The following is a 250690-nucleotide window of genomic DNA, read 5'->3' as shown; positions in this document are numbered from 1 at the left end:
ATACAGTATTTTTTATACTGTTGTTTGTTTATTTGAATACAATCTAAGTTAGGCTAATGAATAAAACACACTAATATCAATAATAATAATAATAATACTGGCTATTGAAAAAAATAAAAAATAAATATAAAACATAAAATTAAAATAGACTATATTTAAATATTCAGTAATTAGATTATATTTTTAGACTATCTTTTAAGGCCTTATTTTAAAGAACATGATCCCTGAAGGTTACTAAGTTTTACTAAATATATGCAGATGTATTCAAATCAATACATTATAAACTAACACTTTATGTTTGAGCAACTGCAAATAAAAAAAAATGTAATCATTATTCTAATTAATAATGCTGAAAAAATCCACAATTTAGCATTTATGATTTAAATGTTTCCTCTGTCTCTGTCTTAGGGCTAGCCTTGAACATACTTTAAAATGTTCCACAAAACCATCTTTTTGCATATTGAAGACAGGTGTCTTTTTTTTATTTTTTTTCTCACTTTCTGGCAAACTAGAGTGGTTCCACACATATGGTTTGGATTCTGACTAAGAGCAAGGCCAGAAAAAAATTATAAAAAATAAATAACAAAATAAAGAAGGGAAGTGAAAATGTAATGTTGAGAACAGAAGTTTGAAAATTGAAGATTAATTTTATGTGATATTGAACTTCAATATGCAGCAAAGCTTAAACTTAATAATACAATATTCAGGGGTGTAGATTCCGGGGAATGGAGAGGAGGTAACCCCCAAATAATCAAAACAAGCAAGTTCGTTCCTCAGATAAAAAGTTAATAGTACAAAGTACAAAAATAAAATAAAATAATTAAAATTGAAAAAGAAATTGAAAAATGTGAAAAGTAAAATGAGAAAAGAATTAGAACTAGAATAGAATTAGAATTCATTTAAAATTGGAAATCGTATTTGTTTGTGCAGTCAAGACTATTCAATGCATCATATAATAGAATACTAGAGGATCATTGTTGCACAGAAGAGTTGCAATATCAGCAGATTTATTGCAGAGAAAAACGTCTCGGTTACTGTCGTAACCTCCGTTCCCTGATGGAGGGAACAAGATGTTGAGTCAATGTAGTGACACTAGGGGTCGATCTTGAGAGCCACAGACACCTTCAGATCTTTGAGTAAAGGCCAATTAGAATTGGCGAGTAGAATTTGCATGCCACTCCCCCCAACATACGGGTATAAAAGGGAGCTGGAATGCGGATTCATTCAGGTTTTGCACTGACGAGCCGAGACAATGTCCCGGCCGCTAGAGTGGTACAGTACAACCTGTGGCAAGAGGGACAGAACATCTCGTTCCCTCCATCAGGGAACGGAGTGTACAACCAAGATTTTAGTAACCGAGACGTTCCCCTTCTTTCACTCACTCGACATTGTGTCGACACTTACTGTGTCCAGTTGCCACAGGCGGCGACCGTGGGCACCGGCGGTATGACCTGAGGAGAGAGGAAACTGCTCTTTTTTTGACAATGTGGGTACCGTAGCCCATACAGGGTGTGGCGAACAGAAAAGGAAAATGGAACAAAAGATTTTCCTCCTGGCCCTCCACCGGGGGATGGAGTGGTCTGACTTCCAGCTCCGGAGTTCCTGCAGACGTCTCGATCCTCGGGTCTACCATCTCAGGGGTGCTTTGGAGCCCTCCTATGGGTCTTTTTGGCCAGCCGAGAGGAGGGGGGCGTCTTTCTCCTGCGAGGAGAAAAGCCAGGGTCGAGGGCTGGGCTCGGGCTGGTGCGGAGCCGCTTGGGTTTGTATCGCCGCAGGGGGACGCCCTTGGCGAACAGATGGGGTGCGCACTCTTGAGCCATGCCTGGGCAAGATGTGCTGGATGCCCTAAGTCTGTTGCTTCACTGCCAAGAACTGCTGGGCGAAGTCCTCGATGGTGTCGCCGAAGAGTCCGACCTGGGAGATGGGCGCGTTGAGGAACCATGCCTTATCTGCATCCCTCATCTCGACCAGGTTCAGCTACAGGTGGCGCTCCTGGACCACAAGCACGGACATCGTCTGCCCGAGTGCGCACGCTGTGACATTAGTAGTATGGAGGGTGAGGTCGTTCGACAAGTGCAGCTCTTGAAGCACACTGGGATCAGAACTACCCTCATGCAGCTCTTTCAAAGCCTTGGCCTGATGGACCTGTAAGAGGGCAACATGATGCTGCCACCCCCATGCTTCACAGTTGGGATGGTGTTCTTCGGCTTGCAAGCCTCACCCTTTTTCCACCAAACATAACGATGATCATTATGGTCAAACAGTTACATTTTTTACATTTCTCCAAAAGTAAGATCTTTGTCCCCATGTGCACTTGCAAACTGTAGTCTGGATTTTCTTGTGGCAGTTTTGGAGCTGTGGCTTCTTCCTTGCTGAGTAGCCTTTCAGGTTATATCGATATAGGACTCATTTTACTGTGGATGTAACAGGTACATAAAGTGTACTGTTAAATGTATGTATAGTTTATTAGAATTCTCACAAAATTGTTCGTTTACGTGTACCTGATATGACTGCCTAAGTGAAGTGATTACCTTTCTCTTTAAGTGATGTGATGTCATGAGTCAATATAATTTCCTGTTCTGTCCCCTCCTCTTCCTCTTTGCATTGAAAGGTGAGGTTATTTTGGGCTCCCGATAATCATCTTTAATCCTAATTTTAATTGTTGCTTTTATGTCTATATGTTCACTCTAATTCATGTGTATAATATTAGTTTACCTATTTGTGTGTTTATTTTTGTCATTTCATCCCGATTAAGTGATATTTTTGCATCTGGGCCTAAATGTGAAATGAGAGCACATGTGACAAGTGTACATCACATTTGTTTTATAGCATTAATGAGGGTGACTTCCACTAAGAGGCTGATTTACATTTGTTTGTATATCAGGTATGTTCTCTGTTATATGCATTTTATTGATTTATTGCTCTTTGCATTGGTGATGCAGTGAGAGCATTAATGAGGGTGACTTCCACTAAGAGGCTGATTTACATTTGTTTGTATATCAGGAATTAAAGATTTGTGAGCTGCCGAATGCTGTCCTGTTCTTCTCATACGCACACACGCACGCGCACGCACGCACGCACACACACACGCACAGGCGGAAAGTTTGGAATAATGTACAGTTTTTGCTGTTTCGGAAGGAAATTGGTACTTTAATTCACCAAAGTGGCATTCAACTGATCAAAAAGTATAGTCAGGACATTACTGATGTAAAAAAAAATCTAATCTAGACAGGCCCCATTTCCAGCAGCCATCACTTCAACATCTTATCCTTGAAAAATCATGCTAAATTGCTAATTTGGTACTAGAAAATCACTTGCCATTATATCAAACACAGCTTCAAGCAATTTGGTTTGTTAAATGAAGCTAACATTTTTTTCGAGTTGCCACAGTATGCAGTAGACTGACATGTCGTAAGGTCAATATTAGGTCAAAAGTGGAAAAAAGAAACAGCTTTCTCTAGAAACTCGTCAGTCAATCATTGTTTTGTGGACTGAAGGTTATACAATGCTTGAAATTTCCAAATAACTGAAGATTTCATACAAAGGTGTACACTACAGTCTTCAAAGACAAAGGACAACTGGCTCTAACAAGGACAGAAAGAGATGTGGAAGGCCAGATGTACAACTAAACAAGAGAAGTACATCAGAGTCTCTAGTTTGAGAAATAGACACCTCACATGTCCTCAGCTGACAGCTTCATTGAATTCTACCCGCTCAACACGTTTCTTGTACAACAGTAAAGAGAAGACTCAGGGGTGCAGGCCTTATTGGAAGAATTGCAAAGAAAAGCCACTTTTGAAACAGAAAAACAAAAGAAAAGGTTAGAGTTGGCAAAGAAACACAGACATTGGACAACAGATAATTAGAAAACATTTTCGTTAGGATCCAAACATTTTCTCTAATTACTAAATCAACGTTTTAACTTAATACCTGCACTAATACGCTACATGCATCAACATAAAGTGCACTTAAAATTAATCTAAACATATAGTCAATATTCGAAAGCTGTACATCACTATAAAAGGAATAACCTTGCTCTTAAAATGCATGCGAGAAGGAATGTTGTGATAATGCTGCTGGAGTATTTTAATCATACATGATTTTCATGTATGTGCACCCACATGAACACCCCAAATGCTTTAATTATTTTAACTTGTCTCTCCAAATTTGCACTGGAAAGGAGTGCCGTTTCGGCTCACTTTCCCTGGGTGCTGTCGGCGTAAACGATTTATCATGTATCAATGTATCATTATAATGGCATCTTAATAGCATCATCAAAGAGCATAAACCCTTAAGCGCGTGCGTTATTGACATATATTACCAGTACACACAGCACTTGGGTCGAGCAATGTCTGTTTTTTGTAAGTGTCTTTTGACCATCGCTGTTGTAATTGACTGCAAAAAGAAAATGTTCCCAGAAAAGAGAAATGCAAGGAGCTTCCCTATCAGTGGCTCGTTTTCTCCATTTACCAATTTCAACACGCTTGCAGAACAGTGATATCATCAAGTTGACCCACATGAAACACAGGCAGAGCATCCATCTACAGATCCATTTAGGTCCATTAGCAGAGGTTGTTACTGTGCCTGTCTGTGTGATGTTTTGTTTCCTTGTCAAAAACTTGTGCTCTAGATACATCATTAAACTTGAGGTGAACTGACCGCGGTGCCAGTGCTTCCCGAACTGTTTTTTTTTGTGTGTGTGTGTCTGTGAACTGTCAATGTATGGAAATGAACAGCATGACAGTTCTTCAAAAATTATCCAGTTGTCGTCCACATAAAAGCAAACAGCATTTGGAACAACATAGGTGAGAACATTATGGGTGAACTATTCCTTTATTAATTATTTTTCTCAAGTTAGAATAATGCATATTATTTTTAACATGGTCAGCTTGTTCAGAATAACCTTAAATAAAGTTTGACCTTGGAATGAGGATGTAGGTCAATCTGTAAGATAATGTATTTCATAAAAATAACAAAATTGCAGCCTGAAATGAAAATGTGGTGCAAAAATTAGAGACTGAAACCTGGTTTGAGTTACATCCCCAGGGCACTCAGAACCAGTCATTAACCTGGGCACAAGTCAGGAAAAAACATTGGCTCTCCATTTTCCACAGAGGTGGAACATTGTTCACTACTTGCCAGACATTACAAATCAACCCAGATGCATATTTTTTTCTCCCTCTGGCAAAAGAAATGAAAACAGGTATTTATATTGGCATGTCCCTGGACATTCTGGTCCAGAAATAGATCTCTGTGGATTGGAATGCTGTCTGTGTGGATAAGCGGGCAGTTTTACTTAACGATTCTTAAGCGGACATTAAGCTACATGTAGTCTGCATTGTATTAGGCTCATTTCATGGACATTTTGTAATATTCTGCTATACATGTTCACTGATAGGTTCTTGGTCTGCACTGAATCGAGGAATTTTGGATGAGATGTTTAACAATAAAAGAGTTAAGTCACGCTGTGCAATTGTTTTGCATCTCATTGGAATTAACTGTGTGAAGAACCATTGAAGACACAGGCTGCAATGGTTCTACACACATTTGTACATCTGTTTTTGTTCCCTGTCGGAAATGCCAGAGACATTATTAGGAGCTGAGACAACCCACTCATATCCATATGAATGGGGGAAATTGCAATGCTAAATATGGCGGTTCTCCACCGTTATTGAATTAACTGCATTTTTATAAACACTTTCTTGATCAAAAAAACCCTAATACGATTGGTTTAACACAACTTCCAAGATAACTATTTTTTTTTCTTAGTTTTGACTTAGGCTTTGTATTTGTATTTTTTTTTTACTTACTGTACAAGCATTTTGCACTATTTTTCTGTATGTTTTCTGAGAAATTAGAATCAGAACAAGAATTAGAATCGGCAAAAAATAAAAGAAGAATGTGAAAGTGGAGATTGAAAAGAAATAGATAGTAATAAAAGGACTTAAATACTGATCTGTTTCTCACCCACACTTCGCTTCTGAAGATATGTAAAACCACTGGAGTCATATAGATTACGTTTATGCTGTCTTTATGTGTCACTTGCATTGTAAGGACCTACAGAGCTAAAATGTTCTTCTAAAAACCTTCAGCAGAAGAAAAAAAGTCATAGGCTACACACCTACTCATGGCATGAGTATATGATGAGACAATTTTCATATTTAGGTGAACTATTCCTTTAATATGGCAGTTTAAGTCCCACCTTACAGTTAAAAGAGCCAGTCAACTTTTTAAATTGCATGTTTGCTTGTTTTACCTGAGAATGCACAATGACATTTATTAGACTATGAATGAAGGTTGCAGGTAAGAGCTGTACTTATATGATAAAAAAATAGCTGCACAGAGATGTTATGAATATGGCTGCTGACTTACCTGACTTGCCTTAAATGCAGGGGCATAGCAGTCATAAAACAGCAGTCAGTAGGTGGCTTGCACAGACCCAACATTTACCATGTTTTGTATTTAATATATACAGTTGAAGTAAGAAATTAACATACACCACAGATTTCATATTAGCAAACTATAGTTTTGGCAAGTCGTTTAGGACATCTAATTTGTGCATGACACAAGTATTTTTTCCAACAATTGCTTACAGACAGATTGTTTCACGTTTAAAAAAAGTGCAAATCAATTCCCGAACAACAGCAAAGGACCTTGTAAAGATGCTGGAGGAAACCGGTAGACAAGTATCTATATCCACAGTAATACGAGTCCTATATCGTGTATATATATATATACACTCACCTAAAGGATTATTAGGAACACCATACTAATACTGTGTTTGACCCCCTTTCGCCTTCAGAACTGCCTTAATTCTACGTGGCATTGATTCAACAAGGTGCTGAAAGAATTCTTTAGAAATGTTGGCCCATATTGATAGGATAGCATCTTGCAGTTGATGGAGATTTGTGGGATGCACATCCAGGGCATGAAGCTCCCATTCCACCACATCCCAAAGATGCTCTATTGGGTTGAGATCTGGTGACTGTGGGGGCCATTTTAGTACAGTGAACTCATTGTCATGTTCAAGAAACCAATTTGAAATGATTCGAGCTTTGTGACATGGTGCATTATCCTGCTGGAAGTAGCCATCAGAGGATGGGTACATGGTGGCCATAAAGGGATGGACATGGTCAGAAACAATGCTCAGGTAGGCCGTGGCATTTAAACAATGCTCAATTGGCACTAAGGGGCCTAAAGTGTGCCAAGAAAACATCCCCCACACCATGATACCACCACCACCAGCCTGCACAGTGGTAACAAGGCATGATGGATCCATGTTCTCATTCTGTTTACCCCAAATTCTGACTGTACCATCTGAATGTCTCAACAGAAATCGAGACTCATCAGACCAGGCAACATTTTTCCAGTCTTCAACTGTCCAATTTTGGTGAGCTCTTGCAAATTGTAGCCTCTTTTTCCTATTTGTAGTGGAGATGAGTGGTACCCGGTGGGGTCTTCTGCTGTTGTAGCCCATCCGCCTCAAGGTTGTGCGTGTTGTGGCTTCACAAATGCTTTGCTGCATACCTCGGTTGTAACGAGTGGTTATTTCAGGCAAAGTTGCTCTTCTATCAGCTTGAATCAGTCGGCCCATTCTCCTCTGACCTCTAGCATCAACAAGGCATTTTCAGCCCACAGGACTGCCGCGATACTGGATGTTTTTCCCTTTTCACACCATTCTTTGTAAACCCTAGAAATGGTTGTGCGTGAAAATCCCAGTAACTGAGCAGATTGTGAAATACTCAGACCGGCCCGTCTGGCACCAACAACCATGCCACGCTCAAAATTGCTTAAATCACCTTTCTTTCCCATTCTGACATTCAGTTTGGAGTTCAGGAGATTGTCTTGACCAGGACCACACCCCTAAATGCATTGAAGCAACTGCCATATGATTGGTTGATTAGATAATTGCATTAATGAGAAATTGAACAGGTGTTCCTCATAATCCTTTAGGTGAGTGTATATATATATATATATATAAATATATATATAAATCCAAACTACAGTTTGCAAGGGCACATAGGGACAAAGATCTTACTTTTGGAGAAATATCCTCTGGTCTAATGAAACAAAAATGTAACTGTTCGACCATAATGACCATCATTATGTTTGGAGGAAAAAGGGTGAGGCTTGCAAGCCAAAGAACATCATCCCAACTGTGAAGCATGAGGGTGACAGCATCATGTTGTGGGGGTGTGTTGCTGCAGCAGGGACTGGTGCACTTCACAAAATAGATGGCATCATGAGCAAGCAAAATTATGTGGATATTTTGAAGCAACATTTCAAGACATCAGCAAGGAAGTTAAAACTTGGTTGCAAATGTGTCTTCCAAAGTGGACAATAACCCCAAGCATACCTCCAAAGTTGTGGCAAAATGGCTTAAGGACAACAAAGTCAAGGTATTGGAGTGACCATCACAAAGCCCTGACCCAGACATTTTTTTGGCAGAACTGAAAGATCATGTATGAGCAATGAGACCTACAAACCTGACTAAATTACACTAGTTCTGTCTGGAGGAATGGGAAAGAATTCCAGAAACTTATGGTGAGAAGCTTGTGGAAATCTACCCAAAAGGTTTAAAGTTAAACAATTTAAAGGCACTGCAACCAAATACTTACAAAGTTTATGTAAACTTCTGACCCACTGGGAATGTGATGAAAGAAATAAAAGCTAAAATAAATAATTCTCTCTTCTATTATTCTGACATTTCACATTCTTAAAATAAAGTAGTGATCCTTACTGACCTAAGACAGGGAATATTTTCTATGATTAAATGTCAGGAATTGTGAAAAAATTAGATTAAATGTATTTAGCTAAGGTGTATGTAAACGTCTGACATAAGTATGATATAAGTATAATATTAATATATACATATTATTTACTTTTAATATTTGTAGTATTGTAAGATTCAATTATTGCCAAATAATTCAAAATTTCGCAAAATTACCTGCAAAAATAAAAGGCATCTTGTGGAGCACTTGCTTCTGTTTCACACACGACAATAAAAGACTGAACTCAAGCTTGTCCTGACTAAATTATTCAATCAATTACAATTATAACAATTGTGCATGTGCACAATTAAATTTTTTACTTTGTGCTTGGTCTTTGTGAGATTTAAATGTATCCAAGTGCCTCGAATGTTTTGATAACGTTCACCAAAATTTGTTCAGATCCATTTAATGATTGGTGATGCCAGAAGGTGGTGACATATGGGTGTCTTGTGTGAAATGAGTTAGTCACTGAATCAACTATCAAAAGGAAATTTTAATCCTTTAAAATTTGTATGTCTACAGACCTACAAAGAGACTTTAGTAGAGGTTTTAAGCATTATATGAACAAAGCAAATATATAATTTCCTACAGTTTGTGAGCTGATGAGCATTACTTGTATCAAAAGATAACAATAATAGTCTTATATTAATTATGAGTTTCAATAGCGTCTGTACTTTTTCATGTATAAAAAAGCATGTCTGCATGTCTATTGACTTCAGTAAAATGTGTTCTAAGAACACAGCAGATGTATCTTTTTTCCTATAGTTTGTTGACTGCACACCAACATAGAGATAAAAAACTGGAGCTGACATTAAAAATAGCTTTACATATTTAACACAGATCTAGTAATCTGCTTAAATTGGCAAAAACAACCAATCAAACTATTACCTCACAAAAATAATGTAAAAAGCATAACTTAATGAAGACAAAGGCACTGATATAAATTACTGATTCACGTAATGCCGCCAATCAAGAATGATTTGCCTATAAATAACTCTCATTTGTGTGTTCCTCATCTCTAGATTATTCATTTAGATCAACATCAATGCTGATAAAGAACATGGATAAATGAGCATTGTTGAAAGCAACTTTGTAGAAATGAACGGAGCCGCATTGATTAGACTGCCTGACTGACGGCCTATTACGTAAGGGTTGTTTCGGCTCATGAAACTCACCTGTGATTGGCTGGAAGGTTGCTCAATCAGCCCAAAGTAACAAAATGCAAAGAATACTGTATATAAATCCATCATTTGGACTTGGTATGGGTTTAGCTTGGAAAAGTGCGGGGGACAAAAATCACCTTTTTAAAGAGTGTCCCACCTCTGCTACGCCCTTGCTTAAAGGACTTTTGAAAGCTCTTGTATGAATGAAACCATCAAGCGTCTCAGTAAGATGATTTCTGAAAGGGCAGATTCTTCCACCGATTTGTCATTCACACTAGGGAAAACAAATAAAGCTATTTCCATAACCAATCAGCAAACCGTATGCAGACGAGGGCAGATTGTAAAGTGTTAAGATTCTTGGAATCTTGCAATCATTTTATGATTGACGTATCCAGATGTTCAAAGATGGCATACGACGTAGATGTATGAATTCTTATTTTTATTCTGTATTTAAAATGGCAAAGTTACATGGTTGGATGCAGTTCTTAGGATAGAAAAATAGATAGGCTTATCAACTTTTACAAGAGAGGAGAAAATGTTTATGTGCATCCAATCAAACTCATGGTAACAGCATTTTGGCACAAATGTAACCAGACTTATACTAAGACAGTATTTGGCACAGTGTTTGTACTTTGCAGGATGATTCACTCTTCTGCTTTTGTTTATGCAGTTACAAAACTGTCAGTTTTCCTAATCATCCTTTTATGTTCATCATTTTGCAGTTCATGATCATTTAAAAAATGATTTTAATGATAAATGATTGATTAATTTTGCATGATAAACAACATTGGTACTGTGTTGGGTTGACCTTTGATGTCTAATATGAAATCTAGGTCCTAAAACAAAACCAGCAGAGAACTGATTTAGAAAACGACAAGCTAACAAAAAGAATGTACAATTGCTCTAAATCTATTTATTCCTGGAAATAAATGTGTATTTCTGTCATGTTAATCTTTAAAAGATACTTTAGTGCAGTCTGAATCACATAAGATATTATTAATATTGTGTAAATAGGTCAGGAAGTTTTCCAGGAACAATTTCTGCTGTTAACCTTTATCCTGTTCATTGCCACAGGCTAAATCTTTGGTTCGAAGGCAAGAGACATGCAAAATAATTCATTTTGTGGTCCCAAATTCCACCCAGCCATGAATCTTTTACAAATCAAGTGCGGTTCACCACATTCACATAAAAATGTCAGGGCTTTGGAAACGTTCCCTTCTTCCAATGCCTGACCCACCGAACAGAACGCCAATGTGGTGTGGTGCAGAAGTATGGAGAGAAACCACATATCCCCCTGGGATATGACAGGGGTGATCTTGGTCACCTAATCTCAAAACTAAAACAATGTGGGGATTCTTTTTTATTAGTCATTTTGAGTGAATATATGTAAGTATTTGTATACATGGAAGTCAATTAAGAGGAATTTATTAAAAGAGCTAAAATATATAAAAACTACTTTAAACTTCCGCAAAGAGGAAATCTTGATTCTGTCAACTCAATTGCACCACTAGTGTCACAAAACAGAATTGCAATACTAATTCTCAAACAGGTTACCTGCACACTCACCACATCTTCCATTTGTCCAACAGGTGATTTTTCCTGGCCTCCAAACTAATGCCAGTGGTTGAGCCAATGTTTCTGTATCGGGCTGGTCTGGATGCTCAAACAAACAGAACAATTTTTTAACATTTTGAATGGCTTACTTATCTCTGCACATTAAGCTGGGATCTGAATATATATATTAACTTTAAACAATTACAATCTTCACAAAAAAGTTAAATCAGTGTTCAAATGTTTGCATTAGGATCAGAATGAGAGTATTGCTTTTGAGCTAGCATTACATTTATGGATTTGGCAGACACTTTTTCCAAAGTGGTTTAAACTGCATTCAAGCTAAACATTGTATATGTATATGTATAACTTGAGATTCAAACACATGACCATGTTACTACTAGGCCAATACTACAGGAACAGTTGCTTGTGTTGGTGGTCTTGAAATATGCATTCCATCCATATACGCATGATAAGAACAGTAATTTAGAGTTTGAAGTAGGTGACGGAAAGGCAGAAGATTTTTAGTTTTGATGTCCTATTAAGATCTAAAAAGGCCTCTACGTAATATCCTCATGTAATTAAACACAAGATACGCAGAGAAAATACTTTCTTCAGTTGACAGGAACCCACAAGAAGTACACAATGTTCAGAACAAAACAGAGCGTTTTCTTCCAATATCTACTGGAGCTGTCAGGATGAATTGTTGGTTAGTGTTGGTTCTGCTGCAAACAGACAGAAAGAAAAAGATTCATATTAAGGCTTATTGAGATTCCACTTTGTGAAATGGGACAAAATAACATTGTGAACACACTCAGTGTTTGTGCGAATGCCTATTTGAATTAAAAGTAGTGTACAATATTAAGTGATTTCATTTGTGCCCCACTATATATATATTCTCTCTCTCTCTCTCTCTCTCTCTCTCTCTCTCTCTCTCTCTAATATATATACATATATATTAGTTTACAAAGTACTATTAAAAAGATTTGATGTTGTTGTCTGGGTACGAGTCAACTCTGTTATGATAATATTTTCCGTTTAAAAAGGGATGAATATTCTATAAATTAATTAAAATCCTTGCTATAATAACATCATCTTTTCAAGAAGTGAGCACTTCAAGGAAAAGAGATATCCTTGAACCGAGAACTGTGTTACAGTCAACCCTGTTACCTTTCTAATAAATGTTTCCCTATTATATATATAACATTTTAACACAAACATATTTATCTATCATTTAGCATTATTCATAAAAATGGAAAAAGCACTCGACTCATAGAATGAGTGGATACTTTGCTCATACTGTTTCATCCTGCTTTGCTATCACCTGAACATGAGCCTCTGGAAATGAATGGCACATATTATTCAGAAGAAAAAAAAATTCCAACTCCTTAGGGTTTTCTGGTCTGTATCATGCTCTTGGTATCTTACATATCTGTCAGCCTCAGGGCTCTGCCTAACATGGCAAAAGGCTTTTTAAACCAACACGAGAACACCGAAACGCTTTATCTTTTCAATGGTAACCATTGCAATTCAAGTAATTCAAGTTCAATCTACACAGAGAATGGCTTTTCTTGTTCAATAAGTGTTCCAGTGAATCTTTAAGTATCAGGCTTATTCCAAGACAAAACAGTTTCCACTCAGGTTTTACTGAGTGTGCACACTGTATTGATTCACTATTGGAATGGTCTGCTGCCAAATAGTCCTATGTGCTGGACCTAGATCAATAAATGGACTTACAACATTTTCTGTCACTTTAGCTGATTTTATGTTTGTTGCTCTTTTAGAATCGCTCATTTAGCAATACAGAAGCTGTTATTTTTCACTCCATTTGCGCACTTGTTTTCACTGCTTCTATATTCTTCAAAATAGCTCATGTTGCCTGAGACAGCCTAGGATTGTGGAAACATTGTTGTACTGCTGTCTTCTCTATAGCTGGCTTGTTTCTTCAAAATTAGAGAAATTTGAGATTGACTGCATTAATAAAATGCTAGCTGAGCAACAGCAAGTCAGAGGGTAACATTTAGCAGCAGTATGTGATAAATAACTGGCAATAACAACTTTGGGTCCATTACACACCAGCTTTTGTGTAATTTGTATGACTGTCACAGAGCCTGAAAATTGAAGGTTGGTGGGTGGTGAGCAGGGGTAAAGGGAACATTAATTACATTACATGTGTAAGAAAATGCATATAGGCCTACTGGTGAACGGCCAAGAAGTCCAGCAGGTACAATGTATACTGACCAGGTTCACTATAATGTTTCTTGTTAAATGATATAGAAAAACCTTATAATTGGTTGACTGTAAGTTAACTTATTATATAATGTGAAATTTTGCCTATATTATTTTACCTTTCTGGAAGGCTCTCAGTGAGGACCACGTGGAGAGAAAATGTATTTTTTTGTGTATTGACTCTGACTACCACCGCAAATTCGAATCCAGGGCGTGCTGAGTTACTCCAGCCAGGTCTCCTAAGCAACCAAATTGGCCCGGTTGCTTGGGAGGGTAGAGTCACATAGGTAAACTCCTCGTAGTCACAATTAGTGGTTCTCACTCTCAATGGGGCATGTGGTAAGTTGTGCATGGATCGCAGAGGTAGCATGAGCCATGTGCTCCTTTGTCCTCCGCCATTCGAAATGAGGCGAGTAACCGTGCCACCATGAGGACCTACTAAATAGTGGGAATTGGGCATTCTAAATTGGGAGAAAAAAATTACAAAAGAATTAACATTTTTACTGTTTGAAGGTCCCTCCTCCTAAGCTTTAAGTATGACATTGAGCACGCCGCGCGGCCAACGCCCATACAGCAGCTCGAATGGGCAAAACCCTGTGGAGGCTTGCAAATAACAGGTGTTTAAACCACTCACTCAATTCTTATGAATCTTAATTTTTTGGGGGGTTTTATTAAATCATTCCACCAACCCATCAGTTTGTGGGTGATAAACACTGTTGTGAATCAATTTAATACCTAACAATTTGTATAGTTCGCATAGTGTTTGTGACATAAAGGTGTAGTGCCTTTATCAATGAGGATTTCTTTTGGAATCCCCACTTGGGAGATTATTCTAAAGAGTGCCTCCGCAACACTATGTGCCGAGATGTTGCGTAGAGTGCTGGGGAAGCTACTTTGAAACTGAAGTTTGACAAGCTACTAGCTACTTATAACTTTAAGTAGTTAAGCTACAATCAAGCTACTGTTTTGAAAAAAGTAGTTAGCTACACTACAAGTTACTATCAAGTATTAAGTAGTTAGCTACATTGAAGCTACTTAATGAGGATTTTAAAAAAAGTAAACTAATGACATTTATTAATTATTGTACTATTTAAATACAATTACACAACCGGGCTACATGCCCAAGGTTCCTATGGCCCCTTCAGGGTCCAGGTCGTGAACCTGCAAGCAAGCTACCCTGGTAGCTTCGGCAGACGGCGGAAAGGGAATGCCGTCTCCAAACTGAGGCTGTCCGCTGGGTCGTCGACGCCCTTGCCTCCGCCTCCTTGCGGGTTCGAGCACATTCAACGAGAAGTGTGGCATCCTTGTGGGCACTGGCCAAGGTACATCCCTAGCAGACATCTGTAGTGAGATTTTAAAATTTCAGGGTTGAGTCGGTCTTGTCCCTTGTTTTGTCAGGTCCAAGCCGGTAGAACTCGGTTATGCGGAACAACCAACCGGGTGTTCCGATTGCACCCAGCGCCCTTCACCAAGTTGATCCAGTGGGTTTTCTCTCCCAGGTTAGCCACTAAGCGTCGCTTCCTGGATGTTTTCCTCCCTAGCCTTTTGGCCCGTGAATTCAGAGGAGCAATTCGCGTCCAGACCAACTACGAGCCACAGGTGCTCTGTTCTGGGGTAGGGCTGCACAGGCTTAATTCCCTCTTCAGGCAACTCCCTGTGATGTATTTTCCGTGGTACGGTCCCCCTGTCGGTGGACCCGTGTCTCCCTTGGGCAGTCCCACTGCCCCCGTTCGCCATGCTTGTGGAGCTCCTCCCTCATCAGGCAGGACCTACCACCGCGCTGCTCCCACGTATGGCTTCACAACAATCATGGTGTATTTGCCACATGTTACCTCCCCCTAGTCTGGGCAGGATGTGGCCTCCGCCGGGTCTTTTCCACCTGAAAGAATAGGACCGCATTTCATAGAGCTAATACAGCCCCAACTCTGTGTGAGAGACCGGGCTTACTCCCATGCTAGTCATGTAGCACCTGTTCCACCCTCAGGGGTGCTGGGAACCTAAGGTCTGTATATGAAATCTCTTTTGGGGGCGTTGGGGAGGGTTACGTGCAGCCAATACAGTTGCCTCTAGCATGCAGCAGCCTGCTTGCACCTGTCTCAGCAGTTCACGTAACACAGACTAGTGCTTGGCATTTTTGAATGGGACCCCTTGTGTCACTTCATCTGACACTATGTCAAGTGAGTGACAGAAGGAGAACGTCATGGTTACTGTTGTAACCTCCATTCCCTGAGGGAGGGAACGAGACGTTGTGTCCCTCCTCCAGGTGCCCCTCGAAGGTCTCACATAACACCAGTCTTAATGGATCTCCATTGGCTCCCTGTAAAATTCAGGATTGATTTTAAGATTTTAGTGCTGACTTTCAGAGCCTTAAATGGTCAGGCTCCACATTACATCCTGGACCTTTTGAAGTTGTATTCCTCTGACCGCACTCTCCGGTCCTCTGGCCAGAACTTGCTTGCAGTCCCTAAGACTCGTTATAAGACCCGAGGGGACATGTCATTTCAGTCTGTAGCTCCCAGACTGTGGAACGCCCTGCCCCTGTCCATGCGTCTGGCAGACACTGTTGCCTCTTTTAAAAAGGCGCTGAAAACATGTTTATTTAATAAGGCTTTTGGTTGATGGGTTTTTACTAGTGTCACTTTAATCTTACATATGTATATACATTTTATACTGTTTGTTTTTACTTATCCTCCTGTACAGCACTTTGTGATTTTATCTGTGAAAAGCGCTTTATAAATAAACTTTACTTACTTACTTACTTACTTACTCCTGCCACGGCACTAGACCTAACACTGTAAATGGCCGTTTACATTCTGGGATGGCATGATGTAAATGATGAGAGAATTTAAATTTTGTGAACAAATCCTTTAATGAAACATACAGTTATGTACTGTAAAATATACGAATTCCAAATACCAAAATGCCATTTAGTAAAAGGCTGATACATTGTTTCCTTATTTTGTACAGTTTTTTTTACATTGTACAAACACTAATGCACTTAATAATGTGGATTGATGAACACACACACACACACACACACACACAAACACTGTAAAGCTTTCTTATGAATTAATGATGGTTTATAAATGCCCATATATGTGATGTTAAGCAGATATACTGTTTCAAATAACAGCATCAGCATCTACTAATGCTACTTAAGACAATCACTTTGCAAGGTTTCATATCCACAGAACTATACATTTTTTGTTTTGCTTTTATAGGCAAATGTGGACAAGCATGTGATGTCTGATCTCAGAGAGTTATTCAAAGCCTCTTCCTGTCATCTGAAGGTTTTGATCACGTAACAAATATTGAATTTCCCTATAGTTAAAAAAAGCCACTGATATTGAATGCAAGTAAAGTCAAAGAGTGCTTGGCTTTCAGCAATGGATTATTCCTTAATCATTGATTTTAAGGCAAAATAGCGTGAAGCCAACAGGATTTGTACAGGTGAATAAGTGTATAGCATGTTTATCAAGATTGAGTAAAAAAAAAACAAAAGAACCTTTGAACCTTATAATCTTCTTTGAACCACTTTACTAATAGTCCTCTCAAGGCTGTGTGTTACATTGATTCCACTTATTGGACACTTATTAAAAACTTCTGATTTATTTACCTTGAACAAAACTGAAAATTATAAATAAGATTTTGATGATTTCAGGGATTTTTATTAGCTACATAAATTTGTAAAATTAAAAAAAATATATATTACAATTTGATTTGCCATATTGCCTCAAAATCAGCCTTTAAACACCACATGCAAAGATCTCATGGATCAGGAATGTTTTGCAGTGCATAGTGACAAACAGGTGATTTGGAAAGTGCTGTGGTATTTTTATTGCTATTTAGTGTTTTGGGAGATAATAAAATCAAAGGAGCCTTTTATCCCATGGGCCTTTAGCACCGTTGTACCCTACCCTTTTAACAAAATCATTGTAACACTGCCTCAAGAGGCTTATTGCTTTCATTTATTTTATTTGTATTTTTTCAATAAATAGTTAGATTTGTATTCCAAATGATTCTAGATGTAGTATGCTAGTACACACACACACACACACGCGCGCGCACGCCCGCGCGCAGAGAAAGATAGAGAGAGAGAGAGAGAGAGATACTTGGAGACCTTTTTAATAAGAGATGGAGCAGGAGAGCATTCAATGTCCAAACACAAAACAAATATTGTGCTAGAGTCCACACTGGAATGGTCAAGACCTTTCCAGCTGCATTGAACATCTTCCCTGTGTGAGAGCAGAAATTATCTGTAGAGTTGTGTGTGCAAGTGTGTTTACCATAGTCATATTTCTGAAAGTCTGTTGACAGAGTTTCAGCCCCCTGTGGTATTACATAATAAACCAAAAGATAACAGGCCTGTGCTCTGTTTAGCAAAACATGAATGAAAATGAATGGTTATGTATGATATAAGACTATTTTAAACCAATGCACAAGAAATAATAAATCTAGACATAAAGTTCCCCAATGTTTACATTTACAGTATATTTAATCATTTAGCACAGTTTTTACAACCTTATTTGTCTTATGTACCCATACATACCTTTCAATAAGACTCAACTTATGTTACTTTAAATATCAAAATAAGGCCTTGATTTCTGTAAGTCATCAAATACAAAAGTCTCACTTATGCTCCGATATCTGTTGATGTAATCTTAAAAATGTATATCTGCTTTTACCTTAGGAGTTCTCTAAATAATTTGCCACTGTTTACTTGTCTGTGAGCTTTCTTGGCTGAATAATCCAATGTTATATCTTAGATGTCCAGAACAAAATATGCCATCCAGAAGGAAAAGCATGCAAAACAAATCATCAGAAAATATGTTTTCGACGAAATGTTTTATATCATTTCATCATGAAGGGGAGGATCTCAGCTTTCTAATGGCATCTAGATTGAGCTTCTAGTTTACTTAGAGGCTGAGATATTCAATGAAACAACAAGAGTATAGTGCTTGAACTTAAAATTAGATTGAATGTCTAAGGACCAGCACATCTGTGAGGGCTAAAATGCGTTAGAGTGCCACCTACATTTCAGATATGTTTGTTGTGATGGAGAGAAAAAAATAATTTCTTGTGCTTTCTGCCACCTAGTGGAATAAATTGAGACTCTTCAGGGCAGGGCTGGACTTGGACGTGGTGTTGGTTGGGGGTGGTGGTGGTGGGGGGTGGGGGGGGGGTGGTGTCGCTGTCCTTTTCTGCACATTGCACCACCGTTTTGTGGTCCATTCTGCATAATGCAGCGACTCATTTGAGCTTATCGCGGCCCATTCGTCCCGTTTTGCAGCCGACCCCCCAGGCCACTCGGATTTCCCGAAGGCCAGTCCCTGATCAGCCCCAAAGTGCGCCGGCCCACAAGGAAAATGCCGGTATGCCAGATTACCAGTCCAGCCCTGCTTGGAGGTAAAGTGAACAGAACCAAAATTACAAAGTTAGGACAACAATACAAATAATTTGGTTTATCATAAGATTATAAACATATACAATAAGTGTTTATGAAAATTTTAGTATTTTTATTATTATTTGGGTGGTTCTCTGAAAAATGTGACCAATTTTTTTGCACTTAGACCACAGTATGTTTGAATGGTGAGCTTTTAAATTTGAGTGTGAAACCTTGAGGGCGGCAGACCAAAAATGCTCCAGAGTTTAAGGGTTTTGAAAGCTACAAAGTGGATTTTTCAGAACACTGGATCCTCCAAGCAGAAATCTTTCATACTGTATTTTGGTACTTTCTTTTCACCATTTAATGATCCTCCTCTGATGTTTCTTGATGTCCTTGTGAGCTGTATTTATTCAATCTTTCATTACTCACCTCTCATTGCTCTCTTTAATTGAAGTGATATGTGAGAATTCAAGATATTAGGTATAGTGGTCCAAGGCTGCCATGACCAAGATTGTTTTTCTTCCTTTTTTTTGTCGACATTCACATGGATTACATATCCATATGGGCAGCTGCCTCTTAATTCCCCTCCTTTATATTCTGCCAAGTTTAACACACACTTTCTCTTTTGAACGGCTCTCCCAACTGTCTGGATCTGAAAAAGACAAGAAGTTTCAATGCAGAAGATTGAAATATTTTGTGTGAACTGCACATAGACGTTTGCTCTCTGACTGAAGAATCAATAGTTTAATACATTGTACATCTAACACAACATCATATCTACATACGCAACAGACATTTTCAATCTTATGGCAAGATTAGTAGGCTAGAAGTACTCATACAGTTACATGATCCTCTCCTTACAATGATTTTAATTATTCATGTGTGAATGATATCAATTGGTCTAAAGGATTAAACTAGCATGCATCTGGAAAATGTCATGTTGTACATCCCACTGTGACCAAAACCATACTAGATCACGTCTCTGGCACACACAATGTGTTTCTCAACAGGCTATGTGCTCTTTGAAGACTCCCGAGAAATGAAAAGCATGTCCAAAGCGATTCATCATGACTGGACATACATCTCCAGATGGCTTGTGGACTTTGAATAAATGTAAGAAGAAGAGAAATTGTCTCATAACTCAACAGAGATTGCGAGTTCATCATAGAATAGTCACAGCCAAGCTGTGCTCCTTAAATAAAACAAAAAAAATGTTTGTGTCCTCTGAGATTGAGGCTTATTGGAATTATACATCATGCAGATGGTTGATTGATTAACGGAGGACGGCAGTAATTGTCTGGCAGTGGTGCGAAGAATAGCTAATTCAACATGCCGTGCAGAGTGAAAGAAGAAATAAGAGGAAAAAAAAGAACTTGTGAAAAAGGATTCGGAAAATGGAGAGTAACATTAAACAAGCCATCAGACCCTGTTGTCTCACCTAGGGCTGCTATATTTGGAACTATATTTTTGAGGGGTAACAGTGGTAGTCTGGCTCATTCTCATCTAGAGCGCTAGGTGAGATTTAACCAAAGGAAAAAACAATGTGTTTTAAAGGTGCACTCGTAATTTTTTCCTCATAATTTTTTTTTTTACTCTTAAACAAATGAATTGTAATTTTTTAACCTAAGTATATAATCATGAGCACTGACATGAGATGAAGACTCCAGTCATATCAGTAACCTTATAAAAGCTGTTTTATTCTACATGGAAAGGGTCCTCTCATGGGGGCTGCCATGTAAAGATCAGATGTTTTGAGCGACACGCTTATAGAGGCCTGCCCCAACAATGTACTGAACTAGTGGCAGAGTTGGGTGTGGACTATCTCTTTGTTTGGCCAACAGCATATGGTGGCATCGCTGCAGGCCGGAGATCTCCAAATGGGGGCAAAACCTCCAAAAGTGGGAGGCGTTACTTCAGAAGGAGGCTGGGCTACGCCAAAAGGGGGTTGCACCAACTCCAAAAGGGGGTGTCACTTCCACACACGTTTAGAGTTAGGGAAAGGGTCTTTGGGGGAGGGAGAAGCTATATCCTTCTCATTTTGAAAACAAAGTTTATTTTTGCAATTCCGTTTGGTGGCACTAGTGGCACAGAATTTACACACTTCAGCTTTAATAATTGATTATTTGTTATTACATTTTAATACTGCAAAACACAGAAGACTCCAAAGGGTTGGTGGTTCGATTCCCGGCCCACAGGACTCCACATGCCGAAGAGTCCTTGGACAAGACACTGAACGCCAAGTTGCTCCAAATGGCAAGCTAGTGACTTGCATGGCAGCTCTGCCGTCATTGCTGTGTGAGTGTGTGTGAATGGGCGAATGAGACGCAGTGTAAAGCGCTTTGAATACCGCTATGGTTAAAAAGGCGCTATATAAGTGCAGACCATTTTTACATTTGGCAGTTTTTCAGTATAATTTAGTGTCTCTTGAAACTGCATAAATGTTATGGTTACTGCTAATATGATTACTGTTTCTTAAGAACAATGCAGCGTGTAACATTGAACACATGGCAGTTCAGTGCAGTTTTGGAGAGATCAAGCTACCATGGCGTGACGTAACACTATCAAGCAGGTTATTGATTTATTTTGAGACAATAAAGGAGATATTGAAGATATTTCTTATAGGCCTACACAAAAAGAATATGCATAGTTTTCAGTTTTGAATACACTATAGCCATAGGTAATTTGATTATTCAATTTCAACTTTGCTTCAATGTTGCTTAGAACGAAACTAAAAACTTTTTTATTTTATTTAGCTTTTCTTAATGGACTATGAATTAAGTTAACACAGTAAAATAAATAAATGCTATATGAAGAAGCAAATTTATGCAAATGTTTTTTTTTTGGCCTACTTATTTTGTTAACTCCAAAACATGATTATGATAAAGAACCTGCCAAAAATGTACAAGTTTCATGGCAATTTATCTTTAACATTTACATTTACTTTTACAATTATTCATTTGGCAGACACTTTTATCCAAAGTGACTTACAAAAGAGGAATATCAAAATATAAGCGGTTAATCTGCTGCATTACAAAAAGTATTTTAGACAAACCCTTTTAAACCAACAATTTTAACATCAAAGAAACAAATACTTTTTTAAAGATGCATTTAGAATCTACTTGGCTCACAAATCTAAGGGATCACACATGAATTTAAATTGGCATGATGCGTCTGCACAGAAACATAACAAAAAAAAGCCTCCTGGCCCTCATGCAATCACACAGTATGATTAAATGTCTTTCTTGGGCATCCTTAGATTAATTATTGAGAACAAACAAGTGCTCACAGGATTCAATTCTTTCATCTACAATTTATTTTCAGAGGGCAAACTTTGTTGTTGAGCTTCTTCTGAGTCATAATTTTATACCCAATAAAAAAGTATCACATTAACAATGTTTGTATCGTTGATAATCTGAACTCAAAAGGTGTGTAGTAAATCAACCGAGATGCACTTACATTTTTACAAATAACACAGATTGTTTTCTTTTCAAATGAACTGCCATGACATGCACTAATACTTAACGCTATGAATGTTTTTATTTCCTTTTTGTATTGGAACAGACTTTACGACATTGTCAAAAACATCTAAACAAATGCAACAAAATCATTACATCTTTGAGTGAACCTATTTTTGATAAACCAATTATAACCATTTTCCTTGATCTTCCAAGATGTTAAGCAGCTTTAAATAGTTTTTTGTAAGTCTTTTAACCAAATTTGTATAAATATTAAATAGTTTTGAAGATATAACATCCTTTGGATACTATCTTATCCTAAAACACTACACAACAACATAAACACTACAGCCCTTTCCTAAACAACTAGGAAGAGCAAGAAATTATTTTGCATAAGTGGAGAAGAATGGATTTGCTGCAATCCATGAGCCAATTGTGTTACTATATATACAGTATATATATATATAAGTAATGAAATACATGTAATGGAATTACGTATTTAAAATACAAAATATTAGTGATTGTATTCCACTACAGTTACAATTTAAATCACTGGTAATCAGAATACAGTTACATTCAAAAAGTATTTTGATTACTGATGTGATTACTTTGCATTTTATTGTCATTTGTTTCATTTAATGTTTAGACTATTTAGTTGGACAATATGTATCCATATAAATGATGCAATCTGCTTTGAACAGCAGTCAAACGCTTTCTTATGATTTGTTTCATTCATACGAGCGCTTTCATACTGTTGTGAGTAAAAGGCGGATGTGACGTCATTGAGGAACTTTCCCTTGAGAACTGAATAGTGGAGCTACATCGTGGTTCTACAGCTTAACAAAAACAGTTAGAAACCCTTTAACAGATGAAACATAATTCCAATAAATACACAATTACATCACGATTACATGCCTTGTCAATATTTTGATGTGGTTAGGGTATTTTTACAAGAAACGATAACCAATGTAGCCTTTAACATCATATTCTATGAACAGAATCCAAATACAATCAAAAAAGGATGTTGTTGTTTTCACTCTGTGGCAGGCCAATCTCTGGGGGGCAGTATATGATGCGAGCGTGGGTGTTGGCGTGATGCGAGCACGAAATATGTTACTGTTCAGTGGGGTTTTGAAGTTTGGAGCAGCAAAAATAGTTAACCTTGTTTAAATTATCATGTGAACGTTTAGCTTTATGCTAAGCTGAAATGCTATTTTTTACTTTACATGTATCTGTCACAAGGTGCGATTTTATTTTATAATGAATTCTATGATGAAAATTCATAGTCTACGGTAACTCAGATAACCACTCGGTACAATTGTGGTGAGAAGAATAGCATCTCAGAATACTATTCTGAGATGCAGATTGTCATTGTTTTGGTGGCACGAGGGGGATCTACTAAATATTGGGCAGGTGGTTTTGATGTTGTGGCTGATCGGTGTGTGTATATATATATTTCGTACTACACACTCATTTTGGGACTAATCTTTAACCCTGCTGTAACCTAATCATGAATGTGATCACAGATGGGTGCACTTTCTTAGGTCAATATTAAGGTTAAAAAGACCCTTTATTAGTCAGTCTAAATATAAATGCAAGGGAAATGAATGAATCTGGATCCTTAAGAATTAAAAACTGTAGCTTTTGTCAGGGGTTATATCATATACAAAATTTTACTTTTAAGATTAACATTGAGATTTTTCATACCATAAATTACTTTTTTATGATCATCTTGACTGGAGCTACTACTGTCTAGTAAACGGAGTAGTTTTCTCACATGCTCATTCTTTAAAAAATGAGATAATTTGCCTTGATTTGTCATTGAACCGCTCTGCTTCAAAAACAGTCCATCTGTAAGTCAATGAGGTGGCTGGACCTTTCAAAATATCAAATATCAAATAAAGAATCATCTGGAAATGTATTCAGACAGAGCACTTGCTGTCCAAGATGTTATTATTAATATTCAAACATGCACATTGTTGCGTGCACTCACATTAATTGTGTGCTGAGAACATTCCTTTTTTTCAAACAATATGACAGAATGTTTTGACATTTTTGTCTTTTAAGTACACTAGAACCACTTGGATCGTCTTTCATGAAAGTGTGGCGGTAGAACACGCCTCAGGACAGATTCAAAACTGCTACATTTTTAGATTAGCTTTCATCACATTTTTCCAAATGACTTATTGATAAGAAATTAGGATTTTGATAAGAACACAAAAAGGGTTGTGTGGAAGTTTTAGAACATTAGGCTTATGGAGATCTGTTAAATGATTGTATTGTTGAGTGCACCTTTATCATTCAGTAGCCAGTTGCAACAAACCATTTGCAGTAAATTAAACCCTTACAATAGGGTAAACATACCCTTCCAAATGGTAATATTTTAATCTGAGCAAATGGTTGTATTTTTTTTTCAATAAACATTCATAGTAAATCAATGTGTGTAATGGTTCTGCAATGCAGTTTCTCCTAAGCTCTGTAGTTTTAATCACTGAATTTCAAACAGTTAGTGTGTTTCATTGGTTAAACATTATTTACTTGATGTTTAGGTCTAGCCTTTGCTATGAGTTTTTCCTGCATCAATGTTTATTACTAGTCAATCTGAATGTTTTGGCTCCTGTTGCTTATCATCTCACATGATATAATAAAAACTCTTTTGTGCAGTCTTGTCTCAATAAATTACCTTTAATAAATCACATGTCACAACAACAATAATAATAATAATAATAATAATAATAATAATAAAATAATGAAAACAGTTTATGCATTTTTGTGGATTGTCAGTCCCCCACATCTGGTGGAGACACTGAGGATGAATTTAATTTTACTGGAACTGCAGACTGCAACTTTTGCCTTTTTATAGATTCATTATTTTAAACTTTGGCCTTTCACCAAAGTAAAGATTATTTTAAATTAGTCTAATAATAGGTTTTAAATATAGTTTAGTTTAAGCTTAACCTAAGACTGTATTTTTCCAGACTGTTATTTCCTAATGTGACAAAAAAATACATCGTTTTTAAAGTGTAAATATTTGCCTGGTTACTATACCTTATGCAGTTCTATTTGATAGTACCAAAACCAGAATCCTAAAGTTGATGTCCATTGATTCTTTGCAGACAGCACTTGACATTTACAGTGTTTCCTTCATTAAACCGGTCAAACAACACTACAAACAACTAATAAAAAATTTATAAAAAAAGTCAACATGCTATGACTATATAAAAAAATACCACTTGCTATGACAATGATAAAAAAATTCCATATCCTATGACAATATTTCATGGCATATCTAATAGGATAATGAAAGGAGAACAACTGAATATGTTCACGACATTGTTCACAAACCATGCGACAAAAATAAATGATATATACATGATTTTTGGCCATAAGAAACAAGAAACAAGGAGTCATGCCTCCTTGAGCAGAGCAACAGTATGTGATTAATTAAAAGGTTGAAACATCCTTTAGAAGTATGAGATCATCTTACCTGTTTTTGGCAGTGCTGCATTGCTCTGGTAAATGCCCAAGATAGATCCGGTCTAGTTAGCTGTATCATGTGACATTGCACTCCAAATGCAAAATAACTATGTCATCAGTAGTAGAAACCAGAGATGCAGACAAGCAAAAACATTTTGTCCCAAACAACTTGACTAGCAAGTGTAACGGGAGCCAGCTGGTAGATAGCTGTGCAGTTTGTAAACCTCAAGCTAGAGGCTGTAGCCTTTAGCCTCCTTGTTAGTGCACTTGCCTCCCATGCTGGAGATGCTGGTTTGAGTCCCATACGGAGCAGGTAGAACAGAAGCATCACAATGGTGCTGTGACCCGGATAGGAGTGAGGTTTAGGGGAGTGAGTGTAACGGGAGCCAGCTGGTAGATAGCTCTGCAGTGTGTAAACCTCACTCTCCTGACCTCAAGAGGTGCACTAGTGACTGACGCAAGCGGCTGTAGCCTTTAGCCTCCTTGTTAGCGCACTTGCCTCCCATGCTGGAGATGCTGGTTTGAGTCCCATACGGAGCGGGTAGAACAGGAGCATCACAATGGTGCCGTGACCCAGATGGGAGTGAGGTTTAGGAGGGTCAGTGTAACGGGAGCCAGCTGGTAGATAGCTGTGCAGTGTGCAAACCTCACTAGCAACTGACGCTAGAGGCTGTAGCCTCCTTGTTAGAGCACCCATCTCCCACGCCGAAGACCTAGGTTTGAGTCCCGTATGGAGCGGGTAGAACAAGAGTGTCACATTGGTGCCGTGACCCGGATGGGAGTGAGGTTTAGGGGGGTGAGTGTAATGGGAGCCAGCTGGTAGATAGCTCTGCAGTGTGTAAACATCACTCTCCTGACCTCAAGAGGCGCACTAGAGGCTGTAGCCTTAAGCTTCCTTGTTAGCGCACCTAGCTCCTACGCCTCCCTCAGGGCTAGTTACACATGCGTTAAAATACCTCTGTCTATTATTATGAATGTTTTTCTCTTGTGAAGGTAAAGAAATACCTTGTTTCATAAAATAATTATCACATATAGAATCTGTATTTGAATTTCTAAAGAAGATAATGTAATATTATAATTTGACTAACAGTGCATGCATAATTTTTTCTGAACTAACTAATGTAATTTCCCAACATCTCAAATGATGTAGTCTGTTTGATAACATTCTGTGGTGGAAACAGCATTTTGGAATAAAATGTGAGTCTCCTTAGTCTTGCTGAGGCTAATTTCATTGCTAGCATCTTATTTGAGTGGTGGTGGCGTAGTGGGCTAAAGCACACAACTGTTAATCAGAAGGTTGCTGGTTTGATCCCCACGGCCACCACCATTGTGTCCTTGAGCAAGGCACTTAACTCTAGGTTGCTCCGGGGGGATTGTCCCTGTAATAAGTGCACTATACGTTGCTTTGGATAAAAGCGTCTGCCAAATGCATAAATGTAAATTTTCACTCCTATTTCATCTCAAGCTTGATGACTGAACTTTTGAATACATTTATTTGGGGGCAAAATATTTGGCGGTGGAAATTATGTCACATTTTCATATTTTACGATTGAATGTCTGGGCCCAGACCCAAGTATAAAACAATAAAATCTCAAAAGTAAAAGGCATTTGATAAACAATGAAGGCATTTAAGAGATTCCAAGGCAGCTTTAATGTAACCTTCACATAAAACAAGATTTTTTTTTAACTCTGTTTTACAAGAAATCAACCCGCTAGGACATAAGTGCCCATAGTTGAAGAAACACCCAAATCCAGAAAAAAAAAAAATCTATATTTTCCCTTTTTAATTCTCTAACAAATGAAATTTCTTCATTTTGGGTTTTGTGTTGCCAGCCAAAGCTGATTTAAGTAATTTTTATTGTATATGTTTAATCTTTTATTATTACACAAAAAAGCAGAATTAAAAACAGGACTAATCCTTTAAGCACTTAGAAATAAATACATTGAGGAAATAAATTGAATAAATAATTTACACACAAAGAAAAAATTAAGTTCGTCCTACGATAAGTAAGTTTAAGCGTAAACTTGAAACTATTAAGTAAATACTACATTTGTTTTCATTCAAACATGTACAAATTAATGCTTTAGCTTATAAGTAAATATTATTTATTATTATTTGTTATTTTTACAATGCGTAATCATGTATCAAACCTAAAGTAGAAAATCTTGTAAATGTATTAGATAATTTAAGTACATTTCAATGGTACATAAAATAAGTACATTTTACTTAACTTTTCGAAGCTTTGTTGTCTATAACATAACGCTATATGTCTATAACACCTGTTCTGATTGCAGTGAGCAATGAGGAAAGCGATAGAATAGAAGCCTTTATTATGGTCACACATTATACATACAAATGTGTGGGTTTTTTTTTTGCATATATACAGTGAAATCCTTTTTTCACATATTTTTCACTCTGGGGTTAGAGTGCAGGGTCAGCCATGATACCCTATGGAGTTATTTCCCTGTCAAATGTCGAGAGCGCATTATTGTAGCGCGAAAGTACATTAATGTTATGCGCGAGCGCGAATCCCTCTGCTCGCGCGCGGAATATAATGCGCCGAGCGCGAATCCCTCTGCTCGCGCGCGGGAACTGGGCGCGCGCTCTCAGATACACGCTGCTCTTGAAAGAATTTTCTCTGCGCTCGCTCAGAGAATATGCCTGCACTTAAAACGTGTTCATTGCAATCGCGAATCTCTCCTCTTCGCTTTGCTAGTCCTATATCTATTATGGTTGTCACGAATGAAGTGATGTGAAATGAAAAGTGTCATCTGCAATAGATTTTCTTTATCGCGGATTGCAGCGTTGAGTGTTATAACGTTAATCAATCACCCACTTTCTGTTGAGCTTAATTAATGCAGTTTGGCCAATCAGAGGCATTTTGATTAAAGGACAAGTTCGGTATTTTACACTTAAAGCCCTGTTTTAAGATCGTTTCTGATGAAATAGAACGGTTAAGATTAAAATTTGGACCAAGGCGTCATAAAACCAACGCACATGGCACCCTTTAGCGTCAATATGAGACACAGATATATATGGGCCAGAAGGCGCCTCCTAGTGGTCTAACCCTAACCAATCTTTCAATCTTAACCGTTCTATTTCATCAGAAACGATCTTAAAACAGGGCTTTAAATGTTAATTATCAGACGTAAAATATTATTTTTGCCTTTTGGAATCGGCTTTCAAATCTATTTGGCTCAAAAATATCACTACAATGAGCATAGCGCCTGTAGTATGAATGTGGTTGACAGTCTAGGTCATTTATATGTAAAATAATCCAATCGCCCTCTTCCCAGACATTTCTAAGATACATTTGACATATTTAACATCAAAACAAATAAAACTGTTTACCTGAGATCGTCGATTCTGCGGATCCATCTCGGCTCGTCTTGATTGAATTGAATCGTCTTGATTGAACACATGAACATGTGCGGTTCAATATCAACCAATAAGATTCCATGTACGATGTCGCGTTTTCATTGGTCAGTCGTTGAAGCCTTTTCTGATTGGTTGTTGCCGTTTTGACAGCGTTTATGCCAAGAGCAAAGAGAAAGAAATCGAAGAGAAGAGTACTTGGGCATGCGCGAACGCACGGGACACAGTCTAAGCACAAACACGCTTACTTTAAGCGAAGAGGAGAGATTCGCGATTGCAATGAACACGTTTTAAGTGCAGGCATATTCTCTGAGCGAGCGCAGAGAAAATTCTTTCAAGAGCAGCGTGTATCTGAGAGCGCGCGCCCAGTTCCCGCGCGCGAGCAGAGGGATTCGCGCTCGACGCATTATATTCCGCGCGCGAGCAGAGGGATTCGCGCTCGCGCATAACATTAATGTACTTTCGCGCTACAATAATGCGCTCTCGACATTTGACAGGGAAATAACGCCATACCGATACAGCACCCCTGGAGCAGATAGGGTCAAGGGCCTTGCTCAAGGGCCCAACAGTGGCATCTTGGCAGTGCTGGGGCTTGAACCCCGGACTTTTTGGTCAGTAACCAAAAGCCTTATCCACTGAGCTACCACTGCCCCTACATATATGTGTTGTTGTGAGGCACCTGTGTTAGCAAAGCTCAGAGAAATACACACTAAAACCCAAAGTATCCTCTGTCATGAGTTCATCAGCCAACCAAAAACTGCTCTTCTGCAGTTCTGATTGCAAAACCACAATTCGTGTGAGAAACTGCTCTCAGCTGCCAAGCCTTGAAGCATATAAATCATCTATCAACGATTAAAGGCCTTGTTGTAAATTGAGAATCTTTGGAATCTTTACTGTAACTCGATATTGTCATCTCCTAGTTTTAACCAGGGGTTTTTTTTAGGCCTCGTGGGCTTTGCATAAATCTCTGGTCTGATGTACGATGCAAGGAAAATGTTTGCAGAGAACAACTGACCAAGATAGTCAGTCCAAGGAGGTCTAAAATGCTAGGAGAGAGCTATCTGTTCAGCATCTGCTGTTGTTTAGGCTAGTAATCTCTCTACATTATGGGCTTTTGTTGTGCTTGAAATAACCATTATTATTTATTTTTTTGGTAATGAAAGCAGCGAATGAAAAATGTAATTGGAATGGAAGATTAAGCCAAGACGACTCAATGTAAACAGTCATATTGAAAACACATTCAATTTAGCAATTCGAAAAATGTGCGCTGTACTTCAAAGTGACCATAAATTGTAGTTTGTGATAAAATGCATTTTTATTTTTAATCTTGTAAACTTCTGAACCAAACTTTATTTTCTTTATTTTTTAATTAAAGTGTATATCTTAGATCCTGTAACCTTTCTATATTTAGATTTTCACCATTTTAATCAAATATTTAATATCAAACGGTCCTGCTGTGACAAATTTTGTGCTTATATTTCATGCACAAGAAAAAGTATGTGAACCCTTTGGAATTAGTTGGTTTTCTTCATTAATTGTTTATAAAATGTGATCTCATCTTCATCAAAGTGACAAGTATAGACAAACACAATGTGCTTAAACTAACAACACAAACAATTATAATCTTTCATGTCTTTACTGAAAACATCCAATTAAATATTCACAATGCTGTGAAAAAGTAAGTGAACCCTTGAATTTAATAACTGGTCAATCCTCCTTTGGCAGTAATAACCTCAACCAAGCATTTCCATTAGCTGCAGATTAGACCTGCATAACAGGAGGGAATTTTGGACCATTCTTTCATACAGAACTGCTTCAGCTCAGCCATTTCTTAGGATGTCTGGTATGAACAGCTCTCTTGAGGTCATTCCACAGCATCACTATGGAATTAATTATGTGCCATTGGGATTTAAATAAAAATTTTAGGACTTGAATTTGAACATGTTTACTTGAACTTGAATTAAATTAAATCTGAAATTAAAATGTACGTGGCACAAATTCAGTTTCTTAAATTCAGAATATTTTTTTTAATACACTGATTCAGGTTTTATATTCAGATTCAAGTAAATTTGATGAAGACATCCAGGGTACTCAGAAAGAGCATTTGAGCATTTATGTAATCAAACTCCTTCTTGACCAATCACAGGTTCACAATTAGAAAAGAAAAGGTCCACTGTGAAATAGTACCAATGTGGGATCATGGCTGAAAGAGTGCCACCTCTTCTTTGTAGCATAAATGAGTTGTTTTGCCCTGATGCAAACTCCAGAATTAATTCATATGATTGTTTAACAGGCTGTTTGATGCATGAAACAACTGTTTATGAGATAAATGTTTGCCACAGTTTCCAAAGGGCAGTTAGTTAATATTTGCTGTGTTTCTGTTATTTCATTTTTCAAGTTTAGATGGTAAGTTGGAAGTTCCTCAAGTAGCTGTCCAAATCATTGCAACTACAAAACTAATGTTAACTTAGCATTATGTGACACTCTTGTTCTACCTGTTCCATACAGGATTTGAACCTGGGTCTCCCGTGTGGGAGGCAGGTGCTCTAACAAGGAGGCTGAAGGCTACAGCCTCTAGTGTCAGTCGCTAGAGGTCAGTAGAGGTTTACACACTGCACAGCAATCTACCAGTTGGCTCCCATTACACTCACCCCCCCAAACCTCACTCCCATCCGGGTCACGGCACCAATGTGACACTCTTGTTCTAACCGCTCCATATGGGACTCGAACCTAGGTCTCCGGCGTGGGAGGCAGGTTCTCTAACAAGAAGGCTAAAGGTAGTGAGGTTTACACACTGCACAGCTATCTACCAGCTGGCTCCCGTTACAATTAGTCAGGTCTGGATTGGTAGGTTGGTCAGCATAAACACAGAAAATGTGTTCCCCGTCTGTCGCTCACTCGACGTTGTGTCGAATGAATCGACACTAGGGGTCTTTCTTGAAGGCCTCGGTTACCTCTGAAATTGAGAAAAGGTCAATGAGAAATTGGCAGACAGAATTTGCATGGCCCTCCCCAGACATACGGGTATAAAAGGAGGGAATCGTGCATCTGTCCATTCAGATTTTTCTTCGGAGCCAAGCGGTTGTGCGATCAGCGAGCTGAGATCACTTCTGTTCCACTCACCTCTGCAGAGCATTTGCTGTTGGAACTATGGTGGATATAAGCAGCTTTCTCCTTCTCTGGAAGCTTTGCCCTTGGGCGCTTCAACAGCGCCTCTGAAAAGAGTTATTTTCCTAAAAGAGTTTAATTTCTCTAAAAGAGCACACACAGCAGACGTTGAACGTACTTTTCAGAACGCGTCTTTTTAAAGATGCCCTTCTGCCTTTGTGTAGTTTATGGATGCAGTTGATATCTCTCCACTCCTGATGGTCATAGACGCTGCCTCGTGTGTCTGGGCCGCGATCACACGTTTGGGGATGGTTCTCACTACGAGAACTTAACCATGGCAAAGTTGTGGTCACGGCTTTCCTTCCTAAAAAGGAACGCCACTCCAGCCAAATTTGATATGTGTACTATACTAGTAAAAGTGAGTTAGGTAGCTATAATGTTTGTTGGCACATATCTACTATTTCCTTATATCTAGACCTCACTACTTGGCAATCTAGTGTTAACTTAAACAGTAGCTGGTTGGTTTGTGAAAACAGCAGCAAAGATTAATTGGGTGTTATGAAGAGCATTAATAAAAAAAATAAAAAAAATTTAAATCACACACACAGCAGTAGTTACAACATAGGTGGAAAATGTTGATCTGATAAAAAAGTATTTCATGCATCAATCAGCCTGTTAACCAATCACACAAATTATCTAGATCCAGGGCAGAACAAGTAATTTACGCTAGAGAAGTGCTGGCTCTCATTCAGCTATAATCCCACGTTGGCACTATTTCACAACGGACCCTACCTTTTCTAAATGTGAACTGTGAGCAAAGTTTGTAATTGGTAAAGGAGATTGATTACATAAAGGCTTGATTGCTCTTCCTGGGTAACCCTGATGTCTTTGTCAAATTTACCCGAATCTGAATACAAAACCTGAATCAGTGTATTATAAAATGTACAATTTAAAAATTAAGGATCTGAATTCGCACATTTGGATTTCAGGTTTGATATAATTAAACTTCAAGTAAACATGTTCAATTTCAAATTCCAAAGGTACATAATTAATTCCACAGCACCTATATTGGGTATATAAGATCTGGGCTCTGACTGGGCCACTCCAAAAGGTGGATTTTCATTTTCTGAAGCCAGTAGTGGATTTACTTTGATGTTTAGGGTACTGAGCTTCAGCCGGTGCACAGTCACCCTGACATTATTCTGTAATATATCTTGATAAACTCGGAAATTAATTTTTCCCTAAAATATGGCAAGTGGTTCAATCCACAAATCAGCCCCAAATCATGATGCTTCCTCCACCACTTCATCGTTGCCATGATGTTTTCATGTGGTGCCCTTTTAACGCCATATGTAGTGCTGTGTGTTCGTCCCAAATTCAACCTTAGTTTCATCAGTCCACAAAACATTTTCCCAGTAGCGCTGTGGAGTGTCATGGTGATCTTTGCCAAACTTCAGGCATGCAGCAATGTTTTTGTTGGAAAGCAGCAACTTTTTCATTGTTAATCAAACATGCCTGTATAATATTTTCCATATTGTAGACTCATGAACAGAGATACTAACCAGTTCCAAATTGTTCAGTCATGTCTTTAGCTGTCACTCTAGGGTTCTTTATTTTTTTTACCTCATTGAGCATTCTGCGGTGTTCATTTTGAGTCATCTTTGCTGGATGGCCACTTCTAGGGAGAGTAGCCACAGTACTAAATCATCTCCATTTTTAGATACTTTGTCTTATTGTAGACAAATGAATATCTAAGCTCTCTGAAATAACTATTTGCAAAGCAACAATTCTTGATCCTATGTCTTCTGAGATCTCTTTTTCACAAGGCACGGTCCACATCAGCAGATGTTTTGCAAACTCAAAATGTTTTAATGTTTTTTTTTATAAGTCAAAGCTCTAAACCACACCTCCAATCTGGTTTCATTTATTGGATGCCAGGTTTGCCAATGCCTGTCTTTAATTAGCTTTTGTTGACATTATTGGCCTAGGGGTTCACATACTTTTTCCAACCTACACTGTGAATGTTTGAATGATGTATTCAATATGTAAAAGAACAATACAATAATCAGTGTTATTAGTTAAAACAGAGTTTGTTTGTTCATTATTGTAATTTAGATTAAGAACAAACCAGATTTTAAGACAAATTTATACATATAGGTAATTACAAAGGAATCACATACTTTTTCAATATACAAAATCTGTTATTACAGCCTGATAGAACACCATTCTACAAGTTCTTAATTTCACCTTGCTTCAACAATAGAGTACATAGAGTCATTGGTCCACTCAATATCCACTATAATTACCATCTCTCAGCACAACTGGTGTACACAGCCTCTTCACTGCTGGAAGCAGATGATATGCTTGAAACAGGAGGGCTTCATTAACCGAGGAATATGGCTTAGCAGACATCAAGTATTAAAAAGCTGCTTCAAGACTTCAAGGTCGACTGTGTGGATTTTGCAGAAACCATAAACTAAGCTGGTGGAAAAGGCCAATAACTGATAAATTGGCCGATAGTTTTGAAATTCTATTTATTGAATGTTGCATTTTTTTGTCTTACTACGAGCACAGACATAGAGGCTACAAAACTCATATTTTAAAATGTCTGTATTTCCAGCTCACACGATCACACAAGGGAAACAAAATATGCACTCTTACAATCAACTACAATGTATAACAATAAAAACACTATAAAAATGTACATTATCATATGGGCTAATAAACAATGTTTGAGCAGTAATTCATCAACAATAGATCCTCAATGATCTTCAACTGCCCTTTATTCCGGTATTATAAAAAACAGACTTTCAAAATCAACATGAACTCAACAATTATAAAAAGGTCACATAAATAAATCTTCAGTAATTTCTATGCTTCATAAGCCTTTCTTTTATTTATAACATTTCATATTAATAACCATGAATAAGTCCACAAAGTGTGACGGTGACAGAGACTTGGCTCAGTTACAATAACCTATCATTTAAAATTCACCAATTAGGCTTATTATAGCCTATCTATTCATCAGATGAAAGGTATTTGGCCACAGAGGAACACAAAGGGTAATAATATTATCAGCATTAATTTTTGCCGATAACCGATAGTTGCAAAAAGCAACTGAATTAATCGGTAAAATTGATATATCAGTCGGCCTCTCTTTAAAATCTCGGCAAAGCCTGAGACAAAGGAGTTGGTGAAAAGATAAGTCTCAAACATACAATTTCCACATTTTGAAAAGTTGAAGTGTGTCATTTTTGCACCACTCGCAGCACCAAAAGAAATTGCAACAATGACTGTTTTCATACAGGTTTCCCAAAAACTCCATCTGTCATCAGTCAAAAAACAGGAAGCCCGCTGTCTACTAATTAAACTAGTATTGTTAGGAAAAACACCCCCAAAATTCATTAGTCAAGACAAGAAATTTAATGTTGAGATCACACGACATGGCTTGACTTCTCTGTAGTGCTGGTTTCTTAAAGACAGCCTGATTTATATAAAGCCTGAAACAATTTTCATTAATACATACATAAATCTGATGTAATCCATTTGATTGGACTTGTCGGCACTGAAGAATCTGAAATCATTTTTCACTTATGTGAAGAGCAATGTTATTCCAAATTCTACTATTTTAAAATCAAAAACCAAATCCTGGTCAACATGTATTCATTTGTTCATAAAACAATAAAACCTTCTTAAAAACTCAACTTGAGCACCAATGCAAACGTTCCTTACATACAGTACAAAACAACAGGTTTGAAATCTTTTTAACCAAGAAAATACCAGCTAAAATGTGATAACATTATAAACATTCAAATACATTCAGATAAATCACTGGAAAACACTTGACAGATAGGAAAGGCTGTGGTCATAATCGCTTTCAGTAGTGCTGTACAAACATTTTCATCTAAAAGTAAAAACAAAATAGCTAAAAGTTTAAAACAAAACAGTATTACAATTGACAGTTATGGTCTAGGAAATAAAGGCATATCTGCAGGAAAGAGTCAGTGTAGTGTAGCTGCATAATTTCAAACTTATGAAAAGAAAGACCACAGCAGAGAGAGCATCTACATAGCCTGTGGGCCGATAAGAAGTGGTGCTTCTGTGTGGGTGAGAGGAGACTGTACGGGACCCCTGCTTTCACTCGACTGGGGTGATGAGGTTGAATTCTTTTTGAGCTTGAGGATGTGTTGCTGTAAGTGCATGACCCAGTCCTCCTGTATGGAGAGTGGTCCTTCGAAAACCTCCTCACAGAACCTAAGAAATAAAACATTTTATTATTATATTTAAAATTTCAAACACAAAAAAACTATACACAAACATGAGTTAAAAGGGCAGCAATGGCTTGAGCTCACCTGCACTTGAGAGAGTACACCTTCCCTACCAGCTTTACCAGGCTGGTCTCTGGTGGTCTAGGCACCAAGGATGGAATGTTTCCTACCCGAGAAGGCTTTGAAGGTTCGGTCTCCCCTGATATGCCCTCACGGTGGGATGAATGCTTAGTAGAACGCCGTTCAGAGCCTAAGACATAGAGAAAGAGATTTGATTCAGGCTGTAAACTGGTTGTTACTTCATGCTTATAAGGTCCTTTATTAACCGTTTTATATCAGTTAAAATTTGTTGGGGTCACAGAGAGAGACCCTCACTATGCATATTCATTTTCATTATTGGCTAAAACAAAAACAATTTTTGGATTTGGGGTTGGCGGTATGAGCAAAATCTAATATCACAGTAAGAAAAATTCTATATCACAGCGGTATACTTTATATCTTAAAGTTATTTTTGCTGGAAATTCAATAGAATATAGTTCATAAATTCAGATTTTTGATTGGATATACCACATTTTAAGCTGTTGTAAATTGGCTGAAAAATACTTGCCTATGATTGAAGGTCATTTGAATTCTATATTAATGCTGCAAGTTGTAACATTGCTCAGGAACTGAAAACAAATATTTTGTGCCTAATAACTCTACTTAAAAAATGTTTCAGGTTCAATACATATGAAGCTCAATCAACAGTATTTTTGGCAAAATGTCAATTACCACAAAAAATAATGTAGATTTCCCTTGTTTATAAAAAAAAAAAAAAACACGGTTACATTAAGTTACAATGGTAGTGAATGTTTATGGATTGGCCCCATTCACTTAGTCTAACCGCAACTTAGTCTAACCTTTTTAATGTTACCTAACTGTTTTTTATTTTAAATAAACAATGGAAACGTTTAAATTATTTTTGTGCTTATCAACATGCTACAAGTGGTGTTGAATGAGCTTAAGGCTATGTCCACACCAATACGTTTTCATTTGAAAATGCATCTTTTTCTCTACGTTTTGGCCTTCTGTACACACTGAGATGGCATTTTTGTCATGGTTTTTTGAAAACGCTGTCTTTGCGTTTGAGTCGACAGGGAAAATGGAGATATCTGAAAATAATGACGTATTTGTTGTCATGTGATCCATTCAACCCAAATCAGTATGTCTGATATCCACTTTGATAGCATTGTTGAGGATTAATGTCACTTTGTACAACCTTTACATTGCATTCCTTCAAAGGCGATGGGAAGTTTTACTTGGAATTGCGTTTTAGACTGTACATGGAACAGCAATTTTTTTTGGCATGCGTAGTAAGGGGATTAAAGAGTTTTCATGGTGAGGACCAGAACATTTTGGAAAACTTTTGAAAACGGCAGTGTGGACATTGGAAAACGAAAACTTATTTTTAAATATATCCAGATTAATGTAGACATACCCCAACTCATATTGAACATTCCTTAATTACTTCTTGTTCACCTGTTTGGGATGTTTATTTATCTTCTGTTTATTTTTGCATTTTTCCATGTTTCTTTATTGCTCTCACATGTAATATCAAAGTTGTCCTGTCCACTAATAGCTTAAGCAAATATATCTGCCACAGTATAACCGGTTAACACATTTCGCATTTCTTCACTCTCTGCATATTACACACAGTCATACCACTCAGCCCTCTCTTGGAGCCCTTCACCTTAAAGGAATATTCTGGGTTCAATACAAGTTAAGCTATTTGTGGCATAATAATGATTACCACACACATGTATTTTTACTTACCCCTCCCTTTTCTACAAAAAAAAACAAAAAAGCTAAATTCTGGGTTACAGTGAGGCACTTACAATGGAAGTGATTTGGGCCAATCCGTAAACGTTAAAATACTTCAAAGGTATAACCACAAGACATGAACAGTATACGCATGAACATGGTTTTAGTGTGATAAAATAGCTTACTAAACTTTTCTGTTAAGTTATGGCCAATTTTACAACTTCGTTGCCATGATGATGTAATGACAACAAACCATAAAACCCACAAATGACTGAAAAATTATGATAAACAACTTTTCAGTTTTAACAGAAGAATTCAAGTAAGTGCTTTTATAAAATTATAAGCTTCACATCTGCCTTTTAAACCCTCATAAAATTGGCCCCATTCACTTCCATTTTGAGTATCTCACTATAACCTAAATTTTTGCTTTTATAAAGAAAAGGAGCGATGAGTTGAAATAATTTTTTGTAGTGATCAAGATTATACCACAAATGCTTTCGATTGAGGTCAACTTGTGTTGACCCCAGAATATTCCTTCAAGCAAGAAATACATATTGGTGTCCAAAGGTTAGAGACCATGCTTTTATTTTGCATTATTTTCTAATTAATAAAAGAAATGGCATTACAAATCCTATTTTCAGCATAACAATAAAGGTGAAAAAAAGTAGGGCTGCACGATTTGGGGAAAATGTCATATTGCGATTATTGAGGCTAATATTGCGATATGCGATTGCAATATAATAAACAAATAGTATCAAGAGTCAACTTGCTTGGTTATCAAGGAAAATGCACAAATAGATTACTGATAATGCTGAAATGTGTATTTCTCAACTCAAACATACAAACTAGCAACAAAAATAGCTTTAAATGAACTGTTTTCAAATTAATAATCTATTTTTAATCAATTAAATAATATCTTTACATTACTGCAAACTTGTTATTTTCTCAATATTACACCTAAATAAAATGGAACAATAAATAAGAACATACAAATATTCATGAAATTAAGATTGTCCAAACAAACAGGGACATTTAAGCAGGATGTAACATGTACTTTCTATAAACTCTTTTGAAAAGGAAACTGGATAGAAAATCAATAATATAATATAAATATAATATCAAACCACTTTTTTAAATGACCAACTCATATTTTCAAATCCTCTTTCTAAAAAGCTCTACTTATCGCTGGTATCTCTTGTCCAGTGTGTGGATCATTTTCTGAAACCTCACTTTTCTCTGTGCTGTTTCAGGTGCTGATATAAATTTGTCGTGTTGCCACATGATGTAGCAATTAAAATTTTGCACAGTACCTCTCTCTGCTCAGCGTCAGTTATCTTAAAGCCAAAATATCGCCATATCACCAGGGTTTTTCCTGGTTTTAAATGAGGCGGAGGTGGTACCATACTGATCAAAAAAGTGATGTTAAAAACACGTAAACATTGGCTTTGCATTAATACACTACTAATGACCTGGCAACAGAATACTAGTGTTAATTTGGTCAGCTGTTTTTTTTATTATTTAATCTTAATCCTGTCAAATGTCCATTTTAGTGTTGATCATATTTAGTCGAAGTTTAGACATTTAGACGTTGCGAGCTGCAGACAGCGGGGGTGAGAGACTAGCGTCTCCGTGTTAGATTTTGCATCAGCCGGCGGAACTTTAAATCTCTCCCGCTCAGATTGGGTCTCTTCCGCGACTGGTTGAAGCAGATCTGACCACACAGAGAGACAGTTTTGGAGTTTGTGTTTATTTAGATAAATATCTGAAGCTTAATTAAGGATGAAATAAAGATATATCGCCATGCTGTGATAAGTGTTTCTATCAGACACTCGAGCTGCAGTGCTCCTCTCATCTCACATGTCATCATTATAGACTGGTCATCTTTTTATTAGCTGTGTACAAAATGGGCTGTCACGTCCACACATGCACTTATTTATTTAATAAATTCACAGCATTTTGCCGTCATATAATCGCACAGGCTGACATTGCGATTGCGATATCATTAATCATGCAGCACTAGTGAAAATTTAATCAAAAATATTCTACTTAATTTCAGAAATTCGTAGTATTTCGCTTAAAATGGCCACGTGCACTCGAGCTGGCATTGACTCCAAGAGGGATCCATATTATACAGTATGATTTAAGAATGTTCAAAACAGCATCTTGTATATTCAGACATGTTGTGCAAAAATATTAACAATATCAGTCACAAATTTGATTAGTGGCCAAAATAATTGTGAATAATTGTGGTTTCAAAGACAGACCCCACTGTATAAACACAGATTAAATATATTTGTATATAACCTACCTCTAGGTGAACGAACGGCAAATTCACTGCGGGCCGTGGTGGTCTGAATCAGGCTGTCTGAAGACAGTGGAGCTTCACCCTGTGAGGGGCGTTTCCTGTGCTGTGGTGAGGAGGAGTGGCTCAGCCCTGCTTTGCCCTCTCTAGCAGGTGCCACTCCCATAGGTCCTTTGGAGAGCTGGGATACCTGGGGCTGAACTGCAGAGACTCGAGCTGCTGATGAAGCTTTCTGAGAACCAAGACGGACATCCTCAGAGTCTGAGGAAGGGTATGGAGAAGAGGAGCTTCTTCTAGAGCCCTTAAACAGAGGGAAGCAAAAATACTTTCTTGTGAATATCAACGATACACTGAATTGTAAAAATGTTTTAACCCTACTATTCTATTAAAGAAGGGCCGCTCACTGTTTGCGGTCAAAATTATATATATTTTAAGAAATTGTAAAATTTCTTCTTCCCTGAAGTAAAAATAATAAAATGATCCACTTCTTTTGGGATTTATTTTTTTTAGATCTTATTTTCATATACATTTCACCATTCATTTGCATATGCAAATAAGCAAATTTCTGAAACTTCACTACATTAAAAACCAACACTTTCATTTCAAATGAAGAAAACATGAGAATGTGTCATGTATTGGGGGCAGACTGCAGCCATCTGAAGAAAAAAAATAAAAATAACATGACTTGAAAATCATAAAATTATGCATGTTTTATAGTCTCACCCCTTCTTTCCATGTGTGTTTGTTCTACATTGTGGCTTGTATTACTCAAAGACAAATGTGGTTTAGTTGGAATAAAAAAAAAATAAATAAATAAATAAATAAATAAATAAATTATTGTTGTCTTTCTAAACAAGGCTGTTGATGTAGACTCACCTTCTTGACAAAAGGCAGGTGCCCCTGCATGTAGCGTTTGTGGAGCTCTGCTACTTTCTCCGGTTCACTCTGCATCCAGGCAGTCAGGGTTTCAATAGGTGAGCCAATGATTTTCCAATCCACTCCCTGCTGCCTAAGATGGGCCCTTGCATGGCTGGCCAGTGCCTTTCGATTTTCAAAATCAAAACCACATAGTTCACAGGTGGCATCACAGCCTGTAGCACAGAGGTAAAAGAGTGGAGAACAAAACAAGATATGACACAGAGTTGACAAAAAAACATCTTGGCATCAACAATAATCTCTGGATGCACTCTAGTTACACTGTGGCACAGAATGGATTTCAGGGAATATGGTTCATTCAGTTCCATGGTCATTTGGGCCTGAATACAGTTGCAGTCATAAGCTTATATGCACTTAGGTTGAAGTAAAACTAATTTTTTAACCACTCCACAGATTTTATAGTAACAAACTATAGTTTTGGCAAGTTGTTTAGGACATCTACTCTGTGCATGACATAAGTAATTGTTCCAAAAATTGTTAACAGACAGATTGTTTCACTTTTAATTGACTATATCACAATTCCAGTGGGTAAAAAGTTAACTGTGCCTTTAGGCAGCTTGGAAAATTCTTGTGGATATATTTGAAGGTCTACCTTCAAACTCAGTGCCTCTCTGCTTGACATCATGGGAAAATCAATAGAAATCAGCCAAGACCTCAGAAAAATAACTGCAGACCTCCAGCAATTTCCAAACGACTGAAGGTACCACGTTCATCTATACAAACAATAGTACGCAAGTATTAACACACTAAGGAAGGAGACGCATTCTGTCACCTAGAGATGAACGTAGTTTGGTGCGAAAAGTGTAAATCAAATCGCAGAAAAACAGCAAATTACCTTTTGAAGGTGCTGGAGAAGACAGGTAGACAAGTATCTATATCCACAGTAAACGAGTCCTATATTGACATGACCTGAAAGGCTCACAGCCACAGCTTCAAAACCACCATAAACAAGCCAGACCAAGTGCAGATTGGGACTAAGGTCTTAATTTTTGGAGAAATGTCCTCTGGTCTGATAAAACAAAAATGTTTAGCCATAATTGTCATCGTTATGTTTGAAGGAAAAAGGGTGAAGCTTGCAAGCCAAAGAACACCATCCCAACCGTGAAGCATGGGGTTGGATGCATGTTGTGGGGGTGCTTTGCTGCAGGAGGGACTGGTGCACTTCACAAAATAGATGGCATTATGAGGAAGAAAAAATTCGCAAATGGACTTCAAAATGGACAATTACCCCCAAGCATACCTCCAAAGTTGTGTTAAAATGGCTTAAGGAAAACAAAGTCAAGGTATTGGAGCGGCCATCACAAAGCCCTGACCTCAATCCAATTTGTGGGCAGAACTACAAAAGTGTTTGCAAACAAGGAGGCCTACAAACCTGACTCAGTAACACCAGTTCTGTCTGGAGGAATGGGCCAAAATTCCAGCAACTTATTGTGAGAAGCTTGTGGAAGGCAACCTAAAACATTTGATCCAAGTTAAACAATGCTATGGCAATGCTACCAAATACTAACAAAGTGTATGGAAACTTCTGACCCATTGGGAATGTGATGAAAGAAATAAAAGCTAAAATAAATAATTCTCTCTAATATTATTCTGACATTTCACATTCTTAAAATAGTGATCCTAACTGACCAAAGACAGAGAATGTTTTCTATGACTAAATGTCAGGAATTGTGAGTCAATGTAAAAAACTGAGTTTAAATGTATTTGGCTAAGGTGCATGTAAACTTCTGACTTCAACTGTATATAAAAAAATATAAACATATTTGTAATGTAATAATAGCATACTGCACAGAACATATACTGCCTAGTATTTATTAAAAATGGTATGTAAAACACTTTACAGCATCTAATGATATCGGTTTCAAAACAGTAGTATGCTACATATGTCACATGATCTCACGACATTGCAGAATTAATTCAGCGAGTGGTGTCCAGCCATTTAATTAATGTTATTTTTAAACTTTAGTACAAGTTTTGTTTAAATATTTCTTTATACATTTTGGCCCCCCAGTTAAATAATAAGTCAGGAATGAAATGTTAAACGTTGCAGTTGATCCTGCTTAGAGTTCATTCTGGAAATGGAAAATCAAGTTGATTGCACTACATTACAGTACCCACCGCAGTGTGCTCTGGTTCTAAACTTAACATTTTGGCAAATATAGAATGTAATTTGGGTATTCGTTTACTTTCATAAATATTATATAGTAAGCAAATTGTCTTGTGTGCATTTTTAGTTAGTTGCTATGAAACAAACAAGTGACATGTAACATGCTCTGCATACTTGTAGTCGTGTTGTCTGAGGCAGTTTTCTCAGGTGATGGAGTAACCGCGCAGGGTGAGGATGCTGGCCTTTTCCACTGTACTGCTGCCCCAACGCCATGTTCCGGTTTGACCGCTGATGCCTTTTCAGTGCCCTCCCTCTTCATGAGCTCATATAGGGCTTTTATTGGCGGCACCTTCAAGGACCACTTTACACCAAGCTGTCGTAAGTGACCCCGTGCATGACAGGAGAAGGCTTTACGAGTATCAAACATCTCGCCACAGTAGTCACAGCACACAAACTGAGTGGAGTCTTGCTGCTCGGGCTTAGGGGCTGTGGAAGGTGATAAACTTCAGTTATGAACAGAAAAAATTTAAACTAAGAGATTCATATTACAACATAAGAAAACTAGTAATTGGATTGAAGATTTTTAACTGTCATTTAAAGTTTGACAAACAATGGACATTATTTGAAGGTAGATTAGCATTTCCCAAAAGAAATACCACTGCTTTTAAGGCACCATAGTGGCTTAAATGTATGTTTAAATTGTAGATCTAAATGAAATGCAGCGCTTTTGACGCTGTGATGACACTCAGCACTCATCTTGCTTTCGGTTGACTGTGCAAGGGAATCAGCACCTAGTGCCATTCAATTTCAATTGTATGTAGACTTGCATCAAATGGATATCTTTCACGGTTTCATCACAACTGGCTGTTTACTCTCCATTTTGTGACATATTACATTACATATTAGACAGTTTATGTTTTCTGAGCTGCCTTTGCAGTGGCTATAAAGAGTTAAATAGATGTAAAAAAGGAAAACCAAAAATTGGATTTAAGAAATAAGACCAATTGGAATTACAATGCAAATATTACAATGAGGCCATCATTGTCTGCAGTCTGATTACAAAGCATTCCTTAGATTACATAAATTAAATTAATGTACTCTAATTACTTTTACATCAAAAAGTAGTGTAACACAAAAATTCCAGTTACTTTAAATTATTTTTAAACAAATTATATTCAGATACACTGCCTTGCCAAAAAAAAAGTTGCATACACTAATAGTGATCCTATCATTTTTTTTGGACCATCTTTAGCTTTGATTACGGCGTGCATTCTTCATGGCATTGTTTCGACAACCTTATGCAACGTCACAACATTTATTTCCATATAGAGTTGCATTAATAAACAAGTGGCTTTCTTGTGGCTTCACAGCTGTTTAGTCCCAATCCTTTAAGCTCTTGTTGCATTGTGCTTGTGGAAATCCTCTTACTTTCACCATTAAACAGCCGTGAGTTTTACTGTTGATTTTTTACGATGTGACTAAGCGTTTTAGTGATCTCCGATCATGATCATTCAAGACTTTTTCTGACCACATTTGTTCTGTGAAGCTGATGGTTCACCACTATCCTTCCAGGTTTTAATAATGCATTGGACAGTAGGGGCCTGGGTAGCTTAGCGAATAAAGATGCTGCCTACCACCCCTGGAGTCGCAAGTTCGAATCCAGGGCGTGCGGAGTGACTCCAGACAACTCCAGTGACAACCAAATTGGCCCGGTTGCTAGGGACAGTCACATGGGGTAACCTCCTCATGTTTGCTATAATGTGGTCTGCTCTCGGTGGGGCATGTGGCGAGTTGTGCGTGGATGCCGCGGAGAATAGCGTGATGCCTCCACACACGCAATGTCTCTGCGGTAACGCACTCAACAAGCCATGTGATAAGATGCGTGGATTGACGGTCTCAGACACGGAGGCAACTGAGATTCGTCCTCCGCCACCCAGATTGAGGCGAGTCACTACGCCACCACGAGGACATTGGGGGAAAACAAATGTATGTATTGGACAGTTCTTAACCCAATTCCAATGATTTCAGCAAACTCCTTCGTTGTTTTCTTTGCTTGATGCAGGCCAATTATTTGCCCCTTTTGAAACAGAGTAACATATTTTCCACGACCATGGGATTCGTCCTCCGACATGGTTGTTTAAGAAATGAGAAGCTACATACTGCATCAGATATGGTTAAAAGAATTGTTGCCAGCTGAAACATATTAATCACTGCAATAATGATCCAATGACAGGCTCTTAAAAATCTACTTATTTAAATCCAAATGGCGACTTTTTCTTTTGGCCAGGCAGTGTATTTCAAGTCATGCGTCTCTGCATGTTTTCTGACAGCTGAAGGGCATACACCTCCTAAAATGTATTGTAAGGGAGAAACATTGACTTGCAACAATGAACAAGGAGAAAATATAGAATATATTTTACATTTGTTTAAAAAATATATAGCACACCTAAAGCTGAACTGATCTACAAAAAGTTTGAATTGAGTCTGCGGTCAATGGGTTTGAACTAATTAAATTAAATGCCAGAGATTTTGAGCAGTATGGTGTGGGAACACATTTGTGAGATTTAGCCTGGAGTGGGAAACTTTTTTGAAAGCAAGAGTGGTTGCGTTCACTCCAGTGCCAAGACTGCTTCGATATCGCTCCATCACAAGCATAACATGTTAACAGCCCATAATGCAATTTCATGCAAGTAAGAATTCACCAATTGTAAAAGGAATTGTATAAAGGAATAGCACAGTAATTATGTTACGCACCAGTCACTAGTGGTTTAACTGTGGTGGGACTAGACACATTCTGGGATGGTAAAGGGATGGTTGGTGTGCTTTGTGGCTTGTGAGACTCTAAGATAGAGATATCAACTTCCATAGGCTCATCCTTTGGTGTTGGGACCACAGTCCTATTGCCTTTCCTGGCCTTCGGGACTTTGTGAGGAACAGGAGGAGAAGAGGACGTCTGGGTAAGGGGTTTAGGAGATGAGGGAAGATATGGTACAGTGGACGGTACAGAGGTGGATGCAGGTGGGGGCAGTGAAGGTGATCCCAGGGGTTTGAGAGAACCAGCAGGAGCATCACGGCGGGTCATCACTTCTCGCAGAGTGGCCATTGGAGACCCACGGACAGTCCACTCAGTGATGCCCAGCTGTCGCAGGTGGTAGCGGGCATGACTGGCCAAGCTCTGACTCTTCTTAAACTTCTCGTGACAGAACTCACATTTGACACCTTTCGATGATTCACCTTGGATGTAAGAAAGAATAATAGTATCATGGGTAGACAATGATAGAGGTCACAACCTTAGAAATTAAGAATATAGATTTTTTTTATTATTGGATGCAGATTTATGTCATAGGACATCTTTCTTAAAACACATTTCTTAAATCTTGCAGTTTTAAGGTCTATTCACATTGAGTCCATAAAAAGATGAAACTAAAACCGATTTCACTCCTGTACAGTAGATGGCACTGTTGTTATACCAGTCTCCTTTCTGAACCCTTCAGCTGTTAGAGATTAATATAATAAATGCAGTTAAAGCATTTATTTTCCTAATTTAGCATAAATACATTATGTTCTTTCCATGATGTTGATGCATTTTGAGGAGTATATAATGTGTTTATTATGCAAGTGAGATGAGTAAAAAGCGCTTTCATATTTATTTGCAAATTTATTTTACTACATGCAAGTCTATATTCCAGACTCCCAAGCTCAATTTCTCTTTTATAATGCCTGGATAATATAACACAAGGTACAGTGATATAAATATATGTGGAATAATGTACACTGAGAATAACATTATAGTATAAAATATGATGTATACATAAAAATTTATATAAAAAGAAAACACTGCTCATGGTCTTTTCTTTATTGAAATTATTGCAATAATTTGTTATATTGTCCTTGCAATAAAAAAAGCAGTGTGGGTCTGCAATTTGTTTGTTGAAAACATTGCATGTAACAAATCTTTTTATGGGATATTTTACTACGATCTTAGAGCAAACGAATTGCCAAACCTTGCTGCTATTTTTGAGGCCATGAGAATATGCAGTGACATTGATATACATATTAAATAATGTACATTAAGACAAAAAAACCATGAGCAAATTTTCAAAAACAGACCTGGTTTATGTTTGCAGTACAAAGGGTTCATGAACTGGAACTATTTATTTTTAAGTATAGAATTTTCTCAGTGTATATCAGCTGCACATCCAATGCCGGTGTTTACCAGTTGATTAGCGCCACCAACACTCTGGATTGAGCAGCTGCAGCGACTCTGGAAAATGACAAAAAGCTATTTTCTCATTGGTCAGTGAATTTTCATCGGAGTCCGAAGAAAATAAAAAAATTAATCGGACAACTCTCTGTAAAAAAAAAAACTTTTAATTGTCGGCAGACGATTTGTCGGACCTGCTGTGAATAGCACCATCGGAATACAATGTTACATTCAAAATGAACAATCGCACCGATAAAACGGTGTTGGTGTGAACAGGCCTTTAAATCTGCTTTAAACAAGACCAGTATAGGGGTGAATCCAGTAGAAACTGTAAACTGGTAGAACCTTGTCAATTGGAATAAATGTTTGGATGTGGAAAACTCTACCGTATTGTAAGGAGTGTTATTACATCTTACTGTCAATGATCATGTTAACATGCATGATCTTACCCCGATTGCTGTATTTTCTGCAAGTAAAGTCACACCTGAATATAAGTTGCACCTGGTTAAAATCGCATTGTTGAGATGGAAAAACACAAATAAGTTGCATTTGTGTATAAGTTGCACTGACAAAGGTTACATTAGGACCTGGGATTAGCACCCAATTTCCCTTCGGCCACTCAACATGTCAAAGCGCGCTCCGTGAAGGTTACCTCAGAGAGATTACTGGGAGGTTTGCTTCAAAATCAAAGTAAACACTTATGTTCAACTAAAAAGAGTGAAGCATAATTTTATTGGACTAAAATCAGAATTATTTCTTTTTGAGCCATTATTTTTTTTATTGCAATTTGAAAGGCTGTTCAAATAAATTCAAACAAATCTTAAAATTTGTGCTTATGTTATTTTGGACATTGTTTCAAGTCAAATGGACTTATCATAATTTTTTCTGTTGCTTTTGAATCACTTTCTGTAAAAATGTGTACAATGCAATCTATGCCATTATTTAACAAAATGTCAAGAAAAAAAAAAATCATTTCTTTGTTTAATTAATAAATTCTTTTAATTCGTACATTAAAAGGTGCACCAAGTAATGTTTTCCTCATTAAAAAAGCTGTACTACTTAAGAAATGAACTGTAATTTTGAAACGCATGTAGGAAATCATGACCACTCACATTAAAATGAAGACTTCAGTCATATCAGTAACATTATAAAAGCTGTTATTCTACATGGAGAGGGTCCGCACATGGGGGCTGCCATGTTAGAATCACATGACCAGCCAATATTACTCGCTTGATCTGAGTAACCATTCTACACTTTCACTCATTGATTAAAGTAATCATGGCTGATTGTGAATTTTTACATTGTCATCAGTAAAAAACTATTGCGTTTGAATGTTGCTGCATCCAGGCCACTAGGTGTCAGTGTAAGTCTAAGGGGCTAGATGAACAAGAACTTACTTAATGCACCTTTAATTGTAATAAACATTTAATTGTAAAATTTTGCTTATAATCGCCCAACAACAAATCACTCAAAAATAATAATTAAAATAATTGCAAAATACAATCTCACCTTGAGAGGGTGATTTAATTTCTTCATTTCCACTAAGGGTCATGCTCCCTGAATCATCTGGTGAACTTTTCTGCTTTTTGGTTGTGGTAGATGATTTCAATTCTGTTTTTCCACCAAGGCTCATGCACTCGGAATCATCTGGGGTAGTGTTCTGCTTTTTGGTTGAAGATGGTAATTTTGATGCAGCTTTCACGCTGAGGGTCATGCTCCCTGAAACATCTGGTGAACTTTTCTTCTTCTTGGTTGGAGTAGGCGATTTTGGTTCTGCTTTTGCACTAAGGGTCATGCACCCGGAGACATCCGGTGAACTTTTTTGCTTTTTGGTTGGGGTAGGTGATTTCAATTCTGCTTTTCCACCAAGGGTCATGCTCCCTAAAACATCTGGGGTAGTTTTCTGCTTTTTGGTTGAAGATGGTAATTTCAATGCAGCTTTTCCGCTGAGGGTCATGCTCCCTGAAACATCTGGTGAACTTTTCTTCTTCTTGGTTGGAGTAGGCAATTTCAGTTCCGTTTTTCTACCAAGTGACAGTTCCGAGACATCTGGAGAAAGTTTCTGCTTTTTCTTTGGGGGTGGTGTTGGATTCATGGAAATCAGTTCTTTAGATGAGACAGGGAAAAGAGAGGGATGTTTGCTGATGGCAGAAGAGGTGGAAGGAGTAGAGGAGAGTGAAGTATAATCCTCAAAAACGGATAACCCCTCCAGTTGCCCGGCAGTGGCCTTTTCCTGGAACTCCTCACTCTGAATGATTTTATGGAGGACCTCTATGGGAGCACCTTTTGAGTCCAAATTCACCCCAAACTGGCGCAGATGGGCCCGGGCATGACTGGAGAGACCTTTACGTGTCTCGTACCATGCTCCACACAATTCACACACATGGACATCATCCCTCGCTATGGAATTCATCATAGTTGCTGGTGAAAAAGCAGAACAACATTGCAAAATGGGTTAAAATGTTACAAACAGGTTTAGCTTTACTTAGCAGTTTAACTAGATTGCTTTATATAGCCCAGGAATTCTTTTCTTATAACATCTCCAACTTCCAAACACATACCAAAACACTCAAGAATTTTAAAAGGGTCAATAGCCAATTTTTTGCCCCCAAAACAATCATAATTTACTTTTTTTAAAAAGAAATGTTTTACACAAAACATTCTGTTCTGAAATGTGTCACACAAACCATTCAGGAACCTTGTTAAAAATAACTTCCAGTATGTTTACAGTATTTCCAGTAATTACAGTGTGTTCTCATTAGGGTTGGGAATTGATACAAATTTCCCAATTAAATAATGATTCACAAGCTCTAAATTCGATTTGATTAATTTTGGTTTGTTTCAGCTCTAATGTCCCTTTTGCTTACATATTAAAGAAATTCTCTCCCAGCTAATGCTGTTAATTATACAGTGGACCTTCTAACTATTATATTACACAAATATTAATTTGACTAATTATATCTGATTCGTTTTTCTTCATTTTGGTCACATTTGGACTTTTTTGACTGAACAAATCCATGTATTCAATCAATATTTTTTTTGTTAGACGTTTATTTGCATCATTTGTACCATTTACAAGTATATACATTGATTTCTTGAACAAGTGCTAAAAACCGGTATTGTCTCTTGGTCTTCAAGACACGCCCACCTGCTGGTGATGCCAATCAGAAGATGGGGACACAATCCATGTTTTTTGGTTGTGTGTGATCCAAGAATTTTGGTTGAGGGTTCAGAGTTTTATGTGTGACGTATTGGGCACGCAAATTTCTTTTTGCCTCAAGACTCTGAATTTTAGGCGATGTGGCGGTCATTAATATACAGGTAATTCTAAGAGGATTTAAGTTGGCTGGAGCGCCCTCGTTTCATGAGTGGCACACGGAGATGGGCAGGGTAGCAGCATTGTAAGAAATGTAATATAGAGTGCGAAGTAACAGAGTTATTTAATAAAAAATGGGGCAACAATTTAGTCTTTTTAGAAAGTTCTCAGGGAGGGGCAGTGGTTTTCTCTTGTCAGTTTTTAAAATTTGTTTGTATTTCTGGTCGTGTATACTTTCATTTTGTGTTGGACCACTCCATATTTGTATTGGGGGGTGGGGGTTGGTACGGACATATAATTTGATTTAATTCCATTCTGTTCATTTACCAGTCAGTTGCCAAATACACACATTTTAATCGCTTGGCTTGAAATTTGGTTGCAAATGCGAGTAATTTCCTGTATTGTGCATAGAGTAATAGATCGATTTTGGGATTTAAGAATCTATATATCGAGATAGTTGAAATGAAGATTGTGATGCATCAGAAATCTCTATATATATTTTTTACAATATATAGATATGTACAATCAAATCTTTTCTCACAAAAGATCATGGAAAATTTGATTCCTCATGATATGACCCTCTTAAATGCTTTACTATTACTTACTTAAATTGAGTGGAGCGTCTGTTTCCTGAGGGGCCCAGAGGGGCTTGGCAATGGCCAGTGAGGAGGTAGTAGATGGACTGGCATCACTGAGACTGGACTCAACAGCCTTGGAGGGAGACGAGAATGAAGATGGTGTGGACACTGCAGTCAACTTTGACGAGGCTTTACGAGGTTTCACTACAGCCATAGGCGAAGAACGTGGACCAGACTTGACTGATCCTTTCACAGCAGTTGAGGAAGAGGAGGATATGGCATATTTTTTCTTAACAAGGTTGGATATTTTAATCTTTAGTTTTGGCCCAGTGTTCTTTTTGTTGCTGGGGGATTTGTGTTTGGACTTTTTAACAGTGCTGGGCTGAGTTTTGAGTTTGGGTAGAGTTCCACCTCGTTCTTTAATTAGCTGGCACAAGAGGTCTATTGGAGCTCCACTGCTGTCAGACACAGCCACGCCCAGCTGCCGGAGATGAGATCGGGCGTGACTGGAGAGACCTCGCCTTGTCTCAAAGTTGGTCCCACACCCCTCACAAACATGAATGCCTACTGTAAGAATGTGAAAGAGAATGCACAATGTGAAGAAACTTGTTTTGAGCTAACATTTGTTATCAAATAAAGCAGTTATAATTCTCGAGAATCTATAGTTTCCTTACCACAATATCAACATCATCCTATTCAACTTAAACAGGCAACCAAGTGTCAGTGATCTTTAAACGGCAAACAAATGTTTAATAAAATTAAAATGTACCCTATTTACTTTCTTACTCTATTTCTCTGCCCAGTGTTGTTTAAAACACATCAGTGCTTGTAATCCCAAATTAAGAATGTTTGACATTTCTTGTCTAATCTTTTATCAACATGTAATAACTTGCACTTGTATCTGAAATGTCCTTGCTTCTCGGCTGAAGTCACAAATCCCTAATACATTTTAAACTCCATCCCTCCAAAAACCTGGCTTCATTCTGGGGACAACGTTTATATTTTTTATATAAACGTTATACAACGTTATATTTTTGCTTGTTCAATATCCTGGTATCACTTGGAAATATTACAGATTATATGAGTAAAATGGGTTGCATTTCACATTGACTCAAATTAAGAAATGTACAGTCCTTAATATAAACTGAGCCTGTTTGTCAGAGTTGAGTTAATAGTCTAAATTCTGATCTTAAATTCAGTCTTTCATGTCCTTACAATCAGGGTTATCCATATCTTTATTTAAGTCTGACTGCAGAACCTCTATGGAAAAGGTAGCAGAGCTTTTCCTAGCGGTGTCTGGTGCTGTAATATCCATGGCTGGGACTTCCTCCTGGCACAAGGAGAGAAAAACAGATACGTTTAGACCATGCTGTTCTAAAAATTCTATTTATTTATTCATAGACAAGAAAAAAATAACACACAAAGATATTAATAATTCCGAACTTAAAAGATTAAAATTGTTTTATATTAGTAGGCCCAATATTACTACAGCCTAATAATAATTTTGAATTAGCTAACACTTTCATAAGAAGAAATTAAGAAAAATAAATTAATCAAAATGACATAAATTCTGTATCTATGTACTAACTCTGCAGTTGTGGCGGGAGTTATTGTTACCATGGTGAATTTATGCAAGGGAAATGTTTGTATACATCGTGTTACAATTGTGCAAAATTATTCCTTTACTTTTCTCGCTGAACATTTCTGCCTCTGTTTAAGAATAACGGCCAAACCTTAGGGGGAAAAATCGTTTATTTAAACCAAAACTGGGGTCGCTGGAGTTTGCTGGTAATGATACATTTCTCTGATAGTTTCATGTGTCAATTTTATGCACAACACAATGGACGCGCACATGCAGCTAGCACGAGCTAATTATTTATCACACACTGCGAATAAAATAAACACATTTGCTGGTGTGTAAATCCACAGAACATCTTATCCGGTGTGCCACATGTTGTATATCATATATATTTATATAAAAAAGTGAGAAGCAGTTAATGTTAAAATTACCTTAATGTGGCGAAATTTTGTTGTCACCAGGGTTTACAAGAGGGAAGGCAGGCACTTTAATCAAAAGAGCACAGTCGAACTGCTGTACTAGGCAGCATTAATCGATCCTACTGCTGCAACACGAAGCAGAGTATCCCATTAGATTATGTTGAATGCATTCCGTTTAACTTAAAACAGTAGTTCTCAATTGCTTTTGTGTGTGGACACACACACACGTATGTAGTATATGAGCATATTAATTATTATCCACTTTATTTCCTAATATCGAACATCTTTCAAACGGTACATATTTTACACAGGTTATCCACTTTCACTGAGTTTTTAACTACATTTTTAAACAACATCAGTCCTGATCATAACTACCAAATATTATTTAATTTTCACGGTTTAACCCTTTAAATGCCAGTTTGCTCCATAGGCTAAACTTGAGATAAATGGCGCCATCTGGTGGAAAATATAAAAACTTAAAATTTTGAAGACGGCTCCGGAAAGAAAGCATAATATCATAGAATTCATGATTTTATGCTTTAATGGCACTGGGATCAAATATTGCAGGTTCAATGGGTGTCAATGTGGACATTTTTGTCCTTAAGTTCGTGAGTGTATCTATTTTGTGTACACAGTGTATTATAGATATATTACAGAAACTGAGGTTAAAATATCAAAATTCCCCCCAAAATACACACCTCTGCCAAAATGATAAAAAAAAGAACACAAGGTCGCACAAGTGTTAAGACAATGGATGGCTCATCATTATTGTGGTTAGGTTAATGTAGCTAGTCTTTCAAAAAAATTAATAAATCACTGATTCTTTTGATAAGGGACAAAACATGTCATACACACTAAAGTCCTCTTTATGTTAAAATTATCATAATAACAAAAATACTGAAAAAGTTAAAACTAAAGGAAATGTGTATCCTCGAGGCATTAATTCTTTATATTTTTAAATAAATTAATGAGAATGTTATAAAATGCATGCTCTATTGGAAGCACATGTAACTTTACATTTTCTCAAATATCCACAATGTTAAACTGCTAAATAAAGTCTTTAAATAAAGACTTTATTTAAATGCAACAAATTAATAAATATAAATATCAAATGAAAGCTAGGGATATGTTAGATATCAAACAATACATAAAGTAAATAAAAATAATATTTTACATAAAAAAACTGTATATCAAAGTTGTGTCCCCACTTTGCATCAAGATTATTTTAATAATGTTGAATAAATCAAGACAACACAGTCAGGTGTAAATCTGAGAACCCCTTTCCCACTTCCTGCTCATGGTGGATGCAAAAGTAGGACACATGGTCTGGTAATTTTAATATGTTTATATATTTTGAACAAACAATGTTTAAGTCTCTGTGGTCACAGCTGCAACATGTCAATGCCATCATCCCATTGTGATAATTTCTGTTATGGAACTATTTTGCCATTTTAGTTTAGGTTTTAGAGGCAGCTTCAACTGAGGAGAAAAACAAAATGGCTTCAGTATACAACACATGGTTAAGATGGAAAAATATAATATTTTGTTAAATGATGGGTCAAATTTACTTAGCAAGCTTTTAGTGTGTCTGACGGTGTTGATAAATAAATCTCAATTTTCAGAAAAAAATGTTTGCTTACGTGGTTCATTAGCTGAGACCTTTGTCAAATATCCATTTCAAATAAATTGTGTATAAAAAAAGATTGTTTTTTTCCCTTAGCTATAGAATCAGTGTAATTATAATTAAAATATTTTTTAATGAAAAGCAAATAAAAGCCTTAACTTATTTAGAAACTTTAACTACAACTGCCAAATTTGTAATAAAAACAAAGTCCTATAATTTGACTTCTTCCATAGAGCTAAATCCTTGAAAATATTTACAAATATTCAAATGGCGTAGCCTAGTTGACGTGCATGCAATCTAGAAATACAGTAGGTTAGAGCAGAGCAGATTGGCTTTATTCTGTGATAGAGGTCTGGACAGGTCTTAAAATGAAACCAAACCCAAGCTGTATGTAAGAATGTGTAGTCTGACCCTATCTGGCTCGAATGGTACCATCAGATTTTAAGCCCGAACCTTTCCTGAACCTGAAATTGCTCACTTTCTTTTTAATTTCTTCTCCAAGCAAGTATTGTTGCAATAGGATGTATTTTTATGTAAACATCGTAGGCAACATTTGTAGCAGTTTTTAACAGTAAACTTACAGTTAACCCTGACATTGTTCTTCCTGCTGTCCTGTAAGCCTCCCTATTTTCCAGTGAGATAAAACTGCCTAGTTCCCTCTCATGTTGGTCACTTCGACGCTGCATCAGTAGCAGGCACTATGGGAGCTCCTCGCCAGAGTGTGGATCTCTGAAACCCTTTTCAAAAATGGTAATCTCATTGGCAGATGGCATTGATGGATCACCCCTGATGTGCATGTCATCGTGGACATATAAACCGAAGCACTGCGCCATTTTATCAGACACTTCTGTGTTTTGAATTGATCGCATTGTGTGTATTAAGTTTTTGTTTCATTAAAAATAAACTAAAAAGAGGCTTTTGTCTAACAATGTCTTTATAAATATGGAGTTTTGCAAATGTTTCCACAAGCACATGAATTCAAGCTTTTTGTCCCTCTGTCTGATGGGCACAAGCACTGTTTTATGAACTGTGCTCATTGAGACTGATTGTGTTCACTGCGAGCACATGAAACTCACTACGATTTGCCCTCGGCTCACTTTCATTCTAAAAGCCAAAGCCGCTCTCCTCACGCTATACTCATTCTGTGGCTCCCAAGGGACCGCACGAGGGTGACGCGTGAGGATGTGATATAGAGGGCTGAGGTTTATGAGGATTTGTTGCCAGAGCAAGCCTTGCATGTCTTCTATTCTCTGTATCAAGCAGCTTCACCTGTTCAGTACAAGCACTGTTTATTGCCTGGGCTGTGCCCTTGCTGACACAGTGCTCACTGAGATTGATTGTTGATATTGTGAGTGCATGAAATTGAAAACGCTTCACTCTCTGCTCTCAGCTCAGGAAGCTGATGCCGGTCCTCTCTCTCCCCTCTATTTGCATCTCTCCTTTCAAGCTTTATTAAAAAATTATGAAGAATGGTGTTCTGCGAATTTGCGTGCCTCCGAGTTTCGATGTTATTTCCAGAGCTGCACGAGCAGCTTCTTATAACTTGACAACATCACATTTCAGCAAAGGTTCAGGTCTCTGGCCACACCACAAATTGGCCCTCTGGCCACCATGATCTTTGCCCAGGATATTGTCAGGTCTATGGCTGGCACAGTGTCTGAGGAATTTGCTTCTCACGGACAATGTCATAGTATAAGTAGTATAAGGGTTAAGGAAGACTGACTTAATTGCATCATTCAATGGCTGTGGTTCTCTGATTGTTGGATCTTTCTATGCTGGACCATTGTTGTTGTAGTTGCTCGCCATGAATTCTGCCATTAAATATAGATTTTAAGATGGTTTCAACAGAAGCATGTACCACGACCAACAACCGAAGACTTTGCGGTATGTCTGTCTTTTAAGGTTTAGAAGTTATCATTAAAAATCAATTAATTTATGGAAAAATATATGGGTTTTTCACTCCCGACTGTTGTGCTCTATTAAAAATGGATTTTGTCACTCCACAGAACCTAAAAGTAATTGGTGGCAACGGTGTCTAGATGTATCATTATTATATACATTATTTGGCCCATATGTAAATTCACTCACAAATGTAGAGTTTTTAAAGGGATAGTACAAGCAAAAATGGAAATTTACTCAATTTTGTATTCACAATTATGTTGTTCCAAACCAGTATTCTAACCCATATATCCAACAAACATGTATTCTAACATTCTTTCTAATATCTCCTTTTGTGGTCCACAGAGGAAATAAAGCCATGAAGGTTTAGAACAAATTTAGGATAAATAAATTATGACAGAATTTTTGTTTTTGGGTGAACTAGAAGTGGTGGTGGCATAGTGGGCTAAAGTACATAACTGTTAATCAGAAGGTCACTGATTCGATCCCCACAGCCACCAGCATTGTGTCCTTGAGCAAGGCACTTAACTCCAGGTTGCTCTGGCGGGATTGTCCCTGTATTAAGTGCACTGTAAGTCGCTTTGGATAAATGCATCTGCCAAATGCGTAAATGTAACTATTCCTTTAACTTTTAATGGACCTGGAACATTCCATATCCCATATACATATTTAACAGATAAATTGCAAATTATAGGTCTGTATGCTATAATGACTGGTGGAACACTTATTGAGGATAAAATAAATAAGAGCAATGAATCAACTTGAGTTGTGTAAACAACACATTTTAATTGAGAAAATACAAAAAAAGTACAAAACACAGTTACAAAAATTCTTATGCATGTCTATAAAAGAACAACTAAATCTTATGCAGATTTGTATTTAATGTTAAACTTGAGGCTTAGATCAAATTAATTACTCAAACAATTGTAGTCCTATGTTTTTTGTTGATAGCTAGGTACAGTGTTACCAATGATCGAAAAGCTGAAAGCAATGAATATGGCAGCAATTAGCACCACCCTCAGTATACTTTGTCTTGCATCAGGTGTTAATGTAAGCCTTTCTTATGCCATCTGCACTAACTGCATTGAATTGGTGCATGTCTTTCAGCAATCCAGCAAACTGCTCCTCCTGTTAACATATGCACAAATGCGAGTATTAACTTATACACAAGCCTGATGGAATCATGTGCATTTGTAAAACTGGACCATGGAGAAAACCACATCACTTACCAAAACATTCATACGTTCTACTGCAGCCACAGCGACATTCAACTTTCTTTCATCTTCCTCCCTCTCCTCTTCAATGACGCCCAGTCTACACAAACAAGTAGGAGTAAAATACAAATGTACACATTGCTAAATTATTCTTCATTTAAAATCAAATAAAAATGTCTGTTTTCTTTACCTGAAAGTTGCACTTGCCAGCTGTTCCTCTCGAATGACTAACAGATTACGGAGTTCCTGGACCTCTGCTTGTAGCTGTGCATTCTGATCCTGACTCTGAACTATAAAATCTTCTAACCGCTTGGCCATCTCCAATTCGCGCTCAGTAACCTGCTCCACACCTAAACGCAACTCAGCCAACTCTTGTGCATGCTGTGGGACACCAAATCTTTGTCAACATACAGTACAGTGGTATTTCATTACACCATTTCCTCTACATACTTTATGACCAAACCACAAAGTAGAGGAAGAAGATGTACGTAAACCAGTCTGGTTACTCTTACAGGAGACAGTATATTACCATGTTTAATTATACACATTACATTTTCAAATAAACTTGATGGTAATGAAACCAGTTGCTTCTAGATTATACAGAGTAGAACTCACCCTGTCAAATAAGTTTGTCTGCTCTTGTTCTTTTCCTGTCATTTGATATGGCTCCTTGTTGTTGTTTACAATCCAGGGTACTGGTGCTGGCGGAGTTTTGTGTTTTATGCTCTGTACACCAAGTAGAGAAAATGTGAATTAAATCAAATATTTATATCTCTGGAACTGACACATTGGCCAAAATGTCTGGGATAATCTAGTTTACTCACATTCCAAGGTAATGAAATTGACAATTGCTGATCAGTTCCTTGATCCTGGTTGTAGTCCTGGGACTGTGTAGGGAGCTCTTCATTGCTTGCCTGCCTCTTTACTAGTTGACGCTGATGCCGTGCTGGTCTGTTGGGGACACTGAAAGCACGCTGCACCTGCTTCCGCTGACGCTCTTTGACGCCAAGGCCTGGCTTTGAGTCTATCGGAAGCTGCTGCATAGAGTTATGTAAGGGACTGTACTTGGGCAGGTCTCTTGGTGGGATATACATTGGCTTTGATGTTCCATGAATGCTGTTTAAGCAAGAACAAAGACACAGGTGAGAGGTGTGTTCGTAATTGAAAATCTTGTTGCAGTCAAGCAAAAAGACTTTGAACAAACAGGCAATAGTTGTCAAGCTAGTTGCTTGATACAGCTTCTCTTGGGATAACCTCACCTGCTAACTGGGATCCGTTGAGCATCTGGGCCCAGGAATTCTGTGATCTGGTTCAGGATTGAAGGCAATGGATGCAAGTTGTCTATTGTGTCCTACAGACAATATATTTTTTGTCCATGAATATGTTGTTTAATGTGAAATTTTGGAAGAAAAACATCAGTCATTGCAAGCTGTTCTAATCGTAGTCATTTTGAGGGTATGAAGATTTTGTTACCTGTTTCATTGCAGAGATAATATCAACCAGTAGATTTTGAAGGACTGCTAGACGAAGGGGCAGGTCTACATAGCCATCAAATCGAGCCATGACCATTTCACTCTCTGGATCAGATACCCTCTGTAAGTATTCTCGCATTGTGTCCCAGTGTTGTTCTAGAAACTCATTCATAAAGAGCATGTACTCTTCCTTTTCGCCAAACCTATGAGGTGGAACATAAGATGAAGACAAAAATGGTTCTTATCACATGAGAACAAGCCGTACAAAAACTTAATTCCTTATGGACATGTTATCAATGAACAAACTTTTCATTATTAAGTCTTGGTGCAAGTTAACAAGTAAAGATGTATGGTATGTGTGGTACTTTGCATGGAAATCAGAAAACAAAGGACTAAACCATATCCATAAATTTTACTTTATGCACAGACTTACAAGGTGAAGTTTGCAAGGTTCTGAATGACCTTGGCTGTCAAAGTGAGTGTGCGAAGGGTGTTTGGCTCTGGATAGGGTTGGGTGAGGCCGAAGAGTGATGGACTGAGAATGGCTGGGCATAGGAATCGAAGAAACAGTGATGCTGATATGAGACGGTGTCCGATATCTGTCTGACCTCGTTCTTCACAATTTGTTACCCAACTGGAAAAAATCTCATTCAGCTCAGCAGGGAATGAACTGTTCATAGAGGGGAAAGATTTATAGTATTACATTACCATTCTAATAACAAATGACACTCAATTTGGTTGCTAAGTAGATAGTGTCAATCTATTTACACATTTTACATTACAGCAATCTTAGATGTGTATTTTTTTTTTGTGATGAAAATGTTTTGCTGCAGTTCACTTGGATCTCTTCATGTGAAAATACAATCCAATGGCACAAATTTCCAAAAAGTCTATGGGACATATATATTTTGTGGTGTGTTAGATCAGGATTATCTTACTCTTGCATATCAGTGATTCTCTTTACAACCTCCCCACATGTCTCTTTTAGATGCCTCTGGTTGATTGGTAGATCAGAGGCAGAACATTTCAGTGGGTCTACCTCACAGCTCTCTGTTCCACTGTACAGTCTGGCTATAAAGTCCCCTGTAAGTGAATGTGATGAAACAGAATATTACAGGTAAAAAGATTACACATGCAGTTTTATAACAGCTGAGATACAGTACAATGTTCCTTACCAAGTGTGTCAATGAGATACTTCTGGCCCACTAATTTCATGTATTCATCAATAGCCTTTGTGGCCAATGTATTCGCTCTGAAAATCAAAGCCTCATTTTCTCCCAAGCGCTGAACTTCTGCACTGCCGAGATCAATTAAGAACTCCTGTACATACAAGATACATTTAGAAATCTAAAGATTTCTATTTGTGTTTTCTACAATGACTGGCATTGTCACTCACCTTGGCTTTCCCAATGCTCTGAAGCACATGAACAAGTGCCCCTGCTAGTTCTTCTTTCTCACGTACATTAAGGAGTGGTTCCAGGCTGCTGCACATACCCACATAGTCCACTGTGACATACTCTGCAAATTCCTTGTACCTCTCGATAGGCAGAACTTTTAAGTTCTGGAATCTGGCCTTGACACGAAGTAAAGCCTGTGAACCAACTTGGTCCTTCACTGTACTTGCTCCTGGGGACTTATAGGGAATGATGGGATACCACTTCTCCTGATAGGCCCGTCCTTTTATGTCTGCCAGAGTAAGAGCAACACTTCCCAAAGGATGTGTTATGGTGTCATCCCTGGAATGGCGCTTCTTCTTGGAGTCCTCATCTCTAAAGAGGTGCAGGGTGATCTGGGTGACAGGGGGCAAGTTGTCAAGCTCAAAAAACTCACCCCAGAATAGCTGGCAACCACCCCCAGCACCACCACCATGGCCTGCACCAGTTGCTGCAGATCCTCCATCACCTGCTTGGCTGGAGCGTTGGGTGGACTTCTCCACAGCCCGGCTACTGGTGCGAGCAAACAGTGTCCTATCCAGATGGAGCTCACAGTAATACCGCTTCTTCGGCAGAAGGTCTTTTGCTTCATTAACCCAAAGGCTCAGTGAATTCTCTGTGCGCTCACAGTTGTCCTAAATAGGACACAAAAGCAAGACAATATAAAACCAAATTAGAGATTTGTTTCTAACTAGCACACAAAGAATGACATGTTTTGATGGACTTTTCAGTTGAATAATCTTTGTACCTTGTTTGGATGAGCAGTACGACGCAAGTCTTCAATCCAGCGGTCTCTTTCTGCAGCTGAACTGCACCCAAAACAGTGGTTATTCTCTGAGTTTATGACCTTTCAATTGGACAAAGGGATACCCAGAAAAGAGGTTTGTTTAAGATTAGGGATTCAGATAAGGATCTGAAAATTGACATGGTTTACACTTAAAAGCTAAAATGTGTAACTTTTTCTGTGTTAAAATCCTTTCTCCGATACCAGCTTAAATATGCAGAGACAACTGTAAGCCAATTTTAGGTAAATGTTTTCAAAAACCGTAAACACTATGTCTCTGTGGCGCCACAAAATTCCTCTGTTTTGAGCGAACCGTCCATACCTACACAATAATATTAACTCAATCAATGGCACGATTTGGGGGTGGGACTATCTGTTTGTACAATAAATCGAAGATGGGGGCATATTTAGAAAAGTTGTTTGAAAATAAATGTTTATTTTGGCAATTCAGTTCAGTGGTGCTAGCGGTGCAGAAATTACACACTTTAGCTTTAATATGGAGGCAACAGAAAAATCTACCTGAAAACAGTACTTCTCGCCTAGAATAGAGCTATGGACTGGCCTGATGACAGTGGTCTGGTCTGCACTAAGATCCAGGCTTTTTGCAGCACTGACAGGAATGGATAAAGATTCCTTGGAACCATACCTTGGTAGAGATTGAGAAAGATTGGGAATGTCACCGAGTAGCATATCAATCCAACAGATAATAAGCTTGTCCAAAGAGAGATTAGAAAGCGATACTGATTGAATTTTGGTCAACGTATTATGAAAATGTTGTCCCACCTTCCAGCATTACTTAGTCCTGCAGTATTAAGCTGTGTGTTGCTTTTTCGTCTATCCTCACCCTGTAAGCGGCGCTTGATTAAGTTCTGGCAGCACAAAAGAGAAAATGAGAGAAAAGGAGTCGCAAGGAAAGAATGGGATTAAAGAGATAAACTGATTATTATTAAATATTTAAATAGGTACAGTATATTTATACATGCATTTAATTGATACAAAAAGAGTTTCAGATTTGTTCTTATGCTTTAGGCCCACTAATGTATACTCACTTTGACACCGCCATCTTGCCCTTTTATTTTGCTACCACTTGACGTGACAACAGGATCTGGGTTTAACTCTAAAGAGAAAAAGGGAACACTTTCTGTATTAAATGCTTACTTTTTGATACCCAGGTATTCCTTTTTTGTGTCTCTACATTTTAATAATTAAAGCTGCTTCCCAAATTGCATACTTGTACACTACACCATTTTGTAGTGTATGTAGTGTGTTCACTGAAAAATGCAACAAGATGAAGAGTACTACAAGTACCCAGATAATGTAATATGTAGTGTGGAATGTTGAACACTCAGTGGTCGTGATTTGCCCTATGTAGTGGAAGGATGGGGGTTATTGTTGTGGAGAAGATTCTTTCCCTCTTTGCAAGAAATCTCTCAGAGCCAGGGGTTCCAGATGTCAAAGGTAAAGGTTTATTGAGCAACCAATAAACCTGAGAAGGCCAGCTGTCTGTTCTGGCTTCACTGTTTCACACTTTCAGCTTTATACACTTCTGTTATCTCTTCTGAGTCCATAAATAGCTCAACCTGATTATCTCCAACCAATGGACTTGTATCTTACATAATTTCAGCTTGCCACCATTATTTTCTAGACCATCTGACTTCTTTATAATGGTGGAAACCTAGCAACTTATAACATTTTTTAAAAATAACTTTTATTTTTAGAAAGTGTACATTTCCAACAAACAAAATAATGTAATAATAGCACACTTAGCCTTCTTGTTATGAGCTTCTTGCTTAAGTACCCTACTGCACATCATGAGTGCCTGTTTTTGCTCTGTATGTTGACTGAGCATGTTCCATACATGTGCTTTTCTCATTACAATTGGCTATATCACATGTACATATCTTCTAGTTTATATAATGCTTGTTGTACTTTTATTTATATAATTAATATTGAAAATATACCATATATTCTGGCCATGAAATTGTCCTGACAAAACAATTGTAATTAGTGATGAATGTGGCAACTACCAAAACTTACAGTATGTGATGACAGCACCTTGCAAATGTGAGTGAATTATTTATTTGAGATACAAGCATTGGCAGGGCTTAATTTGAGGGGGGATACAAGGGGATGCCACCCCCCCTTTTGCAAGAAATACCAAAAACCATCCCACTTGAGAACCACCATACCCCCGTACCATCCCCTTAAGATCAATTTTGTCATGTTTTACTTAGAATTAATCATGCAAGTAAAATATTTAATTCTCTACGTTTGATAAATAAGAGAAAATGGGGATTAGCCAATCAGAATTAGATTTCAACACTTTTGAAGTTGATGCACAGTTTGGAAATATTCTACCCATGTGATGCTTTATTTGCACAATCTGTCAACCAAGAGCGCGGAACCTCTCACTCCACTGTGGAAAGGTGCCGGTTTTCTGAAAACACCGGCAAACAGGTATGCCGGAGTTTAACGACGATAAGTTGACTTGTCCTATCAAGTGTTCACATGAAACTTACGCCAGTGAAGAAGTTGCAAGTTTTCAAAAGTTTCACAGACTTTCAAAAATGGCCAAGAGAACAGGTAGAGAGTTTATTTAGTCTTTCTTTAAAAAGAAGAGAACAGAAGGTAAGATATTGCTGTGCCAAATATACATTACAGCAGGTTTAATACTAAAACGCCTTTGTGTGTAGCACAACTTTTTGCACCTCTGTTTAAGTATCCTTCCTAGAAACTGCCCACATTCTGTTATTAGTTCGGTTACAGGAAGTACGAAAAAAATGCATGTGTGTGACAGTGAGTAAACACTGTAAAAAAAATCCTGTTAAATTTAAATGGCAGCTTTGGTTGCCAGAAATTCACTGTAAAAAATACGGTAACCATGTTTCAGGCTTTACGGGAAGTAATTTTGATGCCTGTATATTTTACGGTGCATTATCATTGTTTATATTATTAAATGATAAACTTGATAGTAACCTTCTGAAACTGTAAAAATCAGCTTTTTACTTTATAATATATTGTTAATCACTGTAGTAATTACAGAAGGGCATGATGACATGAAGTTAATTATTAATGGCCCTTCTAGGAGCAATGACCAATAAACTGTAGAGACAGCACTCAGTGTCACTCACACATACACTAAACACCATCAGTATAACACATGTGAAATTGAAATTCTACAATAAACATGAACTAAACTACATCAAATATAACGCAGAACACCCCAATGTACATAACTGATATTAAAAATAAGAAGAAACATATCATTAGGTTAAGCAGGGAATTCTGGGAACGCCCGATCATTGTTTTTTACTGTAATTTTAACAATAATTTACTGCAAAAAAACTTAGTCTCTTCTTAAACATGTTATATATTTTTATCGTTAATTGTACGGGAAAATCTGATTTTTTTTTCCTCTAAACATTTTTTTTTTTTACAATTATTTCCATAAAACTACATGTATTGTCTTTTTAAATATATAAAAATGTTGTACCATTTATTTTAAGGAAACTACACGTTTACAATTAAGGTTTTTTACTGTAGCATGTTTACAGTCTTTTACCGACATTTTTTACATTGAACGATCGAGAGAGAAAACCTTTTTCATGACCAAAATAACAAAATTCATCATAAATTACAAACACAAAGGGTAACAGGTGCATATTCATGTGTAATGGTAAGTGAGGTGAGGTGTCCAGATCTATTAAATCAAAACTACATAAAAAAATGCAATTCAAACAAAACTTTTAATTAAATAGCCTACACCTCTTCTATAATGGTCATATATCCAATTTCTGAGTTTGAAGTCATATTGATGAAAACATTTATAAAAGTGGTTTCCAGAAACAGTAAAAAAAGAAAAAAAAAAGAAATCAAAGTCTCATTAAAATCTGCAATTCCTGAAAAAAAAAAAAAAATGTTGGCATGACTACTGCAGAATAATATTTTATTGTCATTTCATAAAAATAAATAAATAAAAATTGTTTTAAAATATGATAAATAAATCAGATATTTATTTAGATTTTTTTTTATCATTTTGTTCATGTCATGTGGTGTAACCGTGAGAAAACCATTTATTTTAAAAATAGGTTTTTTTTTCTAGAAAAATGTGTTTGATATTTTTTTTAATTTATTATTAACGATTAAGCTGTTCATACTTTCATGTATCCAAGGTGCAAAGAAAGTTTTATAATACTTTTTACTTTGTGGTTACACCACATGCCATTTTTTAAATAAATTCTAGAAAATACTAGGATTTTAAACATTTATGAAATCAGATTGGACACAAAGATTACATTTCAAAGAACTTGACAAATCTTTTAAACTAGATTTTAAAAGATTTCTTATTTTCAACACTTTGGACAATCTTATTTGTCAACGACCCATAAGCATAAGCACAGCGCCCCTTCCTTCACCTGAAAAATGTCAAATGCTTCTGTTTGGTTAGCTTCTGTTAATGTTTCATTGATACTACCTGTTGAAAATAGTGCATAGTGTAAGTGCCCAGTGTACAGTGCGTCATTTGAGAACTTAAAATCTACTTAAGACAGTATTTGATTGCCATGCAGTTTGCTGAGGACCGTTCGCTGACATTCCTGCAAGACTGTTCCTGGAGTACACAATAGGATGCTTGGGGCACATTAAAAAAGGTGTTGTTTGTTCCTTTCTTTAAACAGATATCCATAATACTGTTGTTGACCATTTATGCATATGATGACAGTTTAAGCTCAACGCAATCGCAGATTCTGTGGACCATGACAGGAAGCATAGTCATTTCCTTCCACCATTTGCGCATCAGATCAATATTGTAATTTAACGGAAAATATAACTGTGAAGTTATGTCGTTGAGTTGCATTTATACAGCACAGAAAGGAAATATCTTCTAGTGGTGTACTTGGTTTTGTTTTCACTCATCTGAGTACCTTTATGAAAGTTGGAAGACCAATAAAGACAAGCTGCATCATGCAGAGGATGTGGTCCCGATTTCTGGACCAAATCTGGTGAAAGCCATCTACTTGATTATAAAGGTTGGCCATATAGATGCTAGCATTTTCAGTAAATAAATGAAATAAAAAATAGCTGGAATAGTGTGTCTCACAGTTGTATTGGTAAAAAAAAAAACTGTATAAGGTAATAGTTTCAATAATAAATACAACCTCTGACAAACATGGACAAACCACATTTGCAAAGAGTACCATTGCTTGAAACTTTCTGATATGATATGTATAGACAGACACATCACATTCTTTCAAAGAGTCTTTCAACTTTTTCCCACATCCAGTCTGAGTTAAGTTTTATCCATAATGGTATGGTCAGTCCTTGTTTTTATGAGAATTTAAATCGTTTGATGTTGTTTCGGCAGCCAAGGAATATACAGCTTTTACAGGACCAGGTAAAGTATATCATGCGCAGCTAACTCTATTCCATACCAATATTCTCATATACCAAGATGATTATACCTTCATATGTACTGCTTAAAGGGATAGTTCACCCCAAAATGTACAGTCTGTTATCGTTTACAGCACTTATTCTCATTTTAGGTGAACTATCTCTTTAACAAAATGAAGAGTGGTTCCATGAACACCAAACGTTAAATGTCTATTCCATGGTCTTCCCAACTATTACCAGATCTACATTTCTACCCACCACGTATAACGGTATTCCTAGAAGGCTTGAAGGCAAATGATGGCCCTGCATTATTCGAATTGTATTTTACAAGCATTATACTATCTAACAAAATCAACTGATTCAATCATTTAAGAAATTAATATTTATGAAAGAGATAATTTCTCTTACCTAATGCACCTCCACACATAATCCATCGCCTGAAACCCATACTTTGAAGTAACTTAGAATAAGGTAATTTTCCTTTCAGAAGATTAGATTCCTAAATGCCCTTTCATGGCCTTTTTCTTTTAACTTGAGCATGCTTATGTTGAGCAAACTAGACAGCACACCCCATCAGCTTTAGTCATTCTCTGCTATGGAACACCCAGTTGTGATGCTATCTTCCAAAATTCAAAGGAAGCAATTTTACAAGCTCTCGCACAAATAACCACGTCAGCCATTTCCTCTGTAAATATGGTATTGAGTACTGTATCTAATCACTGGCAGTCAGCCATCGGCTAGATAGAGGAAGAGGATGCCTCACATCTCTCAATGCCATCTCCAACTTGTAAATTGTTAGAATACAGAGGGCCATATCTTCAATGCCATGTACTGCAATCCCCCAATGATCTTCAAACTTTGTGCTTGTTTGTATTTAGTGTGCTTTAATATATCTGAATTTGTATTATTCTAAAACCATGCTTTAAAACACATCTTGTTAAATGTCAAGACCCCAACTCTTTATTCAGTAAAGATCAATGTAAGAAAGCAGACAGATAGTAATACTGACCAGGGTGACTTCCACTGATGTTCTGAAGACTAAGGCTCGAGATACAACTGCTGGCCCGGTTCTGTACCCGCATCATAGGCTGAGATAAAGTCAAAGATTTATCAATTGTGTTTTAATTGGCAAATGTTGACCTAAATTAAGTACACATAAGAATAAGAATAATGGTGTCATCAGTTAGCATTGTTAAAAAGTGTCCATTACCTCTTCCTCACGTGGAATAAGGATCTGTCCATCTTGTAGAAAACAGTTGCTAATATCCCAAACGGGAACGTCTTGTTGGGGGGCCCAGGGGAGCCGAACAGGCTCTTGGACCTCAGACTCGCACTTGTCTTTGTCTCCTCATGAAATAAAAACGTTAAAAAATTACATTTCAGTTGAAATGACCTATTACATATAAAAATATGCTACATATCATGTCCGAACATTTTAAATAAACAAAACAAGGCCTACATTTAGGACCATTAAGAAGATTACATTGTGATATTATTTTAGTACACTTTACCCCCAATTCTCAGTACCATAATGCATCCTAACATTTAACTTTTATTATTCCCATTGTTTTCTGATGATTCTCTTTACTGTAACACTTTATTACATTAAAAAAGATGCTGTTGTACAATGATACTTTAAATTAAGATAAGAGAAAATAATAAGCATTACAAAGGGTGTTCCAATATGACGAATAAATACTTTACAATTTAAATATTATATAAATTTTCGCATTGGGGTAATGATAATTTCAACTAACTAACCATTTTTAGTTCCCAGAATGCACTAAAAAATAGCTCTTTGGCTGAACTTGATTCAATTGTGGACAGTGGTTCTTCATGTTTTAAATGAGATTTCTTAACTTAAAATTACTATGTAATCTCAACACAATACTTTGTGTAGAAAGAACCTAGTTGAATTGGGTAAACCCAACAAAATAAGACATGTTAACGTAACTCAAATACATATCATTGATTTCTCTACATATGAGCTAGTGAAAATGAATGTTAGCATGCTAAATGCATGCTAGTTTGTAGTAGCACTACAAAGTGTAATTTAGTAGCTATATTATGTTGAGCAGAGCGATTGTTTGATGAATCAAGTAAACAAATTTGTGTGAAGCATTTACCTGTCCTCATTATTAGCTCAAGCTCCACTCTTCACCATAATGGTAACCCCCCAAAACTCCAACATAACAGAAACTCTTCTAAATCTCAACATACAAAACGTTAAACACTAACAAGTTTTATATTCATCTGGCACAAAAAAAAATAAAATAGCATTTAATTTTAACATTTACTCTATTCATGTCCCATGCAAAGCATGCTGTAAAATGGAAATCACAGTTTCATCAAAACTACATTAACTCCACAAAAAGGGGGTCTAAAATATTTTGTAATTGGATCACAGAAACCACATACGAATGTGGTCAAAAACACATTCATCACATTTGAGGTGTAAAAGGAGTAATCCGTCCTAAATGTGTCACGGCAGCAGTGAGGCGTCACCCCTCACCAGTCAATCAACTGCTGCACTAAAATAAGAGCTTAAACTTTGCCGTTAACAAGCTGCTTTAAAAGGAAATAATTGTCTGATTGTAAAATAAAAAATAGCAGATATATACACAGTTACGAGAGCTCCACAGATCTTCTTTATTAGTGTCTGATATCAACTCAGATGAGAAGCACGAACACCTGAAGCTCCTTTTATACAGTTAATCCACAAATTAAAAGATAATTCTGCTTGACATGTTGCGTTTGTGCTTACATACATTTTCAACTGCATCTGTAGAAACAGCACGCTGTTTGTTGTGCTTTATTATCATGCAGTGGCCGGGCCGTAATGATGGATGGCCGGCGCTGAATCAGCACAATCAGCCGGGAGAGGGATAAAGAGGAGCCGGGGATGCCAGTTCGAGAAAGAGGAAGAGATGCACGTAGCCACTGTGTGTGTACGCACGTCAGTGTTTATGAGTGTGCTTTTGGTATGCTGGAAAGCAGTTTTATGTTGTGTTTTGTTTAATTCAAATTATTTACACGCTTCCTGCTTCCTCCTTTCCCGATAAACAAGAGGCTTGTCAGCCCCAATCAGTTAAAATAAATATAGCAATGACAGAGCCTCCAAAATGATGAAAAATATCTCTATAAGACATTATCAACCTGGCGCAGAGGTATTAAATAATTGGGGAAAAAAGTAGATTACCCTTTGCTCTAGAATTGCAACCATTTTTTTGTTGTACCGTTATTTTGTTGTTTACTATTCCATCTCGCACATCCTGTTGTGGGTCTCTTAATTTAAGCGGCAGTTACTGACAATTGATCTGCTTGATTCTAATCTCTTGGAAAGTTGTTTAAACTGTCCCACAGTAGAGGTAATTTTAATGGTTTCAACTTGATTTTTTTACACCGTAGAAGCTTGTTTTTTTGTGTTTAATAGTTAATATAAAGCTTTTACCTTGCTCTACAATGGGGGTACTCTGCAGACGAGGCCTCTTGAACTTCTGTGAAACTGTTTGTAGATACTTTCTTATTTTACCCTTCTGTGTCGTGTCCTGGACAGTGGACCCTGATGCTGAAGGAGAGGGCAAGACCGAAGACAGGAGGGACCCTGGTGGCTCAGAAAGAGCTCTGCGGAAAGGATTTTTCCTTGAAGTTGTAGGCTTGTCTGGTTTTGAGGGGCTTTCGGCCCCTCGATGTGCAGTCGAGCTCTTTTCCCCAGCTTCTTCACTCAGAGCTTTGCGCCAACTCTGCATTTTACTCCATTTGTTGGAAGCTCCCTTCTCTAGTCTCTCAATAGTCCCCTGTGCAACTGTCTCAGTCTTGGCCCCGGTGTGCCACTTGTAAGTGTTGAGTAGCTTACCATCCTCTGGTTGCTGTGGTTCATTCTCAACTGGACCGTTCTGCTCAGGGGACTGTTCCATCTCCTCTTCAATCTGTGGAGTTGACTGCTCAGCACTTGGCTCCTTGTTTGTACCCATCTTGATTTAATGGTTGTCTCTTGTGTGAACTCTCAGCAAGTTTTCAGGGCTCTGGATGCTTTTTGTGGAATGTGAAGTATGCCCCCTCAGCACTTACAGGTTTTAGAGGCTTTCAAAGATATTTTTGGATCTCTCTTTTTCTCTTCCACGACTTCAAGTATCGGTTTTCCCCAAAGCTCCAGATCTCATCCTCCACTCACGCTGCTTTTTGGCTACTTCCTCATATAGTTTTGCAAATCATCAATTTCAAAACATTGTCTGTTCACTTAGGACTTGTTTATTGAAAGTAGTGCATTTCTTGTCCTAAATCTCCCACTGGTCTACTGTTGACAAATCTATGGTCCAAATATTCCTTTTTTATTTTGGCTTAGCTAAATTGGTACTCCTTGTTCAAAAGCATGCAAGATGCAGTGCTTTGTGGTCCTCTGCTCTCGTAGTTGTGAGTTTCAGCGTATTTCTTGTCCAACATTCAGGAAATCAGACAATTTGTGGGTGGGGAAATCAGGTTGAAATACACAGGTTGAATGAAGGCATGAGATTTGTGAATATTTCCCAGGCAGACGCAACAAAATCTATACAATTATACAATGTTTTAGTTGTCTTTTTTTATTCTTGAGCAATTTGAGGGCATTCGTAGCAAAGCTTTGAAATCTTTAATTTGAATTTTTGTTAATCTGATTTGATATATTATTTAATCCATATACACTATATTTAAGTTTGACTAAACTGGTATGGTTGTGTTTCGTAAACATGCCTATGATTATCATGACAATATCACATTGTCAAAACTAGATTTTGCCAATAAAATGGACAAGGTAGTCAGTTGAACCTATATACCTGCCTGTTGTGTTCAGTGACAGTTACATTTCCTGTCACACTAGCAACACTTCCTGTCTCACTCTTAGGCCTGCTAAGAAAACCACTTCCTGTCGTGGTGAAGACTAAAAGTAAACTTTTCAATCTTTGTTTCAAACTAAACAGACACATGTGAAATCTAACATGCAAGATATGAGATGTCCCACTTTTAATTTTGTACATCTCATTCTCATTCACACAGAGTAGCATTTTAATGGTTTCATAACATACTCCTGTTTATTTAACCAAAATATGAATCTGTTTCACACATATTCATGTTGAATATGCTGATAACGTTACATTTCAATGCAATCCTTGGCACTTTTAAATTCTATGAATATTTTTATATTGATTAAAGGGTGGTATAATTATAGCCTGTGAAAAGAAAAAGTAATGCACTGTAAGTCTTGTCATATCATGTCAGTGACAGCAGATGTCCTCATTGTTACTTTAAAGGATCTACATCCTGTGGAAAATATGGAAGAGACACAAAACAATATGTTAGTTCAGAAGGCTTAAGTATCTCTAACATTAAAGTATATGCAATAAATAAATAGGTATATTTACACTGTAGTGTTTCCAGGTTTAAACTCAGCATACAGGCATCCGCTGGGCATCCTGTGTCTATGACCTAGCATGGTGAAATTCTCATTCAGAAATCCATTACACACTCCACATTTGATCAGATGATGGCGCACCAGGTCCATGGTGTAATGGGAGGGTAAATGGGCAGAGTAGTTCCTGATAAAAGCAACACCATACCCAATGGTATTTTGTCCTTTAGAATGAGAACCTTGTGACATCCAGCCTCTGTCTTCGTAGATGTAGCCATCAGACCCAACCATAAAGCTTAAGAAGACATATAGATACACATAAAACTTGCAAAATAAGACTACTGCATTGACAATAAAATCTTTTGCATTGTAATAATAATAATAAAAAAGGTTGTATATGCTCTTGTGAGATTGTACAATAACACAAAGTTGGTCAGAGCCAAGTTACATGTATGCAATACACAACAGACTTTTAATGTATATACTGTACATCAATCAGTTACATTCTGTTATCGTAACCCTCTCAGGCCACGTTTACACTAATCTGTATTCTTTGAAAACTCTGTTTTCAGTTTTCCAAAATATGAGGTTATGGAGAGCGGTTTCGAAAGTGTCCATTTTCGGTGGAGGAAAACCTTCATTCCAGTGTTGGTGAAAGACGTAACAGTGGCAAAATCAGAGATTTTTCAAATTAAATTGTATAGTGTGGACATGCCCACATGAAATTGAATGCAAATTTGAAATAATTCAATAATAAACAACATTCACTTCATGTTTGTTGTGGGGAATTTACGTTGCTGTGGAGAAAGCTGCTTACAGAAAGAGCCGCATGTACAGGGTTGGGAGGATTACTTTTGAAATGTAGTTGACTACAGATTACATAATACATGCTGTAAAATGTAATTTGTAACGTATTCTGTTAGATCACTCAAGGTCAGTAACGTATTTCAAATATTTTGATTACTTCTTCAGCACTGGCAGATTTTTCTTTCACTTGTTTTGACTATAAAAACTCTGCCAGTACAGTAAGACATAATACACATTTTAAAAATACATTCTCTGAAAAACCTAAATATCTTGTGCAGCATTGTTTCTAAAACAAGATAAATCAAACCGATCTTGTTTGAAGGATTTTTTGATATTTTTACAGGAAAACAATACAAAAATTATTATCAAGAATACAATTTTTGTAAGGAGCTGCTATTCTCCTCCAGACCAGCAGAGGGCGCTCGTCCTGTACCTTCCATGCCATGTACCTCTCCCCTCCTGCAGATGGCACTAACACCCCTAACCCAGTTCAACCATCCACTCATTAACCCTCATTCCCTTCACCTGTGCTTAGCCCTATATAAGCCTGTTTGTTTTTCACCTAGATGTTCAGTCTTGAGTCTTTGTACCCTGTTCCTCCTGTGACCAGCCCTCAGCTAAGGTTGTCTCTAGTTGCTTTATTGATCCAAGTTTCTCAGTTTTGTGGAAGCTCGGCTTACCCAGCTTATCTGTACCTTTTTGACCCTTGTGTCTCTTTTGTTTATCAGTTTTGTGGAAGCTTGGCTTTCCCAGTTTATTTGTACTTTGCAATTCTCTACAAGTAAAAGATTATATATTTTTTGGAAGAAACACAAGTATCCTGACTCTTTGCTTTTCTGCTCTTGGGTTCAACTATTGGGGAATTAGCTCAGTGGCAGAACACCATACACTCTGAGCGCTACAATCCCTGGTTGCAGCCCTGCCACAATTTTTGCCCTAATATGAAAGGTCTTATTAGAAAAAAGAAATTATGATCTAACGTGAATTTTCTTGATAAAAGAATATGATCCTGCCTGGTAACTTGTGCATGTAAAATGGCTAGAAATAGAATTTTACTTCAGCATAAAGCTGACAATTTACTCAAGGTTTATTCTTCTGCTCCAAACTTCAAACTTATTTCTCTGTCCGCTCGTCTGAATGTAACGCATAAGAAAGTGTTTCACCTCTGTTAAAAAGCACTTTGGATGTTTTACATCTGAAAGGACTAAATATTAAATTAAACAAATGACAATAAAATGCAAGTAATCTCTTCAGTAATCAAAATACATTTTGAATGTAACTGTATTCTAATTACCAATTATTTAAATTGTAACTGTAGTGGAATAAAGTTACTTATATTTTGTATTTTAAATGCTTAAGCCCGTTACATGTATTCCATTACTCCCCAACCCTTATGTAACCCCATAGCGCATATATACAGAAGTAAAGAGTACACCGATTATACAGTGCATGTAAACGAGAATGCTGCTTTCTCCCAATAACCCGCTTTCTCACAATAAGCAGCTTACGCAACAAGTGTAATTTACATACACATCAATATGCTGAGTACTCCCAAAAATCTGCTTATTTAAAAAATCTGACAAAGCAAGAAAACCGTGTTTACATGAGATTTGAAGTACTTATGTTATTCTCTGCTTTTGATGTCAAACCATGAAGAGACATGCTCTCAACACATGCGCACACTGGATAAGCTGATGAGAACCCCAGTAAAGGTTATTACATGCCATTTGAAATCGCCGTAATTGGCAAAAATCTAGCGGTGTCGACCGTTTTTTCTTTTACGCTGTTTATTGCATTTAGATGACCACATTCATTGTTGGCTTGTTGAGCATAATTGGTGTAAGAACGTGCATGTAAACGTATATTGAGACACGTACAGTGGAAATTAATGGTGCCAATATGTAAACGTTAAAATATTCACTGGTTCAAAAAATTAGCAACAAGATGTAAACAATAATCACATTAACACGATTAAGCCACGTTCTTGACAAGAAACCTAGTTGTGTTAAACCACTTAAAACCCTTAAATAGTGTAAGGAAATCAGCGTTCTCGTATACATGACGTTTCAGAATGTCAATTTCTGCAAACACCTAAGGAATAAATAGTTTTATTATGTGCATGTAAACCACTGTGTCCAAGATTTTTGCTTTTTTTATAAAGAAAACAAACGATGGGAGGCGGCTTGGGTAGCTCAGCGTATTGACGCTGACTACCACACCTGGAGTCGGGAGTTCGAATCCCAGGGCGTGCTGAGTGATTACAGCCAGGTCTCTTAAGCAACCAAATTGGCGCGGTTGCTAGGGAGGGTAGAGTCACATGGGGTAACCTCCTCTAGGTCACCACAATGTGTGGTTCTTGCTCTTGGTGGGGCACATGGTGAGTTGTGCGTGGATGCCGCGAAGAATAGCGTGGGCCTCCACATGTGTCGCGTCTCCGCGGTAATGCACTAAACAAGCCACGATTGACAGCCTCAGACGCGGAGGCAACTGAAATTCGTCCTCCACCACCAGGATTGAGGCGAGTCACTACGCCACCACGAGGACTTGGAGCACATTGGGAACTGGGCATTCCAAATTGAGGAGAAAAATCAAACAAACAAACAAAAAAACAAACAAACGATGAGTTAAAATTGAGGCCGTGGGAACGAGGCCACAGGCAGAGTGCCGTATGCAATCACAGCAGTGCTGATTTAGGGCCATATAGCACAATTGCAAGTGTGATATTGCTTATATACAACAGTTCAATGAACAAGTAAATGCAAATAAATGAAGAAAAACTGAGTACGGTTATAAAAACCCATTTGTGCATGGAACTACTTTATTACACGACTGATCAGAATCTGCCATTGCTGGTTCAAACCAAATGATGCATCCAAGCATTCCTTAGAAATTCAAAAATGTCACTTCAAAAATAGTATCATGGCTTGTGCTGTTTCTAACAAGTTATTGGATAAACAAGGATGGATGTGTGATGAAGGTGTGTGTGTGTGTGTGTGTGTGTGAGCAGTTTTTTTTTTTTAAAGTTACAAACTGGTAATTACAAGGATATTATGCTATAAATGTGGGTTATGAGGACATTTCTAGTGTTCCCATAATTCAAATCGCTTTAAAAAACATACCAAACAATGTTTTATTGAAAATGTACAAATGCAGAAAGTTTTTGTGAGAGTTAGATTTAGGGGTTGGGTTAGGGTTAGGGGTAGAATCTATAGTTTGTACAGTATAAAAGTAATTATGTCTATGGAGAGTCCTCATAATGATAGCTGAACCAATATGTGTGTGTGTGTGTGAGAGAGAGAGAGAGGTGGAGCATGTGTGATCACCTGTTGCCACTCCCAAGCAGAGATGCTGTCAGCTTTCTGAAGATCAGCATTCTCAGTGGAAAAATAGCCGTCCAAGTCGGGGTATTTCTCCCTTTTTTGCAGTAGCTGTTGCTCAAAAGTCTTTCACTAGAAACCGCAAACTTCTCCGCCATTTTAAACAGTATGTCCTCTCCAATGTGGAAAGTCCGGTAAGAGGTAAGTGCCTTGAGTTGTGTAATTAATCAGTCTGTTGCGTCTCTCAGCTGTGATGAGCCATAATGGTTAAGTTGTTAGTTTAAAGCCGTTTAAAGCTATTTCCTAGCTTTAGTAGTGTAGAAGTAAAACAAGCGATCACTAGTGCTGTTGTATGTCAACACTGGCTGACGCAGATTCACTTCACATCACCTAACTGGCTCATATTACACACAAAAATTATCTTTTGGCACCACCTGCTGGCTAACATATGCAATGTAAAAACAGATATGTAAAGAGACACACAGTAGCTCTTAACACATATGCACTGCTCTTACACTTTAGAACCTCACAAACACAAGCGGAGTGATACACACAGTGAAGCCTCCGAGTGCTGATGGTGTCAGACCATCATGGAACATCTGTTGTCCAATCAGATTTGAGGACCGGAACTAACTGTTGTGTATTTTATTTTAACAAGGCACTAAAATGCTGTTGTACTTACCCATATATCGTAGAACAAATTCTTTAATTCCGTCTTCTATAAGACTCTCCACCACAGTGCCCCCCTGTTGTCGATGAGTTTGAAGTGCTTCTGCTACCTTCTCTTGAAGCAATGATGGATTCGTAATCTATTGAAAATCCTCTCAGAGGAGTCTCAGAGTGACCCTCCTCCATGCTGCCTGAGTAGCAGCTCCTCAGCAGTTCACTTAATATTATTTCAGAGCCATTACCAACAGAAAGGTGCTTCCCTAGTATGACTCCATCTATTCTTCCATGGACCAGAGCATCCGTGGTGAAAGATGGCACCCCTGTAAGAGTAAAAACCATGGGAGCAGATACATAGTCCCAACAACCAAGTCGTTCGGGTGGTGTTGAATTCCAAAACTGTAGAAATGACAGACTTAGGCTCTTGGCCAATGGGAGTAATCGATGGGAGATCAGACTGGTTATTGTCCTCTTTAGCTTGTAGGACAAGCTCAATACCTAGAAGGATGAGAGCAAGGGCAACAGTCGTACAACCAGGAGTCAGGACAACTCCCCTCTTCACGACCATTTGTTATAAAATGGTGAGTTGTTTGGTTAAAGAAATTGAAGAGCTTTCTGTTTATATTTAGCTGCTGTGTGATAAAACTGTTGTTGGAGTTTATATAGTGAATACCAGTGCCATTGTCAGATGATTCCCAAGTGTGGGTGAACTTGTCACTTTCACCAGCAGTCTTGGGTAGACTTTTCACTAAAGCCAGTGGACTCATTCTTGGGTTTAAATCTTCTAAGTGCTGAAAAGCAGATATAAAGTGCTCCATAGTCCTCAAATAAATGGCTGTAACTGAAATATACAACTAGGGCTAGTAATTGTCATGGGATAGTTGTCTTCCAAAAATGTCAACCATCATCTTGTTCAAAACTTTTGACTTTTTCTTCTTCAGTGGAGCACAAATGCATACTTTGCATACTATGACAGTGAATGTTCAAAATATTAGAAACAGACTGAAATTTAAGCCATTATTCCATGAAAGTCTTGTTTGTGTCCTCGCGTATTCAAAATCAGTTGGATGGAATATGTTTATGCCGTTTTTGGAGCTTGACAGTTATGGTCACTATGCATTTTGGTTGTATGGAAAAGAGCATGAAAACATTTTTCAATTTTTTTTATTTTGTCTTTCACAGAACGACATGAGGGTGACTAAATAATTACGTTTAATTTTGGCATTACCATTTCTTTGACACACTCCAAAAAATATTTTTGCTTATTTTTTAAGGTTTGCACATTTTAATTTCATTATAAATTGTGGCAGCGGGGGCGTGGTCAAGCGCCTGTCCGGGAGAGAAAAGCGGTAAGGGCGCTTACACCTGAGCTAAATTATACCTAACAAATGTGTCTAATTTCAGTGAGCACGGGGAGAGCGGGATAAAAGTGGCAGCCACAGAACCTTTAGGAGGAGTCCTAAAGTCTGACACAAGGAAGCCTACTGTGTTCCTTAATATGTTTAACGGAGTGTGTGTAAAGTACTGTGTATGTGGGAAGTGTGTACATTAAAGTTGCACCTTGAGTTTGAAGAACTGTCTTCTCCTGTCATCCTTGCTGGAAGGTTTTACACTGGTGCCGAAACCCGGGAAAGGAAAATTGGAAAAGTTTATTCCAAGCAATGGAAAAGAATCGCCCCGTAGAGTCCTCCCAGCTGGCGGAGGTCCTCCAATCCCTCGCTGCATTACATTAGGGCCACCAACAATCCCTGCTTGAGCTCCGGCAGGACCAGGATCGTCGTTTTTTTTAGATTATGCGGGCTCAAGCAGAGGACCAGCATGCTATCCGGAGTCTCCTCAGCCAGGAGTCCGCTTCAGCCACAACAGCGACCCCGGACACTCGCGCCACACTGCCCCCGCCCACGTTACAGAAGATGGGGGCGGCAGACGATCCAGAAGCATTCCTCGTCCTTTTCGAGCGCACCGCTGGAATTTGGGGATGGCCGCACAGCCAGTGGGCGGCTCGTCTCGTGCCACTCTTGTCCGGGGAAGCTCAGCTCGCTGCACAGCAGCTACCGGCAACAAGTCTCCTGGCCTACGCTGACCTCAAGAAGGCCATTTTGCAGCGGGTTGGTCGGAGCCCGGAAGAAAGTCTGGTCGACCAGGTGGTGCTGGAGCAGTTCATCCAACGCTTGCCCAAGAGAATGGCAGAGTGGGTCCAGTGCCACCGCCCGGCGTCGCTGGAGGCAGCCATCCGTCTTGCGGAGGACCACATGGCGGCGATTCCGAGGGCGGATGAGCCCTCTCTCTCTCTCTCCCCTTCCCCTGTGTCATTCCCTGTTCCCTACCCCTCCCCTTTGACCTCTCCTTCTGCTCTCTCCCCAGGGCCCATTCCTGCCCCGCGCAGGCGTGGAGTGAACCAGAGCCCAGCTTCCCGGCCTTGGGGGAATGTACCTGCCCCTTCCCCGTCCTTCAGCCGCTCTCCTCCTCAGGTGGGGGCGCCCGCCAGCACAAGTGCGGGCGTGACGCCTGGGCCGGCCTGTGGAAGTGCGGAGACCCGGACCACTTCCGGGATCAGTGTCCGCTGATGGAGGTGGGGACGGTGGTGCGGGTCTCCGACGTCCCGCAGGCTGCCCCCGATCGGGCTGGAGCAATACCGGGTTCCGGTAAGGATCAGGGGAGGTATTTACCAAGCTTTGCTGGATACCGGCTGTAATCAGACCACCATCCACCAACGCTTGGTTCAACCCGGGGCTTTGGATTTAGGTAAATTGGTGAGGGTGAGGTGTGTGCATGGGAATGTTCACAAGTATCCCATGATGACTTTGGCGATTAAATTCAGGGGAAGCTCTCCTTGAGGGAAACCAAGTACAGCACCGTAGAGAAGGAGTGTCTGGCCATCAAGTGGGCGGTCCTCACACTCCGATACTACCCGCTGGGGCGGGCCTTCACCCTCTGCTCGGATCACGCCCCACTCCAATGGCTTCACCGCATGAAGGATACTAACGCCCGGATCACCCGTTGGTATCTAGCCCTCCAGCCTTTTAAATTCAAGGTGGTCCACAGACCGGGGGTGCAGATGGCTGTTGCGGACTTCCTGTCCAGAAATGGGGGGGGAGTAGTGGACAAGCCAGATGGCGCCCCGGACTGAGTCGGGCGGTGGGGGTATGTGGCAGCGGGGGCGTGGTCAAGTGCCCGTCCGGGAGAGAAAAGAGGTAAGGGCGCTTACACCTGAGCTAAATTATACCTAACACCAGGCCCGGATTACCCAATGGGCATTATGGGCACGGGCCCAGGGGCCCATGCGCACTTGGGGCCCAAGCGAGGGGAAGATTTATTTTTTTTAATTTTTTTCATTTCCGAAAACGGAGCGTATATTTGCACTACGTGCCGGCCCGGTGCCTGTCTTTTTAGCAAAAAGACGCTCGACACAAAATAACTACTGTAGCGTAAGGCGTGAGGTGCATGATGGTAGCTTTTGACGCGTTCGGCCAGAGTTCGAATCCGCCTTTTGCCGAACTCGCTCTTCTCCCTTTTCCCAACACATGCAGGTACTTACTGCTGGTGGTGACACGTACGCGTGCATTTGAGCAACACTGGCAACAAAACTAGCACTAGTGTAATTGCTAAATAAGTTAATTGCCATTATGCAACGTTTTAGAAAAGTATGAATTAGCAGAATATCCAGTGTTATGAAAACAGAAGGTCAACATAACTACAATGCATTCTTTAATTCCCTGTCTTATTCTGCCATCTGGCATATCGAAATTAATACAAACCTTAACATAAAGAGACGGACAGTGTTAGCTATTAACAGACAGTAAAAATCCTACTAATAATACTATGTAAAAAAAATCTGATGAGCCCAGAATATAAACTCAACGTGTTTAATTACACGTTATAAGCATTGCCGAATACACTCAAATGAGATCGACTCAGAAAAGACGTCAATAAATGCACGCGTCACCTGCTACATCCTCTTTGTTGCATGCGCAAATTATGATCACTAATACAAAATACAACATTTTATTCACAAAAATGTCTCTATTTGTAGAAATTGCTGCACATTCGTTGAATTCTGAATTTTGCACACATAAGTTGAAAGCAATTTGTTTGTGGATAGTAGGCACAGGCTATCCTAGAAGAACATATCTGCAACATTTATCAAGTTCACGGATAATTGTGCGTGCATCTGATCTATTAAATTAGTATTATTAAGATAGACAGACAGATAGACAGACAGCCCCTGAGGAGAGGAGGAGAGCATGAGACATACAGACAGATCCTGAGGAGAGGAGGAGGTATTGTGTGTGTGTGTGTGTGTGTGTGTGTGAGAGAGAGAGAGAGAGAGAGAGAGTAGAACAACTTACATGAAATATAGTATTATCAAAAAAACAAACAAACAAAAAAAAAACAAGCTGCTTTATTTTACATTTGATTTACATTTACATTTAGGGCATTTGGCAGATGCTTTTATCCAAAGCGACTTACATGTAGTACATTTGTCAATAGTTGGACAGGTCATACACCAGCAATTGTAATTTGTATTGTAAGCAACCAATATTATACCATAATACTTACAGCATCTTGTAATGTGTCTACTACCATTTCACTATCATTCAATCATCAAACAAAGTGCCATTAGGGGCCATGAATAATAAAGTGCTAAATAAGTGCAGAATTTTTTAGTATAAAGAAGAGAGAGTATAAAGAAGAGTAAAAAAGTTGAGTTAAGATGACCTATACTGTTTGCATCCTTTTCATCACAGGAAGAGGAGAGGGGGAGAGAGACAAAGAGCGGCAGCCCCTGTAGAGCCGAGGAGTAGAGGACAGGAGAGGAAGAGAGAGACAGACAGGAAAGCTACATTAATGGGTGTGTGTATGTGTTTGTGTGTTAATTATGGAAGAATTTGATTCATATAACTGGATTGGTAAAGGTGAGGCACTATGTGTTTGCATATGCCAGCTAGTTGCTCGCTATAGGTGTTACCAGCAAATAGTATCCAAAAATTCCAAAAAAGCTTGATTGTGTGGGTGGGGTGGGGGGCCCTACAAGACATTGTGCCCAGGGGCCTCTGAATTCTTAATCCGGGCCTGCCTAACACCTGTGTCTAATTTCAGTGAGCACGGGGAGAGCGGAATAAAAGTGGCAGCCACAGAACCTTTAGGAGGAAGAGTCTGACACAAGGAAGCCTACTGTGTTCCTTAATATGTTTAACGGAGTGTGTGTAAAGTACTGTGTATGTGGGAAGTGTGTACATTAAAGTTGCACCTTGAGTTTGAAGAACTGTCTTCTCCTGTCATCCTTGATGGAAGGTTTTACATAAATATTTTGTTATATTCCATTGTGTAATGTTTAATAAAATTAAGTTAATAAAACTCGAAATATTTAAAGTAATAATTATTAAAGATTACTCAAAATGTATAACTTGCTTACCTGTACTTTGAATACCTAAGAATATCCCAGCCATTGTAATAATCCACAGTGTTCCTGGTATCATTTTCAGTACTAAGTGTCACTGCTCATTACTAAACACTGAAGGCTGGACAGTCTAAATTATGCAATGTAGTCTTGACTTACTTACAAACTGACCAGGCAGTGTATTCTGTGCTTTTGACACAGTGTCTATGGTGTGTCAGTGGTATTGCGTGTGTTGGGAGAGTGAGTATGTGCATGTGTCTGTACCCTGATGTAAAAGTGAGTAAAGGTCTGTACCATAAATTAATTCACCTAAAAATGTTGATCTTTGGATGGCAGTGAATTACTGACAGATCTGCTGCTCTGTTTGTTGTGTGAGGAGTAGTTACTGGAAAGAGTGAGGTAAAGGTCATACACTGGATGATGCCTACTATATTTGCAATATAAGTGAAACAGTAGGCATTTTGTGCATTCTAATGTTTGAAATGTTTACTGTGGAAATATTTCAAACTTTAGAATGCAACATTGTTGTCACATTGTTGACCTCATCAAATTGCATTTGAATGACGCCCAGTAATAATCTTGGAGGGAAATAATTTTTTTCAGAAATTATATAATTTTGCAGTTGTTTTGAGTAAAAACATCTTTAATTTTTGCAGTTCATTCAAATAATGAGTCAACAAAGTGAGAAAAACCTTGGCTGTTTGAACCAGTCTGGCCATTCTCTGTTGACCTCTCTCATCAACAAGGCTTTTCTGTCCGCAGAACTGCCACTCAATTAATTGTTTCTGTTTTTGGCACTATTCTGAGTAAATTCTAGAGACTTTAGTGTGTGAAAATACTAGGAGATCAGCAGTTACAGAAATACTCAAACCAGCCCATCTGGCACCAACAAGCAAACCACGATCAAAGTTTTTCCCCATTCTGATGGTTGATGTGAACGTTAACTGATGGTCGTAACATGTATCTGCATGATTTTATGCATTGCACTGCTGCCACATGATTGGCTGATTAGAAAATCACATGAATAAGTAGGTGTATAGGTTTTCCTAATAAAGTGCTCAGTGAGTCCATCCATCCATCCATCCATCCATCTTCAACCGCTTATCCGAAGTCGGGTCGCGGCGGCAGCAGCTCCAGCAGGGGGCCCCAAACTTCCCTATCCCGAGCCACATTAACCAGCTCTGACTGGGTGACCCCGAGGCGTTCCCAGGCCAGTGTGGAGATGTAATCTCTCCACCTAGTTCTGGGTCTTCCCCGAGGCCTCCTCCCAGCTGGACGTGCCTGAAACACCTCCCTACGGAGGCGCCCAGGGGGCATCCTTGCCAGATGCCCAAACCACCTCAACTGACTCCTTTCGACGCATAGGAGCAGCGGCTCTACCCAGAGCTCCTCACGGATGACTGAGCTCCTCACCCTATCTCTAAGGGAGAAGCCCGCAACCCTTCTGAGGAAGCCCATTTCGGACGCTTGTACTCGCGACCTAGTTCTTCAGGTCATGGCCCAGCCTTCATGACCATAGGTGAGGGTAGGAACGAAAATGCTCACTGAGTGTATATTCACTTCAACTCCAGTTCCGAAAAATGTCATAGTATTTATATAGTAGTTTTTATTTAAAGGCTGGTGTGCTTTAAGATACAAAAATATTCGGTATGTCTTATTTTATTAAACAAATAGTATTGATTTGCGTTTTTGGCATGTAAAACAAATGATGAATGAAAACAACAGAAGTTTGTCAGATTTTATTTCATGTGCATGTGGTTTCACAAGTTAATAGATAAAAGTAAATATAAGTGATACATCATAGCAAATGTAAATTACCTGTGACAAGTGAAATTGTTGAAAAAATAAAGCTTTACATATATATGTATATATTTCAAAGGTCCTTTACAGGCAATGTCTGTCAATAGACATCTGTTTGACAGGATGGATTTGAATTGCTTTCACTGTGAGTGTCTATTTTAACTACTGAAATATTTGTTGGAGAATCAAAACTATTATATCTGTCTGTAAAAAAAATATATATATATATATATATATATATATATATATATATATTTTTTTTTTAATATAATATCTATAGCAAACATTCAGAGAGAACATGAAATGTTATAGAACATTGGTTAGTTTTCTAAGGTACCTGACTGTTTCATTATCCAAAGTCCAAACTATAGCTAACTCTGTATAGAGGTAAAGATGAATAAAACTTTAAGTTTCAGAATTAAGTTTCTGGCACAAAATCAAACCTCCATTCGAATAGTTAAAATCTAGGCTCTTCTCTTTTCTTGAGCCTGAAATAGTGCAAACTACTACAGCCAAACACCCAGATAAAGTATTTTATGTCAACAATAAAAACAGTGATAACATGGTAAACGTATTGGGCTGTGTAAAAGTGGTTCAAAACTTCACATGTCACACTTGTTTCAGTTATCACTCAACCACTTGATTAACAACGGAAACAGGTGGATTAGTTCAATATTGGAAAAATAAATCTGTCAAAGTGTCCTCCAGATCTACTGCTCTGCATCAGAAAATCCTGTTTTAGTGCTAACTTGTCCAATCCGTATATATAGCAGGAATACAATACTGAATAAACGAGACAGTGCCGTATACTTCAAGGACAACTACGCAGTACAAAACAGTGACCGAACATTTACCCGCAGTTGAGAAATTGTACAATTACAAAACAGATGGTCTTGGGACCACCAGGTTTCATTCAGACAAACACTTGAAAAGTGAATAATGTTTCGGTTGTTGCTATTTGACGAATATGTCAATGTAAAACGTATTGGGCTTATTAAAGGGTTGTGTATCATAAAACAACTATAAAATTATGACCAGTCAAACTTCTGGTCAAACAGCAGTGGTTGGTTGTAGGCAATTAACAAAGCATAATTAGAATCTAAATAATGACCTAAAACTGCTTAAAATGTATTATTCTATAATAAGAAGGTATTTTTAAGATAAGATTAAGATTTTTGCACAGCGTGGTGAGAGGTGTCTATTCACTAGCTTTGGTTCCATTGTAGTCAATCTGCATGTCTATGTCATCATCTCCAGTGTCAGAGTTGTCAATCATTCCCCGTCGGCCACCAACTCCAGTGCGCCTGGGTGTGCTGCTGAAGGATGATGGTTCATTGCCTCTCCTGAAATGTTACATAAAAACAGTAAGGACACATTGACTCTCATTTTAGGCAGCTTGGTACCTGGTTTATTTGTGTTAGACCTTAATTAGCATCTTAGATAAAGCATAAAAAAAAAAACTGTAGCAATTACAGAGGCCTTGTTTTGAAAGATTTTGAAAGATTAACTAACAGATCATAAGGGCTAAAATTAGAGCCACATAACTGTCTCGTTTTGTTTCAACGAAACTGACAACGACTCTACTACTAATTGTCTTATATTACTTGCAGCTATACAGTATGTGCGTCTGTAATATGCAAAATACTTAATTTTATAAACATCTTTGAGCATTTTAATGTTTAGGCATGCCACCAGAGTTCAGCCGCAAGTGCTTCCTTTACAGTGGAATAATATAGTAGAAATCAGGGAAGATTTAAGAGGCTGAAGGCAGCGCTATCACCTCATTTGAAACCTGTAAATGGTCTAAAAATGAGGTTGGTTCAAAAAACTGAACCATGCTGTGAGACAGAGGGAAATATGGTCCAAGGTAATCTACTGTAGTCCTTAAAAAATTATGATCAGTAAGTAATAAGTAAGTAATAACATTTTAAACATAAAACACATAGCTCTGGTCGTAGTTCTTGATCATTACAGCAATACAGCATTACAGCTATGTGAAAGTACACAAAATACAAACAGCTACGACGCAAAACACATATTTGTCTGGTTACTGTACAGTATATCATTGTGCAGTACCCATAGAGGTCAACTAATAACCTTAATTTACATGGCAGGAACTATATCTTCTAGCGGGAGCATGACAATTAACGTTTACCCAGAAAATTCTCTCATCATTTACTCATATAACTTTCTTTCTTCTGTGGAACACAAACAATTCATTTTCAAGGATATATGATGTGTTTGTGTTAATGGGATCCAAAACTTTCAAGCTACAGCATGGCAGCATAAAGGTAATCCATCCGGCTTGAGTGGTTTAATTCACGTGTTTCCTGAAGTGCTCTTTTTACTTGTGTACAAGTGCAAGAAAGTGTGAACAAGCTTCTCTCATGAATGCACCAAGGAGACTGCAGATGTCAAGATTTAGAGTGAAAAAGGAGTTACATTTTGGTCTGTTTCTCACCCATAATCCAATTGTATCACTACAGAAGACATGGATTAAACCACTCGAGTATGGATTACCTTTATTCTGCTTTTATGTCCTTTTTAGAGATTGAACGTTTTGGACCCCTCAAAAAATCTTTGTATTCCACAGAAGAAAGACAGCCATAAGAGTTTGAGACAGCATAAGTGTGAGCAAATAATGAGAGAAATATAATTTATGGGTAACCAATTCCTTCATCAGTTTGCCTAATAATACAAATACACATAGTGCCTAGCAATGCCCTTGCATTTAATGTTGTGACTGTCTTCACAATACGGCACAAGCGCTCTTACCATACTACTTATAAGCCAGTGTTTCTCAAAAAGGGGTCACACCCCTTTAAAAAAAAGAGCCAGCAGGTCTATACAATGTTAGTGAATGGTGGCCAGAATTTTTAAGGTTTAAAAAAGGACAGAAAGGTAGCATAAAAGTAATCCAAACAACTGTAGTGGTTAAATCCATCTGTTCAGAAGCAATATGATAAGTGTGGGTGAGAAACAGATCAATCAAGTTTCAAATTCTCCTCCCTGCCCAGTAGGTGGCTATATGCGCAAATTGCCAAAATCCAAAGAAGAAGAATGTGAAAGTGGAGAAAAAGGACTTAAATATTGATCTGTTTCTCACCCACACCTATCATATCACTTCAGAAGGCATGGATTTAACCACCATATTGATTGAGTCATATTGATTACTTTTATCCTGCTCATATATGCTATTTAGACCTTCAAATTTCTAGCCACCATTCACTTGCATTGTATGGACCTACAGAGCTGAGATATCCTTCTTAAAATCTTTAAAAGAAAGTCATACATGGGCCTCGGTAGCTCAGCAAGTAAATACGCTGACAAAGACGACTGGAGTCGCAAGTTCAAATCCAGGGCGTGCTTAGTGATTCCAGCCAAGTCTCCTAAGCAACCAAATTGGCCCGGTTGCTAGGGAGGGTAGAGTCACACGGGCTAACCTCATCGTGGTCGCTATAATGTGTGGTTCTCGCTCTCGATGGGACGTGTGGTGAGTTGTGCTTGGATGCCGCAGAGAATAGCATGGGCCTACACATGCATTACGCCTCCGCTGTAACGCGCACAACAAGCCACATGATAAGATGCGTGGATTGGCGGTCTCAAACGCGGAGGCAACTGAGAACTGCTCGTGCAGGACGTACTGCGGTGCCAGGCAAAAGTATAAACAAGGCTTGAGAAGAAAAGCAGAGGTAAAGAAACTGAACATTGGTTCCTCCGTGTATTGTCACAGTTGTTTTGGAATGTGTGAAAGTGAATGAGATTTGAGAACGGGTCTTTTTCAGGGGGAGCGCCTCACACTTTGAGAACCACTGGCTTAGGAAATCTTCCTTTATTTTCCTTCCAGTCTTCCCTTTGATAGCCTTTAACTATGTTTGCGCCACTCATTATGAAGTTCCTTAATGTATGTGATGAACCATATTTCACTCATATTTCAGGCAAGAAATATATTTGTGACAAGTAAAAGGAAAGATTTGTGAAGAGTACAACTTCTGTGTCAACTTTTGAGCACAGAGGTACCTGCAGAGTCACTGTGTGGGTTCAGGATTGCCTCTGTAACAGAGATAGACAATCTATGGTTTGCAGTTTATAAAAGGAAGGAATTTGGGCTGCACGAACAAGTTTAGAATTTGTTCAAAGCTACTACAAGCCACTTGAAAGTGTCAGAGTAGTTACTTTCCAAATATTTCAGTACGTTCTGTGGCATTGAGCCACTTTGTAATTAAACTGCACATCTTTGGAGCATAATATGCGTACCTGAGTTTGTTCTTGAGGGATGCGACCTCACGGCTCAAGGCCTCATTGGCCTCATTGGCCTCATCCAGCTCTCTCTGAAGCTTCCTACGGGCCGCAGTGACTCGCTGGGACTCTTCCTCGCTCTCTTCCAACTGCCTCTTCAGCTGCTTCACGCGAACATTCACCTTATCCGCCTGAGATGAAGGAAAAATACTCAGTTACAATGCTGTCATGTTGCCAGAACCCCATGGTTACAAATCTGAAAAATTAAACATGAAAAGTTGCTTGTAGTTAAAAAATGGATCCTGAATTTAATAGCTTACAGGTGTGCTGAAATCAGTGGGAGAGTGATGCTGTGTAGTCCCAGAAAAATATGCCAGATAGCGGTAGTCTGCTGTATCCTCTACAACCTAGCACTCAGAACTGACCCACAAGATTGGAAACTGTGCCAAAGTAATTGTGTTCAGCACAAAAGTTTTGTGTGTGTTTGCACTGAATGCAATTTGCTTGTGGCAATTCTCAATCTTGTGGGTCAGTTCTGAGTGCTAGGTTGTAGAGGATACAGCAGACTACCACAATCTGACATACTAAACAGCAACACTCCACCACTGTGATAAAGCCACCTTAATTGACTCTTTAAAATGGTACACCGCACATTTGGATTTATGCCTTAAAGGAATAGTTCACCCAAAAATGAAAATTCTTTCATCATTTACTCACCCTTATGTCATCCCAGATGTGTATGACTTCCTTTCTTCTGCTGAACACAAATGAAGATTTTTAGAAGTAAATCTATGCTGTGTAGGTCCTCTCAATTCAAGTGAATGGATACCAATAATGTAAGCTACAAAAGGACATAAATGCAGCATAAAAGTAATCCATAGGACTCCAGTGGTTAAATCCATATCTTCAGATGCGATATGATAGGTGTGGCTGAGAAACAGATCAATATTTAAGTAACTTTTGACTTTTAATTGCCGATTCGCATTCTTTCTACATATCGCCATGTACTTAGCAGGGAGGAGAATTTTAGATTAAAAAAGGACTTAAATATTGATCTGTTTCTCACCCACACCTATCATATCACTTCTAAAGATATAGATTTCACCACTTAAGTCTTATGGATTACTTTTATGCTGCCTTCATATGCATTTTGGAACTTCAAAAAGTTGGTACCATTCACTTGCATTGTATGGACCAACAGAGCTGAAATATTCTTCTAAAATTCTTCATTTGTGTTCAGCAGAAGAAAGAAATTCATACACATCTGGGATGACATAAGGGTGAGTAAAAGATGAAAGAATTTTTATTTTTGGATGAACTTCCTCTTTAATGCATCATTATTGTATCTATGATCAATAGAACATTTTCACAAACATACATTTTTAAAAACAGTGCCATAACTGTATAGTTAATTTGCCCCTCAGAGACTTCAGGATGAACAGGCAGTATTAAAATCCTGCAATAGACTACATGAAAACTATGGGAAAAGAGGACAGAGAGAGCAGTATGGCCAACCTGGTCTTTGTGTTGCTCTGCTTGTTTTCGTTCATCATCCACTTGGGTCATCAAATCTTTCAGCTTCTTATCCTTTTGGCGCACTGCCTTTGCTGTGTTCTGCTTGTCTCTGCATTAGAGAAAAAAATTATTAGTAACAATTAGTAAAAATCATTATATTCATTTACAACCGTAACAAACTAAATGGAATGACTATATAACTGGTATTTGTTTATGTGTTAAAAAAAAGATGATGATTTTTCATTAGGTCGTTTTGTTATATTTAAATATGATTTAGTGGTTTATGTATGTTTGAATTTATTATGTAGTTTTAAGCGCATAATTGTTTTTTGATGTTATAATACTTTTTCCTATCCCAGCTTAAAATGACTGATTTGATTTGATTAATCGGTTTGATTCCCTCAGGAAAATTTAAACACTGTGGCTCTTGTGGCATTGCTCATTGCAATGCTATGTTTGCTAAGCATCTCGTGAGATTAGGGCTGAACGATCTGTTTGATTGACCAATGGACTTCAGAGGTTGTGAAACATGTTCGTAAACAGTAATTATTGTTGCAATTCTGTGAGGTACCACAAGTTTCACAGAAATTACACACTTGAGCTTTAAAGGCATATACGTTATCCTTTCCATTAACTCAATTGCATTACATATGTTATCCATCCCATTAACCAAAATTCTCTTTTTCTCATTTACTCATCCTCATGCTATCCCAGATGTGTATGACTTTCTTAATTTTGCTGAACACGTACAAAGGTTTTTAGAAGAATATCTCTGATATTTTGGTCCATTAAATGCAAGTGAATGGGGGCCAGAAATTTGAAGATACCAAAAGGACATCAAGGCAGTAGAAAAGTAATCCATATGACTCCAGTGGTTTAATTCATGACTTCTGAAGTGATATGATTGAGTATGTGAGAAATAAATAAATACATTTTTAACATAAATTCAACTAACTGCCCAGTAGGTGGCGTTATGCAAAAAGAATGTGACTTGCCAAAAACAAAAGAAGAAGAATGTGAAAGTGAAGTTTTCTACTTCTCACCCACAACTATCATATCTGAAGACATGGATTAAACCACTGGAGTCATGTGAATTACTTTTATACTGCCTTAGTGCTTTTTGGACTTTCAAAGTTCTGACCACCATTTACTTACATTGTATGGACCTACAGATCTGAAATATTCTTCTAAGAATATTAGTTTGTGTTCTGCAGAAGAAGGAAAGTCTTTCACATCTGGGATGACATGAGGGCGAGTAAATAATGAGAATTATCATTTTTGGGTGAACTGTCCCTTTAAGTTAATGGGATGGATTACATATGTAATGCAATTGAGTTAATGGAAATGATAACGTATAAAAATTAGAAGTAATAAATTAGATTTGGTTTAGGCTCACATTATGAAAAATATCAAGTCTCGGATTCCAAATCAAGTCATATTTTTAAAACTTAGTTATAAAAATACTACTTGCCTGCTCTCCTGCTCAAGTTGTTCCTCCAATTGGGCAACTTTGGCCTCAAGAGCAGTAATGGAGGACTTAAACTTGGATTTGACTTGGTTCTCCATCTCCTGTAGTTTAGCCTTTAGCTCCTTATTCTGTCGCTCCATCAACTGTCTAGCACTCTCATTCTTTTGGGATGTGGTGCGTTCGGTCTGGAGCTCGTTGGTAAGCTGGTCCACCTGGAAGATGTGGAAAACACAGTTGAGGAAATTACTTTACTGTATAATAATCTCTGTAATTGCATTTCCATTACTAATGTTGACTGCTTTTATGTTTCTCAAAGTATTTCATACAATATCAAAACTACCATACATTTTCATGACATTTGCCAATGATGGTCTTTGATTTGTCAAAGTATATTAACCCTATCTAATAATATGTACCTGCTGTACACTCTTCCTCAGTCTATCATTCAGCATCTCCATATTGCCTTGCTCCTCCTCCAGCTCTTCCTCAAGCTGTTGGATCTTGGCTTCTAGACGTCTCTTCTCATCAGCCAGCACAGATCTTTAAGGTTCAGTCAAGCCATATATCATTGTTTGAAGCTAACAATCATTTACCATAAAAATGCTTAGAGAACATTTTTGCAATAATGTTTTGGTATTGTGACACAAACTATGCTAGTATAACTAAAAAGTGAGCTTTTTCACATTACACTATTTTCTTGATGTCTACCATATCAATTGTAACAGTAAACCACATATTCCAACAGAAGTCAATATATTACAGGATAACCATGAATTCCACAGGATTATAACATTTCTGGGAGGTTTTATGTGGGAATAATTTAGCCGTACTCACTTTCCAGATGTGTTGCTGGCCAGCTCATCAGCCAGCTCATCTCTCTCAACTTCAGCTTGCTTTTTAGCCCTCTCAGCTGCAGCCAAGTCCTACATTTAAAGAATGTAATTTAGTTCTTTAATAGCCAAGTAAATATCCTCATGCAAATCAGTAGGCCTAAGAGTTCCCAAACTTTTTTGTCTGCTTAAACCCTGTGACTTAAGTTATTTAATTAAAGTGCCATCTAAGATTTTGTGTAATGCAAACCTTTCAATACATGTTGTGACATTTACAAACTTTTCCCATGTTCACTGTTATTATGTTTTTATTATATGGTTTTAATGTTAAAATTTCAACTGCAATGTCAATAATAAATATATATTTCATTGTAATTTATTTGTAAAATATTTGTATTTAACCCTTTATGCTCTGAGTGTTTTTAATGATGTATCTTGGCAAAAAAGGGTCAAGAGTTTAGTATCATTTTAGAGAAATAAAAAACATTTTATGATATAGATTATAAGTTATAAGCTCTCAGCCTAAGAAACTGCTGAAAAAAAAAAAAAAAAACTTGAGCCAACTTTTTTCTTATTTTTCTAATTTGACGTTATACACTCACCTAAAGGATTATTAGGAACACCATACTAATACTGTGTTTGACCCCCTTTCGCCTTCAGAACTGCCTTAATTCTACGTGGCATTGATTCAACAAGGTGCTGAAAGCATTCTTTAGAAATGTTGGCCCATATTGATAGGATAGCATCTTGCAGTTGATGGAGATTTGTGGGATGCACATCCAGGGCATGAAGCTCCCGTTCCACCACATCCCAAAGATGCTCTATTGGGTTGAGATCTGGTGACTGTGGGGGCCATTTTAGTACAGTGAACTCATTGTCATGTTCAAGAAACCAATTTGAAATGATTCGAGCTTTGTGACATGGTGCATTATCCTGCTGGAAGTAGCCATCAGAGGATGGGTACATGGTGGCCATAAAGGGATGGACATGGTCAGAAACAATGCTCAGGTAGGCCGTGGCATTTAAACGATGCCCAATTGGCACTAAGGGGCCTAAAGTGTGCCAAGAAAACATCCCCCACACCATTACACCACCACCACCAGCCTGCACAGTGGTAACAAGGCATGATGGATCCATGTTCTCATTCTGTTTACGCCAAATTCTGACTCTACCATCTGAATGTCTCAACAGAAATCGAGACTCATCAGACCAGGCAACATTTTTCCAGTCTTCAACTGTCCAATTTGGGTGAGCTCTTGCAAATTGTAGCCTCTTTTTCCTATTTGTAGTGGAGATGAGTGGTACCCGGTGGGGTCTTCTGCTGTTGTAGCCCATCCGCCTCAAGGTTATGCGTGTTGTGGCTTCACAAATGCTTTGCTGCATACCTCGGTTGTAGCAGTGGTTATTTCAGGCAAAGTTGCTCTTCTATCAGCTTGAATCAGTCGGCCCATTCTCCTCTGACCTCTAGCATCAACAAGGCATTTTCAGCCCACAGGACTGCTGCATACTGGATGTTTTTCCCTTTTCACACCATTCTTTGTAAACCCTAGAAATGGTTGTGCGTGAAAATCCCAGTAACTAAGCAGATTGTGAAATACTCAGACCGGCCCGTCTGGCACCAACAACCATGCCACGCTCAAAATTGCTTAAATCACCTTTCTTTCCCATTCTGACATTCAGTTTGGAGTTCAGGAGATTGTCTTGACCAGGACCACACCCCTAAATGCATTGAAGCAACTGCCCTGTGATTGGTTGATTAGATAATTGCATTAATGAGAAATTGAACAGGTGTTCCTAATAATCCTTTAGGTGAGTGTATATCTCAGGGTGTAAATAAGGTAGCTCAGAAAAACTGCTTTTGTTTTGTTCCCAATCATGTCACCTGTAACAATGGTGTGTTGATACAACAAAGCAATCAAAAGTTATAGCATTACAAATATAATTTCTCCAACTGTCCAAATGCCTCTACAAAAAAATGAAACATAAGAATTAATTACACATGCAAATACAACAATGACTAATGGTATGCTCTCTCTCCAAAACATGCAGGCATGCCTAACAAGATAGCGTTCTACTCCATTCTGTGTCATTTGAGCCATCATTGAGTCAGTGTCATGTGCTTAGCGCCATCTCATGGTGGCCACATGTAATCAGAGTGAACGATCCTATCTACCCATATTTGGATGACTGCCACCTCTGTTTGCAGCGATCTGAATCATAATACGATTGGTTTCGCATTCAACGACACTGGACAACATACTATAGAATTTCCGATTAAGTCATCTGATCCAGGAAAGCTAACGTTTTTTAAGCCAGATAGCACATTATGTGATTTGTGCACATTGTGCTTCGTGTGGATTAACTAATGATCTATGCATCTGATTACATTGTGTGTGGGCTCATTTTAAAGATAATCACCTCCTCTAAGTAATGTTATGTGATATTGTATGTTCTGTTTATTTTTCGTTTGTATTGTATACACCTGTTTACATGTAACAATTATGTCAAAGACATTTACTTAGCTTTTACTTGCTATATTGTTGTCTCTGAGTAAAATATATGGGGGGTTGTATTTTACTCTTTGGGAGCTTTCCAACGACATATGACACATGGCTATTTGATTAGTTTGATGTGTTTTCCGATTACAATAAATTGTACAGTGCAATATCAAGGTCAAGACTGTAGTTATTTTTATTTTTTAAATATCTATATATATTTTCTCTGTGTGCCCCTAAAGAGTTAATTAATTAATTTTATTTATTTTTTATATAAATATATATATTTTTCATTTGGCATTTTTATCACAATTTCAGCCATTGCACTCGCTTCATTTGTCACTGGTTGGAAAACCCTAAGTTAGTCAATGCAAATAAAGCCCAACATCATATTGGTTTGGAAATAACAACATTGTTTTAATGGATAGCTCCTTACATATCTCCTTTCTGACAAATTAATTCAGCATGTTATGCCTCACCTCTTGCATCTGTAAAAGTTCAGCCTCCAGAGTCTTGGACTTCCTCTCGGTCTCCTTAGCACTGGATAGAACGTCCTCCCTGGCAGCTCGAGCATCATCAAGCTCTCTTTGGAAGTCTTTCATTTGAGCCTAAGTGAACAAGACACTAAAATAATTACTAAAAATGATTCCATTTATACTTTGAGAACAATATGGCATCAATTCATTCATTCATCCATCAATCCATAATACATCGTTTTTACCTGGAGTTTGCGGAGCTGCTTGATCGCCTCGTCTCGTCCCTTGTTGGATGTCTCAATCTGGCCCTCAAGGTCCTTCATGTCTCCCTCCAGTTTCTTCTTGGCAGCAGCTATTGCAGTCCTTTGCTTGCGCTCATCCTCAAGTTCAGTTTCCAGCTCACGGACCTGTTGGTAAACATATCCATTTAATCCTTATACACACTGTATGTGTGTTTTGTAATTTAATGAGCGAAGAAGACATATTCTACCTGTTTGACTAACTGCCTCTTCTTCTCCTCGCCTTGTTCATCTCGGCCTTGGAGGTCTCTCTCAAACTGGGCCTTTAGAGCCTGCATGTTGACTTCCAGACGCAACTTGGCATCCTCTGCAGCCTGTAATTCATCCTCCAGCTCTTCCAATTGAGTCTTCATCTCTTCTACCTGAGCCTCCAGGCCACGCTTTGACTTCTCAAGCTCATGAACCTAAAAACAAAAAATAAGCGATTGAGAGGTAAAAAGTATGTTCCTAATTTCTCCGAGCTTCACGACCTGGGTGCGTTGACTCAAAAATGCAATTTTTCTGCATTACCTGGCAAAATATTTGAATGTGCATTTTGAACTTACACTCTTGCCCACATCATCTTTGGAGCTGACCAGGTCCTCCATTTCAGCACGAAGGGTTTTATTGGCTCTCTCAAACTCATCACGGGCTTCTTGTGCTTCTTCTAGTGCTCTGGCTAAAGAAAGAGCCTTGGTCTCCTTCTCTCTGGCCTCAGCTTCTGCGCGATCTCGTTCATCCGCATACTTACTGGAGATGCTCTTCTCTTCAGCAAGCATCTGAAAGGAAAAAAAGCACCTAAAGTTAAGAACATGCCTACATGTAAGTGTGTGTAGCTGGACTTAAGGATTCAGTATATTTCGAGTAATAATAAAAAACCTGATCAAACTTCTTCTGCTTCTTCTCAAGGTTGGACACCAGCTGTCTCTGGCTGTCCAAATCCATCAGTGTGTCCTCAAGCTCCTGTTGCAGTCTGTTCTTGGTCTTCTCAAGCTTGTCGTAGGCTGCTGCCTTCTCCTCAAACTGAGTATTGGCTGCCTCCAGGTCTCTCTGCAGCCGCTTCTTACCCTCCTCTAAAAATTCTACGTTACCTGACATCTCCTCCAGCTTCTTCTTAAAGTCAGAAATCTGTCAATGGAAAGGACATTCAGGACTCAAATACTCAACCTATTTGAACACCATTTCAACTTATACAGCAAAATGAGCAAGGTCTATTAATCTAGTTATTATGTTTTACCTGTATGTTCAATGTTGAGACATGTCTCTCCACGTTCCTCTTTGCCTCTGTTTCCTCCTCTAGCTGCTCCTGTAGAGCATTACGGTCGTCTTCCATTTGTCGTAGTTTGGTAGAGAACTGGAGTTTTTGTCTTGTCTCTTCAGCCAGCAACTCCTAAAACCGACACAAGGTGTCAAGAGTCAAAATACAAACTAAACTGTGACTGAAGATCTCAATCCATGTAATAAAAATATAAATGATAATAAAAAACAATGACAATTATTATATAATAAAGAAACTACAGAAACATGTCACATTGAGAGGAGCATTGAATGTGTGTTCTCCTGCAGAAAATTCTGCCTCTTACCAGTTAAAGGACTAGTTCACCCAAAAATGATCATTTACTCACCCTCATGCCATACCAGACGTGTATGACTTTCTATCTTCTGTAGAACACAAACAAAGATTTTTGGAAGAATATTTCAGCTCTGTAGTTCCATACAATGCAAGTGAACGTTGACCAAATGTTTAAGCTAAAAAAAAAAGCACATAAAGTTAACATAAAATGAATCCATTAATTCAGTGGTTTTATCCATGTCCTCTGAAGTGATCTCAGTGATTTTGGGTGAGAACAGAGCAAAATCACTGTACATATTGCCATTGCAGTCTCTTGGTACGATCAATGATTTCGAGCTCGTTTACACTCCCAAGTGCTTGACGCAGAGCACTAGATGGCGCTAGGAAGTGTAATAAAGTTTGAAATCATCTGCACCAAGGAGACTGCAGATGTCAAGGTTTATAGTGAAAAAGGAGTTATATTTTGGTCCATTGTCACCCAAAACCGATTGGATCACTTCAGAAGACATGGATTAGACCATTTGAGTCTATTGGATTACCTTTATGTGGCCTTTATGTGCTTTTTTTGAGCTTGAAAAGTTTGGTCATCATTCACTTGCACTGTATGGACCTAGAGAGCTGAGATATTCTTCTAAATATTTAAAGTTTATGTTCTGCAGAAGAAAGTCATACAAATCTGGGATGGAATGAGGGTGACTAAATTATAAGAGAATTTCAATTCCTTTTAAACTTAGATTATTTAAATTGTAAATTAAATGTAATATTAATGTAAACTGTCATTAAAAAATGCCACTTTGCCAGTACCTGTGTATCCTGGACTTGAGAACTCAGGGTAGCCACATCCTTGCTAAGCTTTATGTTCTTCCCCTCAGCTTCATTGAGAAAGTTGGTAACACTCTCCAGTTCCACCTGCCAAGGACAAGGCGAGAACATTCTGTTAAATAATAACTAACATATTGAATATTCGTCCATCAACATATTACAAATATTGAATAGTGTGTCATCCTCATTCACTTACAGTGATTTTAGAGACCCTATCTCCAAGCTCTGCCTTCTGCTTCTCGCTGTCATTAAAACGGGTCTGCAGGTCAGCAAGCTGTCCCTCCACCTTCTTCCTCTTGTGTTCCACATCCTGTTTGGCCTGAGCTGTAGTGCGGATCTCCACATGGAGTTCTGATGTCTCCTTCTCCAAAGCTTGCTTGGCTTTCTCCAGGTTTGACCTTACCTAAAAAGCATAAAGCACATCATTTAGCCCTTGGCGTTCTTTAGAAGGTTAAACATGTCAACAAAAATAAAGTTGATCGTTGGGTATGGGTGCTTACCCTCTTGGACTGCTCCAGCTGTTCTGTAAGTTCCTCAAAAGCTTGAGTATGTTTCTGTCTCATCTCTTGCACCTGAGCCTCATGGACGCGGCTCTCTTCCTCCATGGCTCTCTTGAGGAGTGTCACCTCCTGCTCACGCTTGGCCCTGAAAAAACATATATCCTGATTATTTGCTTCACAGTGTTTTTTTGTTAACTAACCCTAATCAAGTTTAATAATTGCTGTAATATATTGTTCAATTGTTAGTTCATGACACCTAAAGCTTTAACTAATGTTAACAAATGGAACCTAATTGTAACCTGTTACCAATTAAAATACAATTCTTTGTATACATACACTCACAAACACACACCTGAGCTCCTGCTGAGTGGCTGTGGTGTCTAACGTGTCCTCCAGCTCTGACTTGAGAGCTTCAAGCTCTTCTCCCAAGTCTCTCTTGGTCTTTTCAGCCTTGTTACGGGCAACACGCTCTGATTCCAGGTCCTCCTGTAAGTCTGAGATGTGTCCCTCCAGCTCCCTGATCTTCTTGAGTGCATTGTTTTTCTGAGCTGCTTCGTCCTCCAGTCTGATGTAAATGGATAGAGAATACTGTTCAGTTCAAAAGAGCAAAGTAACTCAATTTCTGTGTTAAATATGACATAAATGTATATCCAATATTTTATAAAATATATGTATTTTATATATGCGTGGACATTGTATTTTGGCTTTGCTATACGCAACGCATCATTTAAATAAATTTAAACCAACTGAATACTGTTCACAACACTCTAGTCAGTGTTACATACTCCTTAAACTGTCATTTAAGGGTTAAACTTCTGGTGCACCAAGTCACAAGACACAACAACATGGCATCGATTTCCTTGAAGTGCTTCTACGGGCGCAGAGCCAACAAAAATGCCTCTGGTGAGAAACCTCTTTAAGTTATTTAACTGAAACCTTTTAGGGTGTAAAGAGTAGAGTCTCTAGTTTTGTTTGATATGCTGCTATAAAAAAATTTATTAAAAAATGCATGCGTCATCGTGCTGATAAAAAAGATGTCCACATACTACATTTTGGGTCATTATTCCCTCAAAAGTTGAAAAAACATGTTAGTTATCTTAAATAACTTTCAACATTAACACATCTGTCGGTCATTAAGCTTCATTTTAATATAAATTTTGTTATATATTTTTTTATCACTGTACAATACGGTTCTATTCATTAACATTAGTAAATGCATATATATATATTTACTGTGCATTTTTACAATGAGATGCAATGGGTTTATCCAAAAGCTGAAAAAGTTAGCTTTCAGAGGATTTATATGGAGTTATATTTCAAACTGTTCTTAGACCACTGCAGAGAGACAACACACTGGAGGTTAAGTCATTCACTAAATAGGGAGCAAGGGAGCATACTATAGCTCTCTATACAGCTAAGTACATTCACTCCTAAATTCCGACCAAAAGATTCAGAATTTATAATGTATTTTTTTATTAACATGGTTGGAAGTGATTGAATGATGCTGGCCATTACTTTGAATCAGAAATATTTATGCTAATTTCTAAAGTGAAGTCTGTAACATCTGAAAAACCTGAATAAGCAACACTCCTGGAAATAAACCTGACTTTCTATAGTTTGGAAAGTCTTAGTCCAGCTGTACACATACGTGTTCATTTTTAGGAACACAATTTGCTCTAGAAACAATCGTTTTTTTTGTTGTTGCTTGTTTATTAGGTGCCACAAGTAACAAATCATAAAGGGAAATGGAAAATGCCCACAGCAGTCACGCTTGGGTCTTAAGAGCTTAAACATATTTTTTTAAATATGTTAAAAAAAACATTTAAGTATTAAATGAGTTCTTAAAAATGCTGGGCACTTGTTGGTTGCTTCTCCATCTCTATGACAAACTCACTTTTATGACAAATGCATTAATAGCTGCATACCGTGCCAGTGCAGCTTGGAGCTCCTCATCTTTTTTGGCAAGCTGGGCTTTCAGATCAGCAATCTGAGCTTGAAGGTCGGCGATCTGCTCCTGAAGGTCATTGGATTCACTCTCCAACTTCCTCTTAGCTTTGTCCAGCTCCTGACGAGTCTTCTCTTCTTTCTTTAGGCGGACTATAGATCAAAAACAAACAAGTCACTTATAACTGGAACATAAATTACTTTTTTATTAATAATCAGACATTAATATGGAATTATTATGAAGCAAGTATCCAAATGGGTATTTTAGCAAATTGTATAACAAACAAACCCTCAAGTTCAGATATCATTGACTCATGCTTATTCTTCAGCTTTGTCAGATTCTTGGATTTTTCTTCCTCTTCAGCCAGGTTTGAACTATAATCTGCTACTCTTTCCTCTAGAAGCTTCCTCTCCTGCAAATACAGTACTTTTTAAAAATCATATAACATCATTAAACAAATTTTAGTCTCAAACATAAGCACCAAGATATTCTATCATGAGGTAAGATATTTTTTTTTTAAATCAAACCTTCTGCAGTTTATTGTTCTGGTCGTCCATCACCAAGATATCATCCTCTAACTTTTTGATCTTGGCATCACAGGTCACCTTCTCCAGCTGCAGCTTCTGACGAGCATCCTCTTCTTCCTCAAGATGCTCCTCAAGGTCCTTAGGACATGTAAATTTAGATACAAAAGAGGATCATGGACTAAATGACTAAGGGTTAGGCAGTGTTTAAGAATGTCTAAATGCTGCCACAATATAGGAGGAGCATTCCAAAAAGTGTTGGTTCCCTACCATAGTTATGACAATAAATAAAAACATACCCTGAGCTGGTCCTGCATTTTCTTCTTTTCCATATGTAGGGCCGCACCACGATCCTCCTCCTCCTCCAACCTGGCCTCCATCTCATGCAAGATCTCTTCAAGTTCTTGTTTCTTGGTGGCCAATCGTATTCTCATTTCCTCTGCCTCTGCGTAGAGCTCTGTCTCAGCCTGCAACTTCTCTTGGAGTTCGTTCCTTTCCTCCACAATCTGTTTGTGTTTCAGTGTGATATCTTTTAGTTCTGTTTCATATCTTTGTGCAGATTCTTTGGCCTTATTGAGCTCTTCCTCCTTCAGGCCCATCTCCTCCTCTTGGCGTGTCACCTGCAGGAGAGGCTTCACCTGTGGACATGAATGGAGATGGTAATGTGTAACTAATCTTTGATTAGTCAAAAGGGTTTTCTTATAGTTGTTTTATTAGACAGGTGTGGACTAATTATAGAAACAGCATCTAATTTAAATCAAGGTTGAAGTACACTTCTTTATATAAAGGACCTAATAACAACAGGGCCATGTTTTGCCTTAAGAACTGTCTCAATCAGGGTTGAAGAGATCTACTTTCCACTCTGCATTTCAAAACTTGGGAGAATGAGAACGAGTACCAATATTTCCTTTTTGGTGCTCACTGATAGGAGGATAGGAGTCCGATAACCTGTTTGTTTTATTATTTCTGCAATTTTGACATCAACAGTGTATTTCCAGCTTATCATCAAAATGCTGTTTAAATAAATTAAATTAAATGAAAATATAACAATACATTTCCAACATAATGCTGTATTATTTTTATCAAGTGCTTTTATATAGAACCTCACAGCACAATCCAAAATACAACACTGGAATATATTTTTGTCAAATGAGGTGCTGCATAACAGAGCATCACAGATGTGAGATATTGCCTAAATATAATACAATTGCTACTGATTTATTATTAATATTAATAGTACTAGTATTACAGTAAATATTACAAAATTATACAGTAGCGATCTATTTCTGTCATACTTTTTTCAATTTAAATTGAGCTTTTATTTTGGTTTTCTTTGATGCTACTTTATGACAGTAGATTCTTAATGCAGAGAAGCCGGTCATTTGAAGCATGCAGCACATGCAAACTATAGACTGTATTTATCTCATTAAATTGCAGCTTTTGCGGTAAATAATTTCACTAGGACATAACGTGATTTTAATTAGTGCGCTCAATGTTTATGTAATGACATTCGTATGCCAGATGGTTCAGGTTTTTGGTATCGGAGCATAGGATCCGATCCCGATACCAGTATCGTATCGAGACTTCCCAATCCAAAACATCTGAAACGTTCAATGACACTCACATCTAGTGATTGTAGAGGCCATGGAAGGGGTTTTGTGTGCATAAAACCAACCTTGAATTCATTAAGCTGGGCCATTGAATGTATGAGGCATTGTTATCTTGAAGTTGGAGAACATCATAAAGGAACAGTGTTTACACACCATTGGATCTTACTTGGCCTGTAAAATGGCCTCATTTCCATTGGCCATTGTAGGTTATACACCTCTGTACAATGGCTTTGGACTAAATTGTTGTGGAATGATAATTTCTGTAATGCACTAGATATTTTATCAATATGTGTGTGTTTCCTGGGAATCTAATTCCTTGGAATCGCAATGCTTTCAGTTGAGCTACAGGAACTATGTACAGTATACTCTGGATAACCCGTATACTATTTATACCCTTTATACTCAATACCTGAATAAGCTTTGCTAATATAATCCATGATTATAGCCACATCATTCAACAGACAAGAAATTCAGAGGACAAGAAATCTCTCACCTTGGTGAAGAGTCTCCACCACTGCCAGTTCCTGAGTTTCAGATAAGCAGCACAGTTCCTCTGGATCACCTTCATAGCTGTCAGCTGTTGCTGCCTCTTGGCAAAGGCCCTAAAATGGGATTTACATATTAATAACTTTGATTATGGCTAAATCAAAAAATATATGAAAAATATTTATAAATGGTTCCTACTTTCTAGCTAGGAATCCTCGGGCCTGTGCCTGGAAAGCAATGATTATGACAGTGATCTTCAAGTCACGCTCCTCCTCAAGCTGGGCCAGGACTCCTGTGCGGAAGAAGATTTTGCTCTGACCAATACGGTACAGGTTTGGGTCCAGGTCCAGGTGCTTGATCTAAAGTTGTAGTTGGGTAGAGAAAGAAATGTTTACATAAACAGGTTGTATGATGCTCAATAATAAAAAAAGAAAACTAGACAACATCATCGTACCATCAGACAGCAGGCCTGCTTGCCATCCATGAAGCCCTTTGGAATAGCACTTGCTGCCAAGATCTCATATCTGTGTCAAAGCAATATAAAAAAAATTACCCCATCAATAAGAATATTAGAAATCTCACTAGATGAATAACACATAATTAAAAGCATAGTTCACCCAAAAATGAAAATTCTGCCATCATTTACTCACTCATGTTGTTGTAAACCTGTCTGAGTTTCTTTCATCCATTGAGATGTTAGGCAGAATGTTAGCCTCAGTCACCATTCACTTTAATTTTATGGAAAAAAGATGCAATGAAAGCGAATGGTGACTTCGGCTAAATTTCTGTCCTTTTGTGTTTCATGCAAGAAAAAAAAGTCATAAGTGTTTGGAACAACATGAGGGTGAGTAACTGATTAAATAAGTTTCATTTTTGGGCGAACTATCCCTAAAAGTGTACAAGTAATGTTGCATTAGCCACAAATGATTCTAAGTTCAGTCATAAAACTTTACATGGCACAAGCTGATGGTTCCTTTGACATGTAATCTGTTAGCCAATCAACTTACATACTCCCTCTCTGTATAACATTTAAATCGCTTCAGTTGTTTGCAGATAAGCTTGTTTCACTGAAGTGTGTTATAATAGTATCCTCTCTGAAACCTTCCTCCGTCCCAGCACCACATGTCAAGGTCTAGTCTAGATGAAGCAGCAGTGTAAGCATATCTAGCCCGCCAAGACCTAACCTACCAATTGTCATATCCATTCTAACATTTTACATTTATTCTGAGAGCTGTCATGTCTGAACTACATTATTAAGAGTAAAGCACCCACCGCTGGCGGAACTCCTGGAAGACAATTCTATTGGGGAATCCTTGGCGACAGATACGAATACCCTCCAGCACACCATTACATCTCAACTGTTCAAGCACCAGGTTGGCATCCAGCTTTCCTGCCTAAAAGTGGAAAAAGAACCTTACATCTAAACATAGCTGTTTTTCACCCTCTGTATTTCCCATAACTAGTCTGAGAATGCACTTCTCATAAGGCAGTAGTCATAAGGCATTGGTACTAGCATTGGTGATACCGATTTAACATGGTAGGCATAAGATGGGTTATAGTTAGAGATGTCATAAAATATCAACCCGATCTCATGAAAATGTTCACATATTTAACGAGTTGGCTATTTTGTATATTTTCGTACGATTGCATTACTATTTGCAAATGCCCGGATGTCTAATGTGGAAGTTCCACACGTGAGGCTTTAAGGCTTATCAATATTATGCCCTAACCCAAGCCCCTTAACTAAACCTAACTGATCAGTAGAGTGTGTAAACATAATAGGAAGCTCTTGTGTGAGACAGAAGCAAGTAATTGTCACATATTAGATGGAAACGATGTCCAGCGACGTCATTTGCTGCAGTGAAAGTCGTACGAATGCATACGAGTGCAGTCATACGATATCATATGAATTAGTCATATGAATCATATGAAAAAGTCACCTTGAGTGTGTGTTGAAAATATCTATATAGCTTATTGATCGACATTAAAATTAGAAGCTAATTTGTGTGCTTTCAATTCACTCCCAGTTGCTTTTCATTCGATGTAGTCTGACATAGTACCTTTTGGAGACCACAAGAAATAACATTTACTGAAGCCGGTCGCGGCATGGTAAAGGCATCATACACACACATTACGAGCTGATGGCAGTCCAAATTTATGAAGGTTTTTGTACTTCTTCAAGAATTAAAAAAGTGACGTTGATGAGTTTGTAGGTTAGTGTATGAAACTGGTATAACTGTGCAAACTGAAAGATTAGAAATAGTGACATTTATTATGCAATTTCCCTGTATGTTGCATTGATACGTCTTTCATTCAAGCTGTCAAACCACAAAAAGACATACTTGTAACTGAAAATACATTATGTAGGCTCTATGTAAGATGCGTGCGATGTGTGACACACTATAATAAACTCTGCCACTCACACTTTACCAAAGTTGTGTTGAGAAATATTTTTGAAAACTCAAAGACTATTGTGCAACAAGCAGCCCTATTTATATCTGAAAAAAAAAAAACAAATCTCAATGTATATCGATAATCATCAGGAAAATCTTTAAATTATCAATATGTTAAAATGGCATCGATCCCAAGCCTAGTTATAGTTTCTCTTTGAACAATTGTTTATATTTTGCACTTAAAATGGCATCGATCCCAAGCCTAGTTATAGTTTCTCTTTGAACAATAGTTTATATTTTGCACTCTTTTTGAAAGCAAGGTGACGTACCCTTTTCTCATGGTTGGGGATAATGCAACGAACAAAGTTTGGCTGGGTGTTGTGCAGTGTTGTCATTAGCTTGGCCAGAGACTCTTTGTAAAGCTGACCCACGGTACGGAACATGCCCTTCTTAGTCTTAGAGGCACTAGGTGCAGAACTTTCTGACATCTTGGCAATGGTTTCCAATCCAACCACACGATCAGCTGAAAAAGAAAAAGAACGAAAATATCTGCCATTATTCTAATCTAAGTTATACTTATCAAGAATCTGCTTTAATAAACCAAATTTGATTAAGATTTACATATATATCATGTGAAACCAATCATGAACATATATTAAGTGGTCCCAATTCACTAGGCCCAATTATTTTGATAAATCCTTCTCATAAGTAGATTTTAGACAGTGTATGAAATATAACAAACATGTATTTCTAATACTGACCATCCTTCCACAGATCTTGCATAAATAGATTGGAGGAATTATTCAGCAGTGCTGTAACATTGTCATTTAGAGGGTCCATGTTCTTGGTCAGCCATGCTGAAGCATTGTAGTCCACCTGATTGAGAAATATTAGGTTTGGGCCATTATTTTCAATACAGAGTCTATGTCCATTGTGTTTTCATTGTCTAGATCTCAATGCTCTTTACATGTCAGAACTCACCCTTCCAGCATAGTGAAGCACAGAGAACTCAGTCTTGTCCTTCAGTTGCTTAGGTTTAGCAAACTTAGTATGATTGACATGAGTGTTGCAAAGTTTCTCCACGAAGGAGACGTCTGTTGCTTTTGGAAACCAACATTCTTCATCCAACAGAGCCAGGATGCCTGGAGGATTGTTCTGTTGAAAAGATTCAGTAAAAGTAAGTTTCATTATGTATGGCTTGATTTATAAACTAGACATCATTACTTCAACCTAAGGAATTTAAATCAAGGTCTCCAGAATTTAACTATAAACTTGAAGTCATTAGTTGTTAGACTACCTCCTAAAGCATGCTTGTTAGTAGCAATTATGCCCTGGGTTTTAAAATGGATTGAAACAACAACATTGGTCACCTCATCAAATCTTAGCTGGAAGTAGTTGGTTCTGTTTAAAAATGCAGAAAATATGAATCAAGCTGTTCTTACTAATCTACACACTCAAACTTACCGGCCTTTCAATAAGCTCGATGCAAGGTTGCAAGTCTAGACCAAAGTCAATGAAGTTCCAATCAATGCCTTCTCGCTGGTACTCCTCCTGCTCCAGGATGAACATGGTGTGGTTGAAAAGCTGCTGAAGCTTCTCATTGGTGTAGTTGATGCAGAGCTGCTCAAAGGAATTGTCCTGAAGGAGCAATATAGTATATACCATTTGTTATAATATTTCTCAAATTTCGTACCTAATTCAACTCTTTCTTTTCAATTTTGTCAAACCTCAAAGATTTCAAAACCAGCAATGTCCAAGATTCCCAGGAAAGAGGCACCCTGACGTTTCGTCTTGTCCAGTGCTTTATTAACTCTTTGAAGGATCCAGCGGAACAAACGTTCATACATGGCTTTAGCTAAGGCTTCAGTTGCAAAATCAGCCTGTAAGGAGGTAAACATTAAATTGGATAAGTAAAAGCTAACATTCATTGGTTATAATATGTCCTTCCATTATGGTCCATCATTGCAAGGTTTTTTGGAATTGGCTTCGACAGTTACATCACAGATTTGTTCAACATTAAACCAAATGCACAACATCACAGCACAACCACTGTACTCTCGCTGCAGTGCCTGCCCACTTTTTTTAGACATCTCGGTCCCGAGATAAAAGATTTTCCTCATTTAATTTTTAAATATAAACAATATATTTGAAGTTTATTGCAAAATATTTAGATATATACAAATAAATAAATAGTTTAAGAGTGCAGGGAGACCATTGCGATTACGTCATTTGCAGTGCCTCATGGGAGTGTGCGGTCGCTACATAGCTATTTTGGCACGCTTTATTTGCGACAATTCTCTGATTGGTGGATCTTTCTCTACAGGATCATGGATAGTGTAGTTCTTCACCAGGAATTCCATTATTAAACATTTTGTTTAAAAAATAAAGTTGAAATAATGTGGACTGATGGCTTCAACAGAAGCATATACCATCAATTAACAACCTTGGAGCTTTGAATTTGTCTATAGAGAAAATGAATAGGTTTTTACACTCAAAAAAATTATTTAGCCTATTTTCGAGATGTATCCATTTAAATTAAATAACAAATTTCAATCTAATTGAATTGCCTAATCTTTAACAAAATATAATGTACAAATCTTTGTACAAAAAGTTTTATTTATTACATTTCTTCAAGAATATTCAATTCAATTTAATGGAAATTTGTTATTAAATTTAAATGGATACATCTTGAAAATAGGCAAAAATATTTTTTTGAGTGTACTTCCGGAACATGACTGTTGTGCTTTGTTAGAGTTACTTTTGGAGTTCTTTACCTGTTCTTTGGTTTGGGCCTTCTGCACAACCTCACGCCCCACTTTAATACGAGGCGTCAGAATGGCTCTTGTGAAGTCTGTCACATTAATGCCTTGGAGATGGCAAACTTTCTGGGCAGCTAAAAACATATTAAAGTGGTAATTTCAGAATGTAAAGTGAATTTAATATGAAATTGAGAAGTAATTTGGAAATGTTCCAATAGTGACGGACCTGTATTGTCTGGCATGGTAGCTTGTTCCTGATTCCTCTCTTTCTTGAACTCAATGTTGCCCAGCTGCAGCACAGTTGAGACCACTTTGAGGACATCTAACAAGGGAAAAATGAGGGATGACATTTATTACAATTGATCATTTTTCTAAAGACTCAAAAGTTCTTATTTTTTAGTCAGTGTTGGTTAATTACATGCTTACAGAATATGTGTAATAAGCAGAAAATATCTCTTTTTGTAAAGAATGACCTGCAAAGACACTAAGTGCTTATTTCATTGCATTCAATACCTGTTCTTTCCTCTTCAGTGAAGCCCATGATATTCATGGCCTCCATGGTTTCATCATACATCTCATCGTCCTGATTGCCTGGAATTTGGACATGGCCAGCCGAGATGAATCGGTAGTTGCTGAAGTTTTCAAGCAGAAGCTCCTCTGTCAAAAGATACAAATCACCATGCCAATGATAATTTGGTCAGAATACAACAGTGCTGTTTTACAAGAACCTTTCAACACAGCTCAGTCTCACTTTGACTGTCAAGACCTGAAGAGTCATGCTGAAAGACAATGGGCAGCCATGAGATATTAATATTTTCACACTTGTTGAGGTGACATCTCAACCTACCACGTAATTTTCCGTTTGCTCCAGATACCATGTAGTAGAAGATGTGGAAGGCTCTTTCTGTTTTTGCTTGTCTGATACAGCGAGATTTCTCCAACAGATCTGAGGTGGTTTGGATATTAAGGTGAAACCTTGTAGAGTTCAAATATTAACATTTTAATTTATATGAATCTGTAGAATGTTTCAAGTGATACTACTAATGTGTCAGCTAATTCAAGATATGAGATTTCATCTGTATATGACTTGACTTATATAACTGCTTAAAGGATACAGGTTTCTATGTTGGCTCCAACTATGAAGCCTGTGACATCAAAGTTAATACGGATGAATTTGCCCTATGGAGAAAATGGATTTGAAAACTCAAATTGGTTACAATATTTGGCATTCTTGTTACAGATTATGTTCTTTCTGATGTCATTGGTATCATATAGCCTTTTCAAACTTACAAATCGGGATGAGTTGTCATTCTTGATGGTCTTGGCATTACCAAAGGCCTCTAAAATAGGATTAGCCTGCAATAGTTGCTTTTCCAGCTCACCCTAAAGCACCAGGGTCAGAAAATAACAAGAATCATTCCATAGAAAACAAGCCAAGTAGAAGATGGAAAAGAGAATCCCAGAAAATTTGAATTTAGAAAGAACTCGGATTCAGAAGAGAACAGGCAAAAGAATTTGTGAAATAATTAAAGGCATCATTTAAGCTGCGACAAAGTATGCAACTTTGAATTGTAGATTTTTTTGGTTTCATAAATTGATTCAAAGGTCTAAGCAATATTTAATTTGCAGGTACTTTCAACTGTGCACAAAATGAACTTGTGTCCATTTCGATTAGCTTAATCCCTAAGATCAAAAGAATGCATCATTGCTGCCAAATCACGAACATTGAGAAGCCTGCCAAGCATATCCACCTCATGGATGTCAAAATGAACATTTGAGGTCAGTCTGGAATACTTAGAATGATGAGACAGGCCATATCAATGAGGTTTAAGAAATGAACCTCAATAATAGATCTAATTGTCCACTTTACAAGATAAAAGATACTGTGTGGCCCAGTGGGATGACTCACTGAGCCATAAGAGGACAATGCCGCCTTTGCATCACAAGGCAACTTGTGTCATTTGACCTGATAATTAGATTATCATTTTGGAGAAAGAGAAAGAATTCAACCATGACACAAAGTTTAAGTTACCTTCTTAATGAGCATCAAAACCAAACGTTATTGAGAAAAAGAAGACTCTGCCAGAGAGAGTATGCCGCTGAGAAGGAAAGAAGATTCCTGATAGCTTCAGACACTGACAAAGAAAAATAAAGAAGGAGAAAAGAAGGAAAAAAGGGACATTTAGGATGACAAAGGCAGAGAGACAGTAATCCATGGATTGTGGGAAGAAAGAGGATAGTGTCAAGATTGTATAAACATTCATAAAACACTTTTGACATTTGTCTCTCTTAGTGGCCCTGAGGCACTGAACAGCAAGTAACAGAAGCTGACTTCATCTGATGCTTTGACTGCATTTATTGAAAAACAGAGTCATTCTCTCTCACTCCTAAATCTACAATTTAAGTAATAGTTCACCCACAAATGACAATTCTGTCATAATTTACTCACCCTCATGTCGTTCTAAACACAAATGCTGTTAATTTTACTATACCGTGGAACACAAAAGTAGACATTTTGAAGAATCTTTACGCAGCTCTTGCCATATAATAACAGTTCATAGTGACCAGGGACTGTGAAAAAAATAAAGCACCCAAAAAGCACCATAAAAGTATAAAAGTAGTCCATACGACTACTTTCAAAGTATTCACTATTTTCCAAGCCATACGATAGCATTTTGTGATGAAAAGACTTAATTTAGGTTGTTATTCACTGATAATATTGGCCAAACTCATGTTTGGTTGTGTGATGACACACATCCCTTGTACCCTAATTCTGAATTGTTGCCTTTGGGCAGGCGTTAACGGAGTATCAGGTGTCTAACTAATCGCTACAAATGTACTTTTGTGCCAAAGATATCCACTTATGTAATTCATAAAATTATACTTACTTATTATATTTATTAATATCTATATTTATATATGGAAAACATGCTGCAATATGTTAAATATGTTTTATATGTTTAATTTGTGTTATGTTTATTATGTACCAAGAAGTGCTGTAATTGTTTGGTTTTAATGTAACCTAGACATACATATCTTTTACAGTCCTTGTTTGTTGTGTGAAGCCCTACCATAAATTGCCAGGTTGTGGGATTAACAAAGCTAAACTAAACTAAACCCACATTCACATCCAATTCATATATGGGATGTCGTATTTGGCTACTACATGCTTGAGAACCAATACAGTTTTGGCATTTTTTAATCTGGATGCGAACTTCGGCGGAGGTGAAGGTTATCAGTGTATAATTACTTAAATTATGAATTCACAAGATTTGAAATATAGCACACAATATGAATGGACTACTGGTTTTATGGTGCTTTTATGATGGTTTTTTGTCGAGATTGGAGCTTTTTTTGGAGCCCTAGTCACTATGAACTGTCATTATATGGCAAAAGCTGTGTAATTATATATATATTTTAAATCCACTTTTGTGTTCTTTGAAAACATTGCATCATGCAGGTTTAAAACAACGTTTTTAGGGTGAACTATTCCTTTATCCTTCTTTGGGTTTGACCTTAAGAAGAAAACTAATAATCTCAACCTTTCAGAGGACTAGTATAACAAGTATGATGAACATTATTCTTTTATCATAAAAAGAATAGCAGGTGTTCAGTAAATTTCAAAACTGTGCATGTAAGTGTAACGATAACAATACAAATACATTCTAAACTAAGAACTACTACATGCACCCCTATTAAGCTCATATATATGGCAGTTACAAATGAATAAAGAGTTATGAAAAAGCTATAATGTGTGCATATGTATTTGTTCAATGTGTATCCATGTGTACAGTATATCTTCATTTGACACAGATTTACATTTACAGTATATTGAGATCTACATGTATATTGTAATTAAATTCGTAATACACACACATATGAGCTTGTCAGATGATGCACATTAACCCGTGGTAAATTAATAGGTGATAAAAGAAAAATAAGACAGGATATAAGATAATCGATTCAAAAGGCTATAAATTGGCATGCACACACACTGTGTTCAGATAGACCATTTCAATGCCAGCCATCCACTCTGGCAAAGAAAGAGTTAACCGCATCTCAGATGGGGGAATAGCACACTTGTGATCTATTGCTATAATCTTTTATATATATATATATATATTTTTTTTTTTTGTTGGGTTCGTCCAGCACCACTTGTTGGGTTCTGTTAACAGTATAAGACTTCTTGTGAACAATGGAGCACAATGGTTTCTTAGGTTATTTGTGTACAACCATTTGCACAGCAGCCTTAAGGGGTTGCTTTGTATAGGGTCCCTCCATATAAGACTTGTTTTCTAATGTCACTCTCAGTGTGAAACTCAAGCATGCAAATTTCCAAATCCACACACAAAGGAATTTTGGGCATTCTTTTTTACTCACATAGGCAAACTGTTGTCCTGAATGTTGCTATGTGAGGAAATTCATTAAGGAAATTGTCATTAGATAATTGTAAACTAAGCATACTCTTTTGCATTCACTTGTTCTCCCTAGACTGCTGAAGACTCGATTTCCTTGAACAGTGATATTAAAATGGCTCAAAAATCCTAAAAAATATTTTGGTAACAAAATCTTGTTATAAATGGGATGTGATATCAAACTTAAAAGACTGAAGGGAGTTTTCTTATCTGTTCACTTAGTAGTCACAATATAACCTTTGCACATCATTACTTAACTTATAATGAAAGGATTCAAAATGTCAGAATCTGAATCGGAAAGAACAGGGTCAAAGCAAGGGGAAAGCATTACACTGTATTAAACTTTATTTGGCTCTCTATGCTATCTGGGACCATTTGAGCAGGCCTGAGGAGATACAGCGGTTTTCAAACTTACAGCACTTGTGTCTTTCTTGCCTTTGTGGGACGAGGCCACTACTGCCAAATACTGGATGACTTTCTTGGTGTTTTCTGTCTTGCCAGCACCAGATTCACCACTAGAAATAAAGCAACATTTATTTAGAACATTCGATTTAATACATATTTAATATTCACGATAAAAGCAAGAAATCCCTGCCTTCGGCCAGAGACTCCAGCACTACCAATGACCCTACATATGACAAGCGGCTATAGAATATGGATGGATGGATAGATAGATAAAAGCATCTACGTTTTACATTGTAAAGCAAGGTCTTTCTTATGTTTTCTGCCAAAATAAAAGCCTGACTATTGTATGACAAATAATATTGTATAAAAAAATATATAATGACAAAAATAATACTCAATCAGATTACTATTTTTGAAAACGACAAATAAATTATTCATTATAATTATATTTATTATCAATAATACTTAATATTATTGATAATAAATCTAGTAATAATTAATCATTCCTATTTACTTCTCAAAAATAGAAATCATTCTTCATCGGAAAAGTAATCAAATTACAAATGACTTTTGAGTTACTTTCTAAAAACAAAACACATTTTTTTTACAAAAACGTTTTTGATTTACACACAACCAATTCAAATGAATGTTTGTATTTCATTGTCATGCATAAGTCATGCAACTGACACATTAAACACACTTTCGGCTATTAAAGCAACACAAACAGGCATATATTTTACATGTATTTTACACAAATAATATTATTTTAGAAATATGCTTTTATTAGTTATTAAAAGTAATTTACTTTAATGAAAGTCAGTCATTTTAATCAGTCCACAATAATTGAACCCTTTAAGCTCAGATGGGCTTGTCGGCAAGAAAAACAATATAATTGTCAAAATATTAATAACTACAGTCTTGATCAATATAAAATAGGTATTGTTTAAAGCTTAGAAGCTCTACTTTAAAATGCATATAGGCATTATGACCAAAATTGAACAAGTGCTTTGAAATTTGCAGACAAATCAGAAGTGTTCTGTTTTGTACATATTATTATAATCTGTAGAAACATCAAACTGATCAAATAGCTATATGTTGTTGGAAAGCTCTCAAAAAGTAAAATACAACCAGGCTATTTTTTTTTTACTCAAGTATATGTCTTTGACATTTATGTTTCATGTGAACAGCTGTTGCTTATATCCTGCGTTTTCACTTATAACTTATAACTTGCTGATAAAATAAACAGAACATAACCACATACCATTAGGAGGCCATTTTCTTTCAAACAAGCTTACACACAAAGTAACTGGATGCATAGATCATTAGATAATTGACACGAAGCACAATGTGCACAATGTCCACACAGCATCAGGCTATCTGGCAACTTGCAATCTGTTAGCTTTCCTAGATCGTAAATGATTTAGTGTCATGGAACGCTAAACCAATTGGACTGAGTTCAGACCGGACCAAAAATAATCCATATATGGGCAGAGAGACATGTGATTGGTAACTGTTACATATGGCCACCAGGAGATGACACCAAGTACATAACACAGAGTCAGTGATGCAGACTCACTGAGTCAAATGGCACTCATTTTGTGAAATCTCATAACTAAAATCATGTCTGCATGCTGTCCAAACCTTTAGTCATTTTTTTGTTTGTATGTGTAATTAGTTCTTATGTTCAGTAATGTTTTTTTGTTGGAGAGGCTTTTGGACACTTGGAGACATTTTTGGGCACTAATATACATTCTTTTTGTAACACTATACATTTTGATTGCTTTGTTGAATCAACACAACATTTTACTCAGTTACAGTTGACATGATTGGAAAGAAAACAAAACAAGAGCCACCTTATTTACACCCAGATATATATAATACAAAATCAAAATAAAAAAGAAATATAGTACATTTGGTTAAAGTTTTTTTGTGATTTTTCAGCAGTTTCTTAGGCTGAGAGTCTCAGAATTGATCATAATCTATATCATTATAAAAATGTAAATGTTTTCTTTACAATGATGCCAAACACTTGACCTTCCTTGTTCCTCCTTAACACTGATGATGGAGAACAAATTACTTTATCAAAAAAAAAAAGGTGGACAGTTCTTTTTTTAATTTTACCTTTATTTTTCAAAGCATGTATTGTGGAAGAATTTATCCTGAGAAAATTAGTTCAGAAATGATTTTAAGAACTGTGGATTAAACAAAATAAATAGTGATTGAGAATATTGAAGTTTCACAAATCAGGAAAGTAACTAAATTTGTGGTAACTTAAAACACAATATTTGTCTTTGTTACAAGGGGTTACAGTTACCAGCCTCACAGTGTTCTATGAGCTTGTATGATATATGAGAGAGATATGACTTATCCCAACATTCATGCTAACACGCCAACATTTCCATATTAGGAAAACTAAGTCTGGGATCCACAAGGCCTAGCTGTAGCTGAAGGGCTGGTTCTTTGGCAGGAGCAGAGTGCCCTTAGAGCAGCACATCCAATACTTATAAAGCCATTTTTTGGGATACTTTACACTGAAATGTTTGTAGAAGCATAGTTTTTGACCATTTATGACATCTTGTACAGTATATTTTGTGATAATTAGTGTAGTGATGCCAACAATCTGACCTAATGGTGATTGAAGTATTGATTTACTTCCACACACTGCATTAGATATGAGGTATGGGAAAACACATAAGGGGGGGTTGATTCAGATCAGTGGTTTTAACGATCCATGTGTTTAACAATCAAATAACACTCTTTAGGTGATTCCTCTTGATCCAAATGACTCATTACAAATTATTATTATTTTTTTTGCTTTGGGACAGATTCAAGAAAACAAACCATGAGAGAGTTGAGCTGAGACATGCGGAAACAGCCTGATGTCATTAGAGAGTTCTATGCCATAGCAAAAGTTGCCATGGAGCACTTTAAATGGCTTCCATTTCCTTTTCCACACTCAGAGGAAGTTTGTAAACAGTGAGTTTGTTTACATGGACACCAGAAAGCTGTTTAAAGCAAGAAAGCTGCTTAAGGCTGGAAAGTGGCGTTCCCGTTTAAATGCAATGTGTTCACAGATTTCTCTTTTCTCCCATGTACATGCGGCCCAGTCAGTAAGCAGGTTTCTTCAATGCAACGACCTTTCCCCACGATACTGGTGTAAATAGCATACATGTGATCAGAGGAAGCCTTCACTATTTTATTCTCTGTAGCTTCGCTTTATTTCCAAATATTCCAGAGTCGTTTCTGTGTTTGTTTCTTTAAATTTCCATCGCAACCTACAGTGGAATTGCGCTGCAATGGTGGGGTTTCCCTCTTATGTCAAACTCCGGATTCCCCCAATGTACTTGAGTGCATCTACATGGACATGAGGGACAATAGTCAATATTTTAAATTGGTGTGTATAAATAGGTAGCCTATATTTTATTGTGTATGTGCTTTTTCCTTTTCCCACTGTGCTCCCAGTATTTTTCTTATCACAAAGATGTGAAACAAACAATATTATCTGTGCACAGCTATCTTGTATCTTTGCAATAAAATAACAGCAATTTTTGATGCATTTTTGTCAGGACCTGCCAGTTTTTTTGTGTGGCGGGCTTCAAGTACAGTACTCAATGAGTATGTTTACATTATAATCAAACTACTGCAGGTTTGTGCGTTTTTGAGATACAGTCTTAATTTATCTGTCCAAGTATACATGAAACTATGTGCAATCGAATAGGCGAAGAACGGATGTCAGCTGAGGAAGTGACATAGACGTATTCCAGTTGACCTTTTACATTATAGTAGAGCTTAGAAGTCAGCTAACTAGCCTGTCAACAGCGAGACGCACACAACAGGCACAATAGCATGGATAACTTTACAGCCACATGCATTTCTTACTTTCTTAACGCGTTAATTTTGGTGCAGATAAGATGTACGTTATCCATTGTGGTTAGTGCTTATGGTAATGTCCGAAGGCAGAAAACTACACAATTTGCTCCTTGATTGTTCTAATTATACGAGTTCTGCATTGTTTAACTTTCTTCCTTATAAACTGTATGTGAAGCATAATTGTCACGTTCCTGTGTTGTCTGCCCTATGTTCCCTGTTTCACCCATCACGTTTATGTCATGTTTCCGTGTTGTCTGCTCCGTGTTTTCCGTTTCACCCGTCACCGATCCTGTTCCATGTCATGTTTTCCCTGTTGTCCGCCCTGAGTCTCACTGTCCGTGTGTAAAACTACAATTCCCACAATTCCTGGCCTCTCTTACTGCCTGCACTCTTCATTGTTCTCACCTGTGTCTCGTTTAGTCTTCATTGTGTTTGTGTATTTAACCCTGTTTGTTTCTCCTTTCTGCTGTCGGTCTTTGATGTATGTGGACGTCTGTTATCCGTGCTCTTCATCTTTGTTTTCTCCCGTGGAATCCTTTGTATGCCCTCCGTGTTTTGTTAACCCTTTGTATGCCCTCCATGTTTTGTTTACCTTTTTCCCATCGTGGATGTTTTCTTTGTTCGTGTTTTGTCTTTTTATTCAATAAAAGCTTCCGCTGCAATTAGATCCTCGTCCCGTGCTTACCCTCACCGTCATTTGTGACAGAAAGACTGACCGCCAAATGGATCTAGCAGCGGTTTTCCTCGAACCACCCCTCGTGATTCCGGCTGTCGAGCCTGAGCCCTTACCTACCCGGATCGATGAGCCAGCGCTGCCAACTTCTTCCGCCCGGAGGAGGAGGAGAAGGAAAGCCTCCGCTCTCCAGCTCACGCCTGCCACGGTCAGCGAGCCAGCGCCCACGCCTGCCACGGTCAGCGAGCCAGTGCCCACGCCTGCCACGGTCAGTGAGCCGGCGTTGCCAGCCTCTCCAGCCTTCCAGGGCTCCGCCTCTCCAGCCTTCCAGGGCTCCGCCTCTCCAGCCTTCCAGGGCTTGGCCTCCCGAGCCTCCCAGGGCTCCGCCCCCCCAAGTCACTCAAGTCTTCAGGGCTCTGCCCCCCCCAAGCCTCTCGAACCTTCTAGGGCTCCGCCTCTCAAGCCTCTCGAGCCTTCTAGGGATCCGCTTTGAAGCCTCTCTAGCCTCCCAGGGCTCCGTCTCTCGAGCCTCCCAGGACTCCGCCCCTCAAGCCTCTCGAGCCTTCCAGGGCTCCGCCCCTCAAGCCTCTCGAGCCTTCCAGGGCTCCGCCTCCTGAGACTTCCAGGGCTCCGCCTCCGAGCCTCCTACGGCTTTGTCTCCAGAGCCTCCCGAGCCTCCTTCGGCTCTGCCTCCCGAGCCGCCTTCGGCTCCGCCTCCCGAGCCTCCTATGGCTCCGCCTCCTGAGCCTCCTACGGCTCCGCCTCCCGAGCCTCCTACGGCTCTGCTCCCAGAGACCCCAGAGCCTTCTAGGGCTCTTCTCCCCGAGCCTCCTTCGGCTCCGCCTCCAGAGCCTCCTCCGGCTCTGCTCCCAAAGACTCCAGAGCCTTCTAGGGCTCCGCCTCCAGAGCATCCTACGGCTCTTCTCCCCGAGCCTATGGCTCAGCTGGCTCTGCCTTAGGCTCCGCCTCCTGAGCCTCCTATGGCTCCGCCTCCCGAGCCTCCTATGGCTCAGCTCCCAGAGACTCCAGAGCTTTCTAGGGCTCCGCCTCCCGAGCCTCCTACGGCTCTGCCCCCAGAGACTCCAGGGCCTACCAGGTCTTCGCCTCGGAAACCTCCCATGGCGCCACCTTCCTCGGCTCCGCCTCCTGAGCCTCCCTTGGCTCCACCTCCAGAGTCCTCCAGGTCTCCCCGCCTCTAGAGCATCCTACGGCGCCACCTCCCTCGGCTCCACTTCCCGAGCCTCCTGAGCCTCCCTCCGCTCTGCCTCCTGAGCCCCTTCCGACTCCGCCTCCAGTGGCTCCCTCGGCTCCGTCTCCTGAGCCTCCCTTGGCTCCGCCTCCAGAGCCTTCCAGGTCTCCACCCCTAAAGCCTCTTACGGTGCCACCTTCCTCAGCTCCGCCTCCTGAGCCTTCCTCGGCTCCACCTCCTGAACTTTCCTCGGCTCCGTCTTCTGAACCTCCCTCGGCTCCACCTCCAGAGCCTTCCAGGTCTCTGCCCCTAAAGCCTCTTACGGCGCCACCTTCCTCGGCTCCGCCTCCTGGGCCTGCCTTGGCCCGGCCTCCAGGGCCTCCCTCGGCTTCGTCTCCCAAGCCTCCCTCGGCTCCACCTCCTGAGCCTCCCTCGACTCCGCCTCCTGAGGTCCCAGAGCTTTCCTTGGTTCTGCCTCCCTTGGCTCCGCCCCCTGGATCTCTCTCGGCTCCGCCTATTGGGCCTCCCGAGCCATCCTCGGCTCCAGCTTCCTCTCCAGAGCCCCTCTCAGCTCCGCCTCTGGGACCTGTCCCTGTCCGATGGCCTCCTCCCAGGCTCCCTGAAATGGCCCCTGCTCTAAGGCCATCTCCCAGACCACCTAAACTTGTCCCTGCTCGGTCAATACCTCCCTGGCCTCCCAAGCCTATCCCTACCCTGTGGATGCCCCCCAGGCCACCTGACCCCGTTCCCTTCACACATCCCCAGAGACGGCTTGCTTGCCCTCTCGGCCTCCCTGGTCTGCCTGTCTGCCCCTTGTGCCCCCGTGGACTGCCTAATTGCCCCTTGTGCCCCCGTGGACTGCCTAATTGCCCCTTGTGACCCCGTGGACTGCCTAATTGTTCCTTGTGCCTCCTTGGTCTGTCTCTGTGTCCCTTGCGCCTCCTTAGTCTGTCTTTGTGTCCCTTGTGGCCCCTTTGGTCTGTCTGTTTTCCCCCTTGTCTAGCCCCCCTCTCCTTGAACCGTTGTTTATTTTTTCTATTCCTTTCCTTAGGACCGTCTGGAATCCGGTCCTTTTGAGGGGGGCTATGTCACGTTCCTGTGTTGTCTGCCCTATGTTCTCTGTTTCACCCATCACGTTTATGTCATGTTTCCGTGTTGTCTGCTCCGTGTTTTCCGTTTCACCCGTCACCGATCCCATTCCATGTCACGTTTTCCCTGTTGTCCGCCCTGAGTCTCACTGTCCATGTGTAAAACTACAATTCCCACAATTCCTGGCCTCTCCCACTGCCTGCACTCTTCATTGTTCTCACCTGTGTCTCGTTTAGTCTTCATTGTGTTTGTGTATTTAACCCTGTTTGTTTCTCCTTTCCCCTGTCGGTCTTTGATGTATGTGGACGTCTGTTATCTGTGCTCTTTATCTTTGTTTTCTCCCGTGCAACCCTTTGTATGCCCTCCGTGTTTTGTTTACCTTTTTCCCATCGTGGATGTTTTCTTTGTTCGTGTTTTGTCTTTTTATTCAATAAAAGCTTCCGCTGCAATTAGATCCTCGTCCCGTGCCTACCTTCACCGCCATTCGTGACAATAATAATAACATTTAGACTAAGGAGAGATGTCGTGAATAAATAGATGGTTAAGAATATATATGGGTTTGTTGTCTGAATACTTGAAACAGTTGTGTATCTGTATGTGTCATTTGCTTCAGGCTGCATATTCAATAAAAATCATGCTTTCTGCCTTATTTTATGAATGTAATCAACATGAGATCAGTATAAGAAGCTGTTTAAACAACACAACGATAGTTGAAAGTAAGATATATGAGGTAGATAATGTGTCATTTGTTTACATACTGCATTCATGGTGCTAATGCTAACCTTGGCCATAGTTTGAACCTGTTACCCTCTTTTGTTGTATTTTTTTATGGAATTTTTAGTCCACGTCAGATCATGAAAACATTTTTTATGATTGTTTTTTTTTCTATAAAGAAAGAATTTTGATACTACAGCAAAGAAGAAGGGAGGGAGAAGGGAGAACAATCATAATATCCATGTAAGATTGCTTCATACAGAATTTAAAATAAAAATGACTTAAAAGGTGAGTTGGATTAAACATTATAGCCCCACACCTTTCAGCCCTCCAAAGCTCTCACAGTGGATGGTAAAGTCTTGGAAGGGAATAGGGCAAAAGGCATGATCACTTCTGAACTTTTAAAGTGCATGTAAGCGCACAAAGAACAAAGCAAATGCCCTTTAAAGATTCCGAACTAAAAAAACAAACATATATGAAGCCAACATGCAAGTTAATCTAGATTTAGAATCAGGACAGGGGCACATTTCCTGTGTGTAGGCAGACTCTGAGGAGACTTGACCCTTGGGTTTCATCTGCCTTTTTCCCACTGCAGAAAAACATCTAAACCAACAGGATCACAGCAAGTAGGAGGACATAATTTGTTATAATTATGTCTACACATACTAAGCTTGATGTATGTTCATATTTGGCTGCTGTCACATTTTAAACAGTTACAAATTATATTAGAATGGGCTTAAAATAGTTTCAGATATAAAAAGTGTCATTTCTGAACAACTAGTGGTACTAAAAGGAATTACAAAAATAATGACTGTTTTCTAACAGGTAGTCCCACCCTAAACTCATGCCATTGGTTGAACTAATGTTGCTGTGTCTGGCAGGTCTTGCTCAAACAAAGAGAGCTTACTGAGTTAAGTGCACTTCAGAATTGGGCTGCCAAGACTTATCTTTTTAGCTTAGGTCAATCGACACTGAAAGAAACTGTCCAGTATGGGGCATTTATTATAGTAAGTGACATCTTTGGATCCAGTAAGAATAGAAGGAGTTAATGGTGGATGCAAATAAAAGAATTAAACTTACGTGCAAAGAATAGACTGGTCCTCTCGATCTGTTGAGAATAAAGACAGACATAATAATGGGTCAAGGTAATTGTAAGATTGCTGCTCATGGGATAAGAGGACACAAGACATGATACATTGTAATTTTCTGCATATATATATTGATGTTGACACTTGTACTGAACATCATGGAAGATATAACATCAGGTGACAACTCTCAAGACCGGGCCAAACAAATGAAAGACTTATAAAGTCAAGTTCTTGCAATGTAACATCAAACACTGCTATGCAAACAATTCATTTCAATTGGGAAATGCAATGGGATAATCATGAAACCACACTTCTAAATTTAGAACCTGAAAATCTTCTTAGATGATCTTGGCTCCATTTATGGTTTTATACTTTTGTCATACCTACTGTAACAAAGTTTGTAATGGGGATGCAAGGAGGAGGCTGGGACCGGCTTGACAAACATGTAAGACACTTTAATGTGGCACTTTTCAGAGTACATTAAACACTACAACATAGCTGCTTTTCAGCAGCTCCAACACATATTGCTTTTCAGCACACACTGAAATGCAGACAGACAACGTAGTGCATCTCTCCCTCCTCTGCCGCTGTCTCCTCTCCTTAAATACTCCCACTACCCCTCACTGGAACACAAGACCAGTGTGGCACACAGGTGTACCTCATTCACCACTTATCTTCCCAGCCTCGCTCTGCCTAGATGCCACTCTGTGTATTTGATTCAAGTCAATCTAAACATAAACCTCTTGGAAATGCCAGTCAAAGAACTCTAAAATGAGTTTTAACTATGATCCTGCAGGTTGGACCAACACCCAACCTGCTAATCAGTTAAATGTGAGCTAGCCTATTATGCTCATGTACTACAGACCCTTCGTCTGTTGTAAACACAATGAAAGGCTATTTCTCATTTTGGATATGACTTAAGCTGGGCAAGGTTCCATGCACATGAAGTCTGTTCCTGTGTTTCTTCCTAATTAAGGCACAAACCAAGGCAATCGGGACTCAGAAACCCGAATCTAAACACACTGAGGGGTAACACAGCATATCAGCCAGAGTTTTGATGAAAAGCAAGATGTTCAGGTATTGTTTTATATATTTATTTTGATTACCACAAAAATGTTTTTAGAACTCTCCTTCCTTTTCAAAAATCTGGGTCATAGTGAGGCACTTACAATGGAAGTGAATGGGACCAACCTTAAATTAAATTAACATTAAATACTCACTGTTTTAAAAGTTTAGCCACAAGATATAAACAATATGCGTTGCCATGATTTTAGTGTTATAACATCGCTTACTAACCTTTTCTGAGTAAATTATATTCAATTTTACAACTTTGTTGCCAAGATGAAGTAATGCTGTAAAACCTAATACCATAAAACAACCATAAAAAACAAGTCTTTAAGAACCTTTCATATCTATTTCATTTATTGGATTATTCAAAAATATGCATTCCCACGTGTTTATGTAATATACTGTCTATGTAAGATTTTGGTCATACCGCCCACCCCTAAAAACAGTAACACAATTACAAATGTCACTCAGTTTATATTCTATGTGTTTCCATTTGTTTCTCATTCCATCCAATATGAGTTCCTGATATTTTCACTTATGACTAGGGTACACCATGTCATCCTCTGTTAAGCATGGTCCTTGCTGGACTTCAAAGAGAGATCAGTGTAAGCCCCTGAGCAGGAATGTGTAGTTTCCTCGAGTGAGAGCACAACACTGCCATTCAATAGACTGGAGTTCAGGATATAGCAGTCCCCCAAAACATATTCAGGATGTTTTTCATGAGTTAATTAGTTGCTACAAAATATTTGTTCTTGTTATTTGTCTTCATATAACAGGAAGTCCCATTGTAGAGACTGAACATGGCATTCTGCGATGATCTGCATGAATGAGGACATTTACAGATTTGATGGTGCTTTGGTGAGGTTTTTCAGGCCATGTCAGTCCATATCTAAACATTCATACAATTCTTAACATTCCTAAATATGTATAATAAAGGTATATAATGGTTTAATGTAATCCATTTAATAAGAACTGCACTATGTTACCAAACAGTATTACCCTTGAGGAACAGCGTGACAATGCATCTTCTACTTCTGCTTTTGAATGCAATTGCTTCGTTTCCACACCTTAACACCAAAGAGTTTTTTTTTTTGTTTGTTTTTTGCAGTCGTGAGAAGGATTTTTTTTTTTTTTTTTTACATAATTGTATGCAGATTGCACTCACAAAGTAAGATTTATAGCTGATTAAATATTTTAGAGCTGAGCATATCTACACTGAAAATCCTAATTAGCTGACTCTCTAAATTGGCATATGGCCTCTCCAAGCACATGCTTTCACAAACTCCACACTATTGACTTGTTAACATCAGCTGTACTCAGAGCTGTCAAACTCCATGTAAACAAACACAAATCAAATTGTAAGAGTCTGAAGTATAAAAGGCAATGGTTAACAAGAAATCGAAACCATTGCTGACATCTTATGAATTGAATAAGCAAGAACAGCTTATCTTTGTCAACCAAAATTGTTAGCATGCCAAGAGTAAGCATCCAGATTGTGGACTCCAGAAGGCCTCACCTTGCATCATGTTCCTGTAGGCGTTATCCGTGATGGAGTAGATATGGGGAGGGACCTCATGGCGCTTTTTGCCTTTGTACATTTCAATGATCTTCTCAGAGTAGATTGGCAGCATTTTGTATGGATTCACCACCACACAAAACAGCCCTGAGTATGTCTGAAGGACAAAAAAGAAAAAGAAATCTACTTTCCAGATTACACACTGTATTTAAAGTTTTATAGTATCAATACATCATGTAAAGAACAGCAAAGAGACATCTCAGCACAGTAGTCTTGGTCTAAGGAAGCTAGCTTTGAATCTGTATGTTGTAGCTCTTGGCATTTGAAATCTCTGGTGATGTATATTCTGTAGGGAAGACTCCTGTTCAAGAGACTCTGAAGACATCTTCAGAGCAAACATTTTGTTAATTAATGGTTTATTGCCTAAACAGAGTGCACACATAGTTTGGAGGCCTGTAGAAGATGTATAATCCCTCACTCTTGGGAAGTGTACCTTACTTGCTCTTTCTTAAGCACAGATTTAAGTGCATTAGATACTGTAAACCAACACTGGCATTTAATGTCATGGTAAATTATTGGCAATGCAAAATTATTTTCCCAACATATTGACCCAAGGTTAGACACCTAACCTTAGAATATAGAATATAGTTCCTTAAAGATTAAATATTTAGGCTGTAATTAATGTATTTTGAGTATGAACTATGTGTTATGTAATTCTAATGCAAGCAAAGATAGACTTTCTGAATTCAGGCCTTAAGATGCTAGTATCCAAACAGAGCATGACTAAAGTGTGTATTTTTTGCTCCAATAGCGGCATCATCCAAAAATTATGACTTTTGCTGCCTTTAAGTGCACCTGGGAAGTCCTTATGCTCAAGTTGGGCATTTTTTATTATGAACACATGAGTCTGAAACAAAATACGGAGGAAATAAAAATATTTTTATTGATGACACACCCCTTCCAATGTCATGAAACTTGGGTTTTATGTAGAATGCAGAATTTCCCACTAAATATGACTTCACTTGATCATTCATGTGTTTGCAACTTACAGTATATACATTACTTACATTTACATTTATGCATTTGGCAGACGCTTTTATCCAAAGCGTCTTACGTTACTTACGTAATTACAATATTAGTGACTCTTGACGGCCGCATGTGCTTTTAATTGTTTGGACAAAGGCAGTCCCACCCCAAATTTACACCATTGGTTGGGCCAATGTTGTTATGTCCGGCCAAGTCAGGTTGCTCAGATAGCAATTTCTTCTCACATTGCTAGTGGAGCAGAAATTACACTATTTGTAATGTGTATACTACTATTAGTATTACACTACTACTTTTTATCTGTATACTTTGAGCATTTATTTGGCTTAAAATAAGGTCAACAATGCCTACTTACATAGATGAGGCCAGAGAAGTATCTTTCTCTCAAGTTGTGAAGAACCGAAGCTTCATTCAGGCAGGTGAGCTCAGCCATATCCTCCACCTTGCTGAACTTAGGCGGGTTCATTTTCTGGATGTCGTCCTTGTTGACCGTGATTTTCTTCCCATTGTCCGCCAGCTCAACCAGTACCTCATCCCCATGTTCCTCTTTGATGCTGGCTGCCTCAAAACCATGTTTCTCAGAAGGGATCCATATCAGCTTTTTGGCTGTCCAATCAGCCTGGGCGACGGGACTGTTAATGAAGTCTTTGTCCAGGTAAAGGAATTTCTCGTCCTCAGTCAAGCTCTTTTTCGTCATCTTGGTGTTTGGGTTAAGGCAACTATAAATTTGAGAAGAAGAAAAAACAGACTTCAGAAACACAAAATCCTTTTTATGGTTTTTAATATACAATGTGGTCACCTGCCGTTGTTACCTTATTTCTACTTGATCTAACCCTTAAAATAAGTTTTGTTGGTGTAACCTAATGTATTCAGGTTGATTCAGTGATCAATGGCTTGAATCAAACCTGTTCATTTAGATGTTACCAAATGAAGCACATTTTTTAGGTTAGGCTAATATTTTTTTAGGTGTAGATTGTACCATTGTACCACAGTGTAGAGTGGTGTTAGAGAGTATAATGGTCTTTAAGTAAAACAGTTTGTAGCTAATGGTTTCTGTGTATAAACGAGTTCCCATAATAGCTGATCTCTAAATTAAACATCCATGGTGTAATGCTAGCATTAGTATATGTTTTCCTGATGGAATATGCAACCAAATATTTTTGGGGTTGTTTGTAATTCACAAACACTGCATTAACTTTTGTAAAGTTTACCAATTAAACCAGCCTTCTTTCTAAATAAACATGACACAGGTCACAGGGGACACCACTATCATGCCCCCTATTTAGATGAAATTACCAATAAATGGCTGGGAAATAAAACATGATTTTGTAGTCTTTGATTAAACTATTTATCACTCTAGCATATCACTGATATGAAACATTCTTCTTAGTCAAAACATATATATTCATGTGATAATCATAGCAGCAAATGCTGTTTTTCTTGTTTCTTCTGCACTTCAGCTGAGGTCCCGTGCTGCAATGACCATATAAGGCAGCCTTCTAGGCAGTGGATGATCTGTCAACGTAAACAGCAGAAGCAAGTGAACTCCCAAACAAAGCCCTTATAGGGAATAGTATGTCTCCAGCCGGACTAGCAGTTTACTCCTAAATGATAACATTAGGCAGGGACAGTGGTCCGGGGGGGGGGGTCTACTTTTCCTGCCACTTTCCCCCACCCTCCTCTTCCTCTGGTGGGCTGATAAAGGGAGGTTTATACAAATATTTTGTACATTACAGTCGTCAAACAGCAGGTGCAGCTTTGGAGTTCTTGCGAACAAGGAGCTTAAAATAAATTTTGGGAAACAATGCCAAAGCTAAAACGTTGATATAAACTAACTGAACAATTTCCTTTTACATTTACAAATCATTCCTTAAATATAACAGCCTTACATTACATTAGCATTACAGCAAATATCTGTAAATAGGACAAATCTATTCTCACCTTCATGGTTTATAGTAGAAGCAAAATGAAGTGTTAAGTGTCCTTCCCAAACAGAAACATTTTATTTATCTTTTAAATTGTGAACAAATTAAACTGTCTAGCAGGCAAGACGTAAATATGGATCGCCTTAGAGGACAGGCAGAAAATGTATTTTCTGAAATGGTTTTCCGTTCCCTTGTTAAAACTTATGCGCTCCCTCGCAATAATTTGCGGTCCCTCATAATAAGTTTTGCATTGCCTTTCAATGTGTTTTGTATAGTCTCACAATACTTCTGCTTTCCCTCATAATTGTATTCTGCATTCCAACGCAATAGTTTGTGTTCCGTTGCAATAAGTTTTGTTTTGTTTCACAATAGTTTTGTGTTCCCTCGCAATAGTTTTCATCGCCTCACAGTAAGTTTTGCGTTGCCTCACCATAGTTTTGAATTCCTCCGCAATAGTTTTGCGTTGCCTCTCAACAGTTTTGCATTCCCTATCAATTAATTTTGCATTCAGTCACAATAGTTTACATTCCCTCAAAAGTTTTGTGTTGCCTCACACTAGTTTTGCATTCCCTCGTAATTAGTTTGCGTTCATTTGCAATAAGTTTTGCTTTCTCTCGCAATAGTTTGCAATCATTCGCAATAAGTTTTGCATTGTCTCGCAATAGTTTTGTGTTCCCTCGCAATAGTTAGCATTCCCTCACAATAAGTTTTGCGTAGCCACACAATAATTTTTGCTTTCCCTCGCAATAGTTTGCAATCCCTCGCAATAAGTTTTGCTTTGTCACGCAATATTTTTGTGTTCATTAGAAATAGTTAGCATTCCCTCGCAATAAGTTTTGTGTTTTCTAGCAATAAGTATTCCGTTGTCTCACAATAATTTGCGTTCCATCACAATAAGGTTTGCGTTGTCTTGCAATAGTTTCCGTCCCATCACAATAAGTTTTGTGTTGCCTCGCACAAGTTTTGTGTTCCCTTGCAATAAGTTTTGCATTGCCTAGCAATAGTTTTGCGCTCCATCCTAACAAATTTTGCATTGCCTTGCAATAAGTTTTGTATTTCCCCACAATAGTGTGCGTTCTGTTGTAATAAGTTTTGTATGGTCTCACAATATTTTGCGTTCGCTCGCAATTGTTTCTGCATTCCCACGCAATAGTTTGCGTTCCCTTGCAATGAGTTTTGTGTTGCTTCACAATAGTTTTGTGTTCCTTGCAATATTTGCATCGCCTCGCAGTAAGTTTTGCGTTGCCTCACCATAGTTTTGCATTCCCCCGCAACAGTTTTGCGTTGCCTCTCAACAGTTTTGCGTTCCCTATCAATTAGTTTTGCATTCCCTCACAGTAGTTTGCGTTCACTCACAACAAGTTTTGTGTTGCCTCACACTAGTTTCCATTCCCTCATGATTAGTTTGCGTTCATTTGCAATAAGCTTTGCATTGCCTCACAATAGTTTTGCATTCCTCATAATAGCTTGTGTTACCTCGCAACAAGTTTTGTGTTGCCTCGCAATAGTTAGAATTCCCTCGCAATAAAATTTAAGTTGCCTCGCAATCATTTTTGCGTTGTCTCACAATAATTTGCATTCCATCACAATAAGTTTTGCATTGTCTCGCAATAGTTTCTGTCCAATCACAGTATGTTTTGTGCTGCCTCGCTTTAGTTTTGTGTTCCCTAGCAATAAGTTTTGCATTCCCTCACAATAGTTTGCATTCCCTCGCAATAAACCTTGCTTTGGTTCACAATAGTTATGTGTTCCCTCGCAATAAGTTTTGCGTTGCCTTGCAATACGTTTTGCATTCCTCTCAATAGTTTTCAATCCCTCACAATAATATTTGCATTGTCTCACAAAAGCTTTTTTGTTAACTCACAATAGTTAGCATTCCATAGCAATACGTTTTGCGTTGTCTCGAAATAAGTTTTTCTTTCCCTCACAATAATTTTGCATTCCCTTGCAATGGTTTGCGTTTTCTTGCTACTATTTTGGATTCCCTCACAATACCATCCCTTTTAAAAATTAACAATGTTTTTTCTACTGTAACCATAGTTGAACTATGAAATTGGTAGTAAAGCCATAGTAACCACAAAATGTATACAAAACTTATTGCAAGGGATCATAAAACATATTGAGTGGAAATGCAAACTATTGTGAGGGAACTATTTCAGAAAATAAATAGTTTCCTTGTCCTCTAAGGGGCTCCATACAGGGAAGACTAAAAAGCTTGCTAGTACAACTATCACCAGAATCATTTACCTCAATTTCACCTGTGGACACATTTACATTTATGCATTTGTCAGACACTGTTATCCAAAGCGATTTATGGTGCATTCAAGGTATATGTCATCAGTACATGTGTTCTCTGGGAAGCAAACCCATGGCCTTGATGTTGCTAGTGCCATGCTCTACTAGTTGAGCTACAATTTGTATAATGCCTAAAACCAGACACTACTAGATCCACTTGCTCAATGAGACCTTGGAGAAAGACTCTTTGGTGTTGCCTGACTTTAAGAACATGGGCACTTATTAAGTGTGTGCTTTTAAGTAAGTCGAGTACAGAAAATTAACTAAAGTTTGAAATACTGACAGTTTACTGATAAGAAGTGAAAAGACACCACCAGCCTGTAAAGTACATCCACTCACTGCTAGGAAGCTTTCAGTGGATTGCAGTTGATAATAAGGAAAATACATAATGTAATATAATACCAATAAGTCAAAACTAACCAGTGACCTCTTCCTTCACAAGATTAGGCCTACTTTTGAAAAATGAATAAATAAAGCAGAATCTTTGAGATGCTAAAATGTTAAGCCCTTTTAAAAATGAATCCCTAAATTCTCCTTTTTTTCAACTAAGGAATCCACATTCTTTTGCCTAATGACGACAAAATCGTCGTCCGAAAAAACACAACGGAGGGAAAAGGGTCATTAAAACGCCCTTTAATCGTTTGGAGGCAAGGCAAACAAACAAAGTTGAAAAGACAAGCTGGTTTAATTAAAAAAGGGAATGTCCTGTGTCCTGTGCATGGACGCATGGCCTTTTCTTTGGATTGATATAAACATGGAAGGAAACATGAAGGAAACCTCCTTCATTTCAGCTCTTTATGGAATATTCTGGGTTCAATACAAGTAAATCTCAATCGACAGCATTTGTGGCATAATGTTGAGTACCACAATAATGTATTTTAACTTGTCCCTCCTTTTCTTTAAAAAAAATCTGGGTTACAGTGAGGCACTTACAAAAAAAAGAAAGAAATGGGACCAATCTATAAATGTTAAAATACTCACTTTGTCAAAAGTATAGCCACAAGATGTAAACAATTAGCATTTTAACATAATTTGATTGAGATAAAATTGCTTACTAAAGGTGCGGTTACACCAGTTTTTGAGCACGCAAATTTATTTGGGACATCCCAACGGACCACGATATGCTGTCATGTAGGAGGGAATCTGGTTTTAATAAATAATTCATCACAAATTACAAATTATATTATATTAAAAATGTTTAATATATTATCTACTTACTTTCCTGCAACCATAAAACAAGTAGCTATGAAATATGTAGGCCTATTCTTTGTATCGAGCCAAGAGGTCAGCGTGTGATTTTTTCATGCAGGTCAGAGTTCACCAAACCTGAACTTTCCTCCACAGCGGAGTGTGAAGATTCTTTGCATGAGCTTGTGTTTCTAGTCTTGTGTTTGAATGGGAGTGAGCGCAAAGTTGCTTGCTTAACCTTTTCTGTGTAAATGTATTTAAAATGTTTAAACTTTGATGCCATCACAACATAATGTTGTAAACCCTAAAGTGACCGTAAAAACAGCTATTTAAACAACGTTAACACTTTAAACACTCCAAAAATCGGCCCCATTCACATCCATTTAAAATGCCTTACTGTACCTCGATTTCTGCTCTTTGTATAGAAAAGGAGGGACAAATCGAAATTATGTTTTGTGGTAATCAACATTATCCCCCAAATGCTGTCGATTGAGCTTAACGTATTAAACCCAGAATATTATTTTAAGACTTTGTTTTCATTTAGCCTTTGTGGTTCAGCAGATTCACCCACTATTAAAATGCAAACATACTGTACAAATCTCAATTGAAATAAGTTAAGACTGTGTTTAATTTAACTGACATTCTGATCCTTTTAATGGCCAAAATTAAAGGTAGCATAAATGAGGGTCCTAAATTGGCCCGTGCTCAGGCGGGCCAAATGCCCAGAAGATAATGTGATCATGTGTTGTGTTGATGGATATTTGTGACCCCTGGTCCTGTGAAAGGTTTCCTCCTCTCTGTACTCCTCCTTCTCCTTTTTTCATTCCATCAATCCATCCATCTTTTCTTCTCTCTCTCATGAGCAGCTGTGTCTTTTCAGCTTCTGTTATTAAAATTTGTATTGAGAAGGATACTCATGCAACAATATATTCTTATATAACTAGACCAAGCACATTAAACAACATGTTGCCATCAATACCCATAAACCCCTTCTTTTTCCAAAAAAAAACTTGTTGATCCTGTGATAAGAATGGATTAAACTGGGAAACAGCTGTCCAGCTTCATGTTTAAAGAAAAACAGGAATTCCAGGAAGAGTCTAGAAGCAAATGAACAATCCATAAAAAGGACCATCAAACACAGATACTGATTAGGGTTAGTTACAAACAAGCTGGTACAAACCTTGCATCTCACAAATCAAGTTTCAACTTTTTCTATGGGACCTAGCATGATTAAAACTTCTGCTTTAACCACACACCTTTTACCAGCATTATGAAAGATATTCTGGAAAAGCTGTTAAAATAATTTCTGTCCAACTTGTTAGAATAGTTTAGACCAGAGATTTATACAGGCATACCTCATATATCATAAGTCACAATCTTTTCTCATCACTTTCACCTTTATTCCTTTTTTTATGACCACAGAATAACTCTTAGGAATGTTTATGTGACTGATCTAGCCATTAATCAACAAAAAACGAGACACAAGGTAATGAATGCAATGACTACTTCACCTACACTTTGTTAAAGCAAGTGATGCTTTTTGGACTGATTTTACGATTTTATGATTTTATGACACTTTGTCTACATCTGGAGGACTTCTATCATCACTTCAGTGGGAAATGAGAGGACAGTCAGTTGACATTGTCAGCTGTTCACCACAACATTCAGCTCAGCAGAAAGCTGCATTTGACAACCATATTTGGAGAACAGGAAACTCTTTGGTTAGTCAAGCTCACTGCCTCTCTCATTCTGCGCACTCTCCCCAACCATTTCCTATGACAGACTCAGCTGAAGTCAAACTTTCGCATAAGAGCAGACAGAGAGACTTGCTTTAAGACCAAGCTTAATGATGGTGATGTTTATGACTAGGAGATCATAGCTTGATGAAACAGTATGAGCATGCTCAGCTCATCAAAACAACTTGATTTAATGGCAGCATAAAATAACTGAATGAACAACTGCCAGTCACATTAAACACATCTTGCCAAACAATTCAATGTTGACAGCAAGTTTCAGTGACCACTGTGAATTTCTGAAACAGCTCAGCAACCAAGCAACTTGTCACACTTGACAGAGCATTATCAACTTACTGGCATATAGTCACAGATCATTTATATATCTGAAAGCATCACTGAGCCATTTGTACACAACAAAAACAGCTGAATGAAATATGTAATTACTCATAGAGAAATTATAAGCTATTTAAGGACTAAAACTCAAAGCATACTCACAAGATTGATGAAAACTTGGCGCAAAGCGGTTGTGATTTGGAAAGTTAGGGTTTGGAGAGTCCTGCGATAGCGAGGTACTCCAAAAACGAACAGTCCAAATTAGACGGTAAAGCTTGAGAACATTATTTAAACGGCGCTGTGGATGGAGTGGGCGGGGCTGCTCAGCCGAACCGCACTATGATTGGTCAGCATTTTTGACAGGTCAGGTGAACGACAGTGGCACGCGCAGCATCCATTTAAATGTTCTGGTTTACTACTGAACAAAGTGCTTAACACTTCGGTAGCGTTTTGAGACTGCACTGATGAAATGGAAAAATTAAGATGAACAGTAATTCATTAGTACACAGTAATAATCTTGTATTTCATAATCCTTAGAGTTTTTTGGTTAACACACAGAAAGCATTTGCACAATAAAGATGGTTATATAACTTTTTGAAACTACAGAAGTTAATGTTCAAAAGTGAGGTGACATTTATATGTATATGTAAATGTTGTAGTTCATATATAGGGGAAACTGGGGCTTGTTGTCACATGGGGAAGTTGTCATAGGGGTTACATCTCAAAAAGGTTTTTGAGTCAAAAGACCATAGCTCTTGGGTGAACAAAACAACACACACACACACACACACACACACACACACACACACACACACACACACACACACACACACACACACACACACATATAAAATATAGATATTTTTTAAGCAGAGTACAAAGGCAATTTGCAAAACGTACCCTCACTAATTCAGTCGGTTTGGCATTTATGTGTGGATTACTGCTCCATCTTCAATGTAATTATTGCTGTGTCTAGTATCAGGTCTGGATGTGCAATTTACTGCCTTTTCCTGATTAATATGTAATCCTGTAATCCATAAAAAAGTAATGATTTGAAAACGTTCCAAAGAGCATGTGAAATCTGACCTTTTGTACAAGGTCAACATCACAAACTTGCTTATTTGATTAGTGATCTAGACATAATGCAGAATCTTACATCTTTTCTTCATTTTATGTAATACTGTTTCTATGTTTCTTTCTTTTTTTGTCTAGGTTTAAATTGTATGGGAAAAAGATGAGAAAGGAAGTAAAACGGATGACAGAATTTTCATTTTTGGGTGAAATATCCCTTAAAATGGAGTGGTGCGTAGTGACTACAGCACAGGGCTGTTAAACAGAAGGTCACTGGTTCGAATTCCACAGCCACCACCATTGTGTCCTTGAGTAAGGCACTTAACTCCAGGTTGCTCCGGGGGGGATTGTCACATTAATAAGTGCACTGTAAGTCGCTTTGGATAAAAGCGTCTGCCAAATGCATAAATGTAAATGTAAAATTAAGAAGAAAAAAAACAGCTTTTCAATGTGGTTTTAGACTTTTGGAGCCCAAAGTATACTTAGTATGTCATCCATAGGTATTCATTCATCACAAGCTTGATACTGTCTTGCTTGACATCTTGCTTGTCTATTTCAAGAAGGTTAAGCAGTTGCTGATCACAAAAGGAACCTCTTAACATATAGAAACAGGTGAAAGAGAACGAGCGAGAAAGAGCGAGAGATAGAGGGGGAGATGGAGAGGGGGAGGGAGATTTCCTAGATTACATGCTGAACACTACATCTGGATGAGGCGATTCCCTTGAGATCCTTTTTGGGACCCTTATCGTTACGCACATCACATTCCGTCCCCTCCATTCCTGCAATGCGCTCCTGCTATCTAATGGGACTTTCTATATAAGGACAACCTCCTATTGCGTCCAGTAAATCATATCTGTGATGTTTCCAGGGAACAGGCCCATGGCTGGTATGCATTGAGGCCTTGCAGCGGTGGCTCTGTCTCTGGTCAGCATCAAGCTCGTCTGGATGTGCGAAGGAAAGGAAGGGAGATAGAGCAAGTGTCTTGGGGGTGGGGGGGTTCATAGTGAGAGTAAAAGTACGAGGTTGGGAGAGAGAAGGCCAGAGAGGAAGACGCATGACTCTACAAGTCTCTGTTGTGCCATATAAGGACAATGGGGTCTGCCTGGAATCTCGACTCTATTCTGTGTTTAGAAGGGAACACCAAAAGGCTTGGACTGAGTGACTAAATATGGTGCAACAGCAGTGTCATTGTTAAGACTGTAGGTATTTATTGGGATATCTTTCTACTGTTTACTCACCAACAATAAACCTTGGAGTAGCTGCAAGCAAAGACTCCAATTAAGGAATGTAAGGTATTGCACCTGCTCGTGCTACACTGTGCTGAAAAACAGTAACAATAAATGTTTTTAAATAGCCGTTTTACTTTGTAACTATGTGATTATTTGTTCAATTGAATAATATTCATATGCAGCTTTGGGTAGATTACTTTTGAAATGTTATCTGGTACTGATTACAAATTACATGGCAACATTTGTTATAAGTAATGTAATCTTTTAGATGACACTTTTTAGGAAAAGTAATCTGATTAGTAATCTTTTGGATTACATTTTGATAAAAAAAAATCAGTGCCTCACCTGTGATATTGTATTGTATATTGTATTGTATGTACTGTATACTACTTTATATTGTCCATTTACCTCGTTTCTTGGCTCTATTTATTGTACAGTGTGTAAATGTTATACGCAAGCAGCAGCAAGTGAGGAGAAAGGTAGGAACAATTCTAGGAGCCCAAAAAATATTGTGTATTTAAAAAAATAAAATAAAATAAAATGTAAATATGGGCCCAGGGCAATAAACAGTAAGGAGGCACAAAGTACCTTGCTTTACGGGCCTGTTTGTATGTAGTTCTTGTCTTATTGGCTCTACTTAAATTGTTACAATAATGTTCCATGTTTTGCACCATGGCTTCAAGGGACACTTCATTGCATACTATTGTCATACTGTAAGAAGTGACGATATGAAAACTTAATAAAAAAAAAATAAAAAAAACCTGTTCAGTTCCCATGTCTAGATACATACTGTAGTTGTAGCTGCATGGAAGGACACTATTTCGGGAAAGAGACCTGACACTGTGTCTGAAGAAGAGGAGGGAACGGGAAATATGTGCTATATTCAAGCTGAGCTAGTGATAGGCAGTTCAGGGCAGAGAGTCTTCTGAGACCCTGCAAAAACGAATTTGAAGTGAAGCCATTCAGAGTGACTGTGGAGCTTAATGGTTTGCCTACGTCAGTAAAAAGATAGACAAAACCATTTTAATGTATATGCCATTACCACTGATGATGTCAGAAGCGGAGTACAGTAATAAAGTTTTTATGGTGCTTTGCTCACCCAAGAAGATATAAAAATAGAATAAATGGCATGTAGTGAATGAAAGAGTCCAAATACACACATTATAACCACCATAAGTTCTGGTGGTATCAATCAATTATGGTGTACCTTTTAAATGCAGATTTAAATCACACACTATATTGGGGGGGGCGCAACGATGTAACAGGGTTGGCACAAAATGAACATTAAACGTCAAATGCCCATGACATTTAATGTTCATTTTGTGCCAACCCTGTTACATCGTTGCAATTGTGACGATCAGAGGAAACATGGCTGATAAATCCATTAACTTAGAAACATCATAGAACCACATCACATTTTAATAGGCAATAATTTGTGATCAGTGTCTGTTTTTATGTAAAAAAAAAAAAATACATAAATAAAAAGAATCACATTGAAAAATATATCATTTCCTTCCATAACAGTGTTATGGGATTATTGATTGAACTGAGTTTATACATAAACCTCAGTTCGAACAATGTGGTCAAAAACATTTGACAATTTCGTTTAAATAGTGACAAATTCACCATTCTGAGAGCTAAGCTCTGGTAGAATTATACAATGTGACTAAGTTCAGTATACTGTTATTTACACAGTGGCAAGAGAAAGTATGTGAACCCTTTGGAATAACTTGTTTTTCTGTATTAATTGGTTATACAATGTGATCTCAAAGTCACAAGTATAGACAAACACAATGTTCTTCAGCTAACAACACTCAAACAACTATAATTTATCATGTCTTTATTAAACATATCACATTAAACATTCACTGTGCTGTAGAAAAAGTAAGTAAACCCTTGGATTTAACTGAACCAGTTGTTTCCATTAGCTGCGGATTAGACCTGCACAATGTTCAGAAGGAATTTTGGACCATTCGTCCTTACAGAACTGCTTCAGCTAAGCCATATTCTTAGGATGTCTGATGTAAACAGCTCTGTTGAGGTCGTTCCACAGCATCTTTATTAGGTTAAGGTTTGGGCTCTGACTGGGCCACTCCATTTTCTTTCCTCTCTCCTTTTTTTTAAGCCATTCTGTAGTGAATTTACTTTGATGTTTAGGGTCATTGTTCTGCTGCATCACCCAACTTCTACTGAGCTCCAGCTGGTGCACAACAACCTTGATATTATCCTGTAGGATATCTTGATAAACTTAGGAATTAGCTTTTCCCTCGATGATAGCAAGCGGTCCAGGCCCGAAGCAGCAAAGCAGCCCCAAATCATGATACTCCCTCCATCGTGCTTCACTGTTGGTATTATGTAATCATGTTGGTATGCGTTGCCCTTTTTATGCCATACAAATTTCTGCATGTTCTTCCCAAACAATTAAACTAGTTTCATCAGTCCACAAAACATTATTCCAGTTGTAGTGTTGTGCAATGTCAAGATGGTCTTTGGCAAATTTCAAATGCACAACAAAGTTTTTGTTGGAAAGCAGAGGCTTCCTTCATGGTGTACTGCCATGGACACCATGGCTGTTTAATGATTTCTGTATAATAGACTCAAGAGCAGAGATGTTGACCAGTTCCAATGACTCAGCAAGTCCTTAGCTGTCACTCTAGGGTTCTTATTTTTACCTCATTGAGCATTCTGCGTTGTACCCTTTGAGTCATCATGGCTGGACGGCCACTTTTAGGAAGAGTAGCCACAGTACTTAATCATTTTCATTTATAGAAAACGTGTGGACAGATGAATATCTAAGCTCTTCCATATAACTTTGTAATCCTTTCTAGCTTTATGCAAGGCAACAACTCTTGATCGTAAGTCTTCTGAGATCTCTTTTTGCGAGGCATGACCAACGTCAGCAGATGCTTCTTGTGAATAGCAAACTCAAAATGTTGGAGTGCTTTTTATATGTTAAAGTAGCTTTAACCCACACCTCCAATCTCGTTTCATTAACTGGATGCCAGGTTTGCCAACTTCTGACTCAAATCCATGAATGTACAAAATATTTTGAGGGTTATATATGAGTGTATTATTTGCTCCTCTTGGAACACAGTTCCAACTTGACAGCAGGAGAGCAAGCAAATATTTTTGCAGCTCATATTTATTCAAAATGTTTCACATGATTTGTGATTTTATGGAAAACCTTTAATTATGAGAAATTTACCATGATCGTCCTACTTATTTGCCAACCCTTGAACTTTTGATGCATTTAATATTCCTTGCCATTGACATGAATCGTGACATTGCACTGGGAGAAATTCCTTTCCTCAAATTGCCTTCCCTGTGACAACTTTCTTTGTGAAAGGCTAAACATATCAAGTGTATCTTTAAGTATTGACATACCTTTTAAAATCTTGGCAACAGATGGTGTTTACAATGTTTTTGAGCTGTGCTGTTGTGAAGTGAATGAAAACTAAACATACTACAACACATCTAAACGGACACACTGAATCATCTCAAAGAGTTTCTGAGCAGAAGCGCATGAGACATAAAATCAAGAATGACCACAGTACCCCATTTTGGTAAAACTGGTAAAAAAAAAAAAAATACTTTGCTCTTCTGTAAAATCTAAAGTGCTTCCAATAGAAACAGACAGTACAACAGAAGAGTGCTTTCAATTGAGCGAGAACAGATTAGGCAGGAAACTATTGTTTAAATGCCATTTTCATAAGACAGGTTGGCTTTGGCAAACTAATAGGAAAGTGAGGAATGACAACTAAAGAATGCTCAAAATTCATAGTTCAAGGACCTGGGGCTTCACTTAGAAATATTCATCCAGGCTTGTTTTGGCAACCCTGTAGTGTACTGCTTTTTAAGATAAACCATCAAAGAACTTCACTAGGTCTTTTAAAGGAATATTCCGGGTTTAATACAAGTTAAGCTCAATCGACAGCATTTGTGGCAAAATGTTGATTACCACAAAAATAATTTAGACTAGTCCATGATTTTCTTTAAAAAAGCAAAAATCAATAGGGCCAATTTTTGGAGGGTTTAAAAGGCAGAAATGTGAAACTTATAATTTTTTATGGTGTAATGTTGTCATGGCAATGAAGTTGTAAAATTGGATATACCTTTACACAGAAAAGGTTAGAAAACATAAATAATAATGCGTTAACATGCATATTGTTTTCGTCTCATTGCTGCACTTTTTGAACATTTTAACTTTTAAGGACAGGCCTCATTCACTTCCATTGTACTGTAAGTGCTCACTGTAACCCAGTGTAAAGCAGTTCAATGGAAAGGAGGCGAGAACCGGCTTGACAATATAAATAATATTTTAATGATAAACTTAAACAAAAGACAAAAACACACACATGACGGATATGTCTGTAAACTATCTCTCTCTCCCGCACCATCCTCCGCAGTCGGCCTTTATCCCTCTCGGAGGCTTGATTAGCCTGATAACCGGGTGTGTAGAATCACAACCCGGCCCGCCATCTGCCCTGCCACACCCTGTTTTTTATTTTTGTTTTAAAGAAAAGGAGGGTCAAGTCGAAATTATTTTTTGTGTTAGGCAAAGTTATGCCACAAATGCTGTTAATTGAGCTTAACTTGAATTGAACCCGGAATTTTCCCTTGAATATTTGCATTTTTCATTAGTTATGTTAGCATCAAAAAACTTGCTTTACATTAAATATATATAGATAAATAAAAGGCTATATTTACATAAAATTGAAAATTAATGGTGCTTTTTTTTTTTTAATGGTACAAAAACATCCACTTAAAAATCCTTTAGTTGTATGTCAAGACTATTTACATACAGTTCATAAAAAAATTGCAATTTTATACTATATTGTAACTAAAAACATCTCTAATCCCATTATGAGCTGAAAAGTATGGAAGCCCATTCCGCCATATAAAAAAAGAAAAATAGTGCTTTGACTAGTCAAAATTCAGAGATGCTTAGTCATAATTATGAGATGAAAAGTCATCTTTATGAGATACTAAATCAACTAAATAAAAAGCCAATTATTAGATAAAAAGTTATTAGAATTATGAGATACTAAATCACAAGTATGAGATGATCATTTTTACTTTTTAAAAGTATTTACAACTCATAATAATTATTCCGTATCTCACAATTATGACTTGACATCTTATAATTTAATATTTTTTATCTCAAAATTGTTTTAACTTAGTATCTCATAAATATCATTTATTATCTCAAATTTGACTTGCCGCCTCATAATTTCATCATTTTATCTCCTAATTTTGAAATATGACCTCAGAACTATGACTTTTTTTATCTCTAATTTTGACTTAATGCTCAGTTCTTTATTTTTTTTTTTGCTATGTGGCAGAAATGGGCTTCCATATACAAGTAAAACTGAATTGCTTTGGATTAAGCCGTACAACTGACGCCATCAATACAAAAATCAAATAAATAAATGCACTCAATATCTAAAACCAAACTAAGCTAAACAGAGAATTTTGGCCCCCTTAGCACCAAAATGGTGCCTAAACTGCTTAATTGTGATCATATAATTTCCTCTGGTGAGTGTTGCCTCTTTCATCTGAAAGTGAAGAAACAAATTATAAACCAAACATTCTAATTTACAGAAAAGAAAATGAAAAGGCAAACTCATGGTCATTGACATATACTTATTTTATTTGTTTTCTCCTCACTCACCTATTAGTTTTATGACTCTTTTGAAGGCACTGTTGCTGAGCTTGTTAGGAAGAGTTTTCCTTTGTTCTCTTCCTTGCTGCTAAGGAAATGATGGAGCAAACCATACAGCAGAGGCCTAAAAATCAACACCAAGACATGAAAGTGAAAAAGCAAACATGATTAAAGACCCCAATGAAATGTCTTGACAATCCAGTGTTGATGCATTTTCTAAACACTCCAATTTAGACAGTGGGAGCTGTTAAACAAGATGGAAATGGATGCTCCTAACTGTTTGAATGAAACCAAAGCCAATGGTTTGTTCAAATATTCCTTAGAGGCCAGCTTTATAGTTTTAAAGGTGCACTCAGTAACGTTTGTCTTTGTGTCATCTTGAACTTACACTGACACCTAGCGGCATGGATTTGTTCCTCTTAAGTTTTGGTAAAATGGGGAGATTATTGAGACAATTCATTGAAATTAGACAGCTTACTCTCATTTTTATCCTTTGCGTCGAAAGGAGTCAGTTGAGGTGGTTTGGGCATCTGGTAAGGATGCCCCCTGGCCGCCTCCCTAGGGAGGTGTTTCAGGCACGTCCAGCTGGGAGGAGGCCTCGGGGAAGACCCAGGATTAGGTGTAGAGATTACATCTCCAAACTGGCCTGGGAACGCCTCGGGGTCCCCCAGTCAGAGCTGGTTAATGTGGCTCGGGATAGGGAAGTTTGGGGCCCCCTGCTGGAGCAGCTGCCCCCGCGACCCGACTTCGGATAAGCGGTTGAAGATGGATGGATGGATGGACTCTCATTTTTATTTCACAAATAAAAGAGGAGGAATTGCAATCAAAAGGGAGCAGTTGCCCTTCTGATAGGACTGTAATATTGTTCCTGATGTTGTGTCTATCGCAGGTTGCCACCGGTTCCGACCCGAAAGTGAATCGTCATGGCCCCGTTCAAGCTGGCAACCTGCACCAAGTAGTGGCGGAAACTTTCAGTCTTAGTATAAGGAGCATCCATCGATGTGTATATGCGGTGTGCACAGCTATTAAAGAAAACTTGATGTGGTGTAATATCAGGGTTTACGTGATACATTCCTGATATTCAACAGGCTATTTTGAACAATCATCTAATCTAAAGTATTGCCATCAAAACTGCATTATGTCCCACATATTTGTCCAGCAACTTTTAATAACCAACTGAACTTGATTGTCATTTAAAATGAATTTTAGTGTCATAATGCAATTTACATTTTCTGAAGAAGCTCAGCAAAAGCAACCTGAGGTAAAGAGGGTTAGATTGAAAATATTTAAACTTTTAAAATGTTCAAAAGCTCATTTTCTGAAAGTGAAATTAATTTGTTCTCCGTGCACTTGTCGATGTGCATGATACGAGATATTTGTGTTGGCACTCCTGGAATTGTCATGTTTGCAGCATCGGATCTGTGATATGCCATTAAGATCAATCCATAGTCACGTACAAGAAATTGTCTTTCAAGGATGTATACCGTCGTCATGATTAATACAGGCTAACAATTGGGGTAAATTCTGAGTTTATGCGCTAGAGTTAAACGGAAAAATATTATAACTAGGGCTGTCTATCGATTACAACTTTTAATCTAATTAATTACATTGTGTCCCGTTTAATTAATCGCATATACAAATAAGAGCTGAGAAAGCCCCTCATATAACAATAATTAAAAATATAATGATGATATAATTATACATAGTTATCTTTAAATATTTAAAAAATTGTAGCGTCTCGGGTGCGTTGCGTCATAAACATAAAATGTTTAGGTCACTGTGTCAAGCTAAATATAGTTTAATACTTAGAACACATCTTGAGATCCCTTAATTTACGCTCCATCAAGTGTTTTGAATGCAAGAACGTAACGCATGTTTGTGTTGTGTGTCTGCTGGATGGTTGTTTTCTTCACTGTATAAACTAAGTGTTGCCACACAGCTGAAATTTCAATTACTGCCCTCTGGAGTAAACAGGTGGTACTACAAGCTTTCATTTCTCAGGAATCTTCCTTATTATGGTCCGGGGGCATGCGATTAATTGCATTACTTTTTTTAACGCGTTATTTTTTATACAATTAATTGCATTGAATTAACATGTTAAATCGAAAGCCATAATTATAACGACACTTGTGAAATTTTAGCGATAATTTGCGTTTCCATTAGTTTAATGTTGATGCGCTAAAACTTTTTGTGTGGAAGTGTCAAAAACAGTACGGTTACTGAGATTAAAGCTACACTATGTAAGATTTTTTTGATATAAATGAACAAAATTTCTTTAATAAGCAAGTACACAAACAATCTGTCTTCCAAACCAAGTTTTTTGCAATATCCTGATTCAATAAGAACAAAACTAGTGACAAAAATAAGATCCAGCTACTTCAGCACGTGTATAAGCGGTGAATGTTGTGGTAGTAGTTTGAAGCTGAAAGCTAGTAGCCACAAAAAATGAGCGACATTGACCATGGATCATTCAAAAAGGGAATCTTCTGGGGAATCACCCGTTTACAAAATAAAAAACCGAGAAGAGTCTTCAAGCCAAAAGGGAAAGCAACAGAGCCCGTTGTAAAACACAAAATACCCTCGGATTGGCTTTTCAGAGATAGCTCCAAGATCTAAAAGGATTTAAAACTGACCCAGAGATGGAGCTTTTCCTGCTGGACAGGTAAGATATTTTATTGGACCGATGTTGAGCCCGGTAGCTCTCTTAGTGCAGTAGTTCGTTAGATAGCGTTAGCCACTCTAATTGGGTATTTTATTATGGACTGTGATACTGCAGTGCTTTCAATTTCATTTGAGGAAGGATGGACAATGGGAAAAAAAATACTTTTATTCTGGTAACAATGCCAATCTCTAAACCAGTTACTGCCTTGGTCTATTTGCCTGCCTGCTAAGTTATGGGTTTTCACTATTTGATTTTATCTGATATGACTAGTAATCACTGTCTTATGTCATCATTGCCTAACTTTTTACAGTTAATTATTTTAACTGTTTTCAATAAGTCAAAACAATGGCAGAAGATATGTTACTTACCTGCTCATAATCACCTGTAACCATGGTTACTCCTCAATCATCAGATTCATCTACACAGAGTTGTCGGAGTACAACTCACGTAATTACCAAAACATTGTTCCTCCGTAAGTAACCTGCAGTTTTATGCTTCAACCACAAGAGGGCGAAGTTGCATACGCTGCATCCAAAATCACTAACTTGTTCACTATTTCCTATACAGTGGATGTCTTTGAGTGCCCTACATCAGGCAAGGAGTGAACGGAATGAGTGAATTCGGATGTTGACGTATACACGGAGCATCGGTGAGAGCGCTGGAGATGACACAGAAACAACTTCGACACATTTGTAAATTTTTCTTACATGTAGGACAACAATAATCATAAAAACAACAATAAAAATATTTGTTATTCATATAGAATACATCTTCATTCTGTTTGTCATGTTGAATCTGTTATTATTCATATATTAATACTGTTAAAAACTGCCAACATGAATACAACAATTGTACAAGTGTACATTATTGAATTCATTTTTTTATTTTACCATGACACTTCTTGACAAACTCGGCCGCATTTCTGAGCACCAAGAAGAAATGACGTACGCATAGCACCCTCATGCGACTGTAATACAAATGTTCTTAATAGCAACACCCACTGATTATTAGAAAATATGTACATGTGATAAACAATATTAGAATAATTTTAATTTGTTCAATTTATCTGTATGATTTTGTATTGCTATATTTTATTTTGTTACTTTTAATCAAGTTTTGATACAGTTGAAGTCAGGAGTTTACAAAAACCTTAGTCAAATACATTTAAACTCAGTTTTTCACAATTCCTGAAATGTAAATGTAGAAAACATTCCCTGTCTTAGGTCAGTTAGGATCACTACTTTATTTTAAGAATGTGAAATGTCAGGGGCCTGGGTAGCTCAGCAAGTAAAGACACTGACTACCACACATGGAGTCGCAAATTCGAATCCAGGGCATGCTGAGTGACTCTAGTCAGGCTTCCTAAGCAACCAGAATGCCTGATTGCTAGGGTGGGTAGAGTCACGTTGGGTTAATCTCCTTGTGGTCGCTATAATGTGGTTTTCACTCTCTGTGGGGTGTGTGGTGAGTTGTGCATGGATGCCACTGAGAATCTCCATGGTAATGCGCTCAACAAGCCATGTGATAATATGGGCAAATTGACTGTTTCAGAAGCGAAGGCAACTGAGATTCGTCCTCCGCCACTCAGATTGAGGAGTCACTACGCCACCGCTAGGATTTAGAGAGCATTGGGAATTGGGCCTTCCAAATTGGATATACATTTTTTTTTTTTTTTTTTATGTGAAATGTCAGAATAATAGTTGGTTTATTTCAGCTTTTATTTCTTTCATCACATTCCCAGTTGGTCAGAAGCTCAAATGGTTTGTAGGCCTCCTTGCACGCACACACTTTTTCAGTTCTGCCCACACATTTTCTACAGGATTGTGATGGCCACTCCAATACCTTGACTTTGTTGTCCAACTTTGGAGGTATTCTTGGGGTCATTGTCCACTTTGGAAGACCCATTTGCGACCAAGCTTTAACTTCCTATCTGATGTCTTGAGTTGCTTTAATATATCCACAAAATTTTCCTTCCTCATGATGCCATCTATTTTGTGAAGTGAACCAGTCCCTCTTCGGCTTGCAAACATCACCCTTTTTCCTAATAGTCATTATGGCCAAACAGTTCAATTTTTGTTTGATCAGACCAAAGGACATTTCTCCAAAAAGTAAGACTCAATACTTGGTCGGGGCTCCTTTTGCACGAACTACTGCAAATAATTATTGCTCAGTGGTCCAAAGACCTCTTTTCAGATTAATATAAATTTTGCATTTCATTTGTAAATCAAGGTCCCAGAGTCTGGAGGGCGAGTGGAGAGGCACAGAATCCAAGTTGCTTGAAGTCCAGTGTGAAGTTTCCACAGTCAGTGATGATTTAGGGTGCCATGTCATCTGCTGGTGTTGGTCCACTGTGTTTTCTCAAGTCGAGAGTCAATGCAGCTCTCTACCAGGAGATTTTAGAGCACTTCGTGCTTCCATCTGCTGACAAGCTTTATGAAGATGCTGATTTCCTTTTCCAGCAGGACTTGGCACCAGCCCACAGTGCCAAAACTACTAGTAACTGGTTTACTGAATATGGTATTACTGTGCTTGACTGGCCAGCCAACTCGCCTGACCTGAACCCCATGGTAAATCTATGGGGTATTGTCAAGAGGAAAATGAGAGACACCAGACTCAACAATACAGGCGAGCTGAAGGCCGCTATCAAAGCAACCTGGCTTCCATAACACCTCAGCGTTGCCACAGGCTGATCGCCGCCATGCCGCATTGATACAGGAATTCATGCAAAAGGAGCCCAGACCAAGTATTTAGTGCATCAATTAACAGACTTTTCAGAAAGTCAACATTTCTGTATTATAAATTCTTTATTCTAAAAATGTGAGATACTGGATTTTTGATTTCCATGAGCTGTAAACTGTAATCATCAAGATTACAACAAAAAAAGGCTTGAAATATTTCACTTCATGTGTAATGAATCTAGAATATATGAAAGTTACACTTTTTTAATGAAATTACGGAAAAACTTTTACACGATATTCAAATTTTTTGAGATGCACCTGTAGGACTTTTTTTTTCTGTGGATATAGATTTTTTCTGCTGTACTGGGATTGATTGGCACTTTTCGCTCCAAACTACATTAATCTATAGGAGACAGAATGTATCTCCTTCCTTAGCGGTATGATGGCTGTGTGGTCGCATGGTGTTTGTATTCACATACTATTGTTTATACAGATGAACGTGGTACATTCAGGCATTTGGAAATTGCTCCCAAGGATGAACCAGACTTGTGGAGGTCCACAATTTGTTTTCTGAGGTCTTGGCTGATTTCTTTTGATTTTCCCATGATGTCAAGCAAAGAGGCACTGAGTTTGAAGTTACACCTTAAAATACATCCACAGGTACACCGCCAATTTAGTACACCTCCTATCAGAGGCTAATTGGCTAATTGCCTAAAGGTTTCACAACTGCTGAACTGAATTTTCCAAGCTGCTTAAAGGCACAGTTAACTTAGTGTGTGTAAACTTCTGACCCACTGGAATTTTGATATAGTCAAATAAAAGTGAAACAATCTGTCTGCAAACAATTGTTGGAAAAATTACTGTTGTCATGCACAAAGTAGATGTCCTAAACGACTTGCCAAACTATAGTTTGCTAATATGAAATCTGTGGAGTGGTTAAAATGTGTATGTAAACTTCTGACTTCAACTGTATGTCAAAAAGTAATCTTTAAGCTTTAAGGGAGTGGTATTCTGCTGTTCATGTGATCAAAACATGGCAGATCCTGTGTGCGGACCCTCTCTACATGTAGAATAAAACAACTTTTATAAGGTTACTGATATGACTGGAGTATTCATTTTAATGTGAGTGTTATGATTTCCTACATTGCAAAATTACAATTCAAGTCTTTAGGGGTTAGACTTTTTAATGATGAAAAATTACTGAGTGCACCTTTATTATGAGCAAGTGGTTCACCGAGTGGCTTATAATTTGTGAGGGAGTTCTTCACAAATCGTACTTACACAGCTTTGGCGCTTGCATCTTCAGCGACATTTAGCTCATTGGCCATGAACTGACGGTCCAGGGGAACTTCAGGCTGACTTGATTCTGAAACATATTGGACATATATAATGACAAAACCATTACAAATATGTTGTTTATAAACAGAATAATTTTCCGAGTTTGTTCTTACGTTAATTAATAAGTACATAATACACTAAGGGTGATAAATATATGGTCCTCCTCCAGCCGGTCTGTTCACCTGCGGTAAGCACTGATGCTGTGTATCGATACTTGTTGAACTCCAGGTATTCCCGGATTAGTTCATTGATCAGCAGGTTCTCGTGGGACAGCGGCGGGCGCGGTGCGGTCTGATCGTCCAGCGCACTGAACACTTCCGCCCGAATCCTCGCCTTCAGCTGCCCGAGGACCCCCCGGGCCTCCAGCGTCTCTCTCAAAGCTACAGATCATTCATTTGAAATAGAGAAAGTGACTTGGCTGCTGCTTGCAACAACAATGTAGAGATTCGTTTTATGAATAATAATTTGGTATTTTCTATAACATTTATTAAGAAAAACATGAATATCAAACGAGGCAACATGATTAAAAAAAAATCTACTATTATGACATTGAAACAATGACCTGGTACGTTACAAGCTTTTTGAGAATCAACTCACCGCGTTTCAACTCTGTTATGGATGCCATTGCAACTCTTTTTTTGCACTTCACAGACGCGTCCGCTAGAGGTCAGTGTGGCTCTTACTACTTACAGAGTTGTACTATTGCTTAGCCTGTCCACTCTTCACAGTTCCCAAGTACAGTTATATGAACCTCCCGAAATGGACAGTGAAGTGCCAAGAGATCCATTCTTTTGGTCTTTCGGCTAAAATAGTCCTAATAGTTGTAGTAGTAGCATTAACAGCTGCAGCAGCAGCAGTAGTAGTAGTAGTAGTAGTAGTAATAATAATATAGGTAGTAGTGTTCCATACATTTCCCAAAACATTACATTAGTACAATAATAAGTATAGTACGTGATATTTAAAAACAAATATATGCCTTTGTATATATTGTGTTTTACAATACTGGGGTTGGATTTTCTCCCAAAATTGGAATACCCAATTCCCAATGAACTCTTGTGTATTTTTCTATTTTGGATTTTAGTGGAAAAGGTGCAATAGAGGACATGTGACCTTATGCGGAAGTGTAGGTTGAGTGGAGAATCTTCCGCTTGGTGCGAAATTCTTTGCTCGCATCCTTAGCCCGGAAGAACAAAAACATTCGTCTCGTCATTTGTCGTCACCCTTCGTGTCAAAACAACTTCTTTCTCGACCCTGCTAGAAAATGGCTGGAACAGCTTTAAAAAGACTTATGGCGGAGTGCAAACGTAAGTTGTATACCACAAACTACATTTTAAAATTCAGTAGAATGCCGCTGCCAATTAACATTCTGGATTGCCATAAGTCCTGATAGCAACTGTGTGCTAGCTGTCTTCCTTCAAATAAATGCTTCCAGAACTTCGCTGGGTTTCACCAACATGCTGCTGTTTTAATTATTATGACGGTTAAGCAAACAAATAAGAACATAAGAAGCCCTAATTCTCTTTTCGTTTGTGACATACTGCTACTTTGATAGATGAGCTCTCAGATCATGTACTCTTGTGCATTAACTGCAGACAACTTTAATACGTTTGGGATGATTGGTTCTTATACTATTTGTTTACAGTTCAACATAATGATATGGATACAGCTAGTTGTGTTCAACATCTTCTTCCTTTGCAGAGCTAAACCTCAATTCTCCAGAAGGCATTGTTGCAGGTAAGAATTAGGGCAATTACTGAACTGCTTCATTGACCTGGATTCACTATAGAATCTAAATAATCATTTCCTCTAATCACTTTTTGATTTATTAAAAATTTTCCAGCATTGATTATGATTAATGGCTTTTATCACTTCCACATAGGGCCTGTAAATGAGGAGAACTTTTTTGAATGGGAGGCTCTGATTATGTAAGTACAGTGCTTTTTATTTCTGGTATTACCTTTATGTAAAGAGTACTGTTTTGAATGTATTTCCGTTTTGTCAGATTGTAAAAGTGGTTAAGTGTGTAATGACCCACCATGAAATTTCTCAGACCACCTGCCAGGTATCTAATTTGACATGTCCAGCAGAGGTCCACAATTACTCATTCAATCTTGTCTGCATCACTGGACTAATTTCCATAGTTCTCTCCAAGTTCCGAAAAGTTGGAAAGTTATTTAACATTTGTTTTATTATTTATAATTTTGAGGTTTATAGATATTATCATTAAAAGCTTAGCTATTTTATCATAGTCATTTGTATATGAATAAATCTGATGCCAATCTGGCAAACATAGAAATACAGAAAGAAACGGAGACAAACACAGATATTTGCGGACATTTATGGCATCATATTCTCAATCTGAACAATTATGGTTTATAACTGTCAAATTAAATCAACATCAAATACAAAAGTATCTAAGCATTTATAACACATTGGATACATTTTAAATTGGCTGGGGTTCAGTGATCCCAGAGGCAGAGCTGTACAATGGGACCCACTAAGCCTAGATGTTGAGCTGCACTACAGGGCCCACTAAGCCTAGATGTTGAGCTGCACCACAGGGCCCACTAAGCCTAGATGTTGAGCTGCACCACAGGGCCCACTAAGCCTAGATGTTGAGCTGCACTACAGGGCCCACTAAGCCTAGATGTTGAGCTGCACCACAGGGCCCACTAAGCCTAGATGTTGAGCTGCACCACAGGGCCCACTAAGCCTCATTGAGCCCATTTCAATGTAATGGCTGTTTCAGCAAATTTCACAGTTGTTGTAGTTTTATTTCTATTAGCCCAATAGTCATAACTGTGATAGGTGTTACCCACTCTGTCAAATTTATGCCCAATAAAGGCTGTATTAAATAGTTTCTAATTAAATTGTATTGTATAAGCATTGAGCAGAGTTTAAAGGAATGTTCCGGTTTCAATACAAGTTAAGCTCAATCAACAGAATTTGTGGCATAATGTTGACTACCACAATAATTAATTTCAACTTGTTCCTTCCCCTCTTAAAAACAAATCGAGGTTAATGTGAGGTCCTTACAATGGAAGTGAATGGGGACAATGAAAGTAAACGTGGCAGAAATGTGAAGCTTATAATTTTATAAAAGCACTTGCATTAATTCTTCTATTATAACGTGTGTATTATATGAGCTGTTAAGTTGTTTAAATTGTCATTTTACAGTCGTGTTAGGGTTTGTTGACATTACATCGTCATGGTAACGAAGTTGTAAAATTGGCTATAACTTTACACAGAAAAGGTTTGTAAGTGATTTTATCACACTAAAATTATGATTACACACACATTATGTCTTGTGGTTCTACTTTTGTATAAGAGAGTATTTTAATGTAAAAAAATTGGCCCCCATTCTTCACTTACATGTTAAGTGCCTCACTGTAACCCAGGTTTTTGCTTTTTTTAAAGAAAAGGAGGGACGGGTTGAAGTTAATATTTGTGGTAATCAACATTATGCCACAAATGCTCTTGATTGAGCTTAACTTGTATTGAACCCAGAACATTCTGTTAAGGTTTGGCTGCTGTGAAATGTGTTCATACTTCACTAGGTTGCACATCGTCCATGAATGTATAGTATGCAGAAATGCACTGCAGGTTAGTCAACGAGGGGACATTAAGTGATAACCGCTGATTTGGAGTTTTGATATGTGAAACAAGATATCCTCCAGTAAACTAAACTGGTGGTTTGATCAGTGGTTTCAACGATAAGTATTTAAGTGAAACCAAGTGCCAATCAAAACAAGGAACAATGTCCATAGCAACTCCCCGACAGCCGTTCCACAGATATGGAGCTGCTTTTGTTTGATGCGCCTATTGATGCACGCTTCTCATCGCGATTACTGATCAATATCTGTCCATAGAAACAGTATTTGATAGATGGGTGGATATGGTAAGTAAACAGAGCAAGATTTGCCTTTCAAATGGGCCTTTGAGAATGATTCCATTAAGTTTTACCATTGCTCTCGGGTGTGGTGAGTGAATTTCGGTGATTAACTGTATCTCTTTTTTTATCAAAGATGATTTGTGCAGTTTATTTATTGTTATATATTACATACTGAACCCCTTTTACAATAGAGTGCTGTTGGTCCAGTTCCTGTTTACACTAATAGGGTCTTCTCCAATTTGTGGCTATCTCTTCAAGATTCATGGGTAGTGTAGGTCTTCATGGGAAATTTGTAAATTCGTTTATTTTCTTTATTTTTTTTATGTTGAAAAGATAAATCACACTAAAAGCATTGATCATTGCTAAACAGACTTGGCACTCATGCTAGGTCTGTCTTGAGAGGTTTATGTTAAAATGTATTTCTTAGCACTGTGGCAGCAGTGGAATCATTCAGGTTCCTGGGTAGGGTTGCACCGGCTGTGCGTAAGGTCCCACTTATGTTGGGAAAAGTAAAGTTCACACTAAGGGCTTTGTTACTACTTGTTAGTTTGTAACTAAATCAGTGCTTTATTTGGTTGCACCTGTTCTTAAGGCAAGACTTTAACTAGTAGGTCGAACACTCTCCGTAAAGTAGTGCATAGTCGCATAATATGACGTTTACCTGTATTGAGCCAATAAGCAGCCTTCAAATTTGTACAAAGAAGTGTTAAAAAGCTGTGAATTTCAATTTGATCTCGTTATGGTTGATGTTCAATCCTTGTTTGCTCACGTAATTGTCAGCTGTAATAAATGATATTCCCATTAAATACAATACATAATAAAACAACATTTCATTAATGGTATATTTAGCCTATGTAAATAACAATATTAAATAGCTGTATCTAAAACGAATAAGGTACAATAAATAAATAATTACTTCTACAGCAGGCTGGAAAAATAGACAGTTATTCATTTTAATATCTTATATATATTGTATATGTTAAAACTTGACACCGTACACAGGAAAGTGCACCATTATATCGGTTTCATGCTGAAGTATGTTTTTAAATCATGTTTTCTCTCTCGTAAATGTAAACAAGTGTAAATGTCAACATCATAATGTGTGTCGAAAGGATGAGCTCATTGATGTCATTAAATATCAGTCTGCTTTTTTATTCCAATCATTACGCCTGTTTATACATAGGGTTACATCCTACCTAAGTTTAATGGAGCAATGCTCATATATTTATTAGTGTGTAAATTGTGACTTAGCAACTAGGCTCAGTTGTAACGTTCGTATAGCTGGTGCAACCAGCCTCTGGGCACTATCATCTCACAGGACGTGAAGTGGGAGACACACATTGACTCAATTTTGAAAAAGGCCCAGCAGAGTTTGTTCTTCCTTCACCTGTTTAGGAAGTTCAACCTGACACAGGCACTGCTGATACAGTTCTACTCTGCACTCATTGAGTCTTTCCTATGCACTTCTATAACTGTCTGGTTTGGTTTAGCTACCAAGTCAGACATCAAAAGACTTCAAATGATAGTTCAGACTGCTGAGAGGATTATTGACGCTCCCCTACCCACCCTGCTAGAACTGTACACATCACTCTTGACCCCATTCCCCCAGCACACTTCCTCTTCGAACTGTTGCCATCTGGCCGGCGCTACAGATCACTGAGCACCAGAACAGGCAGGCACAGGAACAGTTTTTTCCCTCAGGCCATCCTCATGAACAGATAGAACTGCCCCCAAATACTTTCCTTTGGTCAATACAACCATGTGCAATAATACAGTCCATCCATTCCTACTTATATCATATTTAATTTATATTCTTTAACATATCCTACCTCTTTTTCAATACTGTAATGAACCCAATACTGGAGGCTGGTTAGAATCCACGTTGCCGAGGTTCTTTATTGTCAAATACAATAAAAAGTCAAACAATCCAAGGTACCGAGCAGAGAGACGAAGGCGAAATAACAGGCAGTAATTCAATAACAGGCAGGCAGTCCAACAAGGCAACAAAGCAAAACAATGATCCAAAAGATGTAATCCAGATAAACTGGCAAAAAGTTCATAACATGAGACTTAAACAATAGGCAATGGAAAACACTTGGTAAGGCAGATGAACTGGCAATATTTCGCAATATGGGTGTGTGAATGCACTGCTTATATACATGACAAACAGAAAGTGACATTGTTCAGAATTCAGGTGAGGGCTCCCTCTGGTGGATGGGAGATATGCTCAACCATTACAGAATCCATCTCTCTAGGAACACTTCTTGGTGTTCTCCTCCTGGGCCGTCCCCTTGGCCTGGGTGCCGGTCGATCTGGATGATCACGGAAGAAGTCCCTGATGAGTGAGGGATCCAAAATGTCTGAGGCTGCTACCCAGGATCTCGCTTCAGGACTGTATCCCTCCCAGTCCACAAGGTAATGTAGTCGATTAGCCCTCCTTCGGCAATCTAGGATCTCCTGGACAAGGTAGGCAGGGGATCCATCGATCTCCAATGGTGAAGGGGGTGTGGATTCAGTGTTTACAGTTTCCAGTGCAGGATGTGCAGGTTTCAGGAGGGATACATGGAAGGAAGGAGAGATACAGTAAACAGCAGGAAGCTCTAGTCCAGGGGTGCCCAATACGTCGATCGCGATCTACCAGTCGATCACAAAGGCAATGCTGGTAGATCGCACACAATTGAAATGTACTTTCGTTAAATTTTAATACAAATAAATATAATGTCTTTCCTTCTTTTAGTTTCTGTCTGACTTGCACTTGACGAGTAAATATTGACCAGGCAGGGTTTTGTTTATTCAGAAATTGCGATGCTACTGCCCGGAATAGGCAAAACTGTTTGATTCCATTCAGTTTTGCCTAATCTGGGCAGTAGCATCGCAATTTCGCGCTCTGTTCTCAGAAGTCCTTGGAAGGCACGTATGCGCAAACTAGTTGTCATGGCAACTGAATAAACAAAACCTCGCCTGGTCAATATTTACTCGTCATCAGAATAAGGTAATTGCCCTGGCTATTGTAATCTATTGTGCTGTAGGTGTTTTGGTTTTAGTTTTAAAACTGAATGATATCAACATTGAACATTATTATATATTTTTTTATTAATTAGAAGATGAATTCCATGTTGGGATACATGCAGTAGTCCCAACAAGCATTTTTCTATTTTAAATGAAACTGTGTTTTTTAAAAGTAGATCATCTCACAAAAAAGTGTGGGCACCCCTGCTCTAGTCTGTAGGTCACCAAGTTTATTTGTCTTAGTATTTTAAAGGAACCTACATACCGATCTTCCTGCTCAGTAGCCTTAGATGTAGATCCCTCATAGAAAGCCACACCATCTGGCCAGGTTGGTAATTAGGGTGGGGACGCCTCCGGCGGTCGGCCTGAATTTTCTGTTTCCTGATGGCTCTCTGAAGCCAGACATGAGCGCTGTCCCACACTCGCTCACTCCTCCTAATCCAGTCATCCATCAATAGTCCTCCTGACCAAGGGAACAGTGGTGGCTGATAACCCAGAACACACTGAAAAGGGGTTAGTCCTGTGGATGAATGTGTGAAGGAGTTCGGAGCGAACTCAGCCCATGGCAGGAAAGTGCTCCAATGGTGCTGTTCATGACTACAACAGGAGTGTAAGTAGCGTCCAATTTCATGATTTGGTTTACCTGAGGGTGATAACCAGAGGTTAAACTGACATTGATATTCAAATGATGACAAAAAGCCTTCCATACACGTGATGTAAACTGTGGTCAAACCAAATCATGAAATTGGATGCTACTTGTGACCATGTCATCTGGGAGTCCATACACCCTGAAAACCTGGTTAAACAGGGCCTCTGCAGTCTCCATAACTGTGGGTAGATCTTTCATGGGAATCAGACGACAAGACTTAGAAAAACAATCAACAATGACAAAGATGGCAGTGAAACCCTTGGAATTAGGGTTGACCATGGCCGTTGAGGAATGGGCAGAGGTTCCAGCAGCCCTGAAGGGAGTAGACGGGGGGTTCTGACTTGTGCACAGAAATGGCAGCCATTAACATAATTAGTAACATCATGGAGGAGAGTGGGCCACCAGAAAGATTTACATACCAATGTTGGCGTTCTTTGAATTCCTGGGTGACCAGTGCCTAGGGAAGTGTGCACCCACTGTAAGACCCTCTGTCTGAGATTTTGGGGTATGTACTGTCTATTGGAAGGACATTCCAAAGGTGGAGGTTCATCTTGGTTGTCCACGATGGATTTCCTCCATAATGTCCCAACAGATGGGCGAGATGAAGACAGAATGTGGCAGAATGGATTCTGGAAGAGGCGAAGAATGAACCGGATCATGTCTTCGTGATAAGGCAGCTGCTTTGCCATTCTTGCTGCCTGGACGATAGGTAACAGTAAAATTGAATTGGGTGAAGAAGAGTGCCTACCTGGCCTGTTGTGGATTAATTCTCTTGGCACTCTTAATATATTCCAGGTTCTTGTGGTCAGTAATGATTGAAACGGGGGCCTGGATCCTTCCAACCGGTGCCTCCACTCCTCTAGGGCAGATTTGATGGACAGCAGTTCCTTGTTGCCTTCATAATTAGTCTCTGCAGAGGTGTGTTTCCGGAGAAAAAAGCACATGGTGGAGTTTACCTGGAGAAACATGGCACTGGGAGAGTACAGCTCCGATGCCACAGTCTGAAGCATTCTATTCCAGTATGAAGGGAAGGGCTGGATCTGAGTGTTTCAAAATGGGGGCTGTGGTGAAACTAGACTTGAGTTTTTCAAAAGCATTTTGTGCACTCTCAGGCCAAGTCAAATTCCTAGGTTTTCCTCTGAGTAATGCAGTGAGAGGGACTGCAACAATGCTGTAGTTCCTTATGAACCACCTGAAAAGTTTGCAAACCCAAGAAATCGTTGTAATTCCTTGATGGTTGTGGGGGCTGGCCACTCAGTGACTGCCTTGATTTTGAACTCATCCATCTCTACTCCTTAGGGGCTGATGTTATATCCTAAGAAGGTTGTGGTAATGGTGTGAAACTCAAATTTTTCTGCTTTCAAATATAGCTGATGATGGAGTAGACAGTTGAGCACTGTCTTGACTTGTTGTATATGTTCCTCCCTGGTCTTAGAGTAAACAAGGATATCATCAATGTAAACAATTACACAGCTGTTGAGAAGAACTCTGAACATTTCATTGACAAATGACTGGAAAACTGAAGGTGCAGTGGCAAGGCCACAAGGCATGACTAAGTACTCATAGTGCCCCCTAGTGGTAATAAATGCAGTCTTCCACTCATCCCCTTCCTTGATGCGGACCAAGTTGTAGGCACTTCTGAGATCCAACTTCGTAAAGATCTTGGCTTCTCTTAGTTGATCTAAGGCAGATGGGACTAATGGCAGGGGATTGCGGTATTTGACTGTGATAGCATTCAGAGATCAGTAGTCTATACATGGTCGGAGTCCACCGTCTTTCTTTTCTACAAAGAAAACTCCAGCTGTGGATGGTGACGTAGAGGGATGGATGAAGCCTGATGCTAGTGCCTCCTCTATATAATCCTCCATTGCCCGCATTCCAGGGAGTGATAGAGGATAGGCCTTGCTTCTAGGGAGAGATGAACCAGGTAGCAGGTCTATGGCACAGTCCCAAGGTCTGTGGGTTGGCAATTGGGCGGCTTTGTCCTTGCTAAATAACTCTATGAATCCAGAATATTCCTTGGGGATGTGAGGGTGGACGTTAGTCTGGGGGCTCTCCACTCTCATGGTCAGGGATGGTACTATTAACTCAGTGGTCAGACAATGCTCTTGACAGAATTGTGACTGATGCAGCAATTCCCCTTTTCTCCAGGAGATCAACGGATCATGGGTATCCTGGGATAATGGGGTGGCGTGGAGATGTGATGACATAGAGGGTTAGGGTCTCGACATGGAAAAGTCCTAACTGAATCCTGATAGGGATAGTTTTATGGGTTATCTGACCTGTGCCTATGGGTGCATTTTCTATTGCAGTTATATGGACCGGAGGAATACATGGTATTGTGGGGATATTAAATTTGGTAACTAGCTGATGATGAATGAGGTTCAGTGCAGCTCCTGAATCCACTAGCGCTGTAACACATGATTGGTTGTTTTCAACGAAAATGGTCACAGGAAGTGTAAAATTCTGAATGGAAACAGAATCGAGTGTGATGCTCACCCTTGTAGAATATCAAACATAACCCCTCATCTCGCCTGCACTGGTGTTCCTCCTTGGGCACCCTCGTATGCCCGATTTGTATGAGTTAATTTGATTCCGCTGACAAAGTAACAGGAGATGAGGCAGTAGCAGAGAAATGCTAGGGTGCACTGGATCGTGGCTGATTGCGCATGAGATTATCGATTTTAACAAAGTTAATGAAACATCCTTGCATGCTAGCTCAGCTTGCAGTGTGGGGTTAAAACCTTCTCGGAATATTGATTTCAGAGCAATATCGTTCCAACCACTCTGCACTGCTAAGGTATGAAATTGTACTGCATAATCGGCTGCACCTAATTTCCCCTGGCGTAGGTGCACGGAAATGTCTTTTCCACCTGCAGGGTATTTAAAAACTTCCTTAATTTGTTGTGAGAAATATGTGAAAGAACTGCGAATTTGTTCATTATTATCCCAAACTGCTGAAGCCCACTCCAACGCTTTTCCAGTAAGCAAAGTCATCATTAAAGCACATTTAGCTGTATCTTGAGTAAAGGAGTCAGGTTGGTGAGTGAATTAAACTGAACATTGCCTCAGAAATCCCTTGCATTTGTCAGCTGATCCATCAAACTTGTCTGGCAGTGCCAGTCTTACAGTGTCAGGGCGTGGGGAAGACATTGACTGGATGTATCGTGTCAAATGTTTGTTAGCGGCTCGGAGATTCACAAGTTGTTCTTGAAATCCCTGTTGTACATCACTTTGATAAGCGATCATGGCTCTGAGCTGTGTAACCTCAGCTGGATTCTGGTTAGGCGAAGTATTATGTAATGAACCCATTACTGGAGGCTGGTTAGAATCCATGTGGCAGAGGCTCTTTATTGTCAAAGACAATAAACAGTCAAACAATCCAAGGTACTGAGCAGAGAGATGAAGTCAAAATAACTGGCAGTAATTAAATAACAGGCATGCAGTCCAACAAGGCAACAAAGCAAAACAATGATCCAAAAGATGTAATCCAGATAAACTGGCAAAAAGTTCATAACATGAGACTTAAACAATAGGCAATAGAAAACGCTTGGTAAGGTAGATGAACTGGCAATACTTCGCAATATGGGTGTGTGAATGCACTGCTTATATACATGACAAACAGGAAGTGACATGGCAGGAACTGATGTGGCAGGAAACAGGAAGTGACATTGTTCAGAATTCATCTGTTATCGTATTTTTTTATGATTATTTTTATGCCACTATATTTATAAATTTATTTGTATGTATATACATTGCATACTCTTGCACTGGCAGCTTGTGTCACCGTGTGTGCGCGTGTGTGTGTGCGTGTGTGTGTGAGCGTGTATTTATCACTTTGTGGGGACCAAATGTCCCCATAAGGATAGTAAAACCCGAAATTTTTGACCTTGTGGGGACATTTTGTCGGTCCCCATTAGGAAAACAGCTTATAAATCATACTAAATTATGTTTTTTGAAAATGTAAAAATGCAGAAAGTTTTCTGTGAGTGTTAGGTTTAGGGGTAGGTTTAGGTTTAGGGGATAGAATACGAAGTTTGTACAGGATAAAAACACTACGTGTGTGTGTGTGTGTGTGTGTGTGTGTGTGTAAGCGTACTTGGCAATAAACCACATTCTGATTCAGCTGATCTGTCTGCTGATTAAGTTTGTTTTAGAGGTGGATAGTGTTTGATATACAGCAGATATACATAACTTGCTCGGGCTTTCAAGAAACAGGAAAAATTCCTAACTTTAAATAAATAATTACATGTGTAGGATGTTTCTGTTTTAGGGATGTACATGCAGATTTCAGATATAATATCTGTGATTGAATGATTAATGTTTACTCGCTTAAGTGATATAATTTCTTATTAAGGATATTGGAATGTTTGGGCATAGCAATATGGCTGCGCAGTGGCTTCACAGATATGATATCATGAGCAATCCAGTTCTATGTACACAATCAGCCACAACATTAAAACCACCTGACTAATATTGTAGGTCCCCCTCGTGCCACCAAAACAGCGCCCACCCTTATCTCAGAAAAGCATTCTGAGATGCTATTCTTCTCACCATTTGTACTCATTACCATAGACATTTGTCTGTTCGAATCAGTCTGGCCATTCTCTGTTGACCTCCCTCATCAACAAGGCGTTTCCATCCACAGAACTGCCGCACACTGGATGTTTTTGGCACCATTTCTAGAGACTGTTGTGCCTGAAATTCCAAGGAGATCAGCAGTTACAGAAATACTCAAACCAGCCCGTCTGGCACCAACAATCATCCATTCGATTATCTAATATATGACAGAATTCACTGTATAAAATCATGCAGATATGGGCCAGGAGCTTCAGTTAATGTTTACATCAACCATCAGAATGGGGAACAAATGTGTTCTTAATTATTTGGACTGTGTCATGATTGTTGGTGTCAGATGGGCTGGTTTGAGTATTTCTGTAACTACTGATCTCCTGGGATTTTCACACACAACAGTCTCTAGAATTTACTCCGAATTGCACCAAAAACAAAGAACATCCAGTGTGCGGCAGTTCTGTGGATGGAAATGCCTTGTTGATGAGAGGTCAACAGAGAATGGCTATACTGGTTGGAACTGACGAAGTCTACGGTAACTCCGATAACTGCACTGTACAATTATGGTGAGATGAAAAGCATCTTTGAATGCTATTATGAGATGCGGGTTGGCGCTGATTTGGCAGCACGAGGGGGTTTTAATGTTGTGGCTGATCGGTGTAAATTTAAATAAAAAGCATCTAGGTAGTGTTGGTTATTTTCAAAATGTTTGAAAGGTTTTCAATTGCAGATTTCATGCATTTGTGCTGGATATTTTGTAGGTATAATATAAGCTGTAAGTTTACCTTCCTTGCTTTTTGTTCAGCGGACCAGAGGACACGTGTTTTGAGGGTGGTGTGTTCTCTGCCATCCTCAGTTTCCCATCAGACTACCCCCTCAGCCCCCCCAAGATGAAGTTCACCTGTGACATGTTCCATCCTAACAGTGAGAGCTCTTTAATCTGATCTTTGTTTGGATCTTTATTGACACATTCAGCACTAAGGGTATGAGGTGTCTGGTGTCTCCAAACTTTGCTTTAACCTCATGCGACCCTGCATACTGCATGGACATTGTATTTTGGCTTTGTTATACGCAACGCATAATTAAAATTAATATAAACTGACTGATCTCAGTTCAGACAACTCTGTTATGTCAGTAAAGGGTTAAACTTTCGACGCACAGAGTCATGTGACTAAACAACATGGCACTGATCATAGTGGAGTTTGTCTTTGGTAGAAATGCCAACAAAACTACATCTTGTAAGAAACCCGATTAAGTTTTTACATTGAAACCTGTTTGAGTCAACAGATTAGTGTCTAGTTGCCATTTTTTTTTTAATTTGAGGGCATAACACCATGATTCTAAACACAATGTACCCTAATGTACATAATGTACATTGCATTTTTCCCTTAGAAAGCCTGTATTTACTGTGCATCATCACATTAACAATCAATAGGTTCTTCCAAAAGCTGAAACATTTTGCTTTCAGAGGCTTTATATGGAGATGCATTTCGAACTGTTCTGAGTCCAGTGCAGACAGACAGCACACTGGACATTAAGTCATTCACTAAATAGGGATCAAGGGAGCATTCTATAGCTCCTCAAATCTGGCCACGTTTCAGTCTACAGATGATGTTTGGACCATTCATCATGTTTGGCAGACATGGGACTATATAAATTCTGAATCTATGTACTGATTAACAATGTATAATTTTATTTTAACATGCTGTCCCACTGTCTGCAAATGTGCACATACATTTTTAGGAAAACAATTGCTCGTCAATTGCTTTGATGCTTATTGCTATTAGGTGCTGCTAGATACAAATCAAATAAGGAAATGGAAAAGACACACAGCAGCCAGCTTGGGTCTCAGGAGGTTAAAGGGATTGTACACACAAAAAAGGAAATTTCTGTTATAGTTTATCCTTATTTAGTTTTAAACCCATATGACTTTCTTTCTTATGCTGAACACAAAAGGAAAAATATTAAATTAATATCCTTGTCCATCTTCTCAATACAGGCAGTTGATAGTGACACACGTTAAAGCTTACAAAGCACCCAAAGGTATCATAAAAGTATTTAATGCAACTCGTGCATCATATTCCATGTGTTCTGAGAGCATACAATAGGTTTTGTTAAGAAACCAGAAATTGAAATATTTTTCACTGAAAATCTGTCAGTGATATCCATTTTTCCTCTTTGTGTTTAATAAGAAAGAAAGTCATTGGGGTTTGGAAAGACATGAGGGTGAGTAAATTACAACAGAATTTTCATTTTTGGGTGAATTAGTCCTTTAACTTCATTGCAAGGTGTGTGTGTGTGTGTGGCTTTTTTTCACTTTTGAATGGAAGTAGACCGATAAAGGCAATGTTCCCTTTGTTGCCACTGAGAAGAAGGGAAGCCCACTCTCGGATTTCGAGAAGACGTCACATGCAAGATTTAATTACCCACCAACACACATACAAATTTTCTGGTAATAATTACATTATAATACAGGAAGCAAATTATTTCCATGACGTTTAGTTCCATTATCGGTTCTTGGCCATTCATTCCAATGGCTATGCAGGCTGAAAACCAAACTAAAATGCAGTGTTTCCTGAAATATTATTCAGCGGTGCAGCAACAATGCTACTGAATCTACAGCACGAGACATTAAGCGTGACCAGTGTAGTCCGATTCGCAAACAAATTGTGAATCAGATATACTTATGTATCAGTTAGAGCTGACTCAATTAATTGACTCACCCCAAATAAACTGTTAATGTGTTATGTATACTTAAAGCTGAAGTATGTAGTTCCTACGACACTAGCGCCTACCGAATGGAATTGCAAAAATAAACAATGTTTTCAAAACAGCTTTCCGAATAAATAAATATTTCAGAAATAATAAAACACCATTGCTGGTAGACTAAAAAGTTAATTTCAGACCCTGCTTGTGAATAATAATAATAATAATAATAATAATAATAATAATAATAAGCCTTATTCCTCATAAAACCTCATCTGGTGAAATATATATATATTCAGACAGAACCCTTCTGGTGAATATGTAGGCTATAAAAAGTGTAATTTGGTAATTACTGAATACAGAGCATTGTAATGGGGCCAAATCTCCATAATTTTAAAATGAGAGTCCCGGTGTGTTTTGAGCATGTTTATAGTCACATTCAAAAATGTGGTTGCTCAATAAACTGCATCTGGGATTTTTATAATTTTGGACTGTTGTAGCATCTATATCTGTGCCTGTATTTTAATGGTCGATGCTGATGCTGATATCCAGAGAGCAGGGTGGCCGATATGCCGATACAATACTGATTGTCACACTATTTAATATTGTAAATAACAAATATAAATTGTAAAAAAAAAAAAAGAATAAACTCATATGCAGCACTTTATTTACTCGATGTCACACAAAGCTTTAACTTTTAAAAAAAATAAAATTTTATTTCAAATAGCAGTTTCTTCAGATTTCTGTTTAGTCTTCAAATGTTTGTAATATGCACATTTAGAAATTGTTAATATATTAGGAGGAAGGAATTACAGTACACACAGTAGTCCAGCTAACATGGATGGCATGTGCACATTAGTAACCACATCAAACTAATTGTACATGCATACAGTATAGTTAATATGGCATTTACTCATAGCGCACATAAAGCGCTTTTGCTTTGATGATGTTCGCACTTGCTCTTGCGGATCCAGCGTGAGCAACAATTCCCCAACAGTTTAAACGGACAGGATCGCCTACTTGGATTGTCACAGACAGACCGCCATGATTTGTAAAGCAGAGGAAATTTTGATCCTGATCCTGAAGTTTTGTTTCTGTCTGATAGAAAATGCACTTCAAAGGAAGATATTATTAGATGAGCACTTTACAGGAAGAAACGGCTGGATTTTCACTAGGTTTATATGAGACATCTGCTTATTTGCAGACAGTAGATGAAAGACGTATGATATTTGCCTTTTTGTCATTAGACAAGAAAGTTAAAAGTCACAGGGAACTGTTGAAAAGAGGCTGATAGAATATGTGCTTTAGAGGAAGAAATATGAGCACTCACAGGATGCTGAATTTACTCAGGTTGTGAGGTTGGTTTATTACATATGTTTAAGCGAGGTATCCACATATTTGCAGACATTATATGATATTAGTTTAATTGATATTTGCCTTTTTATCATTATACAAGACGGTTAAAAGTTACTGGGGACTGTTGAGAAGGGAGAGGGAGTGTGAAACATGTGCACACTTTAACATTATGAATGTTATGTCTGTCATGGCTTTGTTGCAAACTATAGTAGTAGCACCATGGCACGTAGCAAAAAAAGGACTGTGATTGCCCGTTTGCATGTCTCGGCTTCACATGCAAGAAGGCTATTCTAGGCACACTCACTTCTTTAAGAAACAAATCATCCAAATTGGAAAATGTATCGGCCGATGATGATAATATAAACATTCCGAATATCGATAAATGGGTTGACCACTACCCGTCATAGTAAGGAAAGAATAGGAAAATGTTAACATTCTATAAATCGATTTTAAAAACTATCAGCCGATTAATCGATTATCTGCCTTTCTCTCCACCTTAGTTATCGTTATAGGCAAAATCCACTATAGATCGACCTCTTCTTTTGAACACCACTTATCCAATCAAATTTTAGAGCCAGATCTGTCGATTTCATAATGTGCAATGCTGGGGATGGGGAGGCTCCAGTAACAGGTTAAAAAGACCCTTTTCTAAAGCAATACAAGTTTCCTTGTCCTTGTTGAGATTCTGACCAACCGTACCGAATCAGACTCCAAAAAGATTCTTTATGGTAAGTGCATTTTCTCTGCTCCAGTTGGTGGATACTGTATTCAGGGAAGTGGGCCCAGATAAAGGTCATCCTGCAGGCCACAGATAGTAGCAGACCTGCCTCTGATTGTGCCGGGGCTGTGGAGGCGGTTATCAGAGCTGGTCAGCTCAGATTCTGATCACTGTCCTCAGCTGTGTGAAGATAACATCCAGCAGCTGATACAATGCGGGGGTGGTTTCATTCAAGCCTGATCCTCTTTAGCGCTTGTACAATCACTCTTCCAAAGTGTTGCTTAATTGCTTTGGGCATCTTTGTGAGGAAGACCAATTACAGTTCATTACTTATGGAACACATGCTTTGATTAATTGATTTAGCAGATCAGTGTTCCTTTGATCCTTTAATGATCCATCAATGCTTACATCTGCGTTTAATTGCTGTTTCAACTCTTTTGAATTCATTTTTTGGCTTTTCCTATTAATTGAGGAGAGCAGTTCAGTGAGGTATTTCACTGGGATGAATTGCAGTTCAACTGAACCAGCAGTTTTTACAGGCAGCTTTTTCCCAACTTCATCATAAAAGGGAATCAGACCAAATTGCAGATACAATCACATTGAAAATGTAAATGTTGACAATCATCCACGATGCAATAAAGATATCTAGGTGATAAATATCAAAGGGCAACAAATATCATATGGAGCAAAATACATGTATGCGAATGGGTATGAGAGAAAAAGTCAAAAAAGTTACATTTGAGTCTTCTCTGGAAGGAGCAAGTATCTATTATACCCGGTGAACGCCATGCATTAACTTTCCCAATAATCCACTGGAAATCTGCTACTTTTGCTATTAACACTCTGTTTTGCTTCCAGGTTTTATAAGCCAGTCACACAAGCTGTGAATTCCATGTGAATAATCAAAATGGTTTCTGTGTGTGTGTGTGTGTGTGTGTGTGTGTGTGTTCTCTGCAGTCTACCCAGATGGACGTGTGTGTATCTCAATTCTGCATGCTCCTGGTGATGACCCCATGGGCTATGAGAGCAGTGCTGAGAGGTGGAGTCCTGTACAGAGTGTGGAGAAGATCCTGCTCTCTGTTGTCAGCATGCTCGCTGGTCGGTAACCATTCATTTACTGATAGATTAAGGATCAATATTGTGTTGTTCTCTTTCTGATTCCCAGGGTTTACTTTTCAGTTCTACCTTGATGTGATCCCAGAGAAATGAATTGAAAAATGAAATTTTTTGTCGCATTCTGATTTCATGATTGTTTACTTTTTATTGCTAAATGGACAGGAAAATATGCAGCTGAACAACAGTGTATGTATTTTATGAAAATAATTTTAACACAGGAAAACATGGATGGAAAGTTTTAATATAATTGTGGTGTTAAGTTTATACCATTGTCTAACCTGGTGAAAACTTCCCAATGTCAAGTAGGGTTAGGAGCCGAGAACTTGTTGTTTTTTAGAACTGGTTCCATTTTTTTTTTAATCTGCATTCTTCCGCCGATGCAGCAACAACGTTATTGAATTAGCAGCACAAAACATACAGCGTGACCAGTATAGTTCGCATTACAAACAAATGGCTCTTATCAATTGGTTCTTTTGAACCGCAAGTCATTCATTTAGTCTTGTCTGACTCTAAATTAAATAAGAACTGTACTGTAAAAATAAATTATGTTTTAAAAAAAAAAAAAATCAGAAAACAACACTTTCCAGCAGTTGTTCAAACAGTCATATAGTCCAGCCTCAAACTAGCACTATTAGTTGAGTAACATTGTTGGGTGGGTTTAAGCAGGTCTCTCAAAACAATCACAGGAAAACTGTTTATTCCAGAAAAGACCATTTTTGAAAAAAGCGGCATTCTGAAACGTCATGTAAACAAGAATGCTGATTTGCTTACATGGTTTATAGGATTAAGAGAAAGCGGTTTAAGAAGATGTTCTGATGGGTATCGGAAGAGTGCACGTGTGCGTGAACAGACCAGATAAAAAACATCATAAGATTGAGGCCAACAATAAGTCAACACAGTAGAAAGCATTCAACATTTCTGGGAGTACAGTGGGAAAAGCACATATGCTATAAACTATACCCATTTATTTTACACCAATGTACAGTATAATATTGACTGTCCCTCACATTTGCATATATGCACACGTACATTCTGGGAATCCTGAATCTTTTCGTAAGAGGGAAACCCCAATATTGCAGCTCAATTCCAGTGTTAACAACTCTGAAATATTTGCAAGTAAAGCGAACCAACGTTGAATAAAATAGCGAAGTCTCCCTCGGATGCCATGTTTGTTATTTATACAAGCGTTGTGAGGAAATTACGTTGCTGTGGAGAAAGCCGTTTATTGACCATGTATACGGGAGTAAAGAGTATGCCACTTATACAGTGGACGGAAATAGAAAGCTTATTAGCAAACTATAATTTTGGCAAGTCGTTTAGGACATCTACTTTGTGCATGACACAAATATTTTCCAACAATTGTTTACAGACAGATTGCTTTTTACTTTTATTTGACTATATCACAATTCCAGTGGGTCAGAATGTTACATACACAAGTTAACTGTGCCTTTAAGCAGCTTGGAAAATTCCAGAAAATTCTGTCAAGCCTTTTAGGCAATTAGCCAATTAGCTTCTGATATGAGGTGTACTGAATTGGCGTTGTACCAATGAAAGTTTAAGGCCTACTTTCAAACTAAGTGCCTCTTTGCTTGAGGTACTTTGTTCATCTGTACAAACAATAGTATGTGAGTAGAAACACCATGGGACAACACAGCCATCATACCACTCAGGAAGGAGATGAATTCTGTCTCCTACAGATTAACGTACTATGGAGTGAAAAGTTCAAATCAATCCCAGAACAACAGCAAAAGAATTTGTGAAGATGCTGGTGGAAACAGGTAGACAAGTATCTATATCAACAGTTAAACAAGTCCTATATTGACATAACCTGAAAGGCTGCTCAGCATGGAAGAAGCCACTGCTCCAAAACCACCATAAAAAAGCCAGACTACAGTTTGCAAATGCACATGGGGACATTGATCTTACTTTTTGGAGAAATGTCCTCTGGTCTGAAGAAACAAAAATGTAACCGTTTGGCCATAAGGGCCATCATTATGTTTGGAGGAAAAAGGGTGAGGCTTGCAAGCCGAAGAAAACCATCCCAACCGTTAAGCATGGGGGTGGCAGCATCATGTTGTGGGGGTGCTTTCCTGCGGAGGGACTGGTGTTCTTCACAAAATAGATGGCATCATGAGGAAGGAAAATTATGTGGAGGTATTGAAGCAATATCTCAAGGCATCAGCCAGGAAGTTTAAGCTTGGTCACAAATGGGTCTTCCAAATGGACAATGACCCTAAGCATACCTCCAAAGTTGTGGCAAAATCAAGGTATTGTAGTGGCCATCACAAAGCCCTGACCTCAGTCCGATAGAAAATTTGTGGGCAGACCTGAAAAAGCATGTTTGAGCAAGGAGGCTTACAAACCGAACTCCGTTACACCAGTTCTGTCTGGAGGAATGGGTCAAAATTCCAGCAACTTATGGGGCTTTTCCACTGCACGGTACAGTTTGACTTGACTTTCCTTGTTTTTTGGGGGGTTTCCACTGTGGATAGCACCTGGTATCTGGTACTTTTTTAGTTCCATCTCGGTCGAGGTTCCAAGCGAGCCGAGCTGATAATAAATGTGACGTCAAAACCCTTAGATCACTGATTGGTCAAAGATAATCGTCACTACTGGCGTCACTGGATTTGGGACACGAGACATCAACCCACTAGTTTTAAAGTTAGCAACAATTTCATTTGTTAATGTGACTTTCGTATTGTAAATAGAAACGGCTGTGCGCAAAACCATGCTGTGGTCAATGGTGCAGGCGTTCCTCTCGTTAGCGACGAATGAAACGATGCGAAGCATCTTTCAGGAAGTGTCTCAGCTATTGGCCGCATGCGGCTACCACTGCACGCGACTACCACCGGACCTACCAACAGTGTACGGACAAGTAAAAAAAATAAAACTTAAAATTGACTAGAGCCATCAAGGACCAAAACATCCGGAGTTGTTCAAACAGAAGAGAGTGGAAGTGGTTTGACCAAATGGATGCCATCTATGGCAATAGGAGGGAGAGTGCCCTGGACTCGGCCACGGCATTATTGGAGTCCATGATGGAGGATGGTACGTTTTGTTACGTTAACTCTGAGTGGTGGTGGCGAAGTGGACTAAAGCACATAACTGGTAATCAGAAGGTCGCTGGTTCGAGCCCCACAGCCACCACCATTGTGTAATTGAGCAAGGCACAAAACTCCAGGTTGCTCCGGGGGGGATTGTCCCTGTAATAAGTGCACACTGAAAGTCGCTTTGAATAAAAGCGTCTGCCAAATGCATAAATGTCAAATGTCAATGTCAACTCTATATTCTGCATTTAGTTGACCAGCTACTGCTTGCTTCTAAAGCAACCAGGCCAATTTAACTGTTAAAATCACCATTCAACAACTGCTTTATGCAGCACAATGAGCTAGTAGCTAACAGCTAGCGATCGCGTTATTGTTTATGGTCAGTAATGTTTGTGTCACGTTTAAGATGATATGTTTAAGATGGCAGTAGAGGCGGCGCATCTATGACGATCAGCCTATAATCCCACTCATGTTGAGGCGGCACTAAACTGCAGTGGAAAAGTGAGCATAGTCGAGTCAAGTCGAACCGTAACGTGCAGTGAAAAAGTGCCATTATCGTGAGAAGCTTGTGAAAGGCTACCCAAAACATTTGACCCAAGTTAAACAATTTTAAGGCAATGCTACCAAATACTAACAAAGTGTATGTAAACTTCTGAGCCACTGGGAATGTGATGAAAGAAATAAAAGCTGAAATAAATCATTCTACTATTATTCTGATATTTCACATTCTTAAAATAGTGATGCTAACTGACCTAAGACAGGGAATGTTTTCTATGATTAAATGTCAAGGATTGTGAAAAACTGAGTTTAAATGAATTTGGCTAAGGTGTATGTAAACTTCTGACTCCAACTGTATATAGCTATGTTTCATGAGATTTTGGACCATTGGGACTACACAACACCGCAAATATAGAAACCAAGTGATCAATAAAATATATTTTCTTACTCGTGGTTTGTAGCAGTCACAACTGGTTAGGACAAAAACTTGGAACAACATGCAAGATACATTTAGTTTTTTTTATTTGTCAGTTATATTATGTTGTGCCACAGTGTACCTGGTGACAAAGGAATGGATCACCCAAAAATGTACATTTGTTATAGTTTATTCACTTGTATAATTTTTTTTTTCTTTCTTGTAGATACCTTCAATATTTAACATCCCATCAGTGCTTGTCTTTAAATAATTTTCATCTGATTGCTCTTACAGAGCCAAATGACGAGAGCGGGGCAAATGTGGACGCCTCTAAGATGTGGCGTGACGACAGAGTGCAGTTCAATCGACTAGCCAAGCAGATTGTGCGCAAATCTCTGGGTCTCTGACTCTCCTGAATACAGACACACACACACACTCTCTCACACTCCTGGACAGGGAGGATTGACTGTTGAACATCTATGAGGATATAAACTCGCTACAGAATAGAAATATCTCTGTGCTGAGTGTTGTAGTTTACTACCCCCCTACCTCCAACAGTGTGAGCACTTTATTTATACTCTCTTCCCTCTGCCTTGATTGGGTGGATGAGTGGACAAATTGCTTGTGTTGAAGAATGCAACCTTTTTATACACTTACCAGACAGTGTGTTAAGCATTAATCACTGAACAAGTACACGAGGCTGTGATTCACAGGCATTTTGCCCTGCTGGTTTGGTTTTATTCTGTTATGCCTGTTACCTGTCCATAGTTTGAAGTAACCAGTAGAATGCAGCTTTGGTTTGATGACAGTATGCTGATGCACATTCAGAGCCTCCTAATACAATACTTTGTAATGAAAATCATACAAGGTAGTAACATAGACTATATCAGATTGTTTTTTATAAACAGATTACATGACTGATCATTTGGGATGTTGAAAACGTTTTTTAATTTGTGGTTGCAAATTAAAAATTTGTTACAATTAAAAACATTTAATTACATTTCATATGTAACAAAGTTTGAAATTTGGTGATTCAGAGTCTTTTCTTGTCAAATGCTACTTTTTGGATTTGTTTAAAGGAATAGTTCACCCTGAAAACCCATATGTCTTTTGTTGTTCAGTGGAAAACCAAAGGAGATGTTAAGCAAAAATGACTGCCTCAGTCACCATTCACCAGACAGTATGTTAGTCTCAGTCCATTCATTTTCATTGATATTTATTCCATACAATAAAAGTGAGTGGTGACTGAGGCAGTCATTTTGCTTAACATCTCCTTTTGTGTTTGGGGGTAAACTATCCTTTTTTTATTTGATAATTTGTTTCTTGACTATCATCTGTTATCACAAAATAACAATAAACTCTTCACGTTTATTTGTTTACTGTATAAAGAGGACTGATGTTGTGTGCTGCCCTTTCATAGATTGGCACTTTGGCACATTTCCATGTTTCATTTTATTATTATTTATTTTATATTTTACTTGTTTTTTTAGGGGGCACCATTGACAGTGGTTTTTAGACTAAATAATAAAAAACCTACTTAGGAGTTATTTATATAAATGATAGATATATTACTTTAAAATTGCAATGAAACCTGTCAGCCAATATTAATGTTTTTTTCTGTCTTTTTTTCGTGGGAAAGAGCATTTTTTACATTTTAATAACTCCTTGTGGGTTCTACTGCTTTTCTTTTCTTATTCTTCTTCTTTTTTGAGCGTCAGGTGGATGGGTAGATCAATGCAATAGTAAACAATGTAACAATGAACAATAATTTTACAGCACATATTAATCTATTAATCTTTAAAATTGTATTCATTAATACAAGTTATTGCATTATAAACTAAGATGGACCAACAATGAACAATTGTATTTTCATAAATTAACATTGAGTAATACATTCTGTAAGAAAATATATTGTTTATTGTAAGTTCATAATACCTAATGCATTAATAACTGTTTAATAAATAGGACCTTATTGTAAAGTGTTAACATAAAATTCAAAGTTTTGAAATTGAAGTTGGCTCTGACATCTGAACTTTAGGTGAACTAGAGGTGGACTTAAACCTCAGTCAAGGTTTTTGGATATTAAACCTGTTTGAGTTGGCACAGCTCATAGGATTTAGAGGTTGAATATGAAATCCTGTTATTCTTAATGGCATATCAGCTGATGTGGCTCATTATAGGACAGTTGCTTCCGTGTGTATCTGCTTTAACATCTGGATACCAGAGACCGCATTCTACTTTGATTGGAAAGACCATGTGAGCTGCTCTTCTGTACAATGATTACCTCCTACACTGTAATTGAATGTCAAATTTGATGACTGCAGTCATTGCTGGCTAAACAGCTATGCCTCTGATCACCTCCTGTAAATTAATCTACTCCCACATTACCTTTTTTGATATTTCTCTCATACATAAACTGATGGATTACCTACATTCTTTCAAATGAAATGAGCAACTGCTTGGATATCCATAGGAAAGATGCTTGCTATATGACTGCAGTAGGCTATATCCAAATCAACCAAAAGCAACACAGTAACAAACATTTCCTTAAAATCAAACTGAAATTGGTTATATTACACTGTAAAATCGAATTAGTTGACCTTACTTAGATTTTTCAAGGCAATCAGTTTGCATGCTTTTTCAAAGTAAACATAGTGTTAACTAGTTACAAGTAAGCTTAACTAATCTATGATAAAAATTATTGTTTTGATTTTATTATTTAAATTGTGTTATAACATGTCTCATACAGTATAATGGAAATTATGACCAGATTCTAGGTTAGCCATATGACACATTTGACTCAGCACAGTAGTTCCTAGTGCACATAAATCAGCATTTTTGTTAAGTACAATTGGGTAAAGAAGAATGGCTTAAACTTAACAGGCTCCAACTTCAAGGTAACACTAATCACCCTCATGGTGACTTCACACAAATATCAATTATCAACCAGTTACAACAAAACAACAATAGTCATATGAATTAAAACAATACATTTTTAAATAAAAAACTATTATTTTACTACATAAATTCCCTTGTTTTGACCAAACAAACATAATTAATACAAGCAAGGGTTTATGGGGATTCCACACAGCCGTAATTTTGTACTTATTAAGAATTGTACTTACATTTTGAGTTAGTAGTATTCAAAGCCAAAGTTTAAAGAACTTGTGTATTTGAGTTATGATTACAAAATGTGACATTTCAAGTAATGTTTAATTAGGACCACTTGAATATCTTTATTAATGACAACTTTAGGATTTAGAGAGTAACGGTAACAATTAAAACGATTATGTTGAGTAAACTATTTTTTTTAAATCATTTTAGATTACTATTAGTATTTACAGTGTATATAGTATTAATTAATAGAAGTAGACCAATATAGATTTTTTTTCCCGATTAGTCGGTGCCGAGAGTTGCTGATAATTTTATTTTCTTCCTCTGTGTTCCTCTGTGGTTGGCACTGGAGGATTCTGCAGTAAGAACAACATGGTTCTACAGTATAGCAGCCTCTATACTTGAAATAAAAAACAATCACTGACTGACAATATTTATCCATTTCATCCTGTTTTCAAAGGAAATTTGGTTATTTTGATTAGATAAAAATCAAGTGTTAGACAGCACAATGAAAAGAAAAATGTAACTATGGAAATGTACATTGTGTCAATTTCATATCATGTGAAAAATAATAAACAACATAATCTGGTTATATATATATACATACATATATACACTGATCAGTCACAACAATATATTGTGTAGGTCCCCCTCATGCCGCCAAAACAGCGGCAACCAGCATTTCAGAATAGCATTCTGAGAGGATATTATTCTCACCACAATTGTACAGAGTGGTTATCTGAGTTACTGTAGACTTTGTCAGTTCGAAACAGTCTGGCCATTCCCTGTTGACCTCTCTCATCAACAAGGCATTTCTGTTCACAGAACTGCCGCACACTGGATGTTTTTTGTTTTTGGTACCATTTGGAGTAAATTCTAGAGACTGTTGTGTGGGAAAATCCCAGGAGATCAGCAGTTATAGAAATACTCAAACCAGCCCATCTGACACCAACAATCATCCATGCGATTATCTAATCAGCCAATTGTGTGGCAGCAGTGCACTGTATAAAATCATGCAGATATGGGTCAGGAGCTTTAGTTAATGTTCACATCAGCCATCAGAATGGGTAAAAAATTTGATCGTGGCATGATTGTTAGTGCCAGACAGGCTGGTTTGAGTATTTCTATAACTGCTGATCTGTTTTGGCACTGTTGTACAGTGTGTACATATACGTATTGTATTATATATAAATATTGTTAGGCTATAAACCACATCGTCCATCAACGGTTAAATCTAAAATCAACAAACTGCCCATACAAAAAATCTAAACTAGCCCCAAACTTGCCTTTGCAGCAAATTTGCCGCTTATTATTTTCACACGCAAATGAGCTTTTGATTCGCCGCAAATGTTTGACAGACGTTTGCCAGAAGTTTGTTGCCAAAGGTTTGACGCAAGTTTCCCGCAAAGCTCATTTGCATGTGAAAATGATCAGTGGTGAATTGATGGCAAGTTTGCAGGAAATTTGCCATGAACTCTCGATTTTTGTAAGGGAGGTTACAAGTTGTTCGAGGGTTATCAGCACAATTACACAGGTAAGTCAACAAAAATGTATTATTATTGAGAGGTTGTCCGTTCAATCAGCAGGCACATATTAATGTATTAATGGAACGATCTACAAATCTGTCACCATAAATTTCAAAAATGCAAAAAAGTGGGCACAGTTAACAAATCTGTGAGTTGTACAGTACATGGTGAAACTAATACCTGATGGGGGGCGACGCAGGAAGTGAAGGAGTGGAGAGACCCATGTAACTCTCCATCTGACTTGTGATGTGTAATTATTCCATTGAACCATGATGGTAGCTCAAATTTCAAAGAGTTTCACAATTCCACATGTGAGTGACTGCTGTAATTCCTCATCTTGAAAATATTGTCCACAGACGAAAGTGTTTCCTTGTTTAATAATGAAGTTATCTTCTTAGCGTTTAATTGCCTGAACCCACAGAGCTCATTCATCTTTTGGAAATTCATGGAAACACATATCCGGACATTTTCTTTTAGATTTTGCGCAAATAGGAACACCGTAGTGGCACTTGTTATTACCGTTCTTTCCAATTGCCGCAATAGTTTCTCCAACTATAATGACTACGGATTCACAAATGCGGACGTGTGAAAAGGGTCCATAAGGATTTGGTTGCATAATAAACTGTATCTGGGACTTTACTCATTTTGGACCCTTGCAACCTATATGTCTGTGCCTACCATAGCAAGAAAAGAGTAGTAAAACTGTTTTAACATTCTATGATTCGATTAAAAAAAATATCAGCCAATGAATCAGTTATCAGCCTTTTCCACCACCTTAGTTATTGATATCACCAAAATCCAATTTTGGACAACCTCTGTTATTTAATAATAATACATAGCTACTTCGAAATGGCCTTTAATCGAGAACCCACCAGACCACTGGACTGGACCATATTACAAAGTGTAGCTTGTAACACACTCACTGAACTGATCAAATGCATGCATGAGAACGAATCTGCGTTCATCTCTCCTGGAATCTCATCAATGGGAACACGAACCCTGCAGTTAGCTGATGAGTTTCCCTGTCTAAACATGTCTGATACTTCACTCACAGTTCTGATAATGAAACATAAATAGAGCTCAAAGCACAGCTCAGCCTCAGGGTCAGACGTAAGACCATAACAGCTTTCAAAGAAGAACTAACATGACACACACCTTTCTCTATCACTCCCTTCTGTCTCCACCCTATTAAAAGACCAACATACTGTATGTTGTGTTCCAAATGCTGGAAGGCTGATGTTCCCACCAGGCTTCTAAACTAGCTTAACCAGCAAGACTTCTTTGTTCAATCAGCATCACCAAAAAAGACCATGGCTATGTTGGTCCACCAGCTAGGCCAGCACGGAAATTCATGCTGGTCTCAGTTGGTCTTTTCAGATGGGCATCATGGCTGTGTTACACCATTCCTAAACTTTGTTCGCATTTCATTCACCTAACCCTGAGATCATCAGGTTTGACTTGGATCAATCAACACAACTTTGGTTAATCTGTAACGACCCATCTGACTTGTTTATTTACATTTGATTCCATACAGTATGTAGTTCACTAGACTGTTTTATGTATGTGAGTGGGTGTAACACACTGATAGTCCATTAAAACTGTGGTCCTTTGACCCCATGCACAGTAAAACAGTCATACCATATAATCATGCATAGTTTGGGTAGCAAAATAAAAAGGCATATCGACTTTTAAAATAAACTACCGCATTTAGGTGCAAATTAATTTGTCACTTGGTAAATGACTACTTTTCCTAATTAAATATTTGTCTTAGTGTTCATTGTAAACCACTCTTCTCTGTAAATGTATTAATACAATTGACAATTATGTTAATAGATTTATACTTATTCATAAAAAAAATTCATATTGGGCCTGCGCGGTTCATGGTGAACTTTAATTTGACACTAATTTTGATACTTTTGTACAATGTTGGGTCACCACTTGACATCCAGTGTCCTGAAGCAAAACCAGTTGAAAACCACTGCACTAAAACACTACGACATAATAAAGATATGTCTTTGAAAAACATGTTTTAAGACTTTCACTGAGACTGCAACAACTTCCGCTTTCTTCTTATGAGATTAAAAATTCAATAGAAATGTAATATTGAATCCCAGGTTATAATGCGATTGTGAGTTCACAAATTGTAGATCAATGCTTTGATATACAATTTATATTACAAGTTGTTTGTCAAAGGCCGCACTGCTCACTAAAGTGTTCTTCCCCTTTAACATCTGCAATGTTCCTAATTTTCTGTCTGCTTTGAAGTGAAAAAGTCTTTAAGGTAAAGTGGGGTCAGGTGCACTGTGTGCTGGTCCTTCAAAGTGTATCCTCAGATCTTGTTTTGGTTAGCTCACAAAACCTGATTAGGAAACCTGCTACTTTAATGAGTACTCATGTGTTTATCATGCACTCATCTTTAGTCAGCTAATCTTGCTAATCTTAAACTACTGCTCATATTTAGGGTTAGGGATTCTTATAAATACCTAGATTAATGTTGTGGTGCTGCATTTTGTAGGGAAAAATGTGTGATTCTCAAATGGAAGACTGTTAAACACAAGGTGGTACAACCATTTAGTGACAACAAGCATGGAGTGAGCGTAGTTGAGTGTGTTTTCATATCATTCTCTTTGAGAGTTGAGCAGTGGACTCATGTAGGGGCAAGTGATAAGAGCGTCAAAAAGTTCTCAAAATATCACTGAGCAACAATTTGTTTTCCACAATGGAACACTCTTTCTACTTCAATGGGAAGCTATAAACGAAGGGTTTTTACAGTAGCCTACAGACCTCTCAGTAACCTTTAATACCTGCCACCACTAATTAGTCAAAGCCACATTATGTTGCTCATTAGTGGGTTGTCCATCCCAAAAAAAGTACCAGAAGAGGGAGAGTCTGAAAATAAAATACCTGCCCAACTAGGCAGGGATGTAACAGCTATGGACACAAATGATACCGTTTATCATTTATCTTGCCGAGGAGAGGTGTGCTGCTCTTCTCTATGTGATCAAACTTGCAAGAGGAAAACCGCACAAATCCAAAGCTTTACATTGAAGGAGGGACTCGAGCCATATGGTTTAAATAGAGACTTGGGGGTTAACTCTTTTAATTTTGGCCAGTAAGCAACCAGCAATTACATTTAAAATGTACTATCAGTGTTGGGTAAGTTACTCAAAATAATTCATTCACTACAAATTGCTAATTACTCTAAAAATGTAATCAGATTACTTTAATGATTACTTCATCTAAAAAGTAATCATACTACTAATTGTTTACTTTTACATTACTTTCTAATGAACTTTTCCTTGAAAAGTTTTTGGTTTTCCACTCAAATTCAAAATGTCTATATTTCCTCCTCATTCAGTGATACACCTTTCAGATGTCACAGAAACGTTAACGGACGTACAAATCAATTCATATTTTAAATGCATTATACATATTACATCAGTGCAAGTAATGTACTTAAAAATAATTACTTTAATTTAAATTCAGTAACTGTAATCTGATTACAAGAATTTAAAACATAATGCTTTACGCCACCTTTTTGACTAAAAAGTCATTTGATTACAGTAACTAATTACACCCACAATGTATGTTTATTTATTTTTCTTATTTTCCAGTGAAAATATCTAAACATCCTTAAAACTAAATAAATTTACTTGAAACACAAAATTGCTTTAGCAAAATCGAGTAGTCTTTAACAAAATATAATTAAACAATTCTTAAGTTGTATTAATTTAATTATGTTATAGATGAATTTGTGATGAAATTGAAATCTTAAATATGGGCTAAAATATTTGTATTATTAAAATATTAGTGTAAAATATTAGTATTAATATTAGCCATTCTAAAAAATATTGCATAGTTAGGATTTCTTAAAAAATAATGCCATAAAAAGTTTTAATTTATCAATTGATGTCATGCACTGTTCAATAAACATTAAAAAAGCTGAATTAATATTTGGTGTGACCACCTTTACCTTAAAAACATCCCAGATTCTCCTAGGTACACCTGGACACAGTTTTTCTTGGTTGTTGGCAGATAGGATGTTTCAAGCTTCTTGGAGAATTCGCCACAGTTCTTCTATACATTTAAGCTATCTCTATTGCTTCTGTCTCACTGACTCGATGTTCAGTGGGGGGCTTTGTGGGGGCCATGCCATCTGTTGCAGGGCTCCCTGTTCTTCTCTCTCTCCCTCTCTCTCTCTCTCTCTCTCTCTCTCTCTCTCTCTATATATATATATTTAAAAACTGATGTCCTGATGTGTGTAATTTTTTTCAATGTTTAACTATGTTCTCCTATCCCAGCTTAATATGTAGAAATAGCTGTAAGTAAACCATTAGTAGGTTGTTTTCCCAGAAAGTGTAAACACTGTGGACCTGTAACACTTTCCATATTTGCTCTGTTTGTTTGAGCGACCCGTCCTGCCCAAACAGAGTGAGTTTAGTGCAGGATTATCTTTTTATTTTTACTACCAATCACAGACGGAGGATGTATTCAGAAATCTGCTTTTTATTTTTTTAAACTTTATTTTTGCAGTTTGATTTGGTGATGCTATTGAAACTTTCAGAAACTACTGATTAAGAAAATGTTTTGCTGTTGTCATTAGTAAGGGAAATCTTGAATACAGATCCATAAAGGTCAGCAAGAGAAAAATACAGAGTGAAAACCAGAGCAGAACACACAGAGAGGGAGAAATTAAATCTGAGGTAGAACGAGAGGGAGGAGGGGTTATGAAGGAATGAAACTGAGATTAGGACCTCTGGAAATCTCTCTCTCTTTCTGTCTGCCTCTGTACCTCCTTCTGAGTCCCTCCTCTCTTGTGTTGACATGGTTTCATTTGAATGTCTCTCTAAATACACCACTTCTCCCCCTGGAGCCCTCAGTTGTAGTTCTGATCTGTTAACACACTCATTTGATCCTACAGGTGACAGGTGATTTGCCTGCTGCTGTCTGGACACCTCTGCACACCTGAAGAAGGGGGGAAAGCACATGCTTGTGGATGTTTGACTTTGATTACTGCTTTCAGACAGTATTTTACTCCAGCTCTTCCAAAGTGCTTGTTAATGATTAGTATTTAGGTGGATGAGGAAGGAGGGAGAGCATAACATTTTGATTTAGTCCTTGTGTGTAGGTTTGCAGTTTTATAAAATGTTACACTCTGTTTGGATTTCATAAATATCTGTGAATTTTGAGTCTGTAAAGGTCCTTAGGAAGTAACTAATGGCTTGTTGATTTTCAAAATTAAAGTATGAGGGACACGATCCATTCTGGACAGTTTTGGTAACAAAGGATACAGGACGTAGAGGCATCCTGAACAAGTTTCTTGACCAAAGTCTTGCGGACAACGCTGGACCAGCCTGAATTTGAGTTTACGATTTTGGAATTTTTTTTGTGGCCAATCAAAATTTAGTGAGGTTTCATCATTCGACAAATCAACAGCTAATGGAACGACGACAGACTTTGGTGCCACAATCATTGCTACTTTCAATGCAGTGGTGTCTGCTGCTTCTTCCATTGACAGGAGGTGTGACCGTAGTGCCATGGAAACCGTGTACAGGTAAGGTACATGCACATAACTCTAATGCAGGGGTCTTTGGGAACAGCTAATTATTCTTTGATCTCAAACACATTTTTGCGAAAAAATGTAAACATACAGACCGAATGTATACAATGTAATTATTATGTACACACGCTGTTGCATTGTACTTATATTTAAAGTACCTGCATATAATTACATCTGTAGTTACACTGTTAACCTTACCCCTAACCCAATTCTTACCCTAAACCCTAACTCCTATCCCTACCCCTACTTCTAAACCTACCAGTACCGAAACTCAGTAGCATCAAATGTGTGACATCTTGTGAGAATTACTATGTTACACAACAAGTTGTATTGTATGTACTTTAATGTGGTACATAGGAGTTAAAGACAGTTCAGCTACCGTTAATGTTTCATTGTTCCGACCTCTATCAACAAAAGGGTTCTTGTACACTTCTACTTTAATAAACTGTACAATTTCAAAGCAAATGTTGAATAATGTATGTGTTCTGTTCTGTGTATCTATGATTGAGTCATAGATCTATTACCTGTTTATCTCTCTATCCGCAGACACAAAGAAAAAAGTGACTTCCTTACTAATAAAATTCTTCAGATTAGATCTGGTCCAGGTTTAAATGGTCTTAAATGAGATTGTGCATCCCTAATCTGCTTAGAAAGCTCTTGTCTGTAGCCTAAACCTTTACCTTTAACTTAACCTTTACTGTTTGTAATGGAAAAGCATTGTTTGCCTCTGCCATGTGGACCATAACAATGTCACAGAGGTTTAATGACAATAAATGGAGAAAGTAAAAATGTGTATGCAAGACTGGTTGTGTATTGTAGAATGTTTAGCCGACAGACACATAAGCAATTTGCTTGTTCTCTGAAATGAAATAATTTAAAACTCTTCCCAAACTGTATGGCATCCATCTGGCTTAAATTCCACAACAGTGATAAAAGGAATGGTACTTAAATGAAAATAAAAATGTTGAAAATGTTCAAATGAGTTCAATGACGAAAAGACTACAAAAGCAAATTCCTTCAGTGGTGTTTAAATCATTGCTTTATATGTGAAGTCCATAATTAGGTGAATGACCTCAGCTAATGGACTGTTATTACAATCTGTAAACTTACAAGCTTTAAATACCACAATGATGTGGATGAACCAAAGAATGCAGATAATGTTTAGAAAATTCACAAAACTATATTGTGGTCCTGAACTTCTAGGTGGGGCATACAGTACACTGTGCTGCATTGTGAATATTAATTCTCATTTAAATTCTCATCATGACTAAAATTTGTTCTAATTTTAAACATATTTATCAAGTCATTCTATAATTTGCAGTTTGGAAAAGAATAAGAAAACCAAGCAACACATGCATATTACTTGCATATGTGTCTATGCTGTTATTAAAAATACATAAGGATTTATTTTAGATTATTAATTTATAACCTGGGATACCTGATAAATATTGTGTATATTCCGCTCTCCTCTGTATACTTTGCATGGAGGACAATTTGCATACTTTGAGAGATAAACTATATCAAGAGCTATTCCCATCCGCAGATCCAAACATACAGAAACTAATCAGACTATTAAAGGTATAGTTTACCTAAAATGAAAATTCTCTCATAATTTACTCGCCCTCATGCCATCCCAGATGTGTATGACTTTCCAGGATGTTTAATGCTGATTTGTGCTGGTTGGGTGCTTGTCTACCTAGTGGACCAGTAGAGACCAGTACCCAAAACAACATTCTAGTGACCAGCTATGCTTTGACATCAACTTTAAATGTTTAAGAAGCAAGGTTTCTTTCTTCTTCAGCTTCATTTCATGCACTTTCTCTCTTCCTCCTCTTCAGATCTCCGTCCCATGGACCTGTTGTCTTGGGTACTGCCCCGTAATGGGGAGGCTCTCTCCGGGGTTCGTATGGTGCAGGAGGGAGGTGCTCGTGGGGTGCAGGTCTTCAGTCCTACACAGGCTCTGACCTTTCCATCCTCTCAGCTCTTCATTAACTGCCCATTCTTTCCTGCAGAATTCTCTGTAGTTGCCACTGTGAAAGTGCCTCAGACTGGAGTGAAGGTAGGCCTAAACTCACACTGACATTCAAAACCAGAACTCCTCAAATGCTCAGCTCTGCAAAGGGCCACGCTCTTGTTTCTCAGGTCAGCTTAATCACAATTGGAAGTCTCAATAATTGCAAATTTCCTCTTTGAGAGAAGCAATTTGACTTCAAATGCAAGCAGGATCAAATTCGGGTAAGTTAAATTAAAGGGTTCATATCGTGAGGAATCAAATTTTCCTTAATCATTTAAGATTAAATGTGTAATTTTACTATGAAACTAGACTTTACATTTCAGAACTCAAAATGTTTATTGAAACTAAGCTGCAATAATCGCTTCTATAAAACTTTCTGACATCAGACAGATTAATAGATTGGAGCACAAGCACACATAACCGCTCACATTTGCACATCGACTCATTGAGAAACTTTGCCTTAGTAAACACTGTGAGGTCCTATGGATGCAGTAAAATATTCCTAAACACCAGAAGAAACAATGGAAGTAAAAAGCGTAGAAAGTTCACCAACCTTTTGCTGTGTGTGTAGAACCTGCTGCTCTGCACATCCTTCTAAGGAATCTTAAAGGGAAAGTTCACCCAAAAATGTTAATTCTCTCATTATTTACTCACCATCATGCCATCCCAGATGTGTATGACTTTCTTCTTCTGCTGGACACAAAGATTTTTTAGATGAATATCTTAACTCTGTAGGTCCACACAATGCAAGTGAATGGTGGCTAGAACGTTGAAGGTCCACAAACAATATAAAGGCAGCGTAAATGTAAAACACTCCAGTAGTTTAATCCATGTCTTCAGAAGCGATACAATAGGTGTGGGTGAGAAACAGATCATTATTTATGTCCTTTTTACTATAAATATCCACTTTCACTTCCACATTCTTCTTCATTTGTTTTTGGCGATTCAAATTCTTAGTACATATCACCACCTACTGGGCATGGAGGAGAACTGATGCTAAAAATGACATAAATATTGATCTGTTTCTCACACACACCTATCTTCACTTCTGAAGATGTAGATTTAACCACTGGAGTCATATGGATTACTTTAATGTTTCCTTTATGTGTTTTTTGGAGCTAAATCTTTTTTGTACCCATTCACTTGCATTGTGAGGACCTACAGAGCTGAAATGTTTTTCTAAAATTCTTTGTTTGTGTTCAGCAGAAGAAAGTCATACACATCTGGGATGGCATGAGGGTGAGTGAATGATCAGAGAATTTCATTTTTGGGTGAACTATCCATTTAACAGACTGTACACAACATTTCAGCACTGATTGTTTTGTGATCTTGTCAAAATGTAATACAGGCTTTGCAAAGAGGCTATTATTGTTGTATAAATGTTGCAGTTTAAAACTACACTGGAGCTGACATCAAACTTGCAGCTGGCAGTAAAGTGCATGCAAAGGCGGCATTACAAATGGCACTGCAGCAAAAACTATTCTAAGGGTCAGAAAAATGGTCACGAAAAATCTGAATTATGTCTTAATTATGTCTTTATGCCTAAGCTCTTGAATTGTGAATGAGACAAATAAAAGACAACCTGAATGTTCTTCTGGTCTTTCTAAATTCATACTATCATTCCATATCTTTCAGAGAAATGAGTACTTATTCGCTGTGGTTAAGGAGGATGGCGATCAACTCCTTCTTGGCCTACGTTTCTCTAAAAACAAAGTCCATCTCCTCTACCAGGACTCAACGGGGAGGGAGCGTCTCACCTTTAAAAGAATTTGCCTGGCAGACAACCACTGGCACAGCATGGTGTTATCCATCAGCGGCTATCATGCCACCCTCACCCTGGACTGTGGCATCCCACTGGAACTGTAAGTCAGTCAGTAGGGCTGTAGAAAGATGCCATAAACTCAGTTTTTTCCTAACATATACAGTATGTCCTACAAAACTCTTTAGTTTTGTACATACATAAAAAAAATTAATTAAAAAAAAAAGAGTATTGCTTCTATGCAGCCAGTAAGCCATGTGTAGGTTGATTTCACCTAAACGTGTACAATGTGGCGCTGTCAAAACACTCCTCTCTTTGTTTGGGCGGCCCATCCATCCAGCAACCTTGACACAACCAAAGGTGTGACTTGTGGTGGGACTATCTGTTTGTAGTTTGGGCGTAACATATGGAAGCACTAGTCCGTAAAAATAAAAATGCTAATAGAGTTATTTCATTTGTAGACCTAAAACCAAGAAGAAAAATGTTCGAGCGATGGTTCACATTTGGAATCAAGTTTTTAACTGTTTGCGATTTAGGGTTAAGAGATAGTAGGCCTTACTTGAACAAACAAGTGCATGTAGTAGCTTGCGATTAACTCTATTGAAAATTAATATTAAAGAGAAAAGTAGGTGATATGTAGAATGGCACATGATATTTGTTATTTCTAGCAGTGGGATCTTTTGAACTACAAAAATAATAGCGTTACCGTTCAAAGTCGAGCTCTCTGAGTAATGTACTTCCACTGATGGGTTTCAGGGTTCATAAACAGCCATTCCCCTCTGATCTGAGCACAGATGGCTCCAGGTTTCACATTGGAAGTCGAAAGCAGTGGAAAGGCCTATTCTCTGTGAGTTTTTTTCTTCTAATTTTGCTAATTATTATGCTTAAAACACATTAGCATACATGCTAATATACCTGTTGGTTAAATAATGATCTGTCTTTCTGTTGCTTAAGGGTTTACTGCGCCAGCTCGTCCTGTTGCCTGGATCAGACGCGACTTCTCGTGTTTGTCCCTCTTCCAGACCCTCACTGGTTGAACTTTCAGTCCCAGCACTTCTGTCAGACTTGCCTATCAAATCCCCAATGAATGATGTCCTCCTTCCTCCATATGGTAAAACAAACATTTTCCAATGTTTAAGACTGTTTAAGTAATCAAAATGATTGTTTTGGGGCTTTAAGTCTATGTTAAGTGTAAAGCTGTGTTAAAGGGATAGTTCACCCAAAAATAAAAATGTTCATCATTTACTCGCCATTACTTTTTCCCCTCTGCTGAACAAAGATTTTTAGAAGAATATCTCAGCTCTGTAGGTCCATACAATGCAAGTGAATGGTACCCAGAACTTTGAAGGTCAAAAAAGCACATAAAGGCAGCAAAAAAGTAATCCATACGATGCCAGTGGCTTAATGTTTACGTAAGAAGCAATATGATAGGTGTGAGTGAGAAACAAATCAATATTTAATTCCTTTTTTACTATAAATTCTACTCCCTGCCCAGTAGGTGGTGATATGCACCACCTACTGATAAGAATGTGAATCGCCAACCACAAAAGAAGAAGAATGTGGAAGTGAAAGTGGGGATTTATAATTAAAAATTACTTCAATATTGATCTGTTTCTCAGTCACACTTATCATATTGCTTTTGAATATATAGATTTTACCACTGGAATCATATGGATTACTTTTATGCTGCCTTTATGTGCTTTTTGGAACTTCATAACTCTGGCCACCATTGAGATATTCTTCTAAAAATCTTTGTTACTGTTCTGCAGAGGAAAAAACTTTATACACATCTGGGATGGCATGAGTGTGAGTAAATTATGAGTCAATTTTCATTTTTGGGTGAATTATCCATTTAAGCTAGAGTTAAAAAGATATAAACATTTACAATTTACAGTCAACGGATTAAATATAATGATGACTCATCTTGCATTCTGGGGCTTATCTAAATTTTTTTGAATGTGAACGATGCCTTCCCCAAATTCCACCTACGTCTGACTAGCAATAGCAAAGCATGATTCATGGCTGTGAGTTACATTAAATGCAATTAGCTATTGTTATTATTATTTTAAGGTTATACACCATAACCAGCATGAAATCTAGGGGTCTTTTAGACCAAATGAAGGTAAATATTGAGGTGAGTAACGAAATGTAATTTGATACACATATATATAGAATTGAAGGTATGGTGATATTAAAACGGAAATTTCTTAAAGAAAATTGTCTTGTTAAACATACCAGCATGGCCAAAGCTAATACTGAGCAACAATGAACCATTGTAAACTAATTTCTTTATCATAATTGGAGCCATGGACAACATTTTTAGGAGAAGAACAGATCTGTGATGTGAAAGACCACACTGATGATATATCACCCATGGACTGATAGAGTTATCGTCCCAAACTAAACATCTGACACTTGTTTCGCTCTGAAAATGAAAATAGCTATTACACCTCATGTAGTGAGCGCTGTCAGTGATTGAGTGGGTGCTTGTAGTGATGAGGTTTACGCTGGCATTGATCTCGGGCGTAGCAAACAATGCAGTGTTTATATATTCCATATTGTAAATTCAAATTAGCTAATGGCAGCTTTGATCTAAATTACACATGAAATACTTTGACACCCTACACAGACTGAGCTGACATGATTTCTTGTTTTCCACTTTAAGCCTGATGTGAAGAATGCTGTTATTAAACTGAGACTGAGATTTTGTTTATTGTTTCATATCAATATCCATTGAAAATTGTCTTCCAATTTTGTTAACGTGTCAAAAAGCACATTTTACAAATCCATTAATCACACATCAAACAGAATCTTGTAAATGCAGCACATTTTAATTTGTAATTCAGCAAGGAATAATTTAAACTCTTCTTTCCAATGTTCAGAGACTGAGGTCCGTGTAACCCTGGGATCTAAACCAGCATGTACTGGGGCAGAGCAAGGACGACTCTGGTTTGACACTTTAAAGAAGGGCCTCTTCCTCTGTGATGGTGCATACTGGCATTCTATGTTGCAAGGTAGGAACACTGAAGATATTTTGTAAAAATAAAACCTAAAAAAGGCATCATTTAATTTAGCTTTAAAAATTAAAAAATGTTTAATTTCAACATTAGCTAACTAATGTCCCAATTTTTAAACTAATCTAATTAGTTGAACTTGCATGTTTTTTTGTTTTTGTTTTAAGTAAACATACTTATTTGGCTCATGTACATTTAACATAATTTTTTAAGTAACGTTAACTAGTTACAAGTAAACTTAACTCATCTGTGATTAAAGTATCATTGTTTCTATTCAATATTTAAATGGAGTTATAGTACATCTTATAGAGTATAAGCGAAATTATGACTGGAATCTTGGTTAGCCCGTACATTTCAAAATCTTAAAAAGATAATCCCATTCTACCACATCAAATGCCTTTTGGCAGTGACCACATGATTTTGATGAAACACCTAATGTTTTCAGAAGAGCAACGGCCCCGAATAAACCCCACCTGATCTATATGTATAAGAGATGTCATAAAGTTTTTTTTCCAGTTAGCCAATTTTTTTTTTTACAATATTTTAACGTTTAGTTGGATCAGGGAAATTGGACGGTAACACTTACACTCGCTAGGATCTTTGTTCTTTTTAAGAATCAGACTGATCCAGGCTTGTGTTATAGTTGGCGGAAGCTTTACATTCTTTAATGATTCTGTAAAACTTCTAACAAAATTGGAGCCAATTCTGTTGCATAAAATTCAGCGACAAAGCCATCTGGCCCGGAGCCTTGTCTGTAGGCAAGGCCTTAATTACCTCTACAAGCTCCTCCAAGGTTATCTCAGAATCTAGAGAATTTCTTTGCTCAGCCATCAGTTTAGGAAGTTCTAATGGTTCCAGAAAGTTTCTAATATCCTCATCAGCAGACGAAGACGTGGAACTATAGAGATCAAGATAGAATTCTTTAAAAGCATTATTAATATCAATGGCTGAGGTAAATATTTCACCAACAGATTTCACTGAGGGAATGGTAGAAAAAGACTCTCTCTCTTTTATATATCTAGCCAGAAGTTTTCCTACCTGGTGTCCAGACTCAAAGTATGACTGTCTTGCCCTGAAAAGCCAAAACTAGTAAACAAAAAAAAGCCAAAATAGGATTATATCTGTATTTCAATGGGGTAAATTCTCTGAGGCCATCAGATGACATTCGGTGCTTCAGCTCTGCCTCAGCACTTTTAATATTCCCTTCCAACTCCACGAGTTCTTGTGCTTTGGATTTTTGATGAATGAGGCATACTATATAATTTGACCTCTAAGAACCACCTTAAGTGCCTCCCATGCCATGCCCACAGAGGATACTGAGGACCAGTTGGTCTCCATATAAACATTGATTTCAGCCTTTAACATTTGTTGGAATTCAGGATTTTGCAAAAGGGATACATTAAAGCACCAACTATATGATTTCCTTTTCTACATATGTGACAACACCTCTAAACACACCAGGGCATGATCTGAGGCTAAAATGTTTCCAATTGAGCAATCAACAACAGATGAAATGAGAGACTTAGATATAAAATATATATATATATTCTAGAATAAATCTTATGGACTGATAAAAAAGATTTAGTCCCTACCAGATGGGTTAAAATGTCTCCAAATATCTGTAAGACCATGATTTTTACACATCCTGTGAAGCGCCAATGTTGCTCTAGGGGGCTTACACACATTTGCTTCACTATGATCAAGGCTGAGTCCATCAAAAGATTAAAATCTCCTCCCAATATTATGGGGTGAATATCCACTCATATTAACATTTGACATTTGCTTGGAACTTGTGAATGTTTTACGGCCATCCTTAGCATCTATTCTCAATTTGTCCGTGAACATCAGTGCAAATTCGTTACTGTCTTGTCGAATTTGCAAGAAAATGCAGTGGTTCTTCCAAGAAAGCCTTCTTTTACTCCTCGCCTCACGTAACATGAGATCTTTATCAGAATTGATCAGGGCCTGTCTCCCTCAGCGGATCGCAGAGCCGGAACCCTGTGAGCTCCCTCGATTCCCAGCTTATGGCCTGTTATGTCGAGCAGACTCTGAAAGAGCCCGTCCAGGAATTTCACCATATCCTGACCCTCTTAGGAATTCCAACAATATAGACGTTATTCCACCAGCTATGGTTCTCCAAGTCCTCCAACTTCTCCCAGACACACTCCAAATCCACCTTAGTCGCTAGTGGATTAGCAGATAATTCCCTCTCCGATGACTCCAGGTAATCGATCCGTTTCTCGACATCCCCTACTCTTGTAACCATCTCAGTGAATTTCATCTCAGTGGCAGTGATCGATCTACATATTACAACGACCTTCGTCAACATTGCCGACATGTTCAACATTTCTTGACTAATTTCCTGCACTTCCCCGACCAAATCAGTTGCCTGGCTCGGGGCCTGATCGGGGGTGTCAGCTTGAGCACGTAAGTGTCTTTTAATGTCTCCAGAGCCTGAGGATTTTGAATTCTTTTACATATTGTCCTCCTAGAACAGTTATGGATAAGAGTGTATCGAATTTCACTGGTTTATGACATTAATATTGTTAAAACTAGCAAAGTGTGCAGAGCTTGCCGTTCACACAACCAAACCTCGCATGGTGTCCATGTTCCCCCCGTGTACCGGTAAAGTAAAAAATCTAGTTTTACCGCAGTGTTTGATAGACAGGTAGCCACTTTCACCAAATAATTCCTTGGTTTCACCAGACTTGTGCTCGGGGAGTCAAACATATCATTAAGCATATCCACTGTCATGTATATTCCATTATAATGGATGCTGCCTCTCAATTTACTTGTAAAATTAAAACAAGAATGATGGATACAAATAAACCATGATGGAAATTTTACAACTATTTTATTTTAAATATTTTTTCTAGTGCAACCTCTGCTTTAACCCATATCTCCAATCTTGTTTCAATAATTGGATGCCAGGTTTGCCAACTCCTAACTCTAATTAGCTTTTGTTGACATCATTAGCCTAGGGATTCACATACTTCTTTCAACGTACACTGTGAATGTTTGAATGCAAGAAATTCCAAAGGGTTCATATTCTTTTTCTTGCTACTGTATTTACAGAGCATGAATTAAACTGAATTAATGAATTAAACTGTTATATGTTCAATCTACAGAGAAAGACAGACTAGACTATGTAGATGATTACCAAGACGTCTACACCACCTCAGAGACGTTGGACATTGAGCTTTTTCAGATCCCTTCTGTTGGGTTGTTTGCTGCAATGGCTCACCGAGCCAGTAAACCAGGCTCTGCCATCTATCTCTGGAACCATGGCCAATTTCAGCTCTACCAAAACATCAGCACCTTCAAGGCCCAGGCATGGAAACAGTTCACTATAGGGAGGAAGGTGAGACAGTGTGATAGTGTTTAGGGATGAAGGGTTATGGTAGTAGTGTGTCATTCTTGTCCTGTCAAACAGGTCTACAGTAGATGTCTTAAAGATCTTTGTGTTATGTTTGCACATGTTTTTTAACTGATGGAGTAAATCTGGGCCAAAAGGCAGTGTAGAGGCTGAGAAAAGTAGTCATGTTTGGACAAATCTAAAGAGGATCTAAATTAAAGTCCTAGTAGAGCTGAAATCGCAGCTACCGACCACTTTTTCAGTGGCCTTGGTTCTCGAAGTGTTTTTCCCATTCATATCCTCCATAGAAGCTTTGTGATGGACTGGCCACCTGTTCAGTGTTTTCCTGCCTTAACCCGAGGTACCTCAGACCCCTTGACCCTAAATAGGATAAGCGGCTATAGAAAATGGATAGATGGATGGATGGATGGATGGATGGATGGATGGAAGGAAGGAAAAACATTCTTCAAGATAACATTTTAAGCCATGAACCAAACAATCCAGCTCTGATATGAATAAAAAAAATTTACATTTTGAAGCAAAAAAAGGAAATGAAAATGAGACAAAAGACAAGGGTAAAAGACTGTGAACTTGGTGTCCTTTTTGAGGGAATGAACTACTCATCCAATGAAACATTGTTAATGAGGTAAATCAAATCCAAAATGATGACAAAATATAAAATTACTGCTTTCTAGTCATTGATTAGAAGTATTAAAAAAGATTGTTAAAGTTTATTGCAAAATATTCAGATATATACAAATATATAAGTAGTTTGTAATTTCGGAAAGACGACTCAATACGTCATCTGCAATGGTTCATTGAAGAGGGTGGTCGCTGATGGGCTCTTTTGCCTCGATTTGAACAGCAATGGAAACAGTAACATTTCTGATTGATGGATCTCTCTTGAGGATTATGGGTACTGTAGTTCTTCACCTGGAATTCGACTATTAAACACGATTTTATATAAACAAAGTTAACCTCTCAATGATTTGTGGCTTCTACAGAATCATACATATCATCACTTAACATCTCATGGTCTGTCTTGAAAGGTTTGCTAAAAGTGTCTTTCTCTATAGATAAAATGAATAGCATTTTTACATTTTGAGCCCTACGGTTTCTCTCTATATTGTTTAACAGGCAAAGGTTATGAGGTGCAGCTGTAGATAGCAGTGATTGGCACTTCATTAGGAAAGAATTACTGCCAAAAAAGCCCAAGGAAATGTTGAGGGAGGCATATAGTGAGGAAACGGGTAAGAACTGAGAGTGGTTTTAGGGACAGACTTGGTTTAGTTCCATGAGCGGTATCTGAACATTTTCCACTCAATCATGCACAGAACCACAGAGAATAGGCTCTACATTGCACAGCTGGAGAAAATTTCTTTTGATGTGGTGTTTCTTACATTTGGTACAAACATATCCAATAAGTCTAAATCACTAGTGCACTCAATCACAGATATTAATTTTGTCTGATGCTGAATGAATCATTTTTACACTTCTGTCTGTCTGCAGTGTAATTGTTTAGTCTTAATTTCGGCACAAAGTTCTGGAATCATAAAGAATAGGAAATCTAAAAGAATAAAAGATCTTTGTTGAAACCTGCAGTGCCTTACGACTTTCATCATCATTATGTCATGGAGTCTGTATTTATGTTCTAAATTTAGAGTGCTGGATTCAAGATAGCCAAATGAAAGACTGACAGATAAGAGTAACTTTATCTCTGTTTGTCTGTATCAGGCTCATTTATCTGTGTGTGTGTGTTGTATATGCTCCAGATGTTCCTGGCAGTGTCAAACTCCGTGGGCCCAGCGGATGGAGAGAGAGAGATGTCTGTGATCTATAGGTGGAGCAATAGGAGGCTGAAGTTTGTGCATTATCAGACATTGGAGACGCACAGCGCTCGTGACTGGGAGGCCTTCCATATCAATAGTGAAGCTTTTCTAGCTGTGGCCAATCACAGAACAGGTAATGCAGTGGTTTAGAAACATTTATATACAATAGTTGTACTGCATATGAGACTGTCAGAATACTCCAAACAGAAATGTAAAGGAACTGTTCACCAAATTTTTTTTAATTTATTCTCACCCTTAAGTCATTCCAAACCTGTATGACTTTTTTCTTCTGTGGAACACAAACAAAAATATTTTGGAGAATCTGTGAGCTACTTTTTTCCACACAATGAAAGGATATTGTGACCAAGGGCTGTTAGGCTCCAAAAGGACAAAAAAGAACCATAAAATGAGTCCATATGACTTGTGCTATATAGCTCTCAAATCTCATTTGTGCATGAGCATTTTCAAATTTGGCATGTGGTTTAAATAGGTGCATTTGAGATTTGAGAGCTATCATATGGCTTCAAAAGACTGAGAATATAGCTCATATAGAATATAGTTGCATGGACTACTTTTGTTGTGATATTTCTTTATCTTTTTAAAGGAATAGTTAATCCAAAAATGAAGATTCTGTCATCATTTACTCACACTTATGTCATTTCAAAACCATATGATTTAAAAATATATATATAAATTTGCTGAACACAAAAGGAAATAATTAAAAAAATTTCCCATTGGCTGAATATCAATAGTGATCCACTTTGCACAACGCTTAATAAAACAAACAAAAGTTTCAAGATAGTAGATAATTTGACATTCAGCATATATTAAGTATTCTGGAGGCATGCAATCATTTTGTATCAGTGGCGGGCCGTGCATTTACAGTTTAGGCCTTCAGTGTGATTCATGACATTAAGGAAACACAGTTTCACAATGAATAAGACACCTTATGCCTTTGGGCATCATGCATTATGTCGTAGCTAACTAATAATACCAATTGACATTTTAAAACATGTCCACATACGAAAGCCAGATCTTGAAACGACACTTAATGCTCAAGCAAGCCTAATTTTAATTGCAGCATGACTGTTTTGTGAAATGAACGTCTCCCGAACAGACATTCAAAATTCATAATTTTTCATATGAATCTACCAAGGAGGTCTATAATGCCTGGAAAATCTATTCAATAATATTTGCGATTTAAATGTTGCTTGTAATAGATTTTGTTTTGTCAGGGTACACGGTTATGCTGCATTCCATTCAAGTTGAATATGGGATATTCATACTTGATATCTCCGACCATTAATGCATTCCATTCCGTGATATTCGGAAGATGATGTTTAAAGAAACAAAACTGCAATGCTACCATTAGCTTAGCAGGTGTTTGACTCTCATTGGAGATGTCTCCTAGCAACCCAACTGATAAACAATGCTGCAGCGCTAGATTTGCTAGATTAGCAAAAGAGATTATGATGTTTTATACTATTGTTTCTGCAGGTGTTTGTTAAACAAGCTTTAATTTCATGTAATGTGGAAACAAACTCATTTATCGATATTACTTAATAAAGTGAATGTTTATCATTTACTTTGTATATCTTCCTGAGTGTCAACATGTTTGTGTGACATCATGCCCCTGCATCTCGGTGAAATCGGAGTTGAGAATTTCTGCACGAGCCTACAAGTTGTAATTCTGACTTCAAGATGCATTCCATTGCACTTTTCCTAGTAGGAAGTTGTCAAATTTGACTTTCTGAGTTGAATGGAAAGCAGCAATACTTTTCAAAACTTGATCCGACACTGAATGCTCAAGCAGCCTAACTTACACTTAGAAACTCCTGATTCTGCTATAACAATGTAAAAAGCAACAACCAATTTACTTGAAGTTAAAATCAGTCCTCCTTTCCTTTTTAATATATTAAGCAATCAAATGGTCATGCAGAACATCTTGTGTTTTTAAATCCATAAGGATCTCTTTCTCAATCATGATAGCGGCAGTTATGACAATCGCGCACTCTTCGCTTTAAATTACGTCACTTAAAGTGTGAGAAGACACGTAAACTCAAAAAATTGCTATTTGGCTGAACTTGATTTCATTGTGGACAGTGGTTCCAGGTGTTTGAAATAAGTTTTCTTAACTTAAAATTACGTTATGACCGAAAGAACTAGGTCTCGAGTACAAGTGGCCGAAATGGGTTTCCTCAGAAGGGTGGCGGGCTTCTTCGTGAGGAGCTTGGAGTAGAGCAGCTGCATTGAAAGGAGCCTGTTGAGGTGGTTTGGCCATCTGGTAAGGATGGAAGGAAACCCTAGGGAGGTGTTTCAGGCACATCCAGCTGGGAGGAGGCCTCGGGGAAGACCCAGGACTAGGTGGAGAGATTACTTCTCCACACTGGCCTGGGAAAGCCTCGGGATCCCCCAGTCAGAGCTGGTTAATGTGGCTCGGTATAGAAAAGTTTGGGGCCCCCTGCTGGGGCTGCTGCCCCCACGACCCGACTTCGGGTAAGCGGTTGAAGATGGATGGAAATTAAAATTACAAAGTAATCTCAATACAAACCCTTCAACGTAACTCAAAGAAATTGATTTTATTTCTTTATGTTCTAACTAGTCAAAGTGAATGTTAGCATGATAAATACATGCTTGTTGGAAGTTTAGTAATTATGCTATGGTTAGCACAGCAATGGCTGAATGAAGAAAACAATCAATTTCATGTGTGACATCTTAAGTACCTGTCCTCATCACTAGTTCAACCCCCAAAACTATTCTAAATCTCAACATAACAAAACATTAAACGCTAACAAGTATCCCCCTTTATATTCTTTTTTCACAAAAAACTATAAGACAATACTTTATGCAAAGTATATGCAAAGCATGCTGTAAAATGGAAATCCCCTGCCTAGTTTCATCAATGCTACATTAACACCACAAAAGGTTTTCAAGTAGTACCAACTCGGATTAAGTAAACTTCTATTTTACAAATTAAATTGATAGAATGCCATTAAATCAAGTTTTGACAGAATGTTCTAGAATTGTGTTGCTTAAGCAGCCAAAATAATTATTTTAGTGTAGATTATCAATTATTGCTTCAAACCCTAAAAGTAATTCTCTGTATCCTCTTAGAGAATGGCAATCATAACATTGACAGCGTTGTTTACAAGTGGAACCCAGGCACAAAGACTTTTGAGGTGAACCAGACCATCTCGACATCAGGAGCTTATGACTGGGAATTTTTCAACGTTGGGCCCTACCACTTCCTTGCAGTGGCCAATGCATTTGATGGCACCTCCACCCAAACAGATTCATCAATCTATATCTGGCTTGGGGGAGCCTTTCAGCTCTTCCAGACTATAAGGGTGAGTTAAGCACACTATCATTTTAAAATGCCTCAAATGGACACAAGGCCCTAGAAAGTGAACATGAAATCTAGGTAATGATTCCAGGCCAAGTAGATCATTCTGAAATTTGCTGATCATCAAGAACTTGTTTACTGCTTTTTAGTTTCTATCTTGGGTTGGTTACACATTAAATAATATACGGGAAAATTCAGTGGAAAATCATGACACATGTCAAAAAGATGAATGAAGGTCTCATGTAGGTGTTGCCCAGTTACAGCATGTTACCTTCAACTTACCCGACACCTGTTCCCACTAAATCACCTAAGGGCATCTGTAGTATCACTGGGGTTGTTTAAGTATAGGGTGAACTAAAACCATAACCAACATAAAACACCTTGAAAAGGTACTTCAGGTATTTATAGCTTGAAATCCTGCTGCTGCACACTTTTCATTCATCACTGCAAATGACTTCACCAGTGTATGGTTTCATGTGTATTGGGTCTGTCAGTGAAGCCTAAATGTTATAATATGTGTTCTAATTGTTCTGAAAGTAATAGTGAATAGAAATTCTGACACTATTTACATGTTGTCATAGCTTTGTGTGAGAAAAAGAATAAAGCAAGAGCAAGAGCTAAGCGCAGCGCTATACAAAATGTCATACATGCCGTCAATGGGTATGGCCATTAAGTTTTGGTATTTGCGAGGAGGTGCAAGTGGGTTTGGTGGAAATGCTTTGCAAAATTGTTCCTTTTATACACACTGTAAAATGTGGTTCTCCTCAGGAATTGAATGAGGGCTCCATTAAATTATAGAGAATGTAAGTATTATTAATCATAATCTACTGACACAAATCATGGCTAGTATAACAGTGATTGTATTGGCCTTCTAGGTTAGGCTGTGGATTTTTGCACGCACTTCACTTCTACGGGTCAATTTTGCTTTTAAATATTAAAATAATTTATTGAAACATGAAACAATTAAACCCGAAAGAGTTTTTAATTCAAATTACATTTCAAATGAAACCAAAATAACCATAAATATATATTTACTCACCCTCATGCCATCTAAGATGCGTTTCACTTTCTTTATTCAGCAGAACACAAATAAAGAGTATTTCAGCTCTGTAGGTCCTTGCAATGCAAGTGAATGGTGATCAGGACTTTGAAGCTCCAAAAAGAAGATAAAGTCAGCATAAACATAATTCATATGACTCTAGAGGTTTAATCAATGTCTTCTGAAGAGATCCAGTGGTTTTGGGTGAGAACAGACCAAAATGTAACTCCTTTTACGCTGTACATCTTGGCAACAGTCTCTGAAGCGTTCATGATTTCAAGCTCGATTACAATTACTAGTGCCATGATCTCCTGCTCTGCAGATGCATCAAGCACTAGGAAGTGTTATATAACCTGAAATCATAGATGATTACAAGCATGGAGACTGCAATGGCAAGACCTGATCTCACCCAAAACCAACTGGATCCCTTCAGAAGACATTGATTTGATGGCTTTATCTCCTTTTTGGAGCTTCAAATCCCTGATCACCATTCACTTGCATTCTGTGGACCTACAGAGCTGAGATGTTATTCTAAAAATCTTTGTTTGTGTTCAGCAGAAAAAGAAAGTCATACATGTCTTAGATGGCATGAGAATGTGTAAATGATGAGAGAATTTACATTTTTGGGTATACTAACCCTTTAACCACCTCCCCAAATCCAAACATTTTACCCTATATAACTTCCTTTTGCATCGACTTAAAAATAACTCTTAGACAATATGTACTTAAGAAAGTTTAACACAAATCTCATGAATATTTTTTTCATAAATAGATTACAACAGGGACATAATTTGATGTTCCACTATATTTTCAGAGTTTGGACATGGACTTTATTACCACCAGCTAGTGGAATCTCAAAACTGCAAATTCAGGAATTGAGTTCAGACTTTGTGCTGAAAATAGACGTGTTGTTAAAACACAATTACCTATATCTCAGGAAATTAGAAAATTCTAATTCATTAGCATACGACACACCCACAGTTTGCACGCATACACCCACAGACGGTTCAAACACTCCCACCCATGCCCACACCTGCTTTGTGCTGGCACGAAAATTGTGAACTTTTGTTAATGGAAAAGACGTATGTTCTTTTGATGTCCTTTAAGAAATTTGGGTAAAGTAACCATAAAACATTTTATGGTATATATAAAAATGAACTAACATTAGTACTCGGAAATTGTGAAAGTCAATGAAGCAGTAATGGCTGCTTCCATTTAAAGCTATAAAAGTGTTAAGCAGTTTCAATCATCAATTAATTTGCTTTAAATCACTGATCCAATGTACATGTCAACAGACAAGGCAGACTCCCTGCTTGTGATGTTTTCAGCCATTTCACTTGGGAATTTCCCTGTGTGCAGATGTGTTTTACAGGGGGAAAAAGAAAAAGTTTTTTTTTTGTTAATATCAAGCGTTTAGATGAGGTTACACTATAATTAAATTCTTGAGATCTTTACAGTGAGCTCTAAAAAATCTAAGTCATATGTCACTGTGATATGTAACCCCTGAAGTTGTTGATGCATTCAGTGTCATGCATTAAAGCTGTTGTTTCCCAAAAAGTAATGTCATAGTCATAAAAATGCTCTTAATCTATAATGAATATAGATTACACATTACATTGAGTGCATTTACATGCACGTTCATACACTGATTGTGCTTAATAAGCCACCAAAATGTGTGGTCATGTAAACACATTAAACGTTGTTCCTTTTAACGGTCTAAGGTCATAAACAGCACAGGTAGATTTTTGCCATTACACTGATTTCGCTTTGCATGTAAATACCTTAACTACTGTTCTTACCGGTTTATCCAATGTGCGCAGGTGTTGTGCACATGCCTTTTACGTGGTTTAACGTCAAAAGCAAATAATAATGTGCTTATTTTGAATATCATGTAAAAGTTGATTTCTTGCTTTGTTGGATTTTTTAAATAAGATGATTTTTGGGAGTAATCCGCGTATTGGTGCTTCATAAGCCGACAACATGTATGGTCATGTAAATGCATTAAATGGCATTCCTTTATCGGTGTAAGGTCGTAGACGGTGTAAGAATAAACCAATCGACATGTGTAGGTTTTTTTTACCACCGTTCTTATGGCTTATCCAATCAACACACGAGTTGTGGGCATGCCTCTTCACGGCTAGACTTCATGAAATGTACATTTCTTGCTTTGTCATATTTTTTAATAAGCAGAATGTTTTTAGTTATCAGCGTATTGGTGTTTATATAAACGTGCTCATTGATGCCTTGGATAACATTTACTAAAAGTGCCAAAAAACAAAGCAAAACAACTTTCTATCTCGTTATCTCTCTCTATGTATATTTGTTTGTTTAGACATTTGGGGCTACAGACTGGGAAATGTTTAAAATTGGAAATAGAGTCTTCCTAGCTGTTGCCAATGGACACATGCTGTGTGACAGAGGACCAAGCCTCTATACCATCAACTCAACTATATATGAACTGGACATGATGACCAAGATGTTCCTTAAGTTCCAAGACATTGTCACTTACAGGTAAAGTGTGAACTAGCAATTTATTCATTTATTTTTTGGAGGAGGGGGGTGGGGGTCAATCATAATGGTCATCTTTTGGCTTCTTTGACGTATTGATGTCCTCTTGTATGGCAGTGCGGTGGACTGGGAGTTCTTTTCAATTGGAGATGAGCACTTCTTAGTAGTTGCCAACTCTTATGATGGAGCGTCTTACTCATTGAACAGTGTTATATACAGGTAATGATCAACAGCTTAAATAGTGTATATGCACAGGAGATTACATTTCTATCCTTGTTAAAAAATACAGGTGTGTACAGGTTGATCTTGCCTTGGTCAGACACTTTCTTACTGTAATGTAAGAGACAAGACCCAACTTGTTTGGGTATGAAAACCCAAGTAAACTTACATACACAAATTTGAATACAGATAATTACATTTTTGCTGAATCACAAACAAGTTGCAGTTTATAACTTTTTCCATGCTAAAGTAACTTGTCCTATTCCAGTTTAATGTGCAGACACACCGCTAGTGGTTCAGTAATTACAAAAACAATTTTCTTATAGCAACCATAGGATGACAAATAAAATTCAGTACACTTCCACACTGACAACAGTACACCACTGCAAATTAGGATAGAGGATTGACTTCACTATTGACTTTACTATTTAATTTGTCTTTGACAGATGGCAGGGATATGAGGGGTTTGTCCCTATCCATCGGTTACCCACTATTGGATGCAGCGATTGGGAGTTCTTTACCTCAGCAGAGGGTTCATATCTTATGTACTCCAGTGCCAAAACACCTCTCTCCAAAGTCTTCAAGCTAAGGACCCACTGAGAATGCTATCAATAGTTCACTTATTGCTTTTTTTATCATATGCCACAGAAGTTGGTAGAATTAAGTGATTTTCTTTTTTACTTAATTTTGTGAACCACTGACTGAGCCTTTGCGGAAAGCTTTTCAATGTCTGAGAGGTGGATCAAGATGACAAGGGGTGGAAGCTGGAGTTTGATACTTCATGAAAACTACCTCATCTCCTTTATAAAAGACTGTCAAGATGCAAGGGAAACTTTCAGTTGTGAATCAGACGTAAATGAAATTGTTGTTCAGGAAAAGACTGCTTTGTATCTGCAAGAAATAAACATCAGTGCACATCTGACATTACCCCAAAGCCACTGTCTTTGGCATAGAACACTTAGGCTCTGTGTAATAAAGATTAAAATAAATCAATAATGTAAAATAATGTAATAAATAATATGTTATTTATATGTACAATATTTGTATTTACCTGTTGTTCTTTGCACTACAATAAAATTATTTTACTTTATGAAGCTGGTATATATATATATATATATATATATATATGTGTGTGTGTGTGTGTGTGTGTGTGTGTGTGTGTGTGTGCTTGTGTTTTAAGTGTTCTCTCACTAACAAAACAGAACACACTTTGGTGTTCAATTTAAGGCACAAACACAATATTTATGGACTATAAAGAGTGTTAGGTAAACTATTGTCTATTAAACACTGAATTAACAGCATAAAAAGTAAATAGTTAATAATAAAAAAAAAATATCAACTTTTTTGGCTTGCCCCACATTTTTGACTGTAGCCAAAAATTAGAATTTTACAAAGTCATTATTTTGACCACTACTTTTTATTTCCAAAAACCGTAAGGTGTCTCATATTTTGTGTGCGTTCCTGATTTTCCCACTATTACAAAGAATGCATAGTAATATCAATAAATAAATTTACAACCTGTTACCCCATATAAAATAAATGGAAAATAAAAGGGCTGATTTAATATTTAGTCATACCTCCTGAGGTTGACAGTCAACATTTTCTGAAGGTTAGGCACCTACATTCACTGGCCGTTTGCTGAAAAGGGGAGTGGGAAAAAAGAGTTTCAGGGCCTATATAGTCCTGTAAACATATTTGTAGTAAGTTCCTTATATTATTTATTTATATTTATTATACATTTATTTTTACATTACAACTGTTATATTAAATTGAATATATAATTCTATAAATAAATGTTGCCTTTAAAGTGCAACTACACATCCCATCACTCCCTGGAATACCCGGATGGAGAAAACGTGTAGTTATTTAAAATAAGCAAAACAACGAGCTCGAATGAGGGCCGTTACAATAAAGAACTACATGTACTACAATGCATAGCGGCTTGACGTGTTCATCAAGGAAAGATGGCTGCATCCTAAAAACATCAGTGGTCTTCAAAGATTTCATTATCAGTTGTACAAGTGATTTATCGGACTAAACAATTACGTTTAAATAAACTCTTTAATTAATACTTTATACAGCGGCTGTCAACAAATATCTGTTCTAGTAAATCTCAATGGTGAAATATGGACGCCGTGCATTCACCTTTCAGATTTCCACGTTGCGTTTTAAGGACTGAGATTCTCACACAACACTTGTGATTCATCCAGAGGAACGTCACGCGGTTTGAACTGAGGGAAAAGAGAATTTCGTACCTCGGTTGGTTTCTAAAAGCTATGTTTAGCCCTGTGAAATCATCTTATTTCAGAGTGAGTCCATGGATTGTTAATCGTGAGCTGGGGAAGACCAAGATGAGATAGCAAAAGGTAAAACTGTCTCTTTTCTCTGTAAACGAAACTCAGTTCACTGACGAACCGAAGCGTTCAAAGCGACAAAAAAGCGTTACAGGGCAGCTGTGGCAATGTTCGGAGATCTGTTTGAAGAGGACGGAGATGGATTCTCCTCCACACCTGGCACAGGTAATGCTATGAAGGGGAGAGAGTCTGAGCCTCCATTGCCCAGAGGGAAAATCAAACTCTGTGGGATTAAGAACCAGGGCGGCACCTGCTATCTGAACTCCCTGTTACAGACACTACTTTTCACACCAGAGTTTAGGGGTGAGTTGGATAGAGGATGTTGAAAAGGAACGGGAATGTAGTGATATTTGTCATGGTTACTGTTTTTACTCATTTCTTGTGACTGTCTGTCATAGAGGAGCTATTCTGCCTTGGAACAGATGAATTAGGATGTCTGGCTGACAAGGACAAACCAGATGCAAAGGTGTGTATACGAAAGGAATAGTTGATTAAAGGAATAATTCACCTAAAAATGAAAATTCTGACATAATTTACTCACCCTCATGCTGTTTTTTCAGTACAATGGCATTTTATCATGACTCTCTTTAAAGCTTAAAGAACCTAAACGTGTCATAACCGTGGTCCATTCTTCGCTTGTGCTTCATATGCCAAGTCTTCTGAATACAAATGAGACCCGAAATTTAAAGGAATAGTTCGCCCTCATGCCATCCAAGAAGGCTTGCTTTCTTCTGCTGAATGCAAACAGATTTTTAGAAATATATCTCAGCTTTGCAGGTCCATACAATACAAGTGAATGGTGACCATACGTTTAAATCTCCACAAAGCACATAAAGGCAGCATAAAAGTAATCCATAACACTCCAGTTATCCAGGTTTAATTCATGTCTTCTGAAGCAATTTAATCAGTTTTGGATGAGAACAGACCAAAATAAAACTTATTTTAAACTATAAATCTTGACGTCTATAGGCTCCTTGGCAATCATGATTTTTAAGCTCCAATATGCCATCTTGCGCTCTTTGCATAAATTAGGCTCTAAGAAGTGTAATCAAGCTTGAAATTATGATCGTGCCTAGAAAATACACAGCTTTACAGTGGAAAATATTTACATCTGTTCTCAGCTAAAATCGATGAGATTGCTTCAGAAGACATGGATTAAACCACTGGAGACTTATGAATGCTATGCTGCATTTATGTGCTCTTTGCAGCTTCAAAGTTTTGGACTCCATTCACTTGAATTGTATGGACCTACGGAGCTGAGATGATCTTTCAAAAAAATCTGGGATGGCATGCGGGTGAGTATATGATACAATGGGAGAACTTGCATTGTTTGTTGCGCTAAACATAAAGTCATGCAGGTTTGAAACTTATACCATGATAACACCATGATGTCCTTGGAAACACCTTGGAGTACCATGTAAATACCATGGTATATGAATCAGTTAGTGGGTCTTTGGAGATGAATGGAAAGCTTTGCAAGTGTGTGAAAGGGGCAGATGGATAGAAATTTCCTGTTACTTCAGGTTCGCCTGATTCCTCTGGAGCTCCAGAGACTGTTTGCTCATCTACTGCTGGTGGACAACCAGACGGCCTCCACTACAGACCTGACAGACAGTTTTGGCTGGACCAACAATGAGGTACAAAGACTTTTAAGATCTTTGCTTGCTTGCAGTTTAGATAGAGCAGTTCATCAGCAAATAATTGCAGAGACAGTCCCTTTGTAGTAACCTGGGGTTAAGTGGAACCCTAATGGTGCAAGATGTGGACTGCTAACACAAGGGTCGCAAAGGTCACTTTAGGTAAAATCATCTGCTAAATGATGCAACCAAAGTGCCTTGCTCAAGGCAAAGTGGTGATGGATTGGGGTTGTTTTTGGTAACCCTTATTTTCCTGACCCCTGCATACTCTGATTTTAACCCACAACCTTTGTGTTAGCAGCCCAGATCCTTTAAGGAATATTGCAAATAGCGGATGTTTTTATGAGAGGTATGTTCTTTGAATAATCTATAAGTTGGTTTTGCATCTTGTACTTTGGTTTTGTCTTTAGGAAATGGGTCAGCAGGATGTGCAGGAGCTAAACCGGATCCTGTTTAGTGCTCTAGAAAGCTCTTTAGTGGGCACTACAGGCAGTAGTCTCATACACCGCCTGTACCATGGGACGCTGGTCAACCAGATCACCTGCAAGGAGTGTGGCAATATTAGTGAGAGACAGGTCAGATTGGAGGGTGTTCATGTGGTTGGTGTATTTCCTAGCTGTCCTGTCTGGAACCTTTTTCTAGCCTCAATGCAAGTCAGCCCCCCCCCCCCATTTATCTGTCTGACTCATTCTCAGGAGGACTTTCTGGACCTGACGGTGTCTGTGCGGGGTGTGAGTGGATTAGAAGAAGCATTGTGGAACATGTTCGTGGAGGAGGAGTTATTTGAGGGAAATAACCTGTACCGCTGCAGCAAGTGTAACCAGCTTGTCAGAGCCGCTAAGGTCAGTCACCTCTTAGACTTAAACCACCAATTTATCTGACTTTTGCAGATTTAACATAATTCTTAAATGTCAAACATATACACTCTACCGCTAAAAGTTTTGATACACCTGCTCATTATTCATTATTAGAGCTAGACTAATATATCGGTTTTATAGATTAATCGGTGCCGATAGTTGCTTTTTGGAACTATCGATTAAAGTTGCTAGATTTTTTTTTATTCCTCCGTGTTCCTCTTTTGGCGGTGCTGGAGGATTCTACAGTTAGAACGCCTTGGTTCTTCAGTATAACAGTTGCCTTTAGCGGTGAAATAAAAACAGTCACTGGCTGACAGTATTTATCCATATTTTTATCCTCACTTCAATGCTAATTTTGTTATTAAAATGAGGTAATTGTTCTAAATTGACGCAAGGGCATGAAAAGAAAAATGTGACTATGAAAACGTGCTCCTTCAGCACATACGTTGTGTCTCCAACTTCTCATCTTCTGAATTATAAGGTTTGTGTAGCTCGACTGGTAAAGCATGGCACTAGCACACCAAGATCATGGGTTCAATTCTCAGGGGACACATAAACTGATACAATGTATACCTTGAATGCACTGTAAGTCGCTTTGGATAAAAGCATCTACCAAGTGCATAAATATATAATAACAAACAACCTTGTTTGGTAAAATGTATATACACAGTACATTCAGAAAGTATTTAGACCCCTTAATTTTTCTCAAATTTTTTTATGTTGCACCATTATGCTAAAATGCTTTAAATTATTATTATTATTTTTGTACATCAATCTACACTCCATACCCCATAATGACAAAGCAAAAAACAGATTTTTGATTAGTTTGCAAATTTATTGTAAAGAAAATACTGACATTTCACATTGACATAAGAATTGAGACACTTAACTCAGTACTTAGTTGAAGCACCTTTGGCAGCGATTACAGCCTCAAATCTTTTTGGATATGTGATGAGCTTTGCACACCTGGCTTTGGGGATTTTCTGCCATTATTCTCTGCAGATCCTCTAAACTCTGTCAGGTTGGATGGGGACCATCGGTGGACAACCATTTTCAGGTCTCTCCAGAAATGTTCGATTGGGTTCAAGTCCGGGGGGTCTGGCTGGGCCACTCCGGGACATTCACAGAGTTGTCCCTAAGCCACTCTTGCATTGTCTTGGCAGTGTGCTTGGGGGCCATTGTACTGTTAGAAGGTGAACCTTCAGCCCAGTCTGAGGTCCAGAGCACTCTGGACCAGGTTTTCAATAAGGATAGCTGTATTTTGCTGCGTTCAACTTTCCTTCAACCCTGACCAGTCCCCCAGTCCTTGCTGCTGAAAACACCCAAACAGCCTGTTGCTACCACTACCATGCTTCACCTTTGGGATGGTATTGCGCATGTGATGAGCAGTGCCTGATTTCCTCTAGACATGATGCTTTGAATTGAGGCTAAACAGTTACATTTTTGTTTCATCACAGTCTGAGAGTCCTTTAGGGCCTTTTTTGCAAATTCCAAGCAGGCTTTCATGTGTCTTGCACTGAGGAGAGGCTTCTGTCTGGCCACTCTGCCATAAAACCCAGATCGGTGTAGTGTTGCAGTGATGGTTGTCGTTCTGCAAGTTTCTCCCATCTCCACACATGATCTCTGGAGCTCAACCAGAGTGACCATCAGGTTCTTGGTCACCTCTCTTACCAAGGCTCTTCTCCCTGATTGCTAAATTTGGTCTGGCGACCAGCTCTAGGAAGAGTATTGGTTGGTCCAATCTTCCATTTAAGAATTATGAAGGTCACTGTTCTCTTGGGAAACTTCAATGAAGCCGATATATTTGTGTTGTCTTCCCCAGATCTGGCCTCCTCACAATGCTGTCTCTGAGCTCTGCAGGCAGTAACTTTGACCTCATGGCTTGGTTTTTGCTGGCAGTTCCTTTGACCTCATGGCTTGGTTTTTGCTGGCAGTTCCTTTGACCTCATGGATTGATTTTTGCTCTGATATGCATTTTCATCTGTGAGACCTTATATAGATAGTTGTGTGCCTTTTTTAAATCATGACCAATCAATTGTATTTGCCACAGGTCGACTCCAATCAAAGTGTAGAAACATCTCAAAGATGATCTAGAGAAATGGGATGCACCTGAGCTAAATTTCAAGTGTCATAGCAAAGGGTCTGAATACTTATGTCAATGTGATATTTCAGTTTTTCTTTTAATTTAATGCATTTTAGTATAAGGCTGCAACATAACAAAATGTGTTGAAAAATGGATCTGAAAAGGGTTCTGAATACTTTCTGAATGCACTGTGTATATCTCACACACACACAAAATCCTTAATCTGGTGCATGTATATAGGCTATAAAAAACTTAATTTGGTTCATACTTTATCTGTGCATTGTAACGGAGCCAAATCTCAGTCATTTCAAAATAAAAGTCATGAAATAAATGTATTTTGGGCCTGTTCATTTGGGCGAGGTGTATCTAGAGGGGTTGGTGGCGTAGTGGGCTAAAGCACATAACTGTTTGTCAGAAGGTCGCTGGTTTGATCCCCACAGCCACCACCATTGTGTCCTTGAGCAAGACACTTAACTCCAGGTTGCTCCGGGGGGATTGTCCCTGAAATAAATGCACTGTAAGTCGCTTTGGATAAAAGCGTCTGTCAAATGCATAAATGTACCACATTATGCTCCAAATAATACATTATTATTGGTATTTTGGTTGCGCAGTATAGTCTATCTGGGATTTTACTCAATTTGAACATTAACATTCTATAAAACAATTGAAACTGTCAGGGCTGCATTTCCCAAAAGCAGATCATAGGAACCATTGGCACCAACTGCCTCTACGTTCAACTTAAGCTTACAATGCTTTTGGGAAATGCAGACCAGGCTGATTCAGTGTTATCAGTATTTTCCAACACCTTGTCGGTAACGGAATCCGCAAAATCCACTGTCGCTTGACCTCTATCAATGATTAGAGTTTTCCACATTTAAAACCGTAACCGTAACCGTAAATGATACATTTGGAAGTATGGGAATTATATTTTATCTTACTGTATTGATATTTTAGATTCGTCAAAGTAACCATGTTTTGCCTTGATTACAGCTTAGGCACACTCTGGCCATTCTCTTTACCAATGTCATGAGTAAAACACCTGTGATGCTTTTTCAAAAGTATTGAAGTATTGAATGATTTTCCTATACTATCATTTCAAGAACAATTTTATCAAAACTTTGACATTTTTGTTTTGTAAAGGAATTCATACATTGACACAATTCATATATGTCTGAAAAACTGATACCAATCATTAAAATCAAAAGCTTTTTAAAATAACAAGTAACAAATTAAGTGTTTTGAAACTTTAAACTGGTGTATTTGACATCTGAATGGCACCAAGCCACTATTCTAGCTACGTGTCCATGTGAGGTTGCTATAGTTGAAATCAGTTGTAAACCTGCTCAACTGTGTCTTCTGTTGCAGTCTGCTAAACTGAAAAAGCTCCCACCTTTCCTGACCATTTCTCTGTTGAGGTTCAACTTTGACTTTGCCAAGTGTGAGCGCTACAAAGAGACAGGAAGCTATGTTTTCCCTCTTACATTCAACCTCCGAGCATTTTGTGATCAGGTACCAGAGCTTAGCCAGCCTTACAACACACATTTTCCAAATGATTGCCAATTAAGTTAGTTATGTGTGAGTAATTGGTGGGGATCCAAAACGTAAGTTTATGAATCCCTGCACTGCAGGCTCAGTGCTACTTTGTTAGCTGCTGATGTGAACAATTTTTGTACTTTTTAGCTAGAAAATCAATAGTTGAACATTAGATGAATAAGCTGAGTTCAGAGTGTTATGATGACCACAGTTAATAACCATGTGCTGTGTTTTGTAACAGAACAATTGGCCAGACTCTGAGTATTCTTACGAGCTCTTCTCTGTCATCATACACAAAGGAGGTTGTTACGGAGGCCATTATCATGTCTACATCAAAGACATCGATCAACTTGGCCACTGGGAGGCACCGGTAAGTGTCTTTATCATTGCAATCTCTATTAGGGGTGTACGGTATGACATTTTCACAAATGTCCCAAAAATGACCACGGTATTACGGTTTCACAGTATTTAGGTGCATTGATGATATTAAAAGCAGTTCAATATTTGGTTATGAAATAGGCTTTTTCTGATAAACACACAGATAAATATTTCAGTTATAACCAATTCCTGAACTTTATTTTGGTTTTCTTAAAGCATAAACATAACTTTAGCCTAACTAGTCATTACAAATCATGTAAAACTACATTGAATCTGGTGTTTTTATGAAACAGGCTATCATTTATTATCCTGTGTACAGTATTACCACTTACATTCGTCTCCGCAAATTCCGTGGGATGGTGCTTAAGGTTTGAAGTGTTTCCTGCCTGAGCTGATAATGTTTTGCGGCAAACTTTACAGACTGGGTAACCATCAACATTGATGGTGCCTCGTGGGTCTTTTACATAGCCAAGTAATCCCAGACAGCGGACTTCAACTTCTGTGGCGGCGGAAATAAAGCTTCAGGCTCGGACATGTCTGTATGTTGTGTTTTTCCATTTGGATTCTTTTGAATTGCTTTTTGGATTGTGTTTGCAATGGGACACACCTCTGATCCAGTATTAAGGAATAACTAAAAATTGAGACGCTACAAATTTGAATGACCTTTTTCAGTAGCATGACAGTTGCTCAGCTATTTTCACAACACTGTAGCTTTCTAGTAATGAGCTACTGTTTCCAGCGAGTAGCGGTGTAGCATCACAAAACGCCACATTTTGGTTGCAATTAAGTGTGCTCCCCTAAAACATACTCTCTCATATTTTGGGGTTTGGAAGTACAAAGTGAATTGGTTTAAAGGGACAGTTCATGTAAATTAACCAGTTTAAAAAAAAATATTGACCGATTTACTTGTGCCCCTGTGTTAAAGTCAGTCCGTCTTCTTTTTTTAAAAAGTGAAATGTTTAATGAATTGCATCTGTTTTATGTTTTTGTCTGCGTAATGTGGTGTTTTCCAATTTTTTTACATTTAATTTATTTCATTTTCCAATTTAGTATATGTTACATTTAAATTATACCTTTAGGACTATAAATCGATTACAAATTTTAATCAAATTTATTACATGATTTGCCAAATAATTTATCGCAATTAATCGCATAGAAATATTTGTTGAGAGAGGCCCTCAAATAACAGTAATTTAATATATAATGATTTTATAAAATTATTTAAATGGGTATAAATGATATATATTATAAATATAATTCTGATAATTAAAAAGCATTTATATTATTGTTGCAGATGAGTGAAGCACAAAGACAAATCCTATCATTGGCCTACAGTCCACAGAATTCCATTGTGCAATTAAATTTGTCAATCTGTCCTTGATAGATTTATTATAAGGGTTTTTTTAGGGCATGTGTCAGACAGACGCTTTCAGTTGAGTAGCATCATAAACACAGCTTTTTAGGTCGCTGTGTCAAGTTAAACAGTTTGAAACGTAGAAAAACACGTCTCAGTCAAGCTGTGAAAAAATTGTGCTCAGTCAAGCTGTGTCTGAACGCAAGAATGCGTGTCAAGCAAGCTTGAGTGTGGTTTGTTCTCTGTACAGCTGTGGGTTGCCTATTCAGCTGGAGTTACATTTACTGCCCCCTGCTGAAAACAGGCGGTACTTCAAGCTTGAATTGCTCTGACGATATATTACTTATTATGTCCTGGGAATTGATTGTTACATTTTAACACATTATTTTTAAAATATATTTTAAAACTGATTTAAGGTGTTAAATCGTCTTTTTATATATGTTTATTTATTTATTTATTTTTTATTTACTACTCTCTTAATCTAAGTAACTGCCCTGGTATTGGGCACTAATTCATGGATTAAATAAGATACTTAGCATAGTGAATTTGTACAATGGCGTTGGTAACTAAAAACTACTGTGTTTGAATGATGCAGCATTCAGGACACTAGATGTAAGCCAATGTAAGCCACTTCGACATAATTCAAAAATTACTGATTGCACCTTTAATGTTGCCAGCTTAATCGTTTAATGCAGTGGTTCTCAACCTTTTTTGAACAAACGCCCCCCTGACCTCTTCATGATCCTCTTAACGCCCCCCCCCCCTAAAAAAAAAAACCAAAAACACTTCAGAAATACTATTACAGCCAAACAATTGCAACACTGATACCTGAAGCCTGAGTTTTTGGTAAAAAAAAAAAAAAACTGAAACAGAAGTTTCTTATTGTATTTAAACTACATGTAAAAATCTCAAGTTGAGTAATATTGTGTTTGGAAAAAAAAATGCAAAAACACATGGATTGTTTGAAAGGTATTGCAAATGTATTTAGAAATTCAAACAAATTCAGGCTCACACACACATTTTTTAAGATGAACCAATCACGTGAACAATAACGTAACTAACCTAAATGGCCAATGAAAAAGCAGCGGTCGTTCGCGCACTCAATTAGGCAATATATACTAGGCTTCAAATTTGAATAGCCTACAAACGGTCATTTGATTTCAAATGACGAACAAAGACGACAACAGCTCGGCCACCTGAACTGAACCGAAGAAAAAACGACGTCAAAAACAGCCACTTTTTTTTAATTAGTGTGAGCCCTGAGCACTAATTATGCGCCTAATTATGTATTCAGCGTTATGTACAGAAAAAGCCGGTGAAAGCGCCTCTATTTTGCGCTGAAAATTCTCCGCCTCTTAAAAGCATGTGTAACTTAGGAAGCGGCTCTCCTGGCATATCCTCCTGGTGAAGTGGCAGCAGTAATCCGAGCAAGACGAAGACATAGGCTAAGGAGAAGAGCTGAAAAGATTTTTGCGCAGGCCGCCTGTTGAGTACCTCTGAGTAACGCCCCCATTTGTGCCTGAGCGCCCCCCTCTCTGCTGCCTCGTTCACACCGCCCCCCAACACTGTCCAAACGCCCCCTAGGGGGCGGTACCGCCCCCGTTGAGAAACGCTGGTTTAATGTCACCCTAATTGAGATCATCATTGTTTTGGTGCCCAACACATTCTCTTCTGCATAATGATTAAATAATACCATCATATCTGATATTGAAAATAATTTTTCCTTTAAAAGTTTCAATATAGTAAGCAATTTTTTGGTCGTAACCTGTAGTGTAGCTTACTACCTTTTTTTTAAAGGGTAGCTTGACTGTAGTTTAGATCATTTTAAGTTATGAGTAGCTTGAATGCAGCTTGGAAGACTACAGTTTTAATGTTGCTTCCCCAACACTCTGATCACATTTGTCTCTTTTTGTGATATGTGATTTGTCCTCAGGAGGAAGAGGTAAAAATGAAGACCCAGAGACAAGAGGTCAAAATCAGCAAAATAAAGAATGAGAGTGGGAATTCTTTAGAGACAGAGGATCCACTCTTTATTCTTACTGCCATTCTGGCTCAGGTACGCCTCAGAGCTCAGAGCTGTACAAGGTGTTAAGTTGTTTTTTGTAGTTAAGTGTAACCTGCTGCAAAGCACAGCATGCAGTCAGAATGCTAAAGCCATGTCTTAGAACATAGATAAACTGGTTGAGCTCACTAATTGACTATTCGTTTTGTGGATAAGTAGATGACCATTCTTGCTTATTTCTATCCATTGCATGAATCAATAAAACACCACTAAGCTCAATTAAAAGGAACTTTTGTATCCATTGTAAACTTTTGACAAGGACAACGGAAATAAATACGTAATTAATTGTTCTTAAAAAATACTGAATTTCAATTCATTTTCTCAGGAGGAGTCAGAATCTGTGCTCGTGGACCAGCTAGGCCAAAAGCTGATGAATAAAACTGGCACACCATGGAGTAAAAAATACAAAAAACAGTATGGCCCCATCAGCAAGGTTGGGCTTCTGAAGTTCTACTGCATACTTCACACTGTTCAAACATAGATTACTATTATTTAGTTTTTGATAAACAAGGACCAAAACTTCACAACATGGCGGTATTGAGATGCGTCCTGCCAAAAGTTCACAATTTTGTTATCCTCCAGTTTCTCCAGAACCACCCTGAAGTGTTTATGCTGGTGTCCAATGGAACCCGTGTAACTCTGAAGACTGCTGGTCCTGTGACAACAGAGCCCAGTTCAACAGAACCAATCAGTCCAACCCCAGCCAATTCCAGTCCAGAGAACATGGAGCCAGAAACAGGAGACAACTTTGCTGCTGCTGGCGGATGTCATTGGTTTGACCTGAATGACTCCATTGTGACAGCCATTACAGAGAAGGACATAGAGAAACAGTTTCAGGGAAAAGAGAGTGCCTACATGCTCTTCTACAGGAAGACAACTATGAAGAGACCTTTAGAAGGTATGATGTGTGTATATGTGTGCAAACAAAACCATGCATTATTTTGCTATTTCTTTTGCTTTTACTGGCTAAATAAAAAATGTCATCGCCTTTATTGCTTGGCACATGTAAAGTTTGGACCCTGGATGTGCATGGGTGGTACAAATTCATTTGTTTCACTGATAAATGTTCATACAAAGGAGCCTTTTTTCATTGTGTTAAACAGCCATAGGAAACCCTGCATATAAAGTGCCTCCTCACCTGCTGGAGATGGTGCAAGAGGAGAATGCAAGACTGCAGCAGAAAAGGTGATTTTACATATACAAATAAATACACTCACACACCAGCATGGCACATTTTGTATTTCAAAATCTTCTGTGTTTCCTGTAGAGCCGAGTTTGATGCCAGCAGTAACAGCATTGAGGTTCGACTGCATTTGGCCCCGTATTACCACTGTCAAAATGGAGCCCTGCACCCTATGGCCCTGGACAAAGATTCAATCATCACAGTCACATTTGACCGCAGAAAGACTGTGGGAGACCTGCGATTGGCCATTTACCAGGTGATTTATGTGTAATTGGTCACTACACTTCCCACCATAGCCATATTAAAGGTATAAAAGGTCCCAAAAATTAAATTAAATTCTCATCATTTACTCACCCTCTTGCCATTCCAGATGTGTATGACTTTATTCTGCTGAGCACAAAGATTTTTTTAAGAATATCTCAGCTCTGTAGGTCCATACAATGCAAGTGAATGGAGGCTAGAACTTTGAAGGTCCAAAAAGCAAAAAGGCAGCATAAAAGTAATCAGTGGTTAAATCCATGTTTTCAGAAGCAACTATAAATCTTCACTTGCTCATTCTTTTGTTTTTGCCAATTCGCATTCTTTGTGTGTATCGCCACCCACTGGGCAAGGAGAAGAATTTATAGTTAGAAAGGACTTAAATATTGATATGTTTCTCACCAACACCTATCATATTGCTTCTGAAGACATACATTTATCCACTGGAGTCGTATGGATTACTTTTATGCATTCTTTATGTGCTTTTTGGACCTTCAAATTTCTGGCCACCATTCACTTGTATTGTATGGACCTACAAAGCTGAGATATTAATCTAAAAGCTTTGTTTGTGTTCAGCAGAAGAAAGTCAGTCTTAAACATTTTGGATGGCAGGAAGGGTGAGTAAATGACTAGAGAATTTTCAATGTTGGGATTGTTCACCCAAAAATGAAAAATCTGTCTTCTAGGACTACCAACTGAAGTAAAGACTTTGAAGCACAAAGAGACTGTTAGAGACTGTAGTCGAATATAAGATGGAGGAAACTTAAGTTTTGAACTCTTTGTAAACTTTGACCAACTTTGTTTGTAGATGCAGGATCTTTGGGAAGGAGACATGGCACTGACGTTGGCTAAGAATGTCCCAGCTGGGTTACATTTATATGATACACTGACAAGTAAGCACACTCTTTCATCCTTAATTTGCACTCACAAACACACTTCTTAATCACTCACTTCCAGCTACATGTTACAATTTAGTGATTCTTGGTGATAATTAATGTCTCTTGTGTTGTTCCAGATGACCAGATATCCCTGTACAGTGCAGGAGTGTGTAATGGCTCTGATCTCTTTGTGTGGAATGGAAGAGAGGTGAGAAACTACTTGAACAGTGTCACCTCCTGGTGGCTAATGCTGGGAATGCTCTTAAAGGAATAGTTCACCCAAAAATTAACTATGAACATTGAACAATATCTTAAAGCTACACAATGTAACTTTTTTTGTTACAAAAGTAATGAGAGAGTGCAACAAAAATCCACCTTCCAAACCATGTCTTTACCCAAATACACTGATAAACCTATAATAATTATTTTTATTTTAGAGCTGTCGGGATGGATTTCACGTGAAATTGCATGCATACATCATTCGCCTGTGCTTGTTCACATGTTCAAGTCATATCCGTACACCGAGAAAATAAGCTCCGGCTACTATATATTGTGTGGGAATAGTGTGAAGCTGAAAGTTTGTTGTCACAACAAACAAGAACAATTGACCATGGATCATTCAAAACGGCAAACCTCCGGGGGTATCACCGGTTGTAAAAACAAAGGAACCCTGAACCGAGTCTACAAGCAAAAAGAGAAAGTGACCGTAATAAACCCCAATCATCATCGGCTTGGCTTTTCAGAGGTGGCGACAACTGAATAGATTTAAAAGTGACCCAGAGATGCCTTTTTTTCTAAGTACTTTATGGATAATGTATAGTTTTGTAATCACAAACACACACAAATGTTTGTGTCTGTACAGAACTTTTCACTTGCTAGCACACATATGTTTCTTTATAACGGCAATAATTTATATAAATAAATCCTTTAGTCCTAGGCTTGCCAAGGACATGTGAGTCTTGAAATTATGTTGCCACTGGTTGGTAACAATGACAATCTATAAATTAGTTACTACTGTGGTCTATTTGACCAGAATATCCTGCAGTTATAAAAACTTTACCATGTTTGACCTTATCAGACTATCAATCATTATGTCTAATGTTATTGAACGTTGCCTAACTTTTGTAACGTAATTTATTTCAAAACATCAATGTTTCCAATAAGTCAAAACAGCAGCATAAGATATGGCACTTACCTGCTCAGATGACATGCTTTCGAATATCCGTCTTTTCCTTTCTTTCGTTATTTATTTGTCCAATCACTCTGATAAGATGTCCTGTATCCATGTGTACACCGGTGCCTTTTTTGGGTGAACTATTCCTTTAATAATTGTAGGAAATGAAATACTTTGTGACAACTGCTTGCATTCATCACCAATAATATATACAAATTGTATAATGGAACGCTAAATGTAATTGTCTGATTTAAACATTCCCAAATTTATCCACCAATAATTAGAGATGCACCGATCGACCGACCAGGGACTGGAATTAGCCGATTTTCCGCATGCTCGGCCCGGACAGGTAACCGGCCGGTCAGCCTCACGTCTTTCCGATTCCAAGCCGGTCCGTTTTGTTGCCAGCGGCGCAGGCAATAACGTCACAGCTGCGTGTAAACATGTCATTGGCGTGGAAGATCTTCACTGTGAGTGAAGAATACATAAAGTTCGAAATGTTTAATAATTGTAAGTCCAAAGTAAACCGTTGGAGAACCACCACAATAACTTATTTAGAAATGTATAACACCATCACCCAGCTGAAAATGCCCATTTTAAAAAAGAAGCTAAAAAGTGAAAGCGGCTAAAGCTAGCCAGAGCTCAGAGCCAGTCACAAGTCAGCAGCGTCTCCTATCATTCCTTGGTATGAGCAGCGAAAAGACCAAAGCAGTTACGAGGAAAATTATGGAATTCATGGCCCTGGATGACCAGCTGTTCTCCATAGTTGAGGACAGAGGGATCAGAAATCGGATACATTTACTCGATACAGAGTAGGTGGTACTTTCCGACGTCACGTTGCCCAAGTTGTTTAATCTCGTGTCATGTCACACGCAGCCTGTTATCTGTCAACATTTGGGTACACAAATCCGGGAGAGGGGAAGTGGGGGTGCTGGATGGCAGAGGCAGACTAAATACTATACAAATTGTGCCATTAGTGATTTATTGTGCTGAGTAACGTAATTTTTCCCACCGTGTCCGATATTAAAATCAGTGCGACACACATTGCAAAAGGTGTGGGCATTGTCGGTATGGCTTCGGGATATGAAATAAAATTCTTCCATTCAGCTGTTGTTAAATGTACATGTATATTTAGTTTTTTTCACCGGTGCACCAGCTGAGTCTTCCTCTCCCATCTACCAGTGATGCTTGATTTAACATCCCGCGTCTACTACCTTCGCAGATATCAACAGAGCAAATGGGTTGTAGGTTGCCAGATTGTGGTCATAAATGATTTGTAATTTGTACGATGTGTCGATTGTGTGAGTAGGATGTGTTTCATTCAAGATCTGGCAACTGGACCACCTTGGAATAATATATTGATGTGATTATTCATATAACGTGGTTTGGGCCATACAAATTACGGGAGTTATTTTGGGAGAAATAACAAAATGGGAGACTCCCGTGAAAAACAGGAGTGTTGACAGATATGGTTACAAGCCGTTCCCGAAGCAGTGCTCAGTTTTACGTAAGTTGAGCGTATTGGACACTTCAGTTTTTCAGATCTTTTTGTTAGATGAGTAATAAAGAGAAAAATGTCCATTTATCAAAATAGTGGAAAATGACATCTGTTATATAAAGCAACTCATTTGCAGTTAATTGTTATTTCTACCTCTTTCCAGTCACAGAGCACTCTATTTTGAGAGTTGTTTAAGTGAGAGAAGATCCTGTAACTTAGTGCAGTTTGGGGGAAATTGTAATGTTTAATCATTTATTTTATTATGAAAATAAAATTTTGCATTGAAAAAAGGTAGATTTTGTTTGTATATGCGGTCAATAATAGTTCTTAGAAAGAAAATCGGTATCGGCATGTCACACTTGCAAAAAATCGGAAATCGAAATCGGCCAAGAAAATTGCAATCGGTGCATCTCTACCAATAATATGTAGGATTTTATATGTAAATTAGTTTAGGAATCTTGGCCACGATCGACCCCCATTATATGAAGGATAAATAACAAATGATTAGATTAGAATTCTGAATACAAATTCTCCGCAATTAAATATGTAATACAAGAGGCTCATTGTATCTGATCACAATTTGTATGTGAGGAATTTTAGCTCAAGAAGGGAATTATGATTAATTCGGTGAATATAGAAAAAATTAAGGTGTCATTTTATCTGTTAACTCTTTGGAGTAATAATGTTCTCATGGCCATTGAAGAGCAGTGAGCTGTAACTGAAGGTGAATAGAAATGATCTGTAACAGAGAATATTGAACTTTATGGAGTCTATAGCCTATGCCCTGAACCATTGATACTTCATTTAGTATACCTCGATTTGCAATCGGGTTATCCAAAGTATTTAAATAAAACACCGGCACTTTCTAGCAAAAGTCTCGAGGTGTACTTCCGTTTCATTGCGATGCTTTGGCTCTTTGGCTGGTTCCTTAGAAAGATCTAGTTGTTCTCCTTCGATGTTTTGGACCTCTATTAAGATCGTAGATGCTGGAAAGTTTAGTGCTGGAATGATCAGACAGGGCTTTGTGACTCCCTGTCGCGTGTGTGAGACGTAGCGCAGATAAGATAACTTTTTGAGGAGGGGTTTGGCTGGTCTTTTTAGCCTTTTCTGTCTGGTCACACCCTGAAGAGGCTCTAAGCCTCAGGTAGCTTTTCAGATACCATGTGATCATGGTATCTGATCACATGGTTTCTATCCCTTCTTCAGAAAGTGATTGAGTCTTTGTTCTTAAGTTTTGCCAGTTTTCCCATTCAAAAGAGATACTACTTTTTATTTCTGGAAACCTTAGGCTAATATGGTCACCGTTCTTTCTCTGGAATGTGCTTGCCAGTTGTGGGGGTTTTGAGTAAAGGTCGGGTTTTTCTGGACACCCTCCCTTGTTTTGTGACTGTTATATTGGCCAGAGGAAGGTCAGCTCAGGCTCCTTAGTGCCAGTCTGAATTTCTAGCTTCTTAATGTTTACAGGAATTTCCTGGAACTATAGGTCATCTTGGTGTAATTCTTAATTCTTCTTAATTTCCTTCTGCCTGGCTAGTCAGATCCTACATAGTTCAAATCTATATGATGTAGTCTTATTTTATAATACATGTATTTCTACATTAAAATGAATTGTTTTTTAGGCTTGTTATTTAAAATATTTAATATTTCATTTTCTGTTTTTATTTCAGGTTAATGGTGTTGCTGTACAGACAGGCGCCGAATGGGAGCCTGTTTTACTGACTGTTTTGCGCCCCTCTGTGGAAGAGCTAGAGTGTGGGGATGGGTCAGGGGTCGGAGACGCTGATGGATCTGGACTGGTGCGTTCCATGAAGGGATTTGCTGGTGGGGCCACACTGGGCACAGTGCTTGAGGTTCTAGGGCCTCAAGAGGCCTTTCTATGCTTGGAACAGAGCCGCCCAGGGCCCAGTGGGGGCGGATCGAGTGGCTGGAGGGTGTTCCCACCTCAAGACATGCAGAGGACACTGAGAGAGCTGTCACTAAAGGATGGGGATGCTCTGCTGCTGCTGCAGCCAGAGGAACTGGACAGCAGGTAAAGGAAGCACTTCTGTAGTATATTTTATATAGATTATAGTGCTCTACTGGTGAATATATATATATATATTAGTGTCCCAAACAAAACTTGTGGTGTCAAATTTTATAGACATTCTTTAACACTCTGGGGTCGACGGACGCGCCTGCACATCCTGCAGGATTTTTTTGTCATTACAGCGTAAACAACATAAAATACTCAATTTGGGACATACAAATAAGTGTAAAACATCATTAGAGACTATAAAGGGTCTACTTTTATTTCTGTACACTCACAATAACAACAAAACCTTGTGCTTTTGTAAAATAAAGAAAATGAGAAGGGTGCGCTTTCAGCAGTCTCTATGGTCACGAGCATATTTCTGAAACGTGTCACAGAAATTAACTGAAACTCCGCAAATACTTATCACACAAACATGAAACATATGTCTAAAGAAAGCTTAAAATGTCTACTTTTAAATTAAAGAATTCAAATTTAAAACAAATATTCTCCTGCAATGTCATCTGTATGAAACAAAGCGATGTACAGTTTTTCCTGGCTCTGCTAATTATCCCAATTGTGATCACACCAACGGGCAGAGGGCGCTATTCATACGGAACTGTGCTGAGACGATAAATACAAATGGTAAACGCCCCTGAATGTGCCTTAAAAACATCTAGTCCATTCACTTTTCTGCACGTTTGTAAGATCACACAATACACTGGTGAGGAAACTCCTGGATAATGATAAATGATAACATTTTACTCCGAAGAAGAGCGATGAATGTTTGTATTTTGTAGATTGACTTAATCCAGCCGAGGATACAATTTCGGACGAGTAAGTCATGTAGTTTTACTGACATTAGTTGACATGCTATTTTATATAAACATGTACATATTTTACTAGTGGGACTTTTTCCAGACTTGCCAGCCATGATTCAGAGTATTGAAATTTGAAATATGACTTGTAATAATAAGCAAGTTTTAGTTACATTTAAATGCTGTTTCTGCTAAAGCAGGTATTTCAATTGTATGCTGTATGATATAAATGAAATGTAATATGATATGAATGTTTAGATTATATTTTAACTACTGTTTATGCTGCCTCATCATCATCAAAGCTTGTGCTTGCAAATATGTGTTAGATTATAAATGTGATATAAATATGCCCATATTAGAAAATCAGCATATTATGATTTCTGAAGACTGAAGTAATGATGCTGAAAATTCAACTTTGAACACAAATGGCATTTTACAATATATTCAAATAGAAAACTGTTCTTTTAAATTGTAAAACGAGTTCACATTATCACTTTTACTGTATTTTGGATCAAATAAATGCAGCCTTGGTGAGCAGAATAGACTTCATCTAAACCTTTTAAATGGTAGTGTAGGTCTAAAATTAAGTAAAGTCTTAATGTAAAGAAAATGTATAGTCAGATTACTTCTTTTAAATTAAAACTTGATTTTAATCATTAAGTCTTTCAGTCACATTCCTCATTGATAGGCCCAGGGGAGGGGTCTTTGTCTCCTCAAGTGTGAAATACATCAGTATTCATGTTAATTCACGCCTCCTTGCATATGACCTTTCTAACATGAAACGTTTCGTACAAAAGTTAAATGATTATAATGTTTTTTATGAACGAGTGATCAGGATGGTTTTCACATCATTTTGTAGCAAAAACTCTAGGCTACAAGATCCAGTTCTCAAAAGGCTTGTGGACAAATGTTTAGTATGTGTTATATGGCTTTATTTCGATGACTTAAAATTGTAGTTTAAAAAAAAAAAACATTGTAGCCCAGTTTGTGCTGAATACAGTGAAAAAAGCACAAATGTCAAGGCATGTCAAAACTTCTCCAAGGTCCTAAACACCCTCAGACCCCAGGGTTAACAGGGTATCTGCGGGTCCTTAAAAGTCTTAAATTTACTTTTTAAAAGTTTAGGCCATAAAAAGTCTTAAATATCTTAAATTACAAGAAGTTTTGCTGAGGTCTTACATTTTGGGGCTTGAATAGATGAGACACTTAAAACAGCAGAAACTGCGTGACTTTTGAGTCAAAATCATCTCTCTCTCTCGTGCATCCATCATTTAGCACCTGATGCTTGAGTTTAGTGTGAGCGCGTGCTGAGAAGCGCATTTGTACTGAATTTACGAAGTTACACATGTATAAACCTGTTAATCCGAAATGCAAATGCCGTTAGTTTGTATTTCTAACACTGCCACTCCTGCTTATGATCGACAAAGCTCTCAACGTTACAATTTGCAAGCACGCAAGGTTGGAGCGGTCATTTGACGCCTTTCAAATCATTGCACTTCCTTATTTTACACTACCTTTGACAGAAATTGTAAAGCTAACAGAACTACTCAGTTGCAGAGTTATACCTGTTATATCTCTCATCTCCATCTCTCTAGATCTAGTGCTGCCAACAAAATTGACACTGTTCTCACACTCTCACGCCACACGTCCCTTTTCTCACGCAGTGATAACATTGTGGAGCAAAGAGGACACTGATAGCGCACGGACAGACAAGACAGAGCAGCCTGCACGATGCTGCCAGTTATTCAGACCAATTCAGGGGGAAAGCAGCAGCACAGCATCTCTCCCTCACTTTCATAATTTAATCTGTTAACATTTTCAATACATCTTGTCAACTTTAAATGGCTATTTTTAAGGTAACTGATGTTTTATTTGAGATATTTCACCAATCACTTAACTAAATATCAGCGCATTTGCAGTGTGGTGGTAGAAAGCCCACTGATTGTTGCGTTAGATTTGACAAATTAGAGGATTAAACAAAGGTATGACACAAAACCATCATAAATAAAAACATGTTCTTAGCGATACAATTACTATAATGATATGAGTTAATAACAAACATGTAATCATGTTCATATAAATTTATGCTGTTAAGTTGTGAGTTGAAATGATCTCCTCAGTCCAGTCAGCTGTTTGATGACTTGAAGCCACAGCCATCAACTAGAGCCCTCGGAATCATTTTTCAACAGTGTAATCTGATAAAAGTTTACTTTTTACACATGATTTTTGCCACCACTTCCGTGTTTGACCTAAGCGGTGACATTGCCGAAGCATTGGTCTATTGCGTCACGTCTTGCTTTTAAGCAAGTGACTAAAGAGAAGGGTCATGAAATAAGCTAAATGTAAATACTTTAGACTACATGCATTCATAATGAATTCATTTACAGTTTTAATTTTGTAACTTATTAACAGAAATACACAAATATATATATATAAAAACATGTCCAGAGACATTCAAGTATCCTCAGTGGGTTTTTTTTTATTGCAAAGTGGTCTTACATTTTTCATTTATTTGGCCTTAAAAAGTCTTAAATTTCCTTCCTTGGAACCTGCAGATACCCTGTTTAATTAAAACTACAAGACATCTTATTTTTAAATTGACATTGTCTCCTATGTCCACAAGTGGGCGCAATGAATCATTATAAACCAGTAAGCCCGTGTTGTAGCAATTGTTTATTGCAAAGAACATATCTGGCTGTGAAAAGTGCATACAATTTTAAAGTGAAGGCTTTAGCCATGTCATATTCTTAAATATTAAGTCAAAAGTCAAATGAGAAAAGAAACGCTTCAATAGATGGGTTTTATGTTAACTTAGTGTTGCACATTAGCCTATACCGGTGCCATAGTACTACCACAGACTTAAGCTTCATAATACCAGTGATATCACAGTGTTTTTCATTAAATGCAGTTGCATGTTCATTCCTAATGGTTATGCATTGGACACTCATAAGAGAAAGCTAAGGCATAGTCAAAACACAACCTCCACTGAAGGGGCCGTTCACTCAAAACACATCTGTCTGTTTCTATCTAAGAATGTGCTAGACAGATGTCTTTGTCTGTTGGGCCTTGTCTTGATGTTTTTCATGGTCTTGTGTAGTAATGATGGATTTTTTTTATGATTTCTTGAGACACCAGCATTCTATTTTATTAATTGGACAGTGTCTATTTTAGCTCAAGAATGTGATCGGCCTGAACAGCCCACAAGTCATTGTCAGTGCTTGGCACACATCCGAAATTTGAATACTCATTTTAGCATTTGAATTAGCATTTTTATCATGAATTCAAATAATTATTCGAATGATAATTTGACAGCCTTACTTTACATGTTAAGTAACAATATGTAATTAGCTAGTTTTATTTAAGGTAATACAATATTGTTACTATGTATGTATAGTATACAGTAATTCTACAACCCCCACTTCCGCCATAGCATCTTCAGCCTCAGCGGTGACATAGTTACCGTGACAACACCGTCTGACTGTCGGTGGCTGCACGTGGAGTTTTGCCCACAGAGTGGAATGGAGGAAGATAAATACGAGGAGCAGGAGAAGAAAAGGAGTAAAGTCTCTGCTTCAGGAAACATGGTAAGTGAGCACATACACACACTTGGATACAGAATGTTGTTCACGGTTTCAAACGTTTTACACCGTGGTGGACTTGGTGTGTGTGATTCTTGCAGCTGCTTGCAGAGGTGAAGGAGAGAGCTCTGGAGGAACTTCACCTACAGGATGAGCTAAGTGGTAACAACACACTATAATACCCAATAACACCCAATGATACTTTAAAATGAATGTTTTACATGAAAGTTCTTTGAATGAAAGTGTTACAGTGAAAATCTAGCTTTTTAAAATTGGGGTCCTTGATTCTGTAAAGTTTGAAAACTACTGATCTAGATGAAGACTGCATTTAAAATTCTGTCATAATCATTGTTTCTTCGCTTTTATTCCTGGATAGATATTGAATGTTGTCTAAGACAGATGGACCGAACTGGAAAACTTTTACCTCCAGGTACGTTATCAAAAAGTGACCAGCATCACTCTCTAACCTGCTAACGTGATCACTCTAAAGGTTTTACATATTAAACATGTGTTTATCTGTTCTAGTGTATGAGCATTTGAGTGTTCGTGATGCAGGGATCAGGTTGATGACTGCACTCTACCTGTGCCCAGGACCAGCTGCAACAGCAACACAGGTGCATGTGAATTTAAAGAGATATTTCACCTAAACATGAAAATTCTGCAACCATTCCCTCACCTTCTGTTATTTTGTATTATTTTGAAGAATGTTCACATTGCTCTTTTTCATACAACAAAAGAATACAGTGACCAGGGGGCAGTTGAGCTCCAAAAATGACAAAGAAAGCTCAATAAAATCACTGTGAAAGTAGTCCATATGACTTGTGTGCTATATTCCAAGTCTTCTAAAGCCATACATTAGCTGTATGTGAGTAAAGTTTAAAGTCATTCTTCAACGCTTTCGCTTTCAAATCACTTTTTTCTCATGAAATATGACATCAGTGGCACCAAATTTCATTTGTACTGTTTTGGAAATGCAGACATGAAAATGAGATTTCAGATTTTTTAATGCATAATTATTTAAATTTTGGGCTGTTTCACATTCAAAGCTATTATCATACAGTGCATAGGTCATATGGACTGCATTTATGGTGCTTTTTTGTACTTTTTGGAGCTTGACTGTTCCTAATCACTGTGTTGTCATTGAATGGGAAAGAGCAAAGTGAACATTTCTTCTGTTGGGTTCCATGGAAGAAACAAAGCTAAATGGATTTGGAAAGACATGTTGAGTAAATGATGACAGAATTTTCATTTTTGGTTGAATTATTCCTTTAATGCGTATTTGACAAAATACCCATAAAAATGGAGCCATTTTTCAGTTTTTCTGCCCATATCCCCTTTGCAGTTGTTCTTGTACTTCAGTGTTGGTCTAGCGCCCTCAGTTGGTCAGGAGCTGCAGATTATTGTAGAGGAGTCTCTAACTGTCAAAGAGGTGAGCTATCTCAATTTTATATGAATTTTGTGCTGTGACTTCTGATAAAGAACTTTAGAAATAACATGTTTTAAAATTCTGGTTCTTATTCCAGTGCCTTAAGAAAATGTTGCAGATGGCAAGACTTGAAGGTAAAAACTTTGGTAAATTTTTTTTTTGCTTTTTATGTGCCTATTTAAAGGGTTAGTTCACCAAAAATGAATATTCCAGATTTGTATGACTTTTTTTCTTCTGCTGAACACAAAGATTTTTAGAAGAATATCTCAGCTCTGTAGATCCATACAATGCAAGTGAATGGTGACCAGGCCTTTGAAGCTCCAAAAGGATGATGAAGTCAATATAAAAGTATTCCATAAGTGGTTTAATCAATGTCTTCTGAAGCGATCCAGTTGTTTTTGGGTGAGAACAGATCAAATGTAGCTTCTCTTTAACTGTACGCTTACTTTTAACTGAAGCACAATCATTATTTCAAGCTCGATTACACTAGAAGTGTAATCAAACTTGAAATCATGATCACCAAGGAGACTGTCAAAATTTACAGTTATATTTTGGTCTGTTCTCACCCAAAACCTACCGGATTACATTGATTAAACCACTGGAGTCATATGGATTACTTTTATGCTGACTTTATCTCCTTTTTGGAGATTTAAATGCCTGATCACCATTCACTTGCATTGTATAAAACTACAGAGTTGCAATATTTTTCTAGAAATCTTTGTCTGTCTTCTGCAAAAGAAGGAAAGAAAGTCATACACGTCTTAGTTGGCGTGAGGGTGAGTAAATGATGAGAGAATTTTCATTTTTGGTTGAACTAACCCTTTAAAGCCGAATTGTGTAATTTAGGTCCCACTTGTCACCAAATGGATTTGTAAAAATAAACATTGATTTCAAACAGCTCTCCCATTCCATTGGTCTTCCTTTAGTTGAACAATGACTCTGTTTCCACCTGGTATTAAGATGTGATTGGGTGATCCTATCACATGTGGTCAGTCCTAAATATAGGTCTAAATGGGGTTTAAAACATTTTGTGATCTGATCACAAAAACGCATGTGACCACATCGCATCTGAGGTTTAAATGCTAATGCGTCCTGTATGTGTCCCGGCAGCAGTGAAGTGCCAACCCTCACCTGTCAATCAACCACTGTGCTAAAACAAGAGTTTAAACTTTGCTGATTATGAGCGGCTTTAAGAGGCCCTCCCCTCCAAATCCGAACATAAGTGGTCACAGGAGACACATTTAAGCAACCAGGTGCATACAGTGATGTCTCACCTGACCACATGTGATCGGATCACCCAAGACTCATCGTAATACCAGGTGGAAACCGGGTCAAACAGATAGCCCCACCAAAAAATCACACCATTGTTTGAGTCAATGTTGCTGTGCCTAGTTGGCCAACTGACTATCTCAGATTTATTAATGGAACATTTATATCTCTCTCCAGGTGAGTCGTGGCACTTAAGGAGACTGGACTGGTGTGAGGAGATTGGAGAGCCCCTTTTTGATGAGGTAGGATTTTATAATAATCTTAATGTCTACTACTCAACTGATTTCTAAATGATAATTTAAATTTTTTTAATGATGTTTTACTCTTGTTTCCCAGAATGCATCTCTGAAAGAGGCAAAGGTCATCCATGGAGACACACTGGTGCTCGTTGAGGGGCGACTGCCTCCAAAGGTACATTCTCACTGTGCAAACATTTCTTACGTGAAAAGGAAATAAAACTTTTTCAAGGTTGCCACATCATGGAAAACTGGAAATATCAGACATGCAACTCTAAATGGCGCAAACTGATAGGTCCTATGAACTTGTAATCTGATAGACAATCCGCCTGCAAGCCAAATGGCTCACATGGTGTAAGCTGATAGGTCCTTTGACGTGTAATCCGGTAGCCAATCAACTTGCATACTCTCTCTTAGCCTAACATTTCAATTTGCTCAGTTTTCATGTAAACCGGTTTCACTGCGGCGCACTGCAAGAGTTTTTTCTGAAACCCCCCTCCTCCCCAGTTCCACTTGTCTAGATCAGCTACATGGGAATCTGTTTGAGTCTTAATTGTGCAGCAACATGTCCACATGCTTAACTCAGTATATCTGTGTGTGTTCTAGCAGTTGCAAGTAGAGTACTTGCTCTGCTGCAGCAGCGTAGAAGATCTAGTCATTCAGTGTAATATTATATCAATATATAATACCCACATCAACATGCAAAATCTTTCAGAGTTGTCATGACAACATTTTAATAATGTGATTTTTGATTTTGGCCTGAAAAAAACAAAAACGTTAAATGCTCAGTAAATGTGTGTATTTTTATTTTAAAATACTTAATCCTGTTCCAGCTTAATATGCCAAGACAACTGTAAGTAATTTGTTGGTGAATTTCTATTAAAGACGGAAATTCTGTGGCTCTGCAGTGCTATCAAAACATTGCTCTGTTTGTTTGAGCATCTTGACCAGCCCTTCACAGCAACATTGGCTATATGTTAAACAATATGAGAGTTTGGGGTGGGGCTATCTTTTTATCCAACCTGTGGAAAATGGGATAGTATCTGGGGAAACTTGCTTGAAATCCATTATTTTTAAAGTTCCATTTGGTGACCAGTGACGAAGAAGTTACACACCTCATCTTTTATCACCTTTAAATTGCTCTTTAATCGGCTAACTTGAAAACGCAGTCTCGTAAACATGATTTTAAATCATTCCTTATCCAGAAAACATGAATGACTGTTATAGTCATGAAAATGTCAGGAAATGTTATTGGTCAAAAGGTGGGGGAACCCTGCATCTCATAAAGACATCTTCTGTCTCTTACCTCAACTTCAGGGTTACCTCAAGCTGTCTGTGAAGATGTACATGGATATGATTGACAACTCCTGCATTCCAGAGCTTAACCAGGCAGAAGTGTCTCAGATCAATGAGGTGCTGACCACAGGTAAGAGCTTTCAAATTTAGTCATTCAGGGTTCGTACAGAATTTGGAAAATGCTATGATTTTCACAATTAGGTTTTCAAGGTTTGAAATATGGTTTAAATTTGAATATGCTCCTTGAAAATGCTTGATTTTTCCTTAGCTTGACAGTTAAAAAAGATCTAAAATGATTTTAAATAGATATTATATAGTCTTTTGTGGCGTCTCGTAAGCACGGGAGAGCGTCTCCATCTCCTCTGAGATAGATTTCCAAAGAAATTATACCTGCATCTCCTGCTTCAATCAACATGCCGTCATGTCTCCTTTTCCAGCCAGTTGACATTGAAACATGTATGATGGCCAAATCGATGCCCAACGCAGAGCTCTACATCGGAGGGAATGGCTTAGCTCTTATATGCCATTCTGAAGGTATAAGCTGAGACAAAGATTCCGTGAAAATTTGAATTTACTTTGGAATAATTTACAATTAATTTGTAATATCGCATGAATACTTAAAAGTAGGGCAGAAAGTCAACGTATGTGATAAATTACATATGTTAAATGTAGTGCTGAGAATATAATCAAAATAATTCTAATTCAAAATACAATCGAAATCGCGATTATGGCCCTGTGCGATTTATTAAACCCCCCAAAAGGTTGCAATTTCATTAAATAAATGTAGGCCTAAATATAGTCTGGATTAAGATGGTCCAAGCACGGCCACTGTTTTCAACTGTCACAGCAGTTTGCAAACAGTGAACAGCCCACACAAACTCCGTCTACCTTGGGAGTGATCTGACTGAGTTTGGTTCGCTATTAGTCCGTATGTGTTTTTCTTATAACATGCATCGAGATCGCAAAGTGCTACAAAATCACTTTATGCTCACGTAATTCAAAACATTCAGTAATTTGTAGTAATGTGACACAGGGGCACAGAACAGGAGGAGGTGGCACATCACCACATGGTTTAAAAAAAACAATGCAAGAAATACATCAGTTTACCATTTAAAAAAAATAAGGCTTGAGGGTTTAATAGGACCAATGATGTGTGAATGTAGTAGAATTATGACATTACCGTTGTACTGCAACAAAATTAACATATTCAATAATAATCATTCAATATTATATTACAGATGTTCACTAAGAGTTATCACAGATGCACCTGCATGATGTTTCACATTAAATTTAGTATAATTTGTAAGTAAATATTGATGTTTGTTCATCAGCTTTATTGATATGTTGGTACATTTACCAATTTTATTATGATTAACACAGATTTATATTTAGAATTAATTTTTCATCCGTGAACTCCTTAAATGGAAAACATGACTTGATGACATGTCTTGATAAGCTGTGTTACATGTTCAAAGGCCTTGTTGAATGTGTTCCTCAGCCTGGGTGTATACATTTATCCTTGATATATTTTAGCTGTCAGACCAGGCTGGATCACAAAACATTCTTCAAATAGCTGGGAACAAAATATCAGTTGTTGAATTTTTGCTTTTGTTTGAAGTAAAAACACACACACACACAAACTTTCTTTAAAAATAGCCTAAACTATTTTATATATCTTTTAATTTTCTACATGGAAATAAATAAGTAACGACAGTAACCAGGGTTGTTTTCCCCCATGGTCATTCAAGCCCTATAGATAACCAGTGTTTCCGTCCGCATCTGTGTGTTACTGTAAGATTTTGTTGTAATTGTTCTAAGTATTTTTGTATTAGCTGTCTGTGGGTTTAAAAAAATGTATAGGTAAGGAATAATTGACGACGGGCCGTTGAATTATTAGAAAAATAATGCACACCCGGGGTGGTAATGCGGTCACGACGCGAAGCGGAGTGGCCGTTACACCGGTGTGCATTATTTTCTAATAATTCAACGCCCGAGTCAATTATTCCGCTTATACTACAGTTACCTTACCTCGAAACATTGTTCAGATGATGTGATTCTAGACGTTTGTCAAGTTTTTGTCATTAAAGCGCTCTTGTATGTAGGACTAATTTCTTACGCATCTAATCCCATGCCTCCGTTGCTAATTCCAAAGCGTCATTTTAGAGTTAGTAACGGAGGTTTGAGCCACTGACAGCAGACTAATGCAGTTATTAGTGTAGTTATTAGAGAGACAGAGGTTGCAATAATGAGACAGAAAATCATAGTGCGTCATATTATTTAATTTATTTATTAATTCATACGTTATTATTCATTCGTTAATTCGAACGAATTTATTTATTAAAATTAAACTGCACGTTAAACACATTGACAGCCCAAGCTGTTGTTTTTTTTTTGGTGTTTTCTTCATGTTTTTCGCCCTCGAGTCGGTCTAGCTGTTCTTCGCTGATTGTTTTATGTCTTTTGTTGTTGCCGGCTGCCTTTGATGTCCTCTTACGCTTATTTGTTTTTTCATCTGCTATCCAATACTGTGGTCGCCCAGTTGTTAAAATGTTTATGTTCACCATAAATATTAAAATTTACTTCGGAAAATCAAAATAGTCTGTCATTTTTTTCCTCTTGAAGTTGAAGTGGATTTGTCGCTGTCACTTCTTGTTATGAATTGTATCCTATTTTCCGTTAATACAGTTGACTACGCGAAGTGATATGGAACTGTAATGCGGTCAAGACCTGCCTGGAACTACTTTAGCCGTGCGTTTCCCTGAAAATAATTGCACACCTTAGAACGTTCTCAACCAATCAGAATCAAGCATTCAACAACCCTGTAGTATAAATTGTTATAAATCACAGAGGATGCTTTTTGATCATAGCATTTTTGTGAAGTAATCTTTAGAATTGGATAATAATTCAAATTCGTTATGAAAATGCTTGAAAACTGCTTCAAATTCAATCTTAAAAAGTTGTACGAACCCTGATAATTGTTTCTTAAAAAAAACACTTGGCATATTTTGGGAACACTTTACAATAAGGCTTCTATTTGTTTACTTTAGTTAAAGTGAACTACCAATGAACAATACTTTTACAGCTTTTATAAATCTTGGTTAATGTTAATTTCAACATACAATAAAAAAATGTTTATTGTATTTTTATTAACTTTAACAGATTAATAAATGTTGTGAAATAGCTATTTCATTGTTAGTTCATGATACCTAATGCATTAACTAATGTTAATTATTGTAAAGTGTTACCCATATATTTCTAAACCAAGTAAGGTTCGTGTCATGTATGTCTGACCATTTTAGCCCACAGAACAGTTATGTTAATGTTTGCTTTTGTGGGTCCTGTTGTTTCAGAGTGTCCTGGATCAGAGATGCGATTCGTTGGACATGTGGAGATATCAGAGGAGGCATCACTTGATGACCTCAAAACTCAGGTTTGCCTCCCCACTCAGACAGCAGTTGAAAACTTCGAAGGATAGAATACCTAACATGCAAAGCATCTACTCACCCTTATGTCACAAAAAACATGTTATGTAAAGGTTTTACGAGCTAAGTGAAGTGAACGATTTCAGTGAACGACTTCCTCACTCAAAGCACCTTAGGCATATAGAAGATGTAGCACACAATCAATCAAACTAAACAATTCCCTCGACTATTTTTATTGTTCATTTCTAATGCTTTTTTTTTGTCCTTTTTGAGCTTGACAGCTGTTATCGCTTTGCACTTTTGTTGTATGGAACATGCTTTTTAGGAGACAATGACAGAATTTACCCCATTGACCCTTAGTAAAATGTCTGTGCTCTTGCAGGTGATGACTCTTCCGGCACTTCAGGATGTGTGTATGCCCAGTCCTGCATTCCTGCGTGTGTGGCTACTAGAAGGAAAGAAGCTTGCCAGCATACTCCGAGGAAAACTGCAGACACTCAGGTTGTAAATTTTGCCTTTACTTCATTCTCTTATCCTTTGTGTTAGCTCTCTGTGACTCCTTTTCCACTGAAAAAGTGCTATTGCCTATGCCAAGGGATCTGCGAACTTTGCTCTGGGCCGGCAATTTCTCCTGCCCAAAGCGACATTCTTGCGGTGAAAATATGAAGAACGGTTCAATATTTGGCACTGACACGCTGTCGGTGGAAAACCGGTTGAAATATCTAATTTGTGTCTGGGGTCAATGTCCTATAACCCCTGCAGGAAGCTGAAGCTGGGGAACGGGACAGAGGTGTGTGTTCAGAGGCTGATGAAAGAGGAGGACCTGGGGTGAGACATTCTGACACCAAAATTCAAATAACATGAGGCATCTCATCAACTACATGAAAGAAACAAGCATGATGTTTTACAGTTGGAAGGAGGAATTTATTTTTTTTATTTATCTGCACAGGCTGAAAGATTTATTGCTGAGAATCCAGATGGGGGTCCCAGGAGAGAAGGCATATTATCCCGCTGAGGAGTTTTTGTGGGATGGAGGGCGGGATGGCACCCCCAGGGGCCTGTATGCTGCTCTGGCCTCCCAGTATGGTCTCACTCCTGACAATTTGCTCCTGGCTAAACACCTGTCTGACAAGCACACCTGGATGCCCATTTCCAACTGGGTGAGAAGAGAGTGAAAATGGCAATTGAGAGATGAATACAAAGGGATCTAGAATGAAAATTATTTCATTTACACACCCTCACGTCATTTTAAACTTGTATGACTTTCGGTTTTTAACGTGGAACACAAAAGGAGAGATTTAGCGGTATTTTAGAGCTGTTTTCTTTTTTATACAATGAAAATAGATGGTGACCAGGGGAGAAAAGCACCACAAAATAGTCCTTATGACTTGTGCACTATATTCAAAGTCTTCTGAAGCCATATGATAGCTTTGTGTGAGGAACCGACTGAAATTAAGTCATTATTGACTGAAACATTGTGGACTGCCATGGTCACAATTCACTTTCATTGTATGGAAAAGAGCAGCTTTGGCATTCTATTATATATAACTCCTTTTTGTGTTCCAATAAAGAAAGTCATATGGGTTTCCATAGACATTAATTAAAACATTTTAGTAAACTATTCCTTTTAAGACATTTTCTGATAATGCTTCTAAATAATCAGACTCAACAGGTCTCAAAAAGGAAAAAGAAGAGGAAAGCTGAGAGTCTGCAAGCAGCTCCTTTCTACCTGAAAGATGGAGATATTATAGGTGTCAAGGTAAATAGTATCAAGAATCTGTACATATAAGCTTATAGATTTTGTAAGCTTTTTTGAAACTTGCTAAACCACAATCTGCTTCCAGTTTAAAGGTAAAGTGTGTAAATTCTGCATCACCAAATGGAATTGCATAATTTATGAACTGGCCCAATTTAAAACGTCTCCCAAACACGCTTTCCATCTGCTTAGGTTGGTCAAACTTGTTTGTCCTGTCCCAAACCTGCGGTTTTTGGCTGAGCCAAAGTTGTTGTGTTGGGCTGGTCAGGATTCTTAAGAGTAATGTTTTGATTATGATGCCAAAGCAGGGCCGGTTCTAGACAATAAAGGTGTGTTCACATTGGGCAGGTTTGGTTCGATTAAAACTAACTCTGGTGCGATTGCTCTGTTAGTGCGGTTCATTTGAACAAGTGTGAATGCTGCCGTCCGAACCTTGGTGCGCACCAACCAAAGGGCCGAGACCACCTGAATAGTGGGTCTCGGTCCACTTCCAAATGCACTCTGGTGCGGTTCGATTGATATATGAATGCAACCTGGACCAAAGATGTCTAAATGGACCAAAAACAGGAAGTAATTTGCCTAATGCTGACCTCAAGCATACCTGGTTCTTCTCATCATGGGAGCTATGTTGCCCATTACAGTTCGATACAGGTGTCGGAACCACAGTCAGCCGTCCTTGAAGCATATCTTCGTTTGTGTGTGCAACGGAGGAATTCCTGGCACTGTTTTGACTCCTTTACACGTTTAATTAGCTCTTCATTTGTGCTCAGCTGGTAGAAATACCACCATATATACATATATAAATCTAACAAGCGCATTTCGCCCAGCAGCCAGCATTGTTTCAAAAGTTCGGCAAGTTCCGTCGCAAAATATACCTCATTAAAGCTGTCCAATCAGGTTGTGAATTTTTCTTGATGCCTTTTGTTTTGTATCTTTAGGTTCAGAGTTAAAAATGCCAGTGTGAACTCTAAGCGAACCAGGACTAAATGCATCATTTTCTTTTTTTGGTCTGGACCAAGAGAACCGAACTACAAGTGTGAAAACACCCTAAAAGCCCAAGGCAAAAATTCTGTTAGATTATAATATCTCGCATTGTATTTGATTCCCTCTCATTTTCTGCTGCTCTTGTTTTGTATGCAGTGCATAAAGTTGTGGTTTGTGGATCGTGAGCACAGTCATACGACCAGCGCACAGCACAGAGGAATTCATGGTAGCAAAGTAGCCATTAGAGTCATTTGACTTTTCCTTTGGTGTAAAGCTTTGGTGCATAGGTGTCTTTTGTGGATTTTCCAGTCACTAGAAACTAATCGTGCAAGTGGGTTAATTTCTATTTCTATTAATCAAAATTGCGCAAAATGCCATCCCTAGATTGTTGTTTCTGCCCTTTTTTGCTGCAATTTTGCCACGATTCTCTGATTGGTGGATTTTTCTCCCTCTAAGCTAACGTATTGGCCAGTCCAACAGATAATCCTACCCCAAGCTAACTGTATTAGTTGGTCCACAGATAATCCTACCTCAAGATAACTTTATTGGTCGGTCCAACAGATAGTCCTACCCCAAGCGAAGTGTACAGGTCAGTCCAACAGATAGTCCTATCCCAAGATAACTGTATTGGTTGGCCCAACAGATAGTCCTACCTCAAGCTAACTCTATTGGTTGGTCCAATAGATAGTCCTATCCCAAGCTAACTGTATTGGTCAGTCCAACAGATCTCCACATTTATGCTGGAATAGGAGAAAGTATTTTTAAAATCCAAAAAATTACACACTTCACCTTTTTAAAGAAGCATTTTTGAGACTGTTATTCATCAGCAATGCCTTATGTCTATTTTTGTGTATATTTTCATGTCTGTAGAATCTGCTTATAGACAATAATAAAGAATTCAGTACTCTGCAAGATGAGATTGGACAGCAGAGGCTTAGGGAGGAGGCAGCCAATCACAAGACAAGGTGCCTTTATTCTTTTTCTTTCCAAAGATTACAAAATATAGGGGAAAATGGGTGGTAGCCTTAGCGGAGTCATTTTATTAAATGGCATAACAAATAGTATTACATTTTTGCCATATGTTGTCTCAAGTTTATTTGGTTTTGTCCACTAGGGGGCATTACGCAAGTGGGGAAAGTGCACAAGACACAGGGCTTAAAACCGGCCCAACTAAAAACCGCAAACCAGAGATGGCCTTATCGATCAATGTGGGAGTTTTCAGGTAACCCAACCTGTGAACAAACACCTCAAGAGCTGCCCATTGGTCAGACTGACGGTGATCTGCAACCGCGTGCCAGTCACTAAGAACAAACCTGTGGTGCAATGACAAAATCTGCTCCGCTGGGTCGCAATGAAGAAGGCAGACTGAAGACAACGTGTAGTTGACATAGTGCTGATCTAGAAACAGTTCGCCATTACGATCTTAAAAATACTTTTCTATGGGCAATGTGATGCTGATTCAAGATGCTCTCAACATGATGATGCTCATTGGAGATGAAATGCAAATATCATGTTTGTTCATTCAACCTTCTCAAGCGACAAAGTCGTATCTTGAAATGTTCTTTAATCACCCTTTATATGCAATCATTTCCTGGAGCAGATCTCTGAACCCTGTAAAACTAAGAGATCAGTTTTTTTCTATGCTAGAGGATTTCCTTGCCTCACTTAGGTGTGTTTGTGTGCGTGCATTTATTTTACAGGGAGGTGTGTAACGGTATTGGTGTGAAAAGGAGAGTTCACTCAAAAATGTATATTCTGTCATCTAGTACTCTCATGCAAATTGTTCCAAACCTGTATGACATTCATTGTACAACCATTCACTTTTATTATTAGGGAAACAAGATGCAATGAAAGCAAATGGTGACTGAGGCTGTCATTACTTTGGGTAGATGACAGAATTTTCATTTTTGGGTGAACTATCCGTTTAGGTTTTACTATGCCCTTTAGGTTTTTTCAAAATACAAAATAAATTCTCACATAGATCTTTAATTATGTTTAATCAATTATTTACAATGTTTATGTTCTTGATAGTGGTCTTGAAATCAGACCAGAGTAATGTAAGAAAAATCTTCCATCTGTTATTTAGAACCTCTCTTAACTTTTTACATTGGATATGGTACTCCAAACTGCATCAGCTTGATTTTGTAATAACCTTTTGCCACTTTTGGTGGTTTTCAGGTGAGATGTCTTGGTGGGTACTAGTGTTTCAGTACATCCTTTTTATTTGAGGTTATTAAAATGTGTTTTAGTTACAAAAAGTGCCATGTTAAGTCTTTGTCCTGTGCTAACAGCTCACCGAGGAGTCTATAAACCTATCTGACTAACCACCTCCCTCCTACCTCTGCCTCCTCACCTTCTCCCACTGCCACCTGCAGGGAATCAACTGTATGTGTAAAGAATGCAAAAAGAAGAAAGAAATACTGTTCTGATAACCAAAAACATTTGTCTCTCTCTGGACTTTTTACTTGGGAATCTGATAACGCTAAAATAACTGTATATTCTTGTATTGTATAGTTGCACAAACAAAAAGAAAATACCTGAATCAGAGACTGGAAAATCAGGGATGTATATCTGTATTTTTGTTTCTGTTGTTGCTTTTTCTGTGAGGGGGGATCATTTAGATTTCAGTTGATTTAAACTGAAATGGTTTTGAGCACAAAAGAGGACTTTAAGTGTTACCCTTGTAAACGAAGCGCATGTTTAATTAAATATTTTTTGCCTTTTTTCCATTAACAAATGTATTGTTCTAGGAAAGTATTTATAACATAACATGTTTGCAAAGCATTGTTGGTTATAAATGCCAAGTTTGGTTAATTTTAAAACTGAACTGTCCTGTCTTTTGTAATAAATTATGATTATTTTGCTTTTAAGTTTTCTTTTCATTAAACAGTTGTATGTGAAAAATTCATATTTTAGTTTTCTTAAGTGGTTGAGACTGCATCTGTAACATGATTTCTATGGTTGCAGCAAAAAGCATGCTGCTTTCTTCAAGATATAATTATTGTAAGACACTATGGGCTGGATGTCCTACTACACTGCATCTAGTTCTATATAGATTTAACCACTTGAGTCATATGGATTACTTTTATAATGCTGTTATATGCTTTTAGAGCTCCATAATATTGGTACCCATTCACTTGCATTGTGAGGACCTACAGAGCTGAAATATTCTTCTAAAAATCTTTGTGACCATTAGTTGGTAATGGCGTCTCCGGTCAAGCCAACCACGATTTGGACAAAAACAGTGGTGCACATCTTTCTGAGAAATCTTTCATTGAGTTGGCCAGTGAGGTATTATATTTTGATTGTGCCATTTACATTTTCTTACTTTGTGTAACCGACTATGTTATAACAGCCTATAATATATGAGACATTGGAATGAGATGCAATGCGCAGCAGCCAATGATGTCTGTCTGACATATATGTACATAGACATGCAAATGTCTATTTACATGTCTGTGTGCCCCCACCCCCGAGTACTCAAATAATCACTGAGTAATCAAGTAGACAATATGACCAAATGCCCATCCCTAGATTATATACGGTGTACACTGCACAGTAAGTAGCCTAGTCAGCTAGTATTCCTTTTAAAGTATGTTTCAGCCATAATTGGTTACACACTACATCTGGAATGTGCCTTTTACCCCTGTGGTTTTACTTGAGAACACATCCCCACAGCCTTTGCTATCAGCAACTGCATGACCTTGAAGTGTGTGTTCATGCAGGGGATACTACCACCATGCAACCAATAGTTGAAGCTGGTGCATCATGGACATGCGTTCACTTTTACTCTCTCTTAGGTGTGGAATTGTGTTTGGAGCTCAGAAATTTGAACCAGAAAATAGCTTAGTTGATTTCCACAAAAGCCATTAGCTGTCACAATTATGCCATTGAGCAAGTTACTGAAGTTGCTCGAGCTGGGTTGTCATTGTGAAAAGTGAAGTATTAAGACTAATGAACTAACCACGTGAAGCACCCCATAAAGGGAAATATAAGTATTTTCATTAAGCAATGCATATTTATAGAATATAGAGACAAAAGGCAACTACTAATGTCTAATTATTATGAATCTTCATCCACAGATATCACTTAGTGAATTGGACAAATAACAGCGGTGAGTGTTAGTAGAGTGTCATAATGGTTTAAGTTCAAGGCTGGCAAAATTGCTGGTTTAGTCCCTGCAAGGAGGAGGCCATGAGCTATGTGCCCTTGCGTAAGACAACCCCATGTTCCTAAAGCAGGATTTTTCCTTGTCACACATGCTTGAGCCAGTAAGTAAATATGGACGGTTATTTACAGGAAGTTATCTCTGAAGGGAAATACAGGAACTTTTCATAAATCATATTTCTTATCTTAAGTCTCAAGAAGATCATGTTCAAAGATCATGTTAAATAAACCAGCTCTAACCTATTTTTACAACACTCATCCATGGGTATCAAAAATCAAAGTCCATAATCTGAGAGAAAATGTACCATCTGATATTCTTTATTAATGTATTGATATAATTTAGAGTGAAACTGTATAGTTTAAATAACTACAGGTCTACTCTTTCAGTGTAGAAGACAGTAAACACAAACTTATGAAAATACTTTTGATCTTTCCACTTTCTTATTTTTTTAATCTGTTGAAACCTGTTTGGTTGACCAAAACCTTGATCGCTGATTTCTCTCATTGTAAGCCTGACTGCATCTAAATATTTTTCATATCTTAGGGCTAATTAATATATAGTGAATTTGCAAGTGATGAAATCATATTAAATTTGTCCAGGCAATGTTGTCAATTTCATGTTTTTCTACACTGGTTGCTATTGCAATAACCCCTGATGTGCGTGTCATCGTGGGCATATAATCTGGAGCACAATGGCATTTCATCAGAATTTTAATATGAAGGTATAGGAGAGCGCATCTCTGTCAATTTACAGCGAGAAATCAGTAGTGCGGCAAGCACACACAGTGTCTCGTTACCTCCTTTTAGTAAACCAAAGTTACAGTCATGACCTGAGCGTTCCCTTTCAAGTCAGTCCCTTCGACATTGTATCAGTTTCTGATGCTATGGGGAATCCTATACATCACTGTTACACCAGCAGTGCCTGCCATCTCCCCTGCATGCCGCCAGAGGTTGCCGTTAACATTTCACGAACTACATTTCCCATATCCTCCACTCTGTTTGATTACTTTCCCACCTGCTTCACATTAATTCTGTGTATTTAAATTTGCGGTTCTCACATATTCAGTGCAAAGTCTTGTTTCCCTGGTCTACAATTCTGAGCGTTATTTCTATCATTGATTACCCTGAGTTTGACTCCTGCCTGTTCTCCGTATTCCCCAGCTTGCCTGTATATGTTTGGATTTATGGTCTGTTTATTGGATTTCCCCTTTATACATTGGCGTCAACAGCCCAATGATAAAGTATTTTCTTGGAGAAGGTCAAACCTTTCGTGTGACCTCCAAAGCCAACAAAGAGCTGCTCCATCAACCTGAACTGAATTGTCGATCAACGTACATGTGCAGCGTCCTGACAGGGCAGAGCATATGCAATTTCTGTGCCATGTCCGACTCAAAGGGAGGAGGAGACATAACACAGGTGCTAAGTCCCAGACTGGGACAGTACCCTACTACAAAGACCAGCTTAATCATTATGCAGTTCCCATGCTGGTCCAGGCATGTTTATGATGGTTAGTGCTGGTTTGGTGCTGGTCAAGATGGTGGACCAGCATAGCCATGCTTTTCACCAGCAAAACTTACCTGATGGAGCTGGTTGACCAGCATGATCTTTCTTGTGAAGCTGGTTAAGCTAGTTTAAAACATAGTAGGGTCACCAGCACACCAGCATCCCTTGCTGGGGTACCAGCACCCTAAACACAACATAAGCTGGAGAGCAGCAATGCTGGTCTTTTCAGCATGGTTGCAGGACGAGAGGGGCTCAGCCGTCTCATATCTCACCAAATTTTTATGACCAAAAGGTGTTTGCCTCAGACAAACTGCCTAAAGGGGCATGGTCCATCGCTGTGGTGTTTATTTTGAGCATGGATGGAGTATATCCTGCATCCAACCACTCTTGTAAAAAGTGTAGCACTGTATGTACAAGGCAATGTACAAGGCAATGCACTGGGTCTTCATCACGAGAACATCACATCACCTGTGTTTTACATGTCCATTTTGAAAACTGTGCATCTGGCCACTCGGCAGAGCATAAAGCCCTCCCGAAATATAGATTGAGAAAGTTTGTTGGTCACGCAAGGCTTTGAGCATGTGAAAAGAGCACAAAGTGTAGTGCGACCGCCCTTTCAGACATTCCAACATGGCTACCAAGTCAGATTTCACACCAAGAAGGACACTTGCCATGCTTTTTCCCCAAATGATTTTGAGGCTCAAATGCTCCAGATGTGTAAAAAACAGACCCCTGTGCTTGCACGTGTGTTCCTTGGATTGTGCTAAAAGCAACCAATCGTAGAGGTATTTCAATACACAGACACAGCCCAGTCCCAGCAGAGTGAGTTCAGCATTGACACATTTCATTATATGTGGGGAGCAAGGGACAAGCAGAAGGGCTTTGAAATGTTATGCAGTCCCCTCGAGGGCAAATCTCAAGAATGGCCCCTGATGAGGGGCTATCTGCACATGAAAGAACTTGTCATTCAGATCTGTTGACACAAACCAGTCCAGAGGATGGACATGACACAAAATCTGTCCCTGAGTAATCATCTTGAATGGAGACTACCTGAGTGTTCAATTCAAGCATTTCAATTCCAGCATTGCTGTAGCCCACCATCCTACCTGGCACTAACAGAAAATAGTGGCTCTAGAAGCCTTTCTGCACACTGTCACACTACCCATTGCATATTGGCGATTAGTCATTGTGTATCTCTTAGAGCAAAATTGGCACGTCCCTCAATGTGATGGCGGAGGAGAGGATGCCTTTAAAAGTGAGGTGGATGCCTTGCAACCTTAAGCACATAGCTGTGAGTAGTTTTGTGCCTGGTGGAACGACAACAGCGTTCAAAAACTTTGTTGGAACTTGACAATCATGGCATGGAACAAACAATTACCGTGAACTCATATCTTGCTTATTGGCGGGGGAAGCGAGAGTAATAAGTAAAAAAGTAGCGTAAAATCTCTGTGTTGCGATATAAAAATAAAATGGCATGGCGTGGAGCGCCAAAGGGATTTAGAGATAATCACTCCTGGGAGGACCTCCCCCATAGCATCAACAACTGATGCAGCGTCGAAGTGACTGACTTGAAAACAAATTTCATTCTCAGATCTTTTTATAATAATTCTGAACAGTCTCATCTATAATTTTATCAAAACTTTTGGAAAAGTGTTTTTATTGAAAAGTGCTTGTGATTTCTTTCAGGGAATCCTTTGTTCAGGGAGGCTGCAACATATGGCGATTCTACCAACTTGGAGGAATACACAGCATCAGTGACCAGCTACATCAGCAAGTGCATTGATGATGTCACTTTCTCCAAGACCATCACCACACGCTCCAACCAGAAGCCGTGGATGACTGCGGAGGTGCGCACGCTGCTGAGGTCCCGAGACTCCGCCTTCAGAGCAGGCGATAAGGCAGCCCTAAGAACAGCTAGGGCCAAACTGTCACGGGCAATCAGAGAGGCAAAGCGCGCACACGCCCAGAGAATCCACAGTCACTTCCAGGACAGCGGTGACACGCGGCGCATGTGGCAGGGCATCCAGGCCATCACCAACTACAGGACAACATCAGTTGCCTGTGACAAAGATGCCTCCCTTCCAGATGCGCTGAACGACTTCTACGCTCGGTTTGAAGTGCAGAACGACGTGATGGCGAGGAAGTCCACCCCTCCTCCCAACGACCAGGTGCTCTGTCTTACCACGGCAGATGTGAGGAAAACTCTACGTAGAGTCAACCCACGGAAGGCTGCTGGACCAGACAACATTCCTGGCAGAGTGCTCAGAGGATGTGCAGACCAGCTAGCAGATGTTCTTACCGACATCTTCAACATCTCTCTGAGCAGCGCCGTTGTTCCAACGTGCTTCAAGGCCACCACCATCATCCCCATGCCAAAGAAGTCTTCAGTGTCCTGCCTCAACGACTACCGTCCCGTCGCGACTTACACCCATCATCATGAAGTGCTTCGAGAGGCTCGTCATGAGGCAGATTAAGACCCAGCTGCCCCCTCACTAGACCCACTGCAGTTTGCGTATCGTTCAAACCGTTCAACGGACGATGCCATCACCACAACCCTCCATCTGGCCCTCACCCACCTAGACAATAAGGACTCATACGTTCGAATGCTGTTCATAGATTTCAGCTCAGCATTCAACACAATCATTCCCCAGCACCTGATTGGAAAGCTGAACCTGCTGGGCCTGGACACCTCCCTCTGCAACTGGATCCTGGACTTCCTGACTGGGAGACCTCAGTCAGTCCGGATCGGGAACAGCATCTCCACCACCACCACACTGAGCACTGGGGCCCCCAGGGCTGTGTGCTCAGTCCACTGCTGTTCACTCTGCTGACTCACGACTGTGCAGCAATGCACAGCTCGAATCACATCATCAAGTTCGCCGATGACACGACCGTGGTGGGTCTCATCAGCAAGAACAACGAGTCAGCATACAGAGAGGAGGTGCAGCGGCTGACGAACTGGTGTAGAGCCAACAACCTGTCCCTGAATGTCGACAAAACAAAAGAGATGGTTGTTGACTTTAGGAGAGCACAAGGTGAACACACTCCGCTGAACATCGACGGCTCCTCTGTGGAGATTGTCAAGAGCACCAAATTTCTTGGTGTTCACCTGGCGGAGAACCTCACCTGGTCCCTCAACACCAGCTCTATCACCAAGAAAGCCCAGCAGCGTCTCTACTTTCTTCGAAGGCTGAGGAAAGCACATCTCCCAACCCCCATCCTCACTACATTCTATAGAGGGACTATTGAGAGCATCCTGAGCAGCTGCATCACTGCCTGGTTTGGGACTTGCACCGTTTCGGACCGCAAAGCCCTGCAGAGGATAGTGAGGACAGCTGAGAAGATCATTGGGGTCTCTCTTCCCTCCATCAAAGACATTTACAAAAAACACTGTATCCACAAAGCAACCAGCATTGTGGACGACCCCACACACCCCTCACACAAACTCTTTACCCTCCTCCCGTCTGGCAAGAGGTACCGAAGCATTCGGGCCCTCACGGCCAGACTGTGTAACAGCTTCTTCCCCAAGCCATCAGACTCCTCAATACTCAGAGACTGGTTTGACACACACGTGTCCTGAGTTGCACTTTAATTACTGTCACTTTATAACTGTCTGCTACCTCAATAACTGCTATGTGCATAGAACATTATCTCATAGTATGTTATGTTTACATTTTTAGAAACTGTCATCTTTTTGCACTACTGAGTACTGGTCGGCGCTGCACTGTCTATTGTCCTGTTCATTGTCAGTAATTTGTTGTACTGTCCCGTACTTTTTGCACATGTTTGCACGTGCACTTTATATAGGTAGTTTATATAGGTATTTTATTTCGTTGTGTAGTCTCATGTGGTCCTATGTTGGTCCTTTGTTGTTTTTATGTAGCACCATGGTCCTGGAGGAACGTTGTCTCGTTTTGCTGTGTACTGTACTAACTGTATATGGTTGAAACGACAATAAAAACCACTTGACTTGACTTGACTTCTTTAAAATAAATACCACTTGATTTGATATTTTGTCATCTTATCAAATGACATCCAATAATCCAAATCATACATTCTTAAGTGTGGCTGAAGAGTCCAATTACTTTTGGCTCTCCTTTACAAACAAAAAATAACAAGAGGACCTCTTTCATTTTCAAACATCCAAACTATCATAATTATTTTCTGATTCCTCATGCAGTGTGAAATATACAGTAGTTTAATATTTTTTAATTGTTTTACTTCTAGAGTACTGGCGTGTTTGTCATAGTTTTTCATTATGTATGTATGTGAGCTGACATACATGACATTATTCACATAAGCTCTTCCTAGAAAAGGAAGCGTTCTTTGGAAACAGAGGGGAATTTTAATCTTAATTATATTTACTGTAAGATAGATACTTTGGATTCCAAATTGACAGGACAAATAGACACTCCCTCACTTTATTATATCTTTTATTATATTTTATTGTCATTGAATCATATAAATAGCAGAGCAAACATCATTTTACCATCTACTCATAGTTTGTGAGCAGAAAGAGATTTTTTTGACTTATAACAGCTTATTGTGTGAAATCTGCCTCAGCCATGTCTCCAGTGGACAGAGAAGTTGCTCTGGAGGCACTCTCTGCTCTCACAGGTGCTACTGTGAAGCCTTACACTGGATCAAAAGGAGTATGGAATCAGGATGAACTCAATATATACAATTTCATTTCTGCTGCCTTATTAGGACAAGAGATCCTGAAATTACTGTCTGCCACTGGTGATGCACGGGCCACACTTAGGTACTTGGACCGCCATTTGAGTGACTCGTTTTTTCAGCCAGGTGCAACAAGTAGCTTAAGCTCAGGCTTACGCAAGGAGCTGTTTGTAGACATGGATGAATTCTTTCACCCAAAGTATGATTATGACTTCATAAATTTAAGTGATCATTCAGTTTGCATGCATGGTAATGAGCCATACAAACGCCCATGTGGATGGAACCGTATTGCTCTCAAAGTCCTGGGACAGTACCCTGATGGAAATACCTGGCTTGGCAAGAATGGATGGAGGAGTTACTCTGTGGCTGGAGAGTGGCCTGTCTCCTATCATGGAACCAGCATTGAGGGTGCTAAAGGTATCGTTACATCCCATTACAAAGCAGGTCATGGACAACTGTATGGAAGAGGAATCTATTCAACATATGATGTAGATCAGGCTTCGGGTTACAGCAAGGAGTTTACATCTAAAAAAACTGGGAAGACCTACAGAGTCATCATGCAGAATAGGATCAATCCACAAATGAGGAAAATGTGTGCCAGAAAGGACTATTGGCTGATAGCACTGACGTGCGGTCTGGGTAGGCAAACTAGGCACTGCCTACCCTGCCAAAATTCAAAAATAAAATGTTTATTAAATAATAAACTTGTATTTGGATTTTTACTTTTTATTCTTGTGATTTATACATGCAATATGTGTGTTATTCCAATTGTTTAGACGTTATGATGACAAATGTAGCAATTACGCATAATCAACTAAAAACAAATGGTAGAATAAGCAGTGCTTTTACGGTCCATTCATTGCAGACGACAAGCGGAAAACCCATATTAGCGATCGCGACTTCGATTCCTGTATTCTTTAACATGTACGGCAAAAAGCACAAATCTGCTGTGCCTTTTGACGTAAATATGTTATGCCCGTAATCATCTCCATTACGTATCAGACATGGACCAATTAAAATCGAGATATTCCTGGACATTTGCGTAGCTAACGCCATTACACCACAGCTAGCGTACATGCCTAATCCCCGCAAAATTCAAAATGACAGCACCAGCCGTAATCACGGAATTAAGATATTTTTCCAAGCTTGATTTTAATTCCAAATAGGAGTTAATTGCAAGAGGGAGGTCTACGCCAGCCTTAGATGGGGCCCAAAAATGATCCGATCATTTCAAACTGATTGGTATGTAAGAAAAGATTGGCTATGTGGCTGCGCTAACAATCAGCGGCTGTACTGCTATCCCTGCTTGCTTTTTTCAACCAGTCAGACTGTTTGGACTTCAGCGGGATATTGTGATTTGAACAACCTGCCCGCAGCTTTAACCAAGCATGAAAAGTCGTCAGCTCACATCCAGTGTCAAATTACACTGAAAACCTTTGGAAAATCTCGGATCGACCTTGCACTTGACGAGCAAAGGAAGCTGAATATAACCTACCACAATGAAAAGGTAAAGGAAAACCGAGAGGTTTTGAAGGATCTGATAAATGCATAACGTTCACTGTTTACGCACGTGTGTGTGTGTGTGTGTGTGTGTGTGTGCGTGAGAGAGAGAGAGAGAGAGTGTGAGTACACGATATACACATCCTGATTTGTACATTTCTTGATATGCCGCGCTTGCGTGTAACGTTCACTGTTATTACGTATTATTAGCTTAAACAATAAATCAGGTAATCTGGCTTTCATAACTCTGTGCCTAGCCTCTTTAAGACATCACCGCACGTCACTGGCTGATAGAGGTTCCTGAAGGCACCTCTTCTGCTAAAGAGAAAGAAATTGTTGAGAAGTCAATTCGCCCATATGGCATTCTGCTGAAAGAGGTGTGAGGGAAGAATTCTTAAAACATCTGCCGATTTTTGATCCTCCTGTCATGAGGGACTGTATTTATAAATCTATGGAATTATGAAAATGTTTGTTATTTCTGTTAATTTGTCTATTAGAATTGTTTGAAAAGGGTTGTCTCTGAAATCTGATTCATAAGCTCTTATTAATCTTAAAACAATCACTATAATCATGATTACTATGATTTCTATAAGTTTTAAACAGCCTTTAATAAAATGATAAAAAATTGAAGGTACAAATGATTAAGTGATTATTAATACAAGAGTGTTGTGTATTGATGTTGATATACACTCACCTAAAGGATTATTAGGAACACCATACTAATACTGTGTTTGACCCCCTTTCGCCTTCAGAACTGCCTTAATTCTACGTGGCATTGATTCAACAAGGTGCTGAAAGCATTCTTTAGAAATGTTGGCCCATATTGATAGGATAGCATCTTGCAGTTGATGGAGATTTGTGGGATGCACATCCAGGGCACGAAGCTCCCGTTCCACCACATCCCAAAGATGCTCTATTGGGTTGAGATCTGGTGACTGTGGGGGCCATTTTAGTACAGTGAACTCATTGTCATGTTCAAGAAACCAATTTGAAATGATTCGAGCTTTGTGACATGGTGCATTATCCTGCTGGAAGTAGCCATCAGAGGATGGGTACATGGTGGCCATAAAGGGATGGACATGGTCAGAAACAATGCTCAGGTAGGCCGTGGCATTTAAACGATGCCCAATTGGCACTAAGGGGCCTAAAGTGTGCCAAGAAAACATCCCCCACACCATTACACCACCACCACCAGCCTGCACAGTGGTAACAAGGCATGATGGATCCATGTTCTCATTCTGTTTATGCCAAATTCTGACTCTACCATCTGAATGTCTCAACAGAAATCGAGACTCATCAGACCAGGCAACATTTTTCCAGTCTTCAACTGTCCAATTTTGGTGAGCTCTTGCAAATTGTAGCCTCTTTTTCCTATTTGTAGTGGAGATGAGTGGTACCCGGTGGGGTCTTCTGCTGTTGTAGCCCATCCGCCTCAAGGTTGTGCGTGTTGTGGCTTCACAAATGCTTTGCTGCATACCTTGGTTGTAACGAGTGGTTATTTCAGGCAAAGTTGCTCTTCTATCAGCTTGAATCAGTCGGCCCATTCTCCTCTGACCTCTAGCATCAACAAGGCATTTTCGCCCACAGGACTGCCGCATACTGGATGTTTTTCCCTTTTCACACCATTCTTTGTAAACCCTAGAAATGGTTGTGCGTGAAAATCCCAGTAACTGAGCAGATTGTGAAATACTCAGACTGGCCCGTCTGGCACCAACAACCATGCCATGCTCAAAATTGCTTAAATCATCTTTCTTTCCTATTCTGACATTCAGTTTGGAGTTCAGGAGATTGTCTTGACCAGGACCACACCCCTAAATGCATTGAAGCAACTGCCATGTGATTGGTTGATTAGATAATTGCATTAATGAGAAATTGAACAGGTGTTCCTAATAATCCTTTAGGTGAGTGTATTATTGTTGTAGATATATTTTTTCATCTTTTTTATTGGACACCTTGTCTGCCAAAATCAATGTAAAGAAATTATGTAAATAATTAGATGATTATAAATATAATAATGATTGAAAGATGAATGAAAAATGTGTAATGTCTCCTAATTTGTAAAACAAGTTCTGTGTCACCTCAAGATGTGTATTTTTGTTCATCATGACAAATGTCATTTTTTAAAACAATATAAGCTGAACTGTCTGCATCAACTTTGTTGCAAGTAATTGTAGCAAACCTTTAGAGAATATGAATACAACTTGGGTAGTTTCACCTTTTGGAGCAGATTCAGGACAGTATATATATATGTATACACATACATACACTACCGGTCAAAAGTTTTGAAACACTTGACTGAAGTGTTTCTCATGATCTTAAAAATATTTTGATCTGAAGGTGCATTCTTAAAGGTTTGAAATAAGTTTTGTAGACAAAAATATCATTGTACCATCATATTAATTTATTTCATTATATAAAAAAAATATTTTTTAAAATTAATGACTTGGGCACTTACTGACTGCTTTTCTTCACTATTTGGTCCAACATAGATGGGAACTCCTTCAATACTGTTTAAAAAGCATCTCAGGGTGATACCTCAAGAAGTTGGTTGAGAAAATGTCAAGAGTATATTTTTCCTAATTGTAGGCAAAGCTTGACTATTTTTATGATGTTAAATATAACACAGTTTTTATTTATTTTGGATTTTGTTTAGTCACAACATAATTCCCATATTTCCATTTATGTTATTCCATAGTTTTGATGACTTTACTATTATTCTAAAATGTGAAAACTAACAAATATAATATAATATAAATAAATATAATATATTATACATTGTTATAAAATATATTTATATATATATAAAATATATATAAAAGGGTTTCAAAACTTTTGACCGTTATATATATACAGTATATATATATATATATATACAGTATATATATATATATATATATATATATATATATATATATATATAAACTGATTTAAAATGTAGCCCAACCAGAACGTATATCATGACTAACATACTCTAATACAGTACAACTTCTAGCAGATCACATCACTATGTGCAGCATTACCAAAAATGTTTTTTACCATCAACATACAGAAAATCCTTTCAGGTATGAACATATACAGTAACAAGTGTTCACTTTGTTGAAATCTACAACTTTAATTTTCAGTTTGTTGATGACCTACACACACTAAAAAGCAAAAGTGAAACTGAACTGAACGATATTATAAACATTTCAGTTGTCACAGGGTGAGACATAAAACATTGATCATGTGAGCAAACTTTATTATAACTCACATCTCAAGTGTTGCAGGTTTCATACATGCGGTGTACAGATTGCATGCATCATAAAGACCCTTTATGATGGAGGCCTGGGCAATGGGCATATATGCTGAAACTTTGCCAGTTTTTTTTAGAAAAGCTCTTATTTCCTTTAATAGACTAATGTCTTCAGGGCGTACCACATTCTGGTAAAGACATAACTGAGATTGTGAGGTAAACAGTAAATATCATATTATTATTTATGACCAGGGAAGTTTGATAGAGAGAAGTAAAACTGAAATACACTGGTTTTCTAGTTTTAAATAACATAAAGAACAATTTGTCAGGATGTAAACATGCTTTGTCAAAAAGAGAAGATAAGTTTGGTTACTATTTGCTAACAAGATGAAGAAAATGTCTTATGCCAAGATTAAAGGGATAGTTCACCCAAAAATGAAAATTCTCTCATCATTTAAAGTTTTCTTATGCACCAAAACAGCCATAATTTAGTAATATATGATCATTTTCCACCCTGTTTTTGGCCCTCTGTCTGAAACACTCAGTTTTGTCATAAGCGCCTCCTTAAAACTTCAACGGAAATGGCCACTGATATGATTGGCTAACATCAAAACGCTCCTTCAAAATCAGCAAAATCAATTGGAAAATAATGAACATGCCCCTCAATATTATACAACAAAATTGCAGTGTTTACACATAACACACTGTGGCAGGGCGGAGGGCGGGGCCGGGTCGTGATCGTACACACCCGGCCCCGTATTAAGCCTCCGAGAGAGATAAAGATCGACTGCAGAGGATCGTGCGGGAGAGAGAGATCGTTTACGGACATGTCCGTCATATGTGTGTGTTTGTCTTTTAAGTTTATCATTAAAACTATTATTTATATTATCAAGCCGGTTCTCACCTCCTCCTTACATTGCATCTGAATATATTAAACACATCTCAAGCACAACTCAGGGCACCATAAACTCTCAAACATCATGAAAATTGAAATATTCATAAATGAAACAGTTTACTTTGTGTTTTTAACTGCACCATCTTTCAAGGAGTTTCTTTGCAAAGCTTGAATCGTATTATGACAATCGTATTAAAATGATAAATTCTGACATGGGCCGGAAAAACCAAACACATCATAGTCCAAAGAATGATGAAATGACGAAAAGGATGTGTAATACAAATGAGCAATGTTTCATGACCTCACAAACAGACAGATTTCAAAACGAGGTGTTTTAGCAAGGTGGCAACTATAAATTATCTTTTTAGACTGGGGAGGAAGTTTTATGTTCTGAAATACAGTATGTTTTTACAGTTACTTAAAAAAATTTGATTCTCCATTTCACAACCCCTTTAAATCCTTTTTGACTATAAATTCTCCTCCCTGCCCAGTAGGTGGTGACATGCACAAAAACAAAAGAAGAATGTGAAAGTGTAAGAGGAGCTTTATATTAAAAAGGACTTAAATAATTATCTGTTTCTCACCCACACCTATCATATCACTTGATGACATGGATTAAACACTGGAGTCATATGGATTATTTTTATGCTGCCTTTATGTGCTTTTTGATCTTCAAAGTTCTGGCCACCATTCACTTGCATTGTATGGACCTACAGAGCTGAAATATTCTTCTAAAAATCTTTGTTTGTGTTCAGCAGAAGAGAGAAAGCCGAACACATCAGGGATGGAATGAGTGTTACGTTAACACACACATTTTTTTGTATAAATCCAGACACATCAAAATACGTGGAAAGATTGGACATGCAAACTCACATAGGCCATAATGCAACTGCTCAGTACATGAAACAGCTCTCTCTAGTTGTATAGTGGCTCCCCCATTTGGCTGGCTGCAGTATCAACGATTAGTTTGGCTGTACTAAGAAAAAGATCTACTTAAATCCTGTTAAAGCTTGATATTACCTTGCTTACTGAGTGCATGATTGAGTGCATGCTGAAATACCTGTTTACCTCAGGTCTATAGAGACCCGGGACCTCATTCCAT

General features: G+C 38.1%; 8 protein-coding genes and 1 long non-coding RNA gene across 14 annotated transcripts; 3 read left to right on the top strand and 6 right to left on the bottom strand.

The window, feature by feature from the left end:
- Positions 1 to 18906: 18906 nt before the first annotated feature.
- Positions 18907 to 29793, bottom strand: LOC127647065 (uncharacterized). The gene is made up of 3 exons (XR_007970992.1): positions 29385 to 29793; positions 19530 to 19752; positions 18907 to 19110 (listed from the first exon to the last, which is right to left on the bottom strand). It is a non-coding gene; the product is annotated as an uncharacterized LOC127647065 (long non-coding RNA).
- A 5313-nt stretch (positions 29794 to 35106) lies between these two features.
- wiza (WIZ zinc finger a) lies at positions 35107 to 54091 on the bottom strand. The gene is made up of 10 exons (XM_052130358.1): positions 54038 to 54091; positions 53243 to 53357; positions 52055 to 52594; positions 49643 to 50554; positions 46684 to 47163; positions 44104 to 44415; positions 41763 to 41977; positions 40893 to 41187; positions 36869 to 37034; positions 35107 to 36770 (listed from the first exon to the last, which is right to left on the bottom strand). Exons 2-10 carry the CDS (start codon positions 53340 to 53342, stop codon positions 36581 to 36583), a joined length of 3210 nt encoding a protein of 1069 aa, XP_051986318.1. The 5' UTR covers positions 53343 to 53357; positions 54038 to 54091; the 3' UTR covers positions 35107 to 36580.
- A 4223-nt stretch (positions 54092 to 58314) lies between these two features.
- On the bottom strand, positions 58315 to 72236 carry rasal3 (RAS protein activator like 3). Of its 3 annotated transcripts, none has more exons than XM_052131185.1 (18): positions 71291 to 72236; positions 69050 to 69186; positions 68849 to 68927; positions 63501 to 63568; positions 63235 to 63320; positions 62971 to 63097; positions 62416 to 62514; positions 61631 to 62302; positions 61410 to 61554; positions 61173 to 61317; positions 60668 to 60904; positions 60236 to 60437; positions 60022 to 60113; positions 59587 to 59878; positions 59378 to 59488; positions 58953 to 59143; positions 58778 to 58862; positions 58315 to 58676 (listed from the first exon to the last, which is right to left on the bottom strand). In XM_052131185.1, exons 1-18 carry the CDS (start codon positions 71811 to 71813, stop codon positions 58587 to 58589), a joined length of 3381 nt encoding a protein of 1126 aa, XP_051987145.1. In that variant the 5' UTR covers positions 71814 to 72236; the 3' UTR covers positions 58315 to 58586. The 3 variants fall into 3 exon arrangements, with proteins under 3 accessions (XP_051987145.1, XP_051987146.1, XP_051987147.1); XM_052131186.1 differs by having other exon boundaries at positions 69050 to 69183; XM_052131187.1 differs by lacking the exons at positions 68849 to 68927; positions 69050 to 69186; positions 71291 to 72236 and adding an exon at positions 68248 to 68425.
- Positions 72237 to 77996: 5760 nt separating this feature from the next.
- Positions 77997 to 83492, bottom strand: pglyrp2 (peptidoglycan recognition protein 2). Its single transcript, XM_052129571.1, is given in 4 exon segments — positions 77997 to 78165; positions 78167 to 78462; positions 78464 to 78510; positions 83429 to 83492. Coding segments are annotated over 4 exon segments (576 nt in total).
- Positions 83493 to 85463: 1971 nt separating this feature from the next.
- On the bottom strand, positions 85464 to 133972 carry myh11a (myosin, heavy chain 11a, smooth muscle). 2 transcript variants are annotated; one of them, XM_052130082.1, is made up of 41 exons: positions 133837 to 133972; positions 126553 to 126916; positions 125154 to 125310; positions 122562 to 122589; positions 113957 to 114056; positions 110417 to 110509; positions 110242 to 110305; positions 109974 to 110072; positions 109640 to 109783; positions 109353 to 109448; positions 109142 to 109260; positions 108095 to 108247; positions 107832 to 108005; positions 107349 to 107522; positions 107129 to 107243; positions 106697 to 106890; positions 105247 to 105368; positions 104429 to 104498; positions 104173 to 104333; positions 103982 to 104090; positions 102178 to 102516; positions 101882 to 102019; positions 101643 to 101766; positions 101335 to 101506; positions 99762 to 99974; positions 99410 to 99554; positions 99106 to 99312; positions 98892 to 98996; positions 97752 to 97904; positions 97394 to 97642; positions 97081 to 97293; positions 96727 to 96939; positions 96482 to 96643; positions 96240 to 96368; positions 93270 to 93358; positions 92852 to 92975; positions 92439 to 92647; positions 90968 to 91076; positions 89471 to 89643; positions 89234 to 89266; positions 86408 to 86556 (listed from the first exon to the last, which is right to left on the bottom strand). In XM_052130082.1, the coding sequence occupies exons 2-40, from the start codon at positions 126892 to 126894 to the stop codon at positions 89242 to 89244; spliced, it is 5805 nt and encodes a 1934-aa protein (XP_051986042.1). In that variant the 5' UTR covers positions 126895 to 126916; positions 133837 to 133972; the 3' UTR covers positions 86408 to 86556; positions 89234 to 89241. The 2 variants fall into 2 exon arrangements, with proteins under 2 accessions (XP_051986041.1, XP_051986042.1); XM_052130081.1 differs by lacking the exon at positions 89234 to 89266 and having other exon boundaries at positions 85464 to 86556.
- A 3846-nt stretch (positions 133973 to 137818) lies between these two features.
- On the bottom strand, positions 137819 to 148958 carry cep20 (centrosomal protein 20). The gene is made up of 5 exons (XM_052130743.1): positions 148912 to 148958; positions 148497 to 148694; positions 148258 to 148342; positions 141646 to 141760; positions 137819 to 141529 (listed from the first exon to the last, which is right to left on the bottom strand). Exons 1-4 carry the CDS (start codon positions 148937 to 148939, stop codon positions 141655 to 141657), a joined length of 417 nt encoding a protein of 138 aa, XP_051986703.1. The 5' UTR covers positions 148940 to 148958; the 3' UTR covers positions 137819 to 141529; positions 141646 to 141654.
- Positions 148959 to 149499: 541 nt separating this feature from the next.
- On the top strand, positions 149500 to 172152 carry ube2g2 (ubiquitin-conjugating enzyme E2G 2 (UBC7 homolog, yeast)). Of its 3 annotated transcripts, none has more exons than XM_052130952.1 (6): positions 149500 to 149618; positions 150013 to 150048; positions 150194 to 150239; positions 161293 to 161360; positions 166174 to 166314; positions 170587 to 172152. In XM_052130952.1, the coding sequence occupies exons 1-6, from the start codon at positions 149576 to 149578 to the stop codon at positions 170697 to 170699; spliced, it is 447 nt and encodes a 148-aa protein (XP_051986912.1). In that variant the 5' UTR covers positions 149500 to 149575; the 3' UTR covers positions 170700 to 172152. The 3 variants fall into 3 exon arrangements, with proteins under 3 accessions (XP_051986912.1, XP_051986911.1, XP_051986913.1); XM_052130951.1 differs by having other exon boundaries at positions 161242 to 161360; XM_052130953.1 differs by having other exon boundaries at positions 149502 to 149618; positions 149957 to 150048; positions 161242 to 161360; positions 170587 to 172151.
- A 7654-nt stretch (positions 172153 to 179806) lies between these two features.
- On the top strand, positions 179807 to 200631 carry tspeara (thrombospondin-type laminin G domain and EAR repeats a). Its single transcript, XM_052130901.1, has 12 exons — positions 179807 to 180486; positions 182331 to 182551; positions 184142 to 184368; positions 185022 to 185112; positions 185220 to 185376; positions 187148 to 187279; positions 190408 to 190640; positions 192407 to 192596; positions 195578 to 195810; positions 199178 to 199356; positions 199471 to 199572; positions 200019 to 200631. Exons 1-12 carry the CDS (start codon positions 180372 to 180374, stop codon positions 200170 to 200172), a joined length of 2034 nt encoding a protein of 677 aa, XP_051986861.1. The 5' UTR covers positions 179807 to 180371; the 3' UTR covers positions 200173 to 200631.
- Positions 200632 to 201543: 912 nt separating this feature from the next.
- Positions 201544 to 236450, top strand: usp40 (ubiquitin specific peptidase 40). Its single transcript, XM_052131078.1, has 31 exons — positions 201544 to 202229; positions 202325 to 202392; positions 203450 to 203563; positions 203974 to 204138; positions 204259 to 204405; positions 207869 to 208012; positions 208278 to 208406; positions 211702 to 211824; positions 212156 to 212263; positions 212413 to 212728; positions 212934 to 213015; positions 213098 to 213269; positions 214080 to 214164; positions 214287 to 214357; positions 218489 to 218850; positions 223078 to 223231; positions 223327 to 223387; positions 223602 to 223655; positions 223751 to 223839; positions 224568 to 224654; positions 224749 to 224785; positions 226098 to 226162; positions 226257 to 226331; positions 227474 to 227582; positions 230803 to 230882; positions 231257 to 231375; positions 231637 to 231702; positions 231824 to 232034; positions 232538 to 232633; positions 234485 to 234579; positions 234729 to 236450. Exons 1-31 carry the CDS (start codon positions 202034 to 202036, stop codon positions 234838 to 234840), a joined length of 3792 nt encoding a protein of 1263 aa, XP_051987038.1. The 5' UTR covers positions 201544 to 202033; the 3' UTR covers positions 234841 to 236450.
- Positions 236451 to 250690: the final 14240 nt, after the last annotated feature.

This window comes from Xyrauchen texanus, chromosome 7 (assembly GCF_025860055.1).
Source record: "Xyrauchen texanus isolate HMW12.3.18 chromosome 7, RBS_HiC_50CHRs, whole genome shotgun sequence".
In the NCBI taxonomy this organism is placed as follows: domain Eukaryota; kingdom Metazoa; phylum Chordata; class Actinopteri; order Cypriniformes; family Catostomidae; genus Xyrauchen; species Xyrauchen texanus.
The sequence above is the reverse complement of the archived record's forward strand: the minus strand, read 5'-3'. Positions and strand labels throughout refer to the sequence as shown.

Coding starts and splice junctions, on each gene's coding strand:
- wiza (XM_052130358.1), bottom strand. CDS start 53,342: ATGGATATTACAGCACCAGACACCGCTAGGAAAAGCTCTGCTACCTTT. Junction 52,595..53,242: donor AGATATGGATAACCCTGATT/GTAAGGACATGA, acceptor ACATTCTTACAG/TAGGCATTCATGTTTGTGAG. Junction 47,164..49,642: donor AATTAAATCACCCTCTCAAG/GTGAGATTGTAT, acceptor CTTACATCCAAG/GTGAATCATCGAAAGGTGTC.
- rasal3 (XM_052131185.1), bottom strand. CDS start 71,813: ATGGGTACAAACAAGGAGCCAAGTGCTGAGCAGTCAACTCCACAGATT. Junction 59,879..60,021: donor CAACGGATCCCAGTTAGCAG/GTGAGGTTATCC, acceptor TTGCTTAAACAG/CATTCATGGAACATCAAAGC. Junction 58,677..58,777: donor TAGAACGTATGAATGTTTTG/GTAAGTGATGTG, acceptor ATATGTTAACAG/GAGGAGCAGTTTGCTGGATT.
- myh11a (XM_052130081.1), bottom strand. CDS start 126,894: ATGACGAAAAAGAGCTTGACTGAGGACGAGAAATTCCTTTACCTGGAC. Junction 110,510..113,956: donor GCAAGAAAGACACAAGTGCT/GTAAGTTTGAAA, acceptor CTGGTGCTTTAG/GGTGAGCTGGAAAAGCAACT. Junction 110,073..110,241: donor TGGAGCCAACATAGAAACCT/GTATCCTTTAAG, acceptor AAACCACCTCAG/ATCTGTTGGAGAAATCTCGC.
- cep20 (XM_052130743.1), bottom strand. CDS start 148,939: ATGGCATCCATAACAGAGTTGAAACGCG. Junction 148,343..148,496: donor AGCATCAGTGCTTACCGCAG/GTGAACAGACCG, acceptor AATATGTTTCAG/AATCAAGTCAGCCTGAAGTT. Junction 141,761..148,257: donor GATGCAAGCGCCAAAGCTGT/GTAAGTACGATT, acceptor GTTGATTTTTAG/GCCTCTGCTGTATGGTTTGC.
- ube2g2 (XM_052130951.1), top strand. CDS start 149,576: ATGGCTGGAACAGCTTTAAAAAGACTTATGGCGGAGTGCAAAC. Junction 149,619..150,012: donor ACTTATGGCGGAGTGCAAAC/GTAAGTTGTATA, acceptor CTTCCTTTGCAG/AGCTAAACCTCAATTCTCCA. Junction 150,049..150,193: donor TCCAGAAGGCATTGTTGCAG/GTAAGAATTAGG, acceptor ACTTCCACATAG/GGCCTGTAAATGAGGAGAAC.
- tspeara (XM_052130901.1), top strand. CDS start 180,372: ATGGAACGACGACAGACTTTGGTGCCACAATCATTGCTACTTTCAATG. Junction 185,377..187,147: donor TGTCCTCCTTCCTCCATATG/GTAAAACAAACA, acceptor TCCAATGTTCAG/AGACTGAGGTCCGTGTAACC. Junction 190,641..192,406: donor AGTTCACTATAGGGAGGAAG/GTGAGACAGTGT, acceptor TATATGCTCCAG/ATGTTCCTGGCAGTGTCAAA.
- usp40 (XM_052131078.1), top strand. CDS start 202,034: ATGTTCGGAGATCTGTTTGAAGAGGACGGAGATGGATTCTCCTCCACA. Junction 203,564..203,973: donor TTGGCTGGACCAACAATGAG/GTACAAAGACTT, acceptor TTTTGTCTTTAG/GAAATGGGTCAGCAGGATGT. Junction 212,729..212,933: donor TATGAAGAGACCTTTAGAAG/GTATGATGTGTG, acceptor TGTGTTAAACAG/CCATAGGAAACCCTGCATAT.